This window comes from Photinus pyralis, unplaced genomic scaffold (genome assembly GCF_008802855.1).
Source record: "Photinus pyralis isolate 1611_PpyrPB1 unplaced genomic scaffold, Ppyr1.3 Ppyr1.4_LG1, whole genome shotgun sequence".
NCBI classification, from domain to species: Eukaryota; Metazoa; Arthropoda; class Insecta; order Coleoptera; family Lampyridae; genus Photinus; species Photinus pyralis.
Genome location: NW_022170249.1, coordinates 41,772,232 through 42,060,589, shown reverse-complemented (window position 1 = coordinate 42,060,589; position 288,358 = coordinate 41,772,232). Strand labels below are relative to the sequence as shown.

At 36.2% G+C, this 288,358-nt stretch overlaps 11 protein-coding genes and 6 non-coding genes across 25 annotated transcripts; 6 read left to right on the top strand and 11 right to left on the bottom strand.

Annotated features, from left to right (window-relative positions):
- Window positions 1-9,151: 9,151 nt before the first annotated feature.
- LOC116159044 (phospholipase A1-like) lies at window positions 9,152-15,789 on the bottom strand. The gene is made up of 3 exons (XM_031471938.1): window positions 15,653-15,789; window positions 9,461-10,207; window positions 9,152-9,414 (listed from the first exon to the last, which is right to left on the bottom strand). Exons 1-3 carry the CDS (start codon window positions 15,702-15,704, stop codon window positions 9,191-9,193), a joined length of 1,023 nt encoding a protein of 340 aa, XP_031327798.1. The 5' UTR covers window positions 15,705-15,789; the 3' UTR covers window positions 9,152-9,190.
- Window positions 13,596-15,814, top strand: LOC116159043 (lipase member H-A-like). The gene is made up of 4 exons (XM_031471937.1): window positions 13,596-14,329; window positions 14,419-14,498; window positions 14,555-15,322; window positions 15,369-15,814. Exons 2-4 carry the CDS (start codon window positions 14,453-14,455, stop codon window positions 15,602-15,604), a joined length of 1,050 nt encoding a protein of 349 aa, XP_031327797.1. The 5' UTR covers window positions 13,596-14,329; window positions 14,419-14,452; the 3' UTR covers window positions 15,605-15,814.
- Window positions 15,815-19,187: 3,373 nt separating this feature from the next.
- On the bottom strand, window positions 19,188-20,457 carry LOC116181243 (phospholipase A1-like). Its single transcript, XM_031501546.1, has 3 exons — window positions 20,347-20,457; window positions 19,528-20,292; window positions 19,188-19,476 (listed from the first exon to the last, which is right to left on the bottom strand). Exons 1-3 carry the CDS (start codon window positions 20,393-20,395, stop codon window positions 19,247-19,249), a joined length of 1,044 nt encoding a protein of 347 aa, XP_031357406.1. The 5' UTR covers window positions 20,396-20,457; the 3' UTR covers window positions 19,188-19,246.
- Window positions 20,458-24,695: 4,238 nt separating this feature from the next.
- Window positions 24,696-24,768, bottom strand: Trnak-cuu. The gene has a single exon. It is a non-coding gene; the product is annotated as a tRNA-Lys (tRNA).
- Window positions 24,769-24,835: 67 nt separating this feature from the next.
- On the bottom strand, window positions 24,836-24,908 carry Trnar-acg. Its single transcript has one exon. It is a non-coding gene; the product is annotated as a tRNA-Arg (tRNA).
- Window positions 24,909-26,197: 1,289 nt separating this feature from the next.
- On the bottom strand, window positions 26,198-26,270 carry Trnar-acg. The gene has a single exon. It is a non-coding gene; the product is annotated as a tRNA-Arg (tRNA).
- Window positions 26,271-26,340: 70 nt separating this feature from the next.
- On the bottom strand, window positions 26,341-26,413 carry Trnak-cuu. Its single transcript has one exon. It is a non-coding gene; the product is annotated as a tRNA-Lys (tRNA).
- An 80-nt stretch (window positions 26,414-26,493) lies between these two features.
- Window positions 26,494-26,566, bottom strand: Trnar-acg. The gene has a single exon. It is a non-coding gene; the product is annotated as a tRNA-Arg (tRNA).
- Window positions 26,567-26,629: 63 nt separating this feature from the next.
- On the bottom strand, window positions 26,630-26,702 carry Trnak-cuu. Its single transcript has one exon. It is a non-coding gene; the product is annotated as a tRNA-Lys (tRNA).
- A 5,569-nt stretch (window positions 26,703-32,271) lies between these two features.
- Window positions 32,272-36,536, bottom strand: LOC116181252. Of its 2 annotated transcripts, none has more exons than XR_004147222.1 (2): window positions 35,233-36,535; window positions 32,272-33,421 (listed from the first exon to the last, which is right to left on the bottom strand). XR_004147222.1 is itself a non-coding variant. In XM_031501558.1 (2 exons), exons 1-2 carry the CDS (start codon window positions 36,500-36,502, stop codon window positions 32,504-32,506), a joined length of 930 nt encoding a protein of 309 aa, XP_031357418.1. In that variant the 5' UTR covers window positions 36,503-36,536; the 3' UTR covers window positions 32,272-32,503. The 2 variants fall into 2 exon arrangements, 1 of the variants encoding a protein (XP_031357418.1); XM_031501558.1 differs by having other exon boundaries at window positions 36,491-36,536.
- Window positions 36,537-49,230: 12,694 nt separating this feature from the next.
- On the top strand, window positions 49,231-73,477 carry LOC116168822. 4 transcript variants are annotated; one of them, XM_031484824.1, is made up of 12 exons: window positions 49,231-49,405; window positions 68,362-68,498; window positions 68,550-68,900; window positions 68,955-69,236; window positions 69,285-69,560; window positions 69,609-69,905; window positions 69,971-71,246; window positions 71,296-71,462; window positions 71,512-71,830; window positions 71,878-72,114; window positions 72,162-72,510; window positions 72,568-73,477. In XM_031484824.1, exons 2-12 carry the CDS (start codon window positions 68,423-68,425, stop codon window positions 73,051-73,053), a joined length of 4,116 nt encoding a protein of 1,371 aa, XP_031340684.1. In that variant the 5' UTR covers window positions 49,231-49,405; window positions 68,362-68,422; the 3' UTR covers window positions 73,054-73,477. The 4 variants fall into 4 exon arrangements, with proteins under 4 accessions (XP_031340684.1, XP_031340678.1, XP_031340692.1 ...); XM_031484818.1 differs by lacking the exon at window positions 49,231-49,405 and adding an exon at window positions 54,844-54,971; XM_031484832.1 differs by lacking the exon at window positions 49,231-49,405 and adding an exon at window positions 60,459-60,514 and having other exon boundaries at window positions 69,980-71,246.
- On the bottom strand, window positions 63,419-82,606 carry LOC116168867 (cytochrome c oxidase subunit 5A, mitochondrial-like). The gene is made up of 3 exons (XM_031484867.1): window positions 82,493-82,606; window positions 67,722-67,861; window positions 63,419-63,774 (listed from the first exon to the last, which is right to left on the bottom strand). Exons 2-3 carry the CDS (start codon window positions 67,844-67,846, stop codon window positions 63,450-63,452), a joined length of 450 nt encoding a protein of 149 aa, XP_031340727.1. The 5' UTR covers window positions 67,847-67,861; window positions 82,493-82,606; the 3' UTR covers window positions 63,419-63,449.
- Window positions 73,726-78,164, top strand: LOC116168806 (serine-rich adhesin for platelets-like). Of its 2 annotated transcripts, XM_031484803.1 has the most exons (3): window positions 73,726-73,827; window positions 73,872-77,327; window positions 77,511-78,164. In XM_031484803.1, the coding sequence occupies exons 1-3, from the start codon at window positions 73,762-73,764 to the stop codon at window positions 78,015-78,017; spliced, it is 4,029 nt and encodes a 1,342-aa protein (XP_031340663.1). In that variant the 5' UTR covers window positions 73,726-73,761; the 3' UTR covers window positions 78,018-78,164. The 2 variants fall into 2 exon arrangements, with proteins under 2 accessions (XP_031340663.1, XP_031340658.1); XM_031484798.1 differs by having other exon boundaries at window positions 73,872-78,164.
- LOC116168850 (dentin sialophosphoprotein-like) lies at window positions 78,029-80,313 on the top strand. The gene is made up of 3 exons (XM_031484843.1): window positions 78,029-79,424; window positions 79,489-79,554; window positions 79,677-80,313. Exons 1-3 carry the CDS (start codon window positions 78,164-78,166, stop codon window positions 80,276-80,278), a joined length of 1,929 nt encoding a protein of 642 aa, XP_031340703.1. The 5' UTR covers window positions 78,029-78,163; the 3' UTR covers window positions 80,279-80,313.
- On the top strand, window positions 82,225-92,299 carry LOC116168857 (CWF19-like protein 1). The gene is made up of 8 exons (XM_031484855.1): window positions 82,225-82,479; window positions 82,617-82,777; window positions 82,825-82,923; window positions 82,984-83,201; window positions 88,905-89,220; window positions 89,452-89,655; window positions 89,703-89,941; window positions 91,885-92,299. The coding sequence occupies exons 1-8, from the start codon at window positions 82,460-82,462 to the stop codon at window positions 92,188-92,190; spliced, it is 1,563 nt and encodes a 520-aa protein (XP_031340715.1). The 5' UTR covers window positions 82,225-82,459; the 3' UTR covers window positions 92,191-92,299.
- On the bottom strand, window positions 92,202-256,478 carry LOC116168781 (Down syndrome cell adhesion molecule-like protein Dscam2). Of its 4 annotated transcripts, XM_031484787.1 has the most exons (23): window positions 256,368-256,478; window positions 139,789-139,952; window positions 127,266-127,422; window positions 108,553-108,819; window positions 101,521-101,777; window positions 100,539-101,469; window positions 100,199-100,492; window positions 100,030-100,149; window positions 99,802-99,975; window positions 99,326-99,754; window positions 99,104-99,271; window positions 98,794-99,053; window positions 98,538-98,748; window positions 98,327-98,482; window positions 98,032-98,276; window positions 97,374-97,980; window positions 96,448-96,741; window positions 96,259-96,393; window positions 95,875-96,212; window positions 94,899-94,971; window positions 93,059-93,211; window positions 92,885-93,003; window positions 92,674-92,834 (listed from the first exon to the last, which is right to left on the bottom strand). In XM_031484787.1, the coding sequence occupies exons 1-23, from the start codon at window positions 256,417-256,419 to the stop codon at window positions 92,808-92,810; spliced, it is 5,631 nt and encodes a 1,876-aa protein (XP_031340647.1). In that variant the 5' UTR covers window positions 256,420-256,478; the 3' UTR covers window positions 92,674-92,807. The 4 variants fall into 4 exon arrangements, with proteins under 4 accessions (XP_031340626.1, XP_031340640.1, XP_031340632.1 ...); XM_031484766.1 differs by having other exon boundaries at window positions 92,202-93,003; XM_031484780.1 differs by having other exon boundaries at window positions 92,202-93,003; window positions 95,941-96,212.
- Window positions 145,866-146,388, top strand: LOC116168877. The gene is made up of 2 exons (XM_031484875.1): window positions 145,866-145,947; window positions 145,997-146,388. The coding sequence occupies exons 1-2, from the start codon at window positions 145,900-145,902 to the stop codon at window positions 146,369-146,371; spliced, it is 423 nt and encodes a 140-aa protein (XP_031340735.1). The 5' UTR covers window positions 145,866-145,899; the 3' UTR covers window positions 146,372-146,388.
- Window positions 256,479-288,358: the final 31,880 nt, after the last annotated feature.

The following is a 288,358-nucleotide window of genomic DNA, read 5'->3' as shown; positions in this document are numbered from 1 at the left end:
TCTATCTACAGAGATTAAAGCTAAAAATATCCATTCGGTCCAAATGAAATCTGTAACTTCCATGCGCTTATAGCTGTCCCCGTTGTTACCATAAATATATTAAACGGGGCATATGTCACTTTAATCCCCCCGAGTTGAAATGGCAATTTATTACCATCGGGAATAAGGTGGCACAATGAGTGTTCCAAAGCACTGAAATGAATTCCATTTTCTACTGGGATGAGAGAAATTACGTTAATTACGAGTCGGTAAGGAGGAATGGAAGGAAAATTTTATATTTCGGTTTAAAAATTGATACCTCCTATAATAAATAACGAATTTCCGGGAAAGTTTAGCAAAAAAAAAACCTACGCTAGTAATCTAAAGGGATTACCTTATAACATAACTACCTATAAAATACCCTTCCATTTATCTGTAAAAATGAAAAACGAGGGTTATGAAAAGTTAAAATATACACACACATTTTTACACAGCTTCACAAGGAAACTCCACGAGTAAATATTAATCTTATTAAACGTTTATAATTGATTGAACATCTTTTTAGAAAGGGTGTACTGCAGCGCAGTCTCGTAAAGATGATGATGCCTACATTGAAATTAGGTGGTAATACATGGTCGTTTAATTAGCAGTGATAGAATTGGTAATAAAGCGGAATATAGACGAACCCATTTCTCTAAAGTAATCAATACTCCCATTGTGTTCGGGTAGTGTCCCAAATCGTGAAACAATACCCCAAATTACAGAGTAAGTTCTCATTGCCAGATAATTATTTTATTGGTACTAAACGTCTGAATCACGCATTATACGAGTGGAGACATTTCAGATTCGTACTTTCTCAAACAAGTGCGCACACGCGCGAATGCCTAAAGCGTATTTTTCATGTGTAACTTGTTGCACCTACTAGAGTTTGTGGGTAATTACTTTTACAATAATATAATAAAATAAATAAATAAAGTCGCATGCATAAGGCCATTTACTAAGTGCATGCGCAAAACTAGTTTTTGATACAGTAGGTACAGTCCTTTGGTTGATGAAGTGGATCTGATTGAGACAAACCCAGAATATGCTCTAATTCGGCATGCAAATGGCAAAGAAGTTAAAGTTTATTTAAAACATTTGGCTCCAACAGGGGACGTTCAATTTATGGTCGCGAAGAACCTACCACAAGTTCGCTAAATATAAAATTAGCAGAGGGAAAATTCATTTGTTACCTTCACGGTGGTGAAGCCTGTATCTATAAAACGAAGCAAGTTAGGACATACGATTATATGAAGATTTCTTATTTTTGGCTGGTAAATATTTTGCCCTCAATTTTGAATCACCCTGTATTAGGTTACAAGACGCAGTTTTAGTGCAAGAATGCATCGTTTGCACGAACACTAGCACACTAAAAATGAACATTAAGTATTATGAAATGTACAATTAAGTAGGTACATAAGAAAATTACTTGCATATAAACGTGTAAATATTGTGAATAAATTAGTATTAAGCGAATGCTTGTACTTATTTTGGGTGTTTTTGTTTTGGGTTTGATAATACCAACGATGCTGTTATTCTGAAAAACGATCTAAATATGTTGAATGATTGGTGTATCATGAATGAGCTTAATTTGAACATTAATAAATGCAACACAATGACGATAAGTAGGAAAAGGAATATTATGCTAATTATTACATAGAAAGCTTAGAGCTTAAAAGCGTTGATACCATCCAAGATCTTGCTGTTATGTTTAACAGTAAGTTTAATTTCAAAGACCACATCGATGTCGTAATAGCAAGATCTTATAATATGATGGGGTTAATAAAAAGATCAACCGGGAATTCTTAGTCTGTATTTCCCATTTATTAGAAGTAAAGTGGAGTACTGTTCCCTTATTTGGAATCCAGTAAACACAAAATATTACAAGAAAATGGAGATCATGCAGAATACGTTTTTAAGATATTCATTCAAATCGTGTTTATTAATGACCGCCCTGTATATTGTTACAAATTTTGAAATAAAATGAAATTCTATACAAGGTCTATAACGTATAACTAGTAGTGGTCGGTTATTGTTAGGAATTTGCATAAGAAATTTTGTTCGAAGTAATTTTAATATTCCTAAAGGCAAATAATGAAACGCGATCGCTGTTTTTTTAGGTAATTCCAAGGCATATCTGATTTATTGTAAAATGAACCTTTTTATTTTGTTGATTTCTACGGTTTTGAAAAACGGAAAATTATGAGTAATAGTATGAACAGATGCAGTATTTTTTTTCTGAATTACCAGATGGTGTTTTAACTTTGAAATTTTTTCTTCACTTTTTTTAATTTGTACATAAAAAAGAAAGTCTTTCGAATAATTTAATAAAAATATTGCCTTGTAATTTGAAAAAAAAGTTGTATGACGTCACGGCGCTAAAAACTTAGATATTAAAATTCGTCATTTATAATGCCTAATGTACATTCGCAATATTTCAGCAACCGTTTCAGTAACCGTTTCGGCGAAAAATTTTTTTTAGTTTTTAACTAACATTGTTTTTCTCAATTTTTTTTGTAATACAACCTGGCACAATTTTTGTAGGTTGTACACAGAAAAATAAGGTCTTTCGAATAACCTAATAAAAATGTTAGGTTGATATTTGAAAAAAAAAGTTCGATGCCGTTGCGGCGCTCCAAAATTTTTTTTTCAAAAATCCGGCTCGTTGTTTTTTGTTTCAGTACCTATTAGTCTAGGCTAAATAGCTCTAAAATAATTTATTTTCAAAAAAAATAGTTACCGGGTGGAACCGGGTTTTTCAGGCAGGTTAAATGAATAGAAATTGGGAAATAGTTATTTACATATGAGTATGGTAAATCAAGGTTTACGTTAACGAGTGAGATGTTTACTGCCGAAGCGTAGCTGAGGCAGGAATTTCGAAACGAGTAACGTTAACTGATTTAACATACAAATAATGTAAAACATTTTATTTCATACTGCTCTTTTTTCTATTAAAATGCCATACAATTTTTGATTAGAACGTGTACGCGTTCAATTGAAAGCAAAAGTCGATCACTTGATTTGTTTGATCTGACAGTAGTTTGACACATTAATACATAGGTTTAGATGGATGTCAATTGATGTTGCTAGGCAACATTTCCAGTCTGGTAAAAATTTTCAGTCTGGTAAAATACGATTTACCAGACTCAAATCAGTCTGGGAAAGCGGCGATTACTAGATAGTATGAAATAAAAATAATTAAAACAGCTGAATTTTTCCGCGGGTGAAATCCCGGGGGTTGAAAGGGGTGGAAAGCGGTGTTTTGCAAATTGTGGCAAAACTATTAATTTTAGACGACAATGTTCAATGTCAAAGGTATAGAGATTAAAAAAATGAGCAACTTTTGTACCTACACTATTTTCACGTAACCTCCAATTTTCGTCTTTTATTCTTATTTTTGCGAAAAAAAGTCATAGGGGTTTGAAATTTGAAGGAAACATACCTTGTGTTATGATAAAAAAGAAAAGAAGATAATTTTTTGGGCCTGTAAAGTTGATCCTGATTCTTTAAAAGTTGCTTAACATGATCTAAATGTCGACATTTGATGAGATTTTATTATGTCCAAAAAACGGTGATCGCAATAGCCACCTAGCTCGCGCTAGGAAGCTAAAAATTGCTGTTGCTTTTAAAATAAACAAGGGACGAATGAGCTAATATTAAACATCTGTATATTGTAGACATCTTCCTCCCTTTTGTAATATGACGTTTGGTAAAAGAAAAATCAAAAATACTTTTAAACAACTCTTTTAAATTTGTGCCGAGTAGATACGGATTGCAGAGCTCGTTATAATGTATTCAAGTGTAAAGGCAGAGACAACATAGGGAAATTCAAACACACTTAAATAGCTAGCTGAAAATTTGATATAATATTCCCAGTCACCGCCACTTGAGAATTACGTGTATCCTTCAACCTGCGTATAGGTTCAAATAATTCACAGACATTAAACATAATATTTCGTGTAATGTGTACCTACATTCGAAAAGAATTATTGGCGTTTCTCCAGAGAAACTAACATTTATAAAATTGTTTTTAAAAGCACGACTGGTCGTCACATCTATTATTCATTGTATCCTTTGTTACAGGTAAGCGAACAAATTCAACTTTAAACAAAGTTTGCCGTAGCATTTCCGGGTAAGTGACATACCTTCCTATACGACAAGATTTATACGCTAAGAAAGTCCATGTTTCGCTTCGATACTTAAAACTACTGACTCGAAAAATCTCATTTGAGATTTTGCCTCGTCGCTTCAAGAAATTCGAATTAAAATCGATTTCGAGTCGTCCTGTCGCGATAACGATCTTAATGAAATCTTTAGATTCGAATTATACACCGATAAATAATTGCCCCTGAAGGAGTTCCTCGACGCTCGTTGATCAATTAAGTTTTGGAAACGCGTTTCAATGTAAAAAGAAGCATCGGTCACGAAACGACAAGCCATGATGGGAAAAAGGAGCGCAATTCATTGCCGTTGACAAATGCTAACCCATTGAACTCGATTCTTTCATTATAATTCCCGTTTCACCTCCAATTCAAGAACCGAAAAGTTATTCACTTGTTTTGTGCCGATTTGCGCTTAATTTTCACATTGCAGTATCGCATGGTGTTGTCTGCTAATGAGCTTTGCGGTTGAAACGCGTTCATTATATTTATAAATATTTTTTTGGTTTATTGGAGTTTTTGTTCTACCATTGAATAATAAATCTGAATATTATTCAATGGTTCTACTTTTTGTGGTCTTTCGGCGTTCATATTATAATAAAGGGGAGAAAGGTCGAGGTCATCAGAATACGTGGTTTGCATATTTCTGGTATTTAACATTCCGTTGTCTTATTTCCCACCGCCATACTTTCTGCTTCAATCGGAAATATAAAATGGTGGCGCTAAGACTCATAAATGATTGCGGAGCTCGCTGTGGAGTCTGTAAGACAGGGTAAATATCTTTCTTTCTTATACGCCTTTCCAGAGAGAACCCTGGGTTATCAAAGAAAATAAGCAGAAGCAGTATCTCGAATTCATTTCCGACTTTACATTCATTTAATGTAAACGAGGAGACATTAAGATGAGATTTATTATATGCGCACGGTAAACAACCGGAAAATAGAATAACGGCAAACATCATAATTTTAAATGAAGACTCACTTTTTCGGGCACCTTTACGGCTTTACATTCTAGTGCAATTAATGTTAAATTTAATTTGTTCTCGACAAAAAACTAAACCAAACAGTTGAAGCATGAGATTAAGATGGGGATAGGGTAGAAAATGTGAGCCCGGAGCATATAGTACGGCGTCTGATGAAAATCAGTGGAACGTGAATGTAACCTACAAGAAGCTCAATAAAATGAAATAAGAGAATAGATTTCGCTAGTCTTCTAGCAATAGATCGTGTTTTATGTAAATTCCAATTAGTAACCGTCGCATCGCACCGTATATAAGAGCAAGGTATAAACCTACATGGAATGTGTATTTTGTATTCATAAAGTAATTTAGCAACTCCCACGAGCGTATAAAAGCATTTCCGAATTTGAAACTATTTCAATGCGCGCCGGAGTTAACTTTTCAGATTTAATACTCCTAATTGTTACGCCCAAGTTTTCTGTCTCCAGGTTGCACAATTGCTTTGTTTGAAAGTTATGTCTGTAGTGTAGCGCTTTTCATGCTAATTTACTGTTCGATGTTCTGTCCAAGTTTGAATAAGAACAAACCTGTAAGTGTAACTTGTACAAACTGAAAATTTCGAAACCACAGACAAAATACTTTATTATTTTAAAGAGTATCCATAGTACGAGAATGAACGGTTTAGTAGGGTCAAAGAGTACTCTTTGGTATAGTTAAAAAATACAATTGGTAGACATCTTCTGCATTACCAATTTTTCATTTAAGTTTACATTTAAATTTTTTTGATAACCACTTCATCGATTTTTAAAAGTAAAAATTCCTACACTATGTACTAGAAAATGTGTGCTAAATATTTTTTTCAATCATCTATCCTGCAAAGGGAGGACATTTTGGAAAAAAAATGTTTAGGACAAATGATGTAGTATGTACGTAGTAGAGAGATTTTATAAATATTCTACTTTCAAAAATCGATGGGATGGTTACCAAAAATCTTGTTTTGGAATTTATCGATCGCCATTTAGTTATTTGGAGAAATAAAAAATAATTGCAACTACAAATCTTTTAGAGAGCTGAAAGATTTTGTTTTCAATAGCCCTTAAAACTAAGGGAGTTATGACGACTTTTTTTAAAAACGAAAGAACGCAAACTTCAAACCGTGGCACAAAATCAAAAATTGGAACTAAGAAAAATTGTTCGTTTTAATGAGTTTTAATTGTCGTTTTCGGGTGTAACGACTTAGTTCGACGCCCTGTACCTATTGTTGTTTCTAAAATTTGTTGTTGTTTGTTAGATGCGCTTATATGCTAAAAATTGGGAGAAGAAATGAAATATCGAATAATAAACAGGGTGTTCCATTAAAAAAATGCAATATTGGTGTGCCACGCCTCTATGGTCAACTCTGTATAATTAAAATTACTACTGCCTAGTATACATTAAGAACCTCAAATCTTTTGTATGAAACTTTTTTTGATACCATGTATATTGTCCCCGTTCCCACACTTATCAGCGACCCTGTATGTATATACTTGTAATCGTTGATGATCTCGAAGTTAAAAAGCGACTTGTAAATAAAATTAAACAAAAAAAAACAACATGAACGTACCTACGTGTTATGTGGATAACAATTAATTTTGTGTTCGAAAAGCTAAATAAAGCATTTGAATTAATATGAATATTGAAAGTTCATTGGGCACTTTAGAACTATGAACAAAACTGTCGACAAGTAAGATCTTTTAGCATATTTCCAATAATCAAAGAAATGCGCTAATGATTGCAGCTGCTTTACACCAAGCATGGGATAATTACTGCTCTTTTTAATCGAATCGAATCGGCACTTTTTTGGTTCGTATATTCAACTGAAGAAAAAGTTGATGTGTTTTCAGATCAGTAGGCAGTATCCTTTTACACATGCGCAGAAGTAACTTTCTTATTTATAGACCGATTTTACCGAAATTTTACCAGTAGCACTTTTTATTAATAAAGGTAAATCGATCGATTATATAATATCAAAAGATTTTAATAAAAATAAAATGGATGCATGAGAAGTAAATACAATAAATGGAAAGTGCTGGGTCTCAACAGTATGGAAAAGTTTGAAGCCGACTGAAAATGAAATATATTTACTAGAGGAATTTGCATTCGCGTTCCGCTTTCAACATAACTCCGCTCATTATAACTGTAGGTGTGTAATAGTACAGTCAATCTGGCACAAATTTGTAGAAAAAAATACCTTATAACTTTTTTTTACATAAATCGTTAAAGTTGCCTTAGAAAAGCTTAACTACAAACATCCGGGATGGTTCCGTGGGGCAATTTTGAGAAAACTCAAAAAGTTTTTGTATTCGATTTATCTCGAAAACGATAAGATTTTCAAAAAAAATTTTGGGTGCTCTAACATGAAAAATGAATGAAATAGAGGGCGCCAAAGTCACCAAAAAACGGTTTTTCTACTTTTTCACCGAAAAAAAATTTTTTCCTCACAATTGCAAATGAAAAAGTTATTGGCCGTGAAAAAACCTACAAAATGCATATACACTTTTTTACGTACAATGGACCGTTGTCAAGTTACAGTGGGAATGATTTAAAATATTGTATTGTAGTTGTAGAAGTTAAATGGAGTTGTGCGTTACCCAGTGAGTTACTAATGGAAAAAGTTCATGGAGAATATAAAAATAAAAGAAATAATAAGTAAACATATTTTTTTAAAACTCAATAAGACAAGACTATCATTTATTGTTCATACAAAATCGTAGAAAACCCAATTTTATCAACGTGGCTGGTTTCTTTTCTGTCGTTGTTTTGTTTTCGGTGGCTGTTTCCACGATTCTACTCCAATGGATGCTGTTGAACTTGACGTTGATCCTGCATCGCTCTTCATTTCTTGACATTGGAGTCCAGTGGACGATTTGAGAAGGGTAGCGCAAGTCAACATCTTCAACGGCATCATTTTCCATGTCAACGTTTGGAAGAAAAATACATTACCTTTCAAACACTTCAGATTTTCGTCGGTGGTCGACGAACAGCTTGTAACATCTGTCATGAACTTTGAGATCAGTACTATTATTTTCAATCACTTTACTGTTGATTTCATCACCTCGGATTTTTCATGCCTTCAGCAACAACTGCCGGCCAATCGAACCCACACGTTGCTTATCTTCGACGATTTTTTTTTGCAAATAAAACAGATACTCATTTTTGGGAGAGAAAGTTATTAATGTTATCACTATCCACCTATTGGGCGCATAGAAAAACCTCCTATTGTAACGGCCACGTTATAGAATTTCCACAATCACCGTCTTTGTCGCGCTACAACTGGGAAACTATTCATTGTACGTAAAAAAAGTGTCTATGCATTTTGTAGGTTTTTTACGGCCAATAACTTTTGCATTTGCAATTGCGAGGAAAAAAAATTTTTTTTCGGTGAAAAAGTAGAAAAACCGTTTTTGGCAACTTTAGCGCCATCTATTTCATTCATTTTTCACGTTAGAGCATCCGCGCAATGACAAAAGTTGTAAACAATAATGTCCACAACATTTTTTGTTCAATGAAATTTTTTCAAAAACTCACCGTTTTCGAGATAAATCGAATCCAAAAACTTTTTGAGTTTTCTCAAAATTGCCCCACGGTACCATCCCGGATTTTTGGAGTTAAGCTTTTCTAAGGTAACTTTAACGATTTATGCAAAAAAAAGTTATAAGGTATTTTTTTCCAAAAACGACACTTTTTCGTGCCAGATTTACTGTACTATAATCACAAACTATGCTTTTATTTAGGAGTGCAAGTCCACAAAAAAAAATTTGCTGTGTTTAGCACAATGCCACCTACACATCTGCGCATGCGCGATCTTACCCAAAAGATTTTCAGCTGATTCTCCTGCAAAATAACGTTCATTTTCTGAACTTTCCGCATCTTATTTACAATCACAAACAACATTAGTTTTCCGGCGTAGGCGCCCACCCAGTATGTGATATACAGGGTGCGAAGAAAGTAGCACACCTCCCACAAAAACAGAATAATCGAAGGCAACCATTTAATTTGAAAGCGAATGTATAAGTTATATCAAAGATGTTAGAGCATATGGTTTCTTAACATCGGTCTTCACGTAGTATCCACCACTTGCATTGCGTGGGCACCTTTCTCCCATCATGGTTCTCGTTTTGAACATACTGAATACGGGAGGACACCCTATCGGACAGTAATAACAGGGGATAGCCTTGAAGTTATCTGTCTGAACAGCTTCGGTCCATATATCGATCGATCTCATGTGGTGACACATGCCTGCAACTCATAATATTATTAAGCGCGCTTATGCACTGATACTCACCTATCGACATTGGCAGATTCATAAAACTGTTAAGACTATAATCCGGCATCGTGCAACCGACCTGAATTGAGCCGCAGTTAATGTAAAAATCTGCGTGACCGCAATTGCCAAGGTAGCCCAAGAAACCTCCGTTGGTATGGATGACGTCCACGAAAGATGCGTCGGAGGAATCCAGTCGGTTAGGTCTTTCGGTGTCGACAAATAAAGGTCCGGCAGGATCAAGTCCTGTGATTCTTCCAATTTTTTGACGGCACATATTCTGCGTGTGGTACCCGGCCACACCTGACATGTGCGCGCCCAAAGAATGGCCGACGAAGTGAACCGTTTCGAGATCGATGTCGTAAATCTCGGAAAGTGTGCACAGGAAATCCGCAATCATCTTAGCCAACTTTGGTACTTTACAAACTGCAGTGGGGTAGTAATCCCAGGCGAGATCTTGCCAGTTGACCATAATTACGTTGCTATCGTAACGGTACAAGTACGCCTTTTTCATGTCCTGCATGCCGTACGCGGTGGGCGACTGCGCCCATCCGTGTATGATAACTATAATTGGTTTGGTCGGATCTAATTCCGGATTTTTCATGTTTAAAGGAACGGGATCCATTGGGTTGTCTCGCGTGAAGAGCTGCAGTTCGAAATCGGCACGTGTTGGGTTTGCGCATGCCACTGTACTCATTAAACTTGGAGTTTGTATAATCTTTTCCAGACTTGAAAAGAATTCGGATCCATCTTGTCCTCTGCCAGAACCTGTAATTAAAACGCATTTGTATTTTTTTATGCCATACATCTAAAATTCAGTATTTGGCTCGGTTACATCAAACTATTCCTGACATTATAGAAAGAAACGAGCTGTACCGTTCTATACTTTGTTCTTAGTTAAAAACACCACACTCCTTCACTGAGGAAAAGGAACTTGAATAATAACGTCTAACCGTTCTAATGAGGTCGTGATCTGTTGATGTCTATATTGGAAGGGTAAATAATATAAATGTTATAGTCATTTAATTAATACGGCGATTATTCTTAATGAATCTGTCCCTGTGAATTGAGAGAAGGAAAGCTTTTTGAACAACCCTGTACACAGGGTACATGTCTTTTTTTCGGAAACTGGTATTTTTTGAGTTATCTGCCAGTTGGCAGGTTCTTAGGTGACATCACTCTTCTACAACTCCCGGTCCATTGCCTATTTTTACTACCTTATTCTTTTCCCAGCATTTCCTGACCATATCCTCTATATAGATATTAAATAAAGTATGATGATAGACAACATCCTTGACCAACTCCTCTTCCTATTCCAAACCATTTAGTCATGTTATCACTCACTTTCAGTACAGCACGGATCAATCTTCTTTCTTTCCGATCCACACCACAGTTTTTCGTATTTCACATAATCGAACGCCTTAGGTACAAACTTACAGTTCTTCCTGCATCCCTGGTTCACAAACCTCTTCGGAATCCAAATTGCCCAATACCTCCTTAATTATCCTTCTCAACCTCCTATCCAACACCCGCAACAAACTGTTAGCAGCATGTTCCTCGCATTTCCTTGTTCCTTTCTTTTTCTGATGCGGGATCACAGCGGTTGTAAGTAAGTCTTCGGGCCATACTCTACTCTCGTAAATCTCATTACACAAATCCCTCAGTATCAACATTCCTTCTGAATCCTCATCTAAACACTTTATTAACTCTGCCGCTATCCTTACCATTCTTCATGTCTCTCATAGCCGCTTTTGTTTCTGACATCAATTCAGAATTCCCATTTGCTTTGTATAACTTTTCCATCTATTCAGTATCTACTTGGTTATCCTCTGTTAGCACCTTTCCGTCTTCGCTTTTGATGCTAATAGCTATCTTGCTTTGTTTTTTCTTTATCCCACACCATGTTTCTAGTTTGTCGATGTCGTACCTTCCTATTCGATCGAGCTCTTCTATTTCCTTGCATTCAGCCATTGCTCCCTCGCCCGTTTAGTTTCTCTTATTAATTGATTATGCAGTCGTTGTTGATTCTTTTTTCCCTCTGCCGTATTTTGCCCTATACACTTCCTCCTTTCTTCCATATATTCAATCATTTCAAATGCTAACCATGGCTTCTTTGTTCTTTTTCCTCTCTTATACCTCACCCTTTCGTTTGTCATCTGTAGTTTCATGAGTCTTCGTTGCAACTTCCGATTTCATTTCTATCCCTATTGCCCTTCCTATATATTTTCTACCTATCTTCCTTAATTTTACTAAATCCCACTATTTTTGCACTTTTTCAATTTTATTTCCAACTCCGCCTCCAGGAGGTTTCCAGGTGTAATGTCTCCGTTTATGATGTTCGAATCAATTGTTGGCTATGACCATCTTTTTCTTGTAGAGAAATCTATTAGGCGTACACCCCTTTCATTCCTTGATCCCAATCAATTCGCTCCAACGAGTCTGTCCACTCTACCTTCTCCAATCCCAGCTTTCCAGTTCCCCATCACTATTTCCACAATTTTAACGCAAATTGTTGTAGAAGCCAACTGTCAAAAAGGAAGCAAAAGAACATGATGCGAGTAAGCCTGATTAACACTTAAAATGTGCACACTCGATTTTTGGCACCCTATATCTATTACAGAAAATCATGACTTGGAGTAAAGCTTTGATGGCCAGTTTCATGGTTTGTGGGAATCATTTTCTTGTGGGGTATTTTCTTTATTTTCCATCATGATGTATTTGGTCAATTATTTAGTTGGATGGCCGCTGATTTGTACACGCAAGCACACCTCTAAGTCTTCCGTGCAGCTGTAGCTTTCAAATTCCTTTCTCAGTTGCTGTACTGCCACTCCTGCTCCAGCCACCTTCCAACCATTGCTTTCGAAACTCCCATCAACATCGTGAAGCTCCATCATGTCTTTCGAGTTGTTCTATGCGTTCTTTCTGTTAAAAACACTACATCTACTACCTACTTTTAGTTTTATGATGAGACAAGTTTTTAACAGAAAGAACGCACTGAACTCGAAAGACTTGATGGAGCTTCACGATGTTGCTGGGGTAAAAGCAATGATTGGGCAGTAAGCTGGAGCGGGAGTGATAGTACAGGAACTGCGAAAGGAATTTGAAAGGCATAGCAGGAAAGGCTTGGAGGTGTGAATGGGAGTGCAAATGAACGGCCATTCAAGAGTCACAACTAATAAAAAAATAATTGACCAAATAGAAGCGTTCTTGACAGAAAATAAAGAAAGTGCACCACAAGAAAATAATTCACAAAAACGATTAAACTGGCCATCAAAGCTCTACTCCAAGTCATGGTTTTCTGTAATAGATATAGGGTGCCAAAAACGGAGTGTGCAAATTTTAAGTGTTAATCAGGGATACTCGTATTATGTTCTTTTGACACTTGGTTTCTATAAACATTGGCGTTAAAATGTTGGAAACGTTTTACGAAAATTGACGTTACAAAAAAATGCAACCAATCTGACCCCTTTTGACGTAGCGTAGATAACTCAAGATATCTCGAAAGTTCATCCAATGGCAAGTACTTTGCCTTATATCATTGGATTCCTAATGAAACAAGGAATCTTTAGAGGGTAGTTTCATTCCGAAGTGACGGGAATATAATATTTTATCGCTATATTTGTGCCAGGCTGGGACGTTTTCCCATAAGGGCCCATGTTAAATTGGACGATTTTCAAATGTATATATCTTGAAAACTAATCCACTTTCATTTCATCTAAGTTTGATTACAAAATGACGGGAAATAGAAATCAGATGTACCTACTACTTTAAACTTGCTGCTATAATTCTATTCCCTTCACAAAATACTTTCTCCAAACCTTTCGCTACTTCTTCAATGATTCCTTGGAAGCAAATTCCTGGCGAGCAAGTATTAAAGTGGTGGCAAAAATAAATGCACGAGATTTCTGATCTGAAATTTCGTTTATTTTTGAAAAAATCGGGGTCAATTTAAGAATCGGTCCACGATTGGCAGTCGATTTACCTTATTATACTTTAGTCATCCTTAACCAAATTGGATTCCAAAGTTTGAACAATCTTGGCCCATATATTTAGTTTTCTCAAATCCAAAAATCGAAGCGTCCTAAACATAGGTATATTAATTCGTTTCTCATGATTTTAACGGAAATACGGAGTTTTTAATTTGGGGCTAGAAGAATGAAGGTTTGCGATCGCCATAAATTGTCTTTTGAGTTGTTCTCGACTTGTGCAGTTTTCAGTTGTTAAAGTTGGATCCTTCGGAGACTTGGAATCCTTGAGATCCATCAGATCTGTAAGATTCTTCGTTAATCTGTGTCCATAATGTTCGTTTGGAAAATTCGCTACAGAGGTCCCATGTGATGAATTTTCTTTATTTTTTCAAAAACCCATTTTTTTACTACATATGAGCCCTGATCGAATCTTTTTTACTAAACTTTACTAAAACCCGCTTAATCCATTATTTCCTGTCAAATCCGTGCATTGGACTTTGAATATAAAAAGTGCACAAACGCCAAATGACAATTTCGACATAATTATTATACACCTAAATGTGTAACGATTTCTCAATAACAAATTACCATATGTTAATCTTATATCCATCACATCAAAAATTTGCGTTTTCTTAGCAACTCTATCATAGGGGGAGAGACTTTTTTCTTCAAACAAGTATCAAACTGCGCTGGTAGTATGAAAAATCTCTAAATGCTTTGAACCATGAATTATATAATGACAATACTGCACATATTGAATACTGCAATGGTCAAGGTTCATGTGTGCAATAGGTACCTATGTAAACTAGATCAGTTTAATGGTTGTAGCGCAGTAATTACCCTAACTCGAAAATATTTGCAGAAACCTAACAAACGAAACATTTCGGTATTAAGAACCAACGAGGTCCAGATAATTTGGAAAGTAAATTATCTTATTATAATCGTTAATAAACTACCTTACACTAAATTAAACAAATTACACTAAAGTAAACAAGTCTTCTTCTATATAAGTTTCTAGCGGAAAACGAACGTTCATTCAGCGCAAATGGCTCGTGTAAGTGTAGTTGTTCTATTTTTCTTCGTAGCAAAAGGTGAGAAATTTGTACGTAATTGTAATTGATGACGTATTGATAAATAATTGTAATAGCATTTGCTCAAAATGGCACGCTTACTCTTGCCGAGCTTCCGAAGGGTGTGGTACAAGAATTGATCGTCATGTTGGGAGGGCAGAAGCTCTCAGAAACCGTGGAGTGCGTCGATCCTATCCCGTCCGACGTAGATTTTCTACTTTATACGCGGGATAACACAGCGGATCCGGTCGTCTTAGATCCCGCAAATCCGTTGAAGTTGGACTCGAATAAGCGATTGATTGTAATCATCCACGGATGGGTGCAAGGAACGCGTGGTTATGGAATGCAAGAGGTGAAAGATGCGTATTTGTTCCGCTATGATGCTAACGTGGTGATTGTGAACTGGGGACGGTTGGCCTTTGATTTGTACAATCGTGCCGTATGCAAATTGCCAAAGGTTGCCAAAATCGTGACCGATTTTCTGTGCCTGTTGGGTCAACGAAGCGACATCAACTTGGAAGCGGTTCACCTTGTCGGTCATTCCTTGGGAGGACAAATGTCGGGATTTATAGGACAGTTTTCTAAGTTGGTGTGTAAGCAAACCATTGGCCAGATCACAGCGCTTGACCCAGCAGGGCCCTTGTACCACAACGCACCCATCAATCGGCGACTGGACGAAACCGATGCCAATTTCGTATCAGTAATGCATACCAATGGCGGAATATTGGGCTACGTAAGCAAATGCGGTCACGTTGATTTCTTCGTGAATTGTGGCACCCTACAACCCGGCTGTGTGATTCCGAAGATCGACCTTAACTACTTGGTCAACATTAATCTGCTGTCAGGTAACTTTTTCCGCACTTCGAGCATTTTGTTTAGACCTTTTTTTAGTTGGATGCCCTCATTTCCGCGCAATGGATTTAATGGTCGAAGCTGTACGTACCAACGATTTTCAAGGGGTTCCCTGCGACGGATGCCCCCTGATTTGTCCGCCCATCGCCAGCTTCTTTAAAGCAAAAACTATCATGGGAGAAACGACTCCGAAAACCGCTAGAGGCGGACAGTTTGTTGTAACTAACTTCAAATCACCTTATGCCATTAAACTTCAAATGGGCATCGGTGCATAATTCGGGAAATTTCAAAGAGTTAAAATAAATAGATTAAAAAGTACTGACCGTTTACTGCGAGGAAAAATGTAAGGAGAAGCACAAACGAGAGACGTTCCATTTTCGAAAACACTTTCACCACTTATGGATTATATTTTGTAATTAATGCAATTTATAGATTTTTCTTTTTTTACGTAAAAGGTTATCTGGTTGGTTGTTTTTGTTGATTTTGATTGCTGAGGATTTCATTTTACTTAAAATGCATTAAATTAACTGACTCGACTATTTAGGTGCCGCGTTGCACGTGTCCATTTTTAATATTAATATTAAAGGCTTATTCAAAGGTCGATTTTGAAAGAGCTAACTTCTAAATTTATATTTGTGTACTAAACCAAATTACATTTGCATCGACAACAATAAAATACCGTTTCGGTTCTCAAACGCGTGTAGTAGAGAGTGCTTGTTTAAAGTTTTATCGTAAAAATTTTATGTGAGGGATGAGATCATAGGAACTAATGAGAAAGCCGCGCTTTTCAGTCTCATGACGTAAAATTGACGAATGCTTCAATTTAACAATAGTTAAAGACATTTTTGTTGGTGAAACGCTGAACCAGATGCATTTTTTTATATTTTCAAAATATGGATGTCTGGGAAAGTAACTAATAAAAATTATGCATGAGAAAATCATAGCTGATAATTGAGTTGGAAAATATAATTAAATAAGGGAACATACAATATATAAATGCATAATATAACATATAATATTATAATATATAACATACAATATAAAAATGCAACCTCTTCTCGCTTTAACATAACAAAAATTTTTAAGTAGATAGCTGTTGTAGTACATAAACAATTTTTGCCTCGAATCATTCAATAGCTGCATATAATAGTCAAAAATCCCACATAAGGTCATCTTCGCCCTTCTCTTTACCGAGTGAAATACATTTTTTAGTAATCTTGAGATGTAAATAAACACATTGCAAATGGGTTGCCTAAACAAATAAGTCAAGACTACCCTTAATTAAAATTAATGCAATTAGTATTTCTATCTGCTTCTATTACACGAAGAGATCGTATTCGCACTCTCTTACGTCGGTGCGTACACCACGAGCAGCTGTTTCGCTGCGTCCTTCTTTTTCACACGGAACAGTACAGTTGTCGCAATTTTAAGTAGCGCGCGAGAGAGAGAAACATGTGTATTGTTCTGTGCGATAGAGAAGGACACAGTGTAGCAGCTGCTCGTTTTGAATGTAAGAGAGTGCGACTATGTGGCAGAAGAAGACAGAAATATTAATTACATTAATTTTAATTATGAGTAGTCTGGACTCAATTTTTTTAAGCAACCCATTTGCAATGTGTTTGTTTAACACATATTAAAATGGCTAAAAAATGTATTACACTTGAAAACAGATGAGCGACGGTTGACCTTATGTCGGATCTATATAAAAATGTGCCCCCCCCCCTCTCGTTTTAATATAATTAATTTTTTTTAACTCTTTACATGACAATCATTTATTGGCCGGGTTGTAGTACATCAAATACTTTTATTTCGTTGTTTGATCTTATTTACATGATCCTCAAGTGCTTCTATAACTGCATATAAAAATGTAACCCCTCGTACGAATTGTAGAGTAAAATCGCTCTTATAGTACAATCATCTATCTATTGTTACCGTTGTAAAATTGTTTTAAAATTACGAAATTGTGGCCTCTTCTGTCCATAAAATTCTGGAAAGCAATGGTTCCATACACATGACTTGTGACCATTATTAATGGGACACCCTGTGCATACGCAGTATTAACGTTCCTATTTATTATGTATTCTTATGAGATAAGCCCTGTGATGTATCACTAACGTTAAACTTAACGTGCAGGTTATCTGTAGAAAAGCGTTATTTGCCCTATACTAAATAACGAAAAATAACGTTTTTTCACAGATAACCTGCACATTAAGTTTGACGTTTCTGGTACATCACAGGGCTGATTAACTACGCTTCAACCATAAAAATCCTTGTGCCTTGCTTGCGTCCAATAGCTTTTCGGGAAGTACTGATCTGTGCACGGAAAATGTGCGCTAAAGTTACTCGTCTTAGGACGAAAATCTTTTTAGCGGATTTTCCAACGAAGTTTGGTGCGCTATTACAACCACTTTCTTTGTCCGTCTGTCCATCCGTCCGAGGCCTTAACTACTCCTGCAGTTCTCAATATATTTAGTTCGTTATTTATTTATAGCTCGGTCAAATGATCCAAGAAAAAAACTTGACGATTGATGTGCGCACGGGCAGACTGGGCAACGTCATTTTTATTTATAGATTAATACACTCCATTAATATTCGACCAAACAGCTTGGTGATAGTTTCAAATTCTAACCAATCAGATGATTTTTTTAAGTGATTAAAAGCTAGGTATTTTATTAGCGATAAAAATGCGTGTAGGAATGCGTAAGATATACAGGGTGTTACATGACCGCATGTAAAAAAAAATTGCGAGATAATAATAATAATAATAATAATAATATATTAGATTAAAAGGAGACACACCAATTAATCAAGTCAGTCATAGAGCTTGCAATGAGTAACATATTCTTCTAGTGAATACGGGGTACAATCAATGAGCAAACGTCTCACAGCTTTTTTAAATAAATGATACGATGTAATCGTTTTGATGTTAGAGGGTAAAACATTGAATAAAGTAGTACCTTTATATAGAACACCTTTTTGATATAAGGCACTACTATGTTTTTGAACCTTAAGTAAACAGTTTCGTAAAGGGTTTTATAGCGGGGATCAAGACAAGTACTTTTTCCAAATAAACCGAGGGTCCAACGGGTTTCGTTTGGGAACCACCCCCAAAGAAGTGGTGAAATTTGGATTTCTTCTTTAATTTTTTTCTCAGCAACCATAAGCGTTACAAAGATGGGTGGCACGTCTTTGAATAGGTTTTCGGGTATGCCCTATCCGATTTTGAAAATTTTGTTGCAAAATTCCTACCACGAAGGGGCGTAGTTTAGTATCTGGGTGTTTTTGAACATAAAAATCACGAATTTGAAATTAGTTTTTGAAAATTCGAAAAAAAAAGTTCCACTGTAATTCTTGGCTGGACAACGGAGAGAATTCCACGAAATCTGTCTTATAATTACAAAATTTTTAGGAAAACCCGCTCTTATAGGGCAATCTTCCATCTATTAGCAAGGTGGTGCGTTTATCCAATATGTTTTTGTTTCTTTGGTTATTTTTAAGGTCCATAAACTACCCCATAATTGCATATGAAATGAAAATCTAATGATTGAGGAGGTACTAAAATGTCGAAATTCCTTGATAATGTACTTTGGTCTCTATTGAGGTTTTAACAGCAGTTTGCTCGTAATTTTAGTTTCACTCTCAGTTCTATAATTTGTTCCCTTTGCAATAATTGGTTAGAAAATATGGATGAATTTTGGTAAACGGCACGGACTTCTCATTCATCGCCAGATTAGTAATATGTTGTTATATGTGGATGTTTTTATTTCATGATTTGTGGTTTGGAAATTTTGTGACTAGGCAAATACCATGCATTACGTATATTTTCAAAGAATATACACGACAATCAAACAAATGAAATTAAGGTGCCACAAATTGTTATTTATTTATTCGCTACAAGAGTAACAGTGGTTGCACGTTCAGATTCGGCCACCAGTAGCATATGGACTCTTGAGGTTGGTGGGGACGTAATATTTTCCTCTTGTGTCTGGAGAACATTGTTGTCCTAATATAGCCTTACCAGGCCGTGTGACAAGGGCAATTACGGGTGGGCATCCAATGGGACAGTACTTGCATTCGGTAGCAACGAAGTTACTACTCAAGACACTTTCAATCATGTAGTCGACAGAGCGACGGTGACTGCAGAAAACTGTAAGCAAAGTATGTAAGTATGTAAATTATATTAACTTTTTATTCCCACCTGCATCCATCGGCATGTTGATAAGCTTATCCAATTTGAAATCGGGAATCACGCAACTGGACTGGAATGTACCACAACTTGCGTAGAAATCGGCGTGTCCGATTGGGTCGCTGTAACCGAAGGTTTTTGAGTTAGTATGTATGATGTCAACGAAGTCCGCGTCACTCTTGTCCAAACGTTCCGCGGTGGGTGCATCGTTGAACAAGGGACCTGCGGGGTCTAATCCTGTGATGCGACCGACGCGTTTGTTACACATTTGCTGGGTAAATTGTCCAACAAATCCAGCCAGGTGTGCTCCTATGGAGTGACCTACGAGTTGTACGTTCTCCAACGGCATTCCCTTTTCATAATTAACTTGACACAAATAATCTGCTATAATTTGTGCTATTTTGGGAACCTTGCAAGCTGTACGAGCGTACAAGTCCCAAGCCAGTTTTCCCCAGTTAACCATTACAACATCCGAATCGTATCGCTCCAGATAGGCATTTTTCAGGTCTTGCAGTTGAGGATCCTTGATATCCTGTAACCAACCGTGGGTGATAAATATCACCGGTTTGTCACTTTTGATTGGCGATGGGGCGAATACGTCCAACACGACCGGATCGTATTTCTGGTGACGCGTGTACAACAATAGCTCGATGTCGTTGGGCTTTGGATCCGTACACTGGATCGATTTCACAACCTTTTGACCCTTAAGAAGCGCCATAAGCTCACCCAAAATGTCTTTCGGTAAATCCAGGAGCATCATTTGCCTATCTTGGGACGCTGTGAAACGAAATTGCAAAATTATCACTAGATACAAAAGAATCGCTTACTTACCGGCCGCCACGGATAGGCAAGCTAATGCAAGAAGTATGGCACCCTTCATTTTTCCTAGATTGTTGCTCACTAGAAGAAATGGCACAGACTAACGTTACGATAATTTTCAAGGCATTTATATTCGAATTATTTGCATCTTTCAGCACTTAATAAGACATATTTTGATCTTTAGAGTTTTGATGAGTAGGTTTTTGATTATCTTTCTCTACACATGTACGGATTTTTTTGATTTCGTCGTTACATTTCGTACTACGCTGTTCTGCAGATCTAGTACGTGCAATACGTCAATAATCCCAGGTGTCTTAAAAGGGCTGTTGAATCTACTCACAGGGAGGCCGTAGCTTCACATTCTTTTCTATATCTATAAACCCGACGTAATTTATTAGTACTTCATCTAATGTATTTTTCTTATTGTTGGATGACCTTCAGGAAAGAAAATAATTTGAACTTTCTGACATTCTAATTGTTAGTAGCGTAAAAAAAATCTTGCGGGTATTAAATGGTCTCTTTGCCGAATTCTTTTTTGTGAATCTTAGATTATCCAGGGTTTGTCAATGTAACTACTCGGACTTAGTTCTCAATGTTTATTTCTAATTCTAATTGCATCGTCAAGGAATTTCGATAACCTAACGACCCTACTGATTTGATTGTACCAATTATTATTCTAGCGTAACAGCAACATTGTCAATAGAGAACAGCTAATTTTTGTGAATTCGGTTCACCTAGGGCAGTCTTGCACAAGGCCGAAGTTTTTGTTATTATTCTCGTTGTCCTTTGTGCCGTTCTTTGTATAACTCGTATAGTTTTCATTTCGGCAGAATTTCCCTTGACTTTTCTACCCATTCCTGTGTGCAGGCTGCAATATCACGATTCCTTAGAACACCCCCTTTCCCTATAAGACCTGTCTTCTTATTATATCTGAGACTTTTTAAAACTTTGAAGAATAATTTTTGGTTTTCTTTGTTGTTCTCTTTGACTCCGAGGTCCGCCCATATTTGTTAGCCTTCCCTTACTAATTTTTCCACTTTTATTCTTGGCTCCTCTTCATAATTTCTTTCTGCTCTATTCTTCTTTTTCTTATTAAAACACTTTTTTTTTTATTAATTTTGGTGCGTAGAATCCAAAACAATTCGTACTTTTTCGATCAGACTTCTCAATCAAAAGTTATAGACTAGAAAAGAAACCAACTTCGAAAGAAAATTCAAAGGGCTGTAACTTTTGAACTAGTAGCCCAATCTTGGAACTGTTTGAAATTATGGATTCTACAGGCCACATTCTATAAGAAAAAATTTTTTCCGGGTCGATCTGAGACAATTTTCTATTCGGGGCTCAAAAAAAAGGCAGTGTATAACCTTCCTTTTTTACCAAAAATCGACTACACCAAAATTTCTCGGGAAAACACTTTTTCTTATTAATTTTGGAGCGTAGAATCCAAAACAATTCGTACTTTTTCGATCAGACTTCTCAATCAAAAGTTATAGACTAGAAAAGAAGCCAATTTCGAAAGAAAATTCAAAGGGCTGTAACTTTTGAACTAGTAGCCCAATCTTGGAACTGTTTGAAATTATGGCCTCATTCTATAAGAAAATTTTTTTTCCGGGTCGATCATGGACAATTTTTTTTGAAGGCCTCAAAAAAAGGCCTTCCTTTTTAACCAAAAATCGACTGCACCAAAATTTCTACAGGCCACATTCTATAAGAAAATTTTTTTTCCGGGTCGATCTGAGACAATTTTTCTTGAGGGGTTCAAAAAAGGCAATCTTAGATTATCTAGACCTAGAGTTTGTCAATGTAACTACTCGGACTTAGTTCTCAATGTTTATTTCTAATTGTAATTGCATCGTCAACGAATTTCGATAACCTAACGACCCTACTTATTTGAGTGTACCAATTATTATTCTAGGGTAACAGCAACATTGTTAATAGAGAACAGCTAATTTTTGTGAATTCGGTTCACCTAGGGCAGTCTTGTATAGTGCCGTTCTTTGTATAACTCGTATAGTTTTCACTTCGACAGAATTTCCCTTGACTTTTCTACCCATTCCTGTGTGCAGGTTGCAATAACACGATTCCTTAGAACACTCCCTTTCCCTATGAGACCTGTCTTCTTATTATATCTGTGACTTTTTAAAACTTTGAAGAATAATTTTTGGTTTTCTTTGTTGTTCTGTTTGACTCCTGCCCATGATATTTGTTAGCCCTCTCTCACTAATTTTTCCACTTTTATTCTTGGCTCCTCTTCATAATTTCGTTCTGCTCTATTCTTCAGGTACTGTTGCCATTTTGTCTTCATTCTTACTTGCTGCTCAATTTCTTCCGTCCACCGTGCCGTTTGTTTTTTGTTTCTATTTTCTCTGCATGTTCCACATGTATTTTTGGCTGCTTCAATTACTATTTTTTTTAATATTTCCCACAATTCTTCTGTTCCTTTATTTTCTATTGCTTCCTTGCTGCTTAATATTCTTCTTTTTACTTCTTCTTCGTGTCCTTTGGCCACTTCCTTGCTCTCTGTGCATTTCTCGATGCCCTTTTTCTGTTCGAAAGTGATTACTCCCCAATTCGTATCCTCTTTTAACCGTCACATCCTTAATCAGCTTTCTGTTTTCTTTTTCTATTATTATGTAATCTATTACCGAATATTCTTTTCTGCTTGATACTACTCTTGTGTATTTATATATCCCCTTGTGTTGGAAAAAGGAATTTGCGATAATCAGGTTATGTACCTACTGTGCAGAAATCCAGCAGCCTTCTTCTATTATTGTTCAAAGTTTCTTCTCCAAATTTTCTTATTACTTTGTGTGTTGTTTTGTCGTTTCCTACCCTTGGATTCATGTCCCCTATTACCCATATCTTTCCTCTGGTTGCTCCCAAAATTCTTCTTTTCTTTGCCCTATTTTATCTTCGTTGGACCCGTATACTGAAATTACTTTTTCTATCTGTTTGCTCTTTTCATTCAACCACTAAGATTCTTTCTGATATGGCTTCCCATTTATTTATCGTTCTTTTGAGGTCCTTACTAAAAATACGCCCAATTCCTTCTTGCGCTCTTTCTTTATTTTCTATGCCACTCCATACTAATAGATGGCCGTTTTCCATTTCTGTTATTCCTTTCCCCTTCTTCTTTGTGTCTCCGTAATTACTTCCTCTTCTTTACCTGGTGGCCTCTTTCATTCTTGGGATGAACTGTTTCCACTCCTGTTGTATTTCCTTGGTGTAGTCTTCGTTAATCCGGATGTTCGAAACTTTCAAATTCTTAGCGTATTTTGGTAGTTTCTTGTTCTGTTCCACGCATTGGACTAGTACTCTTTCCTAGTTGAAATGCTCCAAATCTTCTTGCTTCTTCTAAATATTCCTCCGTATCCACCTAAGCTTTTTTCCATAGTTCCTTCCTCAACTTCTTCTTTTTCATGTGCTACTCCTTGCATTACCAGGCTTTTCTGTTGTCTGATACACGTACGGTGAGGATTCGCCAGACTCAACGCCTTGGAGGTTAGCCCTTCTTACGTGATTACTGTCAGTTTGCTACTAGAATACTTGAATGTATGGTGTGTTGCTTATCTTCACAATTTTAGCGTCGGTCTTGACTTTGTTGACCCTTTAATCTGTTATCACACTTATCTATGTTGCATTTGATCTCCGGCTTACGTCCGGCTCTCTTAACCTCAACAAATTCCTAATATTAATAAAATTCACCCACGCAAATGACCTGAATCGTTTCCTTTCGGTCTTCTCTGTAAGCCTCAGTTTATGTTTTCCCTCCTACTGCTACCCTTGTTTTTAATAGCTCGGTACCTAAAATAGACTTTTATATCGGAGCTTTAAAACACAAAATTCGCTTATTCAAATTCCATTCTCCTCTGCGACATATTTAATGTACCTAATTTGGAGATATCCATCATCTTTATAATAAAGCCATTGCACCCTCTGCGCTCCTAGAGCTCTCCAGTTTCCTCAAAAGCAGCCTGTCACCAACATTCGCTGAGGTGAGCAACGGATAAACAAAAATTAATTGGTGTCTTTATCTTTCTATCGCTCTTTAAGAGTGGGGGAAACCGGTTACCGTCTACTGAATGGGGCCGGAAGTTAGTCGAAGGAAGGACAAAACTACCTATGGTTTTTGCTCAAAATTTCTCAGAATTCCTCCTACTACCAAAATCTTCCTCTTGTTTCCCTTCCCAAACAAGGCAAATTCTAGAAAATGGTTGGGAAACAAAAGGAAATTTTTGGTAATAGGCCATCATCCATCTTTCTCATAGTTCCCACATATCTCCCGTTGTTTTCCAGACATTTTTCACACGCACCGTTTAAAAATTGGGTAAAAAACATTACACCGACGAAGCAAAATTATTCGCCCAACGTGGGGCTCGAACCCACGACCCTGAGATTAAGAGTCTCATGCTCTACCGACTGAGCTAGCCGGGCTTGTTTGTCCCTGACCTTATGGTCATTTTTAACTTTTGAAGAAGGTTTTAGTTTGAAAAAATTACTGCGATCCTGCCAGGATTCGAACCTGGAATCTTCTGATCCGTAGTCAGACGCGTTATCCGTTGCGCCACAGGACCTTGATGCAATTTACCGCCTGATTTGAGACCACAGACTAAACCACTTTTACCATTTTGAAAAAAATGCGCTTTACCTGTCGGATCTGTCCGTCTATCTTTATCGTAGGGTCTAACTAATATAACCTTCGACACAGAATATATTTTTTTCTATTTCGGTGTCACAATGATGATTTTGTACAACTGTTTTCGGCGGAAAACAGTTGTACAAAGACAGTGATTATAGTCGTTTTTTTTGGTAACTCATCTCTTAAGTTGGCAGTTACTAGTTAGTACAAGTAGGTACTTCGTTGGGTACTTCCATGTTTGAACTTCAAAATGTCAGTCTTACTACGCTGCCAACTTAAAACTTAACGGCATAAAAAGTGTTCCCAACATAAAACATGTTAGTTCTAATGTTCCCTATAGTTTCTGATAATGATTTTTTTAATTAAATTAAAGCACCGAAATAGAAAAAATAGTATGAAAAACGCGTGTTACAATGCTTTATTGTAATACTCCTATCTTGCGGACACTCGTGGCTACGCTTCGCGTCGCCACTCGTGCCACAAGATAGTCGTATTACAATAGGTCGCATTGTAACACTTGTCTTTCAATATACTATTGTCGAATTAAATATTAACTTAGTGATGCATCTTGCTTTACTAAAATGTGCTTTTTTTTGTTTCAGGTATGCGAATTCGTCTGAAATTTATCTTTAACCCCTTGGGTAAGTTTATTAGTGATAGTTGAAATCGAACTATTCTTAAGGGTGAATGGTTGGGATAGTTAGTAAAAAAGTAAAAAATTAAGTTAATCCGTATCTGGGTGTGATTTATGAGCTAATCATTTTTTCCACACCTATTTGAACATTGCAGTAGTTCTAACCTTAACGTATCGTGAAAGGGCGTTAATAATATAGTATTCATAGTTCACATAGTAATGGAACAAATTGTCGTTCATTGAAGGAACGAAAGTTTTAATAATTACGTTACGACATACAAAATGTTTTAGTCATTTTTTGATGGTGGACATAAATCCTTTACAGTCCTCCTTCTCCTTAAGGGAATGGGATGAGATAGGTGAAGTTAATTGTTACTTTCAATACAAATTTGACGTTTAGAGTATTTTTTCATAGCTTTCACAAAACTGATTTTTAGAAAGTTAGAATACACCAAGTCAGTTTCTACTTTGGCTTATTATATATTATTATTATTGGAATTATATTGTGTTATGAGTTTCTGATTTCCAACGTCTCTATTTATTGCAATTATTTTTTGGGTTTTTGACTTAAATCATATTTAAAAAATGTGCGATCCTGCCAGGATTCGAACCTGGAATCTTCTGATCCGTAGTCAGACGCGTTATCCGTTGCGCCACAGGACCTTTCTACAATTGGCAGGCTACTAGCCTTTGCTGAACAATGTCGTTAGTTTTTATGTTGCACTTAAAAAATCGCCCAACGTGGGGCTCGAACCCACGACCCTGAGATTAAGAGTCTCATGCTCTACCGACTGAGCTAGCCGGGCTTGTTCGTTACTAATCTTGTTGTAACGTGACCTTTGTACGACCTTCTGGCCGAGGGGAAATTCAGTCCCAAAAAATACTTCGATCCTGCCAGGATTCGAACCTGGAATCTTCTGATCCGTAGTCAGACGCGTTATCCGTTGCGCCACAGGACCTTTTTACAGTCCTCAGGCCTTTGTTGAACAATGTTGTTAGTTTTTATGATGAATATAAAAAATCGCCCAACGTGGGGCTCGAACCCACGACCCTGAGATTAAGAGTCTCATGCTCTACCGACTGAGCTAGCCGGGCTTGTAAAGTTTTGATTAGTCATCGGTAATGGACAAAATTGGCTGCGGTTAAGAATCAGGACTCCGCATATTAAATGCCTAAACATCTCTACGTTGTCCCTATAAATTTAAAGTATGACAAAGGTATTTTACTGATGTGATGAGTGATATCGATTCAGAAAGAATGCCGCCGTGCTTCTCTAATGCCACTTTTTTTAAAAACAATCGAAAAAAACAAAATATATGGCGTTAAAGTTGCGACATTTTAGTGATTTTTAAAGATCAATTTCTTCTTAAAAAAGCAAAAAATGAAAATTTTACTATTAGAGAGGCCATACATTAGCTCTTTATTTATTAGTATATACAAAAAGATCATTAAAAAGACAGTCCGTTTTTGTCATTTTATGGGGAGAACGGAGGCACTGTTTTGCAAATATTTAAGTCTGTATCTTAGCGTCACATTACGGCAAATCACCGAACTTTTATATAGACAGAGAAACTTGTGAGACAAATGCATTTATGGGAGGTGCTAAAAATGCAAGGAAATTTTCTTATCTTTTAACTGTGATTATGTGTCGGAAACCTTTCGCTCGCTTCATTTGCGTCCAAGGCAATTATTACATGGGACACAAATGTGAGACAATTCCGTGCAATGATAAAATTGTTGTACCTCAAAACAAAGTAGCATTGAAATTATTCGAAATTGATTGTTGGTTAGCACAATTTTGAACCCTCAAATTAACAAGTTTTTATTAAAAGTAAACAGTATATTTTTGTTCTTCAGAATTAATGTGCGTAATTTGCACATAGGTATAGGTATGTAATTAAGGTTGGTCTTTCCGTCAGAATGTTTGCAATTTTTTTGCTACATTTCGTACAACAATCAAATTTATTTATAGATAGTATGTCTCAGACCTAGGAGTAATAAACCACCCGGCCTACGAAAGAGTATAATTATTTTTACATAGAAGTAGCGCCGTAGCGGATAACAAATATTTTCCACCAAACATATAGGTATTTGAAGTGAGAAATTAAAAATGTGCAGCAGCAATGTATGGGGATGGTACCTACTTCGGCAATACATGCTGGGGATGTGAGCAGTCATAGGCGTGCGCTGGTATATTTTCGTTATTTCTTATAATTACTGCGATTGACGATATATTGTATACTAGTCTAGTCAATCTATTCTGTCCCCCTAGAAACCTTCATATAAAATTTCTGTCAATCAAAAAATAACTGAGTAGAAGTAGATATTCTGCTGATTAGCGTTGGGCAAAAAAATCGATTAATCGATTATAATCAAACGATAATCGATAATCGGATTTGATTATCCTATTAAATTAATCGATTAATCGATTATTTGATTAATCGATTATTTGATTAATCTATTATTTGATTAATCGATTATTTGATTAATCGATTATTTGATTAATCGGTTATTTGATTAATCGATTGTTTGATTAATCGATTATTTGATTAATCGGTTATTTGATTAATCGATTGTTTGATTAATCAATTATTAAGTAAATTTTAATTGATTATTATTAGCTGGATCATCAGTTTACGCAAAAAGGAGCACTCACAGCTCACAAGTATTATTTTATTTTATAGCGGATGTTAAAACGTCACTTTAAGCAGCTAAAATGAATTAAGATTGTATCATCAAAACTAAAGCACACCTCATCGGAGAGTAAGCTGCCTAATCATTTATTTTTATTTATTTATTTTTATTTTTGACCTTCATTTTCAAATGGACAGGGTTTCAGCCAAGGCTGTTCTACCAACCAACCCACTATGCATTTGCAAATATCCATGCCCGAACCCGGATTCGAACCAGGGACACTTTGTTGATTATTGATTAATCGATCTGCCTAGTAATGAACGATTTGATGAAAAGAGTAATGGAATTATTTTTTATTTTTATTATTAAATAATTAACGTATTAATGCATACAAACAGATATTTATCACTCCTTGTACGTGACAATCGACTTTTGATTAAACGATTAGGTGATTAATCGATTATTTGATTAATCGATGATTTGATTAATCGATGATTTGATTAATCGATTATTTGATTAATCGATTATTTGATTAAACGATTATTTGATTAATCGATTATTTGATTAATCGATTATTTGATTAATCGATTAATCAGTGTAATCGATTATTTTTCATAATCGATTATCGATTATTCAAACCCGTAATCGCCCAGCCCTACTGCTGATTAACATACCAAAAAATGGATCTCCGAAAATGACCGCTAATATTGTAAATTTATTAAAAACGATTGAAAATTCACAACACAATGCTTCGAACACTGATAGTTGCACTTTAGCTCGAGGTAAAAATACCATTTTGTAGAGAAATTAATTGTCTTTAAATTTGATGTGGGAATTTATGTCATACAATCCCTTTTTTTATGTTAAAAATTCTGGAAACTTTCCAACCCCGATTACACCAAAGCGTCAGGGTCGACCCAGTCTAACCGTGAAAAAATTACTGACAAGCTGAAATTTGGTAAATAAGTTGATTTTGGAGTCCTTAAAATACCACCAAACCCCATAAGTGATCCGCCGTGTCTGTCACCTCCAAACTACCTTTGAAAGGGATTTTTTTAAGTTTTTTGTCAATATCTTGAAAACAACGCTATTTGCAAAAGAATGTGAAGATAGACAAATGAAAGCGTAGGTTTGGTGCTGTACCAGTGGCGAAGTTGTAATGTTAATTTTATTTTAAAAAATAAATCTAATTTTTTATTTTTTTTTGTTAAATCTAGAGAAATTTCTCAAAAATATTTAGGTAAGAACATTCATTTCGTGCCTATTCTAATGAAATAAAAAATCATAACAGTGGCAGTACTAATTTTTTATGTCATCCCTTTTTTAATGCATTAAAACGATAATATATTGTAATATATTGTAGTCAGTAGGTATCTATGCAGTGCAGTAGGGTAACTTATTATGAGGTAGTGTAACTAAAATACGATCCGTTTAGGCAAATGAATACTTAACATAGCATAAGTTTTTAATTATTTCTATACCTATATTAATTCGTCAGACTCTATAACTGTCTACAATTCTACAAGCTAGGGTACACTTTAGACCAATTTTTCGCCACGAGCAAGCTTTTTTGCAACCGCCTGACGAACAGTTGCAAAAAATTTGCTTTAGAACCCTTTCGAGGTCCATGTATGTCTTGATCCACTCCTGCATTGGTAAGTTATTATTCAGCCATGTTTGAAACTAAAAAGGAAAATCATCCGGGTCAGTATTACATTCCAGCTTTGAGGCCTTTGTAAAGAAGGTATAATGAAACTAGAGGAATTGAAGCGATAGAGTCAAATAAGAATAAACTTGTAACAAATATAGCAAACGAGCTCCTGGATCACTGAACATCTTTTCCTTGGGTGATGATAAACGAAATACTGAAAACAGAATTGGAAAATTCGAAACCGTTCGGGAGTTATCTTGTCCACATACGGACGGACGGACGGACAAAAAGACCAAAATTCTGAACTCGCTAGGAGCTTCTTAATAATATAATTAATCTTTTCAAAGAAAATACTTGTTAAAAAGTCCTAAAAACGCATGGTTATTGGTACTGAGCTGCCTTCAGAGCTGGTGGAAGCTATGCTAAAATAAAATCCTTATTTAAATTTTGCTGTACTACATATTGCTGGTAGAGAACGTCAAGGTCCTTAATCTGTCATTTGTTATATTTCTTCCTTGTCTACAGTAGGTATATCTAGACAAAATAATATTTCCTATTTGTTGAAAAGCCCAGATGTGGTATCGCATTCAGAAATGGCGTGCATGGCAAAAATAACATTTTTAGAGGTCCTAATTTATGTTGACATTTTTAAATATCCATGACTTTATTTGGTTTTCAATTTCCTGGCCGCAACATATATAAATTTTGTTTGGCATAGTGACTTAATGAACTAAATATTTTTGAAAAATTTGTCTTTATTTCAATCAGAAATTAAAACATTAGTCTTTTTAAAAATAACCAAAATTAATATCATAACTCCGCCACTGGTACAGGAAAATATACAGGGTCATTCTTGACGAGCGTCAGTTAGAAAGATATGGAAAACCTTTGAAAATGAAGATAAACTAATAAGTTCTTTAAGGGTTTTGGCACATGATGAATTGAACTAAAATATTTTTAAGATGGCGCCACTTCCGGAAATACCGGAAGTAGCCATCAACTTTGATATTTTAAATAGGGACCCTCTATTTTTTCTACATTTTCGGATTCTACGTCGAATTTGGAGTACAACGATACCCCATAGTTAACCCTTTGCTCCAAGGGCTTCGCCGATATTCAACTTTTTATGTAAAAAATTGAATTTGCAGGGGTAACTTTAAAAATTTATTATTCGAAAACGGTGAGAGATATTGCAACACCGTTTGCACTGATTTTTTAAAGAAAGATCGAATTTTCTTATGGTATGCGTAACAGTCTAAGAAAGTGAGACTACGTCACTTTTTCAAAGCTCTCAACTTTTAAACTTTTAAATACCCACTCCACAAATACTCCATTTTTTCAAATGACACCCCCCATTTTGTTCTTCACCCTTGTTTTCCTTTTTCCCAGACCTTTAATTTGATACAAAATGTCAAAAGCTCCTTCAAACGGTTTCCGAGATATTCCATGTTTTAGTTACTTCTTGTGGCAAATTGATAAAAAAAATTAAGTCGCTTGTTGTTATTCTTTTGTTTTTATTATGATAATGTTTTCCATATCTTTCTAACTGACGCTCGTCAAGAATGACCCTGTATAGGTATAGGTTTTATAGGAAAATATATATATGCTTAAATTTTTCTATCTTCATATTTTTCCCTAAATAGCTTTGATTTCAAGATACGTATTCCCAAAAAACAACAATAGGCATTTTCAACCCTTTGAGGGTTTTTTAAGGGTTAGGTGGGGGTAGGGTTTGGTGGTATCTTATGGAACTCAAAACATGCGTTTACCCTGATCGAGTTTCAAAGGTGATCTTTCGTACCCGCTTACGCTTTCCAATAAATCAATTCATGACGAGAATTTTATTGCAGTTCTACAGCAGAGCCTCGGAGGGAATCAAACTACTAACTCGATATCTAGTAATAACCCAGGCGTTAGTGGTGCGGGAACCACAAATTGTTCTTTTACAATAAATGTTAATGTTCCAAATAAATAATTATGGTCAAATTTATGTTGGAGTTTTTAATGAATTGTTTGAAGATGTCAAATTTGGTGTAAGTATAAATAACAGTCCGGTAAGTGTTGCTTAGCGACACTCACGGACGTAAATTGATAGTAATCGACCATCTACGGGTCAGTATGAAATAAAAAAAATAAATCGAGTAAGTACCTACATATGTGATATGTGTAAATAAATTCCTTATTCAATTGTCTATTCATGTTACATTGAAATGAAATGACTGAACTGAACGGAGTAGGTACTATACGCGTGTAGGGTAGGGATAGCACGTTATACTTTATCATTTTTAAGCTCCACCTTTACTGGCAGTTTCGAATACTTCGTCTCCTACCGCTGCGTCCCTTAGAAAGTACTGGAGCAGCTCCCGATTACTCTTAAGGTAAGTTCGCTTGATCACTAATTATATATCAGTGTCCAATCCTCAATATCACTTAGATTATACACCATGTAGTTGTTTAGAGATCTGGATTAATTCGGCCCGTGCAAGCTGAGACAACTCTGTTGTCTTATAAAGTAACCTTTAATAACCGAATATCCTAACTAAACAGTGTAAACTGGTTGTGTATACAACCGAAACTATTCACCGAAATGAAATATGATAGTTTTCTTGTACTAGCTGCCCGGTGATGATAGGGTATTTGAGAGAGAAAGCCCATGCCTATAAGCCGCAGAAGTGGATGCGTGACGGAACGAATGCGGCTTGAAACCATTTGTATCCAATCCAGCCGTAAGCAATGTGTTTTTAATCCAGCGACTGATGGATTGTTTGGTAGCGGTTTTATAAGGCTCTTTAAAAGTAATAAACAGGTAGTCCTGATTCGGAGTCTGAAGGGGTTTTGTGGCCTCTATGTAGTCAATCAAAGTAGTAGCTACACAGAGTAAGGGATTTTCAGCAAATCTTGGTATTTGCAGACAAGGCTGAGATCGATTGGAACCCGACGTTTTAACGGGGCCAGTGATAGGAATCTGTATGCCCTGTGCAGAGGTATGTATGTTTGATAATTTGATTAACTGGATTGTCTGAAGGCGATGGCCTGTGGCCAGAGCTAACAAAGTAACTAGGTTGGCTGACAAATCCTTCAGGGTTAAAGTAAAATTAGGTCCGAGTTTCTGAAGGTACTCAAGCACAACGTTAGGGTCCCAGGTGCTATTATAACGCGGTTTCGAAGATCTTAATCTAGAGATTCCTTTCATAAAGCGCGAAAGACGCGCATCGTTTGACAGCGGTTGCAAATTAATAAGCGCCAACGCGGAGCGATGGGAATTCATGCTACCGTACTGGAGATTGTTTCCCTCGAACACCCGCTGTAAAAATTCTATTATGGAGGGTGCTTGATAAGGAGAGAGAGATCGTTCGCTGCAGAAGTTCCACCACTGTCGATAAGTTGTTTCATACTGTCGCATGGTCGAGGCGGAGATGGATTCTACCATGGTGTCGATGGCACAGTCCGGGACTTCTTTCTTGCGAAAAGCTTCGCAGATAAGTGCGCGGCCACCAGGGTAAGTGTGCTTGACAGCGGATGTTGGTGACTAAAAATAGAAGATAACGTATAAGTTTTTGGAGGAAAAACTTCTGCCTTTTTGGTTAACTCTTGGAACAACGGGTACCAAGGTTACCCTGGCCAAAGAGGTACGACTAAAATACCCTTCAGCTCGATCCTGGATAAGTTTTTGTAGATCTCGTAAAATAAGAGAAAACGGCGGAAACGCGTAAAAAAACTTGTTGGTCCACCTTACGGTAAAGGCATCGACTGCCCACGCTCCAGGATCTGGTCTCCAAGAGACTTACTTTTCACATTTGAAATTGTGGTGGGACGCGAAAAGATCTATCGAAGGCTTTCCTAGAGAATGGCTAATTATATCGAAAGTGGTTTCGTCAAGCGACCATTCGGTATCAGTTGGGAGGACGCGAGAGGCTCTATCAGCCCTCCAATTATTTTGGGAGCTCATGTGTGACGCGAACAACCAAATATGGCGGTGTTCGCACCATTGCCAAATGTCGCGTAATAAGCGGCTAAGAGCAGGATATTGAATGCCCCCAATTTTGTTGATGTACCCGAGAGCTGTGGTGTTATCAGTCCGAATTAGTACATTAACCCTTGTCGAATCCTATACAAAAGATTGTAGGCCATAAAAAATAGCGAGAAGTTCGAGGATGTTGATGTGGTACGTTTTTTCCTTTGGGGACCACCAGCCGTGAGTGTTTGTGTATTACAACAGGCGCCCCACCCAGTCAATGAAGCGTCTGTATATAACTCCACATCAAAAGCATCTTGGGGAAGATCGTTAGAGGCATCTAAACAGTTTGGCTCCACCAGCGTATGTCCTTAAACGCAGTTGATGTCAAAGTGACAAGCGCGTTGTAATTTTCGTGACTGGCAAGAAGTGCTAGATATTGTTCTCTAGCTAATAATTTTGTATAGAGCCAACCGTACTTTGTAGCGGGCCATACCGCAACAAGCGAACCAATGAGAGTTGCTAACGCGCGAATGGAACAACTAGAATTCTTTATTCGATTGTCAATTAAAAGTTTTAAGTGGCTAGCTTTCTCATAGGGGAGTTCAAGCTGCATTGTTGAACTGTTAAATATAAATCCCAGAAACTGTTGCCTCTGGCTAGGTACTAGCGAACTTTTATCGTAGTTTATGAGGAACCCTAAAGTGGTAAGAACGTTTAGGGTATACGCGACGTTTTGTGTGCAATCCTCTTTGGTCTTACCAAAGATTAAAAAATCGTCTAGATAGTTCACGCAGGAGATGCCCTGTTGTCGTAGATGTGAGACTACAGGTTTCAAAAGCTTGGTAAAACAATAAGGCGCGGAACACAGACCAAACGGAAGACAAGTGAACTCAAACAGATTATCCTCAAAAGCGAAACGCAAATAACCCCGTGGTGAGGGGCTACCGGTACTAAAAAAAAATAGGCGTCTTTCAGGTCGATTGAGGTCATGAACGCGTTCCTATGTAACAACCGCGACGCCGTACGATAGTCTTCCATTTTGAAATGAGAAGTAGAGACAAACTCGTTAAGTGCTTTTAGATTTAAAATAAATCTTTGTGTACCATTTGGTTTAGTTCGCAAAAAGATACTAGAGATAAACTGGTTTTTCCAAGGAGTGCAGGGTTGTATAGCCCCTAGAGCTAGTAAGTCTTTGATTGCGGACTGTGTGTGTAACCTCTCTAATTTAGATAAGGTTTTGTAGACCGGTCGCTGTTGCGACGGTTTTGACGAAAACGGAAAGCAATATCCTTTTATCCAAGACAGAGGCTGAGAGTAAGTCGTAATTTTGGTCCAGGTGTGGTAAAAAATTTTAAGCGACCAGCGGGCAGCAATGTACGTACCTCTACTGTCGACGTTTGTAATGGTAACGTGTTTTTGAGGGCTGGCCCTTCTCTGGCTGAGCTCTGCCCGTTGAGCGAGCCGGGCGGTTGCGGTTTAACGGCCCGCTATTAAGGCCGGCTAAGGTTAGCGCTCTCTCCTCCCTTTTCCCCCCTGCCTAGCTTTGGAAAAGTCCGTCTGGACGAAACAGTGGAGGAGTGTGATACCGGCGGGGCCTTTAAGTCCTTCCCAGCTTTAGCCACTAATTTTGCAGCTTTTATTTGCTCTCCTAACTCGTTTCCAAAGAGAAACTGAAGCGGAGTAGATTTCTCGACTATAACCTTCACTGATTTGCTTAGAGAAGGATAAATGAGAGTACGCCGGAGTGACATTTGATGGAGAAGGTCTAAATGTATGCGACTTGCATCACTCAATCCTGCCAATAAGCGAGCTGTCAGATCTTGGGAAATAATTTCTTTACTCTCAAGAATTAAATGAACAGCCGAGGCTAAGGCCGAGCTACCGTGACTTAGTTGTGTCTGCAGTTGCAAGTATGCATTGTCACGTTTTAGGTTAGGTCCCGACAAAATAGAACAAATCTCCGGATTAAGAATTGGTGGGGTCAAAGCGACGCAATTCGATGGCAACTGATAAGAGTCGCGCTCCGAAGAAAACAGGCCATTAGCAATCACATGACTCCAACGGGAGTTTAAAGCTTCGTGAAGGTTGAATGGCGCCGGGGTGTTTTGTCGGGGATCCTCTCCTAAGACCTGCAAAAAACCTCCGGCAAATCGTCTTCATTATGAATTTGTAAACAGGAGACTCCCTGTCGTCAAAATCGGGAGGATCTGGAGCCCCCTCGCTGGAGGTTAGAGTCGCAGCTGGCGCCATTTTGCGCGGAAAATGATCAACCAGTCGTTCAGCGCTTGTCGAATCGTGCAAGAAACGATCTGCGCTATGTCTCGGTGACTCCGCGCCGGTCGGGCTGCGATAATCACGAGCACGGCATTACCGTTGTGTTGCCGAAGGTTTTGGGTCTTCTATAACGCCGGCGGCGAAGGGAGCTGCGAGAACAAGAACGGCGCGGCGTTTACTTCGAAAACGTGACGATCACGATGGCGGCGTTTGACCTTGCGAAGCTTACGTTCCAACTTACATAAACGTTTTGCCAAATCTTGTTTTGAAATATTAGCCTCCGAGTCGCTAGAAATGTCCTCTGAGGGACTCATAACTAAAACCCTAAAAACCTAAGGGCAAAAGGAATTAGAAGTTAAAACTTACACTTAAAAACATAAGAAGTGAGGAGCTAACACGATGTGTACGCAACGAGCACTAAAAGGTGAAATGAGCGTAGAGGGGCGTGGGTCGAGTAAGATAGACGCGGGTAGCGGGAAATTCAAATATTATTCTTTAAACCTAGTGCGCAACAGTACTACATGGGTGTACTACATGGTGTATAATCTAAGTGATATTGAGGATTGGACACTGATATATAATAGACGGTCAAACGTATGCCCATGAAGGTTTCTGATGTACTAAACGTGCTTTTGTGGCGATGCCTACTAAAGATATTCTTCAATTATACTAAACTGTATCAAGTTCATTAAACTGAGTGTATAATATGCAAATCATGATTTCAGAAATTATGTCCACTCACAAGTAAAAAACACCGAAATCGAGCCTATTGTAATGAAGAAAAAAAATCCATGTGAATTATTCCGTAATTTCAACAATCAACCAGCCAATTGCAAGGGTTCATTTATTGTTGGTAATTTTACATAAAAAGTGAATAAAAGATTTGTTTAGTTGCAGAAAGAGGTGGCCATTTCAATTTAAATTCACTGTAAAGGTTTATAACCAACTGTACGATTTGTCAAAAATTCAACAAGTGCATTTGGAAATTAAATTACTTTCAATATAGAGATGGTTACTTAGTGTTGTTCTTTTGCTAGCGAGTGGAAGAGCTTTTTTTTAGAAATTTTGTCGCCAATTTTCAGAGTGGAATAGGAAGAAATCTCCAGTAAACAAAACCATAAACAAGTTAAAAAGTAATCGTAAACGATTTACATAAAGCGCATTTCCACTTGCATTCATTTCCCATTTGTAAGTGCAACTTCTGTTAAAATCGTAAAAATCCGGCCACAAATATGAAAGATAGCGTTGCACATGGGCAATCCATTGTTTACGTGCTACTTCAATTTCAGTTTATGAGAAGAATTTCATTTCAATGCTTTTCTAAATAAGAAAGTTGGAACTGCGCATGCGCAAACCTAAATTTTAAAACTAATGTTAGATTTTCCTTTGTTCCAAGCGCCTAAGTATCAAATTTCACTTAAATAGTTCCATAGATAAAAAAGTTGGCACGGCGCATGCGCAAAATAAAATTTTGAAACTGGCGCTAGATTTTCCTTTATTCCAAGTGCCTATGTATCACATTTCATTTAAATTCTTCCATAAATAAAAAAGTTGGCACTGCGCATGCGCAAAACCAAATTTTGAAATTGGCGTTTGATTTTCCTTTATCCCAAGTGCCTATGTATCAAATTTCGTTTAAATTCTTCCATAAATAAAAAAGTTGGCACTGCGCATGCGCAAAACCAAATTTTGAAATTGGCGTTTGATTTTCCTTTATTCCAAGTGCCTATGTATCAAATTTCGTTTAAATTCTTCCATAAATAAAAAAGTTGGCACTGCGCATGCGCAAAACCAAATTTTGAAATTGGGGTTTGATTTTCCTTTATTCCAAGTGCCTATGTATCAAATTTCATTCAAATACTTTTGTAAGTAAAAAAGTTTGCAATTCGGTTTATAAATGGTCGAGATGCGAAAAGGGCACTGTGAATTTTGAATCGATTCGATTCAACTTTTGGCATTGCGTATTATATGGCTAAATCTATGCCCATATTGAATTTCATGCAATTCAGTTCATAACTAACGGAGATGTAAAAGCGATCGAACATTTCTAAACAAAGTTATCGTTCACACGGACAGATAGATGGACAGACAGACAAAGGAACAGACGGAGAGACCAACCGGCAGGCGACAGATAGCAATGCAAAATTATAAACGATCTCTAGGATCGTTAATAAACGGCAAAAGTGTAAAATTATGGAACATGTAAAAAACGGTTTTTTGTTTTTTTTACAATAACTTTTTTTGTAAGCGGTACAGAAAAAATTCCTTCCTTGGTACAAGACTCGACACCATAACGAACCAAATAGCGAAAAAGTAGAACAATAGCTCTTAAGATAAAAAACTAGTAGCGTCGCAAAGTTAGCGGACGGACGGACGGACGGACGGACGGACAAAGTGGCCACAATAGCGCATTTTTTTTTATTTTTGTGGAAATGCGCTAAAAAGGTAAAATTTGATTTTTGTATAGAAATCACAGTTTGAGTTCTAAATTTCAAAACTTTGTTAATCGAAGAGAAGCTCGATGGGAAGTTTCAACCCTTTATTGCAACAAAGACAGTTGCAAACTGTAATACAGTTCAGTTCTCGATAATCGACCATTAGGTAAGTTCCGGCTGAGGTTCCGTTTTTCTTGTTCACATGCAAAATAATAGTCATCTCGTCTGGTATCCGTAAGAGAAAGTGGATTTCGTCACGAGTTTGCCACTTTTCAATAGGTTTTAAACAGTTGAAAATCTACCGCATTGGCTTGAGTGTAACCAAAATTCAAATAAATGCGAGAATAAATGCTAGAAGTAGTCAAATTTTCTTTCGTTAGAATAATTCGATAACAGAAACGTAAATAATATTAATAGGATACTGCACAGTAATATAACGGAATTTCCTCACTCTGATGTAGGTACGTTAACATTCACATCAGGTATTACCTAATATGTGAAAAAATCCAAATTATGCACAAGCGTAAGCAGTATATCAGTAAGTATTCCATATGGTATCTCTTAATCGTAAAAAAATAACATGAATTATTTCCACTGAAAGATATCATTTTTATTTCAAAAAATTCTCATGAAGTAGATCTAACCATACCTTTCACTCAACGATCTAACGACTATCAACATGCTCAAGAAGTAAATTATAATATAATCTCTAATTGTATAAGTAATAGACTATCTAATTGTTTCTGCATGATAAAAAGTGTCTGTTGAATGTTGATTAATCAAGCAATCGAGATTACAATGTCCGTTGTACATTGTTTTTTTTTCTCAGCATAGAATTACTGTGCTCCGACTTATGCTCGTTAGTATGTAAACTGTCCGAGGGGTATTTCACTGAGACGTACTGTCCAAATTGATAGTACTTGATGTACCCTCCCTGCCCTGTCAGTAATTCTGTGTACTGCCGTGTACTACTAGGTAAGACCTGTCGATGTACTGCGACCTGCGTTGCACCATTGTGTAATTATTCACTCAACGGTTGTACTACCCGGTTCTGCATGTGTACTGCCATCGAGAGGTACAGCGGTGCACGGAGCCCTTGGATTTAAAATATTATTCATAAGTAAGTATTAAGACTACCAGATTAACTTTATTTGAATATGTAAAACGCCCTACATACAGTATGTCCAATTTGTCGAACGACGTTGTCTGTAGGGCGTTTGAGTAATGTAAGTAAAACCAGCAAGGCATATGTCATACATGTAACATGAGTCTAGGACACACACTCGGTCAAAAGCCCCTATCCATGAACCCCCGTGTGACAATAGCCCCTGGACAGTAAATCCCCTGGGTTTAAAAAAATATACCCCGAAAAATGTGATACCTATGCCCTCCAGAAAAATTGAAAATTAACCTAAACCTTCAAATAACCTAATAATTATCCTACTGGGTGTTCAGTTTCTTGGAATTTATTTTCAGAATTTTTCTAGTTTGCATTAGAAAAGAATCCACATGACAGTGTAAATCATCGAACTGTAGAAAATGGTATAGGGGAGTTATTATCTCCCGGGGGTTTTTGTCGGGAGGTTATTGTCTTTCGGGGGTTTTTATCCACTGGGATTTTGGTCGGGGACTATTGCCCTGTACCGGTAATACATGTAACGGGCGATCAAAATTGAGTTGCTGTCGAGTCGCCTTTGGAAGTTCAAATTAAGTACGATTTCTCATGTAAACAAAAATTCGAAAGGTGACTCAATAGCAACACATTTTTGATCGCATAGTATATTTAATGCACATATACATACTTATAGTGTTTCCCAAAAGTTCTAGGACGGAGCTACAGTTTCAAACGGGTGAAGAAAAAATCTGATAATGTCTGGACGAGTGTCTCGATCAATAAAGGATCATAAAAAACCTCGTAAAAAACTATATTTTAGATGGTTGAAAACTCTCATACATTGGGGAGTTTTTTGGGGGTAATAACTCCAAAGTTTTTAAATTACGACCCCTGTCGAGTTTCCCATTATAAAAGTAATTAAAAAAAAAACATTTATTTTTTCTTCATCAACTTAATAAAGACACATTTAAAAAAGTTGAGCTATTCGTGCCCAACTGGAGTGTGTTCGCCACTTGGCTTTCCTGTTAGCAATAATGCAACGTGTGTTATTGTTTCAAGATACCTATTGAGTAAGTAAAGAAATGGGAATGAAACACGCAAATGAGGAAGTTGAGAAAACCTAATCACAGTTATGTATATCGGAAGTACAACGGTGCCCTTCGGGCTCTAGATCCCGGCGCACCTTGTCACCTTTGCTCCCCTTTCTTGACGACACTGCGCCGAAAAGTTCAACGGGTCCTCGGGCACATTCGAATAAAACTGTATTTTTCAGTTTCTTCATTTATGTTCAGTTTCTTCTGAAACATAGATTCAAACGTTGACATTGTGTTATCTGTATTTTCCAGATGCAAATAAAACATTTTCAAAAATACATGCTTGTATTTGTTTTCAGCTTCCGTAAAATATGATTTCACTGTTTACATTTAAATTTGGAGGTTTACTAACATAGATAAATTAACAGAAAATTGAAATTGTTTCATAACAATGCCAAAAATAAAGAATTGACCACGCAATTGACATTTTCGGTATTTTTTGTGTAAAAAGGTGGTCTACGATATGCCCATTGAGCAACGTCATATTAACAGAATAGGTTTATAATTATAAATGTAATGGAAAATTAGCAAAATAAATTGTGGTCTACAACATTTTGAGATTTTTTTATTGATTATTATTCTATGTCTACTTGATAAAATCGTAAAAATAATTATTCTTTGTTCGGTCATAGGATACCGAAACGAGAACTTAAGAAAAGCCGCTATCGATACATGAATATGGCCACCTTGATTTCCATTTGACATCATTTTTGTATTTGTCCTATCGCAATGAGAAACTAGCATAAGTATTAAACTTTTACAAAATTATCTGTCTTTAAAAACGGTATATTTTCAGTTATTTTCGAAAGGGGTCAGAATTTCCAAAAAGCGAAATAAATAATAAATAGCACATACATAACTGCAAAATTGCATATTTATAAATCATCTTTAATAATCACAAGGTTACCTACTCAGTCTGCGGCCTTGTCGTGCATAAGTTTTTATCCCAAATAAATAAATAAAGTTTTGTAAATTATTTTAAGTGTTTAGGAACTTAAAAATGGGCCACATTTCTTAGGAAGCGTTTGGAAATTCTTGGAAAGTCTAAACATCTTCTTAGGAATTCAGGTAGCAATTCTAACTCAAATTCTAATCTCTCAGAAATTGCTCACGAATTCTATGAATTGTGTATCAGTTAACCCGACATAGATACATGCGTGGCCGATAGAAATGCAGACAGGAAAATCCAGTCGCAACTTTCTCCATGATTTTTTTAAAATTGGCTTTTGCATCATTCATTATAGATTTGGATACGCAATAATGTAACGCAACTATATTACGTGACCATTTTTATCCGACCCTCAACCGTTAACCAGTTTCATGTTAATTGTAAAAAAAAGTACAAGAACAGGAGATGAAAGAGTAACCGCAGCAGAGTAGTAGGTACATATTGTTTTTGCGGATACAACGGGGAGGTTAGGGAGGGTTGCTGAAGAAACGGAACGAGCGGATGGTCACGTAGGCAAAAATTTCTTTTGTATTGTACACCTAAATTGGACTTACCTGCTATTGGAATGTTTACGTAGTCTGTTCCATTTTGACGTGTATTTTGTAGTGCCGTTTGAATTATTAGCCGGTCTTGGAGTTTCGTTATTTGCCGTAGACGTTTTCGAAATATTTCGTAGTAAAGCACCGTTAACGCTACGAATTAATTCGTGGCTTGTGCACGGCGTAAATTTAATAATACTACCGAACATGTTTTTAGCAATTCTCTCTGTAACTTACATACAAACGTACGAGAAGTTCAACTTGTACTAAACAGTAAACTTTGTCGTAACTGGAAAGTTGATTGAAGTTTATGGAATGAGGAGTCACGAAGAAAGTAATCGGAGAAGCACGAGTGATACGCGCTAACAGTAGCCCATTGCTTTTCGGGTGATGAATGTACTCTTTTAAGTACTACAATGTAGGTATGTGACAAGAGGCGCGTGAGCCGTATTTCTTTCAGCACATTGATCACGCGTTAACAACAAACCTTTCCTGATAATCAATTGAATTAAATTTATATAAATAAGTCATTATGATATGCTTATCGTTTCAATGTCGGTCGGTGCATAAATAAATTGATTAATCTAAGAATAAAATGTCCAAATAATTTACCAGGTTACAAATGCTTTTTATCCCTTTTTCTTTATTGAATTGCAAAAGTTACACGTTCCACTTGTTAGTAAATGGCGCATTAATAATTAATTAAACTCATAAACACAGGTAGGTTATTATTTACATGGGATAACTGCGTATCATAAAATATCAGAGAATAAATATATGTTTTGTAAACAGAGATTAATTATTATGCGTTTAAAAAAAGTTTATCGAAATGGCAAAGGTTTTATTTCCTACATTGGAGGAAAAATAAATTCAATATTGTCTAATTTATCACCAACAGGCTCCAACTCCAAAATTATAGCCGGAAACGCACTTTTTGAGATAAAAAATTCTTGCCATAGTTACTATAACTGTTTCGAATTCGCCACCATTTCAGATATGCGATTGAAAAATGATGTCGAGATTACCGTGCCCGTGAAATGAGCAGGACATGAAAAGCATAAAGGACAGAATTAGGATTAATCGTTTGTGCTCTGTGCTGTGCCGTATAGATATCTGCAGAACCAACCATACAAAAATTATGGGCAATTGAAAATGCTCAGTGGACTTCACGCATGAACTTAGGATTGCGTTTACATTGAAAAATTGGAAATTTGTTTCCACAATAACTGCCTTCTGGGTACACGTACAAATTTTTGGTTGAAATAGCATTCATTCAAATACCTATATGATGTTCCGACATTTGTTGTTACGAAACTCCCATATAAAATGTATATCTTTCATTTTTATCACACACTGATAATAATTTGTTATCAAATTTAAATTCATTCACAAGCTTAAACCCTTAGCAACCATCGGTCGTTAACAGAAGTTTCTTTTTTGATCTCGAAACAAAGTTATTGAGGAAATCGCAAGGCAACTTTTGCACTTTTTGTAAACGCCACCTTAAAGCACAAACGACGGGTTTAATCGCAATCGTTTGTGCTTCGTTTGTGCCGTATAAGTCTTAGTACAACCGGCCATACACACATTTTTTCAACAATTGTGTCCCTATTCTTGAGTATAATATTAATAAAATTTCATTCAATCTGTATATTTCTGTAAATTATTAAGCGGCAGAGCAAAGCAATGCAAGCTTTATAGGGGAATCGATAGTGTCCGTCTGTCCGTGAACACGATAACTGTCAAACGCTTAGACCGATTCGGTACAAACTTTGCACCTAGCTTTGCACAGCTGACCTATATGCTCCATGATGTAACAAGTTATTGAAAATAGGTCAAATCCAATGACCCCGTAGGGTTACACACCGAGGTGCTCTACCGCTTTTTTAGATCCGCTTTAGGGGTGTATTGTTTAATACCAAATTATGGCTGTGCCTCTGGGTCTGATAACTTTGACACGCATTCGCCAAACATTTATTGACGTATATAACTACATGAGTACGACACTTTCGGACATAATGTATTTTGAATTACACAGATTTGTGAGGAAATGCCTACATCTTAGGAGCCATTATTGCATTTCAAGCTGCATCTTCAAAAACAAAGGACACAAAAGTTGGTCAATGTGGGGGACATTATGCAGAAGGTTGGATGCTACCTGGGGAGCGTATGATGACTTAAAATCCTCGTGTGAGACTGTGAGATCGAAGGGACGTCAGCGCATTTTTGTGTGGCAGATCAGTATTCTATTAGCCAGTGTTGACTCCACCATCTATAAGATCTTGTCCAAGGCTACCATATTCTCTTTGTCGATACCCGTAAATCGCTTTTGAAGTGTTGACTCCACCATCAGTAAGATCTTATCGGAGGCAACCCATTCCTTTTGTCGTTACCCGCTTCCGACGTGCCGTTCACCCGCAATTCGTATTTGAAGATTTGATCCCACCATCAGTAAGATTTTGTCGGGGGCAACAACATTCCCTTTGTCGAGACCCACTTCCAACGTCCCGTTCATCCGCAATTCGCATTTTAGTATATTTCGCTAAAAACCCTTCACAAAATAGTACTCAATTTTTGGGGCAAATTTGAAACCGCCTGACAATATTCGCAGTGCAAGATACCTCTTGGGACTTGGGCGCCCGAAGTCGACTACCCCTCAAAGACGCGCACCTAGCAAAAGGTGGTTAATTTCGTCCCTAAAAAATAGTATATTAAGATACAAGTGCATAATCAAGTCTTTAAAGCACGCGCAACGAGTTTAAGGGCACGACGCAAAGCGGAGTGCCTTTAACGTTGCAAGTGCTTTAAAGACCAATTATACACGTGTATCTTATAGTATTTTTTTATTATACCTGCAGTATAATTTAAAAATAGGAAATTCAATGAAATCATATTGACGTTATACTCGAATACATGTCTAATTAAGTGGGCTGGGTGTTCGTAATTTCACAATTACCATGGAAATGTCACTTGACGTTTGCTTATAAAAATTGTCGTCTTTGTGAATAAAACGATTTCCGTTGAAAAAGATAATACACCGTCCATTAAATCGCTTGTTATAAAATCTAAACAAACGTTGGTAGGTGTAAAATCTCAATCCAGTAAAGCCTATTATCAAGCATATGAAAAGTTGTCTCCATGGATGAATAGGAAGTTACTTACGAATAAAGTCTTAAATGCATCGATAATGCTGGCATATATGAAGGAAATGTCAAAGGTATTTAAATCTTCTATCTTTTGGTGCATTCATTCAAAACTTCACTTATTGCTGGGACTAAAAAGTGGAACAGATTTGGAAGCATACCCTAAATTACGCGCGTTTGTAAAAGCTTCAACCAAAGGATAGGTACAAGCCAAAGAAATGTTTGCATTTACAGAAAGCGACTTAGGAAGATTTTTTATTTCACCCAGATGACAGTTTCAAAAGTCATACTTGAAGTATCGTTACTTAGCAACTTTAAAGCACGTGTGTTTTAAAGGACCTTTTTCGCACGCATTTGAGTGTTTAAAACGGAGATTGTGATTCAGGTATAATAAAAAAACAATATTCCGCCAAGCAGGGGTTGTGGGCGTTTACAAGATCTTTCCGACGACACCAATTTGAAAACAATTGGACCAAAACTGAAGACGAAGATAGGAAAGAACTGAAAAATGTCCAGGTTAGTACACCACCCTCGAGGATGACGCCCAGATGTTGTCGACTGATTAAAAGATACCTTTTTATTATACCTGAATCACAATCTCCGTTTTAAACACTCAAATGCGTGCGAAAAAGGTCCTTTAAAACACACGTGCTTTAAAGTTGCTAAGTAACGATACTTCAAGTATGACTTTTGAAACTGTCATCTGGATGAAATAAAAAATCCTCTTAGGTCGCTTTCTGTAAATGCAGAACATTTCTTTGGCTTTTGTAACTATCCTTTGGTTGAAGCTTTCACAAACGCGCGTAATTTAGGGTATGCTTCCAAATCTGTTCCACTTTTTTATCGCAGCATTGCTTTAAAGTTTTGAATGAATGCACCAAAATATAGAAGATTTAAATACCTTTGACATTTCCTTCATATATGCCAGCATTATGGATGCACTTAAGACTGTATTCGTAAGTAACTTCCTATTCATCCATGGAAACAACTTTTCATATTCTTTATAATAGGCTTTACTGGAGTTGGATTTTACACCTACCAACGTTTGTTTAGATTTTACAACAATCGATTTAATGGGCGGTGTATTATCTTTTTCAACGGAAATCGTTTTATTCACAAACACGATGATTTTTATAAGCAAACGTCAAGTGACATTTCCATGGCAATTGTGAAATTACGAACACCCAGCCCACTTAATTAGACACGTATTCGAGTGTAACGTCAATATGATTTCATTGTATTTACTATTTTTAAATTATACTGCAGGTATAATAAAAAATACTATAAGTGCCCTTAAACTCGTTGCGCGTGCTTTAAAGACTTGATTATACACTTGTATCTTAATATACTATTTTACAAATAAATTTGCAAAAATGCGCTATAAAAGATAAAGAAAATGTTGATCATCACACCGTTGTGGAACTCCACCCTCTATATAATTTATACTATTTGATTCTATTTACTTGAAAGATCCTTGTAACTTTTAAAAAGATAGCTCCATCTATTGTTGAAATTTTAACCACGCAATTTTACCGCGCAGTGCGATCGATTTTCACTTTCTGTCGAGAACCGTATCAGGTTACCCTTCATTAATAACCAACAGCTGATACTTTAGTTGAGAACGCATGGAATTTTATTTGCCATCATCCATATTTTATTAATCTCTGGCAATTGGATTTATTAATTTGGGGATTCCAGAAATATTGTTATGACGGATTCACCTAAAAACTCCAATAGGGAGGATCTAATTGCGGTTTTGTTGCCTTATCGTAAGTACCGTCATTTGCATGTTTCGTAATTGAAGTGTACTTTTTCCTGAGGTTCGGCTGCCATCTGTTATACGACGATAGTTGTTACTTCATCTATATAAATTAGCCCTCTTATTTAAGAGATATGTACATTTTATGATATCAACGAAGAGTTTTAATCTTAGTTCAAATTCAAATTTAATTCAACTGTAAGGACCAGCTTAAGTTTCAGAGACGCTTTACCTACATTTCTGTTCACCTACGAATGTGTAGGTAACCTTGGGTTAAATTCACCGTTATCTGCGGGTGCTAACACCTTTGGCATACATTCCACCTGTTGATAACGAATTGGGTCACCGGGTCATGAACGAAATTTGATATCGGGATTCGATCCTCAACAAAAAGACAACTTTCGTAACTCTTGAGCGTATTAGCATTGAATAAAAACCACATTATTCAATGGTATTAGTTAATAACTATTTTGTCCCTCTGAGTTAAATGCTATCACATTCAAGTAATTTGTTAACATTAGTACCTATTTAATATCTTTACCATCTCGATTAAGCTATGATTTAGTTCAAAACGTGAATGTTGTTGTAGTCCACCATTTCCTTCTAGAGGACCAGTTACACCTGTTACAGCAGCAGATTACGAGTAGAGCCAGGCCCCTCAAACATTAGTTAATTAATTATATATCGAGCCCTACGGCTTGGGAGGTTTTGTTTTGATTACTTGCAGGTTTTGGAGATTGCGGTTTTATTAAACTGGGGATTTTAAATTGTACATTGAAGTTACTATAAGATTTTTGTGTAACGTGTTATAATTTTGAATATTTTCATGGTACGCTATCCCATTGTAGATATTTATTTTTTGCCATTTGTTTGAATAAACCAGTATTTCTTTTGGTACCTAAATTAAGTTAGAAATATTGAGTGGCGCTCTACCATTGGTAAGTGTAACGAAAGACGAACATCAAATGCCCAGAACGAACTACCGCTGTCGCAGATCTGAAGCTTTTCTTTTCTTGTTTAACCCTGAGCTATGTTGGCCGTTTAAGCGACGGGTTTGAGAAAACTCAGCGTTTATATTGATTTTCAGGATTGTTATAGCTCTGATTGTTATGTAAGCAAATGAATTATCGGGGAAAACTGTATTCTGGTTTTAAGTCGGAAATCGTTAACTTTCTAATGGTAAAAACAATATATTGTTTTGTTATGAAAAATGATATATTAATATGCATGTTTTTCTTCATTAAAATACTGTGCATACAATTACTTAGGCACGTTAAATCTACAGCTGTTTCAAATCGTGCATCTTATGTTGGGTGTACTACAATTGTAAGTGTGCGGACACTTATTTAATTATATGGTCCCAATCCTTACCGTTTTTAACGATCGGGACGTGGCCGTTTAATGTGCGGTAACCTAATACTATTAAGATTATAGATATAACGTATGCGCAACATTCTTTGTATCATACCAATCCAGAGCCGATCGCAAAGTAGAGTAATCCACTTTTACGAACTGTGGGCGTCTCATTTCAAACCTTCTTTCGCTTCCGCACCCTACCCTTTTAACAGTGGAGCGTTTCAGGATTTCGTTATATCTACACTTCGAAACTAGTATCCTATAAGTGTTTTTAACACTAAAACTATGGATCGTATCATTTGGCAATCAGGTAACTGGAAAATGGTACAATTTTCGTAAATGCGTATTATGTTTGTAATCTTGTTCGAAATTTGGTAGTTGTCCAGAAATGTAATTTTTAGCAATTATATTTGAGATACGATAAAACCTGTTACTAGCAGAGCATTACAAATGACTAAAGTGTACCTATTTTTTTCTAATTTTGTCTCTTATTAATGGTAATTTTATAAATAATAAATAAATATACTGTATTAAATATTTAAATTGATATGGTTTAATTAAAATATAATCACAAATAGCGTTTTTATTACGTACATAGGTAATGTAAAAAGAAGACACTAAACCTCGAGCTAAACCTGTTTATTTTGCTCTTTAGCTTTCTTCCATAAAAAGTATATTCAATAAAATCAGCATTGTTGTTGAGCACGCCGTACAACTGCTCAATGATTATGTTAAAGTTACGAAACGGGATAGTTAAGAAATTTATCCTGGCAATGGCACTGTACATCTATACCTATAGTATAGTGCGTGGCACGTCAATGGTAACCTCGTACAAAGATGATACCTTGTATAATTAGAACGAGACGAACGTACGCACACTAATCAAATAGAGGTCAGTGAGTACTCATCATTTTGTATGAATATATGCCCTTCACAAGATGATAACCACTATTAAAAGTTTCGTTCTGCTCTTAGTAAGTAAACAAAATATGTAATCCATTTATTTTTCTTTTACATAAATTCCAATATATCCTTGCACTTGCTAAATTGTGATTTGACGATTGGGAACAACGAAAGTTCGTCGAGTTCATTTTACTGATGAACGATAAATCATTTAAGTAGTACAAATAAGGTAGTTGGTACTAAATACTGACTGATAAAGATGACACAACTTTACTGTGCATTATTGTAACCTACCGTAAAGATTAAAATTTAAGCTATACCTGCCATAATATACTTACCTTATCAGCTCCTTTGTTATAAGACACTCTCCAAGTAACTATAAAGAGATTTGTCAAATTTTCAAAACAAGTTGTAAATCAGCCTATGCATGAAGAAAGCTCATTTTTGGTAATGCGGATCAGTATTTTATTAGCAAAGTTTAAAATTATCGACCTCAAGAGTAATCTAATTACTTAAACAAATCCCTGCCTTTAATTTCGCAAAAACCTTCAGCTGAATTAGTCTTTACGACGCGATAACGAATTCCTTATCACAAGATCGGAGATAAACTTTTCAAATAACACAACGAAATTATTTGCAGATTTCCCTAAATTTGTAACGTAATGAACAATACAGCAAACAAAAGACAAGGTGATTATTTAAACAAAATTAAACATCCAACAGCAATAAACATCTACGCAGTAGGTGCCACTAAAAAAATCAGATTCCGCCTTCATCTACAGCCCTTTGTAATAATAGCAACAAAAATAATGTTAATTTTTTGGGGCACTTTTCATACCTTGAGACACGACAAAGAGAGACCGTAATTCGATTGGGCGCTCGCAGTCGACTATCCTTCGAAGACGCGCGCCTCGCAAAAAAGTGGTTAATTTCGCCCCTACGAAAAAAAATAACATTCCGTCACGCAGGAGCTGTACGCGTTTACAAGATCTTTACGAGGACGCCAATTTGAAAACAATCGAAACCAAAACTGTAGAAAACAGGAAGAACTGACAAATCACCACATTAGTATAACACCGCTCGTGGGGATAGCGCCCAGATATCTCCGACCCTACATTATGTAGCCGCGACCTAAAGTTGTTAATTACACGACTCCGGTAGGTACATATTATACAATCCTCGTCTTTCTATAAGAGTTCTTCTACGAGCCCACATTTGCTGCCAGCCAGCCAACCAGCTAGCCGGCCAAAATACGATTCAAAACTATCTTTTTGCAAATAAATTTGCAAAAATGCGCTACAAAGCTTATTTTTTTTTATTCATTTTATCTACTACCTATATCTAGTAAAACCGAAATAACAATATGGCGATATCCAAATATACACAGCGCAACATCTTTTATCTTGTGATTTCAAGATCAGTTGAAGTTAACTGACCGCATGCAAAATGTTTGTTGCAGTCAACGATGCTCTCGAATTACAAATGAGTTGCCCTCTGTGCAATTTTAATTAAAGCACGTGATTGCGTTTGGCGAACTCTGTGACTTGAAAATACAAAAATCTTCACGCGTCGCGATTTTGCCATCTGTCTACGAGAGAAGATAATTCCTATTCATGGTTCTGTAGCAATTTTAATTACAGATTGCATTGTATGTCCTCATCAATGCAAATGTATCCTTTTGTGATTTGATTGAAGGGTATCCTTGAATATTAAACCAGTTCACCAAACTGTGTTAACTTTTTAGAACTAATTATTAAAACGTTATGGGTCTTTGTGTACAAACATTTAAATGGCAAAAGTGCGGCCAAGGGCTAATGATCGGGTTTGATTCTCCATATTGTCAAATGTAACCAGAATAAATCAAGTTCGTTTAGCATTTGGGCAAGTAAATTACACATTGCAACAAGCATGTTTCTTTTGTTTTCGCTTTTCCAGTAAATATATTAAATGTTCGTAGACTAGCGGCTATCAAGGTCCTGAAAAAATCATCTGCTTTGATTTTTATTTATCAAAAAATGTTTGAGAAAAGAATCTCAGGCTTTATCACAACTTAATTACTTATTATGTTGGTTTATCGGCCGATCTCTTATATTACAGAAAAAGTCCAAGTTAAATCCGACTTTCATTTTGGTTGTCAAATTATTTGAACTTAATATCAAATTTTGCGTGAAGTAGGCAATAAGTCTGCACTATGATTCAAAGAAGTACGCGATGCACGGCGTGAAAAATGCTGGAAGCTTCGGATTGAATTAGATCGGGAAAAGATGAAAAAGGTTTTGATCGAAAGGTTTCTGGAAGAAGGTCCCACAAATATTGATTGACGTGTAAAACCAGCACCGGCTTTACATTTCAATTATCTTTTCTTCCTATTTGGACATGTTCCTGAAGTAGGCAGAACAAGTATGAGCTCAAATGTTTTATTATTTACAGCTTTTCAACGGTACCGTTTGCGATTTTTGAGTTCCAATATTAGCCCACTCCGCGTCAACTGGACAAGTATGAGCTCAAAAATTGTCAATCGATCAATATTTATGAACTTTTTTGAGCATTTTAACGGCACCATTCTCAATTTTAGAAGTTCACTAGTTAGCCCACAAACCAATTTTGTAAAAATGCACTGCTAACTTCACTTTAACTTTAAAGATCTATTGCTGCAGCGCTATTACCGTTTACCAGTTACCGAAGTCCCATGAATAAATGTTGAAGGAAACTCAGTTTAAACCATTGCTTCAGAGTTTAATCAGCTGACCCAGTTTAATTTTTAAGTTTGGGGCAATTTATTACCTAGGAGTCAAATTCAGTCCAATGGAAACAATAAGAAATAATTAGTTCATGTCTGATGTCAAACACAATGTATACATAGACCATAGAGATAGCTTTTCTCCAACTCCACACAAATTACACATTAATGAATATGGATATTGACACATTAGGGATCTTCAGATCGTAGACGCGCTCTATCTTTTCTTATAAGCAAATGGTAGGGTTTACCAAGTAAAGCTGGTTTAAGCAATGAAATGGAAAGTTTGTTTACGTCAGTCTCCTAGATATGGCACTTGTCAAGCAACCGAGTATTATTTTCAGCAGTTTCATTTATTTCATAATCTGTGCATTTGAACTGAGGTCACTAATTCAAACTGGGTCATTGGATTAAATTGCCTACTGGGTCACTGGGTCAAATTGAGTCACCGGGTAAAATTGGGCCATTGAGTCAATCTGACTCGCTGGGTGAAATTGGGTCACTGGGTGAAATTGGGTCACTGGGTCAATTTGAGGAACTGAAGAGGGTGTGAACTGACCTAGTCTTAATAGCTGTCATTAAATGCTCATTGCATAATATACTATTTTAAATGAGAAGAAAAATTAACCCGATCGTTATAGGTGGCCGTGAGCGCGTCGTTCTTTTGACATTTTAGACGTCTGTCCGTTGGAATTGCTAGCGTATAAAAAGTACTCGTTGCTATTGGCATCGACAAAGTAAATTGTTATTTGTTGGCCGAGGAATGCAGTTTAAAGTGATGTAGGTACTGTTTATGTGTCGCGTTTGTATGCATTTCTTTTATAGCAGCAACGAACCGTTTTGAAAATTTGTATATGTTTACGGGTTCCTTATAGACTAACAAAGAACGCTCATTGAAAATTTGATTTTCATGACTCGATTACGCTCGGATCCAATTGTTTTTAGTAAATGATCTTTTATTAAATAAATGCTTACAGATTCAGATGCAGCTTTGTGCACCTTGTTAATTATTTGCAGGTGATGTTTGCTCTTTGTGGATTTGTGAAATAACCACAAGAACTCAAAATTGATGTACTGAAGTTCAAAAATCGAGAATGGTGCCGCCGAAAAGCTCAAGAAAGCTCTTAAATACTGATTGATTTACAAGTGTTGTGCTTACTTGTCAAATTGACGTGAAGTTAGTAAGTCATTTCGAAATTTGATATGTAAAATTACCATGAGAGCTCAACAATTGAAAAAGGTGCCGTTGAAAAGCTCATAAATACTGATGGAATTATAATTGCGCACTTATCAAGTTGCCGAGAAGTTTAGCATTTTTTCATCAATTGATTTGTGAACTGACTATTCAAACTCAAAAATTGCAAACGTTGAAAGCGATCAAAAAATCTCAAAATAATAAAATATTGAACAATGTTTGAGCTCATACTTGTTCTGCCCATTTCAGGGACTTTTGAATTGGGGTCATGATTTTTCTCCATGGATCCCAGGTCTCACATTAGGTGTAAATCCACGCCTGAACTAACTGCTATCAGTTTCCGTCTCAGAATTGTAATTTACTGGGGAAGAATTAATTTTCTTATTAGTACAAGAAAAGAAATAATCTGATGTAACCCGAAAGAATCTGTTTACTTATTTTTGAATTTTCCATGATGATTGTACACAATATCGTTAAGATTTGTTTTTAGATGGTAATGATATAAGGAAGTATGATTACCATAACAATAAACAATGAATCAGCCTAGGATGTGAAAATGTAGATATGCATAACGCATAAACTTACTGAAATCACGTGAACTAGGCATGATACCCTTTTTATAAATTACACAAACTAATTTCTTTATCAGTAAAGCCGATTAATTTATTCATTTTGGGATACTCGATTTAGCCCAAACCAATTATGATGGAATACATTGGTGTAATTTTAATCAACACGATACGGGGGGTAATAAATTTCGCGAGGATTAATAATTATCATGATCACGAACAGACTGAATGACCAACAAACCAGACAGTATCATAGCAACAATTGAGTGGACCACCAGGATCGTTAAAAAATCGCTTATTAAAGAAATAAACAATAATTTGTAATTGACGATTAAGCAAAAGGGGACATGAAAAATTCTGTAGCAGGTAAACAGCATCGATTGATTATAAATTATAATCAGAGATGGAAACGAATTTGAGTGAGTAAATTTGGAATGTGAACAAAACAAAACTGCTAAATACATCACGCCTCCATTTTTAATTATTGTAAACTGTCACCTTTTGTCCGTCCGTCTGTCAGTGCCCATTTCTGCGGTTTTGCACAACTCTCTAGAAGTCCTGGAATTTTTTGCAAAAAGTAGTTACACCTTGAAGGTGTGCCAGGCAACCATCAGCTTTTGTTACGGGGGGGGGGGGGGGGGGGGGTATGTATCATTCCACGAGTAAAACGGTGCATAATTTTGAAATTTTTTTTCTAATTAAAGGTCTTATCGAAAAAATGCTTTCTACAAACTATAACTGTCCTGTCGACCCCTTATCGTGATCGATGGCAATTTCTCATATCTCAAGAGCGGATTGTCAAAAGAGGATACCGTCTTTTGGAGGAGAGTACTCACACGGACAAAATAAATTGTTTGACCGAGACGTATCTAAATGGTTAGGTAGAAAGGAATATCTCGAAACCAAGTGGGCGGAAGAGGGTACCCATAAAGGGTAAATGGAATGTCTGGACGAGATACATCTACTGGTGATGTCAGTGCAAATATCTACGGAAAGAGTGTCGAAGGAAGGTAGTCTCAAACGGCGATTGGAACGTCTAGACGAGACATTTGTATGTAGAGCTCCCTCTAAATATAATTCTTAAACAAATTCAAGGTGGCGCAGTTTTCGTAAATATCGGAAGTAGCGCCATCTTGGTTTTTTAAATATAAAAACATACCATTTTCTATTTGTTCTAAATGCGGTATTTTATTCTGAATTCAACACAATTAAGATTTAAGCACCTATCTGTCATAGTTTTGGACAGATGTCAATTGTTTTCTAAAAATTTGAAGATTAGATCCGTGATTCAAGGGTCCGTTCAAAAATTCATATCTATTAAACCGTTCAGATAAGCGTGTGCTCTTTTCTATAATCGAATTCTTAATGTCTAAGGAGTTTTTTGAGTTACCGCCGAAAGTTTCGAACAAATGGCAAAAACTTCAGTTTTTCAAACTACTATTTCCTAGACTATTTCTGATGCCAGAAATGATTGTAGATTTAATTTTAGGGTCAATTCTGCATTCTGTATGCCTATATCCGGTAGATTTTGAGGTATTGGCATAAATAACAAAAAAATCAAAAATAACGCAATGCGGATGATGATCCATGGTGAAAATTGAACGAAATAATTTGAACACTGTTTGACATGTGATTCGAAGTGCTTTCTAAATAAAACGATTGCTTCCAAACCTAATGTAAATAAGAATATTTGTTTCGAAAAATGCCAATAACTCGAAAACTACCGGATAAAGATACATAATGTTAATAAAAGTGGCCCTAAAATCTACATTCATTTCTGGCATCAAAAAGTAGTTGCAATTTGAAAAACAAAGTTTTTAAAATTTTGGAAAATCGCAGCAGCCCTGGAAACTTTTTCAACTTTCAGTGGTCACTAAAATATTCGGATTATAAAAAATGTCAAAAACTATAACCGATAGGTACTGAAGTGATCCAGGATTAATAAATAATCATAACTTTACATTTAATAATCGTTCATGTACATTTTATGGTTGAAATCTATTAGAAGAGCTTTATAATGATGATGAATTCGTGGCCGTTCTAATTTTAGATGCTTTATATTAGTAATATACGTAACAGTCGACCCGCATCTTTAATGTAAACTAGTTCTTTTCGCATACAAACGGTATCGGCGTTGACGTTTTTAAACCCATAAATTATCATTTATGGCTTGGGTCATGACTACAGGATTCGGTATTGCACTAAAGCAGTAAAAGGCAAAGAATTTATGTATCTAGCAGCTTACTTTATTATGTCTTTGTAAGGGGTGGAGATTCGTTTAACTTGTAAAGAAAGCGCTCGGGGGGACAGTCAATAAGATGACTTGATATGCATTTTTTAGAGCGATTCAATGAAATTGAGGAGTAAAGATATTAAAAATGTGCGAGTCAAGAACACTCAATTGTAAAGTTACAGTGTTGCAATGTTGTTGGCACTGTTAATAGATGTAAGGTAATATCTTTCCTTTACTATTCGTTAATTGAATGTAAAGTATATTCATTTGCAACCAGCAATATGAGAAGAGGGTGTTGGTCAGAGACGGACTTCATAAATTAAAGTTAGTAGTTACAGAGTATGTGCTTTATTATTTAAAAAAATTAATCCGGGCGAAACTATGCTTTTGGCTGTCAATCATTTGTAATGGGAAATAGAATTAAGTTTTCTAATTACGCAAGCTGTTAGTAAATATTATTCACTTAGCTGAAAAGATTAATTCATTCATCCTCTTATAATGAACTCATATTTTAATTTTATCACTTCATGAATATGCATTGACGTGTTTCAAAGAAAGTTACACTGGTTTGAGGTGAGTTTTAAAATGTTTACTACGGCTGACAGTAACGTCAAATAGTGCCTTAAATGGTGATTCTGTAAGAGGCAGAAATAGGCTTACTACGCCTATTATAATAAAGACATTCTTATTATTCAAGAATAGGACCCCAAAAGACATTTGGAAAGTCTGTCATTATGAATACCTATTTAATTGTAAACTTCCAAGTCTTTTGTGGGACAGATCGTTAGCAGATAGATACTGACAGGGCACAAATAGTTTTGACGGTAGGTATACGAGCGTAATCTACATTCCTAATTTGTCAAACTATACCATAATATTATATCATAGATTAAATTATATCTATTTGAGTGCTTCGCTATGGTCGGAAACGTAGGCCAATAAAAATGAACACTTAACCACGCCTTGTTGTTCTGGTTGTACTATTTTGAGCTATATATAAACAATTATGAATTAATCGCAAATAATTGTAAATATTAACCTCGAGAGTATGGTATATTGAATCGTACGATTAGTGATAAATATTATGAATTCTTTATATATTTATTTACAAAAAAATCAAACCATATCTCCTGCTGAATAACTGTTTTGCGCATAAATCTTCCAACGTTATTTGTGATTATGTTATTATATATACATATTTGATTAACTCATTTAATTATAAATTATGGCTATAAATAAGCGTCAACTGTATGTGGTAATGCTTAGATTAAACTTTTATTACTTAAACGATATCACGTTTGTGATATATGGAGATAATGTCATGGTAGAGGGATGGCTCCGTGGCTCGGACTCTAGTACGCGTGAACCTACCTGCAGTCAAGTGCTTAAAAAACTTGAACCTTGCAACAATAAAAAAAAATCCCAACACGTTTCCAGCACATTACATATTAGTAACCTTGATATAGAAATGTATAGCTTATACCTCGGCTTATACCAAAGACTATAGGATAGTCTTTGCTTATACTACGATCCTAAATTTCATGTTCTAATATAATATTTTAAAAGTCAATGAACTTTTTGGATGGAGATTTTGCTATTCAAACTAATGTGGCTGATCTGTAATCAGGATGAAATTGCAAGGGTGGCAGGCATTTTTTAGATAGAGGAAAGAGCACCTATTATCCAAAATGCCTCTTAAAACTTGGCTCATTTTTAAAATATTGAAGCGAATATTCCAGAGATCCCGATGGACATCATTGTAGCATATTTGAGTTCAGTTCCTACACCGATGCGTTCTTGTTATGTTATAAATTGTGAGCGGTAAATCGTAATTACCGTTATAAATTGATTCATTTTAATACTTTTATTTATTGTTAATTAATTGTAAATAAATAAACGACGTAATTAAATTTACGTTATACGGGTGTTGTTACTAAAAGGTTTAGAAACAAAAGTGACGACATTGATGTCTACGTTAAACAGTGCCTGAATTATGCTAACGCCATTTTCTTCTAGCTTTAAAAATAAAGGAGTTGCAGCAAATTGAAGGAATTGGCCATTTTTCCTTTTTTCTCTCTAGGGAAAAAACGGTAGCTTATTTCTGGCAACTGTAATAGAATAAGCATGAAAAAAAGGTCACGAGTACCTAAACCGTTTTCGTTTATCTGCGCTAATAAGAAAGTTACCTATTTAATCCCATCGAAATTGGACCACACTGTGCAATAGCTATAATGCTCGCCAGGAGAGAATGCTACAATCGTATATTTTTTCATATTTAAACCATCCGATTGTAGACCAGCATGTGTTCCGTGAACGGCATTCTCTCTTGGCGAGCATATCTATTTATGTTTGTCAGTATGTCATAAGGTTCTTTATTCAAGCAAGAAATAGTTATTTGTACAAATAGAGAAGAAAGTGAAGTTTTTCAACTCGAGTGTCAATTGAACAAGAGTTGAAAAACACTTTCTTCTCAAGTTTTATACATAATTTTTTCTGACTCTTCAATCAAAATTGAAAAATGTATGTATGCAATAATGAAGGTTGACACATAGCAATCTAGATACGGGTATGTTAAATTTTAATTGTCATTATTAAGATTAACGCAGGAATTGTTTTTAACTTTCCTCACTAGAGAGGAAAATCACATTTTCTTCACCCTTTTTAGAGACGAAAGTAGTTGTTTCTAAAGGAGTTTCAGAAAAAGTATATTTCTCATCGGGATAAAGAACCAATGACGCAAGAGTCAAATACAACATTTCATCCAAAACCAAGATAAGGGAGAGTATTAGTACATTAGGTTATTGGACACAAAACTAATCCACCCCGAACTTTCTCGCTCATACGGGAAGGATTGCCTGGTATGAACCCCCAGTATCATACATCTTGGACCGCAGAATGTGCCCCACAACAGATCCTTTGTCAACTACAGACAAGAAAAATGTACAGTCAGCCTGTGGGGATAAACAGTGTATCAAAGATTCTCAGAATCGCTGAGCTGAGTGGTTGGGCGACTACTAGACCTGTGGAGTTAGGTGTTCGGGAAATTCTATGAGAAGGGGCTCAGCGACACCTTTGGCAAAAGCGTGTAGTGATCTTGTGACCGTCAAACGTCACGGTGGTTGGACGTCTTCTGCAGTGGTTAAAAGCGGGGGAAGACTCCATTTCCGACAACTTAGAGATTGCAAAGAAAGTCCAAGGACATGCCGAAACAAAAGTCATTGCTATTTCTGCTTTTAAAGAGGTCACATCTGGATTACCAACAAATAGCAATATAATTGGGATGGAAAACCGAGTAGGAACGGCCATAGAGCCCTTAAAAAAACTTTACAATTAAGAACGGCGCTAGGGACAGCGTTTTCATCCGAAATAATTATGTGGTCTACCAAATAAAATTACTGAAACAATCTATCTTTCTGTGGTCTACACACCCTACACACTCTCACCGACTTTCCAATTAATTTTAATGTTAAGGTTAACTTGAATAAATAATATACCAGATGTAAAACATTAAAATATTATCCACTACTATGGATAATGTGTAAGTTTTTCCACTAATATTAAACGGTTTACGATAAAATTGACTGTTTTTATTGCTCATGCTGTTAAAAAAAAGGCAATTCTAATAAAATTAAGACAAGCGTTAATGCTGATCGCAAATGCGGCCGAAAAAGAGGTCGAAAAATGGCACCCTTCGTTTTCTTAATTAAGAGCTCATCTAATTCTTGTATTTGTCATCATGCAAAAGACACTGATACGTTAAAAAAAGGCATTACATTACAATACAATACACATGCAAGCACAATCATCTCCCTGTCAGATCCATTGACCAACTTTCTAGTTTTATTGCATTATTTTGTCAATCTGAACCATGACATCAATTTTGCCGATCGAAACTAACATTTTCATTCATGCTTGTCGATGGGTTCCCAATTATAGTGCGTTTTTAATTTGTAAATTAATGACAGGAAATAAATATTCTCAATACACTAAATAGTCTCGATAACATTAACATCAGAAATTGAATTCATTTCCGTCATGAGAAACGTAAAAATAAGAGAAAGAATCGAAAAATGTGACTGCATTATACACGAAATGACCTTATAATAAAAAAATTCAGAGTTCAAATTGAGTACATTATCGAATTGCAGAAGTTTATTATACTGTATTGGTGAGCAATGACCATCCACTGACCCCGCGTATTTGATGCTTTCCCGGAAGCTGGAACAAAAGAACATCCGGGCGACTGCAGAGGTACCAAGGCCCTATAGTGGTCATCGGTAGGGGTTTAGATAAAAATTACTATCGGCAATTAGTAGTTGGTGTGTGCAGGTGATAGTGACAACACACTTTAAGCGACACTTGTAAGTTAACCTACCCTCATTCACCACTTTTGCATATTGTGATTGTGATTCGTTTATACCTGAATAAATAAATTGTAAAAAATTAATATTAAATATTGGTTTAACGTTGTTCGTGCAAGAACTGTTTTCCAATTTGAACGTATCTCAACCAAATGCGGTATAATTCCCAATGAAGTGTTCTTTTTTGCATCAGTCCTACTGATGGTCGATTAAAATTGTACTTCAGTGAACTGCACGTATTTGATGAGTGTACTGCAATCGATTAAAATTTGAATGACACATTTAACGTAGTGATACTTGAAGCCGGTATCCCAGGTATTCCACATCAAAGTTTCGTGAATGCCGTGGGAAAAACAGCCTTAATGTGTGTATGTGCTCGATCGGTATGATATTTACGGAAAAATGTCTTTGTAGGTATATTGCAACCGGCTTCTCACATGTTAAGTTTACTAAGTACTTCTACACCAAATGTTCATTGGTTCATTTCCATTCCTGCAGCAACCAAACGTAGAGTAACAAACGGTTAGCGAAGTAGTTATTATTTGGAAACATGCAGGTGCTGATGAGGTCAGTTTCTAACCAGTGTACCTTAGATGACTATTTTGGAAAGCAGGATATTCAAATTGTCTTTCGGAACGTTTCGAAGGAAAGCATCTCAATCAACGTTGTTGGCATTTTTGCGAAGTACTAATAAGAATTTTCAGACATTTTAATGGTGTTTTTCCTATGCCGTAGATACCAAAGAAAGAATGTATTTGTAATATTACTAAATCAAAATTAAAAATACCTAGATCAAATCCGCACTTGAGTGTGTCTTACTAATACGATTTTAAAATGTCAGTTTACCTTTGACTCCACCTTGTATCAGGCCCGTTGCACAACCCTATTTGATTCGGGGATATTCCTTATCCTGGTGTTAAGCAACGGGATTGGTTGATATGGTTGACACTATCCGATCAAGTTATAAACATACCCAAATTGAACAAATATAGCAAACGAGTAATGATTTTGAATTTGATGCAATTCGGTTCATAACTAACGGAGATTTAGTTTTTATTTATTTTTTGACCTGCATTGCCAATTCATGAACAACAATTACAAATTTGATAAAGAATCCACCTGCAAAATTTCATCGTAATCGGTCCATTCGTTTTCGAAATATCGTGTTAACGGACAGACGGCCAGACATTGCAAAATTATGAACTCGCTAGGAACTCGTTAATAATGCGTGATTCTTTATTATCATTGCAAAAAAATCATCCTTGACAATTATTTTTTAGGAGAATTTTTCGAAAGAAAAAAAATCCCCTTATGTAGTGGTTTTGTCCGTCTGTCCGTTTGTTCCTCATCTAACTCGAAAACGAAAAGACAACGACCAAACCTTCGACGAGTTCAAGGATCAGTGCCATTGAATATGAGCCGGATTAAAAGTCTGATTTCCGAATGCGAGCTGAGTGGCAAAAAATTACCTTACTCAAAATCGTATGCGATTCTTCGTTTCTTATTCATTTATTTCGATATGTTGACTGTCCATTCTCAAGTTCCAATTTTCTATGACGCGTTCTACTACGCGCACTATGCTAATAGGTGCGCGTTGTTAATCAATAATCATATATTTTACCCGTGAGTACAGAGTGTACCGTAACACAACCTCCTGATAGATGGGGTATCAAACGTTGATATAAACATTAAAGCAGTTCATAGAGAAGGAATGTTTGTCCGGATTATTTTGGCAGCTTTGGTGCTTTAGGGCCCATATGGAATTTTGATAGTTACAAGTTTGTTGTTAATTTCCCCATAGGCAGGTATCCCTTGGTACACCATGCTCATGATAATAATAAAAAAACGATGCAATTAGCTCTTGCAATTCTGGATTCTATTTTATCGGGGTCGAGCTTAATACCTTCCATCTCAAAATAATCTTTAACATACTTATTACTGTTCTCGGTAGTATTACAACCCGATGGCCACCCAGAACTCTAGTGTAATACACAAAAATGGTTGATTATATTCATAACCCGCCAGTTCTACTACGTTTATCGTACTGATCAGTTTCGTACTGCCAAATTTCATACGTTTCCACCACTTTTTAACCTTTTCCTATAGCTTCTTTCACATCGTCGATTATCCACGTACCTGTTAACGCTCTATCGTCAACATTACAGTCCCATAGGTTTAAAGTTTTGGTGCATGTGCGAGAAAGGACAAATATCAGTGTTTTACATTTAATAAGTTCATTAGTGGTCACAATATTTAATTTTCTACATACTTCTCCGATATAAACAGCTGTAGGATGCGCTATGGGGTATTCTCTATATTTCTTCACATAGATATAAGGAGGTAAAATCAATATAACATACCTTATTCGTTCGTCCTCATTCGCTCTGAGTGGTGGATATGACAGTACAGTACAGGGTGTATTTCTGTAAATTATTGCTGTGTCATAAGTCGTCCACAGTCACACCCTCACGCTTCGTAAAGCGCAGTAACCCACCTCTTTTAATCTGTTACATTTTGCAATGGTGTGGTGGCTTCATAGCGGTATTCGAGCTCTCCGATGTACCTATTAAGTTACAGTTGTGTTTCTTGCATATTTGAAGCATCTGGGGCAGTCACACCGGTAGACCTAGGATACATCCCACTCTGGCCTCCTTTTGCCTAGCCGAATGATTGTTTTAGTTTGTGGTTACGCTCTTCTAACAATAACCACCATTTTGGAATTATTCCAATTGTGCTTCATTTTAAAAACGTGGAAATATTTTGTTAGACTCCCCCGGTAACGTCACGCTAACGGTAAAAGAAAAATATGACATTTAAGATTTTTAGTCTAACAAAATTCTTGCAAATTCCTTTTTTAAATTGTTCATTTTTTTAGTAAACAATAAGTCAGAAATTACTGTTGTTTATTAACACAAACTGTGCAAGATACATGAATTTAAGCTGTTAGCTCGGGAAGGTACAACTCCGGTACGTGAAATCCTAAGACTTCGGGCGTTTCTATGCCCAATTCCTCAAGAGTTGGACCAATTTCTTGAAGTATGTAAGGGTACAACTTATCAAACTCCGCCGTGCAGGTGCATTTAAATCTGACCATTTCAAGAAACCGTATTGCCACCGAGTATTCGTTAATGCGGCGGCATGCGTACAACGCCGATATGATGATGCGCGGATCCGGTATCATGTCCATACCGGCAAGATCGTTCATCGCCTGACGGACGTCCCAGCCGTCAATGTCTCTTCGACAAAAAAAGCACTCGTATCTAAAAGGAAAGTTAAATTAGATACGGGATATTGTTTAACAGCAGGCCCTTTACGGTTAGCCTCTTAACGATACTAGTCCACTATTACTTAGATGTTTTCGAGTCTTTCTCTTCTTGTTGTAGAAATTATACCTTTTGAATGCAAAACTATCGGACATAGTGCATAAAAAGACGTTGAATACTAGTATTAAAAATTATGACCATAATACGAGGGAAAGTCAGTAAGTTGGTGACAAAAAGCTATTATAGACAACAGTCTCCATTTACATTAATGTGCGCATCCCAATTGTTATCCCCTGCAACGTGTTTTTTGAGTGAACCAAACAGATAATAGTTCCGATTCCCCATAAAAACATTCAAATTAAATTTCTGTCGATAAAAAGATCAATGCTAATATTGTTAATTTATTAAAAACGATTGAAAATTCACAACACAATGCTTGTAACATTGATAGTTGCACTATTATGCTGAACCAATCGAGGAGAAGAAACACCATTTTGTAGAGAAATTAATTGTCTATAAATTTGGTGTGAGAACGTATGTCCTACAATCTCCATTTTTTATGTTAAAAAATTCTTGAAACGTTTTCCAACGCCGTCAGTTGACGCGCACGTCGTGAAAATGGAATTTCAACATACCACGGTAAGCGGAAATTTTAGGCGAGAAGCTTTTAACTCAAACGATAAGAACTAGCCACCTCTGTCGGCACTCACCAATTGCTACATTGCAATTTTTTTGTTCGAAAATACTATTTTAGATACAAAAGAAGCATACAACAAATGTGAAATTTTGACCATTTTTTGTTCGGTAAAAATTGCATTTGGCATTATTTGACAGCTTTCAGAAAATCAACGGGGACTCATTCTGTTCCTGCCCCCCAATACCAAATTTTATAGGGATTTAGTCATCTTGGTGAAAGAATGTTAGAAACTTTTTAAAAAAATGATATTACCTATTAGTAGTGTACAGGGGATCGACAACTTGTAGAAGGTAAAGAGCGATTCAGAAAATTCAGCGTCCAGTTGGGGGTGATAAGTTGTTTATCGCGAACGAACCTCAATACATTGGTCAGACGGACCTATCAATTAGAACCATTAGATTAAATTAAAAATTCAAATGTATAATTAAGCGAATTGTCAGTTACATCGTATGTTCAAAATGAAACGTCCATTGCTAACTTTCGTTTATAAGTGATACTCTTTTATTGGGGCTTACGTAACAATTTTGAATGTTGTTTTTTGCACATTCTTGAAGTTTTACTAGAGTAGGCAATGGTACAATGCTATAACAAATGATCAAGCTTCCTCGTTTCTTCTCGCAGGGGACTTTGCTCTGACTTGTGTGCTATATTGGAAAGTTCTCCTCTGTTATCTAAAGGCATTTCCGTCGGTCCAAAATCTTCCTCTTTAATTTAGGAGAAAAATTCCTGTTATACCTTAAATCCATGCATGGCGTTTTTGAGGTGTCGTAACTTGATTTAAATACCTGCCACTTGACGCTGTAAGCGCTCTTTAAATGTAATAAAGGTGAGAAGGTCCCATCTAGGCTAACATATGGTGTGGAGTATTGTTATCAAGACTTAAATAGTCAGGGTTTTTCTGGGACGATTTAATAAATTGACGAATACGAATACAATTACCTTTTTATCAGAATAGAAAAAGGGGCCTCCTACGGGAATATTCTTTCGCATCTGAGAATTCATCATCTTTCGTGCAAAAACAGTGGTACATAAACTGATGAGTGATGACTATGACTATGAGGCACTGAATGCGCAAGTAGGTAACCGTAACATTTTCACATTTCTCAGCTAGTCACAAACCCAACTTGCGTTTGTCCTTTTGAAACGATCGTTTTATTTGACGCTTGTTGGGTGTGACGCCTGTAACTTGGTTAGAACCTCTTACAAATCGTAAATTCTTTATCATTTAAAGAGGTCACTCTACCTTCCGGCATTGTTACTGGATAAATCCTGGCAATCAATCGGCTCCTGCGTCTTTTTCCTGATTCAAATGATGTGTAGGGTTTTCTTTTCAGCGTGAGCAAATGAACCTCACGTCACATCAGCGCTATGCTTTTCTTTGAAAGAGAATAATGTGTTTCACCGTAACCAACAATATCTTTAAAATGCAACCAAGCAGGCATGAATTTTTTTAGAAACAACTGCTGTTACGGACAGTGCCCTTTTAAAACGTATACCGTTTGGTAAAAGATGGGGTTACAGTGAAACAACTCGTATTTAAAACTATTAGACGGTCACTGCCACTATTCCCCTAAGTTCCCTTACAATCAACTTTCAAAAATGGGGTTCGAGTACGCAATGGGCCAAATTTTATTTCATGTTTTTTACTCCACGTTGGTCAGTATGAATACAAATTCAGATTTTGCAGTCAGAGAGACTAGGAAACTACCTCCTTTTACAACTTATATAGTTATAGCGCAAATGTGAATTGGAACTTTTTATCATAATTTGAGGATTCTACGCACCAAAATTAATAAGAAAAAGTGTTTTCCCAAGAAATTTTGGAGTAGTCGATTTTTGGTAAAAAAGGAAGGTTATACACTGTATTTTTTGAGGCAAGAAAAAAAAATTTTCTGAGATCGATCGGAAAAAAAACATTTTCTTATAGAATTTGGCCCGTAGAATCCATAATTTCAAACAGTTCCAAGATTGGGCTACTAGTTCGAAAATTACCTACAGTTTTTTGTCCATAACTTTTGATTGAGAGGTCTAATCGAAAAAGTACGAATCGTTTCGAGTACTCTCATTTAAACATTATACAATTTTGGAAAATAGTAATACGCTTAAAATTGTATGCAGGTGAAAATTTTGTCTAGAGCATTGAATATATTTTCAAACAACATTTTTTAAAAGAAGCTTTTTATAGTATCCAAAATCATATAAAGTTTGCTACCAATCTGCGTACTGTAATATTTCTTTATATAGCAACCACTAGTTTCAATTAGATATTCTTTTTTTATACTTTTTTTTTGATATAGCAGCTTAAAAATCTAATTGCATTACATACTCAAATTTAAGAGAAAAACTTTAATTAAAATGTTTTTATGTTTTCATAAAAAAAACGTTCATTTTTTAATAGTACCTCACGAAAGCTAGCGCTTTCCATTAAAAAAGTGCCCCTCTTAGTTCTTGGGACGTTTCGATAAACGCACGCCACTATAAAAAATTTTTAAGAGTGTAGATTTCAGATGTAGATTTTTTGTAATGATTTTTGACACAATAAATTGCTTACATATAACTAACAAAAGAATAACGGCCTTCCATGAGAATACCATGAACGTGTGGAACGTGTGTTCACTCCCCGCCGCACGGCTACGTATTGCAAAAAATTCCAAGACTCTAGGACCATTCCCTAAAAATTCCAAGACTCTAGGACCATTCCCTTAAAAATAGTTCAAATCCGCAGAAATGGGGCCGGACGGACAGACAGACAGACAGACGGACGGCCGGACAAAACGCAAACAATAGCACATTTTTTTAATTCTTAAAAAATGCGCTAAAACACCAAAAAGTCCTTATATAAATTCTCTGATGTGAAATCAAAGATTTATATGAATAAATTTAAGATACCTACTTTAAAGATCAACATTTTAATTGTTATAATAAACTGTTTATCTCCACGGTAACTATACATGCATATAAGACGTTAATAGCGTTATAATAGAGTTGAGTTTATGGTAACGCTTTAATTCAGCTTAAAAAATCGGGCCCAGGAAAAGATTGGAGCCGTTACTAACGCCTTACGCACAAAAGTAATGGAAAATCGAAGCCGCTTGGAAAAGTGTCAATGGCTAAATTGGCAACTTCTTGATATGATTTTCCATACATGGATTTACAGAAAATGTATATTTATATAATTATACGTTTTAGTTGTTTGATAAAACTCCAGAAATAGATATATGCTGATCCTAGTGCTGATCTGTCTTACCTGTGAATTCGATCTGAAATAGATTCACGTTCAAGATCGTGATGTGTTATTTTTCTAGCTTGAGGTAGCAGAATTTTAGACGCCCTCTGAAGTATTCGAAAACTTGTAGATCTCAACAGCGCCATTGTCAATTTCAATACCTGCAAAGTTAAAAACATTAGTCAATTGTTCTTTGTTTTTTACTTAAAATTCGGACATTCTACTAAAATATTATAATATGCATGTAATGTGTCATTGACGTTATGGTCGGGTACTTGCATCCGATGGGCAGATTAGAGCGTAGGTTACACCGTGAATTTGTTCCAGCCCAGGATGCTCGTTTCCTGTCTTTTTACAACGGGCAGCATTGCAAAAATTGCGTTAATAAATGTCTAATAATAATATAATCCCTACACGCGTTTCTACCTCTGAATGAACTTTCGGTAAGCGCACATACACACGCTAACGAAAAGGAAGCGTAATCGTGGGAATTTAAGCGGTGATTTTGGTCAAATGGAACTGTACAAAAGATTTCCGTGTGAATCGTCACCCATCATTGATCATTCTTAGGGTCGGTAATCGATGGCCCATCGACGATTATAATTGTCAACTGCCGAAACCATTGGCTCCAATCTCTAAATCTATCCTTTTGTTGAACTAGGTGGGCAAAAGAATGTCCAGATAGTGAACGCAATTACATACACGTAAGATAGGAAATCAAAATGAGAAACTACCCTTTCATACCCAACATGGTCCAAGCAATTACGGTTCTTACTGTTCTAAAAATGATGACAAAAGGTACGATATCCATAATCCGAAAGCAGAAAAGGTCAAATATTCTTCTTGTAGCTCAAACATCTTGCGGTACGGGTTCCATGAATGGTAAAGTAATGTATGAAAGATTACCCAATATTCAACTGCAAGGATTCGACGATGATATTGTGCGAGATACTGCTCCTCCATTTATGGTCCTCGAAAAATGTCAAGATCTATGTCTAAGAGATAGGGCATCAAATAATATTGTCAGAACGTGCACGTCATTTGATTTTCAACCTGGAAGTCGTATAGCAACGTATAACGGAGGTCCAGAATACGAAGAATCTACGTGTTATCTTACGAGAGAACAGGCGGCTCCAGAAGGAATTGGAAATTTGATGACAGTACCAAACAGTGTGCATTTCACGGAAGTCTGCGTCACCTGTACGTAACACTTCGTATTGCTTAGATTGTAATATACTTGTTTGTTTAAATTAGCGAATCGACCAGAAAGAGAATGCCCGAACAGAAGATACATTTTTGAACGACATCCACGGAAAAAGTTAAAGCTACCTGCGGCAGACATAAAAGAAATGACTGCATCCAACAGAAGCGAATGCGAGGACAAGTGCTTGAACGAGTTTAGCTTTGTATGCAGATCTGCCACATTCGATTCATCCATGAGGACATGCATTCTGAGCAGATTTACCCGGCGCACCCATCCGGAGCTTCTAGAAGACGATCCAAGTGCCGACTACTTGGAAAACACGTGTTTGAATGGTAATTGTACAACAATTAAATTTTGAAGGTAACATTCACTTTCCACAGCTGAAAGACGGTGTGATGGTCTGGCGGTTTTTATAAAGGAGGAAAATAAAAGACTAGGTGGTCCATTTGAAGTTGACTTGTTCACTAACATAACACTGGAAGATTGCCAAGCTATGTGCGTTCGGGCTGAAAAGTACTTTTGCCGTTCCTTGGAGTACGATGAGATGACCAAACAGTGTATTTTGTCCGAGGAGGACTCGATCTCACAAAAAGACGATTTAGGTGTTAGTAGCAGTCAAACACATCATTTCTTCGATTTCGCATGTTTAGACAGTCGTTAGTATGCACTAACACTCTTGATACCTCTCTATTGAAACATTTTAGCTCGCGGATCCGAATATCCCGATAATTCCGTTACCTCTCACTTATTCAGTGGCAAGCGACCAGATACCGCATTTCAAAGGTACAGAAATAGCAGATTGGGAGGGGATCATCATTCCGAAATTTCTGGACGGTCGCTTAGCGAATGCCTGGATGAGTGCCTGCGTCAGCCTAGTTTTCAATGTAGATCGGCAGTTTACAGTGAACGGTACAGAACGTGCAGATTGAGCCGATATAATCAAAGGGATGGAATGAGGATTATATATGACGCAGACTACGATTACTACGAAAATCTAATGCGTACGTATGGCGACATTCGTGTCAAAACCCCTATTATTGTTAGAAGTATATCAAAACGATTCCAGATTATGTAGTCGGTGGGGATGGGGACGGAAGTAGGCCGCCAGGGGAGAGCGGAACGTCACGTCCGGGAGAAACGTACCCCGGAAGCCATCATAGACCCGGAATTTATTCTCCCAGCAGCCCTGGCGTTGATTATTATCCGGGAGGGAAATACAAGCCTGGAAGGCCTTACCCAGACTACCCTGATAGATATCCGAACGACATATACCCGGGCGATAGAAGACGACCTGTTCGCCCATTATATCCTGACGATGATAGACGCTATCCCATTGGGCCACCATACGACAGATACCCACCAAGTGGGAGTGGAAGTAGATACCCACCCAGTGGAGGAGGAAGTCGTTATCCACCTACTACAGGCAGCCGATATCCTACAAGTGGGGGAGGAAGTAGATATCCTTCAAGCGATGGGGGATCCAGATATCCTTCACCCGATGGAGGAAGCAGATATCCGCCTAGTGGCAGCGGAAGTAGATATCCCCCTAGCAGTAGTGGTGGCAATAGATATCCTTCTTATGATAGGTACCCCGTTTCTGTGGGCGGTCGCTATCCCTATGATAAGTATCCTACAAGTGGTACGGGAGATCGGTACCCTCAAGATGGACGTTACCCACCTAGTGACAAATATCCAAATTATCCTCCTTCAGGTGGTGGTTATCGTGATAGATATCCGAATAACGCATACGATGACAGGTATGACAATCGGTATGGTAGTGACTATGGCGGGCGGTACGGTGGGTCGGATGACAGAAAAGAATTCGATTACAAATATTATTGGGAAGGGAAATTCTTTAAGAGGCCAGAAAAACGGCCCAATCGTCCATTTGATAACAGACCGTACGATGATGATCGCCAATATCCAAATGACGTAAGACCATATGATGATCGGCGACCGGTTTACACATATCGTCCCAGCGATGGAGATAGAGGTTACGACCATCGACGACCGTATGATGGCCGTCGGCCAACAGACGTGCGCAAACCAGCCATCGGAGGAGATCGTCGTCCATTTGGTGGAGCATACGATGAACGACCTCCTTATGATTTTAGACGACCGTTTTCTCCCGGTCCAGATGGGCCTATATACGACGGAGATTCTCTAGGAACTCGACCCTATGGATACCGTTGCGAGGAAGGGGATAGTTTTAAACAGACTGGGGCAAGACATCGCTTACGGAAGCAGTTCGTCCGTCGATTTATAATCACCCGAACCGTAGCCGATTGCGAACGCGAGTGCACAGACAGTAGAGACTTCACTTGTAGATCGTTTAATTACAGGTAAGTAAGACGATTACATCACGGAGTTAATGAAACACATTCTGTATAGAGACACTGCCACTGGGTATGACGGCGATAAGGAAAATTGCGAACTTAGCGACAGAGACACAAGAGATTTAGAGCTTGACAATCCTCAGATTTTCGACACAACTGGTGGATTTAATTACTACGAAAGGGCACTAAGCCGCACAAACGGCGACGGAGACTGTTTAGATGGTAATATTTATGTCTCACATTCCGCAAAAAATACTATGATCCGTTTTAGTGCGTCAAATTTGCAACGAAGATGGCATGGAGTTTACGCTAATAACACCAGAAGGATTTTATGGTAGAATATATGCCTATGGGTTCTATGATAGATGCTTCATAAGGGGAAACGGAGGGGTGAAACATATACTTAGAATAAGCGGTGCACAGGGTTATCCAGAGTGTGGTACACAGAGATATGGAGACACTATGACCAACATAGTAGTAGTACAGTTTAGCGATCACGTGCAAACTGGCGTAGACAAGCGATTTAATTTAACATGCCTTTTCCGTGGCCCAGGTGAAGCGGTTGTATATTCCGATTATATTGGCGCGGGGTAAACATTGCAATAACACTTAACCCATGCCAATGCCTTTGTTTTAGATCCGGTAGTCCCATTCCCATCGAATATCTTCCAGCAGAAAATACCTTAAGCTCTAAAGTACGGCTGCTCATACTCTACCAAGGCAGGCCAACAACTACCATCGCAGTAGGAGATCCATTAACGTTCAGGCTAGAGGCGCAGGATGGCTACAACTATGTTACAGATATTTTCGCAACGAATGTAATTGCAAGGGACCCGTACTCGGGAAGATCAGTACAGCTGATAGATCGAAGAGGGTATATGCTTAATGCTCAATTTTCTAAAAGATTAACGTGACTTTTAGGTGTCCAGTTGATCCCTACGTTTTTCCCGAATTGGACAAGGGGCGAAGTGGAGATAGTTTAGAAGCCCGATTCAATGCGTTTAAAATTCCGGAATCAAATTTTTTGGTCTTTGAAGCAACTGTGCATACTTGCAGAGATGGCTGCAAGCCAGCATTTTGCGAAACTGGGCGTGGACGAGAAGAGCCTTCATTTGGTAGAAGAAAGCGTGAAATAAACGATACTATTGTATTAGATAGTAATAACACCTCATCAGATGCAGAATTTACAAAAAATGAAACTGCCATTTCCCTTACTGATACCAAGACAGACGACGAATCCGATCTAGAATTTGTACGAGAAATGATAGAGGTTGGTACATAGATGAATAACAGAGCTACAATTATCATGTACCATACTATTTCGCAGGTATTTGAATCTCGTGAAGAACTACAGCAGGAAGCTAGGAGAGCGGTACCTTTGGAAGAATCGGTATGTTTAACTACAGGAGAGTATAAAGGACTCGTAGGAGCGGTGTTATCCCTCATAATATTGCTCGTGATTGTGGCAATTATTGCTGGAGTAGTGTACAGGCGCTATTGGAGTGTAGTTAGAAAAAATTTTATGGCAGACAGAGACTCTACTAGCTCCTATCCAACAAGAAGTAGCGGTTTATCCACGCTATCAATTTTTGGAAGTGGATTACAAAAACCGTTTTCAGGATTCATAAAAACGAAATCGTTTCCTAGTATGAATAATCAGGATTTGGACATTCCATGCTCCGGTCCCGGTGGCCCATTTGAAGATCCAAGTGAACCTATTTATACTGACCCATCACTTTTCGAAAGATCGCGAAGTTTAAGAAGTATCGCGGTCTCTCAAAAACGAAAGCTTTCTTCTCATCAGCCAATGTAATTAGGATGAATCGCAGAAAATTGTACCGTATGAAGAATGAAAGAATGAAATGTAGTAAATTTCTTATTTATTTGCACCACTATATGCAATACTTATACATGACTGGCACAACACTACCACCTATTTCGCAATTCCGCACAAAATTGAAAAGTGCCTGACTATGGAATAAAAGATGCAATAATTTCCACTGCCTACCTACCCGCTCAGAAGTGTACTTGTGATTTTAGAATATGTATGTACGATTATAATTTTAAGTATTAAAACTCGTATAAATTCAGAAAAGTAAAAGTGTTTAGATTAAGCTAGTTTGGTATCGTAACTTAGGTACTTAAATGAAAATAACTACATCTTGCAAACTAACTATCTAACAGAGCACCGTGTCCTTATAGTTCATTTGTAGACCCTTGCATTAAAATAAAAATGTTTCATGTCAATAAAAGTGTTTATAACAAACGGTAATTTATTTATTCCTATCAAAAAAGTATCGCCAAAACGTGCCCAATAAGACCAAACGTTGAAATGACAATTACAAAACGTTGGAAGTGATAAACTATCAATTCAGACGTGTTTTTTTCGTTCCGCTCAATAACGTTTGCTAAAAGAGTTAAGGTAATGGAATCATGAACAATGTAGTGAAATATGTTGGGTTCCTTAATTTATTGTGGGTTTATTTTAACCACCATTGTGAGTACGCAAGCCGGGTACCAGATGAAACCAAATGAAGAGTATTGGAGATCAGCCAGAAAATCCTCAGAACATAATCATAATTTTCAGGTAAGAACATTAGTTAAATGTAACTTGAATAGCAAATGTTACAGGCAAAAAGAACAAACATCAAATGCAGGAATGAAGGCTTTAAAATACCAAGCTTGCACCCAAACAGGTACTTCCAATGTAAAAGATTTATGAGCGATTTATATTTAGAATACCGCCGATGTAGAAAAAGTACAAACACTTTTTATGAAACAGAGCAAAGATGTATGCCAACAATAGGAGGGGGTACTGTAACGTGTGTAATACCTAAAAAGAAATGCCCAAACAATATACAAGGCGCAGTACCATTTCCAAACTCCATAAAACCAAGACACTATCTAGTCTGCTTACCAAGTTCGATTCACATCTGTAAATGTGGCACCAATCAAATATTTGATATGTATATAAAAGAATGCAGGGAGCTATATCACCCAACTTATATAGGTAACGATACTTCAGGTGGTAAGGTACAACCAATAATTTGCCAAAAAAGGGGAATAAATCAAATAACATACATACAAAGTCCAACATTAAAGAGGTGTGAATTGTACTGCGAAATAATACATTCAAAAAATTACCCTCCAGATTATTACTATGTGCTACACATCGTTTGTATAGGAACTGACCCATCCACAAGTGAACATAACATGATATCAATAACTACAAACGGTGACCGTACCGACAGTGTAGAAAACACAACAACGAGATCGGTCTACACGACAACAGAAAGTTCAAATTACACACACGACTATCCACAAACGCCAGGAACCACAGGGGATGAAACATCAAAATACATCCACTCGATCACGGACGAAACTGAAAAAACAAGAAGTGTGGCATACAGTCATACCACACCGAGTCGCACGACTGAAGAAAAAACATCGAGGTACACTCACGTCAATCCCCATACCCAAGGAACCGTAGTAGAAGAAACATCGCAATACACCCACACGATCACGGACAAAATTGAAGAAACGGAAAGTTCTAAAAGCAGCACATCGAGTAGGGCGTACAGTCATACCCCACAAGGTCCCACGACTGAAGTAGGCAGTTCGAGGTACACTCATGCGTATTCCCATACCCAAGGAACTGCAGTGGAAGAAACATCAAAATACGCCCACTCCACAACGGCAAAAACTGAAGAAACGGAAGCAACGGAGACAGAAGAAACCGAAATTACTACAAGCAGCACATCGCGTAGGGCGTACAGTCATACCAGACCGAGTCGCACGACTGAAGAACGCAGTTCGAGGTACACTCACGCGTATCCCCATACCCAAGGAACTGCAGTGGAAGAAACATCAAAAAACGCCCACTCCATAACGGCAAAAACTGAAGAAACGGAAGCAACCGATACAGAAGAAACCGAAATTACTACAAGCAGCACATCGAGTAGGGCGTACAGTCATACCAGACCGAGTCGCACGACTGAAGAACGCAGTTCGAGGTACACTCACGCGTATCCCCATACCGAAGGAACTGCAGAGGAAGAAACATCAAAATACGCCCACTCCACAACGGCAAAAACTGAAGAAACGGAAGCAACGGATACAGAAGAAACCGAAATTACTACAAGCAGCACATCGAGTAGGGCGTACAGTCATACCAGACCGAGTCGCACGACTGAAGAACGCAGTTCGAGGTACACTCACGCGTATCCCCATACCGAAGGAACTGCAGAGGAAGAAACATCAAAATACGCCCACTCCACAACGGCAAAAACTGAAGAAACGGAAGCAACGGATACAGAAGAAACCGAAATTACTACAAGCAGCACATCGAGTAGGGCGTACAGCCATACCAGACCGAGTCGCACGACTGAAGAACGCAGTTCGAGGTACACTCACGCGTATCCCCATACCCAAGGAACTGCAGTGGAAGAAACATCAAAAAACGCCCACTCCATAACGGCAAAAACTGAAGAAACGGAAGCAACCGATACAGAAGAAACCGAAATTACTACAAGCAGCACATCGAGTAGGGCGTACAGTCATACCAGACCGAGTCGCACGACTGAAGAACGCAGTTCGAGGTACACTCACGCGTATCCCCATACCGAAGGAACTGCAGAGGAAGAAACATCAAAATACGCCCACTCCACAACGGCAAAAACTGAAGAAACGGAAGCAACCGATACAGAAGAAACCGAAATTACTACAAGCAGCACATCGAGTAGGGCGTACAGTCATACCAGACCGAGTCGCACGACTGAAGAACGCAGTTCGAGGTACACTCACGCGTATCCCCATACCCAAGGAACTGCAGAGGAAGAAACATCAAAATACGCCCACTCCATAACGGCAAAAACTGAAGAAACGGAAGCAACGGATACAGAAGAAACCGAAATTACTACAAGCAGCACATCGAGTAGGGCGTACAGTCATACCAGACCGAGTCGCACGACTGAAGAAGGCAGTTCGAGGTACACTCACGCGTATCCCCATACCGAAGGAACTGCAGAGGAAGAAACATCAAAATACGCCCACTCCACAACGGCAAAAACTGAAGAAACGGAAGCAACGGATACAGAAGAAACCGAAATTACTACAAGCAGCACATCGAGTAGGGCGTACAGTCATACCAGACCGAGTCGCACGACTGAAGCAAGTACTTCGAAGTATACTCAGTATCCGCGTTCACATGGAACCACCGCCAGAGAGACAACGAAATACATTCACTCGACTACGATATTGACTGACGGAACGGACGTATCAGAAGATGAAACCAGTACATCGAATACTGATACCACGTTAACAGAAACACTTTGGACAGAATTAACAGAACGTACCTCCTATACAGAATATGAAACTACCTTTACCTCCTCTGAAACAACAGCAGATACACAAACCACAATCTATATAGATATGACTTCAACAGAAGTATCATCTTCTGAATCTGGAGAGACATCAAGTACTATTGAAACTAGTAGTACACCGTCTACGTCTAATACAGAATCAACTGTAGAGACAAGAAGTACAATATGCGGTAATACCGAGAGCTCCTCCACGGAAACATACTCCACGGGAGGTACATCAACTACAATGCGTACAGATACCAGTTATATTTCCACCATACCTTCTACAGAACTAACGGACGATACATCAGTTGTAATGTCCACGGGGCTCGAAAAGACCACCGACACTTCGAATACGGACATTACAGAGGAGAGCAGTAGTCGAATTTCCGCGTCTAGTACTTCAAAATACACCCACTCGGGGACTCCAGGAGACCACACAGGAGGATATTCCCGAAGTACGAAAATGTCTGACACCAGCGGTTCAAGATATACCCATCTGACATCAGAGAGTGAGGAGACCATCGACACTTCGAATACGGACATTACAGAGGAGAGCAGGAGCCGAATTTCCGCGTCTAGTACTTCTAAATACACCCACTCGGGGACTCCAGGAAACCACACAGGGGGATATTCCCGTAGTACGAAAATGTCTGACACCAGCGGTTCAAGATATACCCATCTGACATCAGAGAGTGAGGAGACCACCGACACTTCGAATACGGACATTACAGAGGAGAGCAGTAAAGGAGTATCTACGTCTAGTGCTTCCAAATACACTCACCCGGCGACTCCAAGTGACCACACAGGGGGACATTCCCGTAGTACGAAAATGTCTGACACCAGCGGTTCAAGATATACCCATCTGACATCAGAGAGTGAGGAGACCACCGACACTTCGAATACGGACATTACAGAGGAGAGCAGTAGCCGAATTTCCGCGTTTAGTACTTCTAAATACACCCACTCGGGGACTCCAGGAGACCACACAGAGGGATATTCCCGAAGTACGAAAATGTCTGACACCAGCGGTTCAAGATATACCCATCTGACATCAGAGAGTGAGGAGACCATCGACACTTCGAATACGGACATTACAGAGGAGAGCAGTAGTCGAATTTCCGTGTTTAGTACTTCAAAATACACCCACTCGGGGACTCCAGGAGACCACACAGGGGGATATTCCCGTAGTACGAAAATGTCTGACACCAGCGGTTCAAGATATACCCATCTGACATCAGAGAGTGAGGAGACCCCCGACACTTCGAATACGGACATTACAGAGGGGAGCAGTAGTCGAATTTCCGCGTCTAGTACTTCAAAATACACCCACTCGGGGACTCCAGGAGACCACACAGGGGGATATTCCCGAAGTACGAAAATGTCTGACACCAGCGGTCAAGATATACCCATCTGACATCAGAGAGTGAGGAGACCACCGACACTTCGAATACGGACATTACAGAGGAGAGCAGTAGCCGAATTTCCGCGTTTAGTACTTCTAAATACACCCACTCGGGGACTCCAGGAGACCACACAGAGGGATATTCCCGAAGTACGAAAATGTCTGACACCAGCGGTTCAAGATATACCCATCTGACATCAGAGAGTGAGGAGACCACCGACACTTCGAATACGGACATTACAGAGGAGAGCAGTAGCCGAATTTCCGCGTCTAGTACTTCTAAATACACCCACTCGGGGACTCCAGGAGACCACACAGAGGGATATTCCCGAAGTACGAAAATGTCTGACACCAGCGGTTCAAGATATACCCATCTGACATCAGAGAGTGAGGAGACCACCGACACTTCGAATACGGACATTACAGAGGAGAGCAGTAGCCGAATTTCCGCGTCTAGTACTTCTAAATACACCCACTCGGGGACTCCAGGAGACCACACAGGGGGATATTCTCGAAGTACGAAAATGTCTGACACCAGCGGTTCAAGATATACCCATCTGACATCAGAGAGTGAGGAGACCACCGACACTTCGAATACGGACATTACAGAGGAGAGCAGTAGTCGAATTTCCGCGTCTAGTACTTCTAAAAACACCCACTCGGGGACTCCAGGAGACCACACAGAGGGATATTCCCGAAGTACGAAAATGTCTGACACCAGCGGTTCAAGATATACCCATCTGACATCAGAGAGTGAGGAGACCACCGACACTTCGAATACGGACATTACAGAGGAGAGCAGTAGCCGAATTTCCGCGTCTAGTACTTCTAAATACACCCACTCGGGGACTCCAGGAGACCACACAGGGGGATATTCCCGTAGTACGAAAATGTCTGACACCAGCGGTTCAAGATATACCCATCTGACATCAGAGAGTGAGGAGACCACCGACACTTCGAATACGGACATTACAGAGGAGAGCAGTAAAGGAGTATCTACGTCTAGTGCTTCCAAATACACTCACCCGGCGACTCCAAGTGACCACACAGGGGGACATTCCCGTAGTACGAAAATGTCTGATGCCAGCGGTTCAAGATATACCCAAACTACCCGTAATACGGATAAGGATTTGTCCAGTACATTTTCAGGAATTGGTAGCTCCAAATATTCCCATGTAACGTATGGTAGTGAACATACTGTGGGATCCAGCAGTTTTGGGAGCACCGGAATTGTAACTACAGCAAGTACATCATCAAATTCCATTATAAGTGTGCCGACGGCGAGGAATTCCTTAAACACAAAATCGACGGACAATCAACAGACACACACGTATACGATATACACCGAGGATGTGATACATGCGGGTACGATAGGAGCTGGAAGCCAGTCTCGAGATGAAAACAAGACAAAGATGGAAGGTATGATAACTAATTTTATTTATAATACATTTACAATCGAGTTAATGGAACATATATCTAATAGATGCTGGTACAACTATACCACCAACAAGGGGAATAGAAATAATTTACGAAGGAGAAATAAGACCTGGTATGTAGATATAGCTATCCTTTGCTAGGTAAATTAGATTAGATTTTGTCTAAAACTGACGTTGAATCCATTAGATCTTTTGTTTTAACGTTTATTTGGACTACAATCTCTTTGGATTTCAGAGATGAAGTGTAGCAGTACAGGAAAGTTCCGGTATATGAATTCCTGCAAGCAGTATTACTATTGTGACCGCATACCACATTCAAATTCCTTTTTATTATCCAGAGTGCGAGAATGTCAAATTTGCATGCAGTTTAATGCCAAATTAGGGAGGTGCGACTATCCAGAGAACGTCCCTGAATGTCAACCGGATAATGGAATAGAGAACAGACTTTGCACGGGAGATGGGAATTTTTCAATACCAAAGGAGAAGAATTGCAGGAAATACTATGAGTGTATAAAAGATGTGAGCACCGACGAAATTCGTTTGAACGTAAAAGAATGTGCTAGTGGGACAACCTTCAATGCACAGTTGCAGAGGTGTGTTCCGGGAGAGCATTGTAAACGGCACAGAAACCCACGATGCACAGGGCGCAATTATAATTTCTTTGATAGACACGATTGTACAAGTTATTATCATTGCGATCATAGAGGTAAGATTCAAAAATTAAAGTGTCCTCCAGGCTATGTATTTAATGGAGAAGAATGCGAGTGGAAAGATGATGTCATTTGTGATCCCGATGCTTTGACAGACAAGGATTTAGAAAGACTTTTAATTTGGTAAATTATGTTAGAAATTTGTGGTGTGAGATTTTGTCATTAGCTGATGCGTAAAAATAAAAACTCACATTGCTATAGGCAGTTTATTTTAAATTGTGCAATAAAGAAATCACAAGCTTCCTTTTTATGAGTAGACAGGGAACTTATTTTTGTTATCGCATGCATGAACTAAAGTATGTATCTATGTAACGTTGCATGGGAACGTATAAAAAAAGGCAATGATGTGATCACATTGGAAACAATTCATTTCGAATGCGATAAGTAGGTAGGTATACACATTCATATTGAAATATTCATTGAAATACATATTGCAGATGTTACATCATTCATTAAAAAAATGAAAGACAATATCATAATAAAATATTTTTTATTATACCTGGATCACAATCTCCGTTTTAAACACTCAAATGCGTGCGAAAAAAGGCCTTTAAAACACACGTGCTTTAAAGTTGCTAAGTAACGATACTTCAAGTATGACTTTTGAAACTGTCATCTGGGTGAAATAAAAAATCTTCCTAAGTCGCTTTCTGTAAATGCAGAACATTTCTTTGGCCTATACCCATCCTTTGGTTGAAGCTTTTACAAACGCGCGTAATTTAGGGTATGCTTCCAAATCTGTCCACTTTTTAGTCCCAGCAATAAGTGAAGTTTTGAATGAATGTACCAAAAGATAGAACATTTAAATACCTTTGACATTTCCTTCATATATGCCAGCATTCTCGATGCATTTAAGACTTTATTCGTAAGTATAACTTCCTATTCATCCATGGAAACAACTTTTCATATTCTTTATAATAGACTTAACTGGATTTGGATTTTATACCTACCAACGTTTGTTTATATTTTACAACAAGCTATTTAATGGACGGTGTATTATCTTTTTCAACGGAAATCGTTTTATTCACAAAGACGATGATTTTTATAAGCAAACGTCAAGTGACATTTCCATGGCAATCGTGAAATTACGAACACCCAGCCCACTTAATTAGACATGTATTCGAGCATAACGTCAATATGATTTCACTGAATTTCCTATTTTTAAATTATACTGCAGGTATAATAAAAAATACTATAAGATACACGTGTATAATTGGTCTTTAAAACACTTGCAACGTTAAAGGCACTCCGCTTTGCGTCGTGCCCTTAAACTCGTTGCGCGTGCTTTAAAGACTTGATTATACACTTGTATCTTAATATACTATTTTCTACAACTGTCAAAAAAACCTGTCATTTTCTGACGGATTTCGAAACGCGAAGTACTAGATTTTTAAACGGTTAATTAATAAGTAAGGTTGCTATTGACAACGTGCGCGAAATCGTCAACATGAAAAAAAGTATTTCGCGCACGTGACAAAGTTGAACTTAAACAGCAAATTTAATTAACAATCGGTTCAGTTGTAGAAAAAATATTGTATATAACGCTAGCGCGAAGTTATTTCGCGCATTTGACTGATATTTTGACTCGGCTTCGCCTCGTTAAAATACCTTCAGTCTCAATGCGCGAAATTGAACTTCGCGCTCTTGTTATATAAATAACTGTTTGTGGGGTCGGTGTATTTATGCCACCGTCTGTTTTAAAGCGTCATCGACGTAAAGGAATGTCTGCGAGTTCTTCATACGAGTGCGCTAGAAATTGAATGTGAAATTGTGATCTTTGTTTGTAATTAGAAAATTGATTTGTGTTCAAGCTAATTCAAGACAGCCTCAAGTTATTAAGAAAAAGGCCTTTCAGGTAGAAGAGGATGAAGATTATATTTTCAAGTCTCAAAAACGGCATGATATACTCGATTCACTTTACAAATTAGTAGAATTTCATTTAAAAATCTGTTATGTTTACAAAACGCAAAACAAACCATTTGTAAATTAACCGAATGCAAATAATGAAGTTCGATTAATAATTGATATGATATAGTAGACACATTCTTAAATCAGAGCCGTAGCGTAAATTGCGACACAACATAAACAGAAACCATAACCTCCTACAAATTATAATTAATTCAAATCTTGTGTTTAAAAGTTCTTGTCTGTACGTAAATCTACGTTTAAATATTTTTTTAAACTATCAGTTAATTAAAAGTGGTCAACGTTCTTTAAAACAGGCCTGATTTACAATTACGTCCTGATGGCAACACTATTGTAATTTCTACTTAATTGACGCAGTATATAAACCTTCTTTTTGTAAATTATGGCAGAAAAACAGAAAATGTAAGCACCTTACCTTCTTGTACGTAATTTTCTAGTTTAGAATTCACAAAATCACTCAATTTCACTGCGCCAAACGTACGCCGTGACGTTTGTTTTCCCGCTATTTTGATTCATAATATTTTCAAAAATATTTTTAGATTGATCTGTGGAGATGTTGAGGGCAGATTTATAACTCTCTTCAACAGAGTTGAAGCAATAAACAAAAAATCGGGTCCCTTTGACTTGCTGCTTTGTGTGGGGAATTTTTTCGGCGTTAACAATAAAGAATTCGACACCTACAAGTTTGGCATAAAAAAAGGTTTGTGTAAACTTCGATACTGTAATCCTTGATCTTGTTGATTGCAGTCGAAGTACCGACTTACGTATTGGGCCCTAATAAGGAAGAGCACGTTAAGTTTTATCCGGAAGACGGTTCCGAGCTATGCCCTAATGTACATTACTTAGGTTCCTACAGCTTTCAAGGAGTTTTGATGTTGATTTGAATTAATTCAACTGTTTTATTAGGGAAGCGTGGAGTGTATACGAATAGTACTGGGATAAAGGTGGCTTACATGAGTGGAATTTCATCGGATGGGCAGGTGGGCGGTAACGAGTACACGTACACTTTGGAGGACGCAGTGTTCTTAAAAAACCTGTGCAAACGGGGGAGTTCTAGAGGAGTCGATATTTTAGTTACATCACAGTGGCCCAATGAAGTTATGAGATATGATTCTACTAATAAGGTAAATAATTTATGAGGTAGGTAAGTACTTATGTTTATTAAAATGTAACCAAAAGGAAATCAATGTTAAAAGATTCACTGCTACACAAAATGTGTTTGCTTTTTATGAAATCAACCAATAGGGTGCCTGTCTATCTATTAGGTTTGAAGAAGAGTTTATGCACAAGTGAGAACACATTATACTATCCTGGAAGGGTCACAACACTGTTGAGGAAGCGGCATGAGAAAAGGACAGACTATGGTGGTTCTATGTATGCTAAACAAAGATAGTAATGCCTTTACATTGTGGGTTCCATACCCACAAAAATGCCTCGCTTGTAACATTGCGCTCTTTCCAGCTAGTATAGAATTCAAGATGAGAACAATGTATGGGGCATCCTAGACATATGGCTAGGAAATGAGCCCGGGGGGCACTATTTTTTGTATACAAACTTTTATTTGATGCATTTAAATAAAGCCACTGTTGATACATCATTTACATATTACCACAGACAACATATACTACAGACGGTCAATGCAATGCTATAGAAATAAACGCAACACGTAATAGAGTACGACTAGTGTGTTGTCTACCTTGAAGCAGTCGAAATAAATTGTTGTAAAATGTGGTAGACGCACAGAAAACTGTTGTGTGTGGTAAACGTGTGTAATAGATGGAGTCATTTTTGTAAAAATAAAATACATATACTCAAACCTTATTTCCTCGGCTTCAACGCCGGCTTTTACGTAGATAAGATAAGCGCTCACTTGTATAACATCATAAATTACATGAAATAGGATACATTTTAATTCTTCATTTTTCTCTTTTCTAAACATTTAAAAAATTGATGGAGCGGGTTTGGTTATTATACAAGGGCGGAAACTAAATTTGGCCTCCACATATAAAATTATGAGGTTGGACAAGGAAAGATTTTATTAGAATAATAAACATAATTTTTGTTTTTCCATAATAAATATATTATTATACCTGGTGGTGACTTGAACAACGCACCATAGGAATTGCAATAGTAATTTTTTCATTTCTGATTATTGACTTCTCTAATTATTTTAGAGAGAAAGTCTATTTAGGTTTTTTGTAGAGAAAAAAATTACGAATCCATGCATACTATAGCTTTTAATTTTCTGAACTTTAAATCCAAGAAATTGGATAATTAAAAACTGGCGCTTTTAAGAAAATCAGTGGTGCCATGGCAATTTGAGATCAAAATGCAGGCGCTTTTGTTTGATTTCCTAACTCCATGGAATTACCGACTTGGCGTCCAGAGCCTGGCGCTCCTCGCCCCTCCCCCTCGCACGGCCTTGCCTACCTATATGTATCTGTGATAATACCATCACAACATTTTTTGATTAGGGGAGAGAGCACTTAACGAACTTTATTTTATGTCAATGTGTAGGGTCAACATAGTCCAGTCACAGCGACGTCGGAAGTGAATAACGGTTGGGGGGGGGGGCAAAAATCAGCGACCATTGAGTCTGAAAGGTCCTTCCCATGCAAAATTGTGTACGAATTAATGCAAAGCAGTGGGTTTTTTAAGTGACCCTGAAACCTGTTTATTTAATCAATCAAATAATGTATTTTTGAAAGAAGTTTTGAAAAAAATTTAAAAAAGTGTCGGAGGATGTCTAGTTACATGCAACTGAGCAACTCAGAGATACTTGACTCGATTGAGAAAACCATAGCCATAGATCATTAATATTTTATTTAAAAAATAATGAAGAACTAGAACATACAAAAGTTACAAAAATTTTGTCCCTGTTTATTGCACTATTGAGCATCGTAAAGAAAAGCAAGTATAAAAAATTAAATATATCCAAAAATTTTCCGCCTTTCCGTGGTTTCCTGGCAAATTCTTTCAATATATCCTCTACTTCTACACTTTTTGTAATTTCTGCATGCACATGCAGTAGAAGATGTGTTAGTCGCTTTTTAGTGATTTATCTACTCTTTCTTAGAGGGGGCGCGGCCCCACCTTGTGTAAAAACTGAGGGGGCCACTCGCCCCCTCTGACCCGTACTTCCGACGTCGCTGTCCAGTCAAATTAGCTCCAAAAGTATTCTAAACTGGATGTTGGCATTTCACACAACGAAACCAAGTGTATTTTATGTAGTTCCCTGCCCGGAAGCTCCCGGAACATATTGCTATACAAAAAAAAAACCAAGAAAAAATGGAAAAATGCAGTTTTTTTCGCATTTGACTTCCAATTATCTCGTCAACTATTGCTCGAGCTCATAGAAATGAATTTGTTTAGAATCGAATTTTCAGTTGGTACAGAACCGTTCATTTTTAAATGTTATTGTTTTTTCTGGAAAAATACAAAAAAAGTAATCCCAAAAATTACCATTTGTTTTTGTTGATACGCCCTTCTCAATGGTTTGTCCTTCAAACTGGATGACTCCCGGAGCGTTTTCAATATTTTTATGGATGGTGGAACCGTAAAACAACCTATTCCAACAATTGTCTGTTGTCCCGATGAGTTTTGCAAATCGACGGACTGTGGAATTAGTTTAGTGGCCTGTTTAGTGGAAACCCCAGAAACAGAACAAGAAAGTAACTTTATAATAGGCCCTTGGCACGCTGTTTAATAAAAAATCATACCAACTGTATCTGATAGAAAAATCGATTCTAAGCAAATCGTTCTCTTCATTTTTTCCGTAAGAGGAATAGTTAACGAGAATACGAGATACCTAATTAAGTCAAATGCGAAAAAACGATATTTTCCCATATTTTCTTCGTTTTCTTGTGTATAGCAATATGTTCCCGGAGTTTCCGGTCAGCTAGACTGTCATTTACGGATTCAGGGGATTTTTTTGCATACAATACACATGGTTTGGTTGAGTGAAGTGACAACACACTAAACCGGCAGACAGTAATAGATACAAAACTATAAACCATCTCGAGGATCGCTATTAAAACTTTGCTTTGTGACAATTTTCGTAGGTAATTGCACAAGCGCATCAAAATGCTCTTTTAACAAAGTATGAAGTGTAACTTCAGCGCATTTTCCATAAATTGATCAATACTTCTCCAAAGGCCATACCTATGTGCGCTACGTTTTTCATTACTAGACGCATATATGGTTAAAATTTAAAAAAAATATTTTCATAAATAAGGAAGTTGACACTTACTGCGCAGTTGATATTGCGCGTCCTGCGCATGCGCTTATTAATCTCATATTTACAATTTGCAATACGTTTGCTTTTACTATAAGTATCTTTGGTTAAAATTTCAAAGAAATATCTCCATAAATAAGAAAGTTTGCATTGCGCATTCTGCGCATGCGCACATCTGATTTTTACTGTATGCGATATATTTGCCTTTACTACAAGTATCTGTGATTAAAATTTCAACAAAATATATTAATAAATAAAAAAGTCAACATTGCGCAGCCTGCGCATGCGCAGTTCAATCGTCAAGATTTTCTTTGACTCAGGTGCCAGAGCGATACGCTACCGAATGCAAAAAGAACGAACTAAATATCTTGAAAACTGTAGAAGTACTCGGACAGACGGACAGACGGACGGACAGAGAAAGTGGCTGCAATAGCGCACCCAACTTCGTTGGAAAATGCGCTAAAAATTATCAGGTTTATTTTGATGCACGAGTGTAATTCGGGGGAATATTTCCCGAATAAACATTACAAACTCACCTTACCTACTTATAAAATTGTTAAAGTGTATTCCCATGAAATGTGCAATTATCGCAGGGCTCTTTCGTTTTCTACAATGCAATTACCGCTGTAATTGACCTATAATTGCACACCTTAAATGGGATTTATTACATATGATACAAATAATCATTCGAAAATTTGCTTACGTTTAGGTTTTCTTTATCCAAGTTAAATGAAGTTAAATTGCTGATTGCAAGATTTATTCCACAAACGGAGAGACAAGTAGGCAAGTAGAGTACGTAACGTAGGTATATAAACAAACACGGAGATTACACTTTTTTTCGAGAATTCGAAAAGTGGTGCAAGTTAGATATATCGTTTCTTATGCACCCAAAGACAACGAGTAATACGTAATTGCGAATATAAAGTGATATTTGCTTTGTATGTGATGTGTACCTGCAAAGATTATCAGCACTTCGCCCCAGATGTAAATTATGGGGATTTCTTGTGGGACAGCTTTCTAACAATAAAGTATCAATACTTCTTTCCCTAGACAATTTGCAAAACCATTCCAATAAAAGAAATCTGTAGAAGAACCAACACATTGTTGTATGCGCTAATAGATGGAGCAAAATAGAGGGATAGCAGGCTTTTAAATAAGGGGACATTTGAAACAAAACTTAGCGTGCTTTTTCCCCTTAAGATTGACCGTCTGTAGTATATGTTGTCTGTGATATTACATATACAGGGCAAGGTTTTCCACTCAAAAATAAAAATATACAGGGTGTTCAATTTTGTGTAATTTCCGGCCAAACCGGAACTAAAAAAAGGTAATTGTGATCAATTAATTCTTTTAGTCTGTTTCCTCGTGGTTACACAATTTTTTTGTCAAGAATTTTTTACAAACATACCGACCCAAAACCTTGGTAATAAGTCATTTTTAATGCTGTTGAGCAAAATAGAAGAAACGTAGACTTCCTAAAGAAAATATCAAGTCGTTGGGTTTTTTGGAGTAGGTTTTGGTCTGCTTTATTGTACATTTTTAGCACAACACTTCTACATTCTGTGTACCATAAAGCTTTGATCCTGGGTCAGGTGTCAATATTGAAATGACTTCGCATGTATAATTCTTCCCTATGTTGAATGGGTGTTTACTATTGTAATAAACGCATAAAACTCAATTCTTGTATTTTGAGCTCATTTTTGAGGATCAACACTTACAAATGACGAACTTATAAGTATTAGTGCATTTAGTGGGTAGTCACTAGTCACCGGTGCTGAATCTACGCGAGTCACTGTTACAGAGCGTGTCGTGCATTTTTAAGTAAAATCCGAGGTAAAATCGTTCAGAGTAGATCCCGAAGAACGAAAATTACGCCTAGAGCGAGGTACCACCTCCATCAGACAGACAAGTAATCGCCGTGCCTTAGACGATTTTCGCAGAAAAACAAGATAATTGAAAAATTTCCAAGAATCCACGCCAACTAGGATTCTGTAGTCGGTCCGTGCAGAATCGTATACAGAAATCTGAGCCCGCCGCTAGGCGTATTCGAGTCTGGCCGTCTGTAACAATATAACGGTATGCAACATTGCAACCAACATAACAATACTACTTAAAAATTACTTATTTGATTGTAAAGACGATTGAACCACCTTTACAGGTTGTTTACAATTAATTTTTCTTTTAGTACTTGACGGTCATTGCGTTTACTTCATTTATAAATAAAAGTCGAATGTTTCCTATCAATGCGAAGTGTCATTTTTAGCGACTTAATGCTTTTTAACCATTTTACAGGGTCGTTTCGCGTCAAACCCCATTTACTAATATGTGGATTCTATTGCATCCAAGATTAACCTTAAAGAAAGAAAAGAATCGTCTCATACTTCATTATTGACTTATTATTTATTCCTTTCACCCTTTTCCTTAAAAGGCTAGAAGAGGACTGAAAGCTAGCCGGAGCACATTTACATATAATTTAAATAAGAAGAACCACCCCAATTTGATTGAAACTTATTAAGATTAACCGGATGTAAAAACTAATAATTACAGATTCACGTTTAGAACCCTACATTGAAGTACGTTTTCATACTTTTAGATAAAAGTGGGTTTAAATATGCACACAAACGTAGCAGCGTGGCTAGCACTGCAATTAAAACCACGTTACCACCTAAGTGGCTTGGAAGGACAATTTTATGAGCGTGCGCCATTTCGGAATCCGGTTGGTAACGACTCCTCGCTAGAAATTGCGACTCGATTTTTGGGATTGGCGAGAGTCGGAAACGCGAATAAAGAGAAATGGATTTACGCTGTGAGTTTGACACCTATAGATAAAATGTCCATTAAAGATTTAATGCAAAGGACGACCGATGAAACACAGTGCCCCTTCAATTTGGTAGAATTGGAAAATATATGTAAGTAACATGTTCATAAATGATTCAATTTTCATTGCAATGTATTTGGGCAAATGATGGGTGATTAGAAGTTTTTTATTGTCGTGTTTCCAATATATGGCAAAATAAAGAATATCACAATTGTAGGTTTTCTTTAGTGTGACTGATAATTGGAAAGCATCAAACTGATGAAACATTGATTTTATTTTTTAATTTTCCATGTTGATTTTGATTAGTTTATTAAATTTACAGTGTTTAAAAATAAAAGGAAACCAGAAGAAAACATACAGTATTTCTACGACACTAACTCACCAGAACCAGAACAGGTGAAACATAAAAAACGCCAAAAAATTGAATTTGATCAAAGTAAGTGCTGGTTTTGTTTGGCAAGTCCATCAGTGGAAAAGCACTTGGTGGTAGCAGTTGGAAATTCGGTGTATTTAGCGGTGGCAAAAGGTGATTTGCTCTACACTATTTTATACTTAATCATAAGTGTCTTACAGGTGGCTTGGTAGATCAACATCTTTTGATTTGTCCAGTTGAACATCATCAGTCTTCAATTGCATTGCCGGATTCGGTAGTGGTAGAGGTAGACAAGTTCAAAGATGCCTTAAGAAGTATGTACATATTAAAACAGATGGAACCTGTATTTTTTGAAAGGAATTACAAAACGTCTCATATGCAGATTCAAGCTGTACCCATTCCCTTGGCTGCTCAGAAAGAATTGAAGGACATTTTTCGGGTAGGTACAATAGCTGAGCAAAATGTTTCTAAAGGAAGCACAATAAGAGAAAAATGCTGTGAGTTATACAGGGTACTCACTGAAAGATAGGGATAATCTTTTTAATCCTGTCTTATTTCCCATTATTTTCGAATGAAATATAATCAGTTTAAATTTTTAATTCTATTGGTTGTATTTAGTTTGTATGATAATTTTAAAACGAGTTACTAAAGGGAACATTTAATCGAAATTCTTTACGTGAGTTTAAAGTTTTATCTGGTCAGGCGTTGGTAAAAAATTGTTATCGAACAAGAATTAATTCGTTTTTCGACAAACAATGTCACGTGCGAGATACGCGATGCAAGTGTTTTATCAGTTCTGGCGACGGAGAGGAAGTAATTTTGGTACCGGTACTCCAGCCGGCTATGCAATTTTTAAAAAAAAACGTAATCCTCCTCAGGTAAGTAAAATTATGCGCAAACAAGTTTAATGTTGTGCAAGAACTACTTAGGCATGGAATTTCGAGTTTAAAAAAGTGTAATGTGCGAAAGAAGTCTTACCATCCGAGCAGCCACAAAGTTAATTGTTATTGACTTCGAGTCGGTTGTGGTGTATTAAAAGTGAGTTTTTTTTTGTTTCTGAGAAGAATCTGTGAGATTCGTGTTAAAGCGTGTGTTTCAGGGAATATCGCATATTTCTTGTCCTGACTGATTTATTGGATTATTCTTAACAGAACAGAACTGAATTTGTTTTTAAATCGACCGTTTGTGTTTGTTTTCAAAAAAGCACTGTAAGATTTTTCTATTTTTTTCATATCCGAATGTTAATTCCGATTTTACGAACTTACGGAATTTGAGGGGGGCTTTCTAGTCTTTCAAGTTTATAAGAGCTTTCAGTCTTTGTTAGGAGTTTCTTGTTGTATTGGAACCCAGTTGTGCTCTGAGGTAGAATTTAAAAAGAAAAACTAAATGGTGTACCCTGAGGTAGCTGTATATAGTCTGTCCCTCCTTGACTTTACAGCACAGCGTCTTATGGTCAACAGCGATGTCGTTAGAATATGATTTGGTAGAAAATGGCCCCCCCTATATCCCAGGCAGACTCTTATTATTCCCAAATGTGAAAAGGGAAGAATCTGGAAACCTCGGACAATATTAAAAAAGCCACAACAAGCTATACCTTAACAGCATTCTGTAAAGAGAGTTGCAGAGGCTGGAAAACACGTTGGCAAAGGTATATAGACGCAGGAAGAGAGTATTTTGAAGAATATCAAGTTGTATTACATGTTTAATCAATAAATCTATTTTTTTGAAAAAAGGCTCATTACTTTTGGGATAAACCCTGTAGGAAGAGATTTAATCAGCTATACATTTTCAATAGGAAAAAAATTGAGTTTTTTGTCATCCCACACGTGATAGCCGGATGGCTGCATACGTGAGTAAATAGACTAAGACTAATCTACCATTATGCAAACTACGTCGAACGTTCTTATTGTATAGCAAACGTTAAATTGATATTTTATTAGGTTTGAATGGGTAGGCTAAGCGTCTCGCTAACAGTAAGGGTAGATAAAGTGAAACAAATAATTGTGCAATCGAATGATATCTGTTTAAAAATGGGACACCGAGCACGAAATAAAGTGAAGTTCAGAACAGCATACAATAACTATTTCTTACGACATTACTAAATGGCCATTAAAACTGGAAAAGTTGCATTAAAAAAATCAATGTTATGTTGTTTTATTTAGTTTAGAGAACCCTGTTTAATGAAAAGCATTTGATTGTGTAATCTCAGTGTTTCTTAGGAAAATTGCAAAAAATGTAAAACGCGATTATTTATTAGTGACCATCCATTTACATGTTCTTTGCGGTATTCAACTGTTGACTTATAACTTCTGCATACTGCATGAGGAACATGGGGACTTGGCCTGCTGTTTACTTACCTTGAATCATTCTGTTATTATATAGGATGAAGCGGAAGGTCATGGATTCGTTTTGGAGGAACTGGAATCCCATAATCGTTTAGATCAAGTGTTAGCAAAAGGGGTACCATATTTTTGTGTGGAATTGCCAAACAAAACAATTTTGTACACCAAAATACAGTCGTCGATGAATTTTCCAATCAATTTTGGGAGGCAGGTGCTAGCGTCAGGTCCGATATTAAATTTGCCAGATAAGATAGACTGGAAAGAGTGCGTTGTGAAGAAGGAAATTGAAGAAAAACTTGTCGCCAGCTTGCGGAAAGCATTTAAACCGTTCGATTTTACCGAATAAGAACACTCGGGTTTGTTAACACAACATTTTTATTATATTTGTTTACATTTGACAATTGTACAATAAAAAGGTGTATCCAAAAATGACAGTTCTTTGAATTTTGTGTGGGAAAGATGAAGTTGTCGGCTTCGGAGTGATGTAGAGACATTGTGTTTGTAACACATATAACTAGTGTGAGGCTCACTTATTGTTCTTGTAAAACTGTATGTAACAATCTATAAACTCTATAACATACATTGGATTTATACAGATTATTATCAAGCTCATTTTGGCACATCCCATTAACGGAAGATAGGGAAGCATGTTTATTTGAAAAACAATTTTTCCCCGTCGAAGGCACCTGCCACTGTTTATGCTTTCCTATCATATTCCATGTAAAAAATGAATTTCATATAAAAAGTGTTTTAAATTAGACCTTTCTTCACGTATAAACAAAACAGATTATACAACTCTAATGATTGTAAGTAACGAAAATACTTTATAAAAACTATACATTGATTTGGAAAGCTTCTCTACTAAGTTTAGATAACCCTCTGTGTTTGTGCCCTTTCTCGCATTCCGTTTCGCTAAGATCCCGCGAATGCAGGTCAGAAAACCTACTTGGGGGATGTATCCGTTCACTGAAACTCGGTGTGTGCGAGATGCTAAAAGTAGTTTCTTCATTATGGCTGGAGTAACCGCTGCTACTACGCACATGTCTTTTACTTAGGGGTGCCGCTTTACTCTTGCCTTTACGTGAAGGGTACGGTTTTCGACCCATGCTTCCCGATTGAGGCGACGTCTCGGACGACGAACTAGACCCTTCCGCTCCCCCTATAATATTTCGGCCATGTTATACCTGAAATTGACCCTACTTACGCTTTCGTACCGCGCATTCGATGTCTAAACGAAACCAATTCCTGACTGGCACCCGTCCCATCACCTTCGGAATCGCTGCCTAAGGTGTCATATTCTGAAATTGGCAGATGCAGTGTTAAAATCTTCTTCACCTCGGAGTCAGTGCTGCCCAGATTGTCCGATTCTGAAATAATGTTGCGGTCAAGAGCGGATTGAGCAGCAATGGCTCTTAATAATGTTGACTTTCTACAATATAGACAAACAAGGGCAGCAGATTTCATTAATAGTGAACCTTGGTGCGAGATTTTAAAGCTGACCAAAAGGAATCAATGTTTATTGCAAGTATCAAATTGCGCAAATTGGAACCATGTGTCTATAGCGTAGAAAGTTGAGGCTCATATAGCTACACAGGGTGTTTACAATAGAAATGAACAGCATGAGGATATTGGATACTGTAAAACTTGTCAATCTGTATTATATTCTACATTTGTCAATGACTTCTTGTAATGTCAAAAAAGTGGCATTGAGAAATAGTATATTATATACCGCGGGACTGAAGTAGTACTTTTAATCCCGAAGGTAAAGTTTATGGCCCGACCGAAGGGAGGGCCATAATTTACCTGAGGGATTAAGACCACTACTTCAGTCGCAAGGTATATACGATATTTTATGTCTTACTAACCTATCATAGCACATTTTATATCTGTGATACGCGGGCATAAAGTACCACTTTATGCCCTAGGGCATAAAGTATCACCATAGTAACTCATTTATGCTTAATCACAAAACAAACAAATATTTGCAGATCATTGAAAATTAGAAACGTCAATTATTAATTGTCAATACCTACTAAATCACAAGATTGGCCTTATTTCGTAGTTTCTGGAACTTCTTGCTCTTTCACAATGAATTGAATTATTTAAAATTACGTTTGACGTTTGGATGGTTTCAATCACATTAACAAATTGGAACCACGCATACTCGATCAAACATACTGAATTATTTTGTAAACGAATTTTGACGAAGAAAACTATTTGTAAAACATAAAATTGCGTATGTACCACGGGCATAAACTGATATCTATACTCTCGGGCGACTAAAAAGCTCTCGGGCCATAGGCCCTCGAGCTTTTTAACTCGTCGCCCTCGAGAATATAAACATCACTATTATGCCCTTAATACATAAATAACTATTTTGTACTTCCGAAACTGAAACACTTAATATGTATGGAGTTAGAGAACGCGTTCTTTCAAAAAATCGCTACTTAACAAGTTACCATAGGAACGTTGCGTTGGTACGACAATTCCTATGCTGTGGTAACAAAAATAATTTGGAAACTGTCATTGCTAGTGTCATAATTTTGGTGGTGGGTGACAAAAGTGTATTTGATATTCATAAAAAGCAGCCAAACTAGGTAAAGAATTGATACCACCGAAATCCAAAAAACTATATGAGCAGCAGTACGATACGTTTAAGAAGTAGTGCCGCATACAAAATGTGGAACAACCTACTGAAATTGCCTTGTTAGTAATTTCATCCTTCCGGGATTTTCGTCAAAATTTAATCCCGGCGGGACAAAAAGTGACACTTCAGTACTTGTCATAATGGAGTGAAGTGGTCACTTTAGTCTCGGAAGTACGAAAATGTTCTTTATTTCTTTATCTCTCCCCAAACAGCCTCGGCGAAAAATCTCATATTTCCTGTTTTTTCGAATATCCGAAATTAACCGGAATTTTCTCAATGGAATATTTTTGACCCATTATTTAACTTTTTTATGATTTTATCAAATTTGTAACTTACCACACTTTTTACGGTTTTCGAGATTACGCATGCTGTTCATTTTCACCTTGGATACGTGGAATAGGACTTACCCTGACTTTCTGAATGTGGATCACGCAGTCTTCCTCCTTTTCTTCGAACTTTGGTATACTCTGGTTCTTTATTCTTAAATGAAAAAATATATTACCTTCTAGAAAATACATATGCATTTAGTATTTGATTTTTAGTACAAGATAATGATCAATAAAGGGACTTTGGATTTTCTGGAACCCCCCAAACCAGCTATTCCATTGTAATACTACCATTTTCATCGTTGTTTGGTTATAGGTTAATAATTGGGGTTTCCACATTAGATATTGAGAAAAAATGAAAAGGTTTAAAAAACCTAGTCGAATGATTGGGAGAGATGTCCAATTCCCCACTTAATTGAATGTTGGCAATTATGTTAAATCACATTTTAAAGTATTTCCTACCCCAAATGAAACGTAAAACGTTATCTATACATCAACTAGACCTGTGGAGCGTAGCGAATTTGTTTCTGCAACTTTCATTTCCATCAATGGTAGACACGCACCACAGTGCACCGTGTCGGTAATAAAAAGTCAAAATCCTTAAAAACGTTTTATAATTTTACTGTAAAAGAATCTAGGTACTGTTGCTCTGAAAAATGCGTTATTCAATTTGATATCCCTAAGAGGTCTCTCCATGTGATAGAAGAATACAGAAATATTAATTAGGTACATTCATTTTAATTAATAATATAATTAATATAATTAATTAATTAATTAATATAATTAATATAATAATTAATAATATAAGGGTAGTCTTGACTTAATTTTTTTAGGAAGCCTGTGCTTGTTTAGATATCAAGATTGCTAAACATGTTTTTCACTCGGTAAAGATTGAGATTAGCTCCTTGAAATACGAAATGTCTCAAATAGTGTTTGGAACTCGAACTCCGTGAAAAATAGTGCCACATGAGAGAATTAAGAAGTTACTGTTTAAAAAAAAAATTATTTAAAACATAAAATAAGTTACAGACGAAAAACCAAAATAAATCAAACTTACGTGTCCTAACTTAAACTTATCGATAGGAGGTGGTTTAACATCATGATAAACAAAAGACCCGCGTACCGAGTGGTACGGGCCGCTGTAGATGTTTCCACTGTAGGAGCTTTCACTGTACGCAGGTTTCGACAGCTGAAATGTGGCATACGGGCAGATATCTTCAATGTAATCGGCGGAATCCGCTTTATAAGTGTCCGGCTCGATGGCTATTGGTTGCTGCGGTCTACCCACGCGTACAGCTAAATATTGCTGATCTCGATTTTGCTTGTTTTGGATTTGAGCTATCGATGGCGATTCGCCCAGTGAACCCCTTTGGCCTTCCCGCTCTTGTCTAATTTCTACAATGATTAATTGTACATACACAACATTTGTGCCGTCACTTACTACGTCTCCAAAATATTGCAGCTATAAGGGCTATTAAAATTACTATCGATAGCACGATCGGAACAATCACTCTCGCGTTGGCATAGAACGACTGGTCACCCGAATGGGACACTGGTGGAGATAGTTCAGGAACGACTGTGTTGAATTCAAATATTGATTCAATCATACAAATTACTACTACTGCCTTACCTCCTAAGAGCGTTAGTGTAGTAAAATTATAAATTGCTGTGGTGTCGCCGGCATTGTTGTACGCTGTTACTTTTAGCTGATAGTCGGTTGCGGGCCATAATTCGGTTACGCTATATATCCGTTCTGTCGGCTTTATGTGACTTGAAGCTGTTATCCAGGAGGACTGCGGTCGTTTCTTGTATTCGATTACAAAATGCGAAATACCACATCCACCATCACCCCACGAATCAAGCCATACTGTTACTACGGTCGCATTCATTGTTAACATTTGCGATTGTTTTGGTTTTACAGGCGCTATAAACATTTCTATGTTAGTAAACTGCAAAGATGATAAATAATACCGAATACACATAATACTCTTCGGGAAATTGGTACATAATGTACCTATATTTAAACATAATATATTTTATATCAAATTAAAATAAATATTACCTTTTGCAGTAATAGAAAAAAAACATAGATATACCTATGATTTGCAATTGTTTATAAGAATTTTTTCTTGGTAACTACTCTACAAAAGTTGTACTTGAAAGTGTAGTAGAACTAGAAACATAATTATAGAACATTTGGTTGAAAATTATAAAAATATGTAGAGGTGCGAGAAATAATCAATATATTGATAAATAGCGATAATTGAAGTTGACGTCTATCAATAAATATAAATATGGTTAATTATCGATAGACCTCGATTATCGATCATGATCGATGATTCATACATAAAGAGTGAAAAAAATTTGGATCTTCTTTTCACAGCTGACCATTTTCATAATAAGAAAAGGTTATCGATAATATTGATTGGCAATATCGATATCAAAAACCGATAATATGGATAATCGATATTATTGATAGTTTTATATTATCGATAATTGATAGTGAATTTCTATTGTCGCGCAGGTCTAGAAATATGGTCTCTGTTAAATACATACCAGTCCCCTTTGTGTTGTCTGTCACCACATCACACGATAAACCAGTGCCGATTCGATTAAAGGCGGTAATATATAACAAATATTTGGTTCCGCACCACAAATTTCTCAACATGTGTTCATCCGTTCGTGCCGAAATTTGAAGCTCCTCCCAATCTCCATGGTCTCTCTTATAATTAATTACATATCCTAGGATAGGGGATCCCCCATTTTTTTGGTCTGTCCACCGTAAGTGAAGGCTGTCGGTGAATTCTGCCACTACCGTTAACATAGGCGGATCGGGAGGAACTAACACCTTCAAACTGTAAACGATTTCGTCTTTGCCGTGCTTGTTTTCGACGCTGCAGGAATAATTCGCTTGATCGATACTTTGAACGTCTTTGATTTGCAACGCGGCGTCCGTAGATATCGATCTACGGCCACCGACCTCCAACGGCAACTCGTTTAGATGCCAGGTGGGAACTGGTAACGGATCTCCTACTCGTTTACAAGGTAGATACACAGTTTGTTTCCAGGCACTTACTATTTCTCTACCAAAAGACGCTATTTTAGCCGGAATCACTCTAGATGGTGTTACTGTGATCACACGCGTGCTGTCTCCTTCCCCAACCTGAAAGATGCACATTGTCTACCCGAGTTTAATAAAGAAGCAGGTACTTACCCTCGTTGATGCGGTAACCCAAAATTGATATGTGGCAGTTTCGTGTGATCTACTAACTTCGTGTGACTCATGTGTTGGGCTCAACACTTTCTTATGTGTTCCCGCTTCTCGTCCGTCCTCTAAGCTACTCATATAAAATGTATATCCTACTAGTATACCGTTACTGTGTTTAGGAGGTAGCCACGACACTAAAATTTTGTTTGTGGAACTTAAGATTGCTTTAATATCTGCAGGTGTTGATGGAACTAAGGCGTTATTTTTAGATTAATTGTTGTATTTTATAGAGAATTGTTACCGTCTTCTTCAGTATGGCAGTAAACGGCTTCAGATCTGACACCATCTCCACTTGCAGTATAAGCCAAAACAGTGATGCTGTAGTTAGTATATTTTCTTAGACCTGTTATTGTTGTGCGTAATTGTTGAATCACTTTTGTTTGTTGATCGTCCTTGTCTGTAAATTGAGGAAGTATTATTGAGTCGACTGGTGAATCGTTACCGTTACGGACCTAACCATTCACTAACGCAGTGATAAGTAACTTTGTATCCTTGAACAATTCCATTTTGGCCTTCAGGAAGAGGGGGTTCCCATGATATGTGTAAACTTTGTGCACTTAAAACTGAGCATTGAACTTTTTCTGGAGGCAGTGTGGGAGCGTCTTCCAAAGTTCGTATTGTTATTGGCTCGCTCGGTGGACCAGATCCTCTGCTGTTGTACGCCTAAAAAGACTCATCACTAACCTACTGTGCGATAAAACTTCATACCTGCACAATAATATTATACGAAGCATACTTAGATAAGCCTTGAAGAGTTGCTTCACCACCAAAGTGTTGCCGGACCTCGACGCTCTTAAATGTATAACCCTGTGTTGGTATTACCGATTGGGATGGGAGTTCTTGATAACCCACATGGTACCCTAGTAGGTTTCCATTCCAGGTGTTCCGTGATGGTGGTTCCCAAATGACCAAAATTTCGGTGGAACTTTTTGCTTCAGCTCTAATATCCAAAGGAGGCCCGTTTGGCACTAATAATTTTATTAAAGCCATTATTAGTTCTTACAAAGTAATAGGTTACCTTCTTCAAGGGTGCTGACCTGAATAGTCTGACTCGGTTCACTAAGACCTAAACGATTTTCGGCTAAAATTCTGATATGATATACTTGAGCAGGATGCAGATTTGGCAGAGTGGCACTTTCATGAGAACCAGGCACTATTTGTTTGGAAGGTTGATTCGGCCACATATCTAAAAACTGAACTTAGTAGTAACTTCATATACTAGGACGGTAGTTAAAATTACCTACACCAAGTTTGTACTGGATGATATAATTACTAATCGGACTGTTTCCATTGTACGGTTTTATCCACGACAGTCCGATACTTCTTGGCAGTTGTTCCGTCACCCTAACATTTTTTGGAGATTCGGGTATTTCCTGAATTATTAAGTGTATGCTCATTTCGTCATGCCCATACGCGTTAGTGGCATAGCAAGAGAACACTCCCGAATCTTGTCTAATTGTTCTGTCAATGCCCAATTCCGATACCATACCTTCGGCTAATCCTTGCTGCCGGATGGAATACCTTTGGTCGCCGTCACTAGAGATGTGTTGACCGTCGACTTTCCATGTAATTTCCATCGGCGTATCTCCTAACGCCGCGCATTGAAGATGCGCTTGCTCTCCCTTTGCAATTTGCAGTTCTTTCGTTTTTTGCGGAAAATGAGCTGGAGCTGAAGAGAATTCCTTGATATTTGATATCTGTCAATTTATTACCCACCATTCACCTTCAAGAAAATTACTTTGCTGACTCCGGTTCCAATGTTATTTTTGGCTTCGCAAAGATAATGGCCCTCATCACCTTTTAATATGTGTGCGAAGTTTAACGATCCATTCTGATATTGGCGAACATTTGGTTCGAAAAGAAATTCTTTGTATTCGCCTGGTTGTTCTCCTAATTTTTCACAATGAAATTCTGTTGTTGTGTTTTGAAATAATCATGTCTTACCAACAGCTTTACGCCACGTAACCGCCGGATTTGGATAACCAACAGCTTGACAGTGGAGAATCGCCTCTTGACCAGAAGCAACATTAGCATCTGCTGGCTCAACTGTCCACCGTGGCGGTACTGAAAACTTTTCTTAATTAACATATCCTACGCCTAAATGAAATATTACCATTCACCGTCAATGGTACAATGTACTTTTCCGAGCCAGCAATATTACTAGCAACGCAAGTGTAATTTCCGCTATGAGTCGAACTAACTTTCTCTATGATAAGCGACGATGAAAATTCGTCAATTCTTCGCACTGAAGTGCCTTCGACTACGTTATTCGAAATCGTTTTTCCGTTTCTTTCCCACCTAAACGTTATCGGTAAGTCCCCTTCCATAATTTGACAGGTAATTGCAGCTCTCATTCCTTCCCTTAAAATATCAGTCATTGGATTTATCGGTATAATTTTCGGCGGTACTAAAATTGGATTTGGTTATTTGAATTGGAAAATGTACCAATCTACCGTTAATTTGAATTTCCAAATCACGTCTCGATGAATGTCGTTGCCTATTTTGAGCCTGGCAAGTATAAGTTCCTGCATCTTCAGTTCGTTGCGTTTGCTCTATCACTAAAGTGCCGTTTGTGTAAACGCGCTGTCTCCGATTTATCGGCAACATTTGACCGTCTCTCTCCCACGTAATTGTTTCAATGGGGTACCCTGCCACTGGACATTTAATAATCAAATTCATACCAGCCACTCCCGTAATTTTCGGCATCTCTCTGATAAACGGAAGTCCATAAACGTTCACGCGAGCACTGTGCGAAATTTTGCCAATGGTATTATGTGCCGTACAAGTATATTCGCCCCCGTCTTCCGATTTGATATTGCTTATATTTACGTGACTGATTACATCGTCCTGAATAGTCACGTATTGCCCAACTAAGAACCTCGAAGAATCGGGGATCGGAAAGCCGTCCAACGTCCAGGTAAATTGTGGAGGTGGGTTACCAGAAGCGACGCACTTCAGTGAGACCGTGGGCCCTGGTTGGAGGGTTTGTTCCGAAAACCAATAAATTAATTCTGGTCCCGCGTCTCCCATATCCAACTCCGAAATCGCTTGCGCTTGATCCCAATTATTGCTCACGATACATTGGTACATACCCCTGTCGTCTTTTGAGAGTTGTCGAATTGTCAGTCGAGGTGGATCAGCCATCATTTCAACCCTGCTGTCTGGTGCCACGGGTTTTGAATTATGTAGCCAACTTATCTGTGATATCGGGTAGCCTCCTACAATGCACTGGAAATTTGCTTCTTTTCCAACATCGACAATTTGAACCTGAGGCTGCACATGAACGGATAGCGGAGCCGTTACTTCTAACGTTACCCTCACACTTTCTTCCCCTGCTGAGTTATTCGCAAAACAAATGTAAGTTCCACGATCTTCTAGACGAACCTACAATTACGATTTAATGCGACATCGTCGACTTTGAGTTCGAGATCTCACCTTCGCTATTTTCAAAAGTCCGGCAGAAATAATGGTGATTCGTTCTCCTAAAGCGACAGGTACAGTTTGCCCTTGCAATTCGCGTTTCCAATAGTATCCAGGTACAGGACGTCCTTGTGCTACGCACGGCAGTGTTACGTCATCTCCTAGTGCTACCCGTCGAGCGTTATATTTATCCACCGTAATTCGTGGTTGCACATTTCCCTTCGGTTCCGTGATGATTACCCGTCCTGGGTATGCACTGATTTGTACTTCACCTACAAGAGTAAGACATATTTGATTAGCTTTGGAGTCAATTGAGAGCAACTTGATAATGCATTGTGAAGATTGTTTGAAAATTCAACGTAGTGACGATTTTTATAAATGTTTAAGATCCGATTGATATAACCTCCCCAATAAAAAATTGGGAGGTTATTGAAATCACTCCAAATTTCACCGGATCTTTACGTTTCAAAGTTCAAGGAGTCCAAAATAGGTAGTGCTTTTAAAAAATGTCTGTATGTACGCATGTGCGTATGTATGTGTGTGCGGCGTGATCTTGTAAAGAAGGTTCAGCCGAAATTATCCGGCACCGATTTGGTTAAAGTTTGAAACAAATGTTCCTTTCAATGATCTCGAGAGCGGAAATCCTTTTGAAAGAGATTTGAAACTGGCAAATGCCTTTTTGGAAATGAAATCGATATTCATTGAATTACCTATAGCTTTCTAAGCAGACCGACTTGGCTGACATTTTGTACCAATGGTCTCTGTTATGGTCCTGAAGATTTTGGACACGATTGGAAAATCGGAAATGTTCTCTGGCTATAAAATTAGTTCTATCGCATTGTCCAATTTGGTTTCTGTCCATCGTTCGAACCGTGAGATATTTGTTGCTTGGCCGCAAAAACTGTGGCAACTTTGCGGCGATTCACATACATCGGGCCATTCTCATTACCGTTTTATTTTTAGCGCTTTTTTTAAGAATAAAAACTGAAACTAGTTTCTATCCTTCATGGTTTGGTTTGGCTTGGTCCTTCATGAAAGGTCTCAACGAAAGGAATTACTTTCTACCAACCATAGCCCTCCTCCTCGACCTCTTATCGTGATCGGGTATATGCCCTTATGCCTCAAGAACGAATTGTCGGTAGAGGGTACTCTCAAAGGGCGATTGAGTTGAGACGTCTGCAAGAAATATATCCATTGGTGATCTCAAAACAAAAGCTATTTCGGTTAAAAAATGTTGAAGTCGGTCTTTTTAATGTACTCGCCATCATGATCTTATCGAAGTTTTTTTTTGGTTTCTTGTTGAATTTATTTCGGCAATATATTTATATTCATTCGCGATTTCCAATTTATCCCTGATCAACTATGTACCTAAATTGAGAATAATCGTCTATGAATGTGAGCAAATTATTCCTTGACATAGTTTGTATCGGACCATCCGTATGAACAATTCCAGTGCCGCAGTTGATTGACTTGAATACTTCTTAGGAAAAAGTGATCGAGCATGTATACCTTTCATACATGTGTCCCATGATGCTTTTATTCCACAATCTACAACATGTAATCCTTCAGCCAAGCTGTTCGGTTCCATTTTTCGAATTGCTGCTGGATCTCAGTGTCCTAATTTACGATGCCAGTCGTGTATATAATTTTATCCGCTTTGTTTTTGTTCAATTCAATGGGTAAACCGTTTTTAACGAAGCGGAGAACAGAGAATATCCTTCCATACAGTACTTCATTTGCGTTAGCGAATTTTAAATTGTCCATACGTCCTTAAACATCAATTTACCACTTCCTTTACCTTTAACTACCACCATTTCCCACCCCAATAACCACTGTTATGCGATAGTAAAAGCGAGTCGTGAGAATTGCATCGGTTCCGTATCGGTTTTTCTGTTGGGCAACCAATTAAATAAGTATCTAGTGTTTGTGTTTGGGTGAAATACGTCGGTGAAGCTGCCGGAGGTCTGCGGGTGGGGGCGAACCGTCCTCTTGCGTTGTCGGTTTTCTACTCGGAAATAGAGGAATGGAAAGGAAAAGGTGGAGGAGACACGCATTGATCGTCTAAGCGAAGTTAGTGTTAATTTTAAAACAATCGCGCGCGTGGAAGAGCGACGTAAGAAACAATATAAATTAGCGAAGAAGCCGCGAAAAGTTTTCATCTAATACGCATATGAGAGAAATATAACGTTCACCACAAAAGTTCATTCATTTTCTTCAACGTCCACTAGGCAGTAATAATTTTAATTATACAGGGTTAGTCATAAACGTGTGGCTCACCAAAGTGCATTTTTCTTATCACCCTGTATGTTCGATATTTTAATTGTTTCAATGTTAATCAAAACTTCTAAGAAGCATAATGCATCTAAATTCAGTCGTTTCTGGGTTATCGAGTTATGAAAGTTTGAAACAATTCGCTATTACGCTTTTTGTTAATTTCAAAATATGCCTTTTATCCACAAAGAAAAAGGGACAGAGCTTCACCGGCAATGGATATAGTCGAGAAGGCCGCGAAGAAGTCGGTACGCGTCAGCTCGCCAAGGGCGACTCGCCACCGGACCACTCGCCACCGACTGACTCGCCAACGGGACAACTCGCCAACGCGACAACTCGCCAATGCGACAACTCGCCAACGGACGACTCGCCACTGCGACAACTCGCCAACGAAATATTTTTCCCTGTTTAATGTGTCGTGTCTACAGTTTTTCGATAAACTTTTTTTTACAAAATTAGGGAAATTGACTATTGCATTTATGGGATGCATTTGTATGACACATTAAACAGGGAAAAATATTTCGTTGGTGAGTGGCGAGTTGTCCGTTGGCGAGTTGTCCCATTGGCTAGTCGGTCGGTGGCGAGTGGTCCGGTGGCGAGTTGACCGTGTCCCACTCAAGTTGTAGGTCTGGATTGTTCCTAATTTAAGAAACACTTCAAAATATTCCCTAACAAGGAAATAAAAGCGTTGTCACACCAGAGGTTGGAGTTTCGGGTCCGCACTACTTAAGAGGAATTAGTTTTAATGGTTCCAGTTCTATGGCTTCAATAATCTTTTCTTCCGGTTCCAGTCTTTTTAAATTTATTTTAGTTATTCATTTTGCGTATTTTATTTAAGGGTTCCAACATAAATAAATAAAATTAGCATTAAGCATGACTAATTATTGAAAAAAAATCATGCACAAAGTTAAAGTGCACTATTATGCGCGTTCGTCTCACCTCTGTCAACGCTCTGTCACATATTCTTCAACTCGATTACTGTTTTTAATTCATTTTCGGTATTAGTTGCTCTAAAATATTTTCAGGTTTTTTTTGTATAAGGTTAAGTTGATATAAATAAGTGGAAGCTCTGAATAAAAGTGAAAATTTTGATTTTTGATCTTTGAAATTCATTGCAAATTTTACAATGAGCGCAATTCTTGCCCAATGAAATAAATATGTTTTTTTCTTTCGCGACCTCAAAGGAAGCTCGTAAATTGCCCTGTCATCTCGGTTTTCAATGAAAGATTGGTTTAAAGGACTCATGGATATATCCACTTATAGTTCCTTTAAAATATATTGCAGTCTCAGATTGTTAATCTGACAACTGTTTGGTGAATCAACCTGGTCAAAGTGCCACAACTTGTTGAGATAGACTAGAAAAAAATCCAAAACTTTATTAACCGAAACGCTAAATACCTATCAAATAAATCGAATACCTATTTGCTGTAAAAACCTGATTCCGCAAAAAAAAACTTTTCGTTAGGAAAGAATCCTAAGTTCGCCCAAAAACGTATAATAAAAACCCATATGAGTCCTCAGATTTTAGCGTCAATGTATCCCCGCCCGCACCACTTGTTGTGCAGAGGCAACGAGTAAGGAGAAACAAACCAAAAAGTAATAGAAAAGAACAGCTACCGTCTGGTTAAATTTATCGTGGGGAAATCGAGACGATATTATGTAGGATTAGTACAAGAAGTTCTTGAAGAATACTTGTTCTTAACCAATTTTATGCGACATAAAATACAGGGTTTTTTTTATCTAGAGGACCCAGATAAATGTCCAGCCATGGCTAGATACAAGATGAAAACCATATATGTATGAACCGAAAGTTTTCCATACACCTGATGGAATGATAGATATACAAATGTTATGTACGGGTATTATACAGTGCGCAAAATTTAACTAACATACAAATCTCCTATGTTCAATTCTTAAATATACAGCTCAAATACCTCTTAAGATTTCATCTTTTTCAAATGGTTGCCAATAAACGTAAATGTCTGAATTATTTATTAAATTAAGATTATTAATTATTAATAAAATGCATACAAAAGAAGACAGGCGTATTTCAATAATCACAGGATTTATTTGCTAAATATTCTGTTATAAATTCCGTCAATTGGCACAATGCACAACAGCATTAAAAAATCTCATGTGATGATTGAATTGTTAATGAATATTACACCAGAAAAAGAACTTGAACTGTTTTAATTGTCGAAATTAAGTTAAATATTTTAGCGTAGGTACTACGTATCTAAAATAACTTCTAAGTTTTTTTTTTATTTACACTGCTGTCAATTTGTGCGTAAGGTGGGTTACATAACTGATAGGCATATTAATGCATTGACTTGTATATTTACGAATTGAACATAGGAGATTTGTATGATCAGAGTTAAAATTTACGCACTGTAGGTAGCAGCACGTTTGCATTAACGATATACTTTTTAGCGCATTTCCACAAAAATAAAAAAAAATGCGCTATTGTGGCCACTTTGTCCGTCCGTCCGTCCGTCCGCTCGTTTTGCGACGCTACTAGTTTTTTATCTTAAGAGCTATTGTTCTACTTTTTTCGCTATTTGGTTCGTTATGGTGTCGAGTCTTGTACCAAGGAAGGAATTTTTTCTGTACCGCTTACAAAAAAAGTTATTGTAACAAAAACAAAAAACCGTTTTTTACATGTTCCATAATTTTACACTTTTGTCGTTTATTAACGATCCTAGAGATCGTTTATAATTTTGCATTGCTATCTGTCGCCTGCCGGTTGGTCTCTCCGTCTGTTCCTTTGTCTGTCTGTCCATCTATCTGTCCGTGTGAATGTGAAGGATAACTTTGTTTAGAAATGTTCGATCGCTTTTACATCTCCGTTAGTTATGAACTGAATTGCATGAAATTCAATATGGGCATAGTTTTAGCCATATAATACGCAATGCCAAAAGTTGAATCGAATCGATTCAAAATTCACAGTGCCCTTTTCGCATCTCGACCATTTATAAACCGAATTGCAAACTTTTTTATTTATGGAAGAATTTAAACGAAATTTGATACATAGGCAATTGGGATAAAGGAAAATCAAACGCCAATTTCAAAATTTGGTTTTGCGCATGCGCAGTGCCAACTTTTTTATTTATGGAAGAATTTAAATGAAATGTGATCACTTGTGAGGCACTTGGAATAAAGGAAAATCTAGCGCCAGTTTCAAAATTCTATTTTGCGCATGCGCAGTGCCAACTTTTTTATCTATGGAACTATTTAAGTGAAATTTGATACTTAGTCGCTTGGAACAAAGGAAAATCTAACATTAGTTTTAAAATTTAGGTTTGCGCATGCGCAGTTCCAACTTTCTTATTTAGAAAAGCATTGAAGTGAAATTCTTCTCATAAACTAAAATTGAAGTAGCACGTCAACAATGGATTGCCCATGTGCAACGCTATCTTTCATATTTGTGGCCGGATTTTTACGATTTTAACACAAGTTGCATCTTACAAATGGGAAATGAATGCAAGTGGAAATGCGCTTTATGTAAATCGTTTACGATTACTTTTTAACTTGTTTAAGCTTACAGCAAAATTTTGTAATCCTGTGACGCTATGCATTGGGCTATTGTAGATTGTTAAACAGAACTAATTTTTTTAAAAGACAGTTTAGGCTTTAGGGCCAAAGAAAGTAGTGTAGGGATACTGTACACTCAGGAAATCACATAATCATAGGCATGGGCGCCGCCAGGAAATTTTGTAGGAGGGGGCAAGCTCACCATTAATATGGACGTGAGTGGAGGGGATAGGGTATGCAAACTCAAGGTTACGTGCCAGTAACAAACTTATTGCGTTTCATTTTATTTAAACAAAAACATAACTCTTCTATTATCTGTTCCAAAGAGATCTATGCACTTCTCAACAAACTCTTCCTGATTGTCTTTTATAAAATGTCTATGTACGGACATCAAACAAAGACCACTAAGTCTGTTGTTTCCAGTCTTGTACCTAACCTCACCTAGTTCTCATTCTCAGTTTCCCCAGATTGATCATTGATATCTAGAGTACAGTAAAGAATAAGAATGATTCACTCGCCATATATAGCAATAGCAAACGGCAAACCGCACCGCGTTCACTTCACAAATCACAAACACAACTCGCTTAAAGTAAACTGTTAACTGAAGTGTGAGAAATAAATGATGCAATGTTGCAATAATGCAATCCAAACGCAACACGACACTGAGTCGCTGACCTGACGCAGTCGTGACTCGAATCGCGCGCGAACGAAAAGTTAGTATTAAGTATAAGTATTATAATTATTATACAACAGTAGATGAATACGCAACGCGTGGGAAACGATTACATGGCCCTTGCCCGTTGTGTTGCTTACGACAAGTGTTACCTTTTATTTTTCACTTTTTCCAGGGGGGGGCCAAGGCCCCTCCTTGCCCCTATGTAGCGGCGCCCATGATCATAGGTATTATAATTACAATGGAAACACGACCAGAATCGAATCGGATATTTTCATAATATATTGAGCCAAGCGTACACAGTCAACCTTATACACCTAAATTCCTACGTGCCTATAATAAAATACCACTTCCCCGCTTCCTTTGATGTGTAAAGGTAACATCGCAGTGAAGCCTTTAACCAAACCTTAATCTTTAATGAAGCCCGAACGTAAATAAATCAAACTTGGAGGAAAAGCAAATACCTAAAATAAATTTAAAGTTACAAACTTAGTAATACATTTAAGCTTATTCAAACTATGAACTAAATCTGCGCTGGAACTTTTCGACATTAAACCGACATTTTTACTCACCAGTCAAACGATTTACAGTTCTGCACGTATAGTTTTTATAAGAGTCACTTGGCCCCACATTGCTGATGTATAGATCACCATTAGCCAGTACAACGTATTTTCCTCCAATATCTGTGTTAGGGTAGATATTAACCGTTCCATCTTGCACCCAGGATGTCACCATTACGTATTCGGCAACATAACTCGATATCTTGCATTTTAAAACAGCCGTATTTCCCATTATAACGTACCCATCATAAACCTGGACGTCGTATTTTTGTTTAACAACTGAAAAGAGAAGGGACATATTAATAACTAATGGTCTTCTGGACTTCCTATATAACATTATTTACACAATGTGTATAAAACTTTAAGAAAATTACAAAGTTCGAATAGCTTTCAGAAACTCTCGGATCACGTTAAATTTGCAATATTCCTAAAAGTTGTTTTAATATTTGATGCCTTCGGCGTAACTTCAATTTAACTCTGAGTGATGAACTGAAGCGCAAAAAGGGAAAAAAGGGTCGACCTTAAGGATACTTCTTGCCTTTCCCATTATTTGCATAACCCAAACTTTTTCTAAGCAATCTTTTAAAACTTCCAAGTCTCGGCCCCTGATCAATATGTATTCAATTGGAATATATTTCGCTCATAATTTGAATGTTGTACAAAACTATCCACACGCGCAACGAAAGGTATTCGTGGAAGCTCGACAACTATTTTGATTAAAATGTACTGAAAAGCTATTGACACAGCTACCGTTAAAACTGTACACGATTGAATTTCAAAGGGCACTCCGCAGACCGCAAACGACCAGACGTTGTAAATAAATCCTCCAATCGATTTTCTAAACATTTTAAATAAAAAGGCGCTCGGAAACTTATGATTTACGTCATGTTTCGTTGACAGTATTTTCACGAAAATGTGATAAAATACAGCCGGGATTGACAGTAACTTTCCCAAAAATTTATTTCCGGCTGATTAATATTAATCCGATTTGAGTGTATTTCAAATCAAACATTTGGATGAAAACTTTGCTATTGTATGCGCTTTGTCTGTTGGGAGATATACTGGGAATCGTAACCAGAGAAACCAACACAATAGTTGTGGGCAGTTGCGAGTTAAAAACGTATTGTCACGTTATTATAATGTTATGTGTTTTCATGTTAATAAACGGCATACATAACATTGTCTGTCTGGCTGTCTATTGACGGGCAATTGTTACATTGTCGCAATGGCGAGTCATTTGGTGACGAGTTGTCACATTGGTGAGTTATCGCCTTGGCGAGTTGTCCCGTTAGCGAGTCAGTCAGTGGCGAGTGTCCGATGGCGAATCGCCCTTAGCGAGTTGTCACGTACCGATTCAATTAGTGTAAAAGTGTACAAACAATTTCAGTTGGAAGTGTAGAGGAGACTGACCTCTGAACACACATCTTTCTTTGACATCTATGTTTTATGTAACAATTGCCCTTCAATAGACAGACAGAGAATGTTATATGTATGCCATTTATATACTTTTTTCTACAACTGTCAAAAAAACCTGTCATTTTCTGACAAATTTCAGAGAGCGAAGTACTAGATTTTTAAACGGTTAATTAATAAGTAAGGTTGCTCCTAGCAAAGCAACTTGCGCGAAAACGTGAAAACAGTAAAAAAAAGTATTTCGCGCACGGAAAAACTTGTACCTAAACAGAAAATTAATGAATAATCCGTTCAGTTCTAGAAAAAATGTTGTATATAATACGAGCGCGAAGTTATTTCGCCAAGGGCCACTCGCCTCCAGGCCACTCGCCACTGACTGACTCGACAACTCTCCACTGCGACAACGCGACATTTCGCCATTGCGACAATTTGTCAACGGATGACTCGTCATTGCGAAAACTCGTCAACGAAGAATTTTTGTTCCCGTTTAATATGTCGTACAAATGAAAATTCAATTTGCATTTCAATGATATTGCAAATGGTTAGATCACAAACAAAACACATTGCCAGGTTCTTTCCAGTTTTGCATTTCCTTTATTTATTGTTAAACACAATATATCATGTATAATGATCACTAGTTATGTAAAAAATAGATTCCTCGGTTTCCAAAAAAATGCAAAGCGCCAACGTAGACAGGAGTAGTAAGAGGTCAAATCGCCCATCCCGTTTTTTATGACGTCACATCTGCCGCGCTCGGATGGGCTGTTTCATTTTGTGGCGGTTAAATTGAATTTGTACGGGAGATTTGAATTTTGAATATCCGGATGTCCGCCATTTTGTCACGGTAAGTTTGAATTTGTGCGGGAGTATTAAATTTTTGAATTTGCGGATGTGGGCCATTTTGTTGTAAATTTGAATTTGTGTGGGAGATTTGAATTTTTTACTGTGATTGGCTTTGGAGTATTCTTTGGTGCAGGTTTATTATAGATCCGGGAACTGAGCTCACTTCTCTTGATGACATCTAATTTACATTAAGAGGCCGTTCTCTGCATACGACTAGGAAAGCTCTTCAATAGAAATTATATGGGTCGAATAGCGTGTCGAGGTGTGGGAATTTTGAGTAAATTGGATTCTATCCCGTGTTGTTAGGTGCCGATGTAAAGATAAAGGACACATCTATGCCTCTATTGTAACAGATTTTTGATTTAATACTCGAATTTTGCATAAATAATTGTGGAAGTAAGTACTTGATATTTATGGTATTTTCGGGTGCCGTAATTATTAATATTTAAAAAATATCAAATAGTACATTATATATCAAGGTAGAGAAGTACAGTATTATTGCCTGAGCACCAAGATTACATCTCGAGGCGCTTGCGCCGAAGGGTGTAAGGTGCGAAGGCAATAATAGACTTCTCTACCGTGGTATATTTATACTATTTTTTTCACTACTAGTGCTTGAAGTTCTCTAAATTAACATATTATATTGATAAGAAAGTGAACGGTTGGACAGAATTGTTTGTTTCTTAATTTAACATGTCAATCAAGTACGTGGAAGTACAAGTCAAACAGGCCGTATTTTGTTCTGTCATTGAGATATTTTCAAAGAGTAATTTCGTTCCAATTTTTTCAAAATGTGATAATTTTAGGTATGTAATTTCTCTGGAAATGGCGGATGGTGGCAATTATTCATTTTAGAGAACGTTTATTCAGCGAAATTTCAGGTTGTGTTTTCTAAAAGTGACAGCGTGTCAGTTCTCATTATTGACTACTAGTTAATAATGTCCACATTATTAACCACTTTGAACAAATGCCGAGAAAGCCTATACTTTACAAGTGGAAAAAAGGTTAATAATCATGTCATCAGACGCTAGTAGTGAAAAAAATCTGTTACAAGAGAGGCGTAGAAAAAAGGTTTTAGAATCCAACGTGACTTTGTTGATGTTACTAACTAACACCGTTTTCGAAAAAATCGCTAAGAACGGAGCCTAAAATGCGTAACTATTTCATATACGTAACCGCCTCTTAAGGTAAGGGTTGCGTTTTTATGTTTTACTCATCTGTGGTCTATACGTGGGCATTTGTGTTCGAAATTTCTGCAGGAAATGCTCCCATTTGCCTTTGTATTTTCAGCAGAACGATCATTTCTGGATGTGCTCGATACCAACTGGTTCCGTGTCGTTCACTTGTCTTTTGTATGACCCGGTTGTTTACTTTTTAAACACACATTATAATTTTTGGGACGCGGACATTCATTGGCATAATGTTCCTCGGACGCACTGCCTCTTTCGGTTTGCCGCCTGCGCTCTCTAACTACCTGTGGCATCGTGTCTCACGTTTTCCCCATCGAATAATATTGGTCTCGCCACGATTTTTGTAAAGTGCCTCGCCCCAATCCAAACTCAATCTTCACGTGGTGTTTGTTTCTCTATGCGTCTCTACGAGACTATTACACTTTCACGTAAGTTAAAAGAATTCAAACTGTGGCTACGAACGGATTTTCGTTGGGGTTGTGCGAGGGTGCACCATCTCCTGTTAAAATCAACAGTTTACTTTTGTTTTTTTTTTGTATGCCGTACAACGTACATCATTCTATTCGTAATAAAGAATGCTACTAAATACAGTATGTATTTTGTTACGGACCATATACAAAAATAAAGTTCATGATTTCTTCCAAACGAAAATTTGTCAAGGCTGTCTTGTAGAGCTTAAATAGTGGCAATGGGAAAGTGTTTTTTTTAATTTTTTGTTCAAATAAAATAAGATCAAAATCGGTAACTTTTGGTTTTTCTGCTATATCTTCCGAAGTAATAGGAATTTTTGTTTTTTTTTACAGCATGATAATTACTCATTAATTGTGCAACTTTTCCTTGATTTAACCGTCGTCGTATCTTCTATGGTTCCTGAGATCCCCATGATATACCTCCTTATCTTGGACTCAATGTATAAGACGAATGTGGAAACTAAATTAACCATTGAAAAGCCAAATACAAGCAATAGAGATGAAATATATATGGAAGGTATAAAACATAACAAATAGTGCACGAAATGTCAGAGTGGGGAAAAAATTATCAACTACGATGGTTTGGCCATCTGAATAGGATACGTGAGTAAAAAAAATATTGGAAAGAGAACTAGAACAAGCCCTAACAGGGTTGGAGAACTAAAAGTTATTCTTAAATCAAAAGACCAAATGTAGAAAGATGCCAAAAACTGCCCAAAAACAAGATTTACTTTTTTTCTGTATTTATAATAATGTTATTATGTGATTTGCCAATTTAAAGGTCCTGGCGGTTACAATAAAGTAAATTATTATATTTTTTTCAACGTTAAGAGAAGTGGGTTGAGAATTTTTAAAATCTTCTTTTTCATACTTTTTCATTATTTATTAAGCCGGTTAGTAGTGCCTGAGCCGTTTATTATCGAGGTTTTACGAATGTTGGTTCGTTTTTTAGGGGAATTTCTCGAAAGAAAAAATTTCTCTCATGTGATGGTTTTGTCCGTCTGTCTGTTTCTCGTCTAACTCGAGAACGAAAAGAGACAGCGGTGTCAAACCTTCGCCAATCGATTTCTACGAGTTCAAGGATCAGAGCTATTGAATACAAGCCGGATTAAAAGTCTGGTTTCCGAATGCGACTTGAATGGCAAAAAATTCCCCTTCTGAATATCGTATGCAATTCTTCTTGTTTTACTTGACGTCAGCGCCAGGCGCGAACATATGCCAATATCTCCAATGCATATACAATTTTGGACGAAAAAGTTCTACCTGACGATAGGGTAAAAGGTATAACCACTTATATCTTGGGAAAGGGGTGTCAGAAAGGGGTTCTCATAAAAGAGGTGTGGCAGGTCTAGGCGAGGCGGGATCAAAAATTTAATCGCTTATATCACGAGGACGGAGTACTCGCAGAGGGGTTGTGGTGGGTCGAGACCTGCGAGTTCAGATCTTACATCGTGAGTTGCAAGTTCGATTTGAGTTGAGAGCCGAGTTTGATCCACTTCTTTTACGTAGTGTGCATGCACTAGTGAGGTGTGATGAATAGATACGAGATTCAAATATAGAACTCAGGAAATATGCCAAATGCGATATCAAATACATACGTATACAGCCAAAAATGTGTTTGTCTGGTGCCTCGGTGCCCGGAATATTTTTACGCGGATAACTTTTGTTTTTACATAAGATTAGAATATACTTCCTGTGAATCAGGACGGCACTCAACTGGTTAAAGCTCTTGCAATCAGAATAACTACTGTCGGCGCAAAAAGTATGTGCACCCGAGTTTAAAGATTAATAAAAAAATAACCAGTTGACCTATTTTAATGGGAGGGGTATCAAATTAAAGCTCGTTTAATTTTGCGTTGATTAGGCCTAAAGGATATTTTTTCCATAAAATTTAACTACATTTAGAACGCATAAAGTGCAAAAAATGCCCCTTTTTTGTGATATTTCTCGTTACGGTCAAGTTTGGAGTCGAATAAAACGAAAACCACCCCATGAAATCGCTTCAAATTTTAGTATGCTATGCATTGAACCTTTCTAAATAAGTAGTTAAAATTTTAGTACGAGAGTAGAGGCTAGAGCCATTTATGTAAGTTCCGATTTTATCAGAAACGGGAGGTCGCACGAACTTTTAAAGTACATCGATATCAGCGGCTTATTGTCAATAAAACAATAGATGTACTTTTAAAACTATAATTTGATTAAGTTTGTCATAAACATTTTTTTATTTTTTGGAGTTTTTCGCTTTGCATGTCGCGTGTATCGAGATGCATGTGAAGGATGCGCGCGAACTCCCAGTCCATTAGAATGTTACTCGCCCATGCATCTTTCTTATACGAACGTAGGCGATCATTTTTCACAAGGCTCAATGCCAAAAAAATGTTATTAACAAAAATTTGAAAATACCAGGTAAAATGTTTTGAGAAAGGAGAGTAAAACATTAATTATATAAGAAAGTTTAATTATACATTTTTCACAAATTATAATGGTCTTACAATCAATTTATAATTATATACATGGGCAGTGGAAATTACAATAAAATAAACATTCTAATGGACTGGGAGTTCGCGCGCATCCTTCACATGCATCTCGATACACGCGACATGCAAAGCGAAAAACTCCATAAAATAAAAAAATGTTTATGACAAACTTAATCAAATTATAGTTTTAAAAGTACATACATCTATTGTTTTATTGACAATAAGCCGCTGATATCGATCTACTTTAAAAGTTCGTGCGACCTCCCGTTTCTGATAAAATCGGAACTTACATAAATGGCTCTAGCCTCTACTCTCGTACTAAAATTTTAACTACTTATTTAAAAAGGTTCAATGTATAGCATACTAAAATTGGAAGCGATTTCATGGGGTGGTTTTCGTTTTATTCGACTCCAAACTTGACCGTAACGAGAAATATCACAAAAAAGGGGCATTTTTTGCACTTTATGCGTTCTAAATGTAGTTAAATTTTATGGAAAAAATATCCTTTAGGCCTAATCAACGCAAAATTAAACGAGCTTTAATTTGATACCCCTCCCATTAAAATAGGTCAACTGGTTATTTTTTTATTAATCTTTAAACTCGGGTGCACATACTTTTTGCGCCGACAGTAGAATTCTATTCGTCAATGAATAGTCATTGCTCTTTAGAATTTCCGTGTACATAATCAAGAAGTTTGCTAAATCGAATTGAATTTGTTTGGTTTCTCGTTGGTCCTCAGAACACAATTCACAAACGGAAGCTTTTTAACTTTTTAAGCCAAAATGAACAGGTTAGAGAATTTATTAATTATATTTGCTTCGTCTTTCTCTTTCTGGACAATTTGACGGAATTGAAGGCAAAAGTTAATGTTATGTAAACTCAATTGCGAAGTTCGACGGGCTTCGTAAAATCGACAGCGTCTGTAATTGCGCAAAGAGTCAATCGAATAAAGTCAAATTGATATTTTACACCATCTTCCTAATAATAACCCTTCCAAATTAACTAAAAGCTTTTATCTGCAGAAGGAAGGAAGGAAGAGTCGAAACTGCAATTTTAGTTATTTTTTATTGGGAAGGCCGAAAAACTTTTACATGACACCCCATCTATTTACCAAGAATGTTCCCTAAAATGTTTAATGTAAGTAAGTAAGTAGGTAATGATCCCATAAACTTTTACATCTTTAAGATGTCCTCATAAAATTTGTTAGTTTTCGTTTAGGAAGTGAAGCATTCGTGTTTAATGCCACAAGACCGTTTCTACATACTAAAACTTTATCACACTTTAAGGTAACAGTAAGTTTACATTTGGTAATTTTCTCGGGTACTTTGCTGCGTTTAATTCTCACTGTTTGTGTTTCTAATTTAATCATTTAGAAAAAAAAGTGAACATAAGGAAAATTGCGTGGGTACTCCCGAGAGCACATTTTCATTAAAGAACAATTTAAAGTTAGCAAAAAAGGAAATTTGTTAGAGTACAGGTAAGTCATTCTTTCTGGAAAATTAAATTCTTAATTCCATTATTTTTCATTTTCCACGATCTTAAATTTCGTTTTTCTTTTACTTGTCCGTTACCTATGTTCTGTCTTCTTTTTTCTTTCCTTCCCTATTTTAACGTGCCACATCTGCTTGCTTACATGAAAGCTTTTAAATGGCATCAATTATTCAACTGTGGTTTTGCATATTGCTGCCATAAAATACACTTGCCATTTCCTTTTTCTATCTTTCGCTAAGCGAAACATTTTACGATTTTAAATTTCCATTACCTGTAGAGAGAATCACATGCGATCGAATTCCGCTAATCCATAAGTAATAGGGGTGTGATAAGGAGGGCTTTCCTCATTAGTAACATTCAAAATCCGGACTCAGAGATATGTGCATGATGATTCTTACCGACAGTATTCACTTTGCAAATACAATCACTCACAAGGCAGAAATTAGTTTAATGTAGTTTAGTTCTAAAGTTATGAATGATAATTTCACCCCCTGAAATGTATGTGGGATTTAAGTGATCCAGTAAACCCTTAGATTGCGAATTCATACTAACGTAGCACACTGGTTAGTGCGGTTTGAGAAGACATCTAAATGATAAATGATTGATTGATGGTAAATAATTCATTTACCTATGATTTTTCATTTTTCAAATAGAACATTTGTCATACAACTAAATGGAAATATTTCAAGCAAACATAAAAATAAAATTATTTTAACCCTATACAAATATGTATACTCTGCCCACCCTTTTCTTTAACGGATTTTTAAAAACCTTAAAACTATTGTAAGTTTGAAAAATTACGTAGGCCTTAATCAAAATACGTAAATTCCCCTGAAATCTACAATTCAAACTTTGAATTGAAAATTAACAGTCAGATTAAAAGAAATTTGTAAAATGAAACAGTGAAAATTAAAGTTTACCGGATCTCCAATAGGAATTCAAATTGACACACAAATGATTAATAACAAGAAATGACAAGAATTTATTTCTAAGACAAAAAAATCAAATACAAAAATCTGTAAGAAATAAATTAAGGCTAACAACGCCTTCTTTGATAATAAACGCAACCCGTTTACAAAACGGACAAATAAAAAAACAAAACCACACAAGAGATTCCAGTAAAAAATAAGTACTCGCAGATGAGTCAAAATTAACTGGTCCGGACAATGGAAAAACGGTGCACTATACAAAATAAACGTTTTACGAGACTTTTTGGGCGAACAGTTTCCGAGTACGGTCTTATGTAGGCCAGTAGGATTAAAATCCAAATCGGATTTAAATCCTACAAAGGGTTTTATTGTTTTAATGGCTTCATTTGTTGCCAAATATGATCTTTCGTTTTCTCCCTCGGGGGAGGTGTGCTTAAGTATTGGGAGGTAAAAATTTACCTACAAAGAATAGTTTTGTGATTTTACGGTTATATCTCACAATATCGAAAACATAGCCCTATTAAAAGTTTTAGGGCATTAAATTATAGGAAATTTTACACATGTACCGCTTCATAATGAAAGAGAACAGAACTAATATTCGAGAACATAACACGCGTTAAGATAAGAAACGAGTGTGTAAGCAAATAAGAGTCGAAACGCTACAGTATCTGCCGGAGAATGAGAGACGGGATTTCTGCTATACCTTCACATGCATAAAAAACCAAGTGAACGCTTGGTTTTCGTTCGTCTCGTTTCGTATTCGGAATTTTGGTGGGAGAAAAACACTCTTAGTCAAACTTTAGTAGAGAATCTATGCAGGTCGAACGTATTGAATTCTTAGCCAGATCTTTCGGGAAAATCTTCGTAATGTAAGCGCCTGTTTATCAGTTCAGTTGAACACATCTGTTTATTAAAATCAGATCTGTTCCATAGAAACAGCTGAGCAAGTCACCTTCAGTGCGAAAACAATACACCCTTTGTTCTTGACAACGTTGTTTGAAATAAGAGAGTTATTTTGTTATTATTTTGGATTTTTTTTGCAGTATATAGGGATTTTATATAACAGATTTACGTTAAAGTCATTCTAACATTCCTGAAGAGATCGACCCACGGGAATTTATCCCGTGAACAATTTTGTGTATTTTTTATTAATAATAAGTGAACCCAACCCAGAGATAAGTTCAATTAATATTTTTTTCTCATTAATTATTGTGAATTTTAAGTTCAGTAATACCATTCTCTAATGTGGGTTCAATTTTGTTTAGCATACTGAGGTATGTGAATTTATTTTGAATAGAATTTTGTACCAGGTGTTTTATTAATTACGAACTTTTAAAAAAATCTAGGCAATTAGTTAGATTATTTCATTAGAAAAATTTAACTGTTACAGTGACATTTTTACCAGTGCCGTAGAGGATGAAACTTAATTTCTACAAGAGAGCTTTCTAACTCAAAGGCTAAAAGAAATAGCGCCTGCATCCGTTTTGTGCTGATCAAATTCCCGATGCGCAAAATCTAAGCATTTTTCCATAGACCATGGTCCATTTGTGTGCAAAATTTCAGCTGCATAGGGCAAGGCGTTTTTATTGTCTTGCGAAAGGCAGATCGAATGGACGTTTTTGATAAGGCAGCTGTTCGCAATATTTACACTACTCACTACCTAAATTAGTGGAACTATCTGCGGCAAAATAAATAGTACGGAATAGTACCTCAAGTTTTCCCTTCAAATATTTGTGTGATTTATTTCCATGTACCGTAACGAATCCCTACAGTCTTACATCGACCATTACAGCTTTATATAAATGTAACGGGCGCATATTTCAATTAGTATAATTCGTTTCCTTACCAGTTATTCCAGTAAAATGAGTGAGACCTGAGCGAGATTAAATTCGGTTTTCTTACAAAACAAAATCGACGTGTTCACGTATTCTTTGTCTAATACTGTGCACGTGTATCGAATATACAAAAATATTGTCATACCCAGACATTGAAATTTGTGACACAGATAATGCTTTTGAAAGTTATAATTCATAATTATTTTTGAAGTCGAGAAAATATATGTGTAACTAGAGAAGTTCTCATTCCGAATTTTAATAAACCGTCTGTACAATGACGGAAAAGGCACTTCATGCACGAACTAAAAACATTGCGCATTGTAAATCGTACGTATGTTCCACTGTGGAACTAATATTCAACTTATAAACTTCTAAATGTGATCTTAGTAAGGTTGAATGGCCCGACGCACTCAGCTTTCAAAGAAAAGCCACGTCCCAGGCTACCACTTCTCTAACATGAAGTATTCAGTACTTTATCCCTTACACTTCGACTCACCGCTATGCCCATAAGCTTCACCTGCTGCTTTATGAAACGTCAGAAACATAAAGTTCAAGTTTGCTTTTTGTAATAGTATTAATTTGGTCTATGGTATTATTAAGCCGTTAAGCGTTTGCTTTGCGTGTAGACATTTCATATTTCACTTGCTCGATTGTTTTTATGTAAAACATGAGTTATTAATTATTTACCTTTTAAGAATAATTTATTAAGCTATCCTGTATACACTTATGTAGTACCTCAGCAATGGAAAATATTAAGGAAAGGGGAAGTCAGCTTTTTTGAACACTGGATTGAGTTATTATAATTAATGTATTTGCATAGTTATTTACGCGTTTTCGTTTGGGTAATTTAAACTTAACTTGCTGACTTTAGGACACAGTAAGGTAAGCAACACTTAGCTGCTTAAATACAGATGAAAATATTAATAATAAAAGAAGTATTTGCCGTTAGGAATTGTACGCTAATATTAGACTACTGGGTGTCGGCACCAATTAAGATAATAACTCCTCTTTTTCAGGTCAAATTTTCCTTAATGTTTATTCACTTCATCAGGACATGAAATTGAATTATATGTTCAAACTATTACAGGATGACGTTTGTTTAAAAATTTTTTTGATTAAATCGAAAATATTATACATACTATTTTAATATAGAGGATCGCTACTAAAGATGGAACTAAAGATGTCAGTGAAGTTAGCCATGACCAATAAAAAAATCCAAAAACTAATGGGTAGTATTGCTTGTTTTTTGCTAGCTATCCATTGTTTTGACAATGCAATGCAGTAGATATCACAAAATTTGTAAAATTTAATAAACTTCCCATTGGCCGACCCACATTTGATTTTTGAAAGTTGACCAACACTCTTGCACTTTTAGAGTTTAGTTATTGTTTGTTTTGTTATAATCAGCGTTTGTTTCGCGAAATCCGCTTTACATTAAAATAAAACATCAGGCTAACTTCACCCCAGCTCGACCCAGAATATATTTTTAATTACTCTGATGCTAAAAGGTACAGTATCGTTAATTATTTGATTGTTTTGACAAAAAAAACTTGCAAAATTGGCAATGCTAACTTCGCAATGTCCATACCACACTCGAGTTTTCAAATCATTCTTTCATTTTAATGTTTCGTTATTGTTTTTTATTTTGGTTTAAAATGGTTTCTTATTCTTTCTTAGTGCAGATAAAGTGCATTTTTTTAATACCGAAATAGCTTAATAAATAGTTGGGTCATCGGGTAGTAGTATGCTGTATTTATCGATTTTTACCTTCTTGCTAGATGATTATAATGGGATGTGGACACGTAAACATGGCGGCTGGGCATACGAAATCTACGATCTATAATGCAAAAGGAATCAAGTCCTTAGATAAATTCTACTAAATATTGTTTTCCCCTTTGCGGGCTTTCATCAAACATTTTCGAGATATTCAAGAATTAAGTGTTTACATCGCCAGAAGACGGGTCTCGCTTAGACCATCTTTCCGTCCTTTGAGAGTATCCTCCGCCGACACTCCGTTCTGAAAATATTTGCACTGAAAATTTTGACATCACCAGTAGATCTGTAGATGTGTCTCGTCCAGTTGTCACTTGCCCTTTATGAGTACCCTGTTCCGACATTTCGTTTTCAAGAGATTCGCTTCGACTTTACAAGATATGTCTCGTCCAGAGGATTCGTTTTGCCTTTGTGAGTACTCTCCTTCGACAAACCGTTTTCGAAATATTCGTTTTTGTTTGTTTTGACATCAGCAATGGACATATTATTTCGTCTAGACGTTCAATCCCCCCAGTCCCCCCCCCCCCCTCCAACCCGTATTTTGATATTTAGTAAGAAGGGCGTTAGATGATAGAGAACACCATGAAACGCCCCCTTGCCCGCCGTCAGTCACTGATCTCGAAAAGGAGTCATGAAGGAACAATTCATTTTGATGGGACCTTTCATTAAAATACGTACCATGAAATGTAGAACGTGTGCCTCCCCCCCCCCCCCATTTTCAATAATTTCACTTGACACGCATGCAAAAGTTAGGCAGGTTTTACTTTCAAAAACGGTATCTCAGCAAATAATGAGTGGGGGGGGGGGGAGAGACAACACATTTTATGGCCGTCTGGCAAGGTATGGCCTCCCTATAGCAAAAAAATCCGGGACGCCAAGACTAAAAGTAGTTCAAAACCGCAGAAGTGGAGCCGGATGAATAAGACAGACGGATAGACGGGCGGATGGACAGACAAAACGCAAACAATAGCATAGTATGAGCAGGGTCGGCCCCCTCGCTAAAGCCTGAATAATGAGAACCTTTGGCAAGCATATTTTCAAAAAATACAGGGTGTTAATTAATGTCATGCAGATATTTCCGAGGATATTTCCGGTGATACTCGTCAAGATACCAACAAAATGCGTGGTCTAAAGGGCTTCATTTTCGTTATACAGGGTGGCAAAGTTTAAATTTTTTTTCGTATTTTGCGTTTTCTCTCTTACGCTCTGTGACAATTGTTTCAAATTTGATACATCAATTGTTTTTTAGAATCTGTACAACGAAGTATCAAAATAGTTGGTGGCGATATACAGGGTGTTACATTTTCTGTGCCACCCTGTATATCGGAAACGACGCCTTTTCTTTTTTTCCCAGCCTATTTTTATATTTGTCCTCGGTAAACTACCATCTTCTAAATTTAATTTTGCAATTCAATTTATTTGATTATTTGTATTCCTTATAGTCTAGGCGATAAAGACATCTAACTGGACATTTTGAGGTGGAAAAGAAAAAAATGGTGGAATATGTTCAGTTAGGTGTCAGAAACAACATATTAAAAATCCCACCCCCCAGACCCTGTGCTAAAGACTCCAGCCACCCCACCATCCCCCAAAAACCGTGTTTTCGCTCTTTTTGGCTGATATCTCGCGATCTATGAGGTCTATATGAAATATTTTTAGCTGAAAATATTTCTCGGGAAATTTCATACAAGGTAGATATGCAGAAGTTAGCCTAAGTGTACCTCTTAGACTAGGAAATTCATAAAAGCGGCGAAAATCATCAATTTTCGTGGCTTTTTGCAAATATATCGCGACCTTTAGGGCTAGATGAAATATTTTTAGCTGAAAATGCTCCTCGTGAAATTTCTTACAAGGTAGATACTCAGAAGTTAGCCTAGGTGTACCTCTTAGCCTAGGAAATTCATAAAAGGAGGCGAAAATCATCAATTTTCGTGTTTTTTGGGGGTTTTTTGGAAATATATCGCGACCTTTAGGGCTAGATGATATATGTTTAGCTGAAAATGCTCTTCGTGCAATTTCATACGAGAATATTCATTGTAAAACAAAGTATTTCTATGTACCATTAATTCACGTAAAAACAGTATTTTCATATTAAAATATTCACACATTCATTTATACCTCAACGTAATCATTATCCTCTGCAGATTCCACTTCTTCAGGCTCTTCGACGTCCTCTAGTGCTAGTGGGTCGTCTGAAATTACCGACTCGTAGTTCTCCTCGCCTTCCGCTTTACCTGCATGGGCACCCTGAAACGACGACGTCCCATTTAGGCACGATGATCCATGACACTGGACGCAGAATTCGTTCTTCAGACCTACAACAAGAAGTATTATGTCAAAAAAATTTTATAATTAAGTATACGAATATAATATTCTCTCGTGTGTCCTAAGTGTCGGGTAGAGAAGGTTTACCTGATTTTCTGAAACAGTTGCAGGAAATCAGGTAAACCTTCTCTACCGGACACATAGGACACACGAGAGAATATTATAATCGTATACATAATTATAAACATTTTTTTGACATAATGCTTCTTGCTGTAGGTCTGAAGTGTAATGAACTCTGCGTCCAGTGTCATGGAGCATCGTGCCTAAATGCCACGTCGTCTCTTCAGGGTACCCATGCATCAGGTAAAGCGGAAGACGAGAACTACGAGTCGGTAATCTCAGACGACCCATTACCACTAGAGGACGTCGAAGAGCCTGAAGAAGTGGAATCTGCATCTAGTCTATAACTTTTGATTGAGAAGTCTGATCGAAAAAGTACGAATTGATTTGGATTCTACGCACCCAAATTAATAAGAAAAAGTGTTTTCCCGAGAAATTTTGGTGTAGTCGATTTTTGGTAAAAAAGGAAGGTTATACACTGCCTTTTTTTGAGCCCCGAAAAAAAAATTGTCTCAGATCGACCCGGAAAAAAAATTTTCTTATAGAATGTGGCCTGTAGAATCCATAATTTCAAACAGTTCCAAGATTGGGCTACTAGTTCAAAAGTTACAGCCCTTTTGAATTTTTTTTCGAAATTGGTTTCTAGTCTATAACTTTTGATTGAGAAGTCTGATCGAAAAAGTACGAATTGTTTTGGATTCTACGCACCAAAATTAATAAGAAAAAGTGTTTTCCCGAGAAATTTTGGTGTAGTCGATTTTTGGTAAAAAAGGAAGGTTATACACTGCCTTTTTTTGAGCCCCGAAAAAAAAATTGTCTCAGATCGACCCGGAAAAAAAATTTTCTTATAGAATGTGGCCTGTAGAATCCATAATTTCAAACAGTTCCAAGATTGGGCTACTAGTTCAAAAGTTACAGCCCTTTGAATTTTTTTTCAAATTGGTTTCTAGTCTATAACTTTTGATTAAGAAGTCTGATCGAAAAAGTACGAATTGATTTGGATAAGTATAAGGGTAATGATTACGTTGAGGTATAAATGAATGTGTGAATATTTTAATATGAAAATACTGTTTTTACGTGAATAAATGGTACATAGAAATACTTTGTTTTACAATGAATATTTCCTCACACATGAAAGTTGAAGGTGAAAGGTGACTTTACGCCAAATCTTCAGTTACCTATCTCGTATGAAATTGCACGAAGAGCATTTTCAGCTAAACATATTTCATCTAGCCCTGACGGTCGCGATATTTTTGCAAAAAAACCGCAAAAAAAACACGAAAATGATGATTTTCGCCTCCTTTTATGAATTTTCTAGGCTAAGAGGTGCACCTAGGCTTACTTCTGAGTATCTACCTTGTAAAAAATTTCACGAGGAGCATTTTCAGCTAAAAATATTTCATCTAGCCCTAAAGGTCGCGATATATTTGCAAAAAGCCACGACAATTGATGATTTTCGCCGCTTTTATGAATTTCCTAGGCTAGAGGTACACCTAGGCTAACTTCTGAGTATCTACCTTGTAACAAATTTCACGAGGAGCATTTTCAGCTAAAAATATTTCATCTAGCCCTAAAGGTCGCGATATATTTGAAAAAGCCACGAAAATTGATGATTTTCGCCGCTTTTATGAATTTCCTAGGCTAAGAGGTACACCTTGGCTAACTTCTGAGTATCTACCTTTTTATGAAATATTTTCAGCTAAAAATATTTCATATAGACCTCATAGATCGCGGAATATCAGCCAAAAAGAGCGAAAACACGGTTTTTGGGGGATGATGGGGTGGCTGGAGTCTTTAGCACAGGGTCTGGAGGGTGGGATTTTTAATATGTTGTTTTTGACACGTAACTGAACATATTCCACCATTTTTTTCTTTTCCACCTCAAAATGTCCAGTTTGCCAATATTACAGTCTCTATCGCCTAGACTATTACTTGATCCTCACTCTGAGAAGCAACACATATCTTGTAGCGACTTTTAAAAACACAACGTAGTAAGTGGTCCTAGTATCCTGTTTTTCAGGTTAGGTAGCTTTGTCTAGACGATCATGTGCCATGGAGTTCAGTTAGTTTGCGAGTGCGTAGTCTCTCGTGGCTGGTCTGGGTACGTCACATTATGTTACTATACTAAGTTTCAGTAGGTTAGATAGCACACGGAAACTTTTATTTGGAAATTTATGTCGTATTTTTATGTAAAGTATTGTTAAAGAATTCCATTAGTGTCAATCCGCGTAATACTGAACTTTTGTATTCCACGACGTAAATGTCTGCGTTAGATCATTATTTGTAGTCCCAAAATCTCCATTACAATGTTACATGGCCATTAAGGGGGATGATTACGGCTGCCAGCTAAATTGCGTAAATCTTTCGAAAATTGAGCTAGCAGAGATAATGATAAAATTTTTAAGTTGTTTCAATTGCGTTTATAATACCCTTAAATTTATCTGACAGTTAAATTTCATGGTAACCTATGAGTTTAACTGCATGACACCGGTCCTAAATGGTCTAGTGAAAAATTGCATGATAGATAGGTAGTGGCTTGCCTACGTTGTATGGAGAGAAACTTTAGTTACTAAATAAATGCCTGCTTGTTATGTTAACAAGTTGCCTATTTTAAGACACAGGAGTATCTATAAGTAATATACTACACACCTAGGTAGGTAGGTACATATTTAAAAGGATACAATAGATGTAGGTAATAATATGGCGCACTCTACACTAAGAGGAAAAAAGAAGACTAATCTCGATTGATTTATTTGTATAAAAAGCAAATTCTATTACTCTAGCTGGCTGGCGAGAAATACAAAATTTCATTTAGGTAAAAGCTCTCGATTTTTCTGGTGTTAAAAAGATCCATTCAATATGCACGCTCGCATGTTCCCTGCATTAATTTTTTTCACGACTATAGCATATCGCAGCGACGCGCGATCAAATAAAAATAAACCACGTACTGTTTTCGCAGTTTATATACCGAACAGATTACGAAAATTACATTTGTTGAGGTTACGTTTTGAGTCAAATATTAGATCGGATATTTCAATCCAGGCAGCAATAAAAATTCGATTGGCTCCATAGAATAAAAAAGTAGATAGAATTTTATTTTCTACATGATTTCCTTTTTTCGTATCCTCTTAGGGCTCCTTTGTATTATAATACCCACTTCAAACCCGCAATTGTTTCAGGCTAAATTTCGATTTACCTCCATTGGCGAACTTTTGCGAGCATTTGTCAGACAAACAATTAATAATCTGCTGGTCAAATGTTAAAATGAAAAGGGGCAGATAAAGGGATTATCTGCGCGTAGTTTTTCGTAACGGATACAAAAGCGCGTGGAAAAGAAAGTTTATTATGATCGTAAAAGGAAAAAGAAAAACTAATATTGTCGAAATGTGCAAAAAATTATAGTTATGTGCAATACGGTTGCGTAAGAATTTTTCTAATAAAGTTCTGGAATTTGTCCAATTTCCCGTATCCTCCTCATTCGCTTTTTCCCTTCAAGGTATTTTTAGAACTCGACATTTTCCTCGCAATAAGTTATAATTTAGTTGAGGAATATTATTGCTGTAAATACACGACATTTATTACCGCGTATGAAAGTGGAATTTTAGGTTTATCCATCGTCGAGAGCGTTATTACTTGCTACCTTTTTGGTTTCATCTCATTGCCAGGTACACTGTACTTACCTCAAAGCACTAAAAGTAATGAGATTCTCGAAATTGCTGTCTTTTCGCGTTTAACGATAATTTTTGGGTCATTTTACTTGTGAATATACGAAATAAAGTGGAAGGTAAATGTGCTGTTGGCAAACAGGGTTCGTTTTTTTACATGACCGAACTTACGGTGCCGTGCTCGCTCGTTTAAAACGCGAAAAGGTTACCTACATTATTCAGGGCGAAAGTTTTTTTGGGGTTACGTTTCTTACCTGCTTTCACTTGTACTTCTTTGCTGAGTACACTTCCAAGTGTGCTGCGTAATCTACATCTATACAAGGCCGCATGAATATGTTGACGATATAATTCGTTGGGAAAAGGTGGAAAAACTAAAGTTCCATTGGGATATAACAGTCTTAATTCCGGAACCTGGAAAGAAAATTCAATTAGACTCGCTAAAGTAAAACCAATTAGCAGATAAGAGTTTTCAGGAATTTTGTAAAAGTATTAAAGCAGATAAAGCAGTCTATGGTATTTAAGTACAACCTCGTTGCAATGCGCTTCTAATGGTTTATATACGTAAATTCTTCAAGTACTTTTACACTACATACTTAGCAGATGGGTGATTATTTAATTTTAATATTCGTTAATTGTTACTTGTTTATATTAAGTACTTAAACATGCAGATAAAATTCATATAAAGTAATTGTAGAGAGGCACAGCATTTATTTTTTAGCACTGTTCCCCAAGAGATCGCATCTATTTAGTAGGGAACTACACTTTCTCTCTGTATTAATAAATTTAAAACACAGTTTTGACCCTTCTCTCTCAATACCGCCGCATTATACCTTTAGGCCAGGAAAAGAAGACCGAACAATCCCTTAATTCGGAAATAGCTTGTGCTCAACGGATTATTGTTTTCAGTTGTAGGGTGGACTCTTAAGAAATAACATACCAAAAGTCCCCAGGTGTGAACCTTTTGTGTTAGGCGCGAGGGAGTGTGGATTTTTAGGTTTTTCGTCATTATATATTTCGAAAACTAACCGCGCTGTCGAAAAGGTCAATCTACACAAAATACAAGCAAATTACATTGTCCACAGCAAAGGTTCTATTCATTTTCACGCCAGGAACAATAGTTACGGGTGTATGATACCTTTTAATTGCGGAAAGTACGATAAACTATACCAAAAATCATGTTTTTGTCGTTGTAATTAGTTCACTCCCCATGCTTGGGTATGTATGTGGGGAGAGGGGGGGTCCATTCGGGGCCATTTGCTAACAAAAGTTAATGTTTTTGTTCCGGCGGCATGCGTTAACTGTTACAGTAGAATTTTTAGCGCATTTCCACAAAAATTTAAAAAAATCCGCTACTGTGGCCCCTTTGTCCGTCCGTCTGTCTATCCATCCGCCAGTCCGTGCGTTCGGTCGCCACTACATCTTTATCTTAAGAGCTATCGTTCTACTTTTTTCGCTATTTGGTTCGTTATGCTATTGAGGCTCGCACCAAGGAAGGAATTTTTTCTGCGTTTATTACTAAAAAGGTTATAGTAAAAAATCTATTTTTTCATGTACTTGCCATAATTTTACACTTTTGCCGTTTATTAACGATCCCCGAGATATACTACTCTGTCAAAAAAGTAGCGAGGATTGGTCAATGAAACGCAAAATAGGTACGTATTATCCATCTAAACTTATTGTATCGTCTCAAAGTAGGCCCCTTCCGGAATAATACAATTACGCTAGCGAACTAAGCCAATCATCAAACCATCTTTTTGAAATCGACTTCAGTACTCTTTTATGTTAATCTATCGACTGAAAACGGATGCCTCGAAGTGGTAATTTCCGTTTTGAAAAACAAACGTAAACCCATGTCTCATTACCGGTTACAATGCATTTTATGTACGTTGACTCGTTCTTACCTATATGTCTTTAGCGACCTTTACGCGATTGAGCTTTTGCAGAAAATTAAGGTCTTTTGACACTACTCAAGTGGCAACGCGCTTCATGCCCAAACAATCGTTTAAAATGTCCGAACTGATCCTTCAGACGTAGAAATTTCAAAGGCTGTCTCTTCCAGAGTTAAACAACGACTTTCAGTCATTTCCTTTGCTTTAGCTATGTTAAATTCAGTTGATAGCCGACCAGAACGACGCAAATCTTCCACCACATCTCGACCGATATTTGCAATACGATTACAAAGGCGATTGCCATAGAACTCTTCCTCGCTACCCCAGCGTTATAAATTTATATGGGCTCTGTTCCACTAACCCAATGCGTCCGTTGAAGGCTGTGACCCATCCAAATCCTAAATGGGCGATTATTGACCGTTAGAACAACGTGCTAACTAATCATGGCACTTAATACCCCCCCACCCCTCACACACACTCCCAATAAAGGGGGAAGTGATCAATTGACATAAACTTTCAAGGGCAGTAACATGTTTTTAGCGCATTTTCAAACTCATGTTGGAAGGCGCTACTATGGTCACTTCGTCCGTCCGTCCGTCCGAGACTTGGTCCGAGGCCTACTACCGTTTTCAAGATATTCAGTTCGTTCTTTTTGCATTCGATAGCTTATTATAGCTCCGCCACCACAACCAAGAGAAATCTTGACGATAAATGTGTTTCTTTTATTTATGGAGATATTTTTTTGAAATTTGAACCACAGTAGATGCTTCTAGTAAAGAGTCGCATATTGTAAAAAGCATATTTTAAACATCAGGTGTGTCACAATTTGTTAATATCTACATTTTACTTTAAATACTATTTGCTTATTGAAGCATGCCGTGCTCCAACCTTTTGTTTTATATGTACCGTTACTAAATTATGTTTAGTTGTTATACTGTACAAGTGATTCTGCCTTTATTTCGTTTTAATAAGTTTTTATCTATTTATTCACGTGGTTAATTATCAGTGTAATGTTGCCCTGTATGTGTTCGACTAACCGCTTAGTCCGTGGAGGAACTACCTCGTACAGTTCTGATTCTTCGCTGTATCATGTTGCTTCCTCATCTCGTGGAGACTGCAGCTCTTGTGTCTTAGCAATACGAGAAGAGATGCCCTCTAAATAATTTTTTTTGGTTTAATACATGGATCTATTTGTGAATGAGCGACTTTAACATTGAATACTGTTGACGTTTTCACACATACTTTTTTTGTATGTCCAATTTATCATTTTACGAACTGTTTTGTTTGGCATACATTGAACCGTACATGTGTTTTCGCACTAAACTGATTTACATATCTGCTTACGACTTGCATTTGATTTTATTGTACGATTTGAAATTTTTGATTTGCGTATTTTTTCTATTGCATTTTGTTGCCGCAGTTGACTTATTTCTTGCATTTGTGTGTTGGTGAAATGCCCATAAATAATTCTGTAAATACGATTATTTTACACTGCCCCACCATGGAGTACATTTCGAAATTGACACACTCCGCTTCATTTATTTTTATTTTTCATAATCTATTTATAAAATAGTCATACAGTAAACTATTTTAACGAATAATAATTCTCTAATTACTATTGACTGATTTCCATGAATTTTTAAATTCAAGTACTAATGGAAACAGTAATTTTTCTGCCAGTTCTATATTGCACACTGTGTTAATAGCTGCTTTAATGCATATTATTTCCGCATGCCGCTTCGTCGTTTGAGATGAAAATTACAGCACCGTCCGAAGAACATGAGAATAACGGTATTACAGCAGTAATTAAACTACTGACAGTATAAATGACATAAAGATATTTGGAGATACTATACGCGAATTAATTTTCAAACTTGTAACTCAAATTAATAGATGGCCGAATATTAAAAATCGATTATAATTGATAGTACTGCGTGATAATAGAACGGAATTGAATTTCAAAATTTTATGATAATTGAATATTAAAGATAAATAATGGAGGGATGAATTGCGCTTCTGTATTTTGCATTGTACCTACTACTAAATTAATAATTCTCAAATATACATATTTCATGAGAATAATCAATAGATAGATATTAGGACACCATTGAGCAAATTTCCATAACAACGTGGTATTCGTCATTAACTATAATCAACTGAACTACGGTACCTATCATGTCTAAGCTTTCTGCATTACAAAGCGCATACCTATAACCCATTGTTACTTTATTGTCGTTAGGTACAAATCTGCAGATTTTTTGCTCTTCATATATAATGAAGGTCGTCATAAATTATTATTTATTAATAATTGCGGTGAATCACGTTAATACAAAATGTATTAAAAAGTAAATCACCACAAAGTTATGCGTTCCATTCCTAGTAGGCATCCATTATTCGCCATCTAAGTTTTCGTATAATGCGTATCGCATAAATTGTTGAAGTTTAACGTATAAAGTGAAGTACTTAAAATATTTTGTTATAGCATCGCGGAATTTCGAACAGCCGTAAGAGGCAATAACTTTCCAACTTTCATAAGCATGGCGTGGTATTGTGTGTGCAATAAAAGGACGAGAACTTGTGTTTATAATTTACCCTAAGTACCTATCAGTTGTTAAGAGGGCAACTTTAGGGAAATGATTAGTGTTCTCTAACATCGCAGCGTAGGTGAAGTACTATTTATTGCGCTATGATGCAAAGCATCAAGCTTCCGTCTAGTGCTTTTATTAGGTATATTTTATCAGGTATTACGTACTCTTCTCTAAAAATTACTTTATGTCCGATTGTATAATAATCAATACTTTATGATATCTTTTTGCGGCCATAAAGTGGCTCTTTATGGACGGCGGCCATAAACAAATGTCACGTGGTCGGTTGTCAAAATAATTTATTTATACATAACAAAATAAATATAAATGCAAAACACCTGAAGAAACACCTACTTCGGGGAGTGCTTATTCGAGTAGTAATTGTTAATATTAATCACGCAATCCACATTGTTCTTTATAAAGAGTTGTCCACTCATTTGATGTCTTTCTTCGACTTCTTTATGATGAGATGAAGGACCCGCTCCACCTAGGATTTTCGTCGCAACGTTGACTTTTGTCATTTCCGACTCTTCGACGTAGCCTTCCGCGACACTAGCTGAGCGCCATCCTCCATGGCGCATGATGTCAGTCATACTTCCACCTGCATTTGCCAGAAGACTTGCAGAAGTTCTTCGAAAAGAATGGCCCGTGTAGGAAGAAGCATTTGTTAAATTCAAGAATTTGGCCACCACACTGGGAACACCACCAACTTTGTGAACCGTGCACTTTCCATTTCGATAATTGATAAAAAATCTGTTGTGTGACGTTACTTTAGGACGAATGGCTATGTATTTTCTAATTATGTGCAGTAAATTGTGTTTTCCTGGTAATATGACAAAAGATTTTTTTTTTTTTTTGGTTTTCGTATCGATGATCTTGACTAGAAAATGTTTTTCCTGATCTTCAACATTTGTCGTCTGCAAAAAAACCAATTCCTGGCGTCTACAGGCACCCGCCACTCCAAAGATAAGAATTACCTTAAAACATATCTTCAAAAATTATGCCTCTAAAAATACGGACATACCTTATTTAGCAAATGGTGTTCATCCTGAGCGCTTAATAAAAAGGAATCCACATTTTCATCCGTTAGAATCAGTGATTTTTTGGCATATATCCTTCTCCTTTTCTTTTAAGAAACGGAATAACACTGGGAAACTTGCTAATATCTACTCCTTCGTTCAAATGAATCGTAGTGCGTAGCATGGAATATTTACTCCATAAGCTTGATGCTTTATTCGACGCGAGATCGGTAGTAAAGTAAGCCAGAATTATTGTATCTTCAACGGTTTTTTTTTACATTTCTCCTTACCCACCATTTCTTGTATGCATTGTAAGCTTCTTCATATACCGTTCTCGATTTGCAGGGAAGAAGAGTTTCCTTCGCTGCGGATGCAATTTGCGATATTTCTTCCATTTTTGCACAACTACAAAAATTTTCACAAACGCACAAATTTTTAAACAAACTGTTGTTACCCTAGCAACAAGAACAGCAATCTTTGATATCGTCACCATTTTCAACGTTTCATATATTTCATAAAATACTAGATACTTTAGTTTCGAAATATTTGACATCTCCTGTAAAAAAAGAGTAATTGTTGCAATCGTACATAAAGCTTTGTATGTACCGCGTACATAAACCGTCTTTATGGACTCGCCATCTTTATTTAAGCCTCGCTCGTAAACTCGCTCGGCTAAATAAACGACTCGTCCATAAAGACCCAGTTTATGTACTTGATATATAAATAGCTATTATTAATGACAATCATACAAGGATTTACTTTAAATACGCATTACATTTTTCTGCAAAACGTCTTCAGTTTCGAAAAATTGTCCCTCTACTGGAACTAGTAGTAAGCTTAATTTTCTATTTTTATTGGATTCTGCCCAGTGAGAGGTGACAGTGAAAACGTGTTTTCAATTAATTTTTCAAGGTTTGAGAAATTATCCTGTTTACGTTACAATTCTAATTACATTTTTTTTTAGAAAACTTGGGAAGTTAAGGTGAGAAAGTACCTTAGGTAAAACTGTATTGACTGAAAATTTGGAAGATATTAATATTTTACAGATTCATGTAATGCAACACATACTATTAAAATAGATGGACCTATCACCGCATTTTAATTACCAATCGTCGTTTTTTTTTTAATTGCTTTATCGTTTGTCAATTTTTGTTTGTTTACTTGATTGTTGGGAGAATGTATTAAGAGTAGTGTTAAGTGCCGTTAGAAGGTTGCAAAATGCGAAAAAAAACTTGATTCGGCTCAAAAAAGAACCAATACATTGATACTCTCTTTTTTAGTCAATCTCACCGTATAGGTTGGTAAAACTCCACTAGACCTACAGTGTGTATATTTCGCACAAATATCTCCCAAAATGCGGTATTTTATGTTTGTGTTTTCATTTTTGAGGTGTAATCTATATTAGGCGCAATACGATACTGTTCAAGATTAACAATAAAAAGGTCCATAAAGTTGAACACCATAGAGCAATACTTAATTGAATGCACGACTCTTTGCGAGCAGAGTTGGACTGGGTCAAGCATAGAGTGACCCAGTGACCCGGTGACCCAGTGACCCGGTGACCCAGTTTGACCCGGTGACCCAGCTTGACCCGGTAACCCAGCTTGACCCGGTGACCCAGTCTGACCCCGTAGCCCAGTTCGACCCGGTGACCCAGCTTGACCCAGTGACCCATCTTGACCCAGCTTTACTCAGTGACCCGTCTTCACCCGGTGGCCCAGTAATTAAATTATTGTTAGGTATCATCCAAAACAATTTCAAGTAACTTTTAATTTAAAAAAAAACTTCCTCAATAATATTCGGCAACAAGCACGTAGCCCAATTTCATTCAAGAGAACTAATACCTAAAAAAATCAAATGCATTTGTTTATAGTTAGTAGTCAAGTAGTCAATGAAAGTATTTAGAGAAAAGATTTATTTGGATTAAGCTAACTAGTAGAAAACAAGTTGTAAATCAGCATATGCATGATTAAAGCGCATTTTTGGTAATGCAGGTCAGTATTTTATTAGCGAAGTTTAAAATTATCGATCTCACGAGTAATTTTGGCTGCGTTAAATAATTAATTTTATTTAATTTCAATTGAGGGTACGTCTTCATTTTGTAAAACCAATCACAAAGTAAATAATAAGCTTTTATACTGGTAGCGCTATCTAACGGTAAAATTATAGCACCTCCGAAACCCATATCGAAATTATTTTCTTCAATTATCGATCTCACAAGTAATCTAACTCAAATTAGACTAGTGCCTGCACATCTACACTATAGCAGAAAGCTTTTAGTGAAAATTTGAAGTCTCTAGCTATTGTAGTTGTGGAGATCTAACGCGGACAGCCGGCCTGCCAGCAATAACGAATATAATAGCGTCTTTTTTTCAAAAATGCGCTAAAAATTAAATGTGAATGAACACCTGTAAGCAAACTGGTAAGCCCTGAAGCAAAGCAACGAAGGAGGGAACTGTTTAGAAATAACATTATTCTAATACAATTCGGGACATGGAAAGTTTTTTACGGCAGTATTAAAGCAAACATCACAGAAATGGCAGTTGTCAAGCAATCGAGTATTATTTTCAACAAACCAGCATTTCATTTATTTCATACTTGAACCGAGGGCACTGACTTAACTGCGTTATTCGATCAAACTAGGTTACTGGGTCGAATTGGGTCTCCGGGTGAAATTGGGTCGCTGGGTCAAACTGGGTCACTGGGTCAAACTGGGTCAAGTTGGGTCACTGGGTCAAACTGGGTCTAACTGAAAAGAGTATCCGCAAACACCTAAAACGAAGACACTTAATCTTGAAAATTCGTTCCTTAGCTCTAGAAAAGGTTAACTTCTCGTGCTAAAAGGAATGAGTCACAAAGTAAGAAAAAAGTCAGGACATATAACTATCTAATCTGATATTAGACCGGATTAATTATTTCTTGTAAACTGCGATGTTGAAGCTTTACATAATAGAAAAAGCACAATTTCGCTTTAACATCCAAAGTTTGCGTAGTGTATATAGGTATTTCGTAATTTAGTAATATAATTTTTTCTAAAAGTTAAGCGTCTCAAACGTTTTATTTCCTTTGAAAATCTTTTAATAGGGATTTTTAGTTGTTAAAGCACGTTGCTTTTTACGTTGAAAACATCCCTTTGTGTGGAAAAATATGTTTTTTAATGTGGAGAGATTTGAATGTAGAATAAATTATTGGAAAGATGTGTTCACCTACAGTGTAGTGTATCCTTTTCAAACTCGACTATATGTTCACTTCCGATTTTCGGTATAAGTTTGAAGTTGGGTGTAGGTAGATATCTTCTTAACATATTAAAATTTGAATTTTTGTAGAATGTAGCGAACTGATCTTTGTGAAGCTCTGATTGTACTTATACGATTTTTGATCTCAAAACTACGTTTGCACTAAATGAGCGATAAACGAGAGGACTTATGGGAGAGGAGTTGAATTAAACATTTGTATGTGCATGTTGAGCAACGGATACACAATCATCTTGCAATAAATAGCATATGCTCTATGACAAAAAGTGTACCACCAGACAGTATATTGAGAATGTTAGTTCCTTTTATTGCACATCTTATTTTCGTATTATAGTGTCCATTTGTTATATCGGGTGGTGACTTAATGCAACATAGGACTTATAATGTTAAAACAAGACTCAAATATTGGCTTCTCTAATTATTTTACAGACGAAGTGTATTTATGTTTTTTGATGGGGGAAACAGTTATTTACCTAACAAGTTCAGAAAGTTAATTTTCCTGCATAAGCACTTTGTTTGCAGCACGACCGCAGGGAGTGCTGCATTTAGTGCGAATGCGGAAACATTCTTTCAGAAAGAGTTAGGTACAATATTTTTGTAACGAATTACGTAGAAAAGGTCAAAATTAACACACACAATAATATATTTGGGACATCTTGTGTTAATAATTAATTTGCTTTGAAATGAGTGCTATTACTGGTCGCGTAATTCCACTGATCGCACTTAATATCCTCGCAAGTTATATGTGCTTTTGAAAAGAGTGCTTTTATTGGTCGCGTAATTGCACTGATCGTGTTTAATACCCACAGAAGGCTTGTGTGTGAACAAATGTGTTTTCAAATTTGATTTATCTTTCGTAAGCACACTCGTTAGATTTAAAATCATTCGAAGCTTTGTGCGTTAACATGTGCTTTCTTAAACTGAATATGCTATTCGTTGCATAACAGCACTGGCCACATTTTAAAACTTTTTAACAATTATTGTACCTACTTTTTCTTGAGCTTCCATTTCTGAAAAATAATTTCATTCGGTTATCAAGTAGGTACGTCTGTTTCCGTTTATTATTAAATACCCTCAACGGTTTAATTGATTTTACAGCAAAACACCATGAGAGATGTTCGTATTAATCGGGCCTTAATAGGTACTGCCAACTGAAGAACGCACATAACCCCTTCTCTCATACAAGGTAGCTATGATCATTTAAAGAATCTGGGTGGCACTCAACTTTTTTTGGGAGATAACGAAGCGTACGAAGATTTTATACCCGCACGAACTAACAGCTGTGAAGTATCTCATGTCCTATCTATGCGGCGTGTTTTGAGAAGCAGTGCCACCTTAACTCACGTTACATTATCCATTCCAAACGTAACCACAAGTCACATATACACTTGGAAGAAACCGCCAAGAAAGGTGCTAATGAAACGTGTCCCTTTATGTTACATTCCATTTTTCCAAGGAAATTAAGCATTTTTAGCGCATTTTTGAAAAAATACGCTATTATATTCGTTATGGCTGGCTAGTCGGCTGTCCGGGTGAGATCTCAGCAACTACAATAGCTAGAGACTTCAAATTTTCACTAAAACCTTTCTGCTATAGTGTAGATGTGCAGGCTCTAGTCTATTTTGAGTTAGATTACTTGTGAGAACGATAATTTAAGAAAATAATTTCGATATGGTTTTCGGAGGTGCTATAATTTTACCGTTAGATAGCGCTACCAGTATAAAAACTTAATTATTTACTTTGTGATTTGTTTTACAAAATAAAGACGCACCCTCAATTGAAATTAAGTAAAATTAATTGTTTAACGCAGCCAAAATTACTCGTGAGATCGATAATTTTAAACTTCGCTTATAAAATACTGACCTGTATTACAAATGTTGATTTACAACTAGTGCATTTGATGCTGTACTTCGAATATAATTTCTGCACAAAGTATTTCCATTGTATTTCATCCCTTTGAGGTAACTTCCGTTGTACAAATCTACAATCGGAAAATTTTTAATTAAATTACAGTGCATTGGTGATAAGCATGTGGGAAATCTAAATTGCATTTCTAATACAGCAAGACAGCATTTTTAATAGAATCCTTAGTACTTGGATATTATTCAAGATTATAAATCTTATATGCAGGAATTTATCTTCCTTCTTTAAGTATTACTAGGAATGTCGACATTATTTTCAAGGTATAAAAACGACCACAAGATTAATGCTTCCTTGCACAAGAGTTTAAATTTATTGACGATATTAGCAAACGGTTATATTTCTTCTCCCTCTATACAACGTTTATAGCGAAGCCATGCAATCTAAAACTCTGATGGAGACTTAATTTTCAGAAATGTAATATGAAAAATATCTGCAATTTTAAAGTTTCCCGTTGTCAAGCGAGCTAGCGGAAAACATCTGACATATGTACGATATTTTGTAAGTTATTTCAACTTGTGTTAGAAATTTTGAAAAGATTGCCACAGATGCAATAAGATTTATCGGTTTGTAATATATGTATATTAGAAATGTAGTTCAAGAAATAACAAGACTTATTTTTAGAAATGCATTATGTTTCTTACTATACTGTAGACAATTTTCTACGGAAATTTTTCTTAAAGGTTCAGGGGAGTATTATTTATTATAAGATCCCTTTGAAGATTATTCGTAGGGTGTAGTATGGCATCGATTATTGCAACAACAAACTTTTCTTTACAAAGCGCTTTGAAACATATTGCAGATTACTCATTAACGTAGGTAGTTACCTAGATTAACCGCACATTGTGCAAGATATCGTATCAATATGACAATATCAATATTCTCAAACTATACGTTAAAAAACCTATTTTGAAAATCATTAATACTTCAGATGGTACCGCTTCCTTCAAATCGTTATCTCCAGAATTTGTGTTTCTCCCAAATCGACAGATTCTTCAGTTTCTTTGGATGCGATACAGATTTTTTCAGATTCATGGGATTCTTCTGTTTCTTTGAATTTTTCTATTTAGATCTTTTACTTCTACCGACGCTTTTTGCAACCCAACATCTCTAAACGAGGAATAGTCATTATCCTGTGGGGAGCAATTGGGTCAGCTATTGGCTCTGATTTATGTTCCCCGAGCGGTATGGAGTTGGGGGTGAGGGTTCGCTCATTTCTTTTCGATGACAGCCCTTAATTTTCTGTCTACGTACGAGCGAGCGATAAATGGTCGTACTCGAGGCCGTACGTCCACTGGAATAGTTGCAGTCAAATGTCGAGGTCTTTTCTGGCGTCACTTGTCAACTGTAGTTAATATCTTTACAGCTGCCCTAAGTTCAAAATTAATCAAAAGAACTATGAATCAATAAATAATAAAATAAAGGTCAAGAGAAAATCTCCCCCCCCCCCCCCGTTCGCATATTTTGGCAACTTAAATTCAATGACCAATAATTGACATTCGGACGCATAATTCCGAACGCCTTAATTTTAATTAATCGCAATAAAGTGCAAGGTAACATTGCAACGTCTAGATTAATTATATGTTTCCCTAAATCACGCCCCACCGCGAACATTTATATAATGCTTATAAAGGCTACTTGCAAACATTACATCTCTAATTCAATTAATTAATGTTAATTGAAAAGAATTTACCTTGTAGTTCAGTATTTCGATAGTGAGTTCGCACTTTGGGTACCTTTTTAGTAACGCTCCACTCATTATACGACCAAATTGCACCTTTCTTTTACTAAGTACGTTGTCAGCTTAAGTTGCACAGTTCTATATTTTTCCTCTGCCAACGGATATAATTCACTACACACCCTACCGCTTTCTTTACAAGTAAAAAACGCCAATATTGTTTTCCTTAGAAAAACTGGTTTACATTTCAAACACGGATTGACCGTTCAGCATATTACCAAAATAGGGCATCTAAAATTAGAACGACTACGAGTTCGTTATTTCGATTTTAAAAGTCCAGTTAAAGATAAAGATTCGTATTGGGTAAGCATAAGATATGATCTAATTGGTGGCAAATAGTAACATTATTTTACGATTATATTCGGCACTGACCTGATGCACCGGGGATCCATCGGCTAAAATCCATTCCACTTCTGGAGTAGGACTTCCATGTGCTGCACATACTAAACGTCCGCCTGATGTATTGCTAAATTCATATTGATGCGGCGGCTCTTGCACAAACAAGGGTCCTTGTAAATCTAGACCCGCACTCCACACTGGAAAAAAACAAATATTTTAAAAATCGCTTTTAGTTGGCCGTGCCGTTCAGTTTTTAAACTTCCACCCCATTAACCAAGAATTCTTTGCTTTTATGGAGGGCATTTACATATTTTAAGATATTTGTATATAGCCGCGTTTGTGTAGCGTTGGCTCTTTGGTTTCATTAAAAGCTAATTAGGGTTACTTAGCCTTACTTTATGAAAGCTAAAATACAGTTTGAATATGAGTCGTTAACGCTTTTGAGTGTTTCAACCTCGGCCCAGCTACAAAACTTTTCTTGTTCTTATTTTCGAAGTTCAGAAATGTATTTATAATGAATGGCACTTGTTCGAGATTTATCGAATCTAAATTTGTTCGTATAACTTTTCCCAAAGAAGCATAATTTCCTTATGAAATTTAATTAAATGTGATGGTTGTACTAATACTCAAATTAGCTTAGGATTTCTTAGCAACGGTGCTGATTGGAACATTTATTTATATTCAGTCAATTTAGTGCGGAACCAATTATGAATTTAATAAAATAGAATGAATATAATTTATAAATGTAATCCCACGTCATAATTGGGTATTATTAAAACTTGCCATCAAATGAAAGCCCCTTTTTACGTTATTGGGGATAACATTTTTTTAATAGGTATATTAACCTTTGAATATATAAACAGACAACTAATTTTTGAGCACTGATGTTAAGTGCTGGTTTTTAGTGCACTTTCACTTTCAAAAATAAAAAGTGCACTTTTACGCTCTGCCTGTATGTCTGAGTCACAATGGCTCCGGAACTACACCACTTACAGTCTTGGTATTGGTGTCATTCGATCAGAAATTAAAAATTATTTCATGTTAGTATTCTCGTTAAGGCATGAAATGTCCATAGGGGCTAAACTCGATAAATCTTCCCGAAAATTTTCTTACCCCGCGCACCTCTGTACGATGAAAAAAATAGATTTTTCATCCCCTTGAAAAAGAGGTGGTTTTTTTTCAGAAATCGTGAGATCTTGGAAACGGTTCAACTTTACGGGCCCAAAAAATTATCTCCTTTTTTTATCATAAAACAAGCTATGTTTACTCCAAATTTCAAATCCTACGACTTTTTTTCGCAAAAATAAGAATAAAAATCGAAAATAAAAGATTTTTCCGATTTTTCTAGGAAAATTTGAGGTTATGTGCAAATAGTGCAGATACAAATATTGTCGATTTTTTATTCTCCATAACTTTTACATTGAACATTTTCGCCTAAAATTAATAGTTTTGCCCCAAATTGCAAAATACCAGTTTCCACTCCTTTCAACCCCCGTGATTTGATCCGCGGAAAAATTCAGCTGTTTTAATTATTTTTCCCCAATTTCTAATCATTTCACCGGCATGAAAAACCCTGTTTGAACCGGTAACTAATTTTTTTTGTAAAAAAATATTTATAGCCTGGACTAATATGCACTTTAATTGGTATGGAAGAAGCGGATACGGGAAAAAGTTTCTATATCGTGAATTTCATAAGCCTTGACGAGGCCTTTGAGAAATTAAGCTAAATGTATTTAAATTGTCTTTGCATTGTAATTCTCAACTAATTGTAGTCGCAAAATTAACGCGCCTGATTATTCATTAGCGAAAATTACAGGGAACCGAACATACCCGTTGCGGAATTTCCTCGCTAATTTCTTTATATTATAACTCTATTAGATGAAGAACTCGTTCCGAACTTTCGCCGCTGCCTATATTTTACAACGGTACGGTACTCTGTACGGCACGTCGCGAAATTCATTACGTTATGGATAAGATTTGAACGCGCTCTACTGTAAACTTATCCCCTATTTTAGAGAATTATGAGGTCTCCGAACTAAGTTCAAGCTATTGGCATGTTTCCCATTCCTTGTTGTTTGAATGCGGAGTATATAGGTTTACTTGTACAATAAATTAAAGCAAATTATGTAACTTAATTAATAGTTCTCTCGAGTAGAATTATTCCTGAAAGTAAATGGCGTAGCATAAATTAACCTGATAGCTATTTCGATCTTGGGGAATACTTAAAATTATACTCTCGTTGTAATGGGGCTGCGTACTTTGCTAAAAAGAAAAATAGGGCGCTTCCTCTACCCGATCTTCTCGGTTCCCACACAATCAAATCTAAACACAAAAGGATGAAACCACTTGTAACGTTCGCTGCATAGTTGTCCTGCATAAATTGGACCAAATTTCCTGTCTATTAACCTTTTATGTTTGAATTTGTGGCGGAAAGTGGTAATTCAACGTTATGGGCTATGTAATCTGCGGGTTCGAGCAGAACATGCAATATAAACCAAGCAGCTCCTGTTAACCCAGTCGTGGGTGATGCTACCCGAAATTAGAGACACCGTCCTCAACCAAGCGAAAAACAACGTACAATTACCACCAGTAATAATTGTCAGTCAGAAGTTTCAAAAGTTACTTCTGTCGTTGATTATATACTACGAACTATATAATCAATGCTCCTATTAGATTGCGGAAAACGTGATCTTTTAGACGTATCTTGTGTTGTAACGCTTTAAATAAATTCCACATTTTGGAGATAGTTAACTATATTTATGCGTGGCAAGTGTTTACGCGAACCTTACGGGGTAGCGGAAATTAAGTTTATGAGCAGTGAGCACCCCATTATTTGAACAATGCTGGCGTTGCAGTCACAAATTACTAAATCAGTGTTGCCGACTTACACGGCACGGTTGAACTATGAACACGTGCCACGTGCGTCAAATGTTTGCTACCCAATTTGGTAAATGTTATTATTGCCTTAGACACGTAATATATTGTGAGTGATGGCAAAATAATATAATACCTACCTATCTACAATACCCTATAGCAAACTTCAATGAAGGTACATGACATTTTATTACATATATTACCGTAGTGTATTCTTTACATGTTATTACTTAGGTGGTGATATTGAAAATTCTACAATACTTTTAAAGTTGAACCAAACATCACACTAGTGTTGCCGTAACTGAACTGACCATCACAAACATTACTGACCACACGCTCGAGGTCATGTGGGACACATAAATTTTCTTTTCGATTGATCATAAATCAGCTTTACACTTTAAGAGTGTGATCTAAAAGATGGGAGTCGATAATTTAGGATTTTCCTTTAAATGCCCTTTTATAAATCCATCGAAATATCGCATGAGTATTGGGGTTTTCAGCATTAGGTTCGTATTATCGAGTTATTCTTGCGTTGTTTAGCTTGAAATCCGAAGGCGCAGAACCTACCCTCTTACCTAACCTTACCTAGCTTACAACAGCAAATGAAGAGGATTACTTAATGCTAAAAGTAAGAGTTTTTTGTCGGCGATAACAACAGGTAATTTTATCTTAATTAGTTTTACGTGCGTCAAACTGCAGAATCATGATGAGACTGTTGCCTGTGTTGTGGAAATGTAATCTTTGCAGAAAAACCAAACACGTGGGATAATAATGAACGGCGTATCTTGCGTGCACTTCGGGAGACACAGCCAATCTAACTTGCTCTTGAAAAAAAATGGTTCGCTTAATTAATAGGTGCCATTGTGAAAGAGGCGTTAATTAATTCAAAACAGATAGGTAGGGATTAGTGTGAAGAGATTTTTGAAGCGATTACGGGTCGAGTCGCGTAACGTACTGGTGTTTTCTTTGCCACAAATGTTCAGTGTCAGGTTATTTAGCTGCGAGAGGAACAACTAGTATATACGTTGTCACTGGCGACCGACGAAAGCGCAGTTTCCCCGCACAGAATCAGTAATAACTCGGGAGGAAATGCAAAAAATCTTTTGTCGTTCTAGCCTCGGGACTGTGCTACACCGTATAAGAAAGAAACCACAACGAAAAAGCTAAAACTGGAGGGCTAGTAGTGGTATAGATGGTCAAATTGCGGACAATAGCGTTCATGTTCCTTTTGGAAAATGCGCTAAAAAGAGGGTTGACCTTTGCCATTAGAACAAGAAAATTGTTTTATTTTATAGCATATGTTAAGATTAATATCTATTACTGAAAGCAATCGTCATTAACTTGTACTAACCGCATACAAATAATCTGTTTTATAGTGTAGTTTGGAAATTGTTCCGCGACAATCGCACTTGAAGATGTGATCCCAAGTGAAACTTTTCGTATATTGACATCCGCGATACGGTGGAAAACGGGACGTCGCTCGGCGATTGGTCGACGGCGGCCTTCCATGTGTAGGCTTCTTCTTTCCGCTCCCACCGGAAGTACTTTCTCTCGTTGATGTGGTCCTTCTCTTCGTAAACCGATCGTAAGGCTGCTCTGTTCTATTGGGAGACAATGTAAATATTTTGCAACGTGTGGCTTAGGTCTGAAGGCAGCGACCAACTCCCTACTCCCATCCGCTACCAACACAACATAATAAACGGATGAACTTTTAGACTGTGGGCTCAACTGAAGCCAATATCCGAAAACCCGTAGCTTGCATAGAATCCAGGCTTCTTGTAGGTTACAATTTTCAATTAATTGATCTTTCATGATCCAGGACGACAAATCGATATTTATTTATTTATTTATTGTCCCTCTTGTTCTAGGCCTGAACAGGCTTACGCCCAATTACAGAGTAACCCGCATAATGCTTTTTAGAGGTGCCCCTGCAGAAGATCTTAAGTTGTTCTATACTACTCCGGTATTTACCTTACGAATTAGGAAAACTGCAGAAAAACCTAATTCGGAGTAGCCGGCAGAATGCTCGAAACTGATCTAAGGAAATTTCCCATCTCTGCCACAGATGAAAAATTCAGCTCAAACCAGGTTCGAACACCCGACCTCCGGATTTATACCCCAACGCTCTATACCACTGAGCTATAATGCCTATTAATAGTAATAATTATCTACTTTTCCAAATTTGTCACTTTCTGCAGAATAGAATGTCAAATCATTACCTGATATTCTTTTTTGGACATTTTCTCCCAAACATAGGTACATTGTCTGTATTTTTGACAAACTTTTTTCTGTTTTTGTCCATGTACTTTATCGCCGCACAATCTCTTTTAAGGTCAAAAATAAGTACACTTGACTGCCTTGATAGTTGATACAGTATTTAACTTAGGAACTTCATCAACGCAAGCGAGGTATGGGGGTATATCAAGAAAGAGTGGCTTACGGAGATGTAAATGCAAATGGCGTTGTTCGCCCATATTCAAAATTCTGTATGGATGATAAATATGGGAAATATGTTTATATTTCTTAATGTTAAACGCATATCTTACACAGGAATTTTGGATTTTTTGCAGGCAAGTGTTATTAAGTAGCACTAATTAGTCACAGGCCATAGATGTGTCCCCATAATCTAAAGTTGATATTATTAAAGAGTCTACAAGCTGCCATTTGACGTTTGGTGGAAAAACATATTTAAAACGGTATATACCTACCTTTAAGCTTTGCATGTGCTGTTTAGATTATTACGGTATACGGGATATAGTCTGGGTAACTGTGGACGTAAGAACCGTTTAAAGACGTGTCCATGTCAAAAACATAGGTATAAGCAAGAAAGAAGAGGCCCAAGTATTGATCCCTGCGGAACCCCCATGTTAACGGGTAAAATATTTGAGACATTGTAGCTTCCGTCCCTCTTGAGTCAAAGCTCTACTATTCAGAGTTACATGGTCATGTTTTATTAGAAGGATCTAGCTACCTCTTCCATTTTAGTGGTATTATTGTACTCGTGAGGCTTATAGGAACCAAAGGTTATCTGAAAGCAGCCACTGTAAAGCATTACACCACTCAATATACATTTAGTAGCGTTTGTCGGTAACGGTAACAAGATAACAGTTCTACAATATCTAGTTTAATCTTGCAATATGAATTTTTTTCCTACAGATCTGTTGCAACAATACTACAATCGTGTTCTTTGACCCTTGATTATTGAAATTCATATATAAGCTAATGTTATTAAATCAAATGTAGGTATACTCGTGAATTATCACACTAACAATGCGAGCGGACATTATTGGTGCCATTTTAATTTTCTGCGTTGTGCAGGTAAGTGAAAATCTAGCTAAATCGAATCCAATATCTAATCCGATTAAAGGTATTCTCCGTCAAAGAGGACTCCGCAGCTCTTAATAAAAAATGTGCCGACAAATTTAACGTTGAAGAGGACTTCCTGCAAAAACATTTTGACAAAACCCATCATTTGCCAAGGGGCAACAAGAAGTATAATGAAATGTCCAAATGCCTTAGTGACGAAGTCGGCTTCATACAAGAGGATGGAACGTATAGGAATGACCTAATGAAACAGCACATTATCGAGAATATCATTCCCGCAGTAAAGAAGGACATAGAAAACCGTGAAGAGGTCGTCAAACAGGCTATCGAGACTTGCAAGGAACCCAAAGAGGGCGACGATCGCTTCGTTGACTTCCACAATTGTTTAGTAGATATAATCCGTGAAAAAGCTCAATAAAATTAAACTATTCTGAATAGACTGTTTGTACAAATCCTTAAATTCGCCCTCAAAAAAATCTTGTGCGTTTTTTGCACTGAAAAATTTTGCATTGAGGGCACTAAGTATTTTTTAAACTTTCCGGTCTGACTAATCTTGCAAACAAAATAAGTATACTCTTAGATGCACGGCGATCGTGCTAGGAGCCTACCACTGAATGACTACAAAATCTACCCGAGATCAGGAGTCATCTCTCTAACTATTTAGTTAACGTTTTTTTTCAACTTGACGTCTAGCAATTAAGTGAGCCATCTTTCTATAATAGCCAATAGCAATCCTCTGAAATGTCATTTATTTTTGCAATAGGAACCCCCTTTGATAAAATTACCTCTTTTATCTTCGACTCGCACTAGAGCCTACGAATTCCGGAACCCACTAAGAAAACAATACTCCATAGAAATCAAAAGACGTTTATAATTTCACTACTCGCACCTACGAATCTTTCGGTACATCGTAGAATTTATTGGAAAAAATCAACACTCCAATTTTTTCACTCTGTAGACCTTCTATGACAGTCTTTTGACATTATATGCAAAATTATGAATTGGCACAATGTTCGCCTGGAAATTACGACAGCAAAAGTCCTGCAATTTGACAACAGAACAGAAAAAACAACAGAAAAGTCGGTCGGTCTGTTGGTCGGTCCAGAGATCGATCAGTCGGTTGCAAAGGTTTTTAAGTACCTATAACCAAAGACTATCCTCTTTGGTATAACTGTCGGAGGAATCATCGAAGATGCTCGGGTTTAAAGCATTAGCTTTGTGTCAGAATTCTTTGCATGCAGATTTTATTTCAGCACAAAAAGTTTCCTTCATAATGAAACTGTAGCATAAAATGAGTTTGCTAATAAAAGTTCGATCCGTCGCACAAAAACGCGCTTAAGTAGCATATGACGCAAACGGTTTTCCACAAAGGCCATCTGAGGACTCTTCGTTTCTTCTGGTTTTGTTGCTGTTCGACACTATCCGGTTTGGCTTTCTTACATTTTGCAGGAGTGTTATTTTGGCGTTTCACGATTATTTAAGGTTGGAGTGTTGGTTTCTACTTCTTGTTGTTATCCCGAAGTTAACCAAGGAAAATTGGGAATTAATAGCAGAAGGTTTTGAAAGAACAGCAAATTTTTCCCACTGCCTCAGGACCGTAGATGGGAAGCACATCTGAATCATAAAACCGAAAGATAGTGGATCGATGCATTTCAATTATAAGGATTATTTTTCTATATTCCTCATGGCCGTCGCAGATTCAAATTATCGCTTTATACATGTAGGCAAAGGCAGCTATGAAAAAGGTAATGAATCTGCAATTTTCAAAAATTCATCTCTGTGAAAAGGACTTGAAACGAGTGCCATTGAATTACCAGATGCAAGACTTTTACTTGGCACAGCTTCTCCTAAGTCCTAATGTAGCGGATGAAGCATTTGCGTTGAGTCAACAGTTACTTACTTTGCAGCACGGCGTTATATCGAATGCGCATTCAAAATACTAACCAACAAATGAGGATATTCCATAGACCTCTTAACATTGCAACCGTTGCCGTTGATGTAACCAAAGTCTGCGTATTACTACATAATTTTGTCCGGGAGAAGAACGGCTACAATTTTGAGGAGGCGATCAGTGCTCTGTTAAATTTAGAGCGCGGGACCTCAGTCCGAGACAATCAAACAGCTATAACATCAATATTTTGTATTCGATTATGGTTCAGTTCCATGGCAATTGTCAAGAATTTAATAAAATAGAGGTTATGTGTACCCACTGTGTAGGGATGTACAGTCTTAGAGTAAAATTCCGCTTACAAGCAAAATTAACCACCGAAACTTGACCCCATTGCAATCAAGAAAAAATTTTCCATATGGCGGAGTTATCAGAAGAATTCATCAGCGGATTTCCAGACACATTTTCCTGAAAAGAAATATCTGATAACGTCTAGATTCCACTATCCAGCTGTATTTACATGTTAAGAACAAGGTCCAATATTAGTTCTATTTATTTCTGTTTAAGCTGCAAAGTCAATATTGAATAAGATCTAACGTAAAAACGAATTTGTGGAACATTTAACGTAAAAACTTTCAATTATCTTTCAGGACCGATGTTTAAATTTTGATATTAATAATACCAATGTATAAATTTAAGAGCTTATTGAATTTGGTTTGGATTTCGTGTTTGGTTCAAGAATTTAAGTTTTGTACCATAATTTCAATAATAATCAATCTGCCAAATTCAAGGATTCATTTATTGTTGGTATTTTTTCTTTTATTAAAAAGTGAATAAAAAATTGTTTATATGTGTATTGTGTATGTATTTTTCAAATTTAGGTTTAGGTAGAATTTAGGATATTTATATTCAAAAAAATTGACCATTTCAATTAATAAAATTATGTTAAATGGTTGAAACAAAAAATTTACGTATTTGGTAAAAAAATTGACTGTGCTAAAGGAAAGTGCAAGTGGCAAATATTTGGAACTTATATGACCATTTGGTGTTTTCTTTTGCTGGTGAGTGGAAAAGAGTCTTACCATTTTCGTAGTTAGATTTCAGAGAAGCAAAGGGGGAAATTAGCAGCAAGCGAAGTTTCAACACTTTATACAACAACGTCACAACCGTTGCAGTATGTTGAGTTTAGTTGTCTTATTCTTACCTACCACTGACTTGCCGGTATCGTTTTTCTAGCGCATTTTCCAACGATTTTGAGTGCGCTATTGCAGCCACTTTCTCGGTGCGTAGTGCGTTCGTCTGTCCGAGGCCTTAACAAATCCTAAAGTTTTCAAGATATTTAGTTCGTTCTTTTTGCATTCGGTAGGGTATAGCTCTGGCACCTGCGCCAAGGAAAACCTTGACGATTAAACTGCGCAATGTCAACTTTCCTATTTATACCGATGTTTTTTTTGAAATTTTAACCATAGATGTCTCTAGTAAATATAAACATATCGCATATTGTGAACATCAAATGTGCGCATGCACAAACTGCGCAACTATCAAATTTCTTATTTATAGAGATATTTTTTTTTAATTTTAATAACAGATGCTTCTAGGAAAGATAACCGTATCGGGCACCTGAATCAGCATCAAGCTACCGCCCAATAGCCCTAACATGTACAATGTGCAAGATCTTTGAGAAAATGGTGAGCCAACGATTAACATACCACTTAGAATACAAACAATTATTTAACAAATACCAAAGCGGTTTCAGAAAGAATCATTGCACTTTGGACAATATAGTGAAGATAGAAACAGACATAAGAAATGCATTTATAAATGAAGAACAGTTAGTTGCCATATTTTTCGATATCCAAAAAGCGTCTCTAAAGGAAAAATAATTAAGACATTAACCGACTGGAACATAAAGGGAAAAATGTTATATTTTATCAAAAATTTCCTAAATGGCAGAACCTTCCAAGTTAGAGTAGGGTCCATACATTCTAATAAATATACACAAGACACAGGAATCCCTCAAGGTTCAGTTCTAAGTGTAACATTGTTCTTAATAGCAATGAATGATATAACAACAAATATTACATATCCCGTAAAATCCCTGCTTTATGCAGATGACCTTATTATCTATATGTCCGGCAAGAATACGAACCACATAGAGAACGAATTACAACGAACCTTAAACAGTCTAACCATGTGGACACAAACAACAGGATTTAATTTTTCACCTGAAAAAACAAAATGCATAAATTTTACTAAAAAACATCGACCTCAAAATCCTAATCTTCACCTTAACAACAAAAGCCTCATATATATAGAAAAAGTAACATACTTAGGAATGATACTTGATAGACGACTATCCTGGACTGCCCACATTAAAAAACTGAAAGCCGATTGCAAACAAGCCTTAAACATTTTGAAAATAGTCTCTCATCAATCATGGGGTGCAAATGAAGAAACCCTAATGGTACTCTTTAAAGCTCTAATACGAAGCAAAATTCATTACTCTAGTATAATATATGCCTCAAGCAGATCCAAGACATTAAAAGAAATCGACGCAATTTATAACGCAGGATTAAGAATGGTAACGGGCGCCCAGAACAAGCCCTCTTCTGAGTATATACTGTATTTCTGGAGAACTTCCTCCGAATCTTAGAAGAAATTATCAGCTTATTAAATATTTCATATCTCCAAAGGCAAATCCAAATCATATTAACCATAATTTATTACAACACTCTCTATACGAAAATAAATACAAATCAAAACCAAGCACAACTCTCCCTATCCCTATTAGAACAAAAGAAATTATGAATAAACTTAACACCAACTTACCACCTAATTACTCTTGTACAGAAAAAACTCTACCTTGGCTTATTGAACTACCAGAAATAAATATATCTCCCTCCGACCTCTCCAAACAACAAACATCCTTCACTACATATAAACAAATGTTTCACGAAGTTTTAAATAACTACCCTGATTACGAAATAGTTATTTACCTAACAAGTTCGGTAAGTTAATTTTCCCGCATGAGCACTTTGTTTGCAGCACGACCGTAGGGAGTGCTGCATTTAGTGCGAATGCGGGAAAATTCTTTCCGAAAGAGTTAGGTACAATATTTCTTGTAACGAATTGCGTAAAAAAAGGTTAAAATTAATTAAGTTTTGTAAATTAGCTTTTTTTTAATCATGAGTTGGTAACACAAACATATGTTTGGTTGGTAACATAATTTTGTAACTACCCACTTTTAATAATGCACTGGTCACATTTAAAACATCCACATATTTGGTTAATATATATTTTGCCTTTGCAATGAGTGCTACTACTGGTCACGGCATTGCATCGTTTGCACTGAATATCTTGAGTTGCGTAAATACACTCGTTACATTTAAAATCCTTGAAAGCTTTGTGTGTGTTAATATGTGCTTTCTTAAACTGCATAATTATGCGAATAGTTGCAGAATATCACTGGTCACATTTTAAGACGTTTTAACAATAAATTTTACTTTTTCTTGAGTTCCAATTCTGAAAAATAATTTGATTGCGTTATAAGTTCTTGTTTATATATTTACGTAAAACTTAGTCTACGTCTGTTTCCGATTAATCGCACTAAATACCCTCAACCAACGGTTTAATTGATTTTACAGCAGATGACAGTTAACCATGACATGACGTTCGTTGACTTCAATAAGTACTACCAACCGAAGAACGCGCATAACCCCTTCTTTCCAGCGGAAACTAAAAAACACCGCGATGCGGGAAAGTCGTTTTCCCGTGCATCGAGGATGTTTGGAAACATTATCTTTCCATTCAATGAGTACAAAAAAATATATACGGACGGATCTAAAATAAATAACAGTGTAGGAAGCGCATTCGTATCCACAAACCATAGTGAATCCTATAAATTGAGTGACGTAAGTTCGATCCATACTGCAGAACTCTTCGCCATTAAAATTGCCCTCCAACACATCCATAGAAACCTACCACATAAATATCTGCTCATAACAGACTCTTTAAGTGCCGTGTACAGCATTAAAAACATTTATAGTGACAACCCTCACGTAAACGACATACACACATTATTATCCACTCATACAAAATTAACTGTGCTATGGATCCCCTCACACAAAGAAATTCCAGGAAATGATGAAGCCGACCAAAAAGCCAACTTAGCTACAACCCTAAATGAAATAGCAAACAGCTGCACCATAGACGATGTAAAAAACTCCATCAAACCCAAAATAATGGATAAATGGAACAATGACTGGCAGGCATTAGAATCAAACAAACTGCGAATAAAAAAAAACCGATATAAAAAGATGGATTCCAACGAACAACCAACCTCGACACGTAAGAACAAAACTGAATCGACTAAGGGGATAGGACACACCAAGACGACACATGATCACCTACTCCAAAAACAAACCCCCCCTAACTGCGACTTGTGCAATCTACCATTAACTGTACAACATATAATAATAATAGACTGTGGCAAATACAACAACCAGAGAAGAACCTACAATATCCCGAACAACATCACACTCGGAAATCAAAAGGAACAAGAATTGAATATCATTAATTTTTTTACATCTATTACACTTACTATTTAACCTAATGTAAAGTTATTTTAAAAGCGCTAATAACCTTAGCAGTTGAAGCGCGTAACAATAAATTTAAAAAAAAACAAACTTTAGATTAGACTGTCCGTTCTGTGACCTTTTGGGAATTACTGATCAATGCATTGAAAATGCGCTAGTTACTCGCCTTTTTACTTGTTTTACTTTTGAGAACATCCTGCATTAAATAATTATACCGTCTATAGCAACTACTATAGTGTCATTGTCATTGCTATTTATAATGCACAAATTCTAATTTAAAACAAACAGAAATGAAGATGGATTCCGATTTACTATCAACTTTTACTTTTATACGGACAGCAACACCTCAAAAATATAAGCTATTTGGTCTAAAAACCTACGGTACCCTGGCTTTATCAATTCGAGACAATGAAAACTGATTTACCGAATCACTAACCTAATGAGGTATAGACAACTTCCACTGAACGCATACTTTTCAAAGACCGTTTATACTTCACCTGATAAATTAATTAACAAAATTATTTTGGTTAATACCGAAGTTAATAAAAGTTAGAGTAACATTTATTAATAGTTAATAAGTTGGAGGAAAATTTTGATTATGAAAGTGTTCCGCCATCTAATGGAAATCTAAATTTAATGTATACAACAATTTTACCTCACTTTATATGCTTGATAATGAAACAAGATTAATAATTCATTTTAATTGAATTTTGCACACTTAGTAGAAGGCTCCATCGTGTACTTTTAAATAAAACTTTTCGCATTTCAAATCCATTATCTGTTAACAATTGGTAAGTGAAATGGGTTTCAATTACAATGGCGATGCGATTAAGCGAGATACCAAACTTGCGAACTCGATCTAATTGACCGTTTATTAGATAGAGAAATGTCACATTATGAATTGCTAAAATGGATAGACGCAAAACCTTATTTTATTTCCTTAATGACGAAATGAAGTTGTAAGGCCGTCGCACTTGCACGAATTACCAAAGCGTCCTTTTTGTCATTTACATTCAAATGCTGATATCTCAAATCGTAATACTATAATGGGTGGGTGCAAAGATTCAATCAATATTGGTAGGAAGAGGTGATAAATAAATTAAATGGAATGACCAAGAGGAATTGAAAATTGATTCGGACATTTTAGAAATGAAAAGACTCCACTACCAACTTTTCAGTAGAAGATTTAATTCCTGATACTCCTAATCCTGAGAAATTTTTAAAATGAACGAGATTTCTTAGAGCTACAGCCTACACCATTCCAGTAAGATTTCATCTGGATTGAGGAATTGTATGAAGCTGAAATTCTTCATTATCGAAAGATACAGAAGGACTCATTTCGAGAAGAATACAAGATATTAAAACAAGTTCAAACGATCAAGAAAACTAGTCGCTTCTTTTCGTTGTCATGAAAGTTCAGTGAAGAGGATAAGTTAAAGACGATGGAATAATGCTTCATCTTTGAATTTACATGCGAAACATCCGATATTATTGGATCCGAAACACAGAATAACTGGTAATTCAACATGAATCATGAAAATGTATATAATTTCGGACAAGAAATAGTACCTACTCAACAAATAACGATGTAAATTTTGTATTTTACGCATGAAACAAGCAGTGAAAAATGTATTCAATAGTTGTTAGCACTGTAGCAATAAGTGAGCCAATCCCATGATACCTATTATGGGACAATTACCAGTATCCAGAATAGAACCAACAAGTAGATTGTTTTCGACCTTTTGAAGTAGCAGGAAGAGAAGCAGGTAAAAAAGGTATGGAGTTTTTTTTCCACTTTTTTAGTAACTAGGGCAGTTTAATAGGAAATTGGAAATGACCCCGGCACTGATGCTTTCATAATGTACCACGGCACTTTGGTGGTAGTTATGTTATTAAAAAAATACTGTCAGAAAACGGTGTTGATGTAGTTGTCAACTCGAGCTACGTTGCACGTTGCGTTATCCCCAACGTGTAGCATAAATTAGCATTCCTGTGTGTCTTGTTTATTAATTGCTGCAATCAATGCCATCAAGTTTAAATGTTTAAAATCTTTTTCTCTAAACTGAAAAACGTAGCTTTATTTTCTTGTGACACGTGACGTACGAGAAAGGATCTAGCGATACAAACCAAAGAGAATTCAAAATATTGACCCCGGTTGCACATAATACAAGAAAATGTTTCTTAGGGCTCAGATTAAAATTATTCTTTGAAAGACTTAACGAAACACGCAACCTTAAGCATTCCAAATTTCGAAATTAGGAAAATTTCTACTTTGCATATACGACGCGACGTAAAATAAAGGGTTCTTCATAATCCCTTTCTCTTTTGTATCTGCCTTGTTACTAAGGTTGCGAAGGCTTTACGAGTATACGCCTACGTTTTCTTAATTACGAAAAAGTTAAAATTTGAAATTACTAAACATTAATTATCTGAAGTGCCCTTCAAGTTGGGTTATTCATTGGAGATGTAATAAACGTAGAATTGTATAACGCGAGGTATGATTTTAGGTAACTTAAAGGAATTACTTCACAATTTCAAGATGAATTGTATTAGTTGGATGCTTCGTTTCAATTGAAATGATGAAGAGGTTTAATAAAATTCTATTACCTTTCAGAACGTCAAAAAATGTTGCGTCTTGTATACCAGCGTAGATGTTAATTAGATGCTGTAGGCTGCCACATTTAACTTAAAAAATAAAAAAAGACAGTCCAACCAAGAGGGAGAAGTGTTTGGAATGATAAGAAAGAGAGGTTGGAGAATTTTAAACGGAAATATGGGGGGAGATAACGGAAAATACATGGGAGGAAGAGGGAGGTCGATAATTGATCACACAATAGTAATTCAAAATACATGAATTTAAGGTAGGAACAAGGACAGAATCGGAACATGAAGTGATGGAATGGAGTCTAACAGAGAAGATAAAAAAATAAAAAGACGCAAAGAGGAAGGGAGATACAGTTATCGACCAGAGACACGATGGAAGTATATAGAGATTAGAGGAAGAAGGAGAAGAAATGTGAGGGATTACAGATGAGTGGAATAATATAGATGAGAGTATTAAAAAGCAATAAAGTGAAAAAAAAATAACTGGAGGGAAGAGGAGAAAAAAAAGAGAGAAATAGCAATACAGAGGGTGTACAAAAGAGAGAAATGAATATAGAGAAATAATAGACAAAGAAAAAAGAGGGGAAATAGAGGAGAAAGATGCGAGAGAACAGAAAAAATACAAAAGAAATTGTAAAGAAAAAAAGATTGAGATAACAGAAATAATACGAACAGAAAATCAGGTAAATAAAGACAGACAAGGATTTTTGGAAGGTGATAACAGAAGAGAAAAGAAAAATAGAACAGATGACGAGAGGGGGTGATAGAAACATAATTTTATCAACAAGGGGAAGGAGGAGGCAATGGATGAAGTAGAAAGAGAGGAGGTTGAACAGCAACAGCAACTAAAAAAACTGATAGAAGGGAACGCGGCAGTGAGAGACGAGATAAGGATGAGGCTTAGATTTTCGCCACAGATACGGCCAAAGAAAGGATGAGGAATCTATTATAAACAGGATATGGGAAAGAAGGGGCTACAAGGGTAATACTGCCGAATTTCAAAAGGGTCGACAAAGACTATTTGAAACATTATAGGGGAATGTGAATGAAAGATTAGAAAGAGAAATGGAAGAGAAGAGCATGTTGGAGGAAACACAAATGGACTTCAGAAAAGGGGGGAACGATCGAGTGTATATAAATGTTACACAGATTGGTGGAAAAGGAATTGGAAAAAAAGGGCGGAAAGGTGTTTACATGGACTTAAAGGCAGCGTTTGATAGAATAGACAGGGTAAAATTGGGGACGATGGGAAAATAGTCAGTTAGTTAAAGGACCGAATCAAGGAACTATATGGAGAGTCAAGATTGATGGTAAGAATAAAAGAGAAGGAGTCTGAAGTGTTTTGGACATGTAAAGGACTAAGACAGGGATGCCCATTTAGCCCAACCTTATTTAATCTCTGTATAAAAGACATGAAAAAAGTATTAAGACAGAGCCAATCTGGAGGGATCGTAGTAGGAAGAAGAAAGATATGATCTCTGGCATACGCGGACGACCGCCGCAGTGATAATGGCAACAGATGTAAAACAATGAAGGAAATGATGGGAAGAATGGAAAGGTATTGGGAAATGAAAGGAATGGAAATAAATGTAGAAAAGTCGAAGATAATGAGAGTTGGGAAGGGGGCAGAAGAAAAAGGGAGGTTAGAGAAATAAAATATTTAGAGTACAGAGTGCAAAGAAATAATGGGGCAAATGCGTAAGTAAGAAACATTTGAAATTGAAATTTGTCCTAATAGACGAAAAGCCTGTGAACAATTATAGGTTGTCATTTCAAAAGTCATGAAAATTCACATAGAAAATCCTCTGCCTCTGCCTGAAGATTGTTACAAACTATTACATTATGAAAATCTGAAATTCAAAAATGAAACAATTATTGCAAAAATTAAGTTTTTGTAAAACTTAAGGGCCTCTGCCAACGTGTTGTTGCCTCTGCGCGACCGAAAGATGTTAACCAATTTTTAAAAAAAATTGTGTCTTGTTTTGTCTATATAATTCGCATATTTTCCGCGCTCTTACACCTTCGAAATCAAACAGTGAGTTTTTTCGACCCATCCTACCCATCAGATTATTTAGTAATGTGTATTAATTAGTTTATGAAATCATAAAATGCTGAATCAGAAATTATAGTTTACAATTTTATATAAATTTTCTTGATAACAATTTTCCATATTAATAACAAATAAAGATATTTTAAAGAATTTAAGAATTATTGTTAATTAAGAATTTAAAGACTAATTTTGTAGCTTTCTACTTGTGGGGAGTCTGTACCTGGCGAGGGGGGGGGAGGGGGGTTGATGGTTAATAAAATACAAAATACGATTTCCACGTCTTGAATGGCCATTACTAAAGAACCCTAAAAATGCCATAACAAGTTATACAAAAAACAGTATACAAAAAGTGAAGATTTGAATTCAAAACTCTGAAAATATGTCACGAACGCGAACATCGTCACCAAAGAATCTCGGTATCATTTGCAAGCAATTTCCCTTAATCTTTTAAGTATTAAAGATTCCTATCATTTTCTGTACCTATAGTAAAGATGCCACTTCCTGCTCCACCCTTATCAATGGAAATGTAAGTAAACAACGATTTTGTATGAAAGACTTTCGAACATGGAGCCCTATCGGTTTAAACATCCTTTTAATAGTCTTAAAAAAAAGGGGGAAGTTTTCTATGTGATCTTGATGATTCTCGTGAACTCTTCTACGCTCGTCCGTAAACATCGCGCGTAATCCAATCCCCTTTTGTCTATCTGCTTTCCTATCGGCTTGGATTTTGTTTAAAGGCAAGAGTCGAGATTTCCGTCCCTTCAGTTTTTTATAAAGTAACGTCACTCCCGCTTTTGTTTCAGGATATTGTATATTAACATTATTTCACAGATAAAATTAGTAGAATGGCTAATATTTTGAAAGCGTTTTAAGTTCTCCATGCGGGTATTACGCGTTGTTTGCATAATTCACATTTTCCATCAGGCAAATGACATTTTTAATATTAAAATTTTACGAGGATTGCGCTAGGTTATATTTTACAAACCCTAGGGATTCCAATAGCTGACGTAACGGGCAACGGCGACGCTATCTTGAATTTGTATCTGAAATGAAAGTTTACATCTCCATATTTGAAACATGCATGTTGATTTCGGTGTTTTATAAAATCTTTGAATTGTTTACGGGTTGTAATGCGACTCGTGTTGTCGGCATCTTTACATTTTCTCCGTATTCCGTTAGGATGCTCGTTACTGGAGTAAATCCTGTTATGAATATTAAATCTGAACCGTTTGAAGTTTTTCGTATGGTAAGCTTGCAGATTTTACAAATGCGATAAGATGCAGATAAGCACGACGCCTTTGAGGCACATATCCATATTGAGATAATCTCATGAATTAATTAATCGGCTTTACCACCCTCACATTAGTAAGGAGGTAGACATTGCAAATTACATTGGGGTAATAAATGACCCCTCTTCCACTTTTTTGACGGAAATATACGTTTTGAAGCACCAGAAATCCGAATCAAACAAAACATCAATGATATCGGTCTGGCTGTCTGTCTGTACTCTCATTTCCGGCTAAACGGGTGCACCGATTGGAACCAAATTTGATACACATATTCATAGAGATAAAAGGAGCGTTTGAGAAAATGGAAGGACTAGTAGATGATAAATATTAGTTAGCTGCATCTATGAAGTGAAGATCCATGAAAAAGCACAGTAGTAAAAATAGCTATCTTTTGTCTAGTTTCCAACGTTCAAGTTTGTTTTTACTGCACATTGGCGGACTAAAAAACAATTTTGAAAAATAAATTTGTCTTTTATGAGCTCTTTTTCAGGATGGCCAGTTTGTCTACATTATCAAAGATCACGTTTAGTGCGCGGTTAATAACAAAGAAAGGGCATTTATTGCTTGAATATTGCTTTGTACGCGCTTTCGCTTGAGTAGGATTAAGTGGACATAAACTGTAATAATAATAATTAAATGATGTAGCTATTCTTTTACATTTGTCTAGTTATAAACTTATAACAAAAGTTAAAGTGCATAACATACATACGAGTATATCTATCGGTATATCTCGAATATCATTTCTTACTGCACATTTTAAACAGTTTGACCTACATAGGTATTCCGGGGTAGGCTTGGTAAAGAATGTGATACAACTAAATACCAAAAATGATCCTCGGAATCTTCACGCATCTATCATTCATTCCATCAGGGGCAGGCAGTTCACTGGCATATAACCGTGGAATGATCGACATTATGGCCGGAAAAGAAATCAGAAAAGTGCTTCTGTAGTTGATAGATTATTGTACATAAAATACTAAATTATAAACGTTCTTTGTTCTAAACTCGAAATAATCTGTGTTTCATTTGTTAAAGCTCTTCCTTCAAAAATGTTCTGGATACAGGCCTGGGAAAGGAAATCTCCGCCCCTCCATATCCTAACATTTTGAAGCCCGGGAATGGCTAATGCAAAAAATTGGGCACTTCGTTATACTTAGGGATGATATATGCTGGATTCTAAATATTGGTAAACTTATGCTGAAGCAAAGAACTGAATTTATAATCATTACCCATTTGGAAAATTGTATATCAAGAATAAAATGTTGCATTTACGTACAGGAACATAAGATACATGAAGCTTATTATTTAAAACACGTTCTTGCATGTTAATTTTTTTTTGCAGCAAAAACAAAGGATAGAACAATGCATTCGTGGAATGAAAATATTCTATGGAGATGCTGGCGCGGTTGCGCAGCTAACCGCTGTATTTCTAATTAGAGGTGCATTGCATTTTTAAAGAAATCGATGACCGTAACGAGTAGCGGCGGCTGGGGGTGCTTCATAGGTCACGCGTTTTTCAAACCCTAGCCCAACTAGCCGAATGTCACTCAAAATATTATGTTGGATTTAAAGGTTTTGATCTTACATTATATGGGGAAGCTGTTATTGTAGACAGTTCGATTTTCCATTAATTAACAGAATATATTCCCCACGTTGCATTTGGAAAACTAAAAGGAATTGATTTCGAATTTTAAACTTGACAGCCGCAAGCGTACGATTGCATATCTCTGGGAATTCTGGGCTTTTATTGCCTTCTCTGAAATCTCTTTCCCTTTATGCATAGCATTACGTTCACTACTCATCGGATACAAGGATTTGTTTATTCAAATTCGCGAATCTCGCCCGTAACATTAATGCCGTTATATACGGACGACACGGCAAGACAGTCGAAATATCCGTCTCTTTATTTAGGATTTCGCGCGGCCATTTGTCAAAGATGACAGGTTCGCAACCCTTTTGCCGAAATAAAAATTCACTGCAAAACCTCAACTAATTTACAATGCAAAATATTGCAAACTACATCTCCTCACGTTCGCATACTTGACATTTGCTTATCTTAAAACTTGACAGTTTTCTTCCCTTCGCAAAGTTTCCCCTTTAGATCACGCGCGTTAAAAAAATTGGACGGCCATGCTGTTCGTTAGCAGTTTTGATAGACTAAAGTAACGACGCTTACAATAATTTCTTTTACCTTTATCGCGATGTAAACTTTTTTATTTAACGAGGCAAGTTTTAGAGTTCTGTAGAAATTACCATTTAAACTTCATACACTTGAGAAAAATTACGAATAAATATTACCTAAGCGTACATTGTGTGAAGCTATATGAACTCAGTGTATTTATGTAAATTCGCTTTTTCCAACGTTTACCTAAGAGTTCCCAACTTGCGTCTATTATTTTAATCGTTCTAAACTTTGAAAGAACATTTTCTCCATATAATTTCTCGTTTGGAAAGGAAATGCTACGTCTATATAATGGTAATTAAATTTTAATTCCCTACGTAGTATTAACCACAAATGGAAAGGAGAAGTAAGTAATTCAACAATGTTGTATTATTTTCCACATTTCATACGAAAAATGTGGCGTAATGTAAGTACTGAAACCGGGTAATAACAGCATTTTACACTTTCTGTTGTACGTCTCAAGTGCGCACATATTTCAGAGATTGACGTGTTTCGTGAATACCTTTATAAAAATACCGGAAACAGCACTCTTGACGATGGGCGTGGGGGTGTTAGTTTATTTGATGGTAGGCAACAAACATGAAATTCAATGTTGGCGGTCACTGACGAAATTTCGTTCATTGGTACCATTGGGATGGAAGAAATATCACTTTTTGCTTTTGTCGTTAGAATGACAGGTACTAATTTTGCGAAAGATTTTGCGATCTTATGAAATTCCTGAGGCATCAAATTAAAATTGCCGAAATTATTTATCTAAACGTGCTAACGTGAATGGAGTTGTTGCTAACCTTAATCTAGGTAAGCATATTTTTCATATTTCCGCTGTTTAACAATATTTTTTATTAAGCGTATTCGTTTTTGGTGGTTATAATCAGTTAAATCGATTTAAGTGATTGACAGTTATTTTTTCGGCGTTATCAGTTTGTCTCCCACCACATGAAACTGATCACAGCGTGGTGGTTCTCCATCCATCATCCGAGATCGCAGTATTACCTACTCGCCGAGTTCCATTCGCCTTTTTTCTACGCAGCATAAAGATAGTAAGATCATTTCTATAAAATGTGCCTTGGTTGTTAATGAGACCGTAATATATGCGTTGGTCATTCAACATTAATTTAACCCTATCATTTTTTGTGTATCTTTATGCCTTGTATTGTTGCATGTATTTCTTGTCGGGGTATTCCGCTTTGTGGACTATTGTCCATATTTATTAATTGTTAAAGATTTTCTATTGCATTTATCAATTATATTCCAAAGCTAATTCCGTTACTGTATTGGTTCTCTTGAAACAAGGTCTTATAGAACAGCTGTGCTGATTGTTTGTTTTGTGCTTTAGTGTTATAATATTTAAAATTACTAAGATATGAATTGGTTACTTTAATAATTTTGTTACTGGAATTAAATGATTATGTACAGGGTGGCGACTTGAACAACGCACTATAGGAATTCAATAGTAATTTTTATTTTTTAACTTTGAAACCCCAGAAATTGGATAACTAAAAATTGGCTGTTTTAAGAAAATCAGTGGTGCCATGGCAGTTTGAGACCAAAAAGCTAGGTAACTAATGGCAAATGCAGGTGCTTTTGTTTGATTTCATAATTCCATGGTATTACGGACTTTTATCAACATGGTAGTTTTTAATCTTTAAATTTTTACTGTTTCTGATTTTATAAAATAGAAGAATAGATTTACGGATTTGTACTTTTTTTCTCACCAATCTCCAAACAACCTAAATAGACTTTAATAACATAATTGGGGAAGCCAATAATCGGAAATTAAAAAAATACTATTGAAATTCCTATGGTGCGTTCGTCAAGTCACCACCCCGTATGTTAGCTATCGCTGATTATTCAGACAGGAAGTCCCCCAGTGACGGAGCTGTGCAAACGCGTATGGTCTTTCATTTTTGTTTTATTTTTAGTTTCATTTTGGAAGGATTTTGTGCCTGTCTGGCGCCCTATACGGGTTTACATTCGCTCTGGATTGTTTCACTGGGCTGGGAGATCTACTCTTCCCTGACTAGCCGGTCAATCCCGTTTCCTATTCCTAAAGAATCACTACAACATTTTCGATCTTTAAGAAGGGCAGAAATTTCTTGTCTGACTAGTGAAGCTATTGATTACCTTCAACTTGAATTTAAGTTCATAGTTCATTGAATTTTTATAATGGAGCCAAATCGCTTTAAGGGTGTTCATGTCGGTCACGGCCGTATTGATATATAAATAGGATATTAAATTTGAGGGCGCGGGTTTCCCAGAGGTTGTGTACAATTTCTTGGAACGGGTAGAGGAACTAAGAGAGGCGCGCGGTATGTTTCCCCTGTGGGAATTATTCATTCTGCTGTCGATTTGTTTACCGGAAATATTCTCTTGTGGTTTAGATCAATTAGGAATAATCTTCAGTCTTGGAAGGAATTAGTGAACGAGTTTCTTCTTTCCTTTCTTGACTTTAACTTGTGGAATCAAATCAAATACAATCACGAAAGCAAGCCGTTCATATGAAAAATGCAGGAATGGAATAAGTAGATATTTTCGCATTGAATATTTTGATTATCGTTAAAGCAATTGACATTGCATTATGGACAGATTATTAGATGCAAATGATAAAGGTAATATTATACTTTTGTGAGTCCTACATGTTGAAACGTATTCTCTCATATTTGTAGTGTAGGGAAGGGATTCGGTAGTTGCGGTTAAAACCTTACATATAACGATCCTCGTTTCCAGGATGGCTAATAAGTATTTGCAGTTGTGGTATACCAACAAGAAAGCATTAAGCCGAAATTTCAGACAAATATATGTGAGGTATAAACTATATAATTAATTAAACAATATATGTATGTATAACCGCGATATGGGACAAAAATTAGGGTTTACTTGGGTTAATTTTAACAGGGGAATGTCGAAGGCTTTGCAGCTAAGAATCAATTAATAGCGGGATGAAACTTTTATCGTGTTGAGAGTGTGTTAATCGATAATCTGCTACAGATAGCAACGCTTTTTCTTTCCATTGCAACCATTAGTTTATCATTTAAAGGGGCAGTATACCTAAATTTCATGTTTTCGTCTAAAGATAGCTTAAAAATATCTAAGAGTAACGGTGAAAACCGCAAGTCGCTACGCCGTTTCGTTATTAAATGGCAAGGTGTCGAATGTAAGAAAGGGTCGTTGTGACGTCATCCCGACAAATGGGTCGGTAGCGCGCTATAGCAATATATGGATTCGATGACGTTTGACGTGTTAATTTGAGACTGGTAGTCAGTGATCTGCATTATTTTCAAAAATGCTTAACTTTGTGTTTTCCGCTGCAACAATAATTTGAAAAATGCCAATGTTACATTGCAAATTTTCCCAGAGAAAAGAAGGAGCCGTGTCGAAATAAAGTCTGGAAAAGTAGAAAAAACCGCTGAATCATAGTCACGTCGTGCCCACTTTAAAGATGATAGTTTTTGTGGAAGATACAAGAAGGAAAGGACCTTGTGCCTCAGCATAAAGTTTTGAGAAGGCTAACAATACTGCAATCCCTTCTTTACATCTCACAAGAAACAAAGGTCCTAATAAAGCTACAAAACGTCAGTCAACTTATCTACGAAAGTAAAATTGTGTCTGATTGCTTATTGTGGGTAAACGATCAACTTCGTAGTGGAGAAACCAGTTCAACATCAAACATATGCCACCATCAAACAGAAGAACTGAATCAAATGGAACCAATACCGCTAACTGAAAGCATAGGTATCCAATCTCAGCTGGGTACAGAAATTTAGTACAAATATTCAAATTTATATGAGTATATATGTTCGGATAATCCTTCAGTAAGGTTTTCTTGTTTTTTTCAAAGGAAAGCGAACTAGAATATGAAAGAACTGACGCGTTTGGACTGCTTGGATCCGTGCCGCCGCAGCTACGATGTCGGGATGACGTCACATGTTCTGTTTTTCAAACTTTCATCGTTAATAATTTGAAAACTACTCATCGTAGAAAACTCCGGTTTGAAATTTTGTTCTTAGATTTTCTTCTACAATTTTTTTGATTTTGGGTATACTACCCCTTTAAGTTTTATTATTCAGTTAAAAAAAACAAAATAATATAATACCATTTTTTTTTTGGGATTTTTCGGAATTTGCCGGAAAGATTTTACTTCGTCGACGGATCTTTTAGCGGCGGGATTCGCCATGTTGGATAACTTCTCTGATTTTCAGAGTCATTACTATAACTGCTAGAAGAGGGTGTGTTTTGGTATCGCATTCAGATTTTCCACTCAACACAATGATATTGATATATTATAATATTATATTATATTGATATCTTGCAATGGAGGAAATTCAAATTGATGAGTGTATCTTAAGGTTAATATATTTGATTTTTATTGAACTTTCAAATTGACCTCAAAATTTACACATACAATGCGGAGGATTTTTCCTGAGGTTGTTAAACACATGTTATCTCAAAATGAACTAAAAGACTACAACTAGCCATTTGATAATAACAGTGAGATAGAAAAATGGAAATGACTAGTGTCTAGACCTATGTCTTTGGGGTCAGGGAATTCATTTATGGTAACAAATATAACCTACTGTCATCGGAACTGCATGAGAGGCTTCCCTACTGCACTTTTTGAAGACGTCGCACGCGGTGAAACCCAAGATATTCCAAAGTTTTAATCTCCCATACATTTTTGGCATGTAGGGGAACATGGTAATCCGTGTCGCCGCAGCAAGAGGTGGAGGAGCACATAAGGAGGGCGGCGTATGTCGCTGGCCATATCTGGGGATGTGCAAATCAGGTGATGAGAAGCTCTACAAGTCCAGAAAGATGGGGATGGACTCTTGAAGCCAAAGGCTGGAAGGTTCTGTAGTCCAAGCTGCCACAAGTATGGAAGGCAGTCCGTGCTCTGGACAGGTATGGCTGCGCGACAGGCTGCGAGACCCTTCGGTGCAACTGCCGGAGACACGGATTGCCATGCTCCCCTGCATGCCAAAAATGTATGGGAGATTGCTCAAGCAAAGGGTAAGAATATTGTATACTTTCGGATATACCTAATTTACTACCGAACCTTTAATATTTATACCGGGTGAATATTCCCAAAACGAACATAGGGAATTAACATGAGAAAGGGGTTTTTGTAGATAGTTGCTCCCCATGTTAACTTAGAGGGTTGATCATGACACCAATCGAAAGAAGATTTTTTTCCTCGTCTAATGATATACGAATTAGTTCATTTTCAGGTGTATTTCTCACTATATTATCAAAAACTCGAGAAATCCACTTACCAAAATCATGTTTAGCCATGACTAAGACAACAAGTTAAAAAGTAATCGTAAACGATTTACATAAAGCGCATTTCCACTTGCATTCATTTCCCATTTGTAAGATGCAACTTCTGTTAAAATCGTAAAATCCGGCCACAAATATGAAAGATAGCGTTGCACATGGGCAATCCATTTTTGACGTGCTACTTCAATTTCAGTTTATGAGAAGAATTTCATTTCAATGCTTTTGTAAATAAGAAAGTTGGAACTGCGCATGCGCAAACCTAAATTTTAAAACTAATGTTAGATTTTCCTTTGTTCCAAGCGCCTAAGTATCACATTTCACTTAAATAGTTCCATAGATAAAAAAGTTGGCACTGCGCATGCGCAAAACCAAATTTTGAAATTGGCGTTTGATTTTCCTTTATCCCAAGTGCCTATGTATCAAATTTTGTTTAAATTCTTCCATAAATAAAAAAGTTGGCACTGCGCATGCGCAAAACCAAATTTTGAAATTGGCGTTTGATTTCCCTTTATTCGAAGTGCTTATGTATCAAATTTCGTTTAAATTCTTCCATAAATAAAAAAGTTGGCACTGCGCATGCGCAAAACCAAATTTTGAAATTGGCATTTGATTTTCCTTTATCCCAAGTGCCTATGTATCAAATTTCGTTTAAATTCTTCCATAAATAAAAAAGTTGGCACTGCGCATGCGCAAAACCAAATTTTGAAATTGGCAGTTGATTTTCCTTTATTCCAAGTGCCTATGTATCAAATTTCGTTTAAATTCTTCCATAAATAAAAAAGTTGGCACTGCGCATGCGCAAAACCAAATTTTGAAATTGGCTTTTGATTTTCCTTTATCCCAAGTGCCTATGTATCAAATTTCGTTTAAATTCTTCCATAAATAAAAAAGTTGGCACTGCGCATGCGCAAAACCAAATTTTGAAATTGCGTTTGATTTTCCTTTATTCCAAGTGCCTATGTATCAAATTTCATTCAAATACTTTTATAAGTAAAAAAGTTTGCAATTCGGTTTACAAATGGTCGAGATGCGAAAAGGGCACTGTGAATTTTGAATCGATTCGATTTAACTTTTGGCATTGCGTATTATATGGCTAAAGCTATGCCCATATTGAATTTCATGCAATTCAGTTCATAACTAACGGAGATTTAAAAGCGATCGAACATTTCTAAACAAAGTTATCGTTCACACGGACAGATAGATGGACAGACAGACAAAGGAACAGACGGAGAGATCAACCGGCAGGCGACAGATAGCAATGCAAAATTATAAACGATCTCTAGGATCGTTAATAAACGGCAAAAGTGTAAAATTATGGAACATGTAAAAAAACGGTTTTTTGTTTTTTTACAATAACTTTTTTTGTAAGCGGTACAGAAAAAATTCCTTCCTTGGTACAAGACTCGACACCATAACGAACCAAATAGCGAAAAAAGTAGAACAATAGCTCTTAAGATAAAAAAACTAGTAGCGTCGCAAAGTTAGCGGACGGACGGACGGACGGACGGACAAAGTGGCCACAATAGCGCATTTTTTTTGTGGAAATGCGCTAAAAAGCAGATTCAAACGTCGACATCAATATCAGTTTATGACACCTCTGGGATTAATTTTTTTGTAAAATGCGGTTCACTGAGGAAAAAGTATTTATAATAAACAAAAACAACGGAAACAGCGGAAATTCATTTTCTAAAAATGGCGGCTTTTCGCGGACTTCCTGTATCCGGATTACATTTCTGGCGCTACCATTGGATTCCTCGGGTTAAAATCATACGAAATCGACACCCAGATCTCGTCTCTAGGCCATATTTAGTTTTTAAAAAAATGTTACAATAAATCACCCCCACCCCCTCTAAAATCTACCCACACGGAAAATGTGTTCTTCGGGCCAAATCGTCTCTAAGGAACAGCTATACCAAGTGGTACCTTGGTATAAGAAAATGCAGTATCTTTTGGTATACCGCTAGTACTAAATGTGTGTGCATAATGTGAAGGAGGAAAGTTTCTGTTTCACGCAAAAAAGTAAATACCTACTGTAAACAAATACCTATAACCGTTTTCGTTATGTTGGTATATAAGCAAGTTAGCCATATATTCATAGCAATTAAATCATAATTTCATAAACTAACAATATGGTTTGTTTCAGTTAAATATATGATAATTATTCAATATTAAGTGTTACTTGAATTTTAAGTATCGTTAGAAGTTCTAATATAAAGAAACCAATATTATGTTTCATTTGAAGGAATTGTTACATTTTGTTTCAATATGCACGTTATTTATAAGAAACAAATTGTTTGCTCATATAAAATATATTACATTATTCAATGATATTACTCATTACATGAAACACTTGAGTCAAGGGGTTTCTTTCTTTCATTGTACTAGTTTTTGTGTTTGTGAAAACCTCATTTTAAATTTGATATCGGAAGGAATATAGTACGAAAAATTCTTAAGTTCAAATATGAAATGTATTAGGTAAAAAGACAAATATTGTATAAAACATTCAAAACTTCAATTAAATTTTGCTAGAAAAAATTGACACTAACACTATATACCTAGTATAGAACTAATAATAATATGACAGAAATTATACTTCATTCGTTAAGCAGTGAAGAAAGAACGAAAATAATGGATGATCTCCAAAAGCGACTTGAAGAAGATATCAGTTCCTGCATAAAGACCGTCCCGGTTCGTTTGCTGAATGCAGACTTTTATCCCGTAACTTGTAAAAGGGAGCGTTCTCGGGAAATTTTGAACTATATGTCGTGTCACGTGTGTTTCCCGCGAAGTTAGTGCGGTGAATACGAGCAATTCGGTTAATGACACGTGCAAAGAATTGACAGACCAGCTCGCAATAGATACTCATGAGAAGACAACAAAAGATGAAGTTTCATTCAAGACTATAAAGATTTTGAGACGACGGAGAAAGGATCACATATAATGGAAGAACTATAATCTGGTGCATTCGACAGCACCTATAGACGTCTTCTTCTAGCAAAGCGGGAGGAATCGGAAAAGATTAGAGGAGACATAGAATCTGGAGGTGTTATCGAGCCATCCAATTCAACATTCATTTTGGATACCGACGCCAGTAATGTCCCAAAAACAAGATGTGGAGGAGAAAGTTGTTGGATACTTCAGTAATGCTTTCTAAACCGGGACGAAATTATCGCGTTACGTACCCAACAAGAGTTACTGGCCGCTGTAAAAAGAATCAACGACTTGGCGAACCAGGTTAAGAAGATTCCCAATTGTAAGCTGAAAGTGGTGCATTTTAACAGACTGGCACCGTTTCCTCGAGACAACAACCAACCAGACACCAAGATAATGCGTTTGAAAGCTTTTACAACTCCAAATTCAAGTGTAATCGATAATTTTGGGAACATTTGACTCTAAAACTTTTGACCTACACCACAGAGAAGAATTATATTGAATTGTTACACAGTCCGAACTCGATACATAACCTAGGGTATGAAATATGTTGATCTCTATTAGATTGAGCCTGCAGTTTTTCCTGTTCCCGATTCACTCGAAGTCCTATAACTTTTGTTTGCTGTTGAACCAGCTTCCCGAAAATCAATAGCGCCCGTCCTTAATGTCCAAAGTACCCGTTCAAATTTCAAAACAGTTGGTCATTTTTAAAAAGAGTTATAGCGCATACGGACGGACTGACGGACGCCAATACAAAAGGATCTGCGGATCGTTAATATTCCTGTCACATGTCACATTATACCTAGATGTAGAAATGTAAAATTGATTTAGAATGTGATGGATTTATTATCGGGATATCTCCTTCCTTTTTATTTAAATTGATACTGGTCGTGGTGCGAATCACGATAGTGGTGACGTTCTCGTTGTGCATTTTACTTTTATAATAATCATTGCATTGAACTACATCCAATAAATTTAATTATAATTAAAATACAACCTTTGCAAATTGAGGGCAACAATCTTCTGCGCTCTTTTCGCTAATTTTCTATAATTAATACAAATAGACTTTTCTTTTCTTCAATTAAAGTTTAATCAAGCATAGGTACCTGTATTAGATTCAAGTATTTGGAGAATGTGATAACTTCAAAGGCATGTAACACTTCCTTGATAATATAATTTTAAGTAAGAATGTATCGGTTTGCCTGTATCGAATGATCTCTTCGTTTACGCAACAAATTTTCCTGACTGTGGTATTTTCTAAATCAGAGAATTGAATCTAGTCCAGGATTGATTAAGATTAGTGTATCAACAATTCATGAGCTTATTGTGGTTTTTAAGCTCTCGGGTATTTCGAGAAGAAGAAAGTCTGAAATAAATCCGTAAATGCTATCTGCTCCCTAATCCAACACCGCCACGTTTCCTTTTAAAAACTTTAAATAGACTTTTAGCAGTAATATTCCGTTATACATAGAAAACATGTAGTATTCGCACCGCTAGAGTGTATTTCTCTTCCCAATTTCCCATTCGTTGTGTACCTACACAGCTGCATTTAAAAACGAGCAAAACATTCGGTTTTAACGCAATTCATTGCTATTATAACATGAGTAAAATAACAGTTCAAAAGCGCGTCGCGCCATTTGTTATTGCTAGGAAGCAATTGTGACAAAAATTTATCTCGGGTGTTTTACCATACAAATACTACGAGCGATTAAATTTAGTTAATGTTAAATCGATAGGTGCCTGGCGAGTTTTCAAACTCCATTGATATGCGAGTGAATTTTTACGGCTGTAAAAACACCATTATAGCTTCAAGAGACTCGTATGCTTTTACTTAATTTGCATAGACAAAAGTTACTGTTTGTAATTAAAGTGTCTTGTGTAAATAGCACTTTGCATTTGCCAACACAGCGAAAATGGGTAGCCATGCAAACCTACAAACGCAATTTCTATTTTTCAACTAAATTGTATTATTTTCGAGTACCATTATTCTTTGTGTTCAGCTAGTTAGTATTTGTCCGAATAATTTCGAAAATGATGCAAAAGTGAACTTCACAAGGGAGGATGGGTGATATGTGATTGAGAAATACTTACGCCATGAGGGGACAATTTACTATTAACTGTATTTTTATCAGAAAGATCGTTAATTTCATAAAATGAATCAGGAAAATACTTATGTATTGTTGTGCAAACTGCAAGGGGGTCTCGTGTCTCTAGCTTGAAATAATGCAGACGTGGAGAGCGAGCCACCCTGCAGTTGAAAGTTTACGTGCTGCAAACGTAATTTAGATTTAGCATTAGACATTTCAGGCGGGACATCCTGCACAATGTTTTAATTTATTTATTTAGGACCTTTGTCAAATGGGCACAGAATTTCAGAATTTTAATTGTAATGATTAGTTTTTTTTGTATTTTAAATTGCGAATTTGTAAAAGTAATTTAAGAGTTGTTGTATTTAATGAGTGTATGAAGTTTAAGGAACTCATAAACAAGGAAACATTTAATTTAAAACGACGTATAAGAAAGAAGTCTTATCTGGACAAATGTGTTGTGTAAACGCTGTTATCGGACAAATTAATTGGCCAGGTTTGATAAAAGGACACCTGCACCGATAAGCGCGACGCAGATGGACATTAATTTGGCGACATAGTTAGTTGTTAGTTCTTCGTGGTCAATAACGAGGCGGAAAAAGAGAGTGGAGAGGGGATTGCTTAAATACGCTTTTAATTTAGCGACTGTTCGGGTGATTTATGAATGCTTGCGTAATTCATCTCACCAGAAATTTCTGTACGCACGTTGTCTCAAGTTAAGTTGATAGACGTAGTTTGCGTCCCAAATTAAGAATGTGCCACTTTGGAATAGGAATTTTAGGAAAACGAAAAGGCATCCCAAAAACCAAGGCAAAGTCGTTCATTTTACGTGTTATGATTGTTTTGAAATAATCTTTTATATCAACAGCGAAAAGAAAAGCAGCCTTGGTCGTTTTTCAATTGGGCAAGTTCAATTCGGCAATCCAATAAGATAAAGTAAACATTTATTTAGAGAGATAAACCGAAATAACTCACATTAATATAAATTGTCCTTTGTGGTGTACAAATACCGTACAAGCCGTCTAAATTTACGCCACTGGTCTAGATAGAGAAATTGTTAGAATTGTTTTTCAAAGTTCAACGTCAATATCGCCTAGAATGTAAGCGAGTGTGAACAAATCTGATTTTCAGCGTACCGCATGCGATAACACGGAGGGTAGAATATTGAATAAATTGTATGGCACACATGTAGGATGCTAAAGCTAGATGGTTACATTTGAATATGAACTGTTCTACATCTGTACCATACCGCAAGATGCTTTCTTTCTTTGTATATTACATCGAACGCAGCTACCAAGTGTGCACTAAATTATAAATTTACTATGTACTTAACCGTAAACTGTATATAAACCGTAAATTATTTATATTTCACCCTTATACACAGAAAGTTTGTACGAAGTGAGGGGGAAAATCGTGTTTTTTATCCTCTTCGTGTTGCATTAAATTAGGGATTTGTTTAGTTAACAAGAAACATTTGCCAAAATTCATTAAATATCGTCCATGTAATTTAATAAAGGGTAACTACACCCATACCCATGCGGGATTACCCTTTTCGTTTCCTTATTCATTGTCAGCACGTTCAAGTATAGGTACATTTAGCGCTAATAAATTCAATGTGGGTTTAATTGCAAAATCTTTAGGTATTCTGGCGATTAACTGTATGTTGTGTAATTGTCGAATTAGCTTTGGATCGATCCTAAACACTTTTTATCCCATTGCGGAAGATGTAATTGAATTTTGGTGAAAACGTAAGTAGCGATCATTTTCTGTTAATAGCGTGTTTCAACATCCGTTTACTATCGGATTTGATCCAATTTAATTCTAAACCGTTGCCGTACCATTATTTTCTAAATAACCATATATTGATCGGAGGTAGGTTGAATTTTGTGTGAATTTCGAAGGGATGGCATGTAAGTTTCAAGTTATAATTTCAAATCCACGTGTAATTACATGTTAGATTATCCTTGGTTCCTGTCCATTGCACTTTCATCTGTTCGGCATATATGTGGATTTAGGGAATGCGAGTTCAAAGACAACATTGGAGCTGAGATAATTTGCAGTAAACAACGCTTGGGACAGAAATTGGATCAATGGGTTAATTATGGTAACTTATCTATTCTTCAATCAATCAAGTTTGTAATTAGTGAATCCTCTTCAAGGGATTTTATACCAATGTTAAACTGAACAGATCTCTCTTCGTGTGTTAGAAATTTTTTCGTTAAAGATAAGATTGATTGTTGCATTTATTACCTGTACCTTCATTATCGTTTCGATTTTTTGTGTCTTAACTACATTGTTGGGGATTTATTGTCATTTTTATTATTTATTTATTTATTTATTATCATTTCGTAGTTGATCACGTTTGAAATAGGGATGTCAAATTTAATTGCGATACACGATTAAATGTTTTGGGAAAAAGCAGTGCCATCTGAGCTCATGTCACATGCTTTAAAAATCCGCATAAAATGGTATAAATCGAGCTATGTGACTGGATAACTAGATAATTAATGTTCGAAGAGCTTAGCACACCAGCTTGTACCGAGGTTCATAATCAAATGCGCTAACAAAGCACAGCTGTCTCTGAAGATCTGCGTACGCAAACAAAATAATAGCGTGTTTCAATCTGATCATGCATCGATGGGCGATTATAATGAATTACTAACAAATGACGTTTAACTTTAGAAAAAAACTTACATTGGTTTAACCATTGAAGAGGAATTATCCAATACTTTTGAACTTGCTTAATTACAAAATTAACAATTTATTCTAATTTATCCACAAATTTCGTGTCTTCCTTCAATGCAAAAGGTCAGATCAGGTGAAATAACAGTACGGCAACTACTTCCAGTAATACACCAAAAATCCGGCGAATGGCCAGAAACAATACTATTGCAATTACACCTTCATTGAAATTTTTGGTAATTCACGCAACTGGTCTTCAAACGCACCGCAAGAAAAGAATCAAGCGGAAACAAAATTCAACATTCGCCGTCCAACGCCTTTAAGAACCCACCAATCAACTCGCCACGAGGAAATATTACGCAATTTAGAAAAATACAGTGGTCTTCGAACAAAAATTACAGTGATACTCAATTGATATTATGTACGTACTTGCAAAAATAAAACTATTACAACCTATTCCTTCCTGCAGATCCGCTATTACGTTTGCAGTGTATGTACTCGTATAACTACTACTGCCTAAAATAGGTATACTGCATAATAAGATTTAAAAAAATAATCAAAAGCAACGGTGGGATTTCACTCTACCACCAATATGTTATCTCTATAAACTTACAAGTGATAATTAAACAAACAACATTTTCCTTATGGTATCTCTCCAGACTTCAAACTAATAAGCAAAAATTTTGTCTTAATTTTTACCACCCGTACAATAGTATTGCATTGGGATAAAAATTACCCCTTACTTTTTTTAAGGAAATCCACGTTTTGAAGCATTCGAATCTAGCAAAATCTCGATGATGTCGGTCTGTCGATCTGTGCTGCCATTTCCGGGTAAACGGCCGAAACGATTGGAACCAAATTTGGTACACATATTCTTGGACATAAAAGGAAGAGCTCCGAACGCGCATGCGCAGGCGTGTGGGTGGTATCTGTGCTAGTCACAGCAACTTTATTTAAATGATGTAAACGTATAAAACCTCCTAATCACAGCTTCAATACTGTTTCAAATTCCTCATAATTAAAAATATATCAGTACATTGCACAGTATTTCTAAATTATTCTACCTCATGATGATATGATTTATAACGATGAGTACACCAAGAGAGGTATAGCCTAACCTTGCCTTATTGTACGGCAATTGAGCAAGCATATTAATAGTCTATTTGAGTGGAATTTGATTTGGAATAACATACCATGCTTGATTGCTTCAGTACACCGCCTTCTATTCAAGAAGCGCTGGTGCGTTTTGTAGTGTCGTTTATATATGTTTACCTGAAAAAAATGAAACAGACATGAATACAAGGCAAATATTAATGAAAAGTACATTTTGTTAGCACTGTCAAGTTTAAGTATTGTTAGAATACACCTAGTATAGTATATTCCAGTAGCATTAGTACAAGACTGTTTTTTTTTCATAAAATTGAAAGAATAAGGTAAGCGAAAAATTACCCCCATTCAATTTACTATGTTGTACGGTTTCACAATATTTGTAACCGCATTTGTAGAATGTAAAACACGCCAGTTATCTGCCAAGGAAACGTTATTTTGCGGCATTTAATATGGACAAAATAGCGTAGACCCGTCAGAGGACTGAATAACCTACAGATTACAAGAATTTTGCCTTTTTAGCATTACGATAATAACCAAACTTGCTTCAATAATGCCACGTCACAAACAGATTTTAAAGATGTCGCTCTGTGTGTGTTTAATTTATTCCGTTTAGCCTTCTACAGTGACACCTAGTTATAATTCTTATCAATCCCAACATTGATAAATATTGTTTTCTCAGTGTTTAGACACAGCTTACTGTATGTAAACCACAATTGGAGCTTCCTAACGTCAGAATTTTCTTTCATCTAATATTAGCAAGTACAACTGAACCACTACGAGCAGTCTTTGGAAATGGCCTTATCTGACTGCCCTCTTGGATTTCTTTACAAAAATCAATTCCCTTATAACCAAATTAAACTATGAGATGCGCTCGAGCCGTAAATCTTTCAATTAAAAATAAAAACACATACTGGTAGATGAGTAAAGATTGTAAAAAATTTGCATTTAGTTCATAAAAGTTCATACTTGCATTTCGATGTTTGAATGCTTTATAGAGACTTTCTGATTTTTATGCAAAATTTCGATCTTGTGTGAGATCGCCCTTTTTTGTTTTCCAGGAGCTCTTCAATTTATAACAAGCGGTTTCCCTCCAAGTACTTTTATAATCAATTTGCTTCTCAACTTCAAAGTAATGTTTTGCAAATTTTAAATTTTACATGCATAAATAAATAAATAAAATAACCGTTAGCTCATATAAAAAATGTCCTTCTGTAGATGACGATGTTGGCCTAAAATAGGTTATGAGTGATTATTCCTGGCTGAATCAATACGTCGTGAAATGATAGAATAGTATGGACTGTAAAAAGGATCCTTCCGTCGGATACCCTTTCTTCTACGAAACTCGTTGCTCTCTGGATGAACTTTTTCGGACGAATAATAGATAATAGACGAATAAAAAATGACATCTGACACGGAGAATCGTGATAATAAGCGGATTTTTATTATTTTATTATTATTTATTTAATCAGTGGGATAACGGCCTCATTAACTTACGAATGCGACAATTGCGCATACGAGGGCGTTAGCCCGAGCTATTGTAAGAGCATGAGTATGTTAATGGCCGTTAGCCCAAGTATTAAATACAACTTTTTATCTGCGACTGTTCTTCTACTGCTAAAAACGAAAAATAAATTTGATGCATTTTTTTAAATTTCAATCGAAGTAGCATAGTTAGCAGTTTTCGACGCCATAGAAACAAGAAAATCCTAACGTCAAGAAAATTTATACGTCAAAAATTTTGCTTCTGATTTCTTTGCTTATGTCATGAGTGAGTCTAGAACTCTTCCATCATACGTTAATGTTTACAATATATAATCTTGATAGTTGATTTTTGATCATACATTGTTTTGACAAGGGCTTATCCCACTGAGTGTGGTAATTAAGTTCTTATCCCACTTAAAATGACCGGGATAAGTGAGAGTTATCCTACAGGCGCAGATAAACAAAATTAACTTCACGCCAACTAATCTCGTTACTTATTATGGGCAATCTTAAAATAAATTGATAATCATCGAAATCTCTTACGGGATTTTTATGTACACCAATAATATAAATAAACGGTTTACATAATTTATTAAATGACTAGTCGGACATTTAGTGACCGTAATTGCGGTTTATGCAAATGCATAAATCTGAAGGGTTGGTAACGTACAATATGAATATAATTAAAATGTGCCTAGCGATGTCAACTTGGTGAAACTAAATGCAAATGTTGTTAAATTTGTAAAGTAAATTAGAAACGTAATTTTCTAATTTCATAATAAAATAAGGATCCTTCCAGATATGATCGTACTCAAAAGCGTTGTGTAAACTCGAAACCGCACTGATAGTTCAAAGGTTGGGTAAGGCAAGAGCCGCATAATTAGATAATTCGGTTATAATCCCCCAGTTGTATGGAGAACAGAATCCAAGCTTTATTATGAGACTTGGTAGACATCATTTTGGTGTATCCAGGTATTTGTAACGTTTACAGTAAGGGTTTTGCGGATCGAAAGCGTTAGGAAATGATGGAGGAGGATCCCTTTCCGTTCGTCAGTAGAAGTAATTTTGCTTGTCGCAGACGAGAACGCGAATTAACAAATACAAAAGTTTTATGACTCGCGGATTAACGCCACATATTTTGTCTGCTTTATGTTGAATCATTTAAAGCGCCACGGTCGGTGGCGTTTCAGGAAAAACAATGGCTTATCAGGGTCCGTTGGAGGCATGTATTGTGCAGATGTGACGTTAAAAGGAATAATGAAAACTCGAAAGTAATAGGAATATAAGAGCTATTATATGTTGTAATAGCCAACCCCAACACTGTTTGAAGTTCGGCTTTTATCCGCATGATAAGTTAAATTATGCATTTGACAACGGCTAAATATTGCACAACATTTTTAAAAAGGTCGTGTAAATTCTCAAATGACAATTTTTTATTTAATGTGCACGTACGTTTTCGCGAATCGATTTGATCCCTAGCATGTTTTAGTATACCATTTTAAGCTAAAATAAAAGGGGTTGCTTTATGAATCTATCATTATAACGTACCTACGTTAAAATAACCTTGTAATAATTTATAATTTCAGTGTTTTTGTTGCTCCTACGTTCGTTTGTTTTAAGTGGGAAGGGTAATTTCTGGGGTCTGGGAAAAATTGTGACCAGAGGCTGCGAGTTTCGTTTCTGATGTGAAGCCCCTCCTTTTCCAGCGGTTACAGTTAGTGAGAATTAAAACGCAAACCAAAAGAAATGCAAAGAATGGATCAAAGGAGTAATCGTACTATGAGAAACACGAATATTGATGCACTATAGATTGAACATAAATTCAAAATGAAGTCTTTATTTACTCGAGGTCTATCATTAGAGTAGCATAAAGACCCCGGAGCCCACTACAAATTCCCTAACCCGGATTCGGACCACGAACCCTTGGTACCGCAATGGAGCTTCAGCTCTACTGCGCTACACGAGCCGGTACTTTAAGTGTAGTAATAACTGTACTTCATCCATTGAAGCCCATGTTGGACATCAAAACGTTCCCAAATTGACCAAAAGATAATCCGTTAAAAGGAAGTTGTGCTTATATGCACACGTATAAAATACGGTTAGACTACGTAAAAACTCATAATACGCAACGTAGTGACGCGCGATTAAATTTTTGTTTGTATAACTCGCCAACTAAAGCAAAAGGAAGTAGACGCAAGTATTGACCTGTTTAAACAGCATAGCAATATTGTTAGCATATTAACTACCACGATAGTTACGCCACAGCTTTTTTTAATCCAAAGCGTAGATAAAACACGCTTCTCATTAAGGAACAGTAACTAAGTGTAAGTAATTCACACAAAAAAAGTTCCGAAGTAGCAACCCTCGTCTTTCTAATCAGCAAGTCGCCTCATTTGAATTAAAAAAAGGGAAAAGAAGTTGGGGATTTAAATTATTAGGTACGTCCGATAACCAGGGATTCTTCCATCTGCAAGATAAAAGGGCTAATTAGTTTAGAGGCATTCTGGAATAAATATCGTCGAGTTATGCGTAATGTTCCGAGAAAGTTTTATACATAAAATGTATTGTTTGCAATCCAATTTCTATACGTTTCGATTTAAAAGGAACACCCTAAAGTTAAAAAGTAATTTTTATTGAGTTTAGCGGGGATGAAACTGTGCAAAAAACTTTCGCATGTAAAAAGCTGGGATTTAAAAAATCTAAATTACGCGGATTGTTCAATGGGTACATATTTAAAGCTATAAGAGGTTTCTATTCAAATTGAACATTGAGTTAAGAGTTCTATAGAAATTCTAATACATTTCATATTTGTTTAGCGGCACTTAGGCTCGCTTGCATCACTTGCACTTAAATGTTTGCTTTACTGAGTAAAACTTAATTATTACTTAAACTTATCTTATATTGCACTACTTGATTATTAATTTTTACTTAACCAAATTTTGCTTAAAGTAATTCCAGTTTGACAACGTCGCGTATGCCAAATTATACAACAACTTATAAACGTCACTTTAAAACGTACTCTGTAATTGTGTCTACCAAATGGGAAACGAGCATTGCAAAGAACCTGGGGCCAAAAGAATGAGAGGAGCTATAATTTTTTTTTTTAATATCGGAAAGGGGAATTAACGATCCTCGAGATCGTTTATAATTTTGTATTGCTCTCTTGTTTGTCTGTCGGTGTGTACGACGACTTTGTTTAGAAACATTTTGAAAATTGGTATATACATTATACATGCTCTTAACTACCTATAATACAAAGGTCGCTAGATTTTTTCAACTGCGTAGACTATCGTCCCAAAAAGTTGCAACCCAAAAACAATCTCGAGGATCGCTAAATATTTCATTGTATCGGGTTTTTATTTTACATTATAGCGTAGTTGGTCTATGATTATAGTAAAATAAGACATATATCATCGAAGAGAAAAAACAGACGTAGTTATCTAGAAGGATAAAGAAACCACTTGTACGAAAACTGCTGTGCAGGTGACCGGTACCCCCAAGAACAGAAGTTTCTTTAAAGAAACTGTTCAATAATGTGAAAAAAAACTACTTTAACTTAATTTAAGTAGTGGCGGATCCAGAGAAAGTTTTCAAAAGGGGTGAATATAACACTTTTAACTTCGTTCGCAAAGACGCTCCATCCCCCATTTACAGAGAGCAGATTGTACGTAGTACAAAGTCTTAGAAAGATACAAAGAGGGGGAATGTACCTAAAGGAATAATGTAAACCAAGTGATCTATAACATTTAAAATGGTGCTTTTGGCCAAGCTTTTTTGGGTTTGCCAGAGGCGGCAAGAGCCTTCGTTGTCTCCTGCTGAATCCACCACTGATATAAAGTTGCAACAACATGGCCTTACCCGCGATACTTTTTTTAGCTCATTGTATGCGGTTATTTATCCTACTTTTAAGGGAATTGTCCTGGAGTCCTGCATTTTTTGCGATAGGTAGAGTATATTTTGAAGGTGTATCAGATGACCATCAGATTTTGTTGTCTTAGCCCCCCCCCCCCCCCCATGAATTATTTCCTGAGAGACTGTTTTTAAAAGTAAAACATACCTAACTTTAACATGTGACAACGAATTGCTCTCATATTTTATCAAGTAAAAGGAAAATGGGGCGAGAGGCGCGGGGGGGGGGGGGGGGGTGAATACAATCATCTAAACCCAACTAAACTATTGCGGTTTTGTGAACATTTATGAACAATTTATACTTGTTTATTATAATTCTAGGCGCAGTTAATTAATGTAATCACCTGCTCTCAAAATGTGTTCTCTCATTGACAAAAGTTGAGTTTGATCTTCAATTTTCCCCAGTAACATATAAACTGTTTCTTTAGTTAAATGAAATCGTTTAGATGAATCCCAACGCCCAATCGCTTAACGCAGAGTAATAATTTGTTTAATAAAATGGGGGAAATCCTACTTTTATTTCAAAAATGTTGCAATCGTCATCAATACCATCCAAATCTATGATTTTGAGTGAGTTATACCTATGCAAATAATTACGTTTTGGTTAAGACGAATTTTAAGTTTTTTTTTTTAAATAAATAAACGTTTAATGAAAATAATAGAACAAGAACAAATTACATATAAGAACGGGGTTGTAAAACATAATAAATTTCATCAAAAGAATTACAAAAAAAAGGTAAAGTTCTAAAATACATTCGGCATTGCCTTTTTGAATTTCTATACCTATCCGTTGGTAAATAAAGTGGGTTGAGCGGGACTCTCCTGTTTTTTGCCTGAGTCTTTTACCAATTGCCGCTGTCATCATTTTGGCTTCATTTCCCCACGGACCCATGGTTTCTACAGCGAATCCGTTAAAAATAAATGTAGGTTCTAAAGCAGCGTAAGTATTTTTTTTTCTGCGTTCAGCTAAAGCGGCTGCAGAACCTGCTTTCTTCACCGAGGAGAAGAGATATGAAGGACATAAGGTATCAACACAAGTGAAGTCCCATGCCAGACATCTTCCTTCCATCCAAGGTGTTAAAGTTCTCCCATCGGGTCGTTTTTTATCAATTCCAAAAAGACGAGCAGGTTCTAAGATGACTGAATAACCAGCCTCATGGAATGCTCTTTTCTGACATTCTAAGATGTTTCGATGGCGACTGTACTTTCCTGTGTTCTTCTGACAAGATAAAGCATGATGCCCAAACTTATCCATATTGGCACCACATTTACAAATATGAGGAGTACAAACTGTAGCACCTAAGCGTAAAGCAACACTTATCTGCAAAACAGAATCTTCAAGATGTGTGGAGATTTGCCTTGCAGGAAGAGCTTGTAACCAAGCGCCTGACTCTTTTTCTTTCAGTGCTAACAGCCTTGCTTGGTGTACTGGATCATTGACGAATTTATTGAACAATTGATCGAATAACTTTTCAACCAAAGGAGTGTCCCAAGATTTTGGATGTGACGAATTTCTTCAACAGGTTCTTGAGATTCAGCAAGTATCTTCCATTGGTTAATTGTATCAGAAATCCATTCTGCATCATTGAAATCAATAATCTGAGAAACGACAGGAAGCACGTAAAAGATCGAAGCCAAATAGGCTGGAAGAGCTAATCTTTCCGTACTTCTGACTCCCAAACCACTATTATTAACAGGCAGACTGGACTGTAACGATACTGTATCAGTCATTTCAATATTACAAACAGATCCAATAGCTTTTATAAATTCATTATCAAGAGCAGCTAGGCAGTCAGTAACAAGGAATGCAGGAGATGTACGTAAAACGTACAACAGCTTTTTTCCACTTTAATTAATGATGTTTCATTTGTTGTGTTTTTATGAATTGTTTGACTGAATTTAATCCTATTACTTCATTTTTATTGCACAATTTGAGATGTGTTATTTCTGAATTTTTCTCATTTGCATTTTGTTATCGTTGATTTATTTCATGTACGTATATTTGTATGGGCTATTCGGGGGTTTTTGTCCCGTAGAAGGTTACCCTGGTATTGCCTTGTTGTGTGCGTAATATGTTTATTTGTTCTTGTCTTTTCTTACGCACAATATTCTGCATTTTATATAATTCTTTCCAGATTATGTCTCACGTCCCAATACATAAAATAACCAATTACACAACGTAGGAGTGCATCCGTGTCTTGCATATCGGGCCGACTGCTACTGAGATGCAAAAGTGAAACGTCCGTCGTTTCGAATTGAAATGTAGGTGAATCTGCTCGTAGTTTTTCCCAGAGTTGCCAGCTGTAAGTATAGGGTAGTCCGGAATATGCTGGAGGTAATCTTACGCGAGGTCGGTGTGGAAATCCTGGTGTTCGAACGTAACGTTTTTCAAACACTCAAATCGACAAGATTAAAAAAATTGCTTGTCCAATGTCAATACTGTCAACTCACTCGATTGTTACATACGTTACTTACATAAAATGTGATGCAAGGTGGCTTCTTACTTTCCACTGAGTTATTGACAATCATTATTCAACTGCACAAGTATTGAGCCCCTAGTAAGTTAACGCACATGCATTTAAATGCATTCCATTTATGCTGAACATAAACTATTGAAGAGTGAAAAGATTGAAATGTGAATAGGTTTAGGGAATGATGGAGGGATACCTGAAACTAATAACGAAATTTTGAATGAATATCGTCAAAACTTTTAATTGTATTTAACTCTAAAAATGAAAACTCGCTTTGCAGTTCGAATGCGCCTTAATTGCTAGGTTTGCACTAAACAAATTTTGTACGAGTACTTTTAACGATCTTTATCGCAATTAAATTTCATAATTCCAACGAAGTTTTGCACATTGTAATGTTTTATAAAGCGATTATCATCCTTATTTCTGCGTGCGAAATTAATTATGCATTTATAATTAAACTATTTCCCAGGGTAGTTGCTACATGTTTAATGTATGAAAGGGTTTAAAGTTACGACTAATATGTTCCTGTCTGGAAATATACTAACACAACATGCAACTACATAATGCTGCAGGCACAAAACAAAAATAGAAAGTGGATAAGTTATAAGCTGTATGCCCATAGGGAATCGTGGAGACACCTACATGGAAATGCAGCTTAACACGAAACACTCCACTTTAATACGAGAGATATTTGCTTGACACGTATAGGTTTTGCGTAGGATCTTTAGACGAAACTTCTTTGGAAATATAGAGATCACGAATTTCAGCTTAGGCATCGTATATAATTTTGGGTCGGGATTTCTAAAATCGAATTTTTATTGTGTCGCCTTTAAGGGATTTGTACAAGCATGAATGCAATGTCGACAGGTATTTTCAACAGTTCCATAACCTTTTTAAAACAAGACCATTGTCGTTGATAACACAACCGAATTTAGGTGTGTAGTGTATAATGGCGTTAATAAACTTGTCAATTTGGGAAGTATCCTTAAAAAGTCTCCATTGTGCTCGGTGACTGTACGTGATCTTGTCGGCTAATGAGACTTGAGGGCTTTGACTACGCGGTCAATTTGAATTCTTTGCTGGAATTTGAGTTGATCGCTTAGCATCTATAAGCCGGCTAATAGGGCATAAGAAGGATGAAAACAACCTGTTTGGTGATAACATTTTATTGAATGTAAAGAGACGTTTCAACTGATTCCATGCTACGGTATTGCCTATTCTCATCCAATACGGTTATCTGATAAAGTGTACAATGAATGACCAGGCACTTGTTACAATGTAAAATCTACGGTGGGATCAATTATGGCGAATAAAAAAAAAGTGCGAGAAATCGACCCTCACGGATGCACATCCGAACATCCACTTGTTGAACGGCGGTAGCCAGTCTTGCTATAAGTGCTCCAAGAACAATTAGCGTTCGTAAAAAGGATCAATCCTCCTATTAAGGTATTTTAATGTCTGAGATCAAGAACAGAGTGATATGTAACCCATGAGCATTTCTCGCACCAACTAACTGAACGGTATTTACTGAGAATTTTTGGAGCTGTCGGTTTGAAAAAGATGATTTAGCGGCCTCTCTTCTCACTCTGAGTGGTTCACTCGGTTAGACCGAGGGAAAATTTACATTTCGAGCGGGTCTAATAGTTTAAGGTGGTTTGAAAGCAATTGATGTAGTAGTAAATCAATACAAACGAGATCGCAGAGAAAAGTTAGAATATAAATGTACACTGTTAACGAATCTCCCCGTATTGCAAGGTAATTTCTATTCATTGAACATTGATTAATTGCTTAATACCCACATAGCCTTTATAATTCACGAAACTTGCGTGTGGTGCCTTAACATAAATGCATCGCCCACTAACATGTCGCCGGTGTGAAATTACGTTTCCGACTAACATTAATTATTATTAATTAAAAGTAAGCCGCACGAAATTAAGCGTTCGGTTAACGTCAATTGGAACTAAGTTTGCTGAAATATGCGAGCAACTAACATCACTTTTATTATATTTAGCTGAAAGGATTGGTAGTTTACTGCAGTGGTCAGGGAGACTATAATAGAACCTTAAAATTTTGTTCTGTAAACTGCAGGTCATTTCAATTTCTAAGACTAGTTCGCGTTTCCGTGGTCATTCGGTCCTGAGTACTGCCACTTAGTAGTACCCTGGAATTTAAAGGGCTAAGGTTTTCGAGGAAGAAGAAGTGGGTTTACTTTACCACATTCCACTTCACCCTTACCGGGTAACATAAAATGGCATACAACGGCAATAAAATCTTGGCCAAAAGATGGGGTGCCGGTGACGTTGTCGCGAGCGTTTAATCCGGCGGTTTGGCCGTAGAAATGGTGCAAGTTTAGAACGTGCTTAGTAGGCATCCACCTAAATAGGTGTCGGAGCACTGGGAACCATTGTCTACGTAACCTAATACGGTGCGGTGATGTCCGCGCAAAACTGTTACCCAAACAGTAAAATTAGCTGAATCAAAAGATACATTTCAATTAATAAACTAAATTAATTACAAATATATGAATTTAATTTTATATAACTTTTGAAACCTTCGCAGTAGTCGACGGGTATCTCGAGCGCCACCAGGAGTTACTATTTACTCTTTGCTCCGGGTAAGGTCGATTAAATGATTTCGGAAGCCACGGATAATTCATTCGGAGAAACGGCCAGCTTATGGCGGGAACGGAAGTATAACGCCTCCCTAAATTAAAACTTTCTTTGATTATTTCTAGGCTCCCCGACCTGATAAAAACCTAGGAAACAGCTCAAACATCAAGATAAATAAGCGCGATTCAAATGGCATTAAACACTCACCAATTAGACGCCAATTACGCTACCGGTAATTATACTTACTTAATTGGCCGGGTTAACATTCCTAAATTTAGAAGTTATTTTTTAAATCTAATAATTTGTTTCATCTGTAAATGTTCTATGTTGTAATTAATCGAACTCAAACTGCGACCTACATAAGAGTTCTCATGTATATACCCAAGGGTTGTGCCAGGTGTTTAATACAAATGCTTTGGAATTGTGTAGTTGATCAAGGCTGCCGCGTTTTCTCAAATTTAATAAAACTATAATCATATAATCAGCTATAATCAAATCACTTCGTATTCGTGTTTTGTTGAGCTAGCTCGACAGGTGCTTGTGGATGGATTAGTGACCGTTTGAAATTGCACACAGTGCATAATAAAAACCATAATATAAAAAGGTTTAGTTATTATTATTTATTCTAATTTGTATTTCGCCTATTGGTTGCTTAGATATATATTTTACAAATACGTAACTGCTAAAATGATCCGCCACCTCGCAAAGTGTCGCTGCTGGTATAAAAGTTAAACAAAAACTTAGCAGCTGAGGCATTTTAGCAACTCAATTATTAACTTGCACTTCCCTATTATAGCCAGACAATTTTTTGAAAGCCTCTCATACATTTTTTAATGTGAAAAAGCGAGTGTAGTTTAATGCACCGCATTATCCCATATCACTTTAAAAGGAGCACTTAAATTTGGAATTAAAACGGAAATATGATCGCGCGAGAAAAGTTAAAGCGAACACTACTGGAATCGACAGCGTGGAAAAATTTTACATTGACAGGATATGTTATTTACATGTATAAATGTAAACGTTAATGGTGTCAATGCCCTTTTGTGAGCAATTATGACGTCTGCAATTAACACAACCGTTCAACAAAGCTAGTCCAAATTTCTTGTTGCGTTGATTTCTGCATTGAATTTTACGATTTTCAAGAGGCGGTGAGTTTGTTCTCGGTCTCTTTACACTTCCGCTTACGGCATTTTCTTGCAGAAATTACAATCATGCGGATTTGATAGAAAATCTTGTCACATGAATTAAGTTTGAACTGCTTTTACTCTAGACCCACCGTATAAACGGTCAGCTAGCTCAGGGATGTAATGTAAAGGTAAAGTGGTTTGAGGTTCCCTAGAGAGGTTAGTTCTGTGGAGTTTGGGCATACAAGCTTCGTAACTTCTTCGTATGGTTGAGCGCCACCCAGATTCCTTAAATGCTTAACTTTCCCAGATACCATGAAATTCAACAATAATCGTATCGCGTTCAAAATCAAAAATATATCGCGCAATTAAATTGAGAAATCCAAAACTTTAAATTAAAATTTGAAGCTTCAATTTGAAACCAAAAAACAATTGCAAAATTGCATAAAATTAGGCGCTTTTCAGGATACTTTTTATCATGTAAAAGTAGACATAGGAAATCCCTACTTCTACATGAATATCACTGTATAATAAATAACTATTTGGTAGCTATCCAAATGTGAATGTTAAAAGTTTTATAAGATTTATTAAGTTTTCTGTGTTCAATTTATTAAAATGGTTCAATTGGGTGAATCAATTTATATTCCAGTGGGCGGTTTCGTTACAATTTAATTTGAAATTTAATACATATATCTGAATTACCTACTCAAATTACATATATTTATCATACCTGTTAGATGTAAACAGATGGCTATATCACTTACGTAATAGAATTATTTTCTATGAATAACAGAAATTGCGAATATATATTATTCGTAATTATCTCAAAGTAATTTATTTCGGCTTTTACAATTTGTGGTCTCCCTTTTGCACCCTATCCTTCCAGATATTACCGAAATGAGATATCTTACACTGCGGGAAACCGAGATAGGGGGTAAAATTGTAAGGACACTAATAATGGTCAAGATAAATAGTAATCGTTTCTCCCACACAGAAGCTTAGCAAGTTTACGAAGTTTTACTTTTTCATTATTAGAATGGTTTTCGTCCCCTTTACGCGTTAGAAGCGTGAAACGTAAGTTGGAATTACGCCTATAAACTTGACGCAAAATAAGTTATACAAGATACTTAACAAAGTTTTCTGCCAAATTAGTAAATAATGTCGCATTAAATTTGGATTTCGAAAGAACCAGTTTTTTTTATGTCATAATTAGAGCGTATAAATATCATTTAAGGAGATGTTTAAAATAAAATTATGTTTCCCAACTATTGGAGAAATTAATTGCACAACCAATACCTACCTACCTTCTCCGATTGTACACGCCCTAGAAGACAACATTAAATTAATTGATAATGATTGTTTCCATTCGTAATGGAGTATGACAGGAACACCACCAAATCTAGTTCCCGTGCATCAATGTGTTTTGCCGTTTCCCCCAAGCATTTGGTTAATAAATAACAATTTTGCCCAAATTTGGGCATCATTCCGAAGTGATTAGGAAAAAAATCATTTCTTGCTGCACTAATCTGGGACCTATATTGTTGTGCAAACGTCATTTAGATAGTATTTCGGCCTAAACGCCAAAAATATGAAGCGGCATCCTGTATATGAGAATATGTAAGTAATGTAAGAAGTTTAGGTAAGTAGATGACATTAAAATACTAGGAGTTATCTTCGACAAAAGACTCACTTGGGTACCCAGACTTGCACCAGCTGAAAACCGAATGTGCTAGAGGGCTCAATATAATGAAGGTAATTGTTAACCTTAAAAACTTTCATAATGCAACTGTCTATTCATTATATGTGCTTGAATGTTTATGTTTCGTGTTCAAAAACAAAAAATTACTTTCATTAAATTGTGATAACTGATAACCACTCATATAATTCGAGAACAAAAAATAACTTTTCTATAATGAGATCAAAAAGTAAGGTGCATAAATCATCCTACCTACAGATGGGGGTGAGATTTTATCATGTCCTTCCGGCACATATCAAATGTATTACAATGTATAGTGACTGCCGTACTTTTTGAGTAGGTAAATTACAGCAAGCGGTTATGGCTTTTGGTCCCATTGATCCAAAAGGTATGACTCATTTGAGTACTGATTACATTTCTCTCTATCCTCCCAATTAAAAAGCACACCATTATATCAAAACTTTTAAAGACAAACTTTCCCTGACAAACAAAAGGTGAGGGATCTCACTTTTCCAAATTGAAATTAATTCCCGGCAAAAGCAACGCATAACCGTTTATTTAATTATGAAACTTTTAACTTTATTACGGAAAACTCGATGCAACACCCCCGCTAAGAGACACAGCAGTATCATTTAAAAAGTATGCTCTGTAAATTAATCTATGAATAAAAAATTAAACGTGCCCAATCATATCCATCACTGATTAAAGAAAACATGAATGCATACTACGCGTATAACGTCGCATACTAAAGCAAGAATCCCCGTTCATAATGTAAATTTCCTGATCAGAATTCCAAATAAAATTAAAATTTGCAGAATGCAATTTACTATTCCCACCCATTCAGCCTAAGACGCGCGAACTTAACTTTAATAAAATAGAATGGCAGACGTAATACTTCAGCAAATGTTGTATTTTTAAGGCTAATCTGACTATCTAAAGAACACTTCCCTTCCAAATTATACGAGTGCCAATTTATTCGAGAAATTAAAACGGGCGGAAGCTGCGCGAACGGCTGTTTAATGCCTTTGACAGAAAAAAATAATCAAAAACAGATTTCGAGATGGGAGATTTAATTAGCGATCTGAAAGTAGGAGCGAATTTCTAGCTAACACATTCGACGCTTAATTTTATTGGTATGAAGGTTTTAGTTGTAATTTACGAGTCGCGCAATGTTAAATAAAATTGCAGCACGCGAGCTTTAAAGCCCAGGCGGATATTTACGCCTGTTGCAAGTAACGGGTTTGAAATAAATGGACCGATTAAGTAATGGCCCGGTCATTTAATCGTAAGATGCGGGTAATTGCTAATTAACGAAAATTAATTGTCGAGCGAGAAACCTCCTGAATGTAAAAAAGGTGTAGCCGTTTATTTAGCGCAGAGTTCAACTTAGTTTGCGTACGTTTTCTGTATTGTTTGCTGTTAACATTCACTGTATTATTGACTTGTCAATTAGCATTTAATTACTTCATCCGTAGCGCCAGTAAACGCCTACATATCTCAACTGTCACTTTCCTCAGTCAGGGAAGGGCTTAACTATCAGTGAAGTTAGATGAAGTATTCATTTACAGAGCAAGACAGTATTTTGCTCCGTATTTAGAGGCGTTGGAAATTATAAAATGTAATTTGACGTGGAACATTATAGATTCATGTATTTTGTTAAGAACTTTGCGCTTCATAGGAATTTTCACGGCACGTGTAATTAAACTTCAAAGTATCGACAGTCGTTTATGTTCCTACATAATTTCGTTATGGAAAGGTAAAAGCTTGCAGAAACGAGGGAAATTATTATGCCGTTACAAGATATTACGCACCATACGATATGTGCACAGAATTATTTGACAACAATAATTTTGACTTTTTTCCGAATGTTTGTGTATTTTTTCACGCTTGAGCCACTTGCGTGATGGTAACTGTCGACTTTGTTTTGAAGCACCAACATAGAACGTGGTTTATTATCCAGCATTTATTGTATTTATTAAAGTAGACAACGTGGAAATTGTGCTTCAGCTTACTGAATATCGTATCAGACACCCGGGGTTTAACGTCAGGGGTTTTGGATTTTTAAATTTATAAACCATAGTTTTACTCGGTCTATGACGTTTCATCGTCGGTAGATATAGGTACTTACTGTTTAATTATTAGCTAAACCCAAATAATAAATTTCAGGTCTTGGGTAATATTGATTCTTTAACGAAGAACCACAACAACCCCTACCTCTTCAAAATTCCCAACAAAAAGTGCGCCTCAGTAGGTACACGCGCATAATGTCATGACTATTCAAACTTTGAGTAGTTGATTTCATGGGAATTTACGGATTTTCATTAAGGCCTTCATAATTGTTGAAAATTTTAAGGCCAATGTTAAGATTTTTGTCGGACTCATTCATGCCCTGAGAGGAATTTAATAAAAAGGGAAGAAAATAAGGGTACTTTGAGCTAACTAGGTAGTTGTCTGTTGGGTGGTATTTTGGACGCGTACCATTTCACATAGCAATACACTTAACAACAATGAATAATTCCAAGTTGGGTAAATTAATGTCTTATCGTTTAGATTGTAATATTCTGAAACTGCGACATGCCTTTCACTTTGGAAGAAAATAAGCTGCTTTTGCAATCCTATTTCCTTAACGGAAGTAAAGACGGAAACGAAGTTTGGACGTATTCGACTCGCTAGTGCTTGGAGGAATTTCGAGCAGCATATCCTGAACATGTCGTTGATTACGAAAACTTACGCCACTACATTCTTTGTGTAGTTAAGCGATTTGACGGTAGAGGAAGTGTTGCTTGTGGAAAATCCCCTGGTCGCCCAACAGTTGCTAACGAGGCGTTAGTAGATGTGCGTGCTCGTCTTGAACAAAGCCCGTATAAGCCACTGTGACAGCTAACCCAACAAACTAGTGTGTCATATGGAACCTACAAGAAAATAACGAGAAAACAGTTGCATTTCTACCCGTACAACGTAACAGTGCTACAACTTCATCTTCCCGACTTTGAAAAATGTGTAAATTATTGCAATTAGTTGTTAATGCCAAACATTACCTGGCAATGTTACAAGTATTTATTGATCAATTTCACGACGACGAATTGCAAGAAGGTTCCTTTCAACATACAGCTAGTGAACCAATAACATTCTTACAACAGTATTTTGATGACCGAATTGTTGGAAGAAACCATTGGCCGCCAAGATCACATAATCTAACGCCCTTGGATTACGTTTTATTTGGTCACCTAGAAAACGTTATTTGTAAAAATCGTTTACATACCAGTGAAGAATTACGTGCAGAAATAGAAGCGGCTGTTCATAGCATAACACAACAGCAACTTCATGCAGTTTTCGAAAACACGAAGAAGAGAGTGGACTTGTGTCTCCTTAACGGGGGTGACCACCTCGAACATTTATTGTAACTCGCAACTGTTGTTCATTATTCAATTTGTAGGCTACACCAAGAATAAAAAAGTTTAAATCCACCAACCCCACACTAGATTGGGCATGTGTTTGCGGACAGACCTTCCACTATTAAAAAAAAAGAAATTAGATCATAAGAGTTAGGTCTGCCATTTTAAAGTCGATTAATTTTAAATCGGAATTTCAATAATGCAGTATGATGCCAATGTAGTCGTTTACGTTTGGTTGATTTTTAATAAGCAATCCCTATACTGGCCCTAATTGTGTCCAGATTTCTGCAAGCATGTAAAAAAACGCTCAGTCGCTATAACAGTGATGGATTGGCTAAAAGTTGAATCCTAAATATTTCATGAACTGCAAAAAACCCACGATCGGCTACTAATAAAAAATTTAATCGCCGCATCGCATTTGTCGTTAATCATTAAATTTAATTATAGCGTTCTGATGCCTGAAAACTTTACCTCCAATCCTACATGTTCCAACCATACATTCACAGGTAAATTCGAAATGCTTTAGGAACGCTACCTCAAAGCAAATAGTCGCTCCAACTCTTCACCCCAGAGTCCTCGTCTCATCAATTACCAATGGAATGTTCAAATCAACGGAAACTGCACAAATAAATCGCGAATTTGTTTTTTTTTGTTCTAGTTACCAAAGCAAGCACATCGTCACTTTTCCAAGTAAATGCTCGAGATAATAAAGAGCCTGTATGTTATTTTCGTCTTTTGAACGTATCGTGGAAAGTATAATTCAATTAGTTTCGCAATTTCAATAACACTTGCTTATTCAGGTCGACTGATAACGCAAATAGAATACAGCACCGCCAATATAGATTTATTTCATATTAATCAGCGTCCAATTTAAAACTAATTAAAGTTCTAATATTTGTATAGTACGTATCCCAGTGTGCATATGAGTTTACAATTTTGTCTTTTGTTAGCACGACGACAATAAAGTGAGGCGAGCAAGTAATAAGAAAATAAATCTAATGGGAATCACACAAAATTACATGGCGACAAAGATGCGCAGAGAGAATTATGTAAGTCTCGTTCCTTAGACAAATATAGAACCAACAAATCCCGTAGGTTTCAAGTTACAACTGAAACTTAATTCCTTTCTGTTCCCTGTTGTAGATAATTTAAGGGTGCGAAGCGAATTGTTTTTAAATATTTATGAAAAATTTTATTGAAGCTTTAATTAGGATATGGCTTAATTAGGATATGAAAAAATTTATTTTTCAAATGATCCAGACTGTTTTAAAAATTAAACAAGTTTAAAAAGTCATTATGCAAACATAAATGACGAGAGCGTATTTTCTTCCTAATAATATTAATGCTTAGGACCAGGAAAAAATACCGGTAGGCACGAGATCCTTACCCCATTCTTTTTCAAATGAGCCACCTATCGTCGAAGTCTATACAGTTTAATGAAAAATAGTGGAGCGTATACAAATACATACAAATTTTAAAATGGGCATTAGTTTTACTTTTATTCGAAGTGTTCACATATGGAACTTTTTAAATGCTTTCGTAAATAGCATTGCGCATTGTCTACATTAGAAATTTGATTGAAATTTAACAACTGGTGTTAGATTTGCTTGTATTCCAAGTGCCTATGTATTAAATTTCATTTAAACGCTTCACTAAATAAGGAAGTTGGCATTGCGCCAAATTTAACAAGTGGTGTTAGAATTGTCTTTATGCCAAATGCCTATGTATACAATTTCATTTAAATGCCTTCATAAATAAGAAAGTTGGCATTGCGCATGGGCAAAACAACATTTTGAAAATGTCGTTCATTTTACTTATATTCGTAGTGTTTACATATAAAGTTTCATTTAAATATCTTCATGAATAAAAAAGTTAGCATTGCACATGCGTTAAACCAAAATTTGACACTGCGCATGCGCAAAACCAAAAAAATATGGGTATGCACAGAATCCAAGCGCTTTCAAATGAGTCCTATATCTCCAAAATCGGTTCAGTGGTTTAGAAGGAGTACGTGTGGCGGATAGACTGACTGACGGACGGACGGACGTCAAAGTGCAGCCAATACCGTCATTCCGTGCCTATGTGTTACCATTTACATTGTGTACGCTGGGTTTCCTTTATCATACATCAATATCGAGCGTACGAAGTTGCGGGGGGGAAAATCTAGTATCAATGTATTTGTCTAAATAAATGGGATATTGTGCATAATAGTGCGGTACCAGGGAGCGCCAGCGCCCTACAAATTACAGCTCGTCAACCGTAAGTAATTTTATAATTTAACGTATAACTTATACAATAATAAAGTGTAACGGGTGGTCGTTTAGACTTAAAAAGTATTTTTCGAATTCATATATTGGTCAACATAGGAAAATTTACACATATCGCTTTATAGCAAACAGGAACGAAATTTTAAGAATTGTAAGAAAAGATTTGAATCAAATGAAGTAGTAAATGTTCATGGGAAGTTTTTAAAACACTGTCTATTATCGGAAAAAGTGTATGGGTCGACCAAGCAAGTTGATACATATGTTGCGGAATACATTTGTTTAATCGAACCCCAAGTGCGACCCAGATATAGTTTTCATGCCAGATTTTTCTCTTCGTGTCCAAGAATTCTGTTAGGCGTTAATGAAAATGTGTAGAATTGATCGAGGCTACTGAGTCTCCCAAATTATTAATTTAAAGGTAACATTGTGATTTTTCACTGTGACAGGAGCCGAAAGTCTATGAGGAAAATAATTACAATTCTAAATTTAAGGGCTGTTTTGATTTGAGCTAGCAGGACAGGTGTTTTGTGACCGTTTGCCGTTGCACATAGCAATTTAAATATTGTTTGTATTTTAAATAAACGACTGCAATTTGATCCGATTTATTTTTCCAAATATTTGTATTGAAGAATTTCATTACAAAAGATACAAGGTCCGTTATTCGTTTCCTAAAAAATCCATTCCTTCGTACAAATCTGTTTGAAAAATTAAAATCTATCATGCAATAATAACTGACAATCTGCGTGTTTTAAAACCGGATGGAGCTTAAAAGCGGTCAGTCATAAAGTTCTAGAGGGGCAGTCTGCAACGGAAATAAAATCCACGTTAGACGATGTTCTGATTTTCCAGACGAATTTTAGTGGAGCAATGTGGTGAATAACGCAATAATTTAAGATACTCCGATTTTGCATTTGTTCCGAAAGCTCCAGGAGATCCAGAGGGTTTAAGAATCGTTTCACTAATACATTAAACTTAGGCGATTGGGCGAAAAGAGGTTTAAATGGAAGGGAAAATAGAGTAAAGCAAATAGGGACACAAGCTGAAACATTTTGACAAATTTTCGTAGTGAAACGTAGTAACGTACTAAACGATTAAACTTATAAAGACATTGCAAATTGGTGACTCTCCCCCGTATTACACTGTTGCATATGATCAATACAATCGGCGTTTGAAAAATGACGGCCTTTACATATTATTAAATCGACGTCCTGATAGTTATAGGACCGTAAATCATAAACTGTCTTAGCCGATAATGTTTATTACAGTTGCTGTTCTTGACATTTAAAATAAATTACGACAGGATGAGATATCATATTAGAAGACGACGTAAACAAATAGAATTTATCATGACAAAGTCTTCGTGGCTCCATTGAAGTATGAACTTCAAATGCAATCAGTTTAGCAACTACGATTTTCATGGATTTGCGCTAAGATTATTTTGTTAAAACCCAATCTTACACTTGCTGTAAATTATCCTGCTCATTGGACCATATAGTGAGCTCATGCGGCATCGTTCTCCTTGTTGGGTTCTCAGAAAAACATTTCATGAATTAAAGATCTGGGGATACGATATATAACGACAAGGTTGAGGAAACCCGTAGTAGTTTTCATTGTAAACGAAAAAGAACATTATACGGGCAGATATGCTTTCGTTCATTGTAACCAAACTGCTTGAAAGTTAAATTCTTAGTGTTCTCCTTGTAGAGGAGCACTTACCGCTTATATTGCTTTTGCTACCTATTGCAAGTTGAGAAGCGTGACAGGTTCACAGATTAAATTAGAATGAAAGGAACCCGACTGTTTATCTCTTATGGTTTCCAATTGTCCCATGCTTTTCATTCTTATCCTGGACACACTCGTATTATTATTTAATAGTTAAGAGAATAGTCAGTGAATGAGATATTAAGTCTAAACTAAATTCGTTTAGATCTATTGGCGTAGTTTTCAATATAATTAATCAAAGGGGTGGTCTACAATAAATGGAAGTTTAGATATATTAAAAAAGTCACGCTGTGAAGATTAGAAAATAGTCCATTAGTATGTACGGAACACAGTTCATTAAGGTTTATGGATTAACTTTTTATTACAGTCTCCATTACAAGATTCACTTACGGAATGAAATTCACGAGGCAACGTTAGGATGGAATAGAAAGGTTTTAGTTGACGATCTCATTTAACGAGAGTGATCGAGTTTAATTATAATAATAAAGAATGTAAGAAAAGAGTTATAGCAATCGTAAAGCGCAGCAGGAATCGATGACAAAATATCAAATGTTGAATCCGTTCCAAATCCGTCTTGGTGTAGTATACATTGATGTGTAAACTGCAGGGTGGGTCTCCTTCGATAGGTTGAAATAATGCCAACGATGAGAGCGAGTCACCTTGTGGCTGAAAATTTACGTGCTATGAACGTAATTTGGGTTTCGCATTTGAGATTTCAGACGGGACATCCTGTACAATATTCTAATTTATTTTGTTTAGAACCTGAGGGACGCGTTGCCAAGTGGACACAGAATTTCAAGATTTTATTTGATGGTCATTGTAAGATTCTTTTTTCTTTTTGTATTGTATAGGTAATTTGGGGTTTCTTATTGCATTTAAGTGAGTGTATACAATTCAAGGAACGCAAAAATATGGAAGCATTTATTTTGGAATGACGAAAGAGAGAAGTCTTATTCAACTGCCAACTGTTTAGACCACTTTGAGTTCCGTTACATTTAAAGCTCGTTCCGTAACTGTGAAACCCTTGCTCTAAACCAACTCCTACAAAGGTCTATGGGAAGATTATTAATTCTTGCTGATCTTCCAAATACAGTAAACAAGCTGTGTGTTCCTTAATTGTACTTACAAAAACTCGTTCGTCCTCTAAATCGATTGCTAACCACAACCTTTTTTCGAAAAATCTGTTTCCCATAGAAAGTGGAAAAAATTCAACCAACCTTCTAGACCAATTCTAAACCAACAATTCTTCATTATGGAAATTTGAAAAAAAAACTACTATAATAATCACTTAAGTTTATTCCATAGCTACTTATCTGTATAAGGTATATAAATTTCGTCTTCTTGTTGCGCTCCGTTTTGAAAGAGGACGCCAATTACTAACTTTATGAAGCGTGCCACAGCATGTGAGTTCTAAGCAGACAATAATTAATTTCATCTTTACGATTACTCGGCTTTATTGTTATGTTCTGCGATCATAAAACGCCTCTTAGTAGTGGTTTTAGTTATAATATAATAAAAGTTTAGCTTTCGGCTCAAGTGTAATGGTGCACTAAAATGATAATAATCGGTGACGTTTCTTGACATGTGGTACTATTACAACTTTGAACATTTACAGCTGTTATGATTTGAATTATGTTTCCTATAAGGTTAGAAGAGGATTAAAGTAACAAGTATACAATGCTACATTGAGACGCAACAGAATGAGAACAAAATGTAGTGCTCATTTTAATGTCAGAGAATTCCTTATTATTCTCAGCCCACCGTACGTACTAACGTACCCAACAACCCTAATTGCGGGTTTAGACGGATGCCGTTCGGTATAGAATATGCGCCACCTATGCTCAAATCATAATTTCATAACATAACTGCTCGCTTGCCTTCAGTTCGATTGAGTAGGTGCAGCATAAGGAATTTAGGTATCTCTTGATTGAATGTGTCTAAATAATACGAACATTTAAGCCAAACGGGGGCATTCTTTTACGTTATAGGACTAGCAAAAGGTAAGTAAATATGGAACCTTCGTAATTCTCAATTCTGTGATAACAATAAGCAATAAGCAAAACATTTATGGGTTTGTAACGTTTCAAGGCATTGAAATATAATATCGAAATTTATACCTAGGCGTAGTAATGGCTGTCTGCATTGTCGGATTTAAGCTGATTTCCAAGTCGGATATAGCTTAAATTCCATTGCAACGAGTATTGTGATAATAGATGCTATGCATACATGACGATGCAAAGGGCTATAAAAGCTTAGCTCAAGAACATTGCAATAACATGGAAGACATATTTTACTTATGAATATTGTACCTATTATACATGAATTCAGTAGATAAAATGTACATAATATTTAGTTATATAACTAGCAGTTGACAAATTATTCTATTATCAAGAAAGCAAGTAAAAGCTTTGGGAAAATTCAATATTGGGAACCTCGATAGCAAACTTTCACGTAATTGTACCTACAAAATAAAGTTCCGATTTTGAAAAGGCTATTGTTTAGTTTAATTATGCACACTCTAAAATTCGAAATAAGGGAATGATCACATTCGAAAAAAAAAGCGTTGAGAATGCGTATGCAGTTTACCTTATATGTAAATTGGCAGTACATTATATATTTAGTACCTACCTTTACACTATTAGATTTGAATATAGTTTATGAATGCAGTCATTATATAATATGTAAAGTAATTACATAACTATGGTTTACTTTTCCATTTTTTCGGTATTTCGATGTAGGGAGCAATGTGTCCAAATATAAACACATTCTTGAAAATTTGCGATAAATCGTTATTGTCGGTAGCAACGTTTAGTTTAATAAATGCTTTGCTAACTCTCGTATAAATGCTTTGCTAACTACTCGTATAATTAACATACGAGAGTATACCTATGTAGTTAATGGTGCAATGGAAATCGCTTTCTGTAACTATAGTTTACTAATACACGAAATATACTACTCTTACCTAGTAGATAATGTATGGTTATTTCTGTATGATCACATAACATGTATATAGTAGTAGTAGTTGATAATGTATGGTAAGTATTAGTTTGCTTTAGATGTTCGTAATGCAAAACTGAGGCAAATTTTTGTTCAATGATATCTGGTGTGTATTTATACTTTCAGATTTTGTGTAGCACGAATGTTTATATAGGCACATAACAATATATGCAATTATCATGCTATTAAGAAAACTAGAAAATTGCGATTACTTCCGAAGATATGCCAGAAAAACCAAAATTTGCCGACTTTATTTTATATGTTATTTGAACAGATACAAAAATAAAAAAAAAACACTTTCCCATTGTCACTAATCGAGCTCTACAAGATACTGCTGGGAGATTTTCAGTACAACGTTTCGTTTCGGAGAAATCATCATCAACTTTATTTTTTATATGACCCGTAAAAAAAGTACATACTGGATTGAGTAGTACTGAATATTATATTATAAAACTGTTGGTTTGAACAAGATGGTGCACCCTTCGCACAACGCCCTAGTCGTGCAGAATGAGAAATTTTCCAGGGAATTTGTCCGATTCTCCCACGATTTGGCGCCGCGTCGACGTTGAAACCAACAATTCCCAACTTTTGTTTTTTTACGGGCCTTATAAAAAAAAGTTGATGATGATTTCACCGAGACGAAACGTTCTATTGAATATCTGTCAACGCTGTCTTATGCAGCTAACTAGATCTTGCTGAATCAACATGGTTTTGGTCAATTTGTCAGTCTAGTCACCCACACGAGGGCGGCAACATGAAATTCACCATTGAAGAATGCGCTAGTATGCTCCAGATATATTATAGAAGTTTTCGATAAATTGCACCGAAAGTTCGAAGCAGTTGGTCATGTAATCAAGTTTCGTGAACACTTTATTACTGGAGGTGGGAATACATATTTGATTTGAATTTGGAGCAAAATAACTAATCGACAATTTTACATTAGATACGTCAAAATCCAACAACATGGACCCGCGAATTGTTGCAGACCGCGGCACACAATTCTTGAGGATTTTGAAACAACAGGCCTTTAAAGCATACGAAATAATATGATCAGTGCGTGGATTGCATGCCCGCCCGGCGAATTCAGAGTTGGCCTGGATCATCTGGTTCACTGAATTAAACTGGGTCACTGGGTCGCTGGGTCACGTCATACTCTTTTCAATATACGTGACCCAGTTTGACCCAGTGACCCAGTTTAATTCAGTGAACCAGATGATCCAGGCCAACTCTGAATTCGCCGGGCGGGCATGCAATCCACGCACTGATCATATTATTTCGTATGCTTTAAAGGCCTGTTGTTTCAAAATCCTCAAGAATTGTGTGCCGCGGTCTGCAACAATTCGCGGGTCCATGTTGTTGGATTTTGACGTATCTAATGTAAAATTGTCGATTAGTTATTTTGCTCCAAATTCAAATCAAATATGTATTCCCACCTCCAGTAATAAAGTGTTCACGAAACTTGATTACATGACCAACTGCTTCGAACTTTCGGTGCAATTTATCGAAAACTTCTATAATATATCTGGAGCATACTAGCGCATTCTTCAATGGTGAATTTCATGTTGCCGCCCTCGTGTGGGTGACTAGACTGACAAATTGACCAAAACCATGTTGATTCAGCAAGATCTAGTTAGCTGCATAAGACAGCGTTGACAGATATTCAATAGAACGTTTCGTCTCGGTGAAATCATCATCAACTTTTTTTTATAAGGCCCGTAAAAAAACAAAAGTTGGGAATTGTTGGTTTCAACGTCGACGCGGCGCCAAATCGTGGGAGAATCGGACAAATTCCCTGGAAAATTTCTCATTCTGCACGACTAGGGCGTTGTGCGAAGGGTGCACCATCTTGTTCAAACCAACAGTTTTATAATATAATATTCAGTACTACTCAATCCAGTATGTACTTTTTTTACGGGTCATATAAAAAATAAAGTTGATGATGATTTCTCCGAAACGAAACGTTGTACTGAAAATCTCCCAGCAGTATCTTGTAGAGCTCGATTAGTGACAATGGGAAAGTGTTTTTTTTTTATTTTTGTATCTGTTCAAATAACATATAAAATAAAGTCGGCAAATTTTGGTTTTTCTGGCATATCTTCGGAAGTAATCGCAATTTTCTAGTTTTCTTAATAGCATGATAATTGCATATATTGTTATGTGCCTATATAAACATTCGTGCTACACAAAATCTGAAAGTATAAATACACACCAGATATCATTGAACAAAAATTTGCCTCAGTTTTGCATTACGAACATCTAAAGCAAACTAATACTTACCATACATTATCAACTACTACTACTATATACATGTTATGTGATCATACAGAAATAACCATACATTATCTACTAGGTAAGAGTAGTATATTTCGTGTATTAGTAAACTATAGTTACAGAAAGCGATTTCCATTGCACCATTAACTACATAGGTATACTCTCGTATGTTAATTATACGAGTAGTTAGCAAAGCATTTATACGAGAGTTAGCAAAGCATTTATTAAACTAAACGTTGCTACCGACAATAACGATTTATCGCAAATTTTCAAGAATGTGTTTATATTTGGACACATTGCTCCCTACATCGAAATACCGAAAAAATGGAAAAGTAAACCATAGTTATGTAATTACTTTACATATTATATAATGACTGCATTCATAAACTATATTCAAATCTAATAGTGTAAAGGTAGGTACTAAATATATAATGTACTGCCAATTTACATATAAGGTAAACTGCATACGCATTCTCAACGCTTTTTTTTTCGAATGTGATCATTCCCTTATTTCGAATTTTAGAGTGTGCATAATTAAACTAAACAATAGCCTTTTCAAAATCGGAACTTTATTTTGTAGGTACAATTACGTGAAAGTTTGCTATCGAGGTTCCCAATATTGAATTTTCCCAAAGCTTTTACTTGCTTTCTTGATAATAGAATAATTTGTCAACTGCTAGTTATATAACTAAATATTATGTACATTTTATCTACTGAATTCATGTATAATAGGTACAATATTCATAAGTAAAATATGTCTTCCATGTTATTGCAATGTTCTTGAGCTAAGCTTTTATAGCCCTTTGCATCGTCATGTATGCATAGCATCTATTATCACAATACTCGTTGCAATGGAATTTAAGCTATATCCGACTTGGAAATCAGCTTAAATCCGACAATGCAGACAGCCATTACTACGCCTAGGTATAAATTTCGATATTATATTTCAATGCCTTGAAACGTTACAAACCCATAAATGTTTTGCTTATTGCTTATTGTTATCACAGAATTGAGAATTACGAAGGTTCCATATTTACTTACCTTTTGCTAGTCCTATAACGTAAAAGAATGCCCCCGTTTGGCTTAAATGTTCGTATTATTTAGACACATTCAATCAAGAGATACCTAAATTCCTTATGCTGCACCTACTCAATCGAACTGAAGGCAAGCGAGCAGTTATGTTATGAAATTATGATTTGAGCATAGGTGGCGCATATTCTATACCGAACGGCATCCGTCTAAACCCGCAATTAGGGTTGTTGGGTACGTTAGTACGTACGGTGGGCTGAGAATAATAAGGAATTCTCTGACATTAAAATGAGCACTACATTTTGTTCTCATTCTGTTGCGTCTCAATGTAGCATTGTATACTTGTTACTTTAATCCTCTTCTAACCTTATAGGAAACATAATTCAAATCATAACAGCTGTAAATGTTCAAAGTTGTAATAGTACCACATGTCAAGAAACGTCACCGATTATTATCATTTTAGTGCACCATTACACTTGAGCCGAAAGCTAAACTTTTATTATATTATAACTAAAACCACTACTAAGAGGCGTTTTATGATCGCAGAACATAACAATAAAGCCGAGTAATCGTAAAGATGAAATTAATTATTGTCTGCTTAGAACTCACATGCTGTGGCACGCTTCATAAAGTTAGTAATTGGCGTCCTCTTTCAAAACGGAGCGCAACAAGAAGACGAAATTTATATACCTTATACAGATAAGTAGCTATGGAATAAACTTAAGTGATTATTATAGTAGTTTTTTTTTCAAATTTCCATAATGAAGAATTGTTGGTTTAGAATTGGTCTAGAAGGTTGGTTGAATTTTTTCCACTTTCTATGGGAAACAGATTTTTCGAAAAAAGGTTGTGGTTAGCAATCGATTTAGAGGACGAACGAGTTTTTGTAAGTACAATTAAGGAACACACAGCTTGTTTACTGTATTTGGAAGATCAGCAAGAATTAATAATCTTCCCATAGACCTTTGTAGGAGTTGGTTTAGAGCAAGGGTTTCACAGTTACGGAACGAGCTTTAAATGTAACGGAACTCAAAGTGGTCTAAACAGTTGGCAGTTGAATAAGACTTCTCTCTTTCGTCATTCCAAAATAAATGCTTCCATATTTTTGCGTTCCTTGAATTGTATACACTCACTTAAATGCAATAAGAAACCCCAAATTACCTATACAATACAAAAAGAAAAAAGAATCTTACAATGACCATCAAATAAAATCTTGAAATTCTGTGTCCACTTGGCAACGCGTCCCTCAGGTTCTAAACAAAATAAATTAGAATATTGTACAGGATGTCCCGTCTGAAATCTCAAATGCGAAACCCAAATTACGTTCATAGCACGTAAATTTTCAGCCACAAGGTGACTCGCTCTCATCGTTGGCATTATTTCAACCTATCGAAGGAGACCCACCCTGCAGTTTACACATCAATGTATACTACACCAAGACGGATTTGGAACGGATTCAACATTTGATATTTTGTCATCGATTCCTGCTGCGCTTTACGATTGCTATAACTCTTTTCTTACATTCTTTATTATTATAATTAAACTCGATCACTCTCGTTAAATGAGATCGTCAACTAAAACCTTTCTATTCCATCCTAACGTTGCCTCGTGAATTTCATTCCGTAAGTGAAGTTTGACCCAGCGACCTAATTTCACCCTGGGACCCAATTCGACCCAGTAACCTAGTTTGATCGAATAACGCAGTTAAGTCAGTGCCCTCGGTTCAAGTGTACAGATTATGAAATAAATGAAACTTAATGCTGGGTCACCGGGTCAAGCTGGATCACCGGGTCAACTGGGTCATCGGGTCACCGGGTCATTGGGTCAGTAAACTAACTGGGTCACCGGGTCACTGGATCACTCTATGCTTGACCCAGTCCAACTCTGCCGGCGATGGGCCACATACTATGCGATTTTTCGAATGGCTTTTAGAGCAAGTAGCAGCTAACCCAGATTTCCAGAGAACGCAAATGTTACTTTTCAAGTTGTGGCATGTTCAATAGGAATAACATGAGGGTATGGTCGACCGAAAATCCTACGAAATATAGAGAAATCAGACGAGGGCGGTTCGGATAAGATATTTGGGTCGCATTGATCGATTTGTATGTTATCGGGTCACACTTCTTTCCCGAGAGGCTCACCGAAGAAGTATAGGCCTCAACTTTTTGCACATACGAGCTACATCAATATATGGATATTCCATTGCACCTCTATGCGAATTATTGGTTCCAACAAGATAGAGCGCCACCCCATAATACCAAAAACTGTGGGACAATTATAACAATCAATGGATAGGTAATCGGTTAACTGCCCACCCAGATCACCTGATGTTTCGCCCCCCAATTTCTTCTTTTGGGGTACTTTAAAAGATCGCGTTGATAGCGGAGGATACCCCAGAAATGTCGAATAACTGCGTGCCAGCGTAGTTTGTGCAGTTCATTCAATAAGAGACAGGTTATTCGTTGCAGTCTGTTAAGCTGGCTCTGAACTGATTTTACTTCTGCTTTTGGACCACGATACCACCTCAAGGTAGATCGAGATAGGCCTAATTGCAGTGGTGTGCAGCCAGAAGGAGGGGGGGGGGGTTTAGAACCCGTCCTCTCTATAAGGCTGTGACAACTCATTGGCTCATGATGGTGATGGGAAGCTTCCAAGTTAGCCTCTTGTCCAGCATGACTAAGTATTTGGATTCTGGGGTGTATTTCAGCTTCTGCATGCTCAATCGTAGCTTCCGAAAATTCGATCTTGCTCTCTTCATAAAGGGAGACTGTTTCCCACATAGCAGAACTGTATACATTGAATATAACATGCACATTCTACGTGGGATTTTGTCGTATGTTAGTTGCAGGTCTGCAGATTTTTCAGCGGCGTTTGATACCGTAAATCACAGCACTTTAATGGGGGTTTACAGTATAGTTGAATTCCGCAGTTCTAATTTAATAAGCGTGCACCTGAAACCATAAAACATTTTTTTGGACAGTAAAAGTTTATTTAAAAATAGAGGCTGATTAACGAAAAAATAATGAACATGTGCGGTTTTAAAGGTTTATTCAAAACGATATGATTGTGGCGGGCTCTGTGACGTAATAAACCCGACCAATCAGCTCCTAGAACCATTCAGATGACATAACGACTTGGCAATATTGCAGGAGAATGGCATTTATAACTTCATAGCCGTCTATAATTACAAGCCATGCTGAGAAGTTTGGCCACGTTGTCCGAAAGTCAATCGGTGGGCCGATATAATTTTAATGGCGTCTTGTTGCTCTTGAAAAATTGCATTTTTCCTCTCTCCTGTGTTTCGCCTTGGTGGTTTTAATACAGAAGAAAGATATTTAAGCAGCTTACAATTGTACATATATTTTATTTATTTACAAAAGTAGATAATAACATTTTTATTTGACGTTAAAATTCGGAACGCTGTAAATTGGTAACTGCATCATAATGTGTTTTCCATCGAGATCTCCGAAATTGGTGAACTTCTGTCGAAAGAGGTCGAGGTGAAGCACACGCTTGGGCACTTAATTTCGGCAAAAGGACAGTAAATCGCTGTGCATCAGCGAGATTTTATCAACGACCAGGTGTGATTCGGAATGGCAGATTTTAAGCCAGTCGCTACTCCAGTGGGTCTAGGTACGAAGCTTTTAAAGAGGGGAGCCCCGTAGACTTCAAATTCCCGCACCGTGTACTCCTGGGAATAAGTCGGAAGGTTCCTTCAGAAAATCGACTTGACATGTCCGTGCTAGAATATCTGAAATACCAACTAATAAAATAATTATTGTATTCTTTCACGATAAACACTTACCGTACTTACGTACGTACCACGTAGTGTGTAGGTCATATTTGAGCTTGTACAGGTACTTTGAACAAATACAAGTGCTTGTAAAGGGTCCACTAAGGAGTAGCCTGCTTTAGAGGTTATGACAATAAATCGATATATTTCGTTTAGCAACTTACCTGAATAATAATTTCTGTTCATTCCGTACGGAGTAACACAAATTGTCGCAATCTCGCTCTGTTAAAACAGGTAAAAAGGAATATTACACCCAAAACACATAAAATACACCTGAAATCTGTCAAGTTGAATTAGGAAATCGGCCTACCATGCAGTGTTGCCATAATTCTCAGCACGGCTTGTAATTATAGACGGCTGTGATAACTTGCGTCATCTGTCACAGGCACTTGTCACTTTCGTGCTAGATGCAGTTAAAACATCCCTCTCAAAACGTCAAATGTGACAAACGTCACACCCTCGCGTAAGGTTGCCAGCTCACTTCTTCGTGATTGGTTGTAGGTTTGTGACGTATTTAGTCTGAAGCGTTTCAAATTCGGACTAAAAACACAGCTTTTCAATAATTTATTTTGGGTTTATTTTACTCGCAAATAAAAATTGAGGATACACGGGTCTTTTTATTTTTAATGTACTTTGTGGATCAGAAATAAAAAATGAAGGCGGGATGACCCCATTGCGAAAATGTATCATTACGGTATTCGCGGCACCGCTCTTGAGTTATTTAAATCGTACCTGTGCAAGAGATCGCAGAAGGTAGAACTGCCAAGTGGTGAACGTGGTGACGCGTTAACTATACTGTCAGGGGTACCACAGGGTTCAATTTTAGGCCCTACATTGTTTATAATATATAGCAATGACCTTGTACCGTATCTTGTGGAAAATAACAATAGTAAGAATATAACCGTCATTTCATACGCTGACGACACTAACATTTTAATTAAGGCAAACATATCCTACGGGCTGCCAAGAATCTATGTGCCTCGGAATAGATGGAACACCACCATAGACCAAACGGTAATGGCCTCGGGGATTCCCATGGGAAGTTGGGAAGAGTGGAGCAGAGACAAGCATCAAATGAAGTAAGAAAGCAGAAGAATACTGGAGGTGGAAGAAGATTCAGACATAAGCACAAGTAGCCAAGAGGAGGAACACGGGGGAAAACAGGGAAGGGAACGATACTAAAGGATAGGAACATCGGAAGACATCGAACGCGCGGAGAAGAAGCTATCACTAGGAAGCAGAGTTCCCTCTAAGGCAGAATACCAGTGGCGAAGCTGTGGCCATACCCGTTCGGGTCGGATAACACCCAGTTAGCCGCCCCCCCACAAACCCCCCAATCCACAAACTCCACCACATTGTTTGGCATATGTCGCGGCCCAGCGCGATGGCAACAAAGTAGTGGTGAAACGTCCCTGATAGTGCCTACCAGGGACGCATCCTCACGACCGTTGACTAAATCCTGGGAGAGGCGGCGACGCCAGGCATATGTCAAAGTTTCAAGTTTCAACAACGTCTGATCTTACTTTTATAATAAAGCACACGCTGGATAAACTACACCGATGCACTAATAGTAAAGTGATTATTAACTTGGACAAAACTGTGTTGGTTCCTTTTGGAAGTACACGTAGTATCTGTAATACAAAAGCTCTTGGAGTTGGAGGCTTAACCTGTCTAGAGTCGACAAAAATACTTGACCTGACTGTTTGTCAGGATACATGGTCCTTGCATATTGATAACGTATGTAAAAAATTCCGAAATTCTTGCTACTCCCTAATTGCTTTAAAAAATCTTTGCACTAGATCTACGCTTCTCACCCTGTATCATTCGAACTTTCACTCGCACATTAAGTACAATATAATAAACTGGGGTGGTAGTGCTCAAGTACAACGCGTGCTGATACTAAAAAAACGGGGGATTAGAACCATCTGCAATCTACCCTTCAGAACTTCCTGCCGATCATATTTTAAAGAATTAAATATATTAACAGTTGTAGACACGTGCATTTTGGAAATATGCTGCTTCGGGTATAAAAATAAGACTCGCTTTATACAACCTGTACATAATTATAGCACCCGACATAAAACTAATCTAAACCCTGGTAAACATAGGACAGCATTATTCCAGAATAATTTAATTTATCAATGCTGCAAAATTTTTAATGTATTACCAGACGCAATTAAAAATATCCTTACCTTTAGACAGTTTAGGTTAAAACTCAAACAGTTTTTACTCCAATATACATTTTATTGCTTAAGTGACTACATCTCGTTATCGAAATAAAAAGAAAACGCTTTCCGTAGTTATGTTGGCATGTTAGTATATCTGTAGATAATTTTATTTTTATTTTTATTGTTTCATTATATTTATATTTACATTATGTTATATTGGTAATTTGTCAATCTTGTTAGTTGTTATTCTTTTCTATGTAATTTCTGCTGTTACAATTTATGACAAATATTGCATGCATTTCTCTACGGAATGTACTGGCAATATAAAAATGTACAAATACAAATACAAAATATATCCATACATTGTGGAAATGTGCAGACCTCACATATTACATAGTATATACGTTTTGGATGTCTTATGTATATTCACATGCTTCTTATATTGAATATACCACAAATAATCCTGTAATATGCAAAGATCTTCAAATGGATATTCCATGTATGTTGTATAAATATTCAGAGTGGATGTTCTATAGAGGGAACTGCTCTAATCCTCAAATTTGATTGACGATGAAACACCGAATGGCAAATAAAGTAATAAAGATAAACATATAACTCCGAATAACACTCCCGATTTCAGAAGAATGAACTGTATTTGCAATATGCAATTTATTATCTTCATCGCCGTAATACACAAAAAACGCGACCCTATAATCCAAGGTATATACATACAATATCATCGAGAGGAGATCCTTTGTACATTGTAAATTTAAAATGAATGTTACACGTATATACTTTGTGTATCTAAACATCCATATCACTTCCAAAATGTGTATTGATAAAATATCCATACTGGATATAAAATACTAGGTATAATGAATGTATATAGTATATACATATACATCAAAATATTTAAAACAATTTTCGAGTCATCGCCTTGTAACACTTTACAAACTCACCCTGTAGAGTGTAGGTGCATCCTTAGATGGAAGTGAGATATAATATATGCGATCTGTTGCCATTTGTCCAGATTAAAAATTGCTAACGATTTTATTTCGTACTCAATGTATTTCTTTTCATGAAAGGTATTCTCTAATTATCCATTTTTTATTTATTACCTACTTAAACGCGTATTTAGATATCTATCCTGTAATCAACATACAATATATCAAGATTCCTAATTACGCATATTAGATAGGTACAGCCTTAGTTATCTACAGAAATGCTTATAGTTGTGGTTTGGTCTAACCGCAAGGGGTGGTATACCGCTATTGTCTTAGCGAGTAGCTAAGTGTTTTCCGCTTTCAACAACGGATTTTTTCTACCAATATTTCTATATTTTTGTTTCAAATTAACAGTGACAGAATAAATTCGGTGTCCACTAAAATTGCGACTGTTACCGTTTTCCATCAGTACGATGAAAGTGACGCAAAATTTATGATTTCTGTTCTAAATTGGTACGTGCAAAGCGGAAGTAAAATTATTTTGACTTGACGATACAGGATGTATTTATTTTGGGAAATTCTCTCTGTGTATGAAATATTAATTGGCTTGTGTTGTATGATCTTTTCGTTTCGGGCTGCGCGAAATGGCTTCATAACTGACATCCTATAACGTTTTCAGGAAACAGTAACTAATTATACCCCTTTGTGCAGCGTACAAAACACAGCCATCGCATCGGTTTTATTTTGCTGAAAGTTACTGCGAATTCGTTTTATTTGAAAAGATTAATATGGACCAAAGCAGTTTAGGTGTTTATCGGGTTGGATCCTTCGCACAAGGGAGGTTCATTGTCATTAGGAGATAGAGTTTTGTTAATGGACAAAAGGAAAGCGAGCGGAATAAAAATTACCTTTAAACATATATACCGAAGCGTTTTGCCCCTTTGATTAAAACGCTTGGGAGAATAGAAAAACAAACGGTCCATTTATAGGAGATAATAGTGCAAAAGCTTAAATTATTAAGAGTACACCGCACGCTCTTTTCTCTCATTTCGATTGATCTGGACGATCACGAGTAACTTTATCAAGTCAACTTTTTACAAATAGGGGTGTAGGAAGTAAAAGGACGAGCTCACTGATGGAGTTAGAAAAGGTACGTGCCGGAGTTTGTATTATAGAAATTCAGTTATTTTACTCGAGTTCGCTCAGAGAGCTCGTAAAAACTCTTAGAATAGTTTGAGCAAACAACATCTAAGGCAAACTAGAGATGCGAATAAATTTCTTTTGGTAACTTCAGCTGTGTACATATTGCATGCATATTACTAAATATTTCCATCTCGCAAATGTAAATATCATCCGTAATTTTGCTTTACGTTAGAAATCAATTTGCTGATGAGATGAAATATCGTTTTGATCATACGCTCGATTTATTATTCCCTTTAGCAAGCGCCATTAAAAAGGAAATTTTCAGAAATGCAATCGCTAACAAGATGGAGTAATCATCCCCGAGATGAGAGATGAAATATGAAATATCCGAACCGTTATCGGTTACATTTACTTACACATATTACGTACTGCTACTAATTGCAATTTAATCGAACGTTAAATGAAATTGAATAAAATCGCAATTAAACATAGAAAGGCAATAAAGCAGCGCAACTAAATCACTTTAGGGTTTAGTAATTTTACACCGTGTTAGACGTGTCTCCTGTTTTTACGTATTTACGCCTTGGGTTCTTCTGTAAGGACAAAATGGTTCGGTTAGCTTTCCGAATGAATACCTTAACCCGTTTTCAAAGGAATTTAGAACCGAAGGTTGTGCCTGGAAGCAGACAAAATTGTCAACTCCTCCCTGTTAGCCCTTTCCCAGCTTAATTTAAAATAATTTTCTCGCAAGAATTAAATCTAGAACTAACTGAATGTTTTTAGTGGGAAGTATTTATTAAATCCGATTTACATTGTCAAATTTTTACATTGCATGTCTGCATGTATGTATCTTTTGAACAAAATTTCCAATTCACTGCTCAAATTTAAGTCCTGAAAGATTCCGAAGATGATTTACACTGTACTTACAGCATAATCAATAAGGTTTGTGTGAATGTGTAGCAGTTTACTTACTCGTAAATACATTTGACAGCAAATTTCCTGTTTTGCACGATATGTTAATCGCTACATGCACAAATTTCTAAACCGAGCTTTTAGAGCGCAAATAAAGCTCTAAATCTTAATAATCAACTTCACACATCTTTCAATGTTGGTCTGATGAAATCTTCAGGCGCATCCCTCTCAGAGAATACCGTTTTTTTCACGTTTCTGTTTGAATTAAACCTCAATAATTTACTCCATAATCCTCAAATAATAATCCGGTCAATATTTTGTTTTACCATATCATATCATGCGTGAAGACGACAGCACATGCTGGAATCTAATTTCATTGTCGGTCAATTGCTCATTACGATGGTTAAAGAGATTGATAAGATTCTGAGGTTGTGATGGGTACGTCATCACTCGTGCCAATTGTAGACTGTATATTTTGGTGAATATACGGCCGGTATAATAATGCCGTACTTAACTATGTTGTCAGCTAACGTCCTAACGATATTGTTAAGGCATGTGATTGGATGTTTTTGCAAGGAATGACGTTATTCTTTGCAAAAACATTCACATGCCTTAACAATATTTGTTAGTTGACACCATAAGCACCTATTTTTTCACTTATGAAGGCCTTGACAGCAGCAGTTTAAGAGTAGTTCATATTGATTTCAGAGAGTATCCAATACCATTACAGTTCAAAAAAGATCTACTATTGTGCTCCTAATATTATAATCAAAAGTTGGGAAGGAAAGTATTGCACAATTACAATGCAATGTTTATGTAATATACAGTAGTAGGTTAGAATTTTTTCCGGGCGAACTGAACTGAACCGAAATATTAACATTTCGCAAATATGCATGCTATTTTTGTGGTAATAATCAGAATTTCAGGAATTGTTTATTAAATGTACAAGTTTGGGTATTGCTCCGATCAGTAATAGAGGAACAGGAATTTGTACATTTTACGATGAATACCGGGTACATTTCCGAGCGATGTAGAACAATTGCTAGTTACTGTATTCATTCAAAGGCTGTATGGCTGTATTTTTAGAACAAACGAAACTGAATAATTTCAACTAACAATTCACTTTGACTCACCCAATTTTGATACATTTTGCTTTTGTGCGGATATTCTTGCGTGTTTTGTTATCTTTGTAAATGCCTACTGGGATTTTGGATTGCTTACCTGAAAAAAAAACAAACATAAATTTCATCAAATTGGCTTCGCGAATACTGAAGACGGTATACCAAAGTTTTCATTCGTGTTTTTAGTATAATAAATGCCGAATAAATAAGCAGTCCAACCAAAACATCATTATTAAATTTACATTTTCAACAATCTTATAAGTTATCCTGTTGAATATTAGATTTCAAGTTTTTGGGATTGATAGATACAAATCACAATCATAAAATGGAATTATTAGATTTAAGTCTTACAAAATTAAGCTAAAATAGAATAAACTCTCGAGGTCTTGAGAAATGTTAAGATTTGGTATTCAATTAAAATTGTATTATTGTATGTAAGCCAGTAGAGGCCATTTCGAGCAATACATTGGTTAGTATAAACCTTTTTAGGCTTTAATTCATTTTCGAACTTCAAAAATGGATCGATTTTAAATAAATAAAAACGGTTGTGTAAGTACCTAATGAAAACCCCTTTTTCAAATAATAATTTAAAAATTTCACAGAGTTAAAGTTGCAATCTGTGTAATGCATATACAGGGTGTTATATATAAGTACGAAAACAAAAATTAGGTGGTAAATGGAATTAAAATAAGCACTCATTCCAAATAAACCGAGGGTCCAACGTTTTTGTTTTGGAGCCACCCTCAAAAAGTGGTGAAGTTTTCTCGGCAACCATAAGAGTTACAAAGACTGGTGGCACGTCTTTGATCATGTTTTGGGTATGCCCTTTCCAATTTTGGATAAATTCGTTCAAAATTCCTACCACGAAATGTGGGTGGGAAAAAATTCTGATTTTGGCGTAATTTGGTATCTGGGTGTTTTTGAACATGAAAATTGCGATATTAAGATATCAAATTTTTTTATATCATTTAAAAACTGTTCGACAATTTTGTTCCTAACTCATCAAGTATGTATACAATAAATTTCGTGAAATTCTCTTCATTTTCGTTGTCCTGCCAAGAATTGCAATGCGATTTGTTTTAGAATTTCTTAAAACTAATCTCCGATTCGTGATTTTCATGTTCAAAAATCTCCAGGTACCAAATTTCGTAGAAATTAGAATTTTTTTCGGAACCCCATTTAATGGTGCATTCTTTCGTGATAGAAATTTTGAAAAGAATTTCGCAAAATCGGAAAGGGTATACCGCAAAACCTAATCAAAGGCGTTCTACAAGTCTTTGTAACTTTTATAGTTGCTGAGAAAAAAATTAAGGAACAAATGCACATTTCACCACTTTTTTGAGGGTGGCTCCCAAAGGAAACACGTTGGACCTTGCCTCGGTATATTTAGAAAAAGTGATTGTTTTGATCCCTTCTACCTCCCAATTTTTTTCCATACTTATATGTAACATCGTGTATACATTCGCTCCCTCCCTTTTGTGAAACCCATGTGTATCCTCCAACATCCGTTTCTCTTCCATTTCACTGTCTAATCTTTCATTCCCTGCCATTCCTTGGAATCTGTACGCCGTCGTGATTATTGTGATTCCCCTACAGAGCTGGGCAGAATACTTTCAAAAAGTATTTGAATACTAAATAGTAAATACAATACACAAATCAAAGGTATTTGAATACTAAATACTTTTGCGTCCAGCACAAGCGAATACTAGATACAGATACATTGAAAAGTATTCAAATACTTAAAAAAATAAGTATTCAAATACTTTAGAATGTATTCGAATACTTTCAAAAGTATTCGAATACTTTCAAAGGTATTCGAATACTTTCAAAAGTATTCTAATACTATCAAAGGTATTCGAATACTATAAAAAGTATTCGAATACTTTGAAAAGTATTTCATTATCTTACTTTGAAAAGTATACGAATACAGTAAAAAGTATTCAAATACTTGTCACTCAAATACATTGAATTTTCTTTCAAAATTGGTTTCTAGTCTATAACTTTTGATTGAGAAATCTGATCGAAAAAGTACGAATTGTTTTGGATTCTACGCACCAAAATTAATAAGAAAAAGTGTTTTCCCGAGAAATTTTGGTGTAGTCGATTTTTGGTAAAAAAGGAAGGTTATACACTGCCTTTTTTTGAGCCCCGAAAAAAAAATTGTCTCAGATCGACCCGGAAAAAAATTTTCTTATAGAATGTGGCCTGTAGAATCCATAATTTCAAACAGTTCCAAGATTGGGCTACTAGTTCAAAAGTTACAGCCCTTTGAATTTTCTTTCGAAATTGGTTTCTAGTCTATAACTTTTGATTGAGAAGTCTGATCGAAAAAGTACGAATTGTTTTGGATTCTACGCACCAAAATTAATAAGAAAAAGTGTTTTCCCGAGAAATTTTGGTGCAGTCGATTTTTGGTAAAAAAGGAAGGTTAAGTATTCAAATACCTTGCGAAGTATTCGAATACTAAATATTTGTGAAAGTATTTGAGTTACAAATACAAATACTGCTTCCATAAAAGTATTTAATTACAAAGTATTTGAATACTTTAAAGGATTTGAATACTAAAAAGTATTTACAAAATCGAACACTGCCCAGCTCTGTTCCCCTATAACTTTATAGTCTTTGTCGCCTCGCTGAATATCGGCACTATTATCCCTTCCTTCAATTCTTCAGGTAATATTAATCTCTAACTACATTCCTCGTCCTTCCTTGATTCTATACGTGGCGAATATGCAAGCCTCCTCCTCCTATTTCGCCCCTCCTTGCCACTTTCCCTTTCTTCAGTATTTTTAAGTGCCGTTCTATCTCTTTTCTTGTTATCCCATCTTCATCAATCTTCTCTCTCCTACCTCTTCCGTAGCATCCTTTTCGCCTGCTTTCCTTGTGGTACCTTCATAGCATGTTGTTTCCACTCTCCTGATTGTATTTCCCTCCCACTTGTTCTCTTTCTCTCTGTTTATCACCTTTCAAAAATCTTTCCCTGTTTTTATTTCCCTGATTTGCCCTTCCTATTCTTTCTGTTTTTCCATCTTTCTTTCTTTACATTTCCTTTTGTTCTCTCACCTCATTCTCCTTTATTTTCCCTCTTCTTTTTTTCTCCATAATTTCTCTATATCTATTGCTCTCTTCTATACACTCTCTGACTCACCACTCCTTTCTTTTTTCTCTGCCCTTCCCTTCCGTTATTTGTTTCCACGTTATTTCTATTTTAATATACTCCTTTAATTATGTTACTCCTTCTCTGTACTCCCTCCTATTTCTTCACTTTCTTTTCCTAGTCTCCCTCTATACAGGGTTGGTGTAGCACCTAAGACCCCTCGGATCATAATTCCTTTGCCATAAAAGATACCGAAAAAAGTCTTGGAGAAAAATTGTACACAATTACCGTCGCCATATTTCAAAAATATCTTTGATCACTGGGGGCGTGCTGTATTCCAGTGGCGTATCAAACTTGCGTTTTTTAAACGGAACACACCATATTTTATTACTGATTTGGAATGTACTTAAAAAATACTTATTTTTTTATGTAACAAGTTATACGCCTAACTTTAACGCCCAGCACGCCCCTGGTGTTCAAAAATATTTTAGAAACATGCCGGCGCTAATATACCCAACAAACACGCATAAAAATACATGATTGCAATGTTGTATGAATTTTGCATCATTTTGATGCATCACATATTGCTCTACCTTATCAAATATAAGGGGTCGGGGGAGGGGAAGGGGAGTGATTGAAATTGCCACCTAGAAAAGCTAGGAAACTAAAAATACTGTGGATAAATCTGATCCTACAACTTTATAATTGCCTCTTTGGTTGTAATTAACGAATTTTGAAAATTTTAATTGTACTTTTTAACGAATACTCCTTTAAAATTTGATAAATTGAAGCTCCTTTTTGCGACTATGGAAGAATCGTAGAAAACGGTGAGCACCTCTATATGAGCGTGAATTTAGAGAAATCCTAAAGCAAAAATCCATAATAGAGTGACCTATACCAAAAAAAGGAATCTTAAATAACAAAATTATGAAATTTTTCGGTGTACTGTGATGTAACCTAGCGAAACAGGTTGTACACAAAAAAATAAGGTCTTCATAATACTTAAATCATTAAAAAAAAAGTTACATTGCGTTGCGGCGCTTCAATTTTTTTTTTTTTAAATCGGCTCGTTATTTTTCGATTCCTTATGCTTCATGATATCTATGCCATAAAAAATGAGTTGCTGTGGAGTCATCTTTGGAATTTTTGTTCACATGGGAAATCGTACTTAATTTGAACTTCCAAAGGCGACTCGATCACCATTCATTTTGGATCGCACGTTAACATATCCAGAATTTAAACAAAATCCGTCGAGCCATTACCTCGGAAAATTGCCATCGTACATACATACAAACGGAAAAAATTTTATTCTTTAAAAGTTGTTTAAATTGATCTAAAACGTTGACATTTGATGAAAAAAACAACAAGCAGCAGCAGGAAGTGGAAGCGGAAATTTTCACCAGTGAATATTCCCGGAGAAACCGATGTTTTTTTTAAATCTTCACCTATCAAGAGTACAACTCCATTTTCTCTACCCTTTATGATTTTTTTGAGCTGCGATAGCGGGAAGCCGGTACTTTGTGCTGTGGTCTATAATATCTTTTGGTAATCCACATTTTTACTTTTTGACATGGCGGAACGAAGCGCTGCCGTTCTTAAATAAATCTCTCTGTATATGAAAAGGCTATATTTTAATAGCGTAGCATAATAGGTTTAAAATGGATCATTCATAATATTCGATTCGTCATTAAAAAGCAGCTTTATGGCATAATTTCTTTTATTCGCCCTTCCTTATAACGTTCAATCGATTTTCATATAAAACCCCGCTAAAATATCTAAAACGATAAGGGCATAATGGGAGTTTTAAAAGGAAAAATTTTATTCAGAAAGTCAGGACCAATCTTACAAAATACCAACTGATAACGAGATTCGGGCAATTTAAGTGATGTATATTTTATGTATGTTATTATTTACTGTGGAGTTGCATTTTTATCTTATCAGAATGGCGCTTTCTGAACAAAATGGGATGGCAGAACTGAAATATGTAAGGGATAAGGGATTCTTTTAAAACGTTCGGTAAGTTTTCACTGTCACAAATAAGTTACATCTGACAAACGGTAATATATTTTGCAATGTCCTGACAAAATTAAGCGAGTGATTTAAACTGTTGGAGACGGATTAGCTTCGAGGGCTTCTATAATTCAAAAACCCAAATACATCAGCACGTCAAAGAAGTTTCCTTCAATTTTCCACGGGCTATAAATTTCCAAATAGCTTCGCCATTTTCGGATGCTACACAATGCACATGAATAATAAGTGAGAAACTTTTAAAAATAAAACGCCGATTAAGGGCAAACGAAGAAATTCTCCCGAGTATTTTTCAGTTTTAAAGTTTATGCCTATTATGACGATGGACGCAGTTTAATTAAAATGTTAATTTAATTACCATTAATTTTACTTTCAGCGTTTAAGCTTTTCATTTAAATGCCAAGGATTAAACGATTATGTCAATTAAGCTTCGCAGTTTTATGGAAAGTTTTAAAATAAGTGGAAAAAATTCCTAATTTAATCTAACTTAATTTAAGTGAAAACGGGAAATTGATGTATTAGGAAGATATTGTAACGTTCCTAAGTTAAAGTAAATTGGATGCTTTATTACTACCGCACCTTTCCCATACACGCAAGCTTCACACCCACCGTAGTGAAAATAACTAAGCGTGTTTCATTATTCGTTACTTTCCTTTTATAATCAATGGGAAAAAGTGAGAAAGAAAACTCGTGTTAAATCGCCCTTTTTTACGTGTTGCGCTCTTCTACATGTGTATTTAATTGTAAACATTATTATTAATGATGTAGGGAAGCTTTAGAAATTTGCGAAAAGTTGCTTTTGGTTTAAATTAAGCGCGGCAGTCACGATACAGCAATTTCCTTTAAACAGAAATGGGTATCCTATTCTTCCTTACATTTAATGCTTGCGAAAATTACACTTAATTTTTAAAGTAATTGCTTCAAGCTTGTGATGTGTATGTCTTCTATGGTTATTTACGGTCACTACAGTATGTTGGCCACGACAGATTCTTTATATTTTAGAAAAATGAAAACTGTTCAGTTTAACCAGTGGGATCAACGCCTTTTCAAACCAATTTGTTGAATGTTTGAGACTCGCGAATCCCGTGGTATGCCAGTATGCCACTTCAATGGCAGTCATAGAAAAAGTGTATTATATTATATATAACACGTTTGAGAAGCACCCTTCACACTCCTATATGATACCAAACTTCTATACTCGTGTGAAAACTGATGCGCTTTTTAAATCTGGCTATATACAATATATATCTACTATTCTACTATTTTCTACGCCTATCTGGAAATGTTTCATTTATGAACTTTACTTTAATTAGTAGGTATTTCCCACTAGTATCTATGTATATGCAAAGAGTACCCCTTTGGTATATGTATAGCTATAGCAACTAGTGTACATATAATATTGTTGTTTAACTCATAATTCAACTAACGCAGTTTGCAGTGAGATTTCTTCTGTCAAGTAATTGCGACAAAAGTCAAAATTTGTTAAATATTGGTTTGCCTAGTAGCGTTGAGTGAAAAATAGTATTCATTCAACGCTAGGTAGTTATACGGCCGGTATTATAAAGCATACTTAACTATGTTGTCAGGCTAACAATGTTGCCGGAGGTCGGATGTTCGAACCTGGGCTGAGGTAAGAATTTTTCATCTGTGACAGAGGTGGGATTTCCTTAGATCAGTTTCAAGCATTCTGCCGGCTACTCTGAATTAGGTTTTAACTTTGCTTTTTCTTATGGAAGTAATTTTTACTTTTTGTGTCATTTGATAGAAATTTTTTTCTGATTTCAAAAATGTAAACATCACTATCTTTTAATATGAAATAGCGGTCAACCGGAAACGAAACGGCGGATTTAAAATTTGAAAATAGCATCTTGTAGGGGGAAAAAGTGTCCATAATAATGTGTTATTTATTTCGCGTTCGCAATATAAAAATGAAGGTACCTACTACATTCCGCAATCGGGCCCGAGTTGTGATCATGAAATTAACATTGTTATAGGGTACCTTAATTAGCCCGAAATTTACCATAATCTTAATAAAAAGTTCAGTTAGTTTCGCAGAAATCTGACGTTATGTTACTCCATATTTCATGATTATTGATTACTTTTACATATGTAAAAGTAAAAGCGTGCGTAATATTCCTGAGTGCCAACTTAAAGTTCTTATGAGGTTATGTTTAGGGTTATGTTAACATTTTTCGACGATGTTTTACAGTATTTGAATAAACGCTAAAAAATTGGTAGGTAAATATTATACCATTATAGAAGGAAGTAGTTCTCTACATGTTTTACATAATGCATTTATAAAAATTATTGACAGATGAGCAGCAATTTATCCATGCATCACAATTAATATATTTATTTGTTACTCAGTTGTAAACGTTGATTAACAAGACAAAACGCAAACGGGTAAAAGTCATGTTTAAACGCTACTGACTTGTAAAACTGACAGCTGACCTGTAATAGTTATTATGTCTTACTAACCTATCATAGCACATTTTATATCTGTGATACGCGGGCATAATGTACCACTATATGCCCTAGGGCATTAAGTATCACCATAGTAACTCATTTATACTTAATGACCAAGCAAACAAATATTTGCAGGTCATTGAAAATTAGAAACATCAATTATTAATTGTCAATACCTACTAAATCACAAAATTGGCCTTATTTCGTATAGTTTCTGGAACTTCTTGCTCATTCACGATGAATTGAATTATTTAAAATTACGTTTGACGTTTGGATGGATCGCATTAACAAATTCGAACAACGCATAAACGATCAAACATAATGAATTATTTTGTAAACGAATTTTGACGAAGAAGACTATTTGTAAAACATAAAATTGTGTATGTACCACGGGCATAAACTGATGTTTATACTCTCGGGCGACTAAAAAGCTCTTGGGCCATAGGCCTCTCGAGCTTTTTAACTCGTCGCCCTCGAGAATATAAACATCACTATTATGCCCTTAATACATAAAAATCTTACTAGTTAGTAATCTAGTAATTTCATTGGCCAGAATTAATGCGAAGTCTCTGTTACATGGAATGGATAACATGATATTTTAGACATTTCTTCGAGATCAATTTAAGAACTAATTATGTATTTACGTTTACTATTGTTTAGAAATAAGTAACAAATAAAATATTATACATTATACGCCAGGTAATAGTTTTTACTGGCTCTAGAAGATGACAGGCTTGTCTGACGGCTCGCCAGTCGACTTCTCCTATCGCCAGTAAAAACTCACTTACCTGGCTAATAATGTAAAATACTGTTACCAATTAGCAACACGATGTAGGTACATGTTAACTCATTTTATTAAGAACTGTTCCGTTGATACGGAGCCGGTCCACAGAAGATGCGACCAGCGCTCCTTCCCCTTTCGGGAGTACAAGGAGGTCGAAGCTAATCGGCGGTGGGTGATATGAAAAAGGCGGTCGGTATGCAAAGGGCGGCTCATAGAAGATGTGACAAATTTCCATTACCCTCTTTGATGTACAAAGCGGTCGAGGTTAATAGTTGGTCGATACGGAAAAAGCGATCCTTGCCAGATGCAAAATGTAATCCTCCAGCGACGTTCTACCTCAAAGGGTTCAAGTTTAGACTGTGTGCGCCTCCAAAACTGGTGTCGCTCATTTGCGTATAATTCGAAGTAAACCTAAAATTGTAATGTATATTATAGCTATTATACTACGTTAACTGTTAATAGGAGTATACACGTTAAACCAATCATATTGAATTCAATATAATACAATAGCTAATCTTCGTTTACTTTACGTTGTTTTATTATAATTAAATCTCATTTACGTAAATAATAAAAGGCAAGCCTCGTATTTAGGGTTGTAGGTAATATGGTTGATACTTGATACCTTGTGGCTTTCTAAATGTCCATATCAAATCCAGAACGTATATTTAGAGACTATCCATATGGGATATTAGATATGAGTGTAAGATGTATATGTTAATCAATACTTGTAAAGCACTCATATTCTGACTACAAATAAACGCAATGTGCTTCCATTTAAGTTTAGAGGTAGGTATTTAGACGATTGTGGAACAAACACGTGCATGTTGTACAGTTCGTTTTAGTATTATTCAAATAACTGCACAATTGTCTACTACAATATCAGTGCCAGTTGTTTTATGCTGATTACGTGCTGGAAATATTCAAACGTTTTAGCTCCTCGAAATTTTACGCAGTAACTCAATAAAGTATATCAATGTAGTTCATTCATGCAATTTGTAAAATTTCCCGTAGAACGTGAACTGCGAATATTATCTCCAATATCACGCCAAATCAAGTTCTACGAAGTTTTGAAAACTTCTTGTGACGGTCATCAACACGCCGAGTTGAATAGAAATTAGTCATGCTACATTTACCTCGGTTAATCCAGTGTGCTATGCAAGTATTAGCGATGTCGTTTTTCTTTGATAGCGAGCTCTTCACTTTCCACTCCGGCCCTTTGCCATTGTGCGTGTCTTTGGCAGCATTGGGTTTTAAATAATAATAACGTCCTTCTATGGCACACAATCTAAGATTAGAATCAGCTCTCATCAAGTCGTGTTCAAGTCCCCAAGGGAAAGAGGTGTGAGGGCATCCGTGCGGAATACAACAGCCTCATTAGCGGTTCTACTAGCCGCTAGCAGCACAATCATTGCATTGATGAATCTCTGGGTTAATGCAGGAACACGCCCTGCAATTACCTACCGCGTTAATGACTACCACGGCCAATATTGTCGCCGATATAATGTGTATTTAATATACACAATTCCAGTAAACATGATTCTAATATTCAAAGAACAGATTGCTGTAGTAATGCACAATTGATGGAAGGACAACATAAAACGAATGAAACGCACGCATTAGAAAATAGTATACTATGTTCGAATGATAACGTATAACATAAATTCTATATTATTTCATTTTGTCTTTATTTTTAAGTGGGCGAGGTTTCAGCCAAGGCTGCTACCAACCCAACCCACTATACACTGAACCTGGATTCGAACTAAGGACTTTCAGGTACCGCAATCGAGGTTCACCCACTGTGCCAAGCGGCCGACATGTACAGAGAAATCATTAGCGGAGGTGTAAAATTGGTCATAGGTTTAAGTTATAGCATTAGTTCCAAGAGCTCTGTACATCTTTCGACACTTACGTTGACTTTGTCTTTCACGTTTCTGATAAATAACATTTTTATGTAACTAAATAGACAGTAAGCTAAAGATGCTAGATCAGTTGATCTTAAAGGCGATAAGAATTGTTTTCAATAGTATTGCAGCGCTTATTTTCGGTTTTTCTTATTTAAAAGAAAGACACTCGCCCCCATTGACCTAACTCCAAACACCTGTATTGCTTATCTTGTGCGTGGCGTTGTTTACCAATTATTTTTGTCCGATAAGACCTTTTTACAAACACCTTACCAGATTAAACTTTAAACACTACGATTACATGTTCCCTTATTTATGCGTTTTAAACTTATCATACAAACTAGATACTAAAGAATACCAAGATATTAATCAAAGTTGTGCATCTAATTTGTTTACACGAGGTGCTCATATGATTATAAATAAAGCGGAAACCGGTAACAAGATTTCCATAAATAAACCAAATGAAAACTAATAAATTCTGAGGAACATCCAATACGATTGTGCTGATTTCAAATGCGTCAGTCATTTTGTGAGTTTCACTTTCAACCAATAACCAGAGAAAGGCATTCCACCACCCAATTTTCCAAATAGCTACTGCCTTTCGAAGGAGAAAATCAGAGACAGGATTTAAACTTTATTAAGCGGCAAAGCAAAGCGACGCACGCTCTATAGGGGAGTCGATGGTGTCCGTCTGTCCGTGACCACGATAACTGTCAAACGCTTGGACCGATTTGGTTCAAACTTTGCACAGTTGACCTATATACCACATGTAACAATCCAATTGAAAATGTGTGAAATCCCATGACCCCGTAGGGTCACACCGAGGTGCTCTGCCGCTTTTTTAAATGCTCTTTAGGGGTTTATTTTGTATTAATTACATGAAGTACATCGAGATTTTAAATCACTACCCATGCAAAGAAAACTGATATAAAAGGCTGACTGGTCTGCTTTATGATTTTCACCAATTGAGTTGATGAATAGAGGGTCATGTGATCAATGCATTATATTCTCAAACAAATAAATTTATATTGAGTATATTATTTGAGAGTGGTAAAACTAGAGGTTTTAATTTTAAGATCATAAGTGGAGATAAAGAACCAACCTTCCGCAAGGTAAGAATCATTAAAAGTTTATTAATTACTGAGCTAGCTATGGTATTAAATATTTCATTACAAAAAATTAATTGTTACAGTAACTAATGTTACCAGTATTGTAGAGAAAAAAATTTATTTGCTATAAGGGGGGTTTTTAACCTCTGTAAATGTGCCTAGCCCGTTACAAGGGAATTTGTCATATTCTTCACTTAAAATCTTTGAAAAATGTTTGTACTGAACTGAGCCGGTAGACTCAAATTTATTCACTGAATTTTTCAATGTAGTCCTTAATGGACGATTATAACGACCAAAAAGGTCCACTACTTATATGAAAAGTGGTTTTACGCATATTACAGTAATGAACTTGCATAATTTTAATACGGTTTTCGAAATAATCCTGTTCATTATTGGGAATTCTAGACTTGTCATTTTAACTAAATGTGAGCTTACTCAAAAACCAAATCCTCCTTGAAAATCTATTGTAATTGGAAAGTTCTGTAAAATAACAGTAAACGCGAGAAAATTTCAGAAAACGTTACAAATAAAATGTTTTTCAGTAGACGTTTTCCCCGTACTTAGAAAAGACAGGCACAGTGAAACCACCCGAAGATGAAGTATATGTATATTTAACGCACATCACTGTGACAAGCTCAAAATGTGTACTTAGTTAGGCGCGTATAAAAAAGTAACGACCGTAAGTGGCGCAGAAAGTAAAAGTTGGAAGAAGACTATTGAATAATGGCGTTAAATAGGTAACATATGTTTCAGTTCGCAGGCTATTACGGATGGCAAACTCTCTAGCTATTAGTTAACGCAATAAAACCCGAATTTAGCTCTTGCGAATTAAGGGCGAAAGGAAGTTGGTATGTAGGTAGTTATTTTTCTTTTAAGTTCAACTCAATACAATTAACGGATAGAAAGGGAGAATGGGGCATAGTAATTATTTTGCAGGAGAGAGCATTAGAGGTGAGAAATTGTGTTTAATCGCAGGGAGCATGTCGGAAAACACGACAGGAAATTGGAATTTTGCCTTTTTACTTCACACCCAAATGTATTAATTTCATTTGTAGGTACCTCCTCCAGGTCGTCCGAGAACTTGCGTATAGCATAACCAAAATACAAAATGACAGTTTCGTGTTTCCGTGCTTCAAAACTTGGTTTTTCGTAGCCAGATGCGTCCAGAAACTTATAGGCCGATAAAAACGTATCTAAATTAAAATTAAATTGTTAGAATGCTTAACTAATACTGCACCGGAACATTTTTTCTCTCTAAAATCAATTGTAAGCACATTACTTGGCAACACAATAGGTAGTATCGTAATCAAGAAATGTGAAACTTGAAATCTCGCTTACAGGTTTTCGATTAGTACGGTTAATGACACTTTTACAAGATAGGGATGGGAAATATGACTAGATACAGATAGCTAACTGCAAGTGTATGAAATAGAACTTCCAAACTGCAAACAAGAATGCCAAAAAACTAACCCACACAAAAAAACCACACTAAGCAAATGAACAGCAACGGCAATATGTAAGTAAGTAAGAAAACGGCTTCTTGTGGATATCTCTAATGAAAAATCGGGACATCAGTTACTCTGTATTGTAAGACCAGAATAATCTATAGGCAGTACATATTGTTGTGTAAACAAGGTCATGTAGACTTTATTTCGATCTTAACACCGAAAATAATGACGGGACTTCTGTATGCGAGATAATAAGATTTTTTTATTACCTTTATTTTATAGTGGGCGGAGTGTTAGCTAATAGCTACTCTCTCCACTTAATCCACTATACAGTCACGAACAGCCATGCGTTATCTGGGATTCGAACCCAGGACCCTTGTAGCCAAAGTTAGAGCGACTAACGCAAACTCTACTGAGCTACGAAATAAGCACATAGTTGGAGTTCGTTTAATTTGAATTGTATGTCAGTGTTGTTTTTTCCCTTTTAGAAATTTTGTTAATTTGAAAATTTTTGCTTTTATAATTTATTCAATCTAGATAAGGTTTTAGAAGTAAGACACATCTGGTCGTTTGCGATAAGGAAATTTATCAGGCGAAAATTAATTAACGCACGTGTTTTATTGCTGTTAAGAGAAACAGTGTTTCGAAGAATTGCACGTTTCATATTGGAGAAGTGGAATGTTTGCCGCATTCCGTTGTGATTCGAGACTTTTATTTGAAAATTCATAAAGGAGTTTATTTTATGTATGTGGTATTTCCTTAAATACCGCAGACAACGAGAAAACACGGCGAAACAAACAAAAAAAAAACAAAGCGCTACAGATTGCTTCATAATCTGTTCAAGATAGATATATGGCATCGCGGGTTTTTGTGAGTAGTTGCATTGTTCTAGAACAGCTCGTCAGTTATGAAATTTGATAAAATACCTTGAAATTTTGCTAGAAGTTTTACGTATCGAAAGGCAAAATGTGCGCGAATTAATTTGAAAAATATTTTACACGTTGTTATCGAAATAAAAGAAAAGGACAACTGCTATTTGGAAGGAAACACTTTGTCAAATAAGATGTTCCAATAAAGCAGCAAACAGCAAACGAAGGGGTGTGGATAGAGTAGTTTATGTTGTGTTCGAGACAGTGTTATTGTTAGTTTAGGACAGTAAATATTTTGAATGTTATGTTCATTTTTATAATAATTTAGGTTGTTGATTTTAGACATTCTCTGAGATTAATTTTTGTGTTTATTAGACGACGGAAAAATTGGAAACTTCCCGAGTTTCAAATTTCTTAAAATATCCAGCGGTAACGTTATAAATACACGTAAAGCACGGCAGAAGATAATGACATTGGACCATCCAAACAATTAAAATAAGTGAAAGGACTGAAACTAATCACATGGGAATCGTTTTCAGGTTACGGAGAGTACAAACATTCACAATTAAAGATAAGAAAGGATATAGGTACACTACAGCAGCACTACCTACTGGCTGTACCTGTTCCATTTACAAGTGATCACGTTTTCCATATAATTCGACAAGAGAATTCACTTATTCTCAACAATTTGCTTTTGGTAAGCTAAAACCAAAGTACTCAAATCCTTTGAGGCCCGTACGTTCTGTAGTGTGAAATTTCGTGGTAGAAAGTTACGGAATGGTTTGTTTCGGTCTGTTATGGCGGCAATTTTAGCAAGTATTTGACTACGAAAGGGATTGAAAGTTTCCAACTTCAAAATGAGTCGCAAATGACACGCGTTTGTGGGACAGATAAATGTAGCGTAAAATCGACCACGGAGAAAATACCCTGGGAATAGCAGTATATTTTATGGTTCTCCTTCTATATTAGTGCTATACTCGGTCGTATTTCATTTTCGATGTTTATATTAATTGAAACGTGACACTATCAGACTTGTGGTATCCATTTTATTAATATTGGCATTTAGCTACTTTCAAAAGATTTCCTTTACGAATTATCGATGTAAATTCAAGCGTGTCATTTTGAGATTATGTGGTTAAATCTCCCTAGACTTAATTAATTTTTTTATAACAAAAGGTGTTCATGTAAATAGACGTCAAATGGATAGTACTAACGAAAAAACAAAAATCAATCAATGTTTCCTAAAATAGAATACGTTAATTTGCGATTCCTGCATTATTTTAACGATGGGGATGAAGGTGTCAGTTGTTCCACGTTAATTAAGGAATTTGGATGCTGACTTGCCTTGATTGAGCTCTTGCGTTTTCATTGTTTCCCAGTAGGAGGTAGGTGTTTATCGCCGATTTCCTAAGTTGTTGCCTTTTGGTTAAATAAACACATTCTTGATATTTTTGGAATCCGAAGAAGGGAGAATTATGTTTATTTTGTTAGAGTTGGAAAGGAAGACCTATTATTTGTTTTGGTCATCTTTCTCAAGCAGTAGCTTATAGTTCATGCGCTAATACTCATAACTCATTACAATTAAAGGTATCTGAACACTTTCTTCATCTTAGTTGGTTCAATTTATTTGTTATAAATTGCAACGTGTTAGGACTTTATAAACAGTTACATCATGTGAACTATTGAACTAATTTCCCTACATTCAAGAACAGAAACGTCCTTAACATATTAATTTGTGCTTGTTTTGTACAGATCTCTCTCGTAATTGTTGAAGTAACAAAAACAAAAAAAAACATAATAAACGTTTAATAAAACGCTGATAAATTGGAATTGCTGGATGTGTAGAAAGGCGATGGTATGACTGTAATTTTATCCTATTTAATGTTACCTGTTGACTGTTAGGACAATAAAAAACTGTTATTTATTATGATGACAACTTTGCTGTCGAAATTTCTAGTTTACATTAATTTTCCAGAATAAATTTTGCTCTTTTTGTGCTGATTTGTGCGCCAAAATGAACATTTGTTTGGAACTTTTAATTTGGGGTTACAACTTAATGCTAAAAACTTTTTATCAATTTTTTCAACACCAATCATTTACAGACAAAATAAATTTATTTAACAAAGTCAATCAATAAAGCTGAACTAAAAATAGGCACTCAGGGCCAGATGATAAATACCACGCAAATGCATTCGATTGAAACAAGTCTAAATTCCGATACTCTTTAAACAGAAACGCTCGGTGTGTGGTCACCCGACGCAAAATCTTTTAGTAAAGAATTGGGTAAACTTTTAGTTGAAAAATCGGGCGATCGACGAGCAGGTGCATTTTTCGTACAACGCATAGCGTTACAAGTACAGAGAGGAAATTCTGCAAGCGTTCTGGGTACCGTGGAAAATTCTTCAGTGTCACACTCCCTTTGAATTTCTTTAGAATTGTTATATGGGTTTGCTTTAGAAAGGAATCCATATACACATATATACCTAGTATAGAAAATGCTATTGGGGGATTTTGTCACCCGGGGATTAATGGAGAAGGATTTTTGTCCGGGGGGATTTTGGTCGGGGGTTATTGTCCTGTACCGAGTTTGCACACCAATACAATTCTGCGAAAATGATTTCACTCAACTTATATTAGCGCCTTCTTGAAAAATGACATAACGAAAACATAAACCGACTTCATAGTGAATGATGACCTAAAACGGAACGATAGTCTAGTAGTGAATAATTCGTAATACTCCTATAACGTTACTCACGTAGTACAGCCCCAAATATGTATGCCGGTATTAAATTGGTTCATCGAACCAAATTAATTTTCTATTTTGTATCTTTTTTCCCGGTAAGTAAAGGTACCCGACACAAAACATTTAATGTGATGTGAGAACGTGATACACCTGTTAGTATCTATTTCACATCTTCATCTTTCAATACTTGGATTATATGAGGCTTGTACAATTGAAACCTATCTTTTGGTCATGTTATGCATTGGAAACAATTATAATCACTCAACTGACGTTTTGCACTGTTTTAGTTGTCTTTGAAAAGGTCACACTGATCGGTTGCTACTAGTATGTGTATTTGACAGCGATTTTAAATATTGAGACATTAAAATGTCCTTTATTGTCAACAATCTGTCCAAATATAATCCGTTCGCAAGTTCTTTTTCGCTCGCTTTAAGTTTACCATTTGCAATCATTTCAATGTTGACCATTCTTTTGCCAAGCGCCTTCATTGATTGGCCATTTACGACTAGAACGTATTTTTTTGGAAAAAACCCTCAAAAGTTAAAAACCAATTACGGTTCGTGGTAATGTGCTGTGTTGCACCGAAATCTTCAATCCAAACATTTTGGGAATCAACAGATTTGACGGTATCGGATTGACTAACAAACACAGACCCCTCCCGCTTGTAATGGCCTAACTCGTTACATTTGTAACATTTTGGGACAAACTTTTTTGACTTGTCGTCACTGCCACCGCCCTTCTATCATTCAGCGGCTGCTCAACAAAACATAGCCTCTCCCTAAGATTATCCAACGTTCGATTTTAATTAGGTTGACTCTCAAGCATTAATAAATTCATGGTTTTCGGCAGGCATTGTGTTCAAAACCCGATTCAGGAACAGTAAATTTGGCAATTTTACATTGTCCTCCTTCCAAGTCGCGTTCTGAATTATACACAATGTATATGCAGAATATAAAGCCTTATAACATTAAAGAGTAGATATCCTTTCATAACCATAAGCATGACCGGTTTCATCTGATCAATCCGAGGGAAAAATATATGCTGGCATACCGCAAGTTTTAAAGCACGATCTCATTACTTTTCTATCCGTACTCATCGTCAGATTTCCTAGTCTACATTCTATGCGGGCTACCTTATTTTAATATTGTAGAATTGTAATTTGAAATATACAATGGCGATGAACATCGTGTCTTGTTTCGCAAACTATTCAAAATTATCCAGAAATGTCATGTATTAGTTAGTATGTAAATGTCCCTAGAAATAAAATATGGGAGTTGAAAGGTATAAGTAGGAAAATAGGAACTGATTATTACACAAAATTACAAGTCTGAATTTTAGTTGAAAAACGTGCTACGGGTATGTCTTACGTTGAAAGTAATTAATGTGACGATTATTCATAATCGCCGATCAATGTGATAAATTTGGGACACATTTCCTTTTAAAATTTTAAGAAAAGGAAACTACTTCCATTTATGAAACTATGAAGATCCCGAACTTTAAAAAGATCATTTCGAGGGCTGTTCAATAAAATATCCCTAGATTGGCCGGTTATTATGAATAATAATTACTTTAATTACTTTCAACGTACTATACGTCAGTTTAGGACAATGACAATTATAGGGGAGAGCAGGTTGGATTTGAAGCATATTAATAATTTAATAAGATACAAGGTGCACATAATAGTTGATGCTGCTTTATGCAATTACATGTTAATTTAATATTACAACGAAGTATCAGCCACCTGCGTGTTATACAATCTTTGTAATAATCTCAAGTGATTGTTGTTCCTTTAATTTCAATTTACTGATGGTGTGTTTTATTTAGAATTTCATTTTCTTTCAAAATATCTAAAGATAAACATGGCGTTCCATTAGAAAATGGCCACTTTACTGAATATCTATCCATTAGTAAGAACCGTTATCCATTTGAGGCGGGTTTATCATGTATTGTTATTTCTTGCGTTTTAAAACACGAAGCAGGACATGCGGGTCCCGCCATTATGGTCACGCCGTTTCGATCCCGGTCATTTCGGTCCCTTCACAAACGAATTATTTTCTCTCCTAAAACGCAGCTTATAGATTGCATTCTCTGATTAGTCGAGAACGGAGTACTTCACGAAATAAAGAGCTAGGTCAGTAAATTATTTTGCAAAATTGGGGTTGTTCTTTAGTGGAACCACAGACATAGTACATGTTGTCTGTGGTGGAACCTATACGTCGTCTAGTATAAAAACAGTCACAGATATCCGCCTACTGCAAAACGTATGTCTTTTTGTTCGCATGGGCTAGGTAGAGATGAAAATATAATAGCATAATTTCTGTACTCTTTACAGGCGACCAGTTTTGCAGTGGGCGGTTACTTGCGATGCATGACTGTTTTTATAGTAGAGAAGAGAGAAATAGTTGATTGATGTTAAAGTTACCAAACGTCAATGTAATTGATAATGAAATTGGAACTATTTTACACAATATCGACGGACACTTGACGAAGATGGGGAACCCCTTCCATGCACTTAGAGCTACGGTTGTAGGGAAAATTACGGCAGCGAAAGTAACATTATTTTACCTGACTTTGAAAGTGATAGCGACCCGACCGATGACTTTTAGTATTATTGTTTTTCCCTGATAGATTTGAAATCACAATGTTTTAAACTGTTTAACGTAACGTTATAGGATATACTGGTCCCCACATCCGCAGGTAAGTTCTTCAGGTGTATAATATCCGGATTGGTAGTCGCAATTCCCATAGATTGCTACGGGTCACCGAAATGGGGAATGAGTGGCTAGTCTAGTAAAAATACGGCAAAAGGAACGACTTTTTTTTACTGTTTTTGGATTTCCCAGGTGCCATAACGGTATTTAGGCCCCAGGGATATGGCGCTGCTGGAGGTCCCCACATATTTAAATGTTAACTTTACCATATAAATAAATATTGGACAACAGGCTATGAAGAAAAAAAACGAGGAAAGGTGACGATTTTTTGCATTTTTGACGTTTTTAAGCGGCATTTTGAATTTAGGCCCCTAATATGTATACGAAACTGTGCCCAAACGGTGCCGTCGTGTGTACTAGATGTTATTCTACCCGTAAAGTACCCAAAAAGTTAAGCGGGGTGCCTTGGGGACTCGAAATAACCGAAAAACGGCAATTTCGGCAGCCATCTTTAGGGGCTTAAATGCCAAAATTGGATCTGGCAACAGGGCGCGCATCGTTTTCAGCTGTTGCTAGTTTGTAGCACAAACCCCGTTAGACATGCACTTTTCATAAATGTCCCCTGACTAATAGCTCGTTAGAAGAAGGTTATTTTTTTACCTCAAAACAAAGAAATCGCAAAGCTACTTTTGTACTTTTTGTAAACGCCACCTTAAGACCTTCTGCAGGTACACCTCTAAAAAGCACCCTGTAATTGGTCGAAAGCCTGTTGAGGACCAGAACAAGGAGAGGGCCAATAATTAATAATTAGACAAATGCTTGGTGCACTTAATTAATGAGACTAACGAAAAAAGGCGCCGATTGTAATGAATCAGGTCAGTCGCCTTAATTAATACATTGTTTCTTAAGTATAGCCATTTTTTATACGATATTCCGACTCTACTTGTAGTCGAATACACTTGAAATTCATTATTTAAAATCTGAGGTATAGTGTCGATCCAAAAGGTGCTATACCTCGGTAGCGCTTGAGTCCGAGTCCGAATTTATCATTATCCGTTATAAACTTAAAGGAGGTCCTGTATAATCGTTAACCAGCAAGTCTCCACTCGAGTCTCAACTATACGACTATAAATATTAATGAAAAAAGGAAAGAGAAATTCTTGTCCAATAGACACCCACTCTTCTCCAGACGCCCTTTTAGGAGAAAATTACTTTTCCCGACGCGAATAGACGACAATGAATATTTTTGTACAATGGGTAACCATTTCAATTGATTACACGCCTTCGTGCTAAATTATCCACATTTCACACATAACTGTAAGACACTCGAAATGGAACGGAAGGTTGTTTTAGGCTAAAGGGTGCAGTAATTGCCAAGACAAGGGTTACGCGTCAAAAAAGACATCTCTTTTTTCGGGTTTCTTAAACAAATCAAATTTCACAAAGACATTTATTGAAAAGGTAGGCTTTATTGTATGATATGAATTCTAATTTATTACAAACGTTTCTTCTGACGACCAAGAGATTCCCTTTCTATTGTATTGGTAGAGAGAATATGCTTTTCTCTATTAAATCGATAGCTGTGTAATGGCATTCTCACAAAAATACTTGCTAGTCTGCACTTTGTGGTTCTGTAATTGAATTAAATTGACGTTAAAAGGGGCATTACCATCACAACTGGCATTCTTTCACCATTACTTTTAGTGCTCTAATGGTCTGCACGTTTACCACACTTATAATTGCTTAATACCACGTCATTTATCACCATTTTTGTTGTCTACGGCAGCTGGTAATAAATCTCGCATAAAGACCAATAAAGTGCCGTACCAACAAAAATTTGAAATCTGTAAACAAGCAGCTTCTTCCATTATGTATATTGCAGGGTATTTCATTTTATGCTGTAGACAAGTGCACGGTAATGTTTCAGCTTCCTTTTAATTTCGAGTAGCTTTAAGGAAATCGTTTGCACGTCGGAGCGTTATTTCCGTTATTAGAAATTTGCAATGCACAACGTGGAAATTGAAATTTTTTACTCAAAATTTCTCCTTATTATTTATCACTAAGGAGTTAATCTGTACCTCACACCAATACAGTATTTTTGAAATGGGAATGGAAAAGTTAGATCTATTTGCAAGGGTTTTACGCAATGTGGGCTAGGTATGCCATTCTATTAAATTTAGAGTAGGTACGTCTCAAGAATGCGAAACCGCTTTGTTTCATTAACAATCTGTAAAATAGTGTGTGGGCATTACAAAAGTTTTGGCCCAACAACTCGCAAAAGGGGAAGTTTCACAAAATAAAATTTTTGTCCTCGCCAACCTATCCGAAAGCAACGGGTTATTTAAACTAATAACATTTGCGAGTGTCGAAATTGGGCAATAAACGTTAACCCATACGAAAAAGTTGTACTATAAGGTTTATTCTCGTTGCGGTTGGAAAGGTGCGGTAATGCGTAGAAATAAAAACGCGCTCGGTTGACACTTTATACACAAGCTCATGGAAGCCCAAGTTGTAAGGAAAATGAAATACGAGAAAGGAGTTCGAATGAATTCGACACATAAGTAGACCCGAAAAGAAGCATTAAGAAATCCAAAGGAGCTAACCGCATAGTTCATTGTCAGTTTTATAAAACACCACTTAGGTACATGTTTTATACCCGTTTCCGCCAAAATACGTTATTTTCACGCACATGTTAGGATACATTTAGTTTATGCGGAAAATGTCGTTTTAGTATCGACTTCATTACAGTTTTAATAGTGGTTTTTCATTTCCGAATTTAACGTCTTTTATACCTTTTTTTATAACGTTATTATGTTACAAGGAATTGTCACGGATAACGCGTTTGTGGCCTGCTCTTAAACGCACCAAATAACTTAGGAAATTAAAGTTTTATGTATCAGGTAAAATTTATCGCCAAGCAATAAATACTACAATAAGAAATTTCAATAGCCATTTCAAAATTGGATGGGCCAGCCCTTCATGAAAACGGATGACTCGCGTCGGGTGGTATATATTGCTCTATATTCTTGCAAGTAATTGGGGAAGTCGTCGACATAATACAGTTTAAAGACGGGAAACCTAATGGAAATTATTTCCATTATCACCCCTTCAGAACATTTCCAAGTACAAGTATGGCTGCAAGCGTAGTAATAGTAAAAAAAATGGAGCCAAATCTGCTTGATTCTCGGTGCTGTAATTTTGTTTGATGCCTCCACGACAAGTACCAGATCACTCTTTTCTCAACCCGACAGAGCTTAAGTCCAATCCATAATCTGAGATATTGACTATAAAACAAATAGTTTGTCTTTCAATATTGATATTTGCTGATTCCTTTTATCTTAAGTGACCCAATTTCCTGTACTCTATTTTGTCTTTCAATCCTTATTATTTGCCGAGTTGTTGCGTTGGGCGAGGAATTGTAAAAGATATCGTTCTCCACGATTCTGGGTTTCCTAAGAAAATAGTATCAAGCTATATCTTAGTTCAATTCGTGACTAACATGGGTCTTTAACGAATTGGTATTAGTTTCGCCATCCAAAATCAAAAGAATCCGCTTTTCTGCAACCTTCGATTTTTCGTGAACCCTTGTGCAAGAATTTCACCTTTCATGACAAATTTTGAAGGATGGGTCCTTGGTAAATTAAGGTAGAGGCGTCCGCGTTAATGCAGAGCTGTCTCTTAACAACTTATCGTCGTATACATGTTTTTCCATGTTTTCACTTTCACCAGCTACAAGAAACCTTCGGACAAAAAGGTTTCGAAAAAAGAGAATGTCCTGGAGATGCTGATATTAGCAAGGATGGAGATCTAGAACTGAAATCCAATCAAGGGAAGTTCCAGGAGAAGGACCTGTGTGTGATTTGTGATTCGGAACATAGGCTCGCCAAGTGTAAGAAGTTTTCAACGCTGGGAGTGGATGAGTGCTGGCGCTTGTTTAGAGAATGAATTAGGAGTAAACATCACTCACTTCTTCATGGAGACAAGCCGAAAGTGGAAGTCTTATTCAAAAGGTGATCATGAGCACAAATTTAAACAAAGGTCATTGCAACAACAACGGTCATGCTGGATGATGGCTCAATGACTACAGTTATGAAGCAAAGTCTAGCTGAGGAGCTGGGAATTGAAGGGAAAGAGATTCCCTATAATTTTTCATGGACCAAATCCATTGGACGGAAAGAAACCGCAATCCCGGTAGGTATACTTGGAAGTGGCCGGAGAGGTGGAAGATGAGTTCTTTCATCTCGAAGGAGTGAAGGCAGTAAGAGACCAATGGATCAAGACCAGGACACTTCTGGATCGTTGGCCACATTTGCAAAAAGTGAACTTGTCTGAGAGTGCGACTGAATAACAAGTCCTGATATGACAAGGTAATACTCATTTGATCGTTCCACGAGAATGTATTGAGCCTCGAAAAAAGAACGCTCCGTAAGTATCAAGGTGTAAGTTAGGATGGGCAGTTCATGGTCCAAACCCTAGCGTGGCAAACGCAAATGAGATTTCCTTGTTCATTGTTGAGAAGGAAACCTCATTTAAAGAGATGATGCGAAAGTTCATAATTATATAGAATCATTTGGAGTCAGTGTCAAGGATGACCTGTCGCGGTCAAAGCAAAATAAGCCTCCAGAGCATATCATGGAGTTAACAACGAGGAGAATTGATTCGGAAACAGTTCCTTCCTGAAATCAGAGAGCAAGCATTGAGACGTCTCTATCTTCTCGAGAAAAGATTCGAAAAAAAACCAGGTGTTTGTATATGTCCAAAAACTTGATAGGAACAACCTCAAAGTGGATTCTGGTAGTCTTCAATACCAACAAGCTACATAAATATAAGAGTGATTTTGAATGCGGCCGCAAAGAACCATAGAGTGAACCTGAAAGACAATCTTGTCACAGGTCTTCGTTTGTTGGAGTCCCTTCCAGGGATTCTAATCAGGTTCAGGGAAAGAAGAGTGGCTTTCACGGCTGATAACAAAGAGATGTTCTACCAGGTCCTCATTCGAGACGAAGACAGACATGCGCAAAGGTTCCTTTGGAGGAAAGACAAATTGCAACCTGTTGAAGAGTAGCAGATGAAGGTGATGAGATTTGGAGCCACCAGTTCACTATCTTCCGCATTTAAGTGAAATACAGAAATGCAAAAAAATATTGAGAAGGATCACCCGAGAGTAGTTACAACATTCATTATCACTACATAGACGATTATTTGGATTATGTGGATAATGAGGAGAGGGCAACAAGGCTTGTGGGCGAAGTCATCAAAGTTGAGGAAATTTTCTCCTGGGATTCAATCCCTCAAAATGTTATGGATGTCGTTTCGAGGTGATGAGGCTAAATTCGAGAGATTATTTTGGAAACTAGAGGAGGATGTATTCACATTTTCAATGAAGTGCAACAAGCTACTTGAGCTTGAGGATGTAGCGGATGGGAAACTAATGTCAACCAAAAGGGAACTGTTGAGTGTCGTCGTGTGTGTTTGATCCCCTTGACTTTGTGGGGCATTTCGTGGTCAAGGGAAAATGCTGCTTGAGGAGATGTTGCGGAACGGAGTTGGATGGGATGACAAGGGATTGATGAGAGTTCAAGGGAGGATCGGTGGTTCAGTGAATATTGGAAACGATGTGAAATTCCCACTGGTACTCAGGGAACATTGTGGAAGAGATGCGTGGAATATTAAAGGCGAGGAGCCCGAGATGACACACTTAAAATGGGCCCTTTTTCGGTGGAGCGTGTGTGAGTGAATTTAATCGCCCATTCACTTACGTCGATTATTTTGGCCCATTGTATGTAGCTGTTGGAAGGCGAAGGGAGAAACGCTATGGAATTTTCGTTTACATGCCATGTCCATTCGAGCTGTTCATTTTAAGATTGCTAACAGTCTGGACACTGACTAATTAAAATGTTCCCTGGAAAAGCTGGGAAAATACAAGGTTCTAATAGAATCTATCGTCGCGTCGGCCAGTTGTGAAACCTTGTAACTTTAAGCTTCCAGGAAATACGGAAGCAGAAGTGGGACTAACGAAATGAACTAGTTTTAGGTTTTGAAATGCTTTGTTGTTATAATTGCTTCGGCCGATAACATGGAGCAAACACATCTTGGTTGAGGCAAACCTCTTAGCCTGATCTTTTCGGCTTGTAAAATACGTGTACGATGCGGTGATCAAGGCTGGAAGCCTTTCAAGGCCAAAGTGTCATTATTCTGGGCTGTATCCACACAATGAGCTACTGGGGTACACGTCCTAGTTTGAGTTTTCTTTAACTCGGTGGAAAATGAGTTCAGATTGATCAGCCCCACCCCTATGACCTTTATTCCCCTAACTTCTTAGTTCGTTTTGGTAACCTTGCCATGTGATAACCTTCTGGATGAATAATAAAAAAGCAAAGTTCGACTGCCGTATAATTTTACATAGCGCAACAAAATTCCTAGATTTTACGGGCCTGGTAGTTATATATTTTTAACTACTTCTACAGCAGTATTTGAGATGTTAAGGCAATCCCTTCTTCTTCCTACTCTAGTTTAGGCGACAAATGCCTGTTTATTTCCCAACATTCTGCCTATTGTGCAGTCGCTCCGACTTTTTGATGAATTGTGTAGTGGGGCAGATAATATCAGAAAATGTACTAGCGCGTGTAAACTGTTGTGGTTATCGGACGTGGCTTTCACTCCATTGGGACACGACTTATAATGTCCCAATAAGTGAAGTTATAAGACGTTGTTCCACCACATGCTCCAGGCGACTTGCAAAAGAATTCCGTTAATATTCTTTAGGTTTTAATTTTTTTTCATCAAAACGACATTTTCAATTAAAATTGTCCAATAACTTCTGTGGTACGATTTTTATGGAGCCTGTTACAATACAAATAGGATAAAATCCATTAACAATGACAACAGAAGCGATGCCTATTCCCATTGTAACTACGAAAAAGTTATTAATCTCACCTTTCAGCTTATTAAATTTGAACGTGCCAAATATTCGAGTATTGATAGCTCACAAAGTTCATCAATTTCCCATTTCTTCTAACATTTCGCAGCTACAGCCAGTCGCTGTCGTTCTATCTTATAAATCCGACCTCGTCATCTGGATTTCATTACTTTTTCGCGTCTGTCAAGAACGCTTTGTTACGAGATTACTCGTACTAATTTATAGAGGTTAACGTTAGCAGTAACGTTTTACTACCGGATCACGTGATCTACTAAACTCTGCCACCCTGCCGTTACGCTACTGCGAGATGAGTAGTAAATGCAAGGGTATTGATTTGCATTGGCTCATTGAGTGTTATGCAGCCCATAAATAAGGCTTTTAGAACGACCGAACAATGAGATATAACATCGCGCTTAGTCAGGGCAAATTGCTGTTCCAAAATGCCGTTCCTCCTAGCTAATACGTGTCAGAGCTTGCATCAAATTTATATGTGCAATACAGAAAAAAGCTTACAAAAAAAAATAAATATTAACCTAGACACGGATGGGAAATAATAAATAACGTTCCATTTAAAAGCTTTACGATGTAAGTTTGAATAATGGCAGAGATACAGAGCATTTGTTATTTTCATTGACGAAAACAATAGCTACGGGGAATCTTTATGTATGTATGTAATCAACTGTCTCTTCATCAAAAGTAAATAAAAACTTCAGGTCGAAACGAAACGCTATCGGACAAAAGCAGTAAATTTAACAAATTTATAGAGTTGGGATCATTTCCGAAAGTGTCTCTTGTGAGATAAAAATATAGTAACAGTTTATTTCAGAACATTAAGCTCTCTATCCGGCAGCATTACCGTGTAAATTTCCTTAGTCAGAAATTACATTAAGTGCTTTATTTAAATGAGCTACGTAACTTTTTATAGTAAGACTAATATATCTGAATTGTCGCAATATTGTAACATAAATTTAATTACGTGATTTATTTATTTACATTTAATTAACAATAAATTTATAACAGTTTTGAAATGGATTAATTTATAACAGTGAAGTAGTATTTATCACTCACCGTTTATAACATAACACGAGTGCGAACCATTTATCACTAATATTTCACTTTGGCAGCGTTGTTAGAACCGCTTGAAGCACAACTCGACTTGCTTATATAGTAACACCCACCTTTTTCGAAAGTTTTAGATCGCTCCTGAATATTCCTGAATGTTCTCTAACAAACACGTGTAATCTGGGATTGTAAATATGCAATTAATCATAGTCTTAATATTTAGATTGCGCCTTGTAACCAGACCTAGCGTATGTGACCATGGAAGAATGGTCCTACAATATCAACTGATAACATTGTAACTTGTTTACCTGAACAATTGGTCGCAGTACATTTCTCCAAACCAAAACCCAATACTGCGGGACCACGTCAGTCTGGTAAATCAGGAGCAACAACCATTACAACCATTGTTACAATTGCGGAAGCCCTAATGTAACCTACAAAATTGTTTCGATGTACTACGTCGTCGGGAAACGAATTCAGGAGGGTCAGTAGACAAAGAGGTCTCCTTCAATCAGGCCACCACGAATAATTTTCCACAACAAATTCTACTGGACTTTCATCTCTCATGTCCAAGAAGACCAATGGGCGTTGCCTAGAAATAAGCATTTTCGGTTACCCATTCCTGGGATTATTTGATTCAGGTTCATCTTGTTGATTCTTCTTGCATTATATAGGGGAGATTCTGAGCGTATGTCTGGCAACCTTTAAATGTTGATGTGTAAAGAGCCTTCTCTCCATTAATCATCTACCAAGAAAGAAATCATCGATAAATATAAAATATGCTACTACCTTATAACGCAAGCAATTACTAAGCACAATAGTTGTGCACAATTTATACTTGTTTTCTATTGGTGTGGTGCCTCTACGTTATTTACGTTTTCAAAGGTCCTTCATCTTTTTTACCAGATAAGGGGTGCAGACAATAATAAGTGATTCATACCACCTCTCACATCTAATTCTCTATAACGATTGACAAAAAGATGCTTTGATTTCGGGCAAACGCTTTGTGGAGTCATACATAATAATATTATTCTACGTTGTTCATTTGACAAAAAAGAGCGTTTCATATATATTTCCTTCTAAAAAATCAAATAAAATCATGCAGGTGAAGCAGCAATTTAATGTAGGCGATACGCCGAGAATGGTTGCGTAAAAAATGACTGTATTACATTTTTGAATATATTACGTAGATTTATTGTGGGAATTAAATAGATAGCCAGAATTTCTATAAACGCTTCTATCTGTTTCGAGTACGTAATTTAGTGATGAACATATTGCAGTTAGGATTTTATATACAACAGAATTAATAAAATTTCATTGCAATTAATGAAGTAGGTATGTAGTGGTGGAGCTGTTAATTAATTTTGTTTCTGTGTTCTGCTTTTTGATGTGAATTAAAATTCATACGAGGAAGTCTGTTGATTTCTGCTGGATTTTAAATTGACTATAGTAACACCGTAAATTGAATCTCCAAATTTGTTTAGCAAACATGAGCATATTGCAATATTGGCAATATTTATCCATTAAGTAATCTTCTCGTTTATCGTAAATTTTTACAAGAGCGTGCATGTTTACACCGCATAAATTAGATAAAAAAGTAATAATTTATGCCGTAACGGTCCTATCAATCATCGTTATATATATCTTTCGAAAAACACAGCGGCGCAATGTTTGTTGACGCCATTAACGTCAATTTTACTTAAAATTTAACCTCTCCCGACTTTGACGTGACTTCTCTGGAAACTCGAAAATAACGAAAGAAATTATCATTCTCGCTTTCATTTCGGATTCAATTTTCTCGCAAATCTGCAAGTTTGGATTTGCATGTCTTTCTTACCTTTAAAAATTGAGAGAAACATCTAATTCTTTACATTCCGCGAACTTGCTAGGTTTCCTTTTCGTGTCGGAATACGAATTCAATAGAATTACGTACAGTCTGAGGTTTGTTTTCTTATTTCTACGGATGCATAAGGTATAACGAAAATAGAACAAATTAAGTTAACTCTTTACGAGTAAAGGGACTCGTAAACTTGTTACCGTAAATTCGATTACAAATGTTTAAAAGTTCAGGGAAAAATTTACCGTTTAGACATAGCGTTCTTCCGCTTCATCTTCATCTGATTGTGAAGTCTTGACTGTCCTTAGTAGATCCTTAGGGGTTTCTATTCATTATTCATGGAATAACCCTGTATTAAACTTAGATTCGTACTATAAATACATAGTTCAAAGAAGAGATAAGCGTATCATATACTCTGACTCACTTGTAATTCACAAGTGCGCAATTACGTAATTTTTGAGTTTTTGGTGCAATTAATAGTACCGAAGTAGTAAGCTCAATTTTTTAATGCTCTTACTGAATCATGGCGTAACCGAAGCTCTGTGAATCGTTTATAATTTTGTATTGCTATCTGTCTGTCCGTCTGTCTGTCCGTGTGCACGATAACTTTGTGTAGAAACGTCCGATCGCTTTGAAAATTGATACACATGTTCTTCAGGATATATGGAAGGTCGCTATTGTTTTTCAGCTACGTAGACCAACGGGCCTAAAAGTTACAACCCATGCAGATGCCGAGCGCATTACAACTTTTGTATTTGCGCAATCTCAAATTGTTTATTTGTTAAGATATTTAAATGAAATGTTGTATGCAGGCACCTCAAATAAAAGTAAAACTAATGCTAATTCAAAAAAATTGTTTTACGCATGCGCAATCTCCAATTGTTTATTTGTTAAGATATTTAAATGCAATTTCACAATTACGCACCTCAAATAAAACTAATGCCGATAAAAAAAATTTGTTTTATAAGCTATGCTAATCTATTGGGACAGAATCAACCCCTTAAGGGATATTGTAAAAATGATGTATGTGTGAAGATCTCGAGCATCGTTCGGTATTCACTTGTATCGAATTATTTTAAAAGAAGGAAGGAAAAGGTTTTGAAAAGGAAATCGTAAAAGTTATATCTTGGCAAGTTGGTGCAATTATTGAAAAGAAAAAGTTTCATTCATGTAAATTTGATAGACATTATAATTGGATTTTTTGTAGCTATTGTATGTAAATCAAAAGTGAATACAACACAGTTACAATAGAATTAGAAATAATGCGATATAGCAACGCACAAGCACTCTAAACAGAAAATCGGTTACTAAAAGAGAAGAAACAAACTTTTCGAAGCTGAAATGAGCGATTTTCATTTTTAAAAGGGTTTCGATGTAAACCGCTCTGTTGATTCTAGCTAAAGCCAAGTTTTGTATCAGTTTCTAACTTTGTGTTAATATAATTTTCTTTGATAATTCGCTTTTAGGTTTTCAGAGGTAAACCATTCGTACCTTCAAACAGTTCACAGTGAAGATATGAAACTGGATTAAACACTAAGTGACAGAATCTTGTTTAAATATTAAATTAAACTCTTGCTATTTATTTATCCAACATTTATATAGGTATAATGGAAAGGTTTACACCAGATACGAGGTGTCACATTTACTGAACTGAACAAATGTTTAACAAACCGTAAGATGAAATTCGTTATCTTTGATGCGCTTAATATTTATCTAAAAATGGGCGCATTGACTCGAAAGATCAATAATTTTCATAAAAAATTATGTCGAAAATAATATGGTTAATATTTTGTAAGGCTCCACGTTCATCTGTTACCTCCGACGGGCACGTGCAGAAATATTATGTAGGTTGAAGCAATAAAATAGCTACAGAAAAAGGGGTAGCAAATGTGTCCTTAGCAATTAAAGGATAATCTCCCCATTTTAAACTTCAAATTGCTACCTTAAATGTTATCTATGTCTTCCTCAATCGAGATTCCGGCATAGGGCTGGAAACCGATCCCTTTTCAATTTCGTGAAATTAATGAACACCTACTTTTTGCACAGTTACTGTTTGACGCCTTAAACGAGATGTTTTAGTTTCCACAACTAATACTTTATACAAGGGGAACCCATAGAAACAAAATAATTAAGATGCTGTTCTTTTCGTAAATTTAAATTAAAAAGAGTTCATGGTTGTTTAAAGAGAAAGGTGTCTCATTTTTAATATTTTCGCATTGCTTAGTGGAAAATTAACCAAACGATTAATTTTTTCCATAATAAAGCCATTTTAAGCTAAATCTGCAAAATTTAAGCAACGACTTGCGGCATTAAAATATATTGGTCTTAATAATTATTCAGTTCACAAAACAAAACATACATAACAGTTATAACAATATTAGATTCATTTGCAGAGACCCTACAAATGTAATTTACAATCAACATAGATTGATAATTTTTTTTCGTTTTTCAAGTTGCATAGTGGGGAAGATCACTGACAATCCGATCAGCAGTAACACAAAGATGTTATTAAAGCTTTTGCTATAATGTACTACTGTAGCTTAAATTGTCTATAACTCTCACTGTTTTCCTTTGCATTACATAACTTCGACGTAAACTTATCGATGTGTCTGCTTAACGTAAGTTTACGATTCACGAAAACACCCTTGGGGCTATAGATTTTTAACCTGCCAAATTTGTCACCGCCCGTTGCCAAGCAACAAAACCTTCTGCAATTTTGAAGCTCTCAAAGCGAACACATTTCCCAACACAACATAACAATAATTGCGAATCTCTGTCTGCAAAACAGTACCCGTTCATATATGTGCAACATTCGTGTAACATTATAGAAATTCTGTCTTAAAATGTTTACTTTCTTATATATTGCAATACTTAGAAAACAGAACAATTGGATCATGATGATCGCTTTCGTTTCAGCTACCATTTGCTAAAGATACGTTTCACAACAATTTTAGATTGATCCTTTTGTCATTTTGATAAAACCGGTGAACGCCATAAGGTTTGTATCAAAGTTTTAGCAATGTTTCGAATCATGTAATCCCTCAGAATTTCGTTACTACATTTTCGTAATAATTAAGAAAATATGAGTTTGCTTATTTAATGTTGGCAGTGTGTGACATGTTTCGCGTAAAAATAGTTTCCATAACTGCTTCAGTCATCCCGACAAATTAAACCCGGCGATGGACAATGCCAGCAACAATGTCTGTCGTGGGTACGGCAACATTTAAGACGCGGTAAACATACCAATCAAATTCATGTTTATTATGCTCAAAAAATTCACCGGAATTAATGTTACTTATTTGGTATTTTATAGACTAGTGATGGGTTTCCTATATTTCTAAGAATTATATCCAATACACAATAACAACCTCTTTGGGTACCTAATTTGCCAATCGCTTCTAAAGTACCGAACGCTAACCCTCTATCTAGAAATTTAAAAAAGGTGGGCAAGTTTCAAATTTCTCAACAGTATTTCCAATTAGGTGAAATCAGAAGTAGGTGCTGGAAATATTTTTAGTTAATCTTTATTTAAGTTAATTTTTAATCAACTTAGAATTTTACAAACCTTTGCTAATCTAACCTTCTTTCTATCGAAGTTCTTAATACGGACACACTGTGTAGGTATAGCTACGAAATAGAGCGTTAGCAGTAATACTTTCACATACCTTACCTGACGTTTACTTGCCCAAGAAAGTGCACCATTTCATTTTAAAAACATATCCAGTGCAAGATCGCCTTGTATCAACATTAAGACGCCCAATCTGCATCTGAAAATCCAATTAATTCGTGTCCTGTTGATTTACTGAAACAGAATTTGTAATTGATAGTTCCTTTCAAATATCTTAAAATCCTCTTGACAGCTTGTAATGATGTGAAATTTAATGGAATTAATTCGTAATTTGACTCCTGTAGGAATTAATCTAAATTCTATCAGGAGAGGGCGGTAGTTTCGGAGACGTCTTGTTTGTTGACATTCCCACCAGTATAATTACCTCACCATTATATTCCCACTTCATTCCAAACACTATATAAACAGAAACCGAACCAGAAAGGGGGTCTTAGAATCGTTGCCGTGATCTTAAGTACCACATTCCTATTTTCTGGTTAGAGTAGCGATTGTAGATCGCATTGTAACAATAATTTACCTGTCCATTAAAGTAGAGGTATCGGTTGTAATACCTCGCTCTCCCCAGTTACCTTCCGTGAATTAAGGGTGTCCGGCTGTATAGCCGCGCTATTAATTGAGGACCTTGATGCAAAAAGGGGATCAGTCACAATATGTAAATTCTTTAGAAAATGCAAAAAAAAAATTTTTTCATTTTTTTATTTAATAATAGTCAAGTAAAAATCATATACAACAAAAAACACAAACCTAAAATGAATTACTACCAGAAATAAAGCAAGGAAACTAAAAAAATATATATCTATTTGGAGCAAAAAAGTGATGTCATAATTTGAAGTTATTAACATAAAACCCATAAACACTGAAATTTGTGTCATTCGGAATCAGTATCGCTTTCTTCTGTGGTCGATGGAGAATCGCTGAGTGGCTCCTTGGGTGGATTAGTACTCCTAAGAGTATTATAAAAAGGCATGTCTGCTTTTGCGACGTACTCGGAAGCAAGTGTCATAACATTTTTGTATTTAACATCTTTCAGTGGCAATGAATCAACATAACAGACTTCAATCCCATCAAAAGTAATCGCTTGATTATATTTTATAGTATGGTAAACTTTAAAAATGAGAAGCCACTTGCAGAAACAGAACATCGTATATCTTCGGAATATTTAGCATACCGAAAAATTCGGTAGGAACTAGCGGAAAATTTTTCTTTATCGTTGTTTTTGGCGTTATTAAAGAAAACGATTTTACACTTGTGACTTAGTCTAGAATCATTTCTTGAGACACATCTACTACAGAAACATTTTTTGAACAAGATTTTACCAAGTTTTTATACTCTTGTGGTAAATAGATTCGATCAACAACTCTTTTTTTCTTTTCGATTATTCCAAATGACCTGTCACACGGTAAAAAACTATGGCCCGGTTCTGGAAAACGATGCACTATGGAATCAAATCTTCCTGTTTTACACAACGTAGCAAGATACCGTACAATAGTGTTGTTTTTGTTTTGTGCGCAGCAGTTGTCAGAAAATAAATACAACTTCTTTACATTCTTATCAAGAATGTTCGTTATATAATGGTGCAGGAAGCTTATGACTTCATTAGAGCCCTTCTTTGCTATATTTTCGGTATACATATAAAAATGAGAGACTTGTTTTTTCGATGAATACACACAAAAGTTGTACATCCACAACTGTCTTAAATAGAAAGCATCTGTTGAAGTACTTTCGACAAGGGCAAATTCTGCTGAAAGTCGAGGCAAAGTATATCTACTTCTCCATGTTCTTTTGCTTCTTTTGAAGGGTCCTTCATATCTCTATAAAACCACTCTGACTTTTTTAAATGCAACTTCTCTGCCATTATTACTTTTCTTTCTTCTTCGTCCAATGTACATTTCTTCTTATTTTCTAATAGGTCACATTTTTTACAGATATCTGCCCTAGCTGTACCAAAACTATAATTGAAATTTTCCTTAAAATATCTAAAATAATAGTCGTAGGATATAAGAGGCTTCACTTTTTCACCTCTTTGGATAAGCTCAAAACACGGTTCTTCATACTTTTTAAGGTGCATTGAATACATCAACTTAATATTCAAATTTGCAGATAAATAATACCTCTGCGATTTTTCCCGGCTATAATGGAACTCTCGGTGTGGAAATGATCTAATGTGATCACCCACTTGCTGAACTATATTTTCTGGAATTGCATTTGGCCTACTGGAATGTTTTCCTCGCAAATCTCTCGGGGGGTGTAATGTTTGTTGTTAAAGTGCGTACAAATACGCTCCAGCCGCCTCTTTCCAATTGCATGTATGTTGCATACAGCCATTTTACAAACTGCATGCTCAGATCGGGGTAGTTTTATCTGGAAGATGTAGTTTTAATACAAACATGTCAATGTAAATTGGACTTTGGGGCCATTCACCTATTACGCAACGTAACAGAATGCGTACACATCCCCCCCCCCCTTCCCTACTACCTAACGTAACAAATTTAGGCCTCATTAATCCCATGTAAGATATTGTTATATAGATGTTAAATAACGCAGGCGACAGCCTCCCCAGCAACATTACGTAACAAATCGTTGACCCACCCCCCCTCCTTTCAAGGCGCCTTACGTAATATATGAACGGGCCCTCTTTGTCAAATTACCTTATATTTAAATGTAAACTGACGTATCTTTGGATCTTTCTGACGGGGTCTAGACTGAAGTTTAGCTGAAACAGTCACTAAACTGGCTAAATATGAGTCTTGCCTCTCCTTTTCGCCTATACCATTATGAAACAAGTATATTTTTGCGGTCTGTCGTTGCGATGTTCAAAAAACAATGCTTTTTGCAACAACTATTTTTCTGTTTTCTAGCAGGAACCGTTTGCCCTCTAGATCCTATGTATTCCTCACCTCTTGCACGTTTACTTTTAGCAATGTTTCTTTTCCACTTTTCAACTTGCCTTCTCTTCTTTCTTCCGCTACTGGGGCCTGCTTCTACGTCTGCATTACCACCTGCATTCGTACTCACTGAACTGTCACTTTCTGAACTCAACTCATATTCACTTCCCGTGTCCTGAAATGGCTCAGATGCTTCAGATTCTTGTTCCGACATCATAGACGCCAAGGAGAGAACGAAAAAAAAACCGAAACAACCTATACCGGTACGAAAAAAGTGAAATTGAATAGAAAAATCCTCCTTTTCTCCACGCGGATATGCAAAGTGCTACTCCGTTTTTCTAGTTATTCGCTTATGCTTCAAACTGTAGCTCTTCACTTCAAGATATAAGTGTCTTTGTAATTGTATGTACTATCCTGGGTAACTTTACACCCATGACAACCTTACGGATTATGCGTCTGGCGCACTCATCATAGCAAAGAAGTTTCAGAATAATTTTGCCTTTTGTATCCCGCGGGGAACATTATTTTTAAAAGACAAGTATTTTCGTAATTGTGCTATGAAATCGTAAAAAAATGTCTACAGTCCGCAATATTCAGACACATTTCAAGCAAGTCATCGTTACAGAGAATATGCATAGTGCATAGAAAAAGTTGCATTTATTTTAAAAGTCACAAACAGTAAAGTTTAAAGACTGCAGCGTAGAAAGTACCTACATTTATTCAAAATATACACCGTATAATATTCGCTGAAGTATCCCTTGAAAGATAAAATCCGGCAGTCTCATTAACGTAATGAATTAAAAAAGTTCTCGGATGTATTCAAAGAGAATAAGACCATCGTTTTTATTTGTTTATTTTGTTTGAGGCTTTCAAAAAGTTAAAGAATGATTCTTTCAAGAGTGTTTTTTCAATATAAGCCATTATGAAATGGTCCTAATTTATTTCGGCGTAAAATAACTATGAGACAATTCCGCCTTTGAGGCAGGTTACTTTTAAATGAGCATCGATCACACTTTCTTTTATTTCGAAAACCTGAGAAAGGCGTAACTATTTATAGGCATTGAAAGGATTCTTGCTTCCTAAAGAGAACAAGGGGACTCGCCGCTTCCTTATTAAAAATCAAGCATGGAGGCATTCGCACCGAGTAATCCCACAAACATGTTTCGTTTTTATGAGGAAATAAAAATGGCCTACACTTTTATGAACAATACTTTCCTCCTATAACAGCAGAAATCGATCTCATCTAAAACGCCATATACTCACTTTAAAGTTTCTCATTTCACTGTCCATTTCTTTACGTTTGTAAACGAGGTGGGCGCACATAAATTTTTACACCTGAACAATAAACTCTTGATCGATTCCGATTCCACATTACATTTCCTAGTTTGCAAAACAAAGAGTTTCTTTTTATTTTAGGTAAAACGAGAGAAACCTGATAGATGCCCGCCTGGCGTATTTTAAAGTTCGACAATGAGATAGATGATTTCCAAATTCGCGTTTCTTCCACGTTCGGCGTTGTCTTATCAGGTTACATTTGATGTATTTCCCTTGTTGAAAATTTGATATCTGTGATTCAATTACCTATACCCTTACACTAAGCTTCAAGTGTAGCTACTCGCTGCAATTAGAAACATCAGCAAGTACATGAAAGTAAATGATATCAAATTCCCTTCTCCGTCAGCGACGCACTGCGTAACAAACGGTACGTAGTGTGTTTACAAAGAGATTATTTTAAGAGAATATATACTTAAAATTCCTCTTTTCCACATCAAATGTGTAACACACAATTTCAACTTTCATACTTATTTCATTGCAACACACATAAAAGGTTCCTATATAAATGAAAATTGTCGATGCACCCGCCCACTATTATATATCACAAGTCTAAATAAGCTGCACGTATAATATTAATATATATTTTACTCTGGTAGGACTTTTTCTCCACTGCTGGGAAGCTACATGAACAAGAGTCCTTTTCTTCTTCCACTGACGGACGCTGGAAATGATACCGTAGGTGAATTCGACTCATTATAAACAGATCTCATTAAAAGTATAGCTAATATGTTAGAAGTAAGTATCGAAATAATCTACATTCCAATTTCCGGATTTGGAAAGCAGAAACGACACAAAAACGAAAATCATCTGAGATAACGTATGTGATCGTTTGTAGGATTAGTCCATGCAATATGTCCTAAATAGCAATGATGGTGGTAAAACTTTGTTTACGTCTTTCGTAGATAATTTCGGTAAAAATTGAACAACTTTTTTTATGTCGTTAGAGAGCAACACGAATATCACGTGGAAACAAAAAAAATTGCTAAAATAATATAAATCGATATTGTTATGTAAACAAGGTCATGTAGACGTTATTTCAGCTAAACAATAAAATAACGACGTGACATCCTGGAGAATATTTTCAATTATTCAGTATAAATGTGGAGGATGACTTACGAATAATTATTGTATTTGAATTTGTTATCTCAGTGTCGATTTTTCCTCCTAGAATTGTTTGTAATTGTGTATTATATTCCTGTTTAAGTTTGTCCGCTTTTGTTATGGTTACATCCGGTCGTTTGCCATAAAGAGTAAATGGAACAAGAAATCGATAAAAAAAGGAAGAAGAATTTTACAGGAGTTTAAGGATTCAACCAACAGTATAACGCAGGTTCAGTTCCTTGGTTAGATTGGCGGTCTTTTTGACAATCCTCAAGGAGTTTATCTTATAGTGGAAGTGGTGTTTAAATACTGCAATCAACGTAAAAACGCGGCTGCTAGGTGTTAGTTTTCGCGTCGGAGAAAAGAGTGCTTACGTTATTTTCTCGGTGTCGCATTTTTATTAGTTGACAGTTTTCCTCGTCTAATTGCTAGGCAACAGATTTTCATTACCTAAACAACCCAAATTTACTCGATAAAATACACTTGTGCAATGGGGTCATCCCGCCTTCATTTTTTATTTCTGATCCACAAAGTACAGTAAAAATAAAAAGACCCGTGTGTCCTCAATTTTTATTTGCGAGTCAAATAAACCCAAAATAAATTATTGAAAAACTGTGTTTTTAGTCCGAATTTGAAACGCTTCAGACTAAATACGTCACAAACCTACAACCAATCACGTAGAAGTGAGCTGGCAACCTTACGCGAGGGTCTGACGTTTGTCACATTTGACGTTTTGAGAGGGATGTTTAACTGCATCTAGCACGAAAGTGACAAGTGCTTGTGACAGATGACGCAAGTTATAAATGGCATATTCCTGCAATATTGCCAAGTCGTTATGTCATCTGAATGGTTCTAGGAGCTGATTGGTCGGGCTTATTACGTCACAGAGTCAGAGTCACAATCATATCGTTTTGAATAAACCTTTAAAACCGCACATGTTCATTATTTGTTTGCTAATCAGCCTCTATTTTTAAATAAACTTTTACTGTCCAAAAAAATGTTTTATGGTTTCAGGTACACGCTTATTAAATTAGAACTGCGGAATTCAACTATACTGTAAACCCCCATTATAAGTGACAAATTTTTAGTGACGTTGTTTCTCAGTTTCCATGGTGACCTCTAAATTGAATCCATACCATCTCTCCCTTTCAGTCGCCAAAGGAAAATCCGGTTTTTTCTTTATTCTTTTCTTGAAGGCAGAATCTGGTATCTTTCCGTTTCTGTTTGCCTTAGCAAACAACAGCAGCTTTTTTAATGCAGCGTTTGGTAATATGATCTTCTGGGCTGAGAGGAGGTAAATGATGTGCAGATCGGTTGTAAGCATGTTTTCCATAGTTTCTATAAGTTGAAGTAGTTCGAGTGCTTTTCCCGGCTCAAATAGTTGTCTAAACGCAATGGGGCAAGTAGGAACCACACCCCTTATTTATTGGTCGAACAGCCACTGCGCTGGTGACTGCGACTGCCCATCTGCTATTGGTGTGTCTCGAAGTTCTAGAATGCCATCAAGGAATCGATGGCTGCGATTGTTTTGATTTGGGCATTTAAGTAATAAATTTTTGATTATCTTAACGTTGGACGATGACGATTAGATTGAGGGTAATATATTGTGATGATGGAGCCTATAAGTTACTCCGTGATCCGACAAAAACGATTGAAGTTTTCGAGATCGATATAGGATCGTTGTCAGTCTGATTGGTATACCAGTTAAAAATTTTAACCGATAGAGTTTTACTTTGGCATTTCCGAATCTGCCGCATCAGGTAATGTGACTTAAGGCTCTGCGGTACTTCTTGCGGGAGCAATGCTAAATGTTTTTTTTTAATAAGTTATGCACCAATTGAAAACGTTGATAATAGCTCTAAAAATATTTTAAAAAAATCGCAAACACTTGATAACTCCGTACAAAACAATTCTGGGTCGGTTTTTCACAAACTTTCTACACATATAACTAAGTTCCGGTTGGATGAATGAAGCTGATTTTTTTACAGACTAATGATAAGTACTCTTAATCGCTTGGCGGTGTTTCTTTTTTCAAATTTTTCTCTAATTATAAGATATCTTATAAAAATAAGATCATAAAATCTTATAATTAGAGAAAAAATGTATAAAAGAAACACTGTCCTAGTCATTGACAGTACCTATATCATTATAGTCTGTAAAAAAATCAGCTTCATTCATCCAACCGTAACCTAGTTATATCCGTGGAAAGTTCGTGAAAAACCGATTAAGAATGTTTTTTACGGAGTTATCACGTGTTCGCGATTTGTTCAAATATTTTTTTAAGAGCTATTATCACCGTGTTCAATAGGTACATATAACTTATTTTCTAAAAAAAATCATTTAGAATTGCTACCGCAAAAAGTACCCCTTAAGTCACATAACCTGAGGCGGCAAACGGTTGACTTTAGCATACTCGGATAGGCACAAGTGGAACTCCATCGGTTAAAATTTTGATTACTTTCCTTCAGTGGATTTCGAGCTAGTTGCCTTGCTATTAGTAAACATTTGTTTCATAGCACTTCTTTCTATTCTCATGCTTCTGGTGATATCACCATTTATACTGTCATTTTAAATGAAAGGCTTAAAAATACAATCACAACGCACTACTCACTCGAAACTCAAAGTTGCGCCCGACAATTAAATTACTATAATTGGTAGCTATCCATCTTATAACGACTCAAAACGGGGTGAAATTGACTAAGTGGAAATTATAAAAGCACTAAACCTTCCCCATACTTCATTTAATTGTTTCAGATTTTAAATTCAGACATTATGTGACAGCACAGCGACTATAGTTTTTATTTATATGTTCCTTCAAACTGAAGCTTGATAATGACCTCAGGGTCGAAACTATAGTCGCTGTGCTGTCACATAATGTCTGAATTTAAAATCTGAAACAATTAAATGAAGTATGGGGAAGGTTTAGTGCTTTTATAATTTAAATTACTATACTCCAATACATGAAATATCTTTCAAACGATATGGCAACACAAAATCAGTTGAAGCAATTACAAATTCTACGCCAAAATTTCTCAACAGCACTCTGCGTTCTCTCAAAACTGGCCAACAATCGCTATCGATCCGTAACTTCCATCACCAGCTGACTTGCCAAACGTAATCTACCAAATGTTGACTAAAATTCTTCTCCTGGAGCACCTGGATAATTTCCAGCAAACCAAACACGTCCCACAAACGCAAACTAGGATCTATCCAAATTGAAACCAATCACTCTCCTAACTGAAATTCCAACATCGCGAGATTCTCCGGAACACCGGTTTCTTCGATAATTCAATATCCGTGCTCGAAGGACCATGTTTATTATTTATGCAATAACCGTTACGTATATTGATATTTAACCAAGGTACAAAAATCCGTTTTTTTTCTTTTTTGGCGTCTTAAATTTTTGAAATCTATTTGATCTACAAACTAATTATATTCTCGACACTATATCTTGACGTGGAGTTGACCCCATGGCTGTGGTGCTCTACATATCCGAACCATTATGCACTTACAAGACTTTCATGCTCGAACCCGGATTCGAACAACGAACCTTGTCTGTCATATCCAATCCACCCAACTACACAGGCCGTGCAAAGATAATATTACCTCAGATACGGCACTAATAAAGACGTGATTTTTAAAGATAAACCCCACATGTTTAAAACTGTGCTTTATCTAAGTTTCTAAGTTGAATTATTCCCACAATCAAAATGGTACACTGAAAAGAAATGTTCGTGGAACGCTTTAGAATTCCAGACATTGTAAGAAAACCTTGGAAAAACGACAGTACCTATATGTGTAAAAAGAATATAGCATTATTTTATTACATTCTCCATACTAAATTTAATGTAGTAAATATTATCCAATGCTATTACTGATTATTTAATGTGACTACCGAAAAGATCCTCCGTTTGTATTAATTTAGGTATACTTGATGGCGGGCTTAATTATACTGCAAATGGCCGTCTTGGGATAAAACTGTTAAATAAGGGTTTCATTATTTTTCGCTCCCAATGTACTTCGAAATTGAAATAATGAGTATGTTTTGTTCTTCGATGATTTAATGCACTAACGTCAAACAATACGTGCTCGTCTCTCATATCGTCAAGACGTTGAAGTTTCAACTCCTTTGGCACCAACATCTCATTCATTTCCCATCAATAACGTTTTTGTCGTAGTAGGACTTAATGTTACAGAAAAAGGCAACAGGACGATGGGAGGGAATCGTCAAATCACATTACACATTCGAACCCAGATTTTTGGACGGAACCGTGTACATTGTAGAACCTTTAGAAGTGTTCGAGTCCTCCCTTCGATACATTTTTTGAATCTCAAAACCAAACGCAAGATATCAGTATATAGTGTGTCCCAGATTGGGTGGGATTGCATGGGTCTCCTTGTTATTATTAAAGATAGATAATTGGGTCAATAGACAATGTTTTGCAGTTTTAGATGCTTATTTAAAATTTCCTTGTGGAAATTCAAAATGTTGAATAGGTTCGACGTAAATTCAAAAATATATACTAAAATCGGTCATTTCCTTTAATGTCTTATATCATCGAAAGTATGAGAGAGTTTTATGTAAAAGTTACTGTCTTTCATACGCTTCATTTAGAATTGATGTTAAAAAAAATTCAAGATGGCTACTTTTGAGAAACATTTATCAACTTTCTAAAGTTGATATCGGATTTTTAGATTGCTTAATAAATTTTTTTGATTCTCTTTTCAACGAGCTATCATAGCATAAGACTGAAAAATAATAAGATATCAGTTATATCAACGGTTTTTATATTTTAATCAAGTAGTCCATGATGAATTAAAAAAAACAAAACAAAAAGAAACAACAGTAATAAAAATAAAATGAATAAACATAAAAAATAATATATAAATAAAAAAACAATAAATTAAAAAAAACACAGGAACAGAAATATACAGCTTTTTCCTTAGTAAGAAACATTTTCATCCGTCAAATCATTTCTGCGAGATGCTGCAAATGAAAGCGACCGACAAGTTATACTTGAACCAAAACCTTTACCTGTAACCAGAGCTAAATTCTGGACTCGAGGTCAATCCTTTTCAACCGATGTAACCAAGTCTGCTTTCAGATCCTCAAAAAGGGTTCGAATTGTAAGTGATCCTAATACTCCCAAGTTTGATGCGAAGTAGAGTTAACATTCGTGCATACGCTTACTTTCCATCACGTTTAGCGAAACGTGGTTGATAAATCGTAATAACCTCGCTTTGCGCTCATTGCAGTATATCATTGACTCGAAAGTAACGTGGAACTAAAGAGTACTTTGGTGAAACCAAACATTCAATTAAAGAAATTAGTATGCATTTTGAATTTAAATGAAATTCTGCATCCAACAAAGAAGAAGGCATTATATATGAGTAATAATAATGAAATAAACAACAAAACAGTGAAGTAAAAGTTTATAAACCAATTTATTCTGAAGATTTTAGCTCAATGAATATGCATCACTTCCAAAACAAGTTTTTATCACACCATCATAGTAAACTTCTTAGTTAAACTCCGAACTATATCATCTGCTTCGTTATTCAGTGCTACTTTAAACATTAGATTTGAGTTACGATTACGAAATGAAATGATCAAATATGCAGAGAACATACACGGAATTTGTGAGTATGGCGGATGAAACTGCTTAACCGAAAGCCTATAAGCTACAGTTAGATTATTTTTTGTCTAAGAAGATTACGTTTGAAAAGAATTTATTGTGACATTATTTGCAAAATTTCGCTATCCGAAATTCGGAAAGTTTTTTATTTGTCTGCGTATGATACCGTTAGAGGTTTTGTATATAAAATTCATGATATCGTTTTATTCCACTCCATTAGTTTTGGATACATAAAATGCTTGGACGTATTACTTTAGATCAGTTCAAACACCCTTTGAGATTTCATACATTTAAATTTGAACTAGCATGCTCCGATACATTAAGTTCAATTATGTAGGGCAATAAATTTCCTTAAAAGTCAATTCGTTTATATGTCAGAAACTGAACGTGTATTTTCCTCCTAAAAGTGCCAAGAAAGTCTGTACATACATTTCAATTATGTCTCGGTCTCGGAAGAACGGACAACTTCAACTTAGCCTTTAACTGTACAGAAATTCCCGATGGACTACTTTAATGGAGTTGGCCTTAGTGTCACATAGATTTTATAGTCACTCGAAAACAAAAACGGCGGATATTCTTTTTGCTCCGGAAGCTTATTAGTTCCAAAATGGAATTTTTCCCCGTTAGTTATTGACGGACAAATAAATCGAGCAAATCCAAATATACGCTTTCTTTTGTATATAGGTATATATATTTGTACAAAAACGCGGAGGTAGAAATTTTGGAACGTGTTGACATTATCCGGATTATCTTCGGACTTGGGAATACCTAATGTTTACATACTTATTGGCCGTATAAAATAAATTAGGGTATTAAAATGCTAATTCCGCCCTTTCTAGGTGCAATTTATAGGAGACTCGATGCAAAGGCGTGCGTAAATGTAGTGCAATTTTAGTACAATTTAATTAAATGGGTAATTGTGTTACCTTTCTATCAGAGTTTTAATGATGCGTTCACTGATGTAGATAGAGACATGCGCCATTCTCATTGAATAAATTGTTTAAATGAAATGCGGATAATCACGTGGAAAATAACAATTTATGTTTATCAGAATTTAAAGAGACTGCGTGCATCGGACATGTCTCAGATTTGCTACAAAGTTATGGCGAAGTTGCGAAATTTCTCTAAAGGAAAAAAAGTGCAAGAGATTATGTAAAGTGTAATCAATACCTGAACAAAAAAGCAGCGCCAACCAGCACCATAACAGCGGTGCTCTGCTCATAGCTAACCCATGCTAATATAACACCATTGCACTAGAGGGATGAATCCCGGTCGACAAACGCACATCGACTGATCCTGCGAATAATTCTGCCATGCGAACAGGATGCGCGCGATGTCCTGCTGCTCTCGCTCTTGGGGTTCTGGAGTGATCAAGGGTTGATGGCTAGGGTAAAACTTGGTTACAGAGAACTCATATAATAGTATTGGATAATTTTACGGTCTAACGGTTACGCTAAACTAGTATTAGTATTCTAGCGAAACTAAATTTTAGGAGTTAATTTAATGCATATGTTTTGAATTTATGTAGCTCAACCTTTCTCTTGATAATACCAAGGAAGTCGTATACAATTTTGCGCACCACATTATTCTAGCCAGATGAGCATTACGCTTACAACTACGCTACTACAGGTAAGTACTTTGAGGTAAAACCCCAAATAGATCTTACTCATCTTAACCTTAAATAACTTTATATCTTATTTGATTCCCCACATTTATCCATGTTAGAGGTCGATTACATCTTTTATATAAAGTTGAACGTCGCACAAATCAAAAAGGTAGATATGTTGAAAGCAGGAAAAGTTTTTTGCACCTTCCTGAATTTTTCTATTCAAAATATGTCGAGCGAATGCTCTATCATTTATCGTCAAACCGACTACATTTGCTTTACGTTCCTAAAGCTTAAGTTAAGTATTTAAGCGTAAACATTTAAAATAATGCTAAGTTTCGGATGGGTTTCTTAGTCTTATAGACTGGATCGTGAGTTGCAAGTCTAAGTGTAGCACTAAGGGCGCCTACGAATTCTACTGCGGGGAAGACAAAAGGATTTTGAGGAAACAAATGGATCGAGAGGGCACACATAAATGGAATTAATATCTATGAATCATTCAAAATACTGTCAAGTTGGCGATCAATAAATATTAAATAATCATTGGCAGTAGCTAGAAGCAGTCCGCCACTCTTCCACCAACCATCTCGTGATAAGTAGAAATCTGTTACCTGTTTATATCTTCGCTGTAGGAATTACTTTTAATCTGTTCTTCTGTACATAAATAGTTACATAGTCCCCAGTATTTTTGAACCCTATCGGGTTACTTTCATAATTTGACGAGGTTTTGAATTGCTGGCGAGATTTCAAATGGTATCTGTCAAAAGTAAACGTATTAATAATAGTTTAAAGTTGACAATCAAGTAGATTGTCCCTACTTGACGTCCTTACTCGTTTCGTAATTCTCATACTCGTATCTTAATAGCTGAAACTATTTTTTTCTTGCGTGATATTTCTTACACTGCATTCTTATATTGTTCTGTTACTGGAATTATTATCTGTTGAACAATAAATACAATTATTATTATTCGCAATCAATAAATTTATATATTTAAGGAATTATTGGTAACTTTAATATGTATAATAGTTGTTGCGTCCCTAAACTATCCTAGCACGCCCTGTATATATTTATATCGCCTATCCCTGTTCCCACTTGTTATGGCGGGCGCATTCATCGAAGGACAACAATCAAAGAAGAATGAAAGTAACATGTTGGCGTACAATCACTAATAATAATGAGTGTGTATGTTTAGAAGCCGCACGCCATTTTCGTCGAACTTATTTGTATCACACCGTGAGAGCTTCGTCGATAGCAGAATCGTCGCCTTCGCTGTGTAACTAGCCCGTAATCTATGCTGTCGCTTATAGTCCTTCATATTCCTTTCGTAATTATTCCAATTCTTGTACATGTTCCGTATCGATCGCCTAATCAAGATTATTTCTACCGTTTTCTGTCCGTTCGTCAGTGTGAGCGATGTGATCTCGACACAAGACAGTCCTACAAAGCTCGTTGATGTTTCGTTTGATAGCTGTAGGTCCCCTATTACTGCACCAAGGTTTCCCCCTAATTCGGGATAATGCCCAAATTTGACCCAAAATGTTCAATTAGTCACCAATTTCGTCGGGAAAACGGCAAAACACATCGTCTTACTACGGCATCATACTTCCTTAAGGGTAACGTTGGCAAAGCAAATCTTTATTTATGCACTAATTTCATCGGGAAAACTGAAAAACTTATTGCTTTGATGCACATGACTGTGTCCAAGATAAGGATGTCTATCGGGGGTCTCCGAAACCATAGAAGCTACGACGATGGTCAAATTAGAGGAAAAAATGCGAAATTAAAGAGTTATTATCATGCTTTAAAAAACCAGAAAATTCCGATTACTTCCGAATATTAATTCAAGTGTTGCCAATGAGCGTATAACCAGATGGAAACATGATAGAAAACATTTAAAAACGTTAAGTTGCTCCCCCACCCACTTTTATAAAATTTGTCATGGTTTAACCGTGATGACGCTACCCTTAATTGAAATGGTGCAATTGATCGCATAACCAGATGTACCAGGTGGCACAGATACCAGCTACAAAATACGTAGTGGGGGTTTATATCAATAGAATTTTCAATCTTCAAAGCGAGGGTGGGGGGAGGGGGCAATTTTCAGTTAGAAGCTACTTCAGAATATATATTAGCATTGATTAAAATTCCTTCTAATGTCAAGCCGTCCAAAACCATTTAAATTATCCCAGTAAATAAAATGTGTTTTTATACAGGTTCTTCAAAATGTCCCTTCATAGTATGTGCCTAAAGATTAACTGGGTGTCCCTCAATGACGTAAACAAAAACTAACGCAATACCAAAAAGTTATATTAAAAATTAAACGCGTGCAAGAAAAAACGAGGAAAGGCGGTAAATAAATAAGCGAAAGTTGAACAAGCGTATACTATACATGGACACTTTCTTCGGTAAATATTTCCCTTTCGTTTGGCAAATATAGAGCAGAATAACTCTCACAGAAGTTTCCACTCCGTACGTTTTCCTCGTATTTATTTAAACGGAAAGAAAAACCTACGCGGCATATCCTTAGAACTAACTATTTCTGAACATTCAATTGAAAGCTTCTCAGTGACATGATGGCTTACTGTTCTCTGTAAAGCGTTCTTAGGGAATGTAACTATTAGCAGTAAATACCCACATGCAATTGCGGTGGCTCGAAGGAAACCGATACATTTCAATACATGTTTGCCGATTGGCATTCCTGCATGATGATTAAACGTTAGAGATACCTATTTTAGAAAACAACATCATATATTATGTACTCCTTTTTTAACAAAATTCTTTTTTTAATTTTGAGGTGGTATAGGTAACTGATATGAACAGGTGCGAACAGTTAGCCTGGAATAAGTTTTCAAAGCTTGATTTACTGCATTTTCTGTGTGTAGTTAGGAAAATAAAGACTTGATGCAATGCTTTGAAATCTGCGCATTGTATGCATGAAAAAATGATCACGTATGCGCATATATATATGCAGAAAATTAGTGCAAAATATGCAAACACTTTTGATATACAGGGTGCCCATTATGTATGGAATATAGTAAATATCTCGGTAAATATCGAATGTATACAAATTTTTTTATATGAAAATTGTTATTTCCCATAATATGGCAGCGTTCAGTTGTTTTTATTTCAGAAAACAAATGAGTAACGAAAAACAATTGAATTTTTTTAATGGCGGTAGACGATTTCCTTAGGCTCATTTGATAGAGATTTTTTTCTCCTTTCAATGATGTAACATGTTACTAATACAAGAAAATTTTTCAAAAAAATGTATTCCGAGTACAACTACATCAATAACATTAATCTAGATACCCTACATCAAAATAAAACAAATGAATGTGTACGTTTGTTACCATTTTATTGCTATTTTCATTTTGTCTTCAAGGTTTAATAATTAAAGTGCTTCCGTATTGATTTAAGTTACTTGGTTGACGGCTAATCATAAATAAGTTTGCAGTATTTAATTACTTTCAACAACTAAATATTTTCTAAAGCAAATAAAATCCAATCCAATATCAATTTATTGTCATATGCCACAAGGTACTTGGAATGTGGTATGCAAAGTGAAGTCAGCACTTTTACTAACTTTGTTATTATTGCAACTACGAAGTTGGTTAATAGCAAATTTGAAGCATTTTTTACACGATGGCAATCAATGTTCGGATCAGAAAAACAATGACACTTGATCAAGATATTCACTAAAATAAGAATTTTAAATAAAACTTCAAGACTGCCTTGTGACCCGGTCTGTAACTGTATTGTTGTGTAGGCAACGTCATGTAAACATTATTCATCAACGATAATGACGTGACATCCTGTATACGACAATATTTCAATTTAGTAAAGTAAATCTGTGGGATTATTTACGAAATAACCTCACAGTTCGATTGTTTCTCTTGAATTTGTACCTCAATGTTTGTTTGACCTCTTAGAAATTTGTTAGACCCGTAATTTTTTCGTTTTACTTTGATCGATTTTGTAAATTGTTTAATTTAGATAAGATGAAACTATTTTATTAGATAAGATGCTTTACGTTAGACACATCTGGCTGTTTGCGATATGGAATTTTTATCAGGCCAAATTTAATTAGCGCGCGTGTCGTTATCGCTGTTAAGAAAAGCAGGTGTTTCACAGTGTGCGTTATTTCGGCATAAGTAGGGCCAGGTTCATTCTAAACTGACGTTTCAAGTCTAATTGTGATTAGCGAATGATTTGAAAATTTCTTTAAAGAAGGTAACGGAAGTAGTGTTTGTTAAAAACTGGAATCATTGTTAAAATGAGACTGCTGCTAGCCGTTAGTTTTCGCGACGGTAAAAAGAAGGTGTAAATTTGTTTACGCTAAGTGTTGTGTAGTGAGTCATATTCGTTTTGTTAAAAGGGCAGTTTCTACCGAAGCAGCCACCGAAAATTTCTTATGTTTTTATCAAGATCCAGTTTAATAATAAAAAAAGTTTCCTGAATCTGTCAGCGAGTCTTTTTGTGTCTTTGATAAGTACGCTCGAATTTCGCAACCATTATCAGTAGGTTCAATGAATCTGAAAAATTTTTTTTTCCTCTGTGGGGAAGAAATTACTGAGTTTGGACAGCTTCAAAAACGACTTGAATTTTTTAAGACGCGGTGTATTTGTTATTCGGACGTTTTCTAGTCTAATCTTACGAAGTAAGTAAAGTAGTCTTTTTTGGTTTGCTATATACAATTACTAAGTTCAGGTTGGGATTAAATTTTAATTTATTGTTGAAATTAGAATAAGTATTTTGTTCTAAAGTTGTGCGTTTCTTTTTATAACATTAATAAGGCAGCAACAACTCCTCAGGTGGTCATAATGACAATGAGTATGTCTCTTACTAATCTGACATTAATTTAAGTAGGTACTATTGTAGTAGTATTTACATTTTTGAAAACAGAAAAGAAATGCTCTATAAAATGACACATAAAGTAAAAATGATTTCCATAAGAAAAACAAAGTTGATGATGGTTCACCGGAAACGAAACGTCAGACTTAGTATTTAAAACTAACATCTTGTAGAGGGCCATAATAATGTGTCATTTATTTTGAAATAACTTCGGTAAGAAATAAAAACGGTTTTGCAAAATTTCGTTTTTTTCAGGATCTACGAAGTAGTTGGAATTTTTTCAGTACTGCATTTTGTTAAGCATCAAAATACGTAACTTTGCCAAATTTAAACTACCTACCTATCCCTTACAGTTTCCGAGATCTCCATGGTGGCCTACATACCCCGCTTTAATTTGAAGCTAATTAAATTGCCTACAACTTGTATTCTACTCTCTATTCGTAGGATCAATGGTTTAGGCGCAATTTCGGTCTAAAGAAGGTCTAGTCTAAAACTACAATTTTTTTGTTGGAAAATATGCCATATTTTCAAAGTGACGCAATTCGGTAACTAATTGACCTACAGAACTCCGGGCGTAAATTGTCACACATTTTATGCTCTTCAAAAACGTATACAGTGACTGCCGCCGAAAAATGCATAGTTTAAGGGATATAGAGCACAAACAGAAAAACACATTCTTGAACCTTATTAGGTTACCTTATTATTATTCAGCAATTTCCCTACTCTTCTTTTTCTTCATTTATCTCGTGCTTACTCAGAAATGAAACAGTATATTCCTTAAAAAAATTTAATACTAAATTTTAATTCTCAGGCACTGGAAATTTCCGTGACTAACTACAGGGAAAAAAATGCCTTTACGTTATAGCAAAACCAATATTTGTTTGGAAAAATTAATTTAAACCTGACAATTGTCTACTTTACTTTTTTTGCTAAACATTGGAAAATTTTAAATCCAAAATAAAAAGCTACCGTTACATAATCCAGTGATTTACTCAACAATACTTCAATATCCCTGTCTTTTAAGATTATCGGTATTAAATTCACTTCCTTCATAATGGTTAAAATGTATGTACCTAAGTGAATAATTGGGTGCTTCGTTTGGAATGTGTTTTCTTTACGTGAAATGTACAACTGTATTTATCTCATTAAAAAACCCAAATTTACAGAAATTCACCCCGTTGACTATCCTAACATCTTTTTGTCAAAAAGCATCAAAGGAATATTCAAGTTTTCACCTTTCTTTTGCAATAAATGCCCAGCCTTTTATTTTTTTTGTATTTTATGAAATAGATATGAGACTGTTTGAAAATCCTTTTTGTCATAACTTCGAGAAAATTGCAATAGTAAAAACTCTTATTGCATGCGTAGTTTATGATAACGTTTCTTTCTCGCCTTAAAATTTACGAACAATTTTGCCGGGCGTACATTAAACAACCCTTCATTGTGCACGGAGGGTAAGGTTCTCCGTGGTCTTCCTAAGAACTTTCTTATTTTTATTTTATAAAAAAGTGAACTGCCTCCAATTATCATTCCTTTGTAACTGATATGAATTTTAAGGAAACACGTTTGAATTATTCATAAAAGTTGAAAGCGTAATACTTACGCAATGGAGAACGATTAAAATTATCTATGCGCATGACGAAAGTTCAAGACACACGGTCCATTAGTCACGAAAATAAGGGTTTTCAATTTTCAGAAGCTAAGCCGGGACGCTATAAGAATATGATGAGCTTCCGGTGACACGGGGGATCATATTTCTTAATCTAATGCATAAATTTTCTCGTGATCGATACTTAGGACGCTCGTTTCCCTCGATAATTTTTCAAGACAGGAACTTTTAAATAAAAGTGAAATTCCATTTGTGGTAAATAATGCGTATTTAAGGTAGAGCTGCTTAATTAAATTACAGGGGCGACGTATTTGCTTACCTATTCATTATACTAATTACGAAGTTAATACAATTTTCATTAATTACCTAATGATATTTGCGCGATTATGCGATATGCGATTAAGTCGAGCATTTTTCTGACAGTTCTCATAAGTTACACGTAATTTAATTAACGAAATTGTTAATGTCGTTATACTAACTGTGAATTTTAATGTCAAGATAAATTAAACTGAATCTATTATTAAGCGTACGCCTAGGGTGATTCCTCTATTTCATGTCGAAATTGTATTTCATAATTAATTAATTTTTAGTTTGAGACTGGGAAACTCCTAGAGTAGGTAAACTTATGTGGATTACGACCGAAGTGAAAATCGGTTTAAATTCGTATCCTTGCTGAGTGAGCACTGTAAATATTAACCTTTATTTAAAAAACCTTTTCCTGGGAAATGCTTTAAATTATCTTTAATTGAATTACGGCGAAAGCTTCATCTGAATAGCGAGCACTAACAAGATCAATGCTTAGATTTTCTGTTAATAAGAGGAAATTGCTTAAAGCGATAAAGGAGTTCTTTATTGCATTTTAATACTTAATGTTGGGGAAGGTATTCAAGAACGGAATTGGTATAGCAAAACTCTTTAAAAAGATCATAACAGGAGTGGCTCACGATATCCAGAATACTGTCCTAAGGAATCACATGGACAATGCATGAATCGGTACTATCCAACTACGCGAGTCAAAACATGGTGTAGTTCCCTACAAAATAACACTAAAATCAGATCTGTCCATATACTCCGATGCCCGATTGACACCAATACGGACTCTCTCAGCTGCTTGCTAAGGGTCTCAACCCAAATAACCTTGTCTGAAAGCAACCATGCTTATATAGAGTTCTCCGCATCTGGTTCAGCGTGTGCTGTGATGGCTTAGGGCCCTGAAATTTCCCTTAAAAGCCTCGATAGTTGTGTCCTTAGTGAAGTGGTCCACTTTATAATACTTGTGAAATAATAATTAAGCAGTAATAATCTTTAACTGGAATTTTAAAATATAAATAACAAATTCGTCCCCGCTTTGTGCTTCGTAGGCGAACGTTATTTATGACGTCAATTTATGTTAGACCGTTTCCTACCTATGCCTTTTCTGTATAAACCAGTTTTTTTAACAAGCAGATTTAGTGCATACAATCTTAAACACATAAACTAATAATTTATGACGTGGGTCATAGACAAAATGAGAGGTTATGAGATAAAGGCGAAAAATTTAGATATTTAGCATGCCTAATTGTTCTATGGTGTTCTTAAGGAATGGGTATTTAACTTGTAAAGAATGCGTTTGAGAGGTGGTCAAAGATATCAGTTGACAGAGGAAAGAGGCAGAAATGTGCAACTTAAGCGGAACAACTTACTTAGTAAAAGAAAAGTGCAATTTGATCGTATCGTGGGTGGAGCGTTACTAAAAATGTACACTATCACAATGCTGCATTACAAGGTAAATTCTTTTCAATTAATCTTAATTAATTGAATTAGAGACATAATATTTGCAAGTAGCCTTTATAATCAGAACATAAATGTTCGCGGTGGGGCGTGATTTATGGACAGACATAATTAATCTAGATGTTGCAATGTTGCGTTGCACTCAATTGGGATGTCAACTATCTATCAGTCAGTGAATTTAAGTTGCTAAAACATGCGGACTGGTACATAATTTATTCAATTTAACTGGGGGTGTTTGTTATCTCCTTTTGCTTGCTTCTGTAATATTTAACTTTCTTTTAATGTTGTTATTTATTGATTCATAGAGTTCTTATAATTAATTTTGATCTGCATTAGGGCAGTATATTAAAAAGTAACTACAGTTGCTAGTACCACGTTCCCATGGACTTTCGGTCTCGAGGCCAAAAATTAAGGGCTCGGTTAACGAAAAAATCTATTGTTCTCGAGGAATATTAACGAACCAAGCCGCGTCAGCGGTGAGGGAGTGAAATTCCGAGATAGTCAATTAGTACAAGAAATCTTAGGCCTGGTTTTTCCACTTCTCAATAACTTTACTCTTCGAATAAATTGCATGGATACCATTGTTGATACAATCGTTGCTATATCAGGGATACTTCATTTCTTTACTCGTTGCTCACGAACTCAATTTCAAATTAAATGTTAATATTGGATCCTTTGTGGCGGAAAAGCTTCACTTCCACTCATTCTTGAAAGGTCATGTAAAAAGGCTTCACTAAGCAAATACGTGACTCGTGGCTTAACAGGAACTAGTATTTTCACCTTATGTAAGCGTTAAAAAATTAAACAACAACAATTAAACAAACCATGGCCACAAATAGACTTTAAAAAATGAAATTTGTCTTAACATAAGGTGACCCACCCTCGCCTTTAAGTGCTTTATCTATCCTACTCTTCAATATTTCAAAACATAAAATCCACGACTAATTAATAAACGGACCTGAAATAATAAAATATTAATCTTCCAGACGACGAGAGCTTTCGGATGCTGCAAAATAATTAAAATAGCTCCACGGAAATGGTTACATAGTCACCTATATCCGATATCTTGTTTTTTTTATCAACTACTGAAAAACGGCGCAACAAATGAAAATATTTTATTGCCAACTCCTGGAAGATAAATAAATAGGTCCCATAGGTACAGTTGAAACTGTGTAGTGATGAAACGACCGGTTGGGTGCATTTATATACAGTGTACACAGCCGGAAGGACGGGTGTTCGAATCTGAGTTGAGGTGAATTTTTCATCCTTGGCACAGATGGGAATTTCCTTAGAACAGTTACGAGCATTCTGCCGGCTACTCCGAATTAGGTTTTCCTTTAGGTTACCTAATTCGTAAGGTAAATACGGGAGTAGTATAGAACAACTTAAGACCTTTTGCAGGGGCACCTATAAAAACCATTATGCGGGTCACTCTGTAATTGGGCATAAGCCTGTTGAGGGCCCTTAACAAGAGAGGGACAATAAATAAATAAATAAATGGGGCAAAACGAGTGTTTCGTTATAAGTCTACTACGACTATGGGTATAGAATAGAATTGGGTATGAATAAATAAAAGCACATTGCATTTCTAGACATATATACCTACTTTTAAATTAAGTTCTTTGGGGGATTACAGCTTTTATTTCAATGTTTAGGAAATTTGATTTCAAAACAATAGGAAATAGGGCGACAAATGGTAAAATAACTCCCTTTTTTGTATCTTTTAACCAAGCCACATTTTGTTTGCAACAGAAATGTTATTTCCTTTCTGCTACTGATTCATATTCTTCAGTGTAGGCATCTAACCTTGAAAATTGTACAAATATTAGTTAAATTAAAATGTACGAAAAAGTGTAAATATTATTTGTGTTTACTACTGAATTTGATAGTATGTTCGCATGTATTCTTCGATAACCTGCGATTCATATCTCATACCAAAAGGGCGTGTTGGTAATTAATTATCTAATACTTTGGCTCGTATTACATTTGAATAAATAAATTAAAATGTAAAAAAGCAGTACTTCGGACTAATGATATTGTTGTGCAGACAAATCTTGGCGTATTTGTCAATTTCTATTACAACTTCAAGGAGTTTCAAGCGATATATGATTTGTTCATCCCTCTTGAGGCTGAGACTGCTCGCACACTACCTAGCTGTTGTTTGACATTGCTGTTACTACTTTGATAATCTTTGCTGTGAGTAATTCTCTGTACACTTAGTTGGAGCAACCTCCCTGAAATCAATGAACAGACCAATAGAGATCATGTTGTATCTTGTGAATAATTACAAGAAATTACATTTTACCCAAAATCGTCATGAAACCTTCAATTTCATGCTTACTTTATGTCAGGAATATGATTTTGGGTAAAGTGTAATACAAAACTCGTCAATAAAAGGACTTTACTTGACTCAGAAATTAAAGTACTCGGCCCTAACTTGCCAGTAATGTGGCATTTTGGCATGACATGTCGGCGTTGCTTTTTGTTACTTAATTCTAAGTCATCTGACGTTTAATGCGATCGCCCAGTTAAAGACCCCGCTATGTACTTGTGTTTAATTTGTCATTTACACAATATGGGAATTGTTATTTTGTCTAAATTTTATTATTCCCCCTAGGTACTCATGAGTTAGTTCTCAAAAAAAATTTTTAGGATGTATCGATTGATAAATCCTCTTTAGTTAACACTTGAAAATGGAACGAGTTCGTTCCGAAACATGTCGGTGTACTACAACTTTTGTAAATAACTTTACTTCATTACATTTTATGGGAAGATCTTGGATTTTCACTTAATTCAGTAAATTTTTAGTCTCTTGTTAATTTAGGCAAGTAGAGTAGTTATTTGTAAAATAAAAATTTTAAAAAAGGGATTGTGAATAACGCAATTAAACATTTTTTCCTTAAAATCGAGCTATTGCGGCCTTTCAAAGGCGAGTAATTAGGGTGATAACCTCATTTATCTTGATAAGTGGTAGCCCTGAATTCTCCGTGACATTTACGGACCACCCAGATAAGTTACACAGCCGCATATTGACGAGTGATCAAAAACATCGACAGGTAGCCCAAAATGCAGATTGATCGTTAAAGCAATAAATTGAAGAACTCGTTACTAGGTGACCAAAATTTAATAAATGATTGCTAGCTCACCGTCTTCAACAGTTTTGAACAAAAGATTGACATTGCTTGGAAGTATTACAATTTTCATGTCATGATACACAGCACTGTAAATTTTATTATATTATGCAAACACTTCACCCCAGACTGATAACGGTTTGTAATTAGTCATTCGCTGATGACGACAGCGTTGCTTTTGAAACCCGCTCGATTTACTAAATCATATTTTCTCTTACTAATCCATAAGCAAGTGTATTTTAGCAAAGTATAAAATATTCCATCAAAATTGTTTTATAAGGGCGCCAAGTTTTGCATTCAAACCCACCCTCATCAAGTTTTAACTACACGTGGAAGTTAAAATTATCAGTCTTTCAGCTCCAACGCGAACATTTAAACTTACATCTGACGGCATACTTTCCAATCATTTATGTATCCTCTCTGAAAATAACAAAGGGAAATTGGGTTACAAAATTGATTAGAGCTAAAAGGATTAGGATAGAGCCCTTATCGTTATTGTCACTCAACCCGCCTGCACCATGATCCCTTCGGTAACGCTGAATTCAAAATGTCAATCAGATTAAAGTGAACGAGTGGCTTCTCTAGTTTTATCCCAATATGTCAATGACGCAAAGTGAAACTAGTGGTTACTATGGTAGCCGGAACGTAGTACTCTTACACTCATTCAGCAGGAAATGAGTGCGCAGAGTTACTGCCGTCACCGACGACATCGGCTGTACATTGATTATTTCGCTTCCTGTACCCCACGTTGATCTCACAATCGGAAGGTGTTAAGAAATTTCTTTCATAGAAGAAACTGTGACAATTTCTCCCGCTATTAAAAAAAATTAAACTTGAGTTTTTCTTTTTCCAGTAGTAGGTATCCGATATTGATGCAAAAATAGATATCCCATCAGTCATTACTAGAACTCCCCGCTGCGGAAAGCAGCCGCAGACTCTCGAACAAGTCGCCCAAACCTATTCATCAATCATATTTCTTGGGTCATTGAAAACGACATTTTGTGCTAGTTTACACTATATGAACTACTTCAACGCATAGCCGGCGAAAGTTTTGGAAAATAATTCGATCGAACTTAATTAAATTGTAAGTGCGATTTATATAACGTGGGAGAAGTTGTCAGATTTTCGTACTGTTAATAAAAGGCATTTGAGTTACGTAATTCCACATTCTTTACAATTTGATGTGATTAATATAATTAATATCAAGCATAGTGATTTGCACCCCAGCTTACGGTACGTAATTAATTTGAAAATCAATCTCAAACGGGGGTGCTCTGTTATACCTTATACCACCAGCACGTTAGTGAGAAAGGGCATAAATGTTAAAACTGATTCACAGATTTTGACGAGGGACTCACTTTTATACAAATGACTTGACACACACGAGGTGGAGGTCGTTCTGATCTAGACGACAACAAGCGAATTCGCTTACGTTACAATTTTCAGCAGCGATTGAATCTAAGTGTCTATTTCGATATAATTTTATCTACGCCCGTGAGATAAGAACTTCTTATCTCACTCATTTTGCGTGAGTTTATTACCGCACGCGTGAAAGTGAATTATTTTCGATTTATTGTTTATGACTACTGTCGTCGCTAAGGAAACTAAGAGTTTTCACCCAGCCACCACGAATGGGGTCATCCCGCCTTCATTTTTTAGCGCATTTCCACAAAAATAAAAAAAATGCGCTATTGTGGCCACTTTGTCCGTCCGTCCGTCCGACCGTCCGGCTGTCCGTCCGTCCGTCCGCTCGTTTTGCGACGCTACTAGTTCTTTATCTTAAGAGCTATTGTTCTACTTTTTTCGCTATTTGGTTCGTTACGGTGTCGAGGCTTGCACCAAGGAAGGAATTTTTTCTGCGTTTGTTGCTAAAAAAGTTATTGTAAAAAAACCAACAAACCGTTTTTTTACATGTTCCATAATTTTACACTTTTGCCGTTTATTAACCATCCTAGAGATCATTTATAATTTTGTATTGTTATCTGTCGTCTTTCTGTCCGTCTGTTCCTTTGCCTGTCTGTCCCTCTATCTGTCCGTGTGAACGATAATTTTGTTTAGAAATGTCTGATCGCTTTTACATCTCCGTTAGTTATGAACTGAATTGCATGAAATTCAATATGGGCATAGCCTTAGCCATATAATACGCATTGCCAAAAGTTGAGTCGAATCAATTCAAAATTCACAGTGCCCTTTTCGCATCTCGACCATTTATAAACCGAATTGCAAACTTTTTTTCTTATAAAAGTATTTGAATGAAATTTGATACATAGGCACTTGGAATAAAGGAAAATCTAGCGCCAGTTTAAAAATTTTATTTTGCCCATGCGCAGTGCCAACTTTTTTTATCTATGGAAGCATTTAAGTGAAATTTGATACTTTGGCGCTTGGAACAAAAGAAAATCTAACATTAGTTTCAAAATTTAGGTTTGCGCATGCGCAGTTCCAACTTTCTTATTTAGAAAAGCATTGAAATGAAATTCTTCTTATAAACTGAAATTGAAATAGCATGTCAAAAATGGATTGCTCATGTGCAACGCTATCTTTCATATTTGTGGCCGGATGTTTACGATTTTAACAGAAGTTGCATCTTACAAATGGGAAATGAATGCAAGTGGAAATGCGCTTTATGTAAATCGTTTACGATTACTTTTTAACTTGTTATTTCTGATCCACAAAGTACATTAAAAATAAAAAGACCCAAGACTTGTTCTATCTTAGCTTTTACTTACATATGGGGTACTAAAACGGCATATTAATAATTAACCAAGAATTATTAATTGTACCAAAGAGTATTAGTACTCTTTGATTGTACCTCATCTTCGCCATGACGAGAGCTTCGGTGATTACAAAAATTCCAACATGAACGGTCGTAGGCGGACTAATTAATTACGGCATCGCGGAACGTTCTCGAAATTAGGGTTTTTTTATGTAACGAAGCTCAAACACATCGTTACTATACAGAGTGGTCCTCGCAAACGACAAACTCAAATCACTCCGGATGCTTCGTTACAGCAAGCGCCTTTTATCTCGATGTGTACAGTTAATAACCCCAATCCGGCAACGGTTGAATATTAATATTAGACCGGGAGGCAGCGTATATAGTAACTAAACCATAAGCGATAAAAAATTCGACAATACAGGCTGAAAGTACGTTGAAAACTAATAATAAAATCACTCGTCTGCCAGTCGTAAGTGGCAGCATTAACTTGGGGCGGCGCTGAATAGGTGACTTCTTTAGGTGATCAACTAAATTACCAAACTATAAGGGTCACGGAAAAGATTTGTATCAAGAAATCCCATTTTTTCCATAGTTTTCAAATATGCTATGGCAGACGATTTCGAAGTGCAGCGTTGGTAGCGAAAGACGCCCTTCAATGTAGGGAAAAACACCCCTGAACTAAACCATGAGGACCGTATAAAAATTATACATAAAAAATTCCTCTTTTTGTCACTACTTTAAAATATATCCTGGCAGACGATATTAAGTGTAGCTTTAATAGTGGCAGACGTCTTAGAAGTTAAAAAATTTAGGTATAGTAAATCCCAGCGAGTGCGAGCGTGTGAGAGATAAGCGCGCGAGAGCATAACCAACAGAGATAGCGATAGGATACTGACTACTGAGATCTTTCAAACCATTTGATTCTAAACTTCTGATTCACATAGTTCCATCCACTTCAATCAAACGGATTGTAGAAACTCAGACATTTTTCGGTGGCATTCGCCCAAATTGCGATGAACTAAACCATGAGGACCATACACAAGTCATACATCCGGTAAATGCGTGGGAACCCGGTAACGCGTTACCCTGCGCGTTACACACATCAACACCCAAATTCACGAACATCTCTCGAAGATTTATGAATTTCTGCGTGTTATTGGAAAAGAGACCTACTTCCATCTATACCTTGATGGTAGCGTCAATTTTACATTTCCCAAAGCAATAACAGCAATATCCATATCGGAAGCGCTAATAATGACTTCGCTACTTGTTGGTAGTTTACCAAGATGGTAAATTATTCGACAATCTGCCTTTCAGTGGCTGCAGCACAATTCGGTTTTTACCACATCATCTTCCCTTGTCACAAATTTATAGCACTTATCTTCATATGTGGCAAACACAACTTTCCTTCCAAGTAAAGCACAACAGGTCTTTTTTGCCTATGAACAGTATAAGTAATCTATAAGAGAGGCTTTGAGCTATCATTGTGAAGTGGTTTTATAAAATTTGCAGGCTGCTTCCGAGTGGAAACAGAAATTGAGTAGGATTGTAATCTTTCCTGATTTTGATCCCTACGATCATGTTCTGCGTCCTTCATGGAAGGGGTAACGATCTGTCAAAAGTAAGATGAACTTCTCTCGCTGACACAGCACAAATCTTGCCGAGGATGTGTTCGGAAAGTCGCTCAAAGGTTTACCGGGGATCTTTTAAAAGATGTAACAAAATAATCCATCGATTAAAACAACATCTATAACTGGCGATGGACTAGGAGCACTTGGAGAATCATACTTCCGAAAAAGTTTCAGCGAAACAAACTCGTCGATTTTAATCATCGATCCATCAATGTGAGACAACGGCACTGGAGTCAGAAGATAGTTTAGAACGAGCTGAAGGTCTATCTTCTTTTCTCTTCAGGTTCTGTTTCTCAGTGTGAAAAGAATTCAAGAAATACCGACAATCTTATCGCGAAATAAACAATTTATTATTTTCCCTAATTTAATTCGTTTGGTAACTCCAAGCGGTGCGTAAATCTATACCTATCTCTGTTCGTTATATCCTCGCGAGCTTATTTCTCACACGCTCGCACTCGCTGGGATTTACTATACTTAAATTTTTTAACTTCTAAGACGTCTGCCACTATTAAAGCTACACTTAATATTGTCTGCCAGGATATATTTTAAAGTAGTGACAAAAAGAGGAATTTTTTATGTATAATTTTTATACAGTCCTCATGGTTTAGTTCAGGGGTGTTTTTCCCTACATTGGAGGGCGTCTTTCACTACCAACGCTGCACTTGAAATCGTCTGCCATAGCATATTTGAAAACTATGGAAAAAATTTGATTTCTTGATACAAATCTTTTCCGTGACCCTTATAGTTTGGTAATTTAGTTGATCACCTAAAGAAGTCACTTATTCAGCGCCGCCCCAAGTTAATGCTGCCACTTACGACTGGCAGACGAGTGATTTTATTATTAGTTTTCAACGTACTTTCAGCCTGTATTGTCGAATTTTTTGTCGCTTATGGTTTAGTTACTATGTACGCTGCCTTCCGGTCTATATGGAGGACGGGTTTAGTTTCTGCTGGTTTGACTTATCCGAAACCGAAAGATGAAGTGCGATGTTAATGTATAACAGTTTTTATCAATCTCGTAATAGCACAAATTCCAGGGGAAATTAGCATTTGTTAGAAGAAATGAAATATTCGATTTACCGCTTATCCATCCAAGTATGGAGATTTTTAGCAATCCCGCGGGTGTTGCAATTATCATCGATAACTCACCAGTTAAAGATAATTTCCGTCCAAAACCACGCATGCCAAATTTTTACCTTCTCACTGTCTCACTCATATAAAGACGCATTGGCACCTGATTCAAGACATTCTGTTCCTTCTGACTCATATGCATTTTTTTCCTTTTGATTCTTCTTTCCTTCTTTTTGAATTCTTATCAGTAAAGATTTCTCTAAATCCAGTAGCCGGTCCTGTTTAAATAGCAGAGGAAGGAGTTCTTCGTACTCTTCATCTGAAACTTTGTCCGCTTTTTTGTAACTGTATTTGTTATTAAGTACACCCCACAACCACAAATTTAAGTTTACATCTGTGATACAAAGAACCGAAAAGTGTATTTATGATCGCTCTATACAGACTCTACTACCAGACTACCACTTATCTTTTTATAAACTACAAACCAAATAATGCATAAGACCATTAACGACCAATAACTAACACAAGACCTAAAAGGAATGGTACAGTTGAGGATTTGATAAATTCCCGAAAAGTGAAAATTAGGATATGTCAAATTTGAGAATCAAGCTGGCAACGGCAAAGGAGGAACTCTTATAGCTGTATTTAGAATGAAAGGCGACCGAATATTGTGTTCATCACGTTTTGTAAAACATGCTATCTGAAAATGGAGGCGAGATAATGCTGATGATGGTAGGCGGATAATTGATATGGCTAAATGTCACCGGTTTCGAAACGTGGTGCTGCCTACACGTCAGTGGGTAGAATCGCATTTTCTTGATGGGCGGATTGTGCAATCGAAATTAGTACAGTACGTGAAGGTGCTCATCAGTAATCAAAGTGAAAATAACGGTGCGTGGTAAATAAGTTTAACCTCTGTGTTATAAAAAACCATAAATTAGTGTGCCGAAATTGAAACAGAACGTGCTAAAATAGGTGCACCTATCATTAAGAACCGATTTAAATCGGAAATTTCGACTCTATTAATGGTGGTACAACGAAGCAGCGTATGGTTCTTCTCGCTTGCGAATTGTTTATAAATAAGGGCTTAGAACATCCAGACGTTTAGTGGGCTCTTCAGAATCGTATGTCTCAAAGTGAATACTATTTGGAAATAGAGGGGTGCGAGACATAAGATTGCGAATCCATGTGCTGATATATCGCAGCAGAAAACGACTAGTCCAGGAATTCAGCATTGAAGAATTACAAGAATGATAAGGTATCAATTTGTATTTTGATTCGAGTTATTAGGAAAGAATCTGTAATGTAATTAGATTTAGTCGTCTAGAATTACTTGTTTATTTATTTATTTATGTATATTTATTTATTATCCCCTTGTTATATTGTATACTAGAATAAAATTAATTATCTGGCCAGTAAGGGTGGTTTTTGAGTCTAGTTAGGGATTAATTTTTTTGTCTGTTCTCAATAATTTGTTTGTTGTCATTCTTTAATCATAATAATTGTATTTAGTTTGAAATAATTTCTTGGAATTGTCATCACCTCTACTATCCCATTTTCCAAGGGGAGTAAAAAAAGGTTTATTTAAAAACACATTACTATTGAAATTGAATGATCTCTCCCGATATACTGACGTATCAGTATATACAAGTGAATATTTTTCCAAATTATTATATAGACATCATTCTATCATTATTGCGTCCATACATTTACCAATTACGCACATTATTGCGTCCGAATATCGGACGCAATAAAGGCATCGCCTGTATTTCCATGTTCCCGCCATTTTATCATTCAAATACTATCAACGAAGGATGCACCGGTTTAACAGATTCCTATAGCACAAACCAGTTTTGAGACATCTCTTGCCGTTTTCGAGATATTAAAAGATAACAAATTTTTAGTGGACGCAATAATAGTTGCAGTTCGTACGAAGTTGTATATTTTTAGTTCAGCACTTTGCAGCTAGGGGCGGTAAATTAGTATACGCTTTCAAGTATACGTTTTACAAAGTTGGTATATTATTGCGTCCAACATGTGGCAACACTGTAAGCTATTTATAGACATCATTTCGATAAGATAATCATCTTTTTATATCTTAAATGAGTATAATTATTATACTCTCCATTCGGAAAGTACATTGTTGCGTCCAGATACGTTTAATTATATTGGAGCTGATCTCCAAAAATGTAACAATTCAAAAAATTCTATTCAATAAAATTGTTTAACATAAAAGGTGGTATTTGGTTATCAAAAAATTAAATTTCGCTTTTGAATATTTTTGGTCGATAGTTAACAGCTGACCCCCCTTTAATGGCTGTAAATATTAACTTGGCGAGGTTCAATTGAAACGTGACGTCTCTTATACTATTCCCACCATTTAAAAACAAATTTTTACTAAAAGCGTACACTTTAATTTTTTTGCATTATTCCGTAACCCAGAGCTGATCTCCGAAAATGTAACAATTCAAAAAATTCTATTCAATAAAATTGTTTAACCTAAAAGGTGGTATTTGGTTATCAACAAATTAAATTTCGCTTTTGAATATCTTTGGATGATGGTTAACAGCTGACCCCCCTTTAATGTCTGTACCTAAATATATTAACTTGGCGAGGTTCAATTGAAGCGTGACGTCTCTTATACTATTCCCACCATTTAAAAACAAATTTTTACTAAAAGCGTACACTTTAATTTTTTTGCATTATTCCGTAACCCCGAGCTGATCTCCGAAAATGTAACAATTCAAAAAATTCTATTCAATAAAATGGTTTAACCTAAAAGGTGGTATTTGGTTATCAACAAATTAAATTTCACTTTTGAATATTTTTGGTTGATGGTTGACAGCTGACCCCCCTTTAATGGCTGTAAATATTAACTTGGCGAGGTTCAATTGAAACGTGACGTCTCTTATACTATTCCCACCATTTAAAAACAAATTTTTACTACAAGCGTACACTATAATTTTTTTGCATTATTCCGTAACCGAGCTGATCTGCGAAAATCTAAAAATTCAAAAGATTTTATTCAATAAAATTACTTTATTTGTAGATAAGGTAAAAGTAAGTAATTATAGTAATAAATGAATGTTTTCTTATACGTGATCGATTTCGCTTTTATTTAGCATCTTCGGACCTTTATTAATTGACGCTAAGGTCCAAATATGCTAAATAAAAGCGAAATCGATCACCAATAACTTATAAGAAAACATTCATTTATTTATAATTATTTACTTCTACCTTACAAATTCAATACAAGTAATTACAATAGAGACATACGTCGACAAAAACCAAAATCAAAATTTTATACTAAGTTCCACACCTTTACAAGGAAAAGCAATTGGACTCGTATAATTAAATTAATTCCTGCCGGATCAACGTCCTCTTGAATATGTGATTAGACGAGGAATGACTAAGCATTAACATTGGCAACATTGCAGGACGCAATAATATACGGCGAAATGCATATACGGGTGTGACAATGGCGCATATGAAAGGACGCACGAATGATTCAATATGACTGAAAATTCGTATATCGAAATACTGGGAATTTTTGAAATCTGGTTAGGATTCTAGCCACGACATACGATTCCAAACCAACATTCGCGGCAATAGTTTAAGAATTCCTATCCGTTCTAGGAGACGCAATAAAGTACAAATACGTGCGGACGCAATAATGATAGCGGGATGTATATATATATTTACGAATACAAATACGAAAGTTAGACTCAACGTACTAACAACGAAGGAAAAAGAAGAAGAAATTTGCAAGAAGCGGCAAAAGTTTATATGTTGGTATTGGAATAAAATATGAATGGATATATGGAACATACATTTAAAACTTATTGCAATAGCGATCGTTTATCCCTTAATTGTTAACATAGACTTTGAAAATACTTAATGTATTGATGTAGCGCGTCTTGACATGAGTAATGCCTGGTAATGCCTTTGATTGTGTTTGCCATGAAAGCTTTATCACGAAATTGGGGTACTATGGATTCAACGAGAAAAATAAAAAATAAGTTGGTTTTTATTTAACCGTAAGGAATTAGAAATGTAAAGTTACTATCGCGGTTCAGAAATGCAATTTTATTTCAGATGTAAATAAAGTATACTGCATCACGTGTTGTATATTCGGGATGAGGTAAATGAACCGGGTCATTATAATTAAAATAAGAGGAAGGAGAGCGAGTTAAATACGTCAATCGTTACCGAATGTTGAATGACAAAAACCATGAATAGCGCGGAGTCGGTATTTATACAATTCATCGCAGTAAGATAAGGTGTAAATGAGATAGAAACGTGAAACCAATAAATATGGGTGAAAATAGTGGGAAGAAAGCAACCATCCGCGATGTTGAACCTGCGCTTGACGTTTTAGCAGATCGCGTTGTGAACTGTCAAATGTAAACCATGGATCCCGAAGATTGCCAAGAACGAGTCATCATCTCCATAAAGCCACCGTCGCGCTGCTGAAAGGCCAAAGCGAGATTGGGCACATATACTACAACTACAAAATAGTATTTACAAAGTTACAACTACAATTTACAATACAGTGCGCGGCGTGAGAACGTCAGGGTGACCCCGACTCTGACTCACGGGTGTTAGGTCAGAGTCGGGAATTGATGGCGCGCGGTGGTGTAACTTGATCCCAAGCGACCAGCCTCAGTCAGTGGGTGGAAGGTAGCCCCAGGCACAAGTGGTTTCTGCTAACTTGTGGTGCTGCTTATAAACCGTTTGCTGGTAGTGGGGCATCCAAATAAAAGAACAAAAGATATATTTACTCTTAAATAAATTGTTGTTATTAGACAGGGTGTTTAAACAATTAATTTGCTTTCGGCACCTGACGGTTCATTTTATAAATAAATTTGAATATTGAAAACAAAGTACGACACTTAGCTGAGTATTAGGTCCCTCGCCAAATCCAAAGAAACCCCTCGACTCCAATGATGGTACGATTAAAGCACGTGAACGGCTACCTTGGCTGCCCCGATATTTCGTTAACAGTTGTCGAACAGCTCCTTCATACAGGTGGCTACTCGTACATCCTTTAACGATGCTCTCAATCAATTACATGGCTTCCTTCTCCAAATGCAGATCTCGATTAGTAAGTCTCATGCGGTACGATAACTGAAGAATCCACTTCAGCAACAAACGGATGACAGATGAATGTGTGGTCTGAGCTAGATTACCGTTTGGATGTGTGTCAGTGTGTCGTGTGACAAATGTAAAATGGGGGACACATCGAACATTTGTAATTATTTTGGTGGAGTGTAAGTAAAATGCTTTAGCAAATATACCTAACATTTTGAAACCCGATGAATCATTTATAGTAACACAGTTTAGTTCTCGCAATACGGCAACAAGTTAGATAAAGTGCTTTCTTAAAGAGATTATCTAAATAGATAGCGAAGTGGCTATTAAATTGCTTACAGTTACAATATTAGTTTAACCACGATAGTCCAAAGCTAATATGTGCAGAAGATATCAGTCTCATTGTAGAATTGATATTGATTAGAAGTCACGTTTACAATTGAAATCAAAGGAGTGTCTTGCGTCTTAGGTATGTTATCTAAAAAGTAAATTTTACCACTAAATTGAAAACGCTCAATAAATTAAATCTAAGAGCATCACGATAACATACACTTGGAAGTTAATTTAGAGATAACTTTTTACTTAATGAGTTTTTTCAGGGTGCCCACTTTCTAATTTAACTTTGAATGCTTCTCAATTTTCAATCTGATATCATTCATTGTTAGTGTTTCCACAATTTACATATCATTCTCAAACTTTCGAGATACCCAATTTTGGTCGAGATAGTAAACGTTATAGAAACAAACTTTGGGCTTTATCAAAAGTCCATTACGGCGTATAGATTTAGTTTTATTCTGAAATGTAATTTTACGATCATATAATTTATGCCTGTGATGCTAAAAGAATTACTTTAACATATGTAATGTAGTTCTCCATTTTTTTGGGTTCGTTGAGATTATTAAAAATATAAAAGGAACCACAAATGTTTATTGTTTCTATAAAGCAATCGATTTCGGGTTTAAACACCCATCATCAGGCTATGCGTCATTTGAATTATATAAAATGCAGCGACATTAAGTTGAATAAAATTGGATAAAATTTCAACATGTGCTCTTAAGAACTAAATTTTATAAATTTTATAATGCATCCAAATAAGATGTACCCCTAGTCAAGATGTTTCCGATGTACCTATTGTCTTCAGTAATGTAATTTTAATACTTTTTATCCAATTTTATTCAACTTAATGTCGCTGCATTTTATATAATTCAAATGACGCATAGCCTGATGATGGGTGTTTAAACCCGAAATCGATTGCTTTATAGAAACAATAAACATTTGTGGTTCCTTTTATATTTTTAAGAATTACTTTAACATTCATTTGTTTATTGAGCTAGTTTTAGCTAAGGACGGAATGACGAAATTGTAGAACGCCCACCATTATTTTATTTACTCGACTTGTCGTCTTTAAGCTCAACCGCTCAAAAGTCTAACTGTAAGTTTACCTTTGGATTCCATTCAATCTAAAACTGTATCAAAAAATTACCCTACTAGTGGTGGGTAACGGGGCATCCCTGTAGAACGTGCGACAGGGATTCCACACGAGCGCACACTCCCCTGCGCAAACGCTCCTCCCTTAGAACGTAATAGACCGAGATATAACGACAGATTTTGTGCGATGATTAGTAAATGTCTGCCACCGCAATTTTCTCTTTGCATAGGTTAAAGCTACCGTACAAACGTATATCATACGTTGGTTGAACGGTCCAATCTATTGTTATATAATTTTTCGAGTTGTTAAAACACAACAAACAAAAGTTTATTAATAAACATCTGCCACTAATGCCTTTGATTAATACATTTGGTATTTCATATTGACAGACGTTTGCCAATTAAACTTTTTTTAATAATTTTTGGAAAATTAGATAATATATGCTACCAAGAAAACAGACAACAAAAAACGTATGTCAATGTGCTAGCGCCCTATTATTTTTTCTCCCTAATATTATTTTAAAATTGATGGCAGACGTCTTCGCTATTCAAATGACTCAAAAATTCCTCTATAACCAGGTTAAAGTAATTATACAGCAATACTAATGGTATGGCGATATATCCCTTGGTCGTTAAAACTCGAAATACTGATTGATCAAAATGATAAAAAAAGTTTTCTAGTTTTCAGGCGTTTCACGCGCTTAAAACTTTACTTATTTGTCCGTATTCGCAATAAGATTTTTTTGCGAATTATACCTAAACTGGTCCCAAGAATTTGATTCACCCCCGATTTTAATTGTACAGGTTAACTTCGTTAAGGTATCAGCGATAGTACTCTCGGAAAAAACGATTAACACTCTAATCTTCGAGTGTCATCTCTACTACAAAACCACCCTGCGCTAATTGGCAGATGCTTCACCTAACTTCGCTCGTGGTTTAACGGGCCTGGCGGTTTTCCCAGAACAGACAACTTCCCACTGCGGCAGCGACTTCAAGGTAAACAACATTTTTCCTGTAATCTGAACCAATCACGCCACATCCCGCAACTCACTGGGCCTTAAATTTTTAAACTCATTTAAGGACCATTCGTCCACTCAACACAACCAAAAAGTTTAGGAAATCCTGCCAATTAATAAGACCACCCTTTATCTTGAATGACTCAATTAAAAAAACTGTGCAACCACAAAAAAACCTTCAACTTTAGATCTTAAACTGGAAGAAACCGCTGTTTGACCAAACTTCAACATCCAACGTAATAAACAAGTATAAATGGAGCACAAATCTTGTGCAGATACAGTGCATTTTTTAAAAACGAGATAGCTTAGTGAATAGTTTGTTTGGTTATATAAGGTATTAGCATGGTATATTTATCGATGTTTCTAGATGATTAATGGGGAGGAGGAGATACATAAACGTTTAAAGGCCGCTTCGCATGCATTCAAAATTTACGCTATATAATGCCACAAGAATCGAGTTCTTAAAGGAATTCTCCTAAATATTGTTTTTCCCTTTGTTGGTACTTTCTCCCAACACAGATATTCACAATTAAGTTTTTACATCGCCAAGAGATGTGTTTCGTTTAGAACATTGTTCCGCCATTTGTGAGTACCCTCCTCCGACTTTGCGTTCTGTAGATATTGAAAGTTTTGACATCACCAGTAGATCTGACTCGTCTTGCCCTTTATGTGTACCCTCTTCTGACACATCGTTTTCAAGATATTCGCTTCACCTTCAACAATACATATGTCTTATCCAGACCCTTCATCTTGCCTTTGTGAGTTTTCTCCTCACACAAACCGTTACCGAGATATTTCTTTTTTTTTTAGTTAAGAGATACAATGGAAATATTTCTTCCGGCCCATTATAAGGGATCGAGGACAACAAGAAGTATAATTTATAGAAATTAATTCCTTTCATTGCGACCTTTCATTAGAATATCATGACGGGTAGAAATTCTGTTCACCCCTCTCCCCCGCCCCTCGTTTTCAAAAGTTTGATTTGCTGCCACTAAAGGCATGCATAATCTAAGACCAATTGGTTATATTTCACTTGCAAAAACAGGTATCTCAGGAAATAATTCATCGGGGGGCCCTTAAGAAAATAAAATTTGATTGCCGTTTGGCACACCTTCAAGGTAGGTATAGGCTATCTATTGCAAAAAATTCCCGGACTCTGGGTCAATTCCCCTAAAGGTAGTTCAACACGGCAGAATTCTTAAAAAAATTCGCTAAAAATAAATAATCGACCACTCCCATCTATTCTTGTTACTATGTCGGCTCGTGCCTAATTAAAAATTTGGAAACGCTGGCATACCCGCATACAGTATCTAGAAAAGAATCCAACTCTGATGTTTAGAAAATTGTAGAAGCTTTCAATTTTAATTTAATAAAATCCTACGGCCCACCATTTTCGAGATATTGCCGAAAAACCGTACCTTCAACCCTCCCCCCTCCCTTCGGCGGCACCTAAGTCGCTCGGGACTTGATAACACAATCATCAGGGAACCTTCAGCAACACATTCCCGAAAAAATTGGAAGTTTATTTATTTATTTATTTATTGTCTCTCTTGTTCTAGGCCCTCAACAGGCTTACGCCCAATTACAGAGTGACCCGCATAATGCTTTTTTAGAGGTGCCCCTGCAGAAGTACACGAATTGCTTTTTCTATATTTCCTAGAATGAGTGAACTATTACGCACATAAGTCCATTTGTGTGTCTTTTCCGAATCATGAACCTACCTGCGAGGTTATGATAACTGGTTCGTCTTTTTATAAATTTCGACTATTCCGCTTCAGAAAAGCTCCCTTTTCGATACTAAACCCTCTAGGTATGGTTATTCATTCCGCTCTTATGAAGTGTTATTTTTAGTATGCACAAGCGGATTGAATCCGTCCAAACTCTTCATTTTCTTCTTTATTTGTATTGCATAATAATAACTGCGAACGCAATTTATTCTCTTCAGTAGTAGAAAACATCTCCCAACTAGAGTATATATAAACAATATGAAGGTACTGAGTTGCAATTCGATTTATGAAGGACTGTTCAGCAGATGCACATGTTCTGTGTACCGTACCATATATTCTAAAAGATGACACTAAATTATCCATAAATCCCTGCGAAAGTCTATGGAACGCATTAAGTAGATGTAAAAAATTTCGCATCGATTCTCGATAGCATATGTCAGTAACTCAACGTAAGCTTCATCCAGTTAATACCTACTCAGTTCAAAGAATAGATATTCAATTTATTCAAGGTTTTAAGGGTTGCGTTTGATCGTAAACCTCTAAGAAAGAAGTATAAGTTTAAGAAAATTCCGTATCATAAATGAATAATTCAGGGGTCGTTTTTGAAAATCTATTAAAATTTATGACAGGTATAAAATAATGTTCTTAGCTAAACTTTATACCTTGCTCGCGTCTCCTTGTACTATTATAAAACTTCAAGTGACAAAAAATTCCACCTTCTTGCGTGCGATACGAATGAATCGAAAAAAAACCGTTTTATATCAAATCATATCAGTGGCAGCTATGAATAAATGGTGGTATAAATCATTCTTTGACATTTTTCTTTTAACAATAGCACATATTTTTACATAATAAAACTATTACATGAAAAATGTTGCAAAACATGTGGATATTGGAGGACCCGTATATTCCGAGATTTAAATCTCCTGCTGTTTTTTATCTTTTGATGTTACACGTTCCTACGTGTGTCAGGCCTTACGTCAGAAGGGCGATGTTTGCATAACTTACCCGGAAGCGGCTACAGAAAGAGTTATCCTCCCCAAAAGAATTTTCTAATTATATGCATTTGGAAGACATATGCAATACAATACTGGGTAGTGGTGTCCTTAGTCGTCTTCCAATAAGATGTGCCGAGTTAATAAACTTTTCCAACAATTCTCTCTCTTTTACTAACAATTTAAGCATTATTCACTGTTTACAATATGTTTGTTCACTCAATATGTATTATTTTATATAGAACATTTATTTATGTTGTTCGTGAGCACGACAAACTTTATTTTTCTTTGTCCTATTATTGGAATAAATGAAAAATATTTATTTTGGCCATTTATTGACAATGGCCACCAAACCAAAACGGCCACGTAGTAGAAGATATACAGTGCGTTTTACTTTCGACTTATTAGTATCGGACAAACATAATAAGCGTTTGTCAAATCATTTTTGAAATAGGTAACGTTGACCGTTGTGGGTTCGAATCCTGCTGCAGACTGCTCTGTCTGGGGTTTTGTCAGGGGGGTTTCCTCAGACGTACGCAGCTTCGCATAATGCATTATGTTGAAATCTACGAGGCGAATGCTGGAGCAGTACTCTTCCCTCTCAGCACCCTAACATTCTTTCCGTTCCCTATCCTTACATTCCCGTTCTCTGGCTGAAGAGGGTCAGGAAAACCGTGCCACCCTGTAGTCAGGAGTATTGGAGAAATGATGACTTTTCGTATGAGACCTGGTGAAACTGAAGTCTTTGTTCCTGACTATACCTAAAAAAAAGGTTGTCACTTATGAGTCATATAATAAAGGGTCAATAGGATGTGAAAGCTCTGTAGCGCGTGCATCTGTTAAAGAGGGATCAAAACTTCTCTCACATCTTTGAACTTAGTGCCAAAAATTAAAAGTAAACCATTCAAACAATTTTATTACTTGTAACAAAAGATGACGTTAAATTAAATTTACGCGCAACATAATCTCAATAGGTTAATGTTAACAATTCTTTGTTAAATGAGCGCGTCTTTTATTCCCCATTGCTATTTTTGTTCGTCGCTGTGGGTTAAAGGTTGTAATTAAATTTTCAGTTGATTAAAACTGTTGCCGTAATGAACTATAGCATTTATGAAACATTAGCAGCTCCCAAATTGTTATTCTTCGCGTGAGCAAAAATGATTAATATTTTAAGCTTTTGACACTCAATTATAAAGTGCTTTTGTACGTAGCCATTTTCATTTAAAACTTACTACAATTTACTCAATTTCGGAGAAAATGACAAATGCCTCGTTTGATTCTGATTGAAATTAAAAAGGTTACTTGTGTTCTGGTTTGACAGCTAACATTTAGGGAAAATGGTCTTGAATGTTTCTATGTAATGAAAAGCACCTGTTTGGCGTATTACTTCAGTAAATGATGGATGTTACTGTATGCTGTTAGGTACCTACTGAGTCCACCGGCAAACGTATAGCCTCTTCGAATTCGATCTATAATCGACAACATATGAAGCAATCTATTCTGCTGTATTACTTGTCCGGTTGGCAAATGGATTGTGATTTTTAATAGCTCTTTCTACGACTCTTGCGGTGATTTCATTATACCTGCTTCGGATTGTGGTAAAAAAGTTCGGACGAATTGGTCAGATAATTACCTACAGTAGTTTCAATTATCTAAGTGCGTCTAGAATGGTCGAAAGTTTAGGGCTATATAGTTACGATTTCGAACGTTACTACGTTGATGAATTTGTCTCTTTCAAATCTACAACTCTTTTAGAACTGAATTGCATATATTATGTTTGAATAATTAAATAAAAGAGCAAATCCTTACAACCTATGTAAAACGAACAACAAAAACTACTAACCATGGAGTACCCCAAGGGTCGATACTCGGTCCCATTCTATTCGTACTCTATACCAATGATCTTAGTCATTCACTCCCCGTAACGTCAGTCTATCAATTTGCTGATGACACTTCATGTATAATATCGGCGCCCAATGTTTGCCAACTATCCTCCCGAGCATCTCATATTGTCTATAAAATGGACCAATGGTGTAGGAATAATTCCTTAGAATTAAATCACAAAAAGACGGTATTATCGGTGTATGGTAAAAATAATGCGTGGTCATTGTATGTGCGCAATGGTGACAAAACGGTACCACAAAGCAATGAAACAAAGTTTCTTGGAGTTACATTAGATTCTCAACTGAAATGGTCAGCGTACTGCAATCAGCTTAGGCGCAAACTAAGTTCAATCTGTTACCTTATAAGGCGTCTTAGGACTCAAATCTCTATAAATGGTATTAAAATGTTTTATTTTTCGTACGTTCAGTGCCACATATTGTATGGCATTATGTTCTGGGGCTCTAGTAGTCACTCTCAGCAAATATTTATCGCTCAAAAGCAGATAATAAGAGCTATTTCTGGCGCAAAACCACTATCATCTGCTAGAACACATTTTACTGCATTGGGCATAATGACTGTTCCTGCATTATATGTATACTCCCTAGTAATGTTTGTAAAAAAAAATCCCTCTTTGTTTACTACTAACGCTGAAACATATGACGCAATGCTGACTCGTACCAACAAAGATTTGAGAATTCCTCTACATAGAACTGCATCATTTGAGAAAGGACCTTATTAATCCGCCATTAAAGCATATAATATGCTACCACTGTCACTTAAAAAAATAATGCCAACGCATCGTTTTAAATATGAGTTGAAACTTTATTTAACACGACTAACCCTATACAACGCCCATTTCGTATAATCTTTATTTCGTATAATCTTTATTTTTTCTCTGACAATGCTAATGTTTACAAAATGTAAAACTTATGGCAATAAATTATTATTATTATTATTATATTATTATTATACTTCTAGCTAAAGGAAAATAGTTCTGCAAATCGGCTTTGTAGCTCAGTGGTAGAGCGTTGGGCTACAAAACTGGAGGTCGGATGTTCGAACCTGGGTTGAGGTAGGAATTTTTCATCTGTGGCAGAGATAGGAATTTCCTTAGATCAGTTTCGAGCATTCTGCCGGTTACTCCGAATTAGGTTTTCCTGCAGTTTTCCTAATTCGTAAGGTAAATACCAGAGTAGTATAGAACAACTTAAGACCTTCTGCAGGGGCACCTCTAAAAAGCGTTATGCGAGTCTCTGTAATTGGGCGTAAGCCTATTGAGGGCCTAGAACAAGAGGAACAATAAATAAATAAATGAATGCTTAAATGGTCCTATTTAAATTACACAATAAACGTTCGTCAATAGTTCGATCCACGCGGAAATAACCGCGACTGTAGTTTATTTAAATCGCTATAGTTAGAAAGCAACCAGGAAATCAAAAAGAAGGTCAATGTCAAATGTAGGGTTCCAATTACATTGGAGTATTGGTTGTTATTCACAGCAGACTATACAATCTTATTACTTACATTCCGAGGAAAATAATGACATCTGTCACATTAGACATTTGCACAATAATTCATATCCCGCGATTCTCTTAATCATTAGCGCGAAAAATGTAATAAGCAACGCGGAATGTAGTTGCTATTAACCTTCTTGGAAGAATAATATTCCACGGTAGTCGCCTCGGAATTATATAAACTTCCTCGATGCTTAATGCGCTACTTACGTTCCTTGTAACTTAAATAACTATTATTCACAGTGGAAACCATAGAAGTTGTTGCCGAAAGGAGTTGTTATCGCTAATTGTCAATTTTGCAAATGGTAAGATTCCCAGTTTGAACTTCGTTTGAACGTTCCAATGGTGGTTGTTTTTAGATCGAGTTGGTATATACGGCTTATTGCGCTTTGATTGTAGGATGTCCCGTAACCGCGGGAGATGAATTATTGTGCAAATGTCAAATGTGACAGATAAGTCCTTATTTTCCTCAGAATGTATGTAATAAGATTGTAAAGTCTGCTGTCAATAGCAACCAATACTCTAAAGTAATTGGAGAGACTCCCACATTTCAAAAGATTCCAAGGGAAAATCTTCTGGCACGTGGCGTTTGAGATCTTAAACCTTACACTGAACCCGAAGATCATGGTCACACGTACGTTTTTTCCGGATTGTTTGTTTGTTAAGGGTTTTACATCACATTTTTATTTTATTTTATGTTGAATTTTTCTCATTATTTTCGGGTGGCCGGTTGGGCACAGGGAAGGCTTCTGGATCGTAGCACTAACATGGGCTAGGAGATTTTTCCTGATCCATTTCCTTTTTTTTTCTTTTCTTCTGCTTCCTATATCTATTCTGTCGTCTGGGTGCCATGAGCGTGGCCATGGGGTTAGGAGGAGGGGGGGGGGGCATGTGGATTTTAGATACCTATGGGGGGGAGCTTTTGGATTCTTTTACCCTTCTCCGTCACTCAGAGGCACTGGCCGCCTTTCTTGAACCAAAACATTTGGTCTGCGTTTTTTGTCTTGTATGTGAAAGTGCTTTAGGGTGAAAAGCATGTGTTTCTAATTGCAATTTCTAATTATCCCTATCCTCGATTAAACATTATTGATGTAGATGTCTATTTAGTTGGACAGGT

Bases quoted from the DNA above. Each gene is read 5' to 3' on its own strand.
- LOC116159043 (XM_031471937.1), top strand. From the start codon at position 14,453: ATGGCTCGTGTAAGTGTAGTTGTTCTATTTTTCTTCGTAGCAAAAG. The intron at 14,499-14,554 runs GTGAGAAATTTG...TAATTGTAATAG, and splicing joins ATTTTTCTTCGTAGCAAAAG to CATTTGCTCAAAATGGCACG. The intron at 15,323-15,368 runs GTAACTTTTTCC...ACCTTTTTTTAG, and splicing joins CAACATTAATCTGCTGTCAG to TTGGATGCCCTCATTTCCGC.
- LOC116168781 (XM_031484766.1), bottom strand. From the start codon at position 256,419: ATGAGCAGAGCACCGCTGTTATGGTGCTGGTTGGCGCTGCTTTTTTGT. The intron at 98,277-98,326 runs GTAACAATTCTC...ATAACGCCTTAG, and splicing joins CTGCCATACTGAAGAAGACG to TTCCATCAACACCTGCAGAT. The intron at 96,394-96,447 runs GTAAGGCAGTAG...AATTCAACACAG, and splicing joins TACACTAACGCTCTTAGGAG to TCGTTCCTGAACTATCTCCA.
- LOC116168822 (XM_031484824.1), top strand. From the start codon at position 68,423: ATGAGAAACTACCCTTTCATACCCAACATGGTCCAAGCAATTACGGTT. The intron at 69,561-69,608 runs GTTAGTATGCAC...GAAACATTTTAG, and splicing joins TTTCGCATGTTTAGACAGTC to CTCGCGGATCCGAATATCCC. The intron at 71,463-71,511 runs GTAATATTTATG...GATCCGTTTTAG, and splicing joins CGACGGAGACTGTTTAGATG to TGCGTCAAATTTGCAACGAA.
- LOC116159044 (XM_031471938.1), bottom strand. From the start codon at position 15,704: ATGGAACGTCTCTCGTTTGTGCTTCTCCTTACATTTTTCCTCGCAGTA. The intron at 10,208-15,652 runs GTCAGTACTTTT...TTTTAATTACAG, and splicing joins ATTTTTCCTCGCAGTAAACG to GTTCTGGCAGAGGACAAGAT. The intron at 9,415-9,460 runs GTGAGTATCAGT...TATGAGTTGCAG, and splicing joins GAATCTGCCAATGTCGATAG to GCATGTGTCACCACATGAGA.
- LOC116181243 (XM_031501546.1), bottom strand. From the start codon at position 20,395: ATGAAGGGTGCCATACTTCTTGCATTAGCTTGCCTATCCGTGGCGGCC. The intron at 20,293-20,346 runs GTAAGTAAGCGA...TTCGTTTCACAG, and splicing joins TTGCCTATCCGTGGCGGCCG to CGTCCCAAGATAGGCAAATG. The intron at 19,477-19,527 runs GTGGGAATAAAA...CTTTGCTTACAG, and splicing joins CAACATGCCGATGGATGCAG to TTTTCTGCAGTCACCGTCGC.
- LOC116168857 (XM_031484855.1), top strand. From the start codon at position 82,460: ATGGCAGAAAAACAGAAAAT. The intron at 83,202-88,904 runs GTAAATAATTTA...TCATACTTTTAG, and splicing joins GATATGATTCTACTAATAAG to ATAAAAGTGGGTTTAAATAT. The intron at 89,942-91,884 runs GTAGGTACAATA...GTTATTATATAG, and splicing joins AATTGAAGGACATTTTTCGG to GATGAAGCGGAAGGTCATGG.
- LOC116168867 (XM_031484867.1), bottom strand. From the start codon at position 67,846: ATGGCGCTGTTGAGATCTACAAGTTTTCGAATACTTCAGAGGGCGTCT. The intron at 63,775-67,721 runs GTAAGACAGATC...CTTTCCTTTTAG, and splicing joins ATTTCAGATCGAATTCACAG to ATACGAGTGCTTTTTTTGTC.
- LOC116168877 (XM_031484875.1), top strand. From the start codon at position 145,900: ATGCGAGCGGACATTATTGGTGCCATTTTAATTTTCTGCGTTGTGCAG. The intron at 145,948-145,996 runs GTAAGTGAAAAT...ATCCGATTAAAG, and splicing joins TAATTTTCTGCGTTGTGCAG to GTATTCTCCGTCAAAGAGGA.
- LOC116168806 (XM_031484798.1), top strand. From the start codon at position 73,762: ATGAAACCAAATGAAGAGTATTGGAGATCAGCCAGAAAATCCTCAGAA. The intron at 73,828-73,871 runs GTAAGAACATTA...CAAATGTTACAG, and splicing joins AACATAATCATAATTTTCAG to GCAAAAAGAACAAACATCAA.
- LOC116168850 (XM_031484843.1), top strand. From the start codon at position 78,164: ATGTCTGACACCAGCGGTTCAAGATATACCCATCTGACATCAGAGAGT. The intron at 79,425-79,488 runs GTATGATAACTA...TATATCTAATAG, and splicing joins AAACAAGACAAAGATGGAAG to ATGCTGGTACAACTATACCA. The intron at 79,555-79,676 runs GTATGTAGATAT...TTTGGATTTCAG, and splicing joins CGAAGGAGAAATAAGACCTG to AGATGAAGTGTAGCAGTACA.